The following is a 288,358-nucleotide window of genomic DNA, read 5'->3' as shown; positions in this document are numbered from 1 at the left end:
ATAAGAAACACACCCACAGTCAAGCCAGTTCTTCAAATCATTCTCTTTACTGTGCAGAGTGTACTCTGCTTTTCCAGAACCCCATGGAGTTTCAGGAACATTTGCAATGTTCTCATAACTGTTTGCCAGAAAATTCCCTTCCGAAACCTCCAAAACCTATCAAGTCCAAAAAAACTAGCACCGATTCAAAGAAGGATATCAAACGTCTTCACCTCCAAGGAATATTTAGCAACAATAAAGAGTCCAGTCCGGCACCGATTGAACGGATAATGGAGGACAAGATGACGTGTGACCAGTGTAACGCTACTTTCCATGATGTGAAGAGCTTCCAGGCCCACCTTAAGATCCACCTCGACTCTGTGTTGACGCAGTACATGTGTCCGCAGTGCCAGAAGCAATTCACAACAGAGGACCAGCTGGAGAGTCACCTTTCTCTGCACTACCTCTGCCTCAGCACCGAGTATGGCTGCACCAGCTGTATGAAGACATTCTCCAAGCCTGATGAGCTGCAGAAGCACCTGATGGACATTCACGCCCACCACCTCTACCGCTGTTCACTCTGCAAGGAGATCTTTGATTCCAAAGTCAACATTCAGGTGCATTTTGCAATCAAGCACAGCAATGAATGTAAGATCTACAAGTGCACTAAATGCAACTCTGTCTTCATCTCAGAAGTAGACTGGCAGCTGCACGTGCGTTCTGCTCATCTTCAAATGCCCAAGCCGCACAAATGCCTGTTCTGCAAGGAGGGTTTCAGCACTGAAGTGGAACTTCAGTGCCACTTGACGATGCACGGCAAGCCATTTAAATGTCCAATGTGCAGTGAAGCATTCCATGTAGAATATCTACTTGACAAGCACTTGCAAAATGAACATGATCCCGAAAAGAACTCGCATCACATAGGCAGCACGTCAGCAGAGATTAAGATCGAGAAAGATGTTGGCGGCTCCATCGTATCAACTGCTGTCACGGCGATGGAAGTGTCTAATTCAATCCCCACATCTGGAACAGGAATTTGGAAAAGTACTGACCCCCTGCATACTTGTAACATTTGTGACATGAAATTCAGTAACTTGTCGTCTCTGCAGCTACATAAAAAACAAGATCACCGTGTGTCTGTTGCTATGACCACCAATCACACTCCATCGGTGATCTCTAGTGTGGAAAGCATTGTATCTACTACAAAGCAAGTCACAACCAATAGCAGCGATAAAGTGACGCTGTCGTGCACATACTGCAGTCAGTCATTTAAATCAAGAACAGAGTTAGAACGGCATATGAAGATTCATTTGAATTCCAGCAGCCAAAAGTGCAACATCTGTGACGAAGTCTTTCCATCGCCGAACACATTGGCTGAACACAAGTTGCAGCATTGTAAAATCCCCCAAGGGAACATCTGCGTAGGTTGCAAAGTTCCCCTAAAATCTGAGGATCAATTCTATATCCATTCGCAGGAGCACGGATTCCAAGGAGCCATCATGCAGTGCATCATCTGCCGGCAGACGCTTGCATCGATGATGGAACTCCAAATGCATGGCAAACACCATTTTCAGACAAAGCCCAACTTCTTCACATGTTGCGTGTGTTTACGTGGCTTTGACTCAAAGGAAAACCTCATCTCTAAGTTAAATAGTGCGGGTCGAACATATTTTGTCTGTAAGCCATGTTACCATGGAGAGACCTCCGACTTCCATTGCGGAGAGTGTGGGGCTCGTTTCCCAACAAGTGAACAACTCGAGAGTCACGTTGCAAAGCACAGGCGCACGTATCAGTGCATCAAATGCCAGCAGTCGTTCAGTACAGAATATGAAATTCAGCTTCATGTTGCCACGCACGTTCTGCAGGAGGGTAACCTGCACGAGTGCAAACTTTGTTCGCAAGTGTTTGATTCCCCGGCAAAGCTGCAATGTCACTTAATAGAACACACATACGGCAATTCTGAATACCAGTGCAGCGTCTGCTGCAAAGTGTTCAGCAATGCATCCGAGATTCAGGCTCATGCCTTTGAGCATGGTATCCATGCCCGCAAGTTTGGATGCATCCAGTGCAGCCAACGTTTCTTTTTCAGTTCTGAGCTGGACAATCACATGCTGAGCCACGTGAAACCAGAGTCCGTGTCGGAACTTCAGTGCAAAGATTGTCCGCAGACTTTCTCTAACATTGTAAGCTTCAACGCGCATCGACGTATGCACCAACAGAACGTAGCTAACAATAGTGCCTGTAATAGCACCAACAGCAGTAGCAGCGGCAGCTCTACTCAGCACGTCAAGTGCTCATTTTGTCCTGAAAGCTTCATTGACTCAACTGAGCTACAAAAACATTTCTTAGTTTGTCATTCATCGGAGCACGAAATCGAACCAAATGTTAACAAGCGAAACTTTCGCTGTTCTCACTGCAACAAGGAATATTCGTCATTTGCAAATCTACAGAGCCACATGAAGACTCACAAAACAGGTAAGCATGAAAATACTTCTTTTTTTACATAGGCATCACCACTTATCAAGGTCCAAAGACACTCGAGGATAAGGGTTAAGAGTGTACTGTAGTCAATTGAACAATATAGTAATTGTTAGTAATGGAAACTCGGTAAATTTGTTAACTTAAGTAGAATGGCTCATCAAGAACTTGTTTACGTTGGATTTGAAGACAATCAGATTGTAGTCAGCTGGAAAGCAGGAAAACGGAAGACAGTTCCACAGGCGTGCAGTTCTAAGAAAGAAGCTTTTTTCATGGAATTTTAGGTGTAGGCACAGATAAAGAGTGGGGGGAATTATTGATAGTGTTTTCAGCTAGACGAGTGTGTCCTGTGAAAGTTTGGCAAGGGGGGGACCATAGATTGAAGCTCAGTCGAGCACTTGCTATGAAAATAACGATAAAGCAGAGACAAACTCGCAACATCTCTTCTGTGAGAGAGGTTGCAGAGAAGAGATAAGGACATCTCCTATGAAGCTACAAAGTATTTTGAACTCTATCAAGGCAGGACAAGTCCTTTCTAGCAGCTCCTGCCCAAATGTGGCAACAGTACTCCATCCTTGGGCGTACCTGGTTCTTATATAGATAGAGAATTGTATCAGCAGTGAGATATCTACTGGATCGATAGAAGGATCCCACCATTTTTCCAGTTACCTTGGCAACAGATTTAATGTACATGTTCCATTTCAGATCAGGAGTAAAGGTCAAGCCCAGAAGCTTGTCAAAACATGAGGCCTCCCCAAGACGAGAGCCATTCATTTCAATTGATGCCAAATGGGGATCAGAACATTAGGAATCTTTTTTTTTTTTTTTTAACATTTGCTCACCTTTTGATTCGGGGTCAAATTTATAGGGAACGTCCTTCCTAAGTGGGACGTTGTGCAGCGAGATGTTTGTTCACATTACATTTAAATTTTCCCATGTCTGTGCAATTGTGGAAACAAAGATGAGATTTCTGAGGAAATTAGTTATTAGAGTAGAAAGTTTTTTTTTTTGCATTTAAAAATCTCTATGATCAAGGGGTGGGAGTTTGCTGCTAGTCAATGTGTATAAAGGGGTGGTAGTTTACTACTAATCCATATGTACATGAATTGGTGGTATTTTGCAGGTAGTCCATATATACAAGAGGTGTTCCAAAAGTAATACCTCCTATTTTTTATTCCATCCAAATGGATCAGAGGGAATTGCAAATTGCATTGTTATGATGACTGAACTTATGCATTCATGACCTGAAAGTTTCATCTCTTTATTGCAGAGATTGACCGTGTAAGACTAAAAAAGAAATTCCTGTCATGGACGTACATCAGAAGCAAAGATGCATCATTGAATTCCTCTATGTCAAAAAAATTTTAACAGATCAACATTCACCGGTGCCTGTTGAACGTTTACAAAGCTGATGCAGTTGATGTCAGCACAGTTAGGAGATGGGTTCGTCGATTTCAGAGTTGTGATAGAGATGCGAGTGACAGAGTACGCTTTGGATGTCCATACACAGCCATCACATCCAGTGCTGGCAAAAGTGTACTGAGAGCAGTGGTTACCATGTAGAAAAATAAATTCTGTAGCACAAAAGGTCGCATGTTTTAATGGTGCCACTCCTGTTTTCACAGCTTTTCAATGTTTTACTTTTGGAACGGTCCTTGTATTAGTGTGGTTATCATCACCAGTTTAATAAATAATGACTCTTATAAATGGTACACGAAACCAAGGGAATTGTAACTGCCAAGGTAAATATGTAAGAAAAATCTCATAATCTGGCACCCACCCCAGATGATGAGTCATCATTATTGTGTAACAGAGTGCAGATGCCCATATAGTAGCTGTATGCAAATGGCAGCCGTGTGTGAGGTGACGTCACGACAAGGAAGGAGGAAAAAATTGTAAAAAGAAGAACATATGCACAGACCAAGAAATCACATTAGAGACAAACAGATATAGACGTGTTACACATGTTGGTCCGAAAGTGACAGGAAAAGACTCCTCTTAAACATGGCCAGACAAGGACAAAGTGCCACATGTTCGACATGGCACAGTTTTCTTAAGCATATTGGAGTGTGATAGACTTTTGAAGAAAAAACAGGGCGTTATTCTGGAAAGTACCTGTAAACAAATATTTGTTGTTTAAACTGGAGAAAAAGGGAATCAAGTCTTTCCTAGTCTTTGTTTCTGCATAAAACGTGTGGGTCCCAAGAGTTGACATGTAATGACACCATTAAACAAAAGGTGTACTACATTACAATTGATTTTATTATTATTATTATTATTATTAATAATGTACAGGTTGAGTGTCATCATCCACCGGACCCCCTCCCAGGTAACCGGCTAACCATATGCATGGCATCTTTCATTTCACACCTTTAAAAATCTTTGTCCTCAGGATCAACCTATGTTTTCATACTATACAATCTCTCCACAGCAGTTCTCTGCAAAGCAACTTAAATCAGTCTCCACCCCCATCTACCAGGGTCTTCCAAATCCTGAGCTTTTTTTCATTTAATTTTTTTTATGGAAATCGCTCAAGACAAGGCATAAAGCCACTTGATATAAATAGCTAACAAGAATGAAAGATGATTATTACAAAGAGAGGAGATGTCTATTAATCTTAGGCTGTAGGTAGAAGGAAAACATGTAACGTTGTTCGGGAACCAACACGTTGTAACCTCAGTCACAAAGCAGACAAAGAATAGAAAAGAACTTCAGCTTGCTTTTTTTTGTACAACAACATTTATTTACTCATTCTCTTGTGACGTCCCTCACGTGATCGTCTTCCACGCCTCTGGCCCTGGATATGACCTTAAACTATATCCGATGAGGCCCCAGCTTGCGGGCTCTGGGGAGTGTGGAGCCACCCTTTAATTGCCATTGTTCCCAGGTCCACTCTGACCCGGAGTGGTAGTACCTGTTAGGGTCCCAACTATGGGTTAAATAGAAACTGACTTGCAAACAACAAATATATTCTATTAAAAAAATTTTCTTCAAAATCACTGGATTCAGCATTAAGTAACCTGAAAAGAGTTGATATGCCGTAAAACAAAAACAACCAACCAATCCACGCCTCTAACGTGATCTCAAACTTTATTCCCATCTCTAACATGATCTCCTTTTTAAAGTCTTTATTTTTCACTACTAGTGACATATTTTTGCATGCATTTGCATCCGTGCTATGTTACAAACACTGAGTAGGAAGAGTTCCACAGCCTTGCAATGCTTGGAAATAAGCTACTGGAATAGAAAGCTGTATTACAATAAGGTATTAATACAGCGAATTGCTGGAGACAATTAGACCAATGAATCAAACGAGCTGGAACAAAGCTATCTTAATGGCAATACTTGAGTATTGCAGGTAGCTGGCTAGTCGTACACCTGGCAAATTTCATATTTCATACCCAAGAAACTATTCTGAGGATCAACTCCAACAAGTTTCCATGCTATACTATCTCTCCACAGCAGTTCCATCCAAAACAGCTTAGGTTGGTCTCCTCCATCTGCTGGGGACTTCCAAATTCTGAGCTGTCTTGATGCTATCGCTTGAGTGTTCCATACGTCCATACTAATAAATAATGAGTAAAATGCAAACTGTTTTTCAAATATCTATTTCATAATTTATGAGCAAAAGTGTTATTAAATTATTTGGAGTTTTGATACTGAACATTTTAGCATGTATCAGATTAGTACATGCAAGGAAGGTGGGCTCTCTTTAACATGCTAGAAAATTTTTGGAACTACTGTCAAATGTATGTATGTGTGTGTATATATATATATATATATATATATATATAATGCACATCTACAGGATGACCCCTTAAAGGGGGGGGACATTTTATAATTTTCTGAAAATAAAGATAACTGATTTATTATGTCTAAAACGTCATATCGAAACATAGAATATCTTTAAACTTTATTCTTTGTTCTCTGGCAGTGGTTTCCAACCAGGGAAGAACTCTCCTCTCTGAGGGGAATTTCAGGGTTTCAGGCAGGGAATTGGCACCATAGATTAGCAGACACAAAGTAGAAAAGATAATGAAATACCAAGGTTTTATGTACGTTTCAAGTTTGAATGAATTCATATATATATATATGTCTACAAAGCCACCATTCGCCCATTAATGGAGTATTGTTGCCACATCTGGGCTGGTGCATCTACCACTAGTCCCTTTCTTTTAGACAGGGTATAAAAAAAGAGTCTTCAATCTAATAGGTTTCGCACTATCCACCAAGCCCCGGCTCCTGTCCCATCACTGCAGTGTTGCATCCCTGTGAGTGTTTTACAAGTACTATAATGTAATGTGTTCTGACGAACTCATTACATTCGTGCTTTCTCAATATAAATACTCCCAACTAACCCGACAAACAACAAAATTCCACCTGTTCGGGCCCCTAGATGCCAGAAAACTTGCCACTCTAATAGTTTCTACCCTCGGACTGCTAGATTTTGGAATTCCTTCCCTATACTAACCAGCAGAAGTTTAACGTGAACAGACATCTCACTACTCAATTTTCCAGATAGTCTGCTATAAGACATGATTTTAATTAATAGTGCCTCATGTTGAAGTAGCAATACATCTTGTTTGAGGTGAAAACAAGTAAAAAAAATAAAATAATCATAAAAAAAAAATGGCAGCGTTTTATAAAGAGGACTGTGATTAAAAAGTAAAAATGTGAAAAATTAAAATCTTTTTAAATCTGGATATCTGCAAAATAATTACACTTTGAATTTAAAAAAAAAAAAAAAAAAAAAATTATTTTTACAACCTAGCCACTATTAATATTTCATGCAATTGCTACTGGGAATTTCTGTATCGCAAGTCATTTGATAAATCGCCCAAAGTGACAAAACTTGGTGACAATATTCCTCATGGGAAAAGTTATTTTGGATGGTTTTGTTGTCTCAACTTGTACAAATATTTCTTTTCCCTTCCCAATTGTAATAAGTACAGAACTAAAAGATAAACCAGGTTTTTACCACATGTTTTGTTTAGTACACAATTCCGTTTTCTATTAATGAAAACATTAAATCTGCATCTAAGTATTTTTTTTTAGAGAAGTATATAATATATATTACCATTTACTTTATACATATATATATATATAAATCCCCGAAACAGTGTTTCATGGTAAACAACTGATGATCCCTTGAAACAAACAAAAAAAATTGGTATTATAGTAAATTCGAGAGAGTTGATGCAGTGATTGCAGGTGATTAAATGACTTACTAAGTGTTTTTTTTTTTTAACGAATGATAAAAAGTAATTTTTTGTGTAGTTTCAAGTGTTAAAAAACTTCAAAGACTATATATGTGTGTGTGTGTGTGTGTGTGTGTGTGTGTGTGTGTGTGTGTGTGTGTGTGTGTGTGTGTGTGTATGAGTTATATCATGTGATTGCTCTCCAGACTAGAACTTCACTTCGCACTTTTTTTCTTTGTTCTAGGGTAGTGGTTTCCAACTCGAGGGGAACTCCAGGGTTTCAGGCAGGGAATTGGCACCATAGATTAGCAGACACAAAGTAGAAAAGATAATGAAATACCAACGTTTTATGTACGACACAAACATTCCAAGTTTAAGATTGAAAAACACTATTTACGTTTTGGCTATTATATGTCAGAGGTTCAATGGTTGTTCCATATGAATTCTTACTGACCTATTGTTTTAATTCAGCTTTGTTAAATTGTAGATTTCCTTTTCAGTGTGGCCCCTCGTTGGGAAACCTCCAATTCTTCCACCTTTTATTTGCAAGTTACTACTTATTGAAAGAAAAAGAAACAAAATAACCACAAAATTTAATAATTTCCTTTTCTTCAGAACATTCATATGGGTGGGTAGGTGGACGGGGGCTCTAATCATGTAGTCTATCTGGCCTTGCAAGATATTTGACAATTTATTTCACAGGATTCTTTCAAATTCAAATTATTCTTTTCTGTTGAATTCTAAAATAAAATGGGAGGAGAGGGTGATGCGGAGAGAAGGAGTATCCTGCTGAAATAATAATGTTATTATTTAGAAACCCATTTTTAACATGGGAAGGAGGAGGAGTGTTGTGTAACTATTCTGTACTTTCACCTAACAATTTAATAAACAAAAATGGCATAAAACTTTAATTAAACTTGAAGATACAATAAAAAAAAAATAGCACGGTACCTTTTCTACAGAAAAACCAAAAATAAATTTTCATTCACTATTTTTTTCCATATTTGATCGGATGACAAGTGTTTTCCAATTCTTGCAGAAGAAACAAAAGTTAGTCCAAACCCAAAGGAAGCAAAGATACAAATTTTTTTAGACATTTTAACATTTTGTTTGCTTTTATACAATCTGATTTACAAAGTTTGTTACAGTTTTGAAAAGATGGTCAACAGATTAATTTAACACCATATAGTCACCCACAGACAGACTGTTTCACTATATCACAGCTCTTCAGTGCGATTAAATCAGTAACTGCCTTAATCTGGGATTGAAACTCAATTGCTTAAACAACAGTCAGCGCTTCTAAGCCCTGCATTTGGCTGCTGTTAAATATGTAGGTAAAATCAGTGATAAACATTGCCAAACGCTGTAAACTCCATTTGTTTACACAAAAAGAAAAAAAGTGATAGAAGACTCAACATGGTGTGTTTGTTCCGGCAGCTATCTTGGTTCATATTTTCTTTCCAACATTATGTATTTTTTTTTTCTTTCTAAGCAAAGAATATGTAATTTTTCTGAGAAGTATATGCACAAAAAGAATCGGTATTGACATAATAATAACCAATTGGTTCTGCATAAAAAAAAAACAGATTTGTTAAAAATGTACCAAACTTTTAGCATACTGAAGGAGCTGTTTTGTAGGAAAAATAAATATTTGGATTTTGGAATGTAACTATACTGTTATTATATATATATATATATATATATATATATATATATATGTGTGTGTGTGTGACACAAACAATTTTGGGAAAAAATATTGACCAAAATCATAGCAGACACAGCAAATTCAGTAATGAACTAATCTGAGGTGCAGAACTCCATTGTCTTCTGAGACAAATGGATGCCAACAACATTGTTTTTAGGGTGTTTCCCTGATATCGGTTGCTGTCAGTCCACAACATGTCACCTTATGAAAGGAGGGAGGGAGGTATAATGCCAAAAACCATAGTCAGTAGAGAAAATATCCAATGATTTATTGAGCGAAAATAGAGGTCACTAGTTCCTTTGTGCATTGAAATTGACGTAATAGACCAGACGAGTAAATAAGAGGTTCAGTTCTAAAACTATGAAAAAGTGTCCCTGAAGAAGGTCACCGAATGCAATAGCCGAAGCGTTGTGAATATAAAAACGCATCTAGATGAGAAGAACACAGAAATAATCTAAATAAAAAGATTGAAGGGTTGTTAAATAGTTTCTGAATCTTGACAAATTTCACTCAATTTCAATTGAGAGGATATGTTAATAAATGTCGTTGACTGAAAAACACATTGCTGTCAGCCAGCCATTTCATAAATCTAACTGTCAGCTGCTTTCAAGGTTTAATTCACCATGACGCTTGGTGGTTGGGAAATCTTATATAAACATGTCTGAAAAAACGATTAAACTGAGGAAGTAAAACAAAACACAGAAAGCAGAAGTTTCTCTCAAACATCTGACTTTTTTTACATTCCTATTAAACAATTATAATAAAAAAAATTTCTTTTCTTTTTTTTTTTTTTTTTTTTACAAAAAATCGCTACTTCTTTATAAATGGTGTTCAAATACAAATATACTATCCAGTTTTTATTTAAATTAAAGTCTTTCAAATTTGTATCCAAATAATTAAACTAAGTGTATATATAATCAAATGCATGATCCAAGTTTTTGTTTAAATTAGTGTCATTCAAATTTTCTTCCATATACATAATTCAAGTCTTTGTCTAAATTGGTGTCTTTCAAATGTGCGCTAATATTAGTTGCAACCCAACTATCATTTTGAATGAAACTATGATTGTCCAATCATTTTTAAATATTATTCAAATAATTTATAACATTTCTATTTCAACTATTCTATTTTTTTAGCATAAAACTTATCTTTTAGGTTTGTTTTACAATCCAGATTCGAAAAAGTTGTCAAAACTCAAATATATAAATAATGTTACCAAAGGTGAGATAAGTTCTACCTAACTAGGTGTGTATTTAGCGTTTTTACTTAATGTAAAATGTTTATTTGGCTCAAAAAAAACGAGCGTTTTCAAAAGGTACATGACCACAAGAAAAAAATGGCTATGTAACAAATACATTGCCATTTTTTCTTGTAGTCGCATATCCTTTGAACTAGCTTGTTTTCGAACCGATTAAACATTTTACATTTTAGTAAAAATACTAAAAACCTACACAGTTAGGTAGAAGAGTAACTTATCTTGCCTTTGGTAATATTTATTTATATTTTTTATTTTTTTTTAACTAGTTTTTCGAATCTGTGGATTATAAGACAAACCCTATCTTTTTAGCAGATATATAATGCAGAGTCAATTTACAAATAAAAAAGTCAACCAAATGTAACCCACATGAATCAGTGGACTCATTTCTCTGATGTTATTTTATAAGCATTTATTGAGCAAAATTAGATTTATCCTATAGCATTGGAATATTTGTTTAATAATAATGTCTGTATAACTTTTACATACAATATGTAACTTAATCTATGAGCAATTTCATTAAATTGTTAAAACTGCCGATCAAATTCAACACTTGTGATCTTGTTTTCTGTTTCTGCATAGACATATTTCATTTTTTTTTTCAATTTTTAGTTTAAACAAAAAATACTAGTTAACAGGGATCAATTAGGTTTTAAGGACCCCAGAAAACAATCCAAATAAAAAAGGCGACTTAGGGTCTATACCTGTTGACTTTCGCTGCACGTGACATTCGGAAACAAATAAAAAATAAACTGGAGTTGTTTGGTTTTTCGTCACGAGATCGATTTGTAATATAGAGAAACATTAATATTTTTTTTTTAATGCTACGGGGGGACTTTGAAACCTAATTGATCCATTAACAGTTGATTTTGAATTCTAAATTCAAGCCTTGAAACTGTTTTCAAATTAGCAGTTTTTAAAGGTTTATTACTTTCAACTAATTGTTGTTGTTGGCAACCGTCCATTTTGGGAGACGATGGTGTAACAGTGGAGCTATATAGCCTGAGCAGAGTGATATGGGAGTATAGCTGTTGCTCATGCAGCAGTCCCTACCTCTCCACGAAGCCAGAGAATCCATGAGAAAGACAGAGTCGATATAGCTTGGCTCTAACTATGCCACAGGAGTTGCCAGTGATGACAGTATAAAGTTAGGCCGCCTTAGGAACTCTGTCTCTGGATTTTCTATTGGGGTTTACTCCCTTAGCCTTTCCCCTGATGGGGTAATCTCACAAGGCATCAGATGTTTCGAATCAGAGTTGCCTTCTCATGATGAGCTACCATCCAAAGTTGACAAGCCCCACCTGTCCGAAGTGACTAGTTTTAAGGTGCCAGTGGACTGCCTTTGTCCTTTCTCCCAGTTAGTATAAACAGTTTCAATGGACTTAGTAGCTAAACCACACAAGAAGACTACCAGCTTTAGGAAGAGGGAGCTTATCTCTACTACCACTCCCGGTTGTGATAATCTTTGAAACTAATACAATTCAGGTTAAAGTAGCCATCTTGAATAGTAACATTGCTTATTGTTATTATCGAGTGTATTATTTGAAAGCAAGTCTTATATGGCTCTGTAGTGGAGGAACTCCTTTTAAGTTGAACTGTGCCTACTAAACAATTACTATTTTCGGATCTTGTCCAGAATTCCCCGTATATTAAAAAACAAAAATAAAGAAAAATCCATATGATGTACGTACCCATGACAAAACGAAAATATCATATTCCAAAAAATTATATAAATTGATCAAATAGTTTAATTTTTATAAAAAAAATCGTTTTTAGACGATTAATGGGAAGGATTAAGGGGGGGGGGAGTAGAAAGTAAGTGGATCTTGGGTTTACTTTCGACAGACGTGTAACTCTCGCTTCCCTTATTTTGTCATTTAATCCTCACATTCCAGGAACGATGTTTCTGGCAAAGTGGAAAGAATTGCTATTTTCTGGATAAGAATCTAACACTTATCATTGGCAAGTTTTTTACCTTGAAGTACTTTTTTTTTTAAGCTCCTTACATCAAGTGGCTTTATGCTTTTTCTGGAGCGATTTTCATAAAGTTTGTAGGCATTACAACATTTATCTAACAAGTACAAATTATTGTTGAGTCACCTCCCTTTGTTTCTGTGTATTATTTTAAAAATGCTAGGCAAGACAGTTATTTTTTGGAAACTCATAAAATTTGATTTTCTTATTTAAAAATAAAACTACTTGATCAATTTATGTGATTTTTGGAATATGATACTTTCATTTCATCACGGGTACATAGATTTTTCTTTTTAATATAGTGAGAATTCTGAACAAGAACCCTATCTTCAGCAAGAGTTATGGTCTCTTTAATAATTTATTGTTTTGTTCTAGAGACATTTTTGAGCAGTATGAAAATGAATGGGAGTAAAACCTGGCTAGTGAGAGTTGAGGACGTGTGTTGCATGGAGAGAAATGATATGAGAATGATGTGATGGATGTGTTACGTGAGTCTGAAATACATGTTTGGATCTGATGACCTCAGAAGAAGATTAGTGATAGATGTAAAACATTTGAAATAACAGGGTCAGTTGAAAGGAAAACATGGTAGGCAGTAGTGATGGGATGATTCCAATATTTTCCCCCCCGATTCCGATATAATTATGGATTCCGATTCTTTTTAAATTTCTCATTTGGAGTTGTTGTTTGGGCGGGGGCGGGGGGGGGGGTCGAATTACTGTAAAAAAAAAAAAAAAAAGGCATATATATACATATAATTTCGCACACATAAAAATACGCCTGTAGGAGTGATATATAAAATTTAGTCTTGCTGATAGTTTAAAAATCAATCAATATTTTATCATGATTATGAACCATGGACAATTAGGTTCAAAACAAAAACAAACGAATAAGGACAATTAAAAGAATCGTTTATGGCATCGGAAAATAGGAACAATTTTTTCCAGATTCTGATACTTTTAATAGTTTCAATATTTTTTTTATTCCAATTAATCATTCCCAGTACTAGTAGGCAGTGATAAGGATCGACTTGAGAGAAAGATGGATAAACGAAGACCTAACAGAGATAAGTATATTTGGAAGTTAATTTCTAATAGTTGTTCAATGAATATGCTGATGATGGGTGACTCTTTTGTATCTGCTTGGAAATTGATGTAACAATTTGTGTTGGAATAGTCAATTTTATTTTGTCAAATAAAAACAGTTACAATTCCCATTAAACTTAGGCATAATGCTCTGTTTCGTTTTGGTTGATGAAGGGGCGAGTCGAGTGTCCATTCTTTTTGACCACAAATTTTTTTATTACTTTTAGTTAGATTCTTTCACCAAACTATTGCATTCATTTTATGGATATAAACCGACTTAAAAGATCGACGATTATTTGGATGAAATTTTATTTACAAATGAAAATTTGTACAAAAGTGATGAATGATGAGGAGTGGAAAGATTTACAAAAAAAAAAAATGAAAAATAATTTTTTTTTTTTTTAAATCCTAATGCAACAGGTTAATAAGCTTAGCTAATTGTCAAACTGCCCACTGTTTTCAGAATCAACCAATAACAAGCAGGTCACTCTCTAAATGTGAGTGGGAGCTAAGTGGGAATATGAGAAATAAACAGATCAGGATGGGATGCAGCTATATCAGGTAGATGTTTTTCAGTGTGAAGAGAACAGTCACCTTGTGGATGATATAACCAAAACAGCTGAAAAAAATTCAACAATGGTGATTTTAAAAACACAAAAAATTGATTTGGTTTGTGTATAGATTCAGAAAAATCCATCAAAAGAAATGGTATGGTCCCTCCACCCCCACACCCACCTGTTTCCTTTTTTTTTTTTCTCAAAGAAGAAAACTTATTTGCTCATAATAAATCTACTGACCTCCTTAGTTCAACTGACTGATGACATCAAATAAATCAATTGATTCGTCTTATTGAATGATTTATATGTTGTAGTAACATAAGTCGAAAATTCAAACTATTTCCAAGTAGTACATTAGAGTATTACTTGTAATATATTCAGAGTATGTGTTTCAATTGAATAAATTATATATAATATATATTACGAGCAGTCATTTGATATGCTTCAGAGTTTATTCGATATCTCCAATGATTTTCACTCAATAATTAAAATTCCTCTCACTCGTTTCATTTTACTTCAGTTTAACTTTGCATAAAGCAAGGGACCCCCTTCCTGGGGCTAACACTTGATCTATGCACGAGATACATAGATATTCAAATATTCCATTAAAATGCTCCTTTACATTTCAAACACTGAGTCAGTAAAAAAGTTGAGAACATCATTTTCCTCTCCTTAATTGACCATTTAAAAATCATATATATATATATATATATATATATATATATATATCTTGTGTAGTCCGTTGGTCTTACCAGATTCCAGGACAATAATTTATCTAGTCTTCATGCTGTTACTTGAGGTAACATCACTTGGAGAAGGTGCACAATCCCTCGTAAAAGCCAGTGTAGAAGATCTAATGTGGGTCGTGAATAATATGTGATTTTTAATATTTAGTCAGGGTTTACTTGTAGGGAACATGCCAGGTTGTCCTGACAAACCCCTGTACAGAGAGACCTGAGACACTCGAGGATAGCATCTAGTAGGCATTCAAGTTCTACCATTTGAGAATCTCTGCTTATTGTAATAGTAAATCCGTTTTAGCTGACACAAACAAATACACGAGATTTACTATCATAAATTGGGTTATTAAATGTAAAATTTCGTTATATATTTACCATTGTAAAATAAAAAAATTAAAAAAAGTGGCAGAATGCTCATATAAATATATATATTAGTGCTGGGATGATTAATCGGAATCGGGAATCAGAAAAATCAGAGCTTTTTTGGGTATTGGAATCGGAATAAAAAATTTGAACCTATTTTCCAATGCGAAAACCGATTCCTTGAATTATCTTTTTTATTTGATTTTGGTTTAAGAAACATTTTCCACTGTTTGTAGTAATATTAAAATAATAAATATTTATTGATTTAAGTTTCTAGTAAGACTAAAATCTTTGGATCACCCCCTCACAAGTGTGTTTTTACGTTTGAGAAAATAGATGCACATTTAAAATGTGTTTCTACAGTATTCGAGACAAAATAACACTTTTATAGTAAAATATTTAGAGATTTATAAAGAATCGAAATTGGTAATTGTATCAGAATCGGGAAAAATATTGGAATCATCCTATCACTAATATATATATATCTTTATTCAATTGGCAAAATTTTAAAATAATTGTAAAGAGATGAACCATAGCCGAAATTCAGTCAACTAAAATAAGATGGAAAATGGGGTGAAGAAAAAGAGGAAAAAAAAAATGTTCTAAAAAAATCATTTTTCAGACATATACCCTTGAAAAGTTAGTCTGAACGAAAAGCGTTCGGGTGTATTTTAGTGATCTCGTTTTTAATCGACTTATTTATTTTACTGAATTGTACATTTATTTCATGTAACTTCCCCCATTTTTTTCTTTTTCTCTTTTTCCTCACCCTGTTTTCCATCTTATTTTAGTTGACTGAATTTCCGCTATGGTTCATTTCTTTACATTATATATATATATATATATATATATATATATATATATATATATACACACACACACACACACACACACACATATGTATCCTAATATATGAGATTAAGGCAACTAAGTTGTCCAAAATCCACATAGACGATTTGTTTATAGATGTAATGGTTTTGTATAGGACCATCCACATGTTCTATAACCATTGCTAATCTCAGTCGGTACAAATGCCACAAGACAGAGCAGTCGGTAATCAGGTTTTACATCAGTGTTTTCCTTCCCCTAGATGCCAGTTTTAACAGAGACTGGGGTGTATCTCTTGTACACATCTATGTGAATATTATATACTAGCAGGACTCATTAACCGGCATTGCCCAGTGGAAGCATCCCCCCTCTCGTAGAAAAATTAAAGTATGGTTGTTGTTGTCTAAGCCCCAACCTCCTCATGTTAAGGGCTTTCGGAATGGTCACCTGCAACATCCCCATGTTAAGAACAGTTTTCAGAATAGACACCTCGTTTTGTGCTTGAGGGTGGCTGTCAAAATAATTGTCCCAAATGTAACCTTGATACTTGCTGTCAGGATCCCCACATGCTAAAAAAAGCCTATCCTGCCTTGACAGAGTACAAAATAGACTTTGTGGCTTAGTGGGGGATGCCCTTTTCTCTACCCTGCAACTTCTCTCCCACAGAAGAGACCTTTCGAGCCTATCCTTGTTTTATCGTTATTTCCATGAACTCCAATCTCTGGTCCCCCCTCGCCAATCTTTCACAAAAAACACCCGTCTAGCTGAATCCACTGTGAAAAATTTCCCCCACTCTTTATCTGTGCCTAAATCAAAACGTGGATTCCATGAACAAAGCTTCTTTCTTAGAACTGCACGCCTGTGGAACTCTGTTCCGTCTGCCTGCTTCCCACCTGACTACAACTTGGATGTGTTCAAGTCCAACGTTAACAAATTCCTAATGAACCGCCCTCTTAAGTAAACACTTCATCAAATCTCCACACTAAAGTAATGTACTTGCAATAAGCCTTATCCCTGAGTGGCTTCCGGGCCTTGATAAGTGGTGACCACTGTGTAAAAAAAAAAATGCAAATACTATGAAACAACAAAGAAATTTGGGGGTGTCAATGTCGATCGGATATAATTAGATTTGTCCTTCGCCCATACATATTAATCTGACGGTCAGTGATTTTAAAGTGTATATACAGGGCTTTTATATCATGAAAACTACTTGTATCCACCAAATGTAAATGAGATTTTCTTAATCAGCAATGTAAATGAGATTTTCTTAATCAGCAATGTAAATGAGATTTTCTTAATCACCTTTAAAAGTCGTTATTTTAAAAGAAAGTGTGTAGATGAATATAAGGTAAAAAATTTTTTAAAAATTTAAAAAAAGGTATTTCATAAGAATAACAATTTATATTAGCAAAAAGTTGGTCATGTGCTTAAATATTTTTAATGGAAATCACTTCAGACAAGGCATGAAGCCACTTAATGTAAGGAGCTAAAAAAGGTTTTAAAAAAATCTAACCAACAATAAGTCTTAGATAGAATAGATTCTGATCCAGAAAATGTTTTTCCCCTTTTGTCAGAAAGGGTAGCTCATGGAATGTGAGGACTAAAGGACAAAATAAGGGAAGCGAGAGTTACAAGGCTACCAAAAGTAAACCCAAGGTTTGCTTTCTACTCTCTTGTATTATTATCATTACAAACGTATGGCTTAAGAAAAATCTTGTAAGATTTCCAATGTTTAGAAATGGAAATAATGAAAAGCAATTGAAATAAAATTATCAAAAATGGTGTTCATATGTGAAAAGAAAAAAATGCAATGAATGAATTTAACCTTATATGCTTTCAAAGGAGAAAATATGTATAAACATAAACTCTGTTCTTGCACAGAAAGAAAAGTCTAGATGGCATATATGAGCAGGTGCGCATGTAAGAGAAGAGATTGAATTAATTTTTTGGCATGTATATTAAAAAATATATATATTTATTAGAAATAAAAAAATATAAAAATGTATGACTGCTTTTGAAACCCATTTGGAAAAAAATTATCGGGCCAGACAGATTATGTAATCGATGAAATCGATTGAAATTTTTTTCTTTTGTAAAAATATTGACTAATTAATTCCCTAATTGATTGGCTAGGTAGAATTAAATGTTGATTTGACAGATTTAAAGCTATGTTTTATATTTCAAGAAAATGAAATACAATTTTATGTATAAGGTTTATGAACTCCTTTATATGGAAAAAGAAAGAAAAAAGAAAAGCCTATGTTACTCCCTCTCTCTCGCTAATAATAGAATACCTAGTCCAAATATACGAATATTACTGATTTTTTGTTGATGTTTAATTATGTTGAAATTTGTTAAATACTGATTCAGATTTTTTTTTTCATTTTTCAGAAAAGGAAAATCAGAAGGCTCACCTGAAATCTCATATGGTTGATGTAAAGCCAATTCTTTGCCCTGTGTGTGGGCAGATTTTCTCCAAGAGGAGTCTCATGAAGGAACATATGAGTAATGTCCATGTTTTGCACCAGGTAAAATCCATTTGTTCTTTTTATATTTAATTCTGTTTGGTTAATCTGGAAAATGAAAGAAAAAAATTTCTGCATCAGGATTAGTACTAGTGTTCAGGCTTTTGTTCTTATATATATATATATATATATATTGTATACAGAAAGTTGTTAGATGAGACAAATCAGTGGTACCGTCGGTTTCAAGCCCGATAATAAGGACCATTTAAGGTATCCTTATCAAGTTCTCTTCAGTCAATATTCGTCTATTTTATAACCGGAAGTGTGAAATATATATATACCTCGCGAGTTCACGTTTAAATCTCGTTTTGTTAAATACGCCCCCCCCCGCGTTTATTTATCGGGGGGGGGGGGGTATTTAACAAAACGAGATTTAAACGTGAACTCGCGAGGTATATATATATTTCACACTTCCGGTTATAAAATAGACGAATATTGGCTGAAGAGAGCTTGATAAGGATACCTTAAATAGTCTTTATCATCGGGCTTGAAACCGACGGTACCAATGATTTGTCTCATCTAATAACTTTCTGTACACAAAATATAAATACGTTCTTACATTTCGGATTTTCCTTTTAATTGAGCACTCTACTGGATTTCTTTTTCCAAAAAAACTAATCATATATATATATATATATATATATATATATATATATATATGAAGATGAGGAAGAAAAGTTACATATAAATTTATTTCCTCAAATCAATAAGGATAGAAATAAGAGAGAAAAAGGCCTCTTTAGGCCAGGGCATTTCAAAACTTTATTATATAAAATGGAAGGAAGAAGTTTCCATTTTTTTTTCTAAAGAATATCCTAATGAAAAAGAAAACGAAATTTTAATTAATCTTACTTTTAAAGTTGACTTAACCGCTCAGAACAAAATACTTTGTTATACGTTTTATATTTTTTAATTTATTTTTTGCTCACTTGTGTGCTTATGATTTTCCATCGACTGATTACACACATACATTTTATTTGTTATTTTCTTTTATCTACATTTAATATTCTATGCTAATACCCTCATTGTCAGTGCTGGTTAAGTATTATTAGATTGGCTCGAAATTCAGGAAAGGTATAGTTTATTTGAGTCACCAATAAAATGTTTGCACAATAATTTTTTTATATTATTATTTGTACTCACTAGGAGTTTTCACACAGGTCATCATCTGAGATTACTCACTGATAATTAGAGCTAGGACAACAGCATATTCTTTTCATTGTTTTTACTCTCGAGTATATATACGACAAAGTTAGACACAAATTATCAACTGATAACCACATCACTCTACATAAAAACATAAGATATCAATGGATATATACCTGAGAATCAAAACAAAGAAAAGAACATGCTGCTGTCATAGCCCTACTGATAATAACTGGTGGTGTTCCATGGAATCTGAGCCCCACAAGTCTCGTCAGATTTTTTGTACTCGCCACCTCTTTCAATAACCTTTGCAAATTACTTTGCATTATCATAACAGCCGTTTAACATTGATTTCTTGCTGGTAACAACTATTGGGTTTTACTGGAATTTGGGTGGTAATAAGCCTCCGCAAGGTGCCAGTACTTTTCACACTCATTCAATGGAGGTCTTGCTAGTGCTTTCCCTCCGTAATCTTTTCATCTTCCTTGAAACTTTGTGTGGTTTTAGTCAAGGCTGATAATCCTTTTTTATTGTTATTATTGGATCCTTTTTTATTGTTATTATTGGATCCTTTTTTATTGTTATTATTGAAGTGAACAACCTCGTCCTCCTCTATACTACCATACCCTTCTCTGTGAACGTTGTCCGCGACTCTTCCACGATTGGTATGACTTCAAAAGTCAAATCTTTCATGGACATTGATAAAGAAGGGAACAGAATCTGATACTCAAACACAATTTTTTTTTATGGGAATCGGTCTAGACAAGGCTTGAAGCCACTTGATATAAGAAGTTAAGAAAATACCCAGGCCATCATCTAAGAATTCTCTTTGAAAACAGCCTATGGTGTTCCCTGGAGTTCGAAAGACAACAAGTCTCCCCAAATTTCCAATACTCTCCCCCTTTTTCAATAACTTTTGCAAATTAGATTGCGTTATTGCAACAGCCGTCTACCATTGATTTCTCATTAATAATGTATTCACTGAGATTTGAGTGGCAATAAGCCTCTCCAAGGTCCCAGTTCTCTTTGCACTTATCCAGTGGAGGTTTGGTTAGTGCTTTCTCTTCTCACTCTTTCCATCCTCCTTGACCCTCCTTATTTATTTAGTGTGGCACCAGTTTATGGTGACAAAAAAAAAAAGAGGGCGGTTGGGTAAACTTACAATTTTACAGTTTTCGTTTTCATGATCCCATGTGATATTATTATTATTATTATTATTATTATTATTATTACTCCTATAATATTGTTTTTAATATTTAAAATTTTTTGTTTGTTTAGGAGAACCAGGTGCAGCAGACTGGTGGACTAGAGACTGCAATGTCAGCATCCATATCAGCGGCCAGTGACACTAATGGAGACAGTCTCAGCTGTGCTAGTGACGAAACTAACGATCTGAACAGTATATCCACTCATTGCATATCCACTATTAGTACCATGCCGACGACAAGCAGTGCTGCATCTCCTCTTGTAAATGCCAAGGTGGAGGTTGTGCATCCTGCAGATGTCCAATGTTCAAATGAGGATGGAAAGAAAGAATTCTCCGAAGATAATGACAAAGACACTCGCCTGCAGAATAACTCCAAAATTAGTGAAATAGACAAGTAAATTGATCAAAGAGAAAAAAGAAACTACAAAATATAGAAATAAAATGAAAAAAATTAATAAAACAAAAGATGTCAACACATGTAAATTTAACTGCTGTGACTTATTTTATTTTTGTGTTGACATAATTTACATTGGAAAACAAAAAAAATAAATTACTTAAAAAAAATTAAAAAAACATGCAGAAATTCATTAAAAACAGACGAAAATGATGTATAAAATTGAGATTAAAAGACTACTTTAAAAAAAAAAAACTTGCATAAATTCATTAAAAATAAAATGATGTATAAAATTGAGATTCAAAAAAATACTTTTAAAAAGTTGCATAAATGGTTTAAAAGACAAACAAAAAATGGTGGATAAAACTGAGATTAAAAAATAATATATGTATAAAAGAAAAACTTGATATAAAAAAAATTATCGCTTTATTTTAAAACATGAAAATATAAAATTGGAAAGAAAAACAATCTAAACTAAAATCAAGAAAATAATTTTTTTTTTTTTTTTTTGATTTTAAAAATATCTGACAGGACAGATAATTTGACAGAAATTTGATAATTTCAATTGCCAGTGAAAATAACATTTTATAATATAAAATTCAACAAAAAAAAAGCAGACAAAGCAAGACTGAAACAAAAATTTAAAAAAAAGACTAATGATAAACCCAAACCATCCAATCGGCTCTCCCTACATGTTAAATGCTGCTTTTTACACTTGTTGAAACTTCAACATCTCTGACAAGCATTCATTTATAAAAATCGGACGTTTTACTTCTGAACGGCCATAATAATCATATCTTTTTTCCATCTCTCTAAAACACTAAACCAGTCTAATAATTATAAAAAAAAAAAAAGTAGCAATAACAAGAGTATATAAACATAATTTAGGTATTCTATGTTAATATTTTATACTCGTTTTTGTCTTTATTTCTTTTTCTATTACCGACTTAACACTATTTTTCCTGTGTTTTCTATTAAAAACATCTTTGGATGCCTATCTTAGCATCACATATTCAAATCTATCATTTATATTATACACCTATACACATATTGTCACTGCTAGTTTTAATACAGAGTGACCAAAAAAGCCACCCATGGTACCATTGAGAAAACTCACAATCCTTTCTGTAATCCAACCATATTTGGTGCAAATAAACTTAAATCTATGCTTGACTTGCCCACCAAGTTTCAATCATGAATATCCAACAGCTTTTAAGTTTCTGAATTTTTAAAACGAGAATTGATTATTCCTAATATTTGGATTCTTAAGATTACCGTTCTCGTCTAAAGTATTATTTTCACAACATTTAGGTCAATGTAACCTCTGACCTTCTTCAGGTTATTTTGTCAAACTCAAGAATCTGCATAGAATTTTGAATTTTGAATAAAATTTTGAAATTTATTTGATCCATGGAGGGTAGCATGTTCCTCAGCCATCATTGGATAGAAGTTTGAAGTTTCGCTCACACTGAGGATTGAACCTTGAACCTCTTATCTTTACAACGGAATTTTACCAAGTGCTATATCCACTACGCCATGGATCCTTACAAAATTCCATGCATAGTTTGACAAGATAGCACCTGAAGATGGCCAGAGATTACATCGATGAAAACAATGTGAAAATAGCAATTGGGATGAGAACGGTAATCCGAAGGATCCAAATAATACGAACGGTATTTGTTCAATTGTTGTTCACTGATACGCACATCTGGATACGCCTTGCGAAATTCTCAATAACTTTGTCACACTCCTCTTTTGACACTGCCCTCTTAAGTTCTGGAATTGTCTTGATAGACACCATCTTTTAGATAATGCCACGAACAAAAATCTGGGGCATGGTATATGATTGAAACCCATCTAGGAGCACACCTCTTACTATTGAGACGATTACAAAAGTGTCACTGCATATCATTGAATGGTGATAAAAACAAAGACTGTTGGACATTCATGATTGAAATTTGGTGGTCAAGTCAGGGATATACTGAAGTGTATTTGTACAAAATATGGTTGGCTGTAGAAAATATTTTGAGTTTTATTAACAAGTTTATGGATGACGTCTTCAGGGATTACTGTATTTTTAGACCTCGCTAATGTTCAGGAGAGATGGAGAAAGGATTATGGGTCATTAGGGGCTTCTGTTACTTTAAACGTCTGATTTTCATAAATAAATACTGATTTTAAAGTCTATTCAAAAAACGCTGAACAAAATAGAAAAAAAAATATATAAAAAAAAAATTATTTCCTTTCATTTTCTTTTGTTTACTTAAGATTTTTTCTTTTTGCTTGGTTTTATTTTTTTAACCTCATATGAGATAAGTTTTCATCTGTGATAATGTGGTGCTCTTACATACACCTAACTTTCTCTTCAGTGGTTTTGCTTGCCTCTCGCCACCTCCTCTGTTTCTTTCAACTCTACCCCCCACCTTTCGTCTATAACTTCCTATCTTACTGCACAACGTTATTTCGTCATCATTAACCAACATATGGATCTTCTAACAAACACCGAGACTCTGTAAATCCATCATAAACATACCTTGCTCAAACCGAACAGTAAATATAAATTGGCTTTCTCTGACAAAAGTTGGATTCAATTTTAGAATAGGGGATCATTGAAAAATCTCACCCATTTGACTTGGTTAGAGTATTTGCTAACGAATATAGAAACTGAGATTCAGTTTTGGATTACTCCAAAACATTGTACTTGATGCCTCTTTTCTAAACAATCATGATTATAAAGTGAGGACCAAAGATAAATGGAGTAATTCAGTAAAATAAGTTGTGCTCTCCCCTACATCTTTCTTCAGTAACCAATGAAAAGTGAGCCTTCGAGTCATCGTCGATTATAATCAACCTACTCACTTACTACATATCCATTTCAGTCCTAAAATAGGATCATAATTTACTTTTTAAAGTCATTAATTTTTAACTCAATAAAAGATCCAATCGATGACAGCTAATTGAGGATTATTATCATCAAATTATCGACTGGTTATGTCCAACCTTTTTCTCAAACGTACTTAAATTTTACAAATTAAAAGCAAATGTGAAATGTCTGACTAAAACTTAAAAGCAACAAAATAAATACCCACAAAATTGGTATTTTTGTAATCTATGTTGCCCTGGATGAATAACATCTTAAAAAAATTTTTTTAAGTTATTGCCGCAACTTTTGTCACAGTTATCCAGATTTGTTTATATAAAAATAAAACTATTGGATATTTTTACATGATTTTTGGAATATGATATTTTTATTTTGTCACAGGTATGTACATCATATAGATTTTTCTTTCTTTTTTTTTTTAATATAGGGGGAATTCTGTATAAGCGCCAAAATCGTCAATTTTAATATTAACGAAGGGGAAGTAACTCTGTTTTTATTAAAGAGTTAATTCCCTTATGTAAATTCATTTCTTGAGAAATCTAAAAAAAAAAAAAAAAAAAAAAAAAAATGAATTGTCTATGTATGTATGAATATCCAGCAAGAAGAATGGGCTGGATGGAGTAGAAATCTGAAGAAGGAAAAGGGGAAGAGAGAAGGGTATAAAAGGTTTAATACAAACACATTACACTTTTGTGCTGGGGCAACGCTGTGTAGCCTCACTAGTTCTGAAACAAAATTGAAAAAAAAAAAAAAAAAACTCAACAATTAATATTTTAATGATCTCTATTCTACAATTGAACCAAAGTTTGACGTCATCACAAATACGAACCATTTATCAAGCTTTCATTAGAAATGCAGGTTAATATCATTATCTTTTAACACAATTATTTTCGTTAGTGTATTACTAATGCCAAGAGACTAAAATTTGATTTTAACAGTTAGAAACTGTTTGGTGATTCTTATAAGAGCTAAAAATCCTGATCATCTCCTATGAATCCAAATATTCTAATATTGGCATTAGTTTCCCCTGATATTTTTCTAATCAGAATTCTTTGTAGAAAAACATCAAGTACTTACAAGAGGGACCAACATTCTAAGTGAAAGTGATTTTTGTGGAACGAACTGGATTCGAACTTGGGACACCCAGGTCGTCAGTCGGTTTTATTAATCACTTAGCCATTCACCTCCTATCTAAATAAGTAGGTATTTATTGAGATACTTAGTTTCATGTACATTAATATATCATTCTGTACTTATTTGTACAAACATGAACACAACAATATTACTGTTCTAATGCTTTGTCTTTTCTGTCCTCGATCAATGGAAGAGAGATTCTTCATGACTGAGACAATTTTTATTTTTGTTCCTATCCAGAGTGTCCCTTTTTGGGGAGCTGGATTTTCCTCACATTAAAAACTGACCTTGTGTCTAACTCTGCGCTTGTAGGGGAGGTAAGTAAATAGGAACAATATGGATGATTGATGGATGGATGAGCCTCTTAACACTCCGGAGTCGAAGGGGGTGCTGCATTATTTTATGCAGTCTATGTCATTAGCTACTGGACCACCGCCACCTTGCAGATCTATAAATAAAACAATATTTTGTGCCAGCAGATTTGCAGAGATCCACAGTCATCCAGGCTATAGGTAGAAATTCCCGAAATCCGTATTCAATGACTGACAAAAATAATTAATTTTAGAGTATGAGAGCATTTTTTATGTTAAAATTATCCAAACTCTACTCCCCCCCCCCACACACACACACACAAAAAAAAAGGTTGACAAAAATCCATCTCTAAGATCCATTGCCATCCAAACTTCAGGTAAATTTCAAAGATTCATGTCTAAGATCCTTCTATTCAGGCAGTTTTTTTTCTAAAACCTGTCATAAACAGCCGATTTGTGTATCAAATCCTCTTATCCTATGTATCACTTGCGATTTTCACTCAAAGTTACTAAAATGTCATGTAGTTTTTTATCTTTTAGTATTTTTTTCTTACATTTGTTTTGATTTTTTTTTTTGTTTTTTGTATCTGAGTCTTTAGTTCCTCCATCATCATTCGGCAAACATATACAACATGCCCTCACCTCTTACTGAAATTTTGATTATTGGAAACAGATTACTATATTGATTGAATTCTTGGATTATCAGATAAATGTTGGATTGTGTCCAGAATTCTCCCAGTATTAAAGAAAAAAATAGTCTTATGAAGTACGCGTTCATCACCAAACAACAACACATTCCAAAAATTCATGTAAATTGATTAAGTAGTTTTATTTTTATAAAGAAAATCGTTTTTCAGTGATTAATGGGAATTCGTAAGCATTACAATGAATCTAGTAAATATGAATTATTTTTGATTTATCTCCCTTTGTTTCTAGAATATTTTTTTTAAACTGGCAAGCAGGATAGTCATTCCTCGGATACTCATAAAATTTTATTTTCTTATTTAAAAATAAAATTACTTGATAAATTTACATACTTTTTGGAATATATTTTTGTTTTGTCACGGTTATGTACATCTTACAGATTTTTCTTTGTTTTTGTTTTTTTTTTTAATATAGGGAGAATTCTGGACAAGAATCAAACTGTTCAATCTGTTATGCAAGCTTTACATTAAATGATCGCTCGGCATGAAATTCCAAAAAGGTGTTGTAAACAATATTATTGAAACACAACACTAGTTAAAATATCGAACAGGAGGACGTTTTTTAAATCAAACACCTGTCCTGGCTTGACACGAACCCTAGGTGGATTTAGCTTACTTTCTTTGAAAGCAGAAGTTTCTAAGAAATATTAATTTCACAAGCGGTCCCCAGTCACATGCATATCCCACTCAAGTGGAATAATTTTAATGAAGTTAGTTTTGCAGGGTTTTGGGGGGGTTTTTTTTGCAATGCAAAGGTGTTGTCATCATTAAACTTATATAGAAAACTGAACCCCTTGCTAAAAATTGAACAAATTGGTTTAGGTACTGTTTAGAATTTAGAACTGTAGTGCTGAACTAATATAATTTTTTTTTGATTGAACAACAAGACATATGCCAGAATATTTTTATAAAATATACTGAATCTCTTTAAATTCTTTAGTGATATCTTTCCATCTTGATATGAGAACAATATGCCCTACTGATCCTGACTGGATTAATTGTTTACCTGGAAAAACTTCTCTAACTGGATTTATGCTACCATTTTTTTTTTTTTTTTTTTTTTTTTGCTTCAGACAACTACATTTTTCTATTTAAAAAATTGTTTTACACGCAAGAGAGGTATTGTCCTTATTAAACTTACATAGAAAACTGAACCCCTTGTTAAAAATTGAGCAAATAATTTGTTTTTGTTAATGCTTGATTTAGAACTGTAGTGCTCAATCAATTTTTGAATTAAAAAACAAAATTTTCAAGGTGAGGAAACGTGTTATATACTTTTGCCAAAACTTCTTATGTTCCCTAATTACTTTGTGGACTTGAATTGTATGTATATATGTAAACAAAACCAGAAACTTTGTTTCTGCTGCATTAAATTTGGACAACTGATTCCTCCCAAATCAACTGCGATTGATTTCTGTTGTACAAATCCTAAAGATTTTAATTCTTTCATCAGCCATTTTGTTACAAGCATGTTAAGCTTTGGTCTGAATGCAGGAGCAGGTAACTCTGTCTTGAACAACTATTTCATCACTTAATAAACCTACTTTGGTCAGTCCATTAGTATAAATATTCATGACAGTTAAGATGTATAAATACCTATTATTAAATATGCTTATGTATATGTGTATGTTCTTTTTTTATCAGATAAAAAAATAAACTGTGAAGATTTTATTTTGCCTAATTTCTAGTTTTAGGTGTAAATTTTCAAGTGTCTTTCTGGTTGTAACAATATACAGTTATTAAAAGAAAACAAAAACATTCGGACACTTCTTATATAAGAGACATATTTAAAGAATATAAAAATGTTTCTGCTCAGTTTAGAGCCAACTCCAATTTGTTTTTTGCTTTGATTTTTTTGTTTTTGTTTTGTTTTGTTTTGTTTTTTTCTTATTACTTTTATAAGAATTTTCAACCAGATTTTTTCAAATTACTTTATTTTCAGAGAAGTTCATTAAAAAAAATGGCTGCTTCAAAAACGCCTTATTTTTGTTAAATTATTATTATTACTATAAAAAAATTTTTTTAAAGCCGTGCAAATGCACAGAGCTAGCTAGAGAGGTGAAAAGGATATGGAAGATGAAATAGGTCAAGATATCACCAATAATAATAATAGCATTAGGAACAATTCCGAACAACTTTGAAAACAGATGAGAGAAATTGGAATTAGAAGAATGGCTAAGAAGATACAACAGATAACAATAATGAAAACGGATGAAATATTACAGAGAACCCTTGAATGCGAAGACTAATACACATGAGCCACAGGCGCTGGCTAAATATATAGAAACAGTTACAGAAGTAAAACACAAAGAAATGCTACATAGAATTAAGAAAATTGAAATTGTATAATTCTAAGTTACCCCCTCCTCTCAAAAAAAAAAAAAAAGTAACAGCATCAACTGATACCACACTAAATATTCGAGGAGGGTTGAGAAGGATGGAAAGACTGAGAGAAAGAACTAACCAGACCTCCACTGAATTGGTGTGAAGAGGCTTATTGCCACCCAAATTCCAATGGTCGCTACCAATGAGAAATCAATGGTAAGTATCTATTTGCAAATGTTATGAAAAGAGGTAAAGAGTACTGGAAATCTTGGGAGACTAGTCGCCCAAGCACAGGTTGTTCTCAAAGAGAAATCTTTTATGTTGACCTGTGTGAAAACTAGTGAGCTGTTAATAATAATAGTCTATTTTTATAGTAACTAGCAGAAGCTATGGAAATTTCACAATTGCATCCAGCCTGTTTTAAATGTTGCTGTTGTGCTTAAAAATATTCCCATTCTTTTGATCTCCAGCACAAACATAAATCCTAAAATATCATTGTACCATCTTTGAACAGATACTATACTTTAAAATATTTATTTGCACAAAATATCCAAAATTTACGTTTTAACATTTGAACAAATTAATACAAGGCTATTCAAAAATGTGGGAAAAATCGGTGCCATTGATCATCATTTGTCACCATGACTAGAAAATGTCTGTCTTACCTTTAACTAGAATCATCATTCACCATAATACCACATTTACCTCAGGGGCCATCCTACTTAAAATTTCCCAAATCATTCAAAAGAAATTTTAGTGAAAATAAATAAATAAATCTAGTGTTGAGATGATTAATCGGAATTGCAAATCAGAAAAATCAGGACGTTTTGAGGAATCAGTCTTGGAATCTGGAAAATCTGTGCATATTTTTGTTGCCAAAAACGGCTCCTTTAATTATCTTTTTCATTTAATTTTGTTTAAAACAAAATCTTCCACTTCTTTTAGTAATAAAAGTAAAATAATAAATATTTATTGAGTTTTAAACTTCCAGAAAAGCTAAAATCGATAAATCACCCAACCACACACATTTTTTTTTACGTTTGAGAAAATATCTGCACACTTAAGACGTGTTTTTATGATACTCGGGAGGAAAATAACTTTATGGTTAAATATTTAGAGATTTTTAAAGAATCAGAATCGGGAATTTATTACGGAATCGGTAATTGTATCAGCATCAGAAAATATATTGGTATCGTCCCATCACTAATACAATAATTTCATTGACAAGAATCGTGGAGTTGGGGGCGTGGGGGCGGTAAAAACAAATAATATAAATTTGGTTAGTAAGACTCTCCCAACCTTTTCTGAATAATAGATCGTCCACTGTTTTCCAGTTTGCTTTGAACCAAAAACAAGCTAATCTCTGAGTGAAGGTGAGATCTAAATAGGAAAGAAAAAGATAAAAAGATAAAAAAGGTGGTGTTTGGAGAATAGGCGATGCTTTTGCAAGATGAAGGCAATTTGAGAGATCAGTGATAAAAAATTTTTTTTAAATATGAGAGGGCATCTTGAAGATTTTCTATTGATAGGAGATGGGGGGGGGGCTCATTCATTTGACTAGCTAAGAGACTAGAAACTTCCACAAAAGGCTGGAGTCCAACAGGACCAGGAACTGTGCACAATGCTCAAGAAGGGAAGAGGTACTCATGTTTGACTCCTCTTCATACACGCAAGCTCGCTACTTGAATCCACCTACAGATACTACATTTTGATCCTAACCCAAAAGCCAAGATGGTGTATTTTATTTCAAGTTTCGTGCTATGTTCAACACAACTGTTACATGAAATGAAATTTTAAAAATTACTTTTTCTGCATTGCATCTTTTGTGATCACATCCTTTCAAAATGGGGTGGAGGGTGATAACATGCAAACGAACATGACATCGCCATAACATATATTATACAAGACTTTTTGCCAGTTAAAAACAGATAAAAGTTATTGCCTGTTGATTTAGAATAAGTGCTTTGTCAAATTGATAGCTGAATATAGTTAAATTTGTGCTCATTTCTGCATTAAATACTAATCTTTATTAATCCCTAACTGAACGGATACCATAACACTTAGTTCACTGCACCTTATCATAGCAAATGTCCACACAAAATTTCAACCAGATTCGTCGGGTAGTTTCCAAGAAAACTTCCAGCATAAATGTGGTATTGTGATGACTACTCCGTATTAATCCTAACTGTGCATGGAATGGATACCATAATACTTTGCTGCACCTTATCATAGCAAAAGTTTAGTCAGATCAGCCCAGTAGTTCCCAAGAAAAAATTGGAATAGATTGACAAACAGATAGACTAAGAGAAATAATATAATATAGACTAGCAGGACCCATAGAATGAGAAATGTATCTAACCAACAAATATGTCTTGATACAGCTAATATTTTTCTGGACAGTGCAAAAAAATTAGATTTAGGGACAAAAAAAAATAATAATACACAGCAAATATGAGTTTATTAATATGCCTATGAAAATAGTTGCCATTGCATTTTAAAAATAAAACTGACCCAAAGGAGAAATCAGTAAGTACCAATAAATACTCAAATTAATATTGTGCTACATAGTTCAATACAAATAATAAAATCACATTGTCTGAGATAATCTTTAATTTACTCCTTCAATCCAGCATTTCTTTACAAACAATATTCTCCCCCACCCCGTCTCTTTAGAATGTTCCTTTTTTTATGTAATGTTTTGCTGACTTCTTTCTTTGATGAAGAATTTCGAAATTACTATGAGTTCCTTTCTTACATCCTTACAACAATGATCATGTATCTACGATAGCGTGTGTGTTATTTTCTGTGTCACGCTTACATCCGGGTCGTTTAACTGTTATGTACTTCCATCTCTTATCATAAATAATTTTACCAAGAATTCTTCATAAGTTTTGGTTTCGGTTTCGATTATGGCTGAAGAAACTCCAGTTATATATATATATATAGTACACAACACTTCCACACCACTAGGAAACAAATTATGCAACAAACCCAGGTGCAAAGTGTGCAAACACATTAATACTAGCGACACATTTACACCCCCAGGCACAAACACTCAATTTAAACTCCCTCCGCTCACTTGCGATAGTCCCAATGTAATTTACATAATATATTGCATTAGATGCACAAAAGGTAATTACGTGGGTGAAACAGGCCGAGAGTTCCGCTTACGTTTCAACAACCACAAACAAACAATTAGGGACAAATCCACACAGCACACAATAGCAATGCACTACACCCTTCCAGACTACAGCATAGACAATATGCAATGCGTACTTACAGCCTCCAACTTTCGGACACAGAGACAAAGAAGACAAGATGAAAATAAACTCATTCTGAGACTTAACACCCAGATCTTCGTCTAAATAAAGATTTTGGACCGCTAAATGAGAACTCTTTTCATAAAAAATAGAAACCCACCAAAGACATTTCCCCCACAGGGCACAGGGCAGAGTGAGTATGCACGGTGGAAGAACGGCTTAGCATCCTCCACTAGAAGTTAGTTTTTGTTTACGTAAGGCCTTTTACTCCATTTTATTTTATTTTTTCAGATTCCACATATTTTAATTTCCAACATATATTTAAGTCCATTTTCTAAGCACGCATACATGCGCACACAAATGCACAGGTGTAGACACGGGTGGCCTTCCATCCCCTCCTCACAAACCTATATATTATAGTACCCTTCTATGAAGATATACAGGATTAGGTTTACTATTATTATTATTATTATTATAATTATTGTTATTATCAGCGTTATTATGACTTATTATCACTATTATTATTGTTATTATCACTTATCTATGTGTATATATATATATATATATATATATATATATATATGAACAAATGATTAATAAAATATGTTAAGACATCTTGAAAAAGAGTTAAAAACATATTTAATTTTAAAAAAGGAAGCACAAGATAAGTGGATAGTCCTTAATCCGCAGAGTTTCGAAGAAATACTCTCCTTCTCATCAGAGGGCAGGAATTAGCAAAATGCAGGATCGGATTTTGCATATAAAAGTATTTAATGAAACTACAAGTCAAAGATCTTACTTGGTTAAAAAAAGGGTGAGGTAAGGGGAACAGGAGGCAAAAGAAAAATAATAAAAAGATTTCACATGAATGGATAGTCCGATGAAGGGTTAAAATCCAAAACGGTCGAATTTAAAATTTCAATCCACTGGGTAAATTCCAAATGGTCCAAAATCATCCAAAAGGCAGAGTTCCTTGGAAAAAAGTGCAAATGGAATGAATTCCAAATCATTAAAAGAAAAGTACTAGAGATAATATTTGAAACACGTCTGTCAAGGCTGGATATTATTATTATTACTATTATTATTGTTGTTGTTATTTTTACTATTATTCAACTCCTCGTTTAAGCATTGCAATGCATCTTTCAGTTTCATTTCCAACATTAAACGTTATTAACCTCTGATTTCTCTAACCGGTATATCGAGCTTCCAATTTTTGTGATGGCTTCTAATTTAAAAACAATGCTTTCACCCTATACCTAGCACTTACTGTATGCATGTATGTACGTATGAGTATATATGTGCATATAGGAGTATACATGGGAGTGGGAGAAGAAAGAAATAGAACAATCTGAATACTTTAATAAATTTTAATGTTTCAACAAGAATAGAAAAAAATTAAGTAAACGATGAGCAAAAGAATATTCTCCGTTTATTTAGTTATTTTACTTCATTTTATTTATTTTTTCCAACATTATATGCTTGTGTATATCAATTAACGAAATCTACAGTAGCATTTAAAAAAAATAAACGTGTGTGTGTGTATGTGCGCGTGTGTAAGTGCATTTAGGTGGGTGCGTACGTGCAGACAATCCAGACAACCTAGACCCACAATAAGTCCAAACTCTTGGAAAAGAGATTCTACTTCACACCCACTTAGCTTATCATCTAAATCTGCTCATCAATCTCCAGCTGCATATGTGAACACGTCCATAAAAGTGGGTGCGCATATCCTGTGTATGTATGAGTATGTGAAGAAGCATATGTGGTAGTGTGCGCGTGTATATACATGTATGTTCACATTTACGAGTATGTTCGTGGGATGCGTGGGTGTCCAATTAAATTTTTTATGAAAGACTTAGTTTTGAATAGAGGCCACACAAGCTGCAGACCATTCCAAGTCGAAAATTCTGGAAGGGTCATATTCAAATAGATCTTTACCTTAATGGCTATACCCGTGCCCCTCCTCCCACTGCTTACTCTGCCCGCTCACTTATGTTTTCTATCATTCACAGAGGAAGATCGAAGGATTGGTAAAAAATTATGTGCTTTTGAAGGAAACATTCTTGTTTTTTCAAGTCTTTCTGTATTCCTACACGTCAACACACAGGAAATAAATACAGAAAAGATATAAACAGTTTTATATTTTTCGTATTGATTTTTTATTCATATATATTTAAATATATATTTTCATTAGTTTTTATTTTGGTTTCGATTCAAGCTAATGCACTATCATATGGATTTTTTTTTTTTTTTAATCGCAACTTTATAATACATAAAAATCGATAGAACATTAACTCCAATAATATATACGAAATCTGCAAGAATTAAAATGTATTCAAGCGTACTTTATGACCGGACTTTGCCGGGCGTTCGTGTTAGTTTAGATAAATACTTTTGCAGTTTTAACAAAAAAGCTACAATAATATCAGAGCGTCTCCATTTACACTGAACATCTACAGAATGGCAACAGCAATATATTATATATGAGTTCCCAGTGGAATTTCCACAGGTCCAGCTAGTTATATATCATTATGATATTCGAAAACGAGGGAGATCACTCATATTCTTGTTCAAGATTGCTAGAGTGGTCTTTTTACTGCCAAATTTTGCGAATTTGGATTTTTTTTTTTTTTTTAAGCAGTTTAACCTTCAAAAATGTATTTGGTCTTTTTCAAAGCATAACGTACGTATTAACTAAGGAAGAAACCAGCAAAATATTATATAGATAATAGCAATAAACTCTTTCAGCTCATTTCGATAACAAACAAGCTTCTATTATTTGGAATATTCACGCTACAGTTCTCATCATTCTCCTCACGTCAGTTAAACCCATGTAACTTCAAAGGTAAGAACGGTAATTCGAATAAGCCAACTAATAAAAATTATCGATCCTCCTCTCAAAACCATAACCAACAAGTAGTTTTATGTTATTTTACCATTTATTTCCTACATAAGTGATTCAGGGGAAAAAATACGTATGTTGGACAAATTTTCCAACAATAATTTTCTTTGTATTATTTGGATTATCCTGACTACTGTTCACATCTTGAGTGTTATTTTCCGAACGTTTTGGTTGATATAACCTCCGACCTTCTCCAAATTTATCTTATCGAACTCGAGAATATTTCTGTCAAACTTGGCAATCTGCAAAGAATTCTAACTCTACAAATTGACTTTCCTTTCTTCATTCTGACGTTCTCCAACCCCAATAATTCCCCAACGAAAGTACATTCCTGTGGAAACCATAACCACAATTATTATTTGGACATTAGTTGCTTCATGAAATGCATTTTTTTTTTTTTTCACATTTTCATGGTTTCTTTTAATTTCGGGAATTATTGAAAATTTTGGGAAAATAAAACAAATGATAAAGTTTTAAATAATTTGGTAATTTTTAAAGATCAACACGAGAGCAGAATGCAAAAAAAATCTGTTTAAGCATTGAAAATAGTTTTGTTGTTGTTTTCGTTACTAAATGAAGAATTTTTATTTAAAATTGAAAAAAAGCACGTCAAAGTGTCAATATTATGTGAAAAACTTATATGGAAATCAATATGGCCATTGTTTTTCTCGCCATTTACACTCACCTTCGGCACTCAACACGATCTTTATAGATTAACAATAATTTATTAAATAAGAAATGAAAGAATTTCAAGAATAATTTTTTCTCTTTTGTACCTATGTTTTTTGTTTTGTTGTTTGTTTTTTTGTAGAAGGGATATCTTCCACATGGATTTGATTTTAAAAAAAAATCCAATTCATGGAAACTGATGATATCATAAAATGTGTTAATTAGTTTTATTAAGTTGTAATGCTTCAAGAAGTAACTAGACATGGCAGAGGTCTTAAATACAGGAAGTGAGATTGCTTGAACAATTTTCATTGGCTGATGCTGAGCGTTCATTTTTCTGTCATAACATTTAGTTCATGTTTATGTAATGTATAACACAAAGTTGCATTTCAGGATAAGTTTTTTTTGTTTTTGTTAGGAATTTTTGAGCTGCTGTTTGAGTAGATCTGACGATTTAAAACCTGAAATATGCAGTGAAGCAATTCGTTACTGTTTTTTTTTTGTTTTTTTTTTACATGAGGTGCCACCACTTATCAAGGTCCAGGAACCACTCTAGGATAAAGGTTAAGCATTAGGTAGATGTGAGACAAGATTATTCATAGTGGAACTAAGGTAGGTCTAGATGATCTAAGAAGACGGCTCAATAAGAATTTATTCACTCTGGATTTGAAGACGGTCATGTTGTAGTCAGCTGGGAAGCAGATTCATGGTTTAACGTTCCACAGACGAACAGTTCTAGGAAAGAAACTCTGATCATGGACTTTCGTTGATGACTACAGAAAGCATTTTACAACTGTTCAAATAATAACAATGGTTTTGTGCTTCTATAATTTATGCAGACACATAGACGATTGGAATCAGTAAGATTATTATAAAACAAAACAATAAAAACTACTTGCTTATAGAACTGAACTGAGATTCTAAGTTTGTGACTAGTGAAATACCTGCACCAAAAACTGGACTATTTTTTCGTTTGTTCACTCCAAACAAGGCACATTATTACAGACCTGTAGGTATAGACCGCTTCATACACTCCAAAACAGTTCCAGCAAAAACCTAACAGCCAGCTGTGGTTCTCTCCAGAATGTGCTGCTGCCATTGCGCAGCGATATCACTATTTCTATTGCTTCCAACATAATAGATGTACTGAGACTAAAGCTGCCTTCAGGACTGCCAGCAACTACCGTGAAAGAGTAACAAAGAGCGCGAGAGTTGTATGCTCAGTCTTAAGTCCAAAGTAACTGAGCAGCGGCTTGGTTCCCACCAATTTTGGCTAATAACAAACAGGGTCCTGAATAGAAGTGTGTGCTCTATCCTAACCATCATCAGTGGACCTGAGATAATCTCGTCAGCATTGAACAAAGCCAAATTCTTTGTCAAAAACTTTGCAGCTAATTCTACCCTATGCGATCAGGGCCACAAACCCCCTGTATTTCCTCCTGTGTCTGAAAACATGCTATGCGGCATACAAATATCTGTGTGTGATGTTGCCAAGCTAATCAAAAACCTCAATTCCAATAAAGCAACTGGCCCTGATGGCATTCCAATTATAGTTCTCAAAAAGTTTCAACCAGAACTAGCTCCCATACTTACAAAGCTGTTTACGCATTGTCTTAAGGAGAATTGCTTCCCAACCTAATCAGTATATCCCGTATTCTGTGGAACTCTTGCGTTTTCCCCGCTTTCCAACTGACTAAAATATGGTCGTCTTCAAGTCCAATGTGAACAAATTCTTGATGAGCCATCCCCTTTAGTAATCCAATTTACCCAATTCCCACTAACAATTAATACATTTTCACATTGACTACCGTACAATCATTAACCCTTATCCGTGAGTGGATTCCAGGCCTTGATAAGTGGTGACTTCTTTCTAAAAAGAAAAAAAAAATTATATAATTCACCTGTTATCCTTTTTTTAAAAGATGGAATCGTCCAATCAGCGAAGACATCACAAAGTTTTTAATATATATATATATATATATATATAGTAATGTACTCAATGTGTGAGTAAATGAAGTAGTTATATATATATATATATATATATATATATATATTCATGGGTGTAGGAGATTTATAGATAACCATATATGTATAAACGGTAACGATGAATTAAAAAAAAAAAACATCTAATATATCCAAAGAAGTTAGAATTGAATTGTGAACATAGAGGACAACAGGACAACAGGCTACATTTCTGGATTTAGATATAAAAATTGAGGATGGGATTTTTCTTTATAAAATATTTGATAAAAGAAACTCTTTCCCCTTTCAAATAGTGTGTATGCCACATAAAGATAGTACCTGCCCTGTTTTTATGTTTTATGGAACCATTAGAGTTTTTGAGAATAGCTCGCGTTACTTTAAAATTAATAGATTTTATACCACCAGTTTCTAACTTAGTAATAAGGATGATAAAACAAGGTGGGGATAAAACTAAAATATTTAAACAGTTAAATAAAGCATTTATTTGTTATCCTGATGCTTTTGAATCGTTTAAAATTAACCAGAATAAAGGAAATCCAAAACTTTATTAGTAATGTATAAAATGTATTTATAAAAAAAAAAAATGTATATATTTATAAATATTTTTAGCCTTTACATATTTCATTTTCAATAAATAAGAATGTAAATATACAAAATACTAATCATAGTGGGGGTGATAAGTAGTTAAATGGATTAATCCTAATCTTATAAATACAAGACTAGTAAATTAAAAAATATATCTATTTTAAATTTGGAAACTGATGAATCTCACAGGTAAGAAATTAATTTTTATAACATGAATAGGTTAGATAAAGTAATTAAAAATAGGAAACTAGATCTAATATTTGAAACATTTTTTTTCCTAAGATTAAGGGAAGTGTTGTTTGATCAACACTGCTGGGGAGCCATGATGTAATATACTGTTTTGTTTTTAAATCCCTGAAACAGTGTTTCATGGTAAACAACTGACGATCCCTTAAAAAATAAATTATTACTGGTACTATAGTGAATTCGAGAGAGCAAGTTACTGCAGTGATTGCAGGTGATTGAATGACTTATTGAATAAATAGTTTTCTAACGAATGATAAAAAATAAATTTTTTTTGTATAGTTTTAAAGGTTAAAAACTTCCAAGAATATATATACTAGACTACCCGTGACCCGTTGGGTCAGTATATGTTATAGCTAGGTATGTAATAGTGAGTATATTAATTATGCCAAAAATATGCACGCTTGTGCGTACAACAATGGCCACCACTTTTAACATAAGGAATTACATTGCTTAATATCGAGAAAACTAATTAATTGTGGAAAATTTACATGCGATATTCGTTTTCAACATACCCGAAAACCGAAAAAATCGTAATTTTAAAGGAAAATCGTAAGGTGGAAACCAAGTAGAAATTTATCAAAACTTCTATTTTAATATTTGCTTTTAAAAAAAAAAAAACCTACATCATATACAATGTTGATCATCTGTATCTTAAAATTTGCCTGACGTCACTTTCACCGAATGGTTTTTTAAACAAAGAAGTGAACCACTATTGAATGTACAGCACAATGGTGGTTTAAGAAATTTCGTGGCGGCGACAAGAGTCTTGAAGAGGATGAGTGTAGTGGTCGGCCATCAGATGTTGACATCAATCAATTAAGATCAATTAAGCCAATCCATGTATAACCATTCGAGAATTTGCTTCTGAATTAGTATACAATGATTTCCAACCACTTGATAGAGACTGGAAAGACAAAAAACTTGATAAATGGGTGCCTCACAAATTGAACGATAACCAAAACAAACACCGTTATGAAGTGTCATTTTCCTTTCTTTTACGCAACAAGAACGACCCGTTTCTCAATTTAAATTACAATATTTTTAAAACAATTATGTCTTCTTTTCAGAATATTAAATACTAGATGGAAAAAAAGGAAATTTCCACAATTTTCTTATTTCAATTCAAGCTAGGTCGAAAAGCTGCTCAACAGATTGCGATATCAACGAAGCGTTTGGCCTAGGAACCACTACTGAACACACAGCACAATGGTGGTTTAAGAAATTTTGTGGTGGTAACAAGAGTCTTGAAGATGATGAGCGTAGTGGTCAGCTATTGGATGTTGACAGCAGTCAATTGAAAGCCTTGGTTGAAGCTAATTCATGCACAAATGTTCGAGAACTTGCTTCTGAATTAGACGTAACGTATACAACAATTTCCAACCACTTGAAAGATATTGGAAAGATAAAAATCTTGATAATGTGGTTACCTCATGAATTGAATGACAACAAAAAGAAACACCATTATGAAGTGTCATCTTCCCTTCTTTTATGCAACAAGAACGACCCGTTTCTCAACCAGGTTGTGAAGTGCGATGAAAGTGGGTTCTTTATGACAACCAGTGATGCTCAGCTCGGTGGTTAGATGCCAACGAAACCCGACGACACTTCCCAAAGCCAGAGTTGTACCCAAAGGTCATGCTGACTGTTTGTTGGTCTGTGACCAGTCTCATCCATTAGTCTTTTAAATGCAGGTGAAACCTTTACAACGGTGAAGGACTGTCAACAAATAGATGAAATGCATCAGAAATATCAACAACAACACCTAGCATTAGTCAACAGAAAAGACCCAATTCTCCTCCATAACAGTGCCCGACTGCACGTTGCTAGACCGACCCTGCAGCAGTTGAATGAATCAGGCTACAAAACTGCCTCATCCACCATACTCTCTAGGCCTCTCACCTAGGGACTACCACTTTTTCAAGCATCTGGACAACTTTCTGTGTGAGAAATGCTTCAAAAGCCTAAACAATATCAAAAACCTAAATCGCCACCAGAACATAAAAGTTTTACATTACTGGCATAAATACACTTGTTTTGCGTTGGCAAAAGTGCGTTGATTCTGATGGTGCTTATTTTGGTAAATACAATTTTGTTTGAGCCAAAATATGTTCATCTGAATTTAAAAGTTAAAAACTGCAAGAACTTTCTTGTCAACCTGATATATATCAAGAAAAGAAAAAAGATCTTACATTACCATGGGACTGCTTTCCTGTAGATGACACAGTCGTCTTCAAATCCAATGATAATGAATACTTTTTTTTTTTTTTACTCTTGTTCATCTTAATCCCGGCATATTGCCACTTGGATGTAAGAGACTATTTGGGACGATGCTTACAGGATCACTGAGCATGGCAGCGGTCTCCAAGCTACGACCTGCCAAAGTCTTTAATCCAGCCTGTGGATCTCTTATGGAAAATGTGAAAATATTCATGAAAATTTTTTTAAATGGAAATGTGTGAAAATAGTGTGATAGTTTCTCTTTTTGTTCATAAAATGATTACAAGAATGAAGTTTTGGAAAATCAGTTTCACTAAAAAGTAAAACTAATTAACAAAACAGTATAAAATATGTCCAGGTCATGTTTTGTTTTTTGTTGTTTTTTATTGTTTTTTTGCCCTGCATAGTTCTAAAAGTCAGCAATATCGGCCCCCATTCAAAATTTTGGAGACTCCTGATGCAAGGAGTTGAAAAACGAGATGTCTGCTCCCATTTCATTAAAATTTTTGCATGTTAGTACAACCAGGAAGCAGAAAACAGGGAAGGAATTCCAAAGTCTAGCAGTTCGAGGGAAGAAATTGTTCGAGTAGAAAGCTGTCTGTCATCTAGAAACTTTTACAGTGAAGGGGTGAGATTTTGCAGCTGGCCAGGCTAGTTGGAGGTATTCTGATTGAGTTGCCACAAGTGCTGCGAGTTCGTCGGAGCACATTCCATTAAAAACAACAGTAAAAGTAAATTAAAGTAAAATAGGCACAGGGATGCAACATTGTGACAATGGAACAGGAGTTGGAGCTTGGCTGCCGGCGCAGGACCTATTAGATTAGAGACTCTTTGTTGAACCTTGTCCAAGGAGAGGCATTGCAAGTCTATCTCTCCTTCTATCGTTACTTTTATGGTAGGTGTTTGACTGAGCTCTAATCTATGGTCCCTTCTCATAAAACATTCACAACAAATACTTGCCTAGCTGAAACAACCACCAACAACTTTCCTCACTTCCTATTTGTGCCCAAAACTAAACAGAAATTCCATGAGCAGAGTTTCTTTCTTAAAACTATCCGTTTTTGGAACGCAATATCATTGGTCTACTTTCCGGTTGACTATAACATGGTCGTCTTCAAGTCTGATGTGAGTAAATTCCTGATACATTGTCCATTTAAATCATCTAGCTCTACTCAAGTTCCACCATAACTGATCTTGTCTCACCATCCACCTAACACTCAATTCCTATCCTCGAGTGGCCTCTGGTCCTTGGTAAGTGGTGACCCTCCAAATAAAAAAATAGATATAAAGAAGGAGAACTGTCCTCATATGTAATCAAATTTTGTTCATTACATAATTTTCTTTGTGATTTAAATCTATTTATCTCATTAACTCTTATACTCAAGTAGCTTTGGGCCTTGATAAATGGTGACACCTTAGTAATAAAAATGAAAAGAAATCCTTGTTGCCTACATTGAATTTCTTCACTGGCAGTTGCTTAACTAAGCTTCTATCTATGGTCCCATTTTGCAGCAGACACTTGTCTATCTACTATTGCTAACAATTTCCTTCATTATCTATCTGTGCCTAAAAGTAAATTCCATAAGCAAAAGTTTTTCCTTGAACTACACGTCTGTGGAACACAGTATCGTTGGAATGCTTCCCAGCTGACTATAACATGGCCGTTTTCAAGTCTAACGTGAACAAGTTCCTGTTGAGCCACTCTCTTAAATAAACAAACTGTCACCATTATCGATAATCATGGTGTTGTCTCACTGACCAACTGATATTGATTAACACTTATCCTCAAATGGCATTCGGGCCTTGATAAGCGGTGACCCCCTCCTCTTTCCTAAAAAAAAGTCTCCTTTGATTTAATCTGCCTTATTATCTCTATCTTCATATGAAATGCTATAAAATGAATTCTACTCCAACACAAATCTGTAAATACATCACTTCACCCTTTTTATGACCTTCGTATTATGATTTTTTATGACCTTCGTGAGGCATTGTTTTTCCAGTAGTAAATTATATAAATGATAATTCCTTGTCTCAGAAACAATGTCAAATGTTGTCTCAGAAATTTTGAGATGAGGATTGATAATTCATAATATTTACATTATTCAGACTACTGTTTTCACTTTGGGTGTTATTTTTACAACCTTTCAACCTTCTTGTCAAACTCATAAATTTTTCTGTCAAACTCTGGAATCTTTCCGCCATATATATATATATATATATATATATATATATATATATATATATATATATATATAAGCCTAGGAATAATTTGAAAGTCTTACAAATCGTCATCAACACATGGGAAGAACTTACTCTGCAAAGGCCGAAGTGGCGAAAGCTTGTATATGAAAGTTGTGATGCTCTAGAGAAAAGAAGCAGGCCCATAGCAATCTGAAGCAAGAGCTTCACAAAGGTTTAATTGATGGTTTTAACCATGACACACAGAGTTGGAAATGCAACACTTGTGAACGAGTGCTTTTGTCAAAAGCTGGCTACATCAACCACCTAAAGTCGCACAAAACTCCTGTTCAGGTCAACTTTGCACCTATTAGTCCGAACCAAACGATCTGTTTAACATGCAGCAAAGTTTGCAAGTCTACTGCTGGTTTGAGGAGACATGTAATTGTTCATAGGAATACCCTTCAACCTCCAGAGGAAGTCAACTCGATGGAAATTGCTCAATTTGTATGTCACATCTGCTTCAAGATGTGCAAATCTGCGGCGGGAGTGCAGAGTCATCTGAGATGGTATGGACGACAAGATTGGGAGAACTCAATGTGACGGCGATCATCTGGAAATATAGAGTAGCAGAGAAGTCCAACATTGCCCAACATGGTTGAATGAGGATAAACCAATGTTTCACGCTCACAAATATTATTGTCATTGAAATCAGTGAAATCGACCATTTTTTTTTAATCAAATTGATTGATTTAGTTGGGGACCCACTGCAGTGCGATAGGAAGCTTCACATGCTTCCTCGCAGTGACTTAGAGCATAATACATTGTTGTTTACATTGCACTGTAGAGAACCTACTGTTATAGATTATTTTTATACATAATGGCTTGAATTAATGTTTAAAATGCAAAAATCGAGTTCAGTTGAGCTCTAAACAGAAACATTCATTTTAAACATACCCTTGTCATATCAGAGAACCTACTGTTGATTTTATATTCCAGGTCTTTCTACTTGTGTGGTAATAAAACTTCTCAGATGTATTTGTGATGTTTGAGTGTATAAGGCGTTAACTTTAATCCAAATCGTCTGTTCATTCTTTCATTGAATATTTTTCGATTATCGATACCTATTGAAGACATTCAGATACAAAAGCTAAGAACACTGCGAGGCACATAAAGTACATTTGTGTGAAATTAAAAAAAAAATCTGACCAGCTGTTTAGGAGTCCATGTGGAATGAACTCACACACATGCAGCGTTCCTATTATATAATAGAGATATAGTAATAAGTAGTATGATTGTGTATGTAAAAACAAGAATAGTTTTAAGGTTCCTAAAATTCAGACTAAGAACCCGTGGCATAATGGATAATGTACTTGGTAAATTCATTTGTAAGTGATTCTCTTTTGGAGGTTAACGGTTCGATCCTCAGTGTGGATGATATTAAGAATACAATTGCGAATTATTGAGGACTTTCACTCAGTCATAGCTGACGGAACAAGATTATGCTAGCGTCATGAATTAAATAAAGGTTCCATTCAAAACTTTGCAAATTCACAAAAATACACCTGAAGAAGGTCAAAGGTTACATTGGCCAAAACGTTGTGAAAATAACACTGAAGATAAGAACAGTAATCCGAAGAATTCATATAACACAAATTGTCAAATTCTTTATAAAACGGATAGAATTTAATAAGATATAGTATTATAACAAAGTGCAGACGCACGTATGCAAATGCATGCAAAATGGTGTCATCGGTAGGGAAAAATAAAAACTTTAAAAAGAAGATCACGTTAGAGATGGGAATAACGTTCGAGATCACGTTAGAGACGTGGAGCACAGAATTAAATAACGTCCTAGATCATATGAGTGACGTCATGGCCATAACAACGAGGAAATTAATGTTGTTACAAAAAAAAAAAAATCGAGTTGAAGTTCTTTTCTATTCTTTGTCTTCTTTGCGACTGAGGCTACAACGTGTCGGTTCCAGGACAACTTTACATTATTGCATGAAATCTTTTACTTCTTGTGTACTTAAGTAAACATGTGGAAACATAATTGCCTAAAATTGATAGAGCTAAAAATGCATCAATCAAATTGCGAGTTAATATATGTACAGAAGAAAAAAATAGTTGAAAAAGAATTAGAAAAAAATCATAAAGAGCTCCTCCTCCTCCTCCTCAACAACAACAACAACAACAACAACAACAAAACAGAACAAAAAAGAAAAAAAAAATTGACTTCATACATCAACCAATGATATCTTATTTTGGGATCAGGGAAAGAAAGAAATTCCCCAAAAGGAATTGGATTGTTTTCTTTTCATTCCACTGGGGCAGTGACAGTGATGGATAATCTGTGGTTACAGACATACCGCACTGCTGATACTTGTCCAAAGTGTTGGGCCATATGGTTAATAGAAGGGGAAATTATTGGAGACAAAGATATGTTGATATTGAAAGGAATTATTTTCTCCTACTCCATTTTTTTATTTTTTCAGATCATCATATCATATGAGTCCAAAGATTCTATTGTTGGTATTGGTTTTCCTAATATTTTCTAGTCAGAATTCTTTCTAGAAAGACATTGCATACTTATGGGATGGACCACGTGAATATTGCCAACATCCTAAGTGAAAGCAATTTTTGTGGAATGAACTGGATTCGACCTTTGAACACCTAGGTTATCAATCCATGTTGTTAACCACTTGACCATCGTCAACTAAAGTCATTGAAAAAATTCAGTTAAGGAGGTCTGGCAGAGCTTTTGTAAAATACACATTGATCTTTATTATAGTGAAGGGTGACGAAGATATCAAGCCAAATAATGTAAATACACTTTAAAAACATTTCAAAACGAGATTTTAAAAATAAAAAAAATGTTTCTTTACTTTAATATTTTCTTTTGTGGAAATTGCTTGAGACAAGGTGTGAAGCCACTTGATCTAAGGATCTAACAAGAACGAAAGCTGATTATTGCAAAGACAGGAAATACCTATTGACCTTAATCTTGAAAAGACTAAAGCTGAAGGAAAGCAGTGAGCAGGAAGAGAGTTCCACAACCATGAAGTCCTTGGAAAGAAGCTACTGGAATTGAAAGCTATATTACAATGAGGTATTAAAACAGTGAGTTGATAGAGACCACTAGACCAACGAGTCAAACAAGCTGGAACAAAAGAAGCAAGAAAATAGATCATAGAATTCTGAAGAATACATGTCATAATAGTCTTTATAAAAAAGACTGAGATTAGCAACATCACGTCTGTGAGAGATAAGTTGCAGTGAAGGAAAAAGGGGTGGCAGATACGTTTCTGCAATTTATCAAAAACCTTCAAATGAGACACAGATTCACCAGCCAAAATAGGACAACAATACTCCTTACATGGGCTGACAGTAGATTTGTAGAGATAGGGAATAGCTTCATGTGTGAGAAAGTGTTTAGAACGATATAGAGAACCGATTTATGAGAAGCAGAAAGAGCAACGGATTTAATATATGGAATCGAAGAAAGATTTGATGAGAAAGATCAAGAAGTTTTAAAGTCAATTTCTCATCAAAAGTAGAGCCATCTATAAGAATCTCGGGAAGAAAGGGGACACACCTATGATTGAAAGACAATAGCCGAGTTGACTGGATTAAACAAAGCAAGTGATTTCTTACTCTAATCTATAACTGGATCCAGATCGACTTCTAGATCAACTACATATTTCAACTGATCCGGGGAAGATGGACAAGAAGCAATTCCAGAATAGAAGGTGGTGTCATCAGCATAAATGTTAATTTTCTGAATAATATTCTCTGGAAGGTTATTCATATAGAGAAGAACCAGTGTTGGACCTAGAATAGAGCCCTAAGGAATACCGGCATTGATAAGAAAATAAAATAAAGATACACCACCCAGAGTTACTTGCAAATTTTAATCAGAAAGAAAAGACTTTATATTGCCAAAAACTTTACCACCAATACCATAACCGTGAAGTTTATGTAGAAGACCAACATACCATACTGTCCAGCGCCTTTGAAATGACAAGCACAATGACACTTCTGAATTATGCATAAACTGAAAGATCTATTCGGTTGCAACAATTAATAGATCAGATTTTATAACTTCTGACAAAATGAGCAGTTAGCATAATTTTAAAAGGTTGAGTTTCTTCAAAGCAAACATGGCTGCATTAACCATTAAACCAAAACATCCGCGGAGAGCATCAAAGGAATAGGGGGCGCCACTGAGACTTTATTATCTGATTAACCATGATGCACAAAAAGCTAACTCTACTATGCACACACATATATGTATATATATATATATATTTCTTTTGTATATATATATATTTTTGCGTGTATATATATATATGTGTATATATATATATATGTGTATATATATATGTGTATATATATATATGTGTATATATATATATATGTGTGTATATATATGTGTATATATATATATGTGTATATATATATATGTGTATGTATATATATATATATATGTGTGTGTATATATATATATGTGTATATATATATGTGTATATATATGTGTGTATATATATATATGTGTATATATATATGTGTATATATATGTGTATATATATATGTGTGCATATATATATATATATTTGTGTGTATATATATATATATATATATATATATATATATATATATATATATATTTGTGTATCTATATATATAAAAATGTAAATTTGGTTCGTTCCAAACGAATAAAACCATATTTCTATGTTACCAATTTATTTGAAATTTTCAGACAACCCATCTTTAGAGTCGAGGCATGTTTTTATGTTATTAAAATAAATTTACCTCGCGAATTATTAAAATATTAAATAAAATAAATATATTTTTTAACCGTGGTGCGAATCTGTTCTGTTGATAAAACTGAACTTCCAGTTCGATTCATTTCACAGCCACGAATTGACCAAAGATTTCATTTTCTTTTTAGTAAGTAAAAAAAAAACAAAAAAAAACATAATTCATTTGTTTATCTTCCAAATTTTTTAATTAACACATTTTTTCTTTATTATATGAGGCCAAAAAAAAAGTTTGTCGCTTGCTTTTTGAGTTTTTTTTTGTTTTTCGATATAAGATTGGTTGGAATAAAAAAAAAAACACGATTTAAAAAATAGCGCGGATCACTCTCTGCATTAGCACCGAAAAATGTTACTAAACATTTATAATTAATTTCTCACTTTTACAAACATTTGATTTTAAATTTCTTTTTAAATGACGACTTTTATCGACTTTTTTTTTTTAAATACCCCCCCCCCCAATGCCAATGGTGTTTATTATCCCCCCCCTCCATCCAAAAGTGATGTTTATTCCGGAAGCTGTTCTTAAGATTTGGAGGTTGGGGGGGGGGTGATTCCAAGGTGGACCTAATCTAAAAAAAAAAAGAAAAGTTTTTTATGCGCACATAAGCAACTATTTTTTTAATAACTTTTTTTTTTTACTTTTTTATTTAAAAATTAGTAAATTTCAATGAATGCAATAATAAATCCTTTATCATTAATATGTGTTTTTGGTTTTGTGTTGAATGAAACTTTTTTTTTTTCATTACAACAATAATGAACCAATTTAAATCTTCCGGCATGTGTTTAAGGGTTACAAAATTATCAATAAATCGTTTAGTTACTAAGCCAACGTCAGTAAATAAAAAAATGTTACATGCGCATGCATTAGCCTTGACTAGGGAGGGGGGGCTAAGGGAGCGACCATTAAATAATTATGCTGGTCGCCATGGAACTCAACGCCCAAGGAGTACCTAAAGTGGCACTTATGCACTTATGTTATCATGCTATTTTTGAAAATAGTATTTTCATGTTAAATTCAAATTTTACAATATGTTTTTCATTTATTAATCTGTTAAGTGAAAGTACAGATAACCCGGTCGGTTTCTAATGTGAGGAAAATCTAGCCCCCCCCCCAAAAAAAAAGGGGTACTCTGGATAATAACAAAACATTAAAATTGCCTCAGTCTCGAAAGATTTCTTCTCTACTGAATGAGGAAACAAACGGTGAAGTGTAGTTCACCTTCTGTTTCTCTCCCCCTCTCTCTTCCTCTCTTAATATCTCTCTCTATCCATCTCTCCCTTTCCCTCTCTCAATCTATCTTTTTTAAACCAGGTGATTGCTTCGGTAGTCCACTGTTTAGTTCTAGGTCTTGTTTGATTTGTTTGTTTACTCTAAAGAGTATAGTTTTGCTAATTCTACCTATTTCTGGTTTAGTTGGGTTTATCAGGCAGGTGCTGGGATTATTAGCAATCACCTGGTTTAAAAATATAGAAAACAAAGATAAATGTACGTTTATACAGTTTGACATCATAGACTTTTATCCCTCGATATTCAAAGAACTTTTTAACATTGCCCTAGAATTTGCCGAGGCATACACTGATATATCCTCGGAAGAAATCAACATCATTAAAAAATGTAGAAAATCAGTTCTAATAAATAACAATAACCAATGGATAAAAACTAAAATGAAAAATTCGTTTGATTTGGCGATGGGTGCCAGGGATTCTGCAGAGGCATCAGATCTTGTGGGATTATTCATTCTATATACCCTCACAAGCATATTCGATACTACGGATATCGGCCTATATAGAGATGACGGACTAGCTATAATAAAAAACTCCAACAAAGTCAAGTGAGAAAACTTTAAGAAAATCATACACAAGGAAATGAAAAAATTATGCCTAAAATCAGACGTATCAGCTAACATAAAAATAACAAACTTCCTGGACATCACGTTAAACTTAGATAAAAACACATATGAACCATACTTAAAAGATAACGCTACTTCAATTTATGTAAACCCTAAGTCCAATCACCCACCATCAATTATAAAACACATTCCTAACTCGATCGTAAGTAGACTCAGTAATAACTCAAGCAATGAAAATGCATTTAACAGGTCAACCAATATCTACGAAACAGCCCTAAAAAATAGTGGATACAAAAATATCGATATCAAATATAAGCAACAAAACACCAATAACTATAATAAAATTAAAAATAGAAGAAAAAGAACTATAATCTGGTATACGGCCCCATACAATCAAATGTTAAAAACAAAACTTGGCAAGAAATTTCTAGATCTTATTGAAAAACACTTTCCCGCAACCAACCCCTTACACAAAATCTTCAATAAAAATACCTTAAAGTTATCCTACAGTTGTTGCAAAAATTTAGAGATGATAATTAAAGCACATAATAACAAAATACTAAATAAAAACAATGTAAACAACAACAAAATAAACAATAAAAAAAGTAGACACCATGACAAAAATAAAACTAACACTAGCAGAAATAATAATAATAATAACAAACCAACCTCGGATAAGAACAACCATACCATGAATAAAAATACTAATAACGAACAAAATAAATGCAACTGTAGACACCACACACTTTGCCCAGTTCAAAATAAATGTCTAACAAAAAGCGTAGTTTATCAGGCAACAATATTTGCAAAAGAAAACTCGAAAAACAAGAAATATTACATAGGCATGACTTCCTTAGATTTCAAAACCCGATACTATGACCACAAAAGTACATTCAACAATAAAAAACACCGTATAAAAACAACACTAGCGAATAAATACTGGAAACTCAAAGAAAGCGGACATTCGCCGGTAGTCGAATGGAAAATAATAAGACAAGCTACCACGTGTAGGCATTTAGATGACCCATGTAAATTATGCCTTCATGAAAAATTTGCTATCCTGTACTTTAAAGAACCCCAAAATCTATTAAACTGTAGAAGAGAAATAGCAAATAACTGTGTTCACAAAATAAAATTTACTCTAGGATAGCGATATAAAATAGTTTTAAAACTAACAAAAACAATAGAAAATAAACAAATAAATTAAATAAACATGAATATACATAAACGATCACACATATACGTATGTATATATATATGTATATATATGTGCATATATGTATGTACACATATGTATATTTATATATAAAAAAAAAATGTCTGCCTTAAACCACTAAACTAGCTTTAAAACAAAGATAAGGGTTATTTTAAGTATAGTACGTTAGTGTGGAGATTTAATAAAGTGTCTACTTAAGGGGGCGGTTTATCAGGAATTTGTTTACGTTGGACTTGCAGACATCCAAGTTGTAGTCCGGTGGGAAGCAGGCAGACGGAACAGTTCTAAGAAAGAAGCTTTGTTCATGGAATCTACGTTTTGGTTTTGGCACAGATAAAGAGTGAGGAAAATTTTTGACAGTGGATTCAGCTAGACGGGTGTTTTTCGTGAAAGATTGGCGAGGGGGGACCAGAGATTGGAGTTCAGACGAGCACCTGCCATGGAAATAACGATAAAACAAGGATAGGCTCACAATGTCTCTTCCGTGGGAGAGAGGTTGCAGGGTAGAGAAAAGGGCATCCCCACTAATCCACGAAGTCTATTTTGTACTCTGTCAAGACAGGATAGGCTGTTTTTAGCAGCTCCTGGCCAGATATGGCAGCAGTATTCAATCCTTGGACGTACTTGGCTTTTATATAGATAGTGAGATATCTTCTGGAGCGGTAGAAGGATCCCACCATTTTTCCAGCGACCTTGGCAACAGACTTGATGTACGTGTTCCATTTCAGATCAGGAGTAAAGGTCAAACCCAAAAGCTTATCAAAACATGGAGACTCCCCAAGACAAGAGCCATCCATTTCAATTGATGCCAGATGGGGATCAGAGCGTTGATGATAGGAGCTTGGTTTTAGATGCATTAAAAGTAACCAGTCACCTCTTCCCTCTACTGTACCACACACTCAAGATCAGAGGAGAGAGAATCAGAGAGAACTTTGTCATTTACAGCCTTTGGTGTATGGCCATACATGGTCGTGTTATCAGCATAGATGTCAACGAATGATTTAAGTATGTGTTTTTGGAGATCATTGATGTAGATCAGGGAGAGAGTTGGGCCCAGGATAGACCTTTGCAGGACTCCAGCATTAATACTGCAGGCCTCTGATTTTTGTCCATCAACCACTACTTTTATGAGCCTATCAGAGAGAAATGATTTAATGATAGAAAGAATATTTCCAGTTATATCGTAGCTGGAAATCTTGTGAAGTAGGCCTTTATGTCATACCTTGTCGAAGGCCTTTGATATGTCAAGAGCAATTGCCCTAGAAAGGAAGCCTTTGTCAAGAGATTCACTAATCCTATGAGATATAACCGTTAGCACATCTGCAGTAGATCTTGCAGAACGGAAACCATATTGCATGTCACTAAGAAGGTTATTTCTGCTGAGGTGGTTGACTATTTCTCTATTTAATATGGATTCCAGCAACTTACTCATGACACACAATTATTTCTAAATAATTTTTATCTCTGACTAATAATTATTCCTTTATAATAATTATTTCTTAAATGTAATTTTTCCTAAACAATAATTATTACACAGATAATAATCTCTGATAATTATCTAATTTCAAAATTATAATTATTTCTAAATAATAATTATTTTTAATAAGTACAACTGAATAATGATAGTTTTAAAATAATCAACAACTCTAAATAATAATTATCTCTAAATAATTTTTATCATTAAATAGTCAATCTTTTAACATTTATTATCCTTAAATAACAATTAACTCTAAATAATAAACTCTAAATAATAATTAACTCAATTAAGTAAGAAGTGCAGAAACTCCCTTTTGCACAAGTTTAAATTGTTGTATGAACATTATCTGTTGGGCTTGAGAGAATTATTTCGAGATCTATATGGACATCACGGTATTTTGAAGATGTACACGCATTTGGTCTATTTGTGCCAAAGAGAAGACTGCTGAAAACCATTGAGAAAATATGATTTTAACGTACGTTCTTGGACTTTCCCAGCAATCAGTCAGCTAACTGTAAAGACAATGCTTCGGGGGTCACTTAATATACATGAGAAAAAGTATTAACCAAGGGAGACAACTCTATTTTTTAAAATGTCGGTGAAAGGGAAATAACTCTTGTAAATATTATGAGCAAATGCTTCACGCGCTAGTAAGCATTATAGAAGACATAAGATTATAGAGAGATACTATGAAGACACTTACGCAAATTGTGGAAAAAAAGGAAACGAAGACGAAGAAGACTGACTAAGTAAAAAGCTGAGAAAATCAAAGGACGGGTAAGTACAGAAGCGTGTATGAATAACACAAAAACGAACTGGAAAAACGCATAACCCAGACGACACAAAATGGCGAATTGTTGCAACAACAAACATTGCCAAAAATAAACAATATAGCGAGAAGGAGTAAAAAATGTGAAGAGAAGCAGCTACATGGACGATTTGCAAAACTCATCCAAGAAGAGATGCATCATCAAACCTGAACATGGCTATGAAAAGTACACTTGAATAGCGCAATGAACAAGCTACTGACAGTTGTACAGAACAGTGTGATCAGAACAAACTATATCAAAGCTAAAATAGACAAAACCTTGGTTGGTTGGTTGTTTTACGGCATATCAATCTTTTTCAGGTTATTTAATGGCAAATCTAGTTATTTTGAGGAACGATTTTTTAATGGAGTATATTTGTTTAAGTCGGATTCTATTTAATCCATAGTTGAGACCCTAACAAGTACTACCAGTCCGGGTCAGAGTGGACCTAGGAGCAATGCAATTAAAGGGTGGCTCCACACTCCCCAAGGCCCGCAAGGTGGGGCCTCACCATCGGATATAGTTTTAGGTCATATCCAGGACCGTTGTATAAAGGGTTATTTTTAAAAAAATTTTATAAAGGCCAATTTTTTTAAGATATGAGAGTATGGTGTGGGGATTGTTTTTATCAAATAACTCTTTAATATTGTTTTCTTTGTAGAATCGATTTCTTACTGTTACAAAATCAGTACATTCAATTAATATGTGTTTGATTGTGAGTGGTGTTTGACAAGGTATACAGATGAGTTGGCGTTCTTTTTTTTAGGAGATATGAGTGGGTTAAGTGAGTATGGCCTATTTTTATTCTTGTTAGTTTGACTTCTTTTCTGTTTAATTTCGTATTGTGTTCTTGTTTTTTGGCATGATTTCGTGAAGTTTGTTGTTAGGGTATTCATTCCAGTTTAGTTTCGTATTTTGTTCTTTTCTATTTATTTAAAAAGAAAATACAATTTTCTTATATCTTGGTTGTGGAATTGCATTCACTAGCAAACGATCTACCTAATTTGCATATTCTTTTAAACATTCATTTTAATTAATTCCCTATTAGTTGCTTCGGTTTTTTAATGGGATACTCATCTTTAGTTAACTATGACGTGTAATTATATTCATGCAGATATTCTACATGATTTATACTTGCATAATATTTGCGAAAAAAGTTTATAGTAAACACAAAATTGTTTCCATATATATTTATGTATACATATGTTTTTGTTAAACAAATCTATCTATCTATATATCTATAAAAGTGAACGTGTCTGTGTGTCTGTCTGTGTACATTTCCCTACACAATAACTGACAATTTTTAGTCTACAGACTCGAAATTTGATATACAGGGTACTGAGATTTGCGAATGCGTTGATATGTCTTTTTAGATCTATGTATGGAATTGTAAAATTTGCATCGATTGGGAGATTTAAGGCGTTTTTTGCTGCAGAATCTGTTAATTCATTACCTTTAATACAAGAATGGCTCAGTATCCAGCAGAAAATGATTTCTTTTTTACTGTTTAATTCAGTTAATTTTTGGAGTAATTTTGCGATTAGGGGGTTGTCCTACTTTTTATTTTTAATCGCTTTTAGAGTAGATTGGGAGTCTGAAAGGATTATAAATTTGTTTTTGTTTTTTGTTATGGAGTTTGAGAGCTAGGATTAGAGCATGTATTTCAGCATTGAAGATTGAGGTTTCTTTTGGGAGGTTTGATTGTTTTTTGATTGATTTATTGAGTATTGCTGCACTGACTGTTGCATTATTTTGTTTAGACCCATCTGTATAGATGTGTGTGTGGTCTGGATACTTTTCTTTGATTTTATCAATATCATCATAAGTTATTAGATGAGTATGTTTCTTTTCATATTTATTTAAACTTAGGTCGATGTTAGGGAATACGATTTTCCAGGGAGGGGTTTTGAGTAGGACAGTTTCGTGAATTTTGGTTGCGGGTAGATTTGCTTCTTTGGAAATCGATTTTATTCTAAGTCCAAAGGTTTTGATTGCATTTTCTTTTTGGTCGAAAAGGTGTTTACAGTGTGGATTTAAAGTGCTATTGTGTGCTGGGTTTGTGGGGTCGGCTGTAAGTTTTGTGTAGTATTTTAGACGAAGGTTTTGATTTCTAAGCATTGGAGGAGTTTCATTATCTGTAGTGCACTTCATCTGGTCCTACAGCTGAGTTATGGGATTTTTCTATGGCGGTTTCTAGTTCATTGAGTGAGAAGATTTCATTGTAAGGCTCTTGGTTTTTGGAGTTAAAGTTTATTTTATACTTTTCTTCATGTTTCTTAATTATTTGAAATTATCTATTGTAGTGTTTTGATGGTGAATTTTCGGCAAAAGTTTTAGCTAGTGTGTTAGCAATATCTTTTTTATCAGTTATTTTCTGTATTTGTGAGAAGATGTTTGATTGGATTCGGATTATATTTTCCAGTTATCATTATAATCATTTCTCAGACGGTTTTGGGTTTAGTGGTGATGTTGATTTTGTTGACAAGTTGTTGCCAGCAGGATCTTTTGGATTCTTTAATTGTTTTTAGAGTTTTAGCTCTTTGGTGTTTGTATTCTATTAAGTTGTTGGTTGTGGGTTGTTTTTTAAATTTTCTTAATGCTGCCTTTCTCTGTCTAATGGATTGAACCATGGTTTGTTTATTTTTCCAGGAGGAAAATTTTTGGGTATGCATTTTTTGGCTATTGTTATGAGTACTTCTGTGAATTCTTCTATTGTTTGGATTTGATGTTCTGTTAATTTTAGTGAACAAAGTTCTTTAAATTCGGCTCAGTTGGCTTTGTTTATGTTCCACCTGAGTATGTGGTTTTGGATGGAGTTACTGTAATTGATTATAATAGGGAAGTGATCAGTTCCATGGGGTTCTTCGTAAGTGCTCCATGTGTAATCCAAGAAGCTTGATGGATCACACATGGTAAGGTCAATGGCACTAGTTGATCCGTTTGTTGGATTTAAGTATGTGGGATTTTTTGATTGAGAAGGCATAAGTTATTTTTGTTAATTAATTGTTCAACTTTGTTTCCTTTTGAGTTTGTGACTTCACATCCCCATAATGTACTGTGCCAGTTAAAGTCTCCTAAGAGAATGAATGGTGAAGGTAGTTGTTTTATTAAATTTTCTAGTTCATTTTCATTTATTGGTTCATGAGGAGGGAGGTATATTGAGCAGATTGTGATTGTTTTGTGTAATGTGACTTGAGTTGTAATTGCTTGGACATTTGTTTTGATAGAGAAATCGCTTTGAGGTATGTTATTCCTTACAAGAATTGCGGTGGCTCCATTAGCACGAAGGCCTGTGTTATGGAAATAGTTGTATTGTTCATAGTTTGGTGTTTTGAAATGGTTATTGTTTTGTAGAAAGGTTTCTTGTAAGTAGACAATGGCTGGGTTGAAGAGTGAGATAAGAATTCATTATAGTTAGATCTTATTCCACGACAATTCCATTAGATAATTTGTTGTTTTATTTCTATCCATGAGGTTGTTTAGTTTTCCTCTATTTTATCTCTTTAGAAGTAGAGGGTTTATCTTTTGTCAGAGTTTGTGTCTTTGGTGAAGTATTTTGCTGGGGTTTTTCTTTTTTTTTTTGTTTGGCTCTGGACGTCGATCTGGATCTTGCTTGAGATGTTGTTGTTTTGGCTTCTTGTTCATTTTTTCCCTCTTGATTACTTGTGTTTGGTTTCTTTTTTTTTTTATCTAGGGTGTTTTCGGTTTCCATTTTTTCTAGAATTTGGAATCTATTTTGAGTGTCTTGTTTGGTTTTCTTCTTTTCTGGAACGTTTTTTATTTGCTGTTTTATCATTGCTTATGTTTTTTTTATTAATTTCTGGTGGTTGTTTTGTTGGTTTCTGTGATATTTTTTTTAATGGTTCTGTTGTGGATGGAATATTATTTTCTTTGTTTGGATTTTATTTCCCAGATTAGAGTATTTTCTTTTAGGCTATTTTGAAATTCTGGCCATTCTTTAATGTTTAATGTAATCAGTTTGTTTATCAGTTCCCTATATTGATCGTGTATTTCATTATGTTGGTATGGTTTAGTTGTCTTTTTTGTTGTCTCAGCATATGTGTTGTCTTTCATGTACGCCTCAACTATTTTTCTGGCTTCGGGTAAGGTTGTGTTTTCTTGTACTTTACTTCTATAATTTCTTTCTTTTTTATATGTTTTGCATATTTTAGAGAAGACCGGGCGATTTTCTTTGCAGTTAGTGCATTTCACCTCATTTATGCATTTTTCTTCGGTGTGGTCAGGCTCTTTATTGCCGCATTTTCCACATATTTTTATTCCTTTACAGGCTTCTCTATGATGTCCATATTTTTGGCAATGGAAACATCTTAATGGAGCTGGGATATATTGGTCTACTTTTACATTTAAGTAGCCAATTTTTATTTCCTTAGGTATTGTTGGTTTGTTAAACGTTAGTATGTATGTGTTGGTTGTTATTATTTTATTGTTTCTTTTTATGTTTATGAAGATGTGGTTGATTACTCCTTGTAATTCGGTTTTTATTTCTTCAGTTGCCAGCGATAGTTCATAACTTCGAACTACTCCTTTCGAAGTGTTTAGTGTTTTATGGGGAAAGACTTTGCACTTGTACTCATGGAAGTTCTTCATTTTGAGTAGAGATTGAGCATCTCTAAGATTGGTTATCTCAACTAGTAGATTTCCATCTTTTGTTTTTTTTTTAATCATTTTTGGTTTACTTTTTTGTGGATAATGTCTTTTCTATTCGAAAACGTGATAAATTTCCAATTTTTTTATTTTCGATTAATTCAATAACCAAAAATCGTGGGAAGTTTCCTTCATCTATAATTGGAACGGTTTTTCTAGTTTTGAATTTTTGTTCTTCATCTGAGCTTGAGAGGTCAGAGTCAGAGGAATGGTTTCTTTTAAGGGTTTTGAGGGGGATGCATTTTTTTTTATCAGCCATGGATTTTGGGATTTATTTTTCATCAACCACACTCCTTACCCACCTTGGTGTCCAAAATTGGGGCATAGTAAGGGGGAAACCCATTCACCTTGACCATGTCAGGGCTACGTGGAGGATATACTCTTTTGGTAAGGAGTTCTCAATCACTATATTTTCTGTTCAATATGTCCTCAAAAATACATTTGTTCAGATGGAGTTTGTTCAATTGATTGACCCTTGCCACCGCTTTTTAGCACTTACTTGGTTTGCCTATTTTTTGTAGTGGGGGAAGAAAAAAAAAGATGGGAGTACCTTTAAGTTTCGTTCTTTGTTGTGGTAGTTGGTACTTTGGGTGTAAGTGCTAGGACTTGGCGTGACTGGCCGATTGGTCGGATCGGGCCTCTCCGACCGCCCATCTAGCCGAAGTAAGGGCTGAAGTAATGTGTTGCAGTGCCTAGACTTTTATGCACCCAGATCTAGGTTAGCTCAATCACCAGGATCACATCCTAAGGCATTATGGGTAGCAACCCACAGCTAACTGGTTACTCCATTGAGGGATTTTTACCCTCTGCAGGGGAGCAGTCGGCTTATTCGAAGGGAGGGCCGACAGGGTTGGGAAGTAGGAAAGGAAAAGGAAAGGAGAGGGGAAGGGGGTTGTTGTTTTTGTTTTTGTAGAACATAATTGTTTTACAAAAGAGAATAGTAAACAAAAACAGAAAATCGATGTAGGTGCATTTCATCTCAGGAAGCCAATAGACAGCCTGATCTGGTAGCACCAGACAAAACCTTGGAAAACAGGAAATGTAGGCTCTGTGGACAAAGAGATGAAATAGTAAACCACATAAATGAATGCAACAAACTAATCCCAAATGAAAACTATATGGAAACAACACTGGGGATTTAGTCACTGTCTCCAATTTGAACACAGAGATGAATGATGCAGATATAAACCAAAAACAATATTGAAAAACGAAAAGAACAAAAAAGTTTGGGACACAGATGTACAGATAGTCGGCCCAGCAAGGGTGTAATAACAGTCAAAAGGAAGGAAAAAACTAAGTAAATGTCTGGAATTTACCAGAAAATTTAAAGGAATATGAAACATGAAGAAAATTACTGCAACACTAGTAATTGTAGAAGCACTAGCAACAGTTTTGAAGAATATGGGGAAAAATATGATGTTTTTATTGAGATAGACACTAAGTCATAGGCAATAATTTTAACATATAGTTTTTTTCATAAACTACATTTACCATTGAAATGGATGCTTTGACGATGATACTTACGAATTTTAAAAGGCAAACCATTATAAGATACATCTGCCTTACTTAAAAAAATGCTAGGTTTATTTTTGGTGTCTTTAAAAAAAAACTCACCCAATATTTTTTGCTGATGACTTTGTTTCAAAAAAACTGTGTTACAATTATTGTCCATGACTTAGTGTCTATCTCAATAAAAACATCGTTTCCGAAACGATCATACAATTTATTGATTTTGTTTTGTTTCTCCGATTTTTAATTTTGATTATAAATTATTAATCATCTTACTCAATATTAAAATACCTCTAGGATATCTATGCCTATTGAGCTTATTATATATCTACATTACAATGAGCACTTTTTTTCTGGTATTTTAATTATATTAGTGATTTTACTATTACATTAAAATACACTCTGCTCTTTAGACTGCTGTTCTAATCCCCTTTAAATTTATATTTATATATATATATATATATATATATATATATATATATATTTATTTATATATATATATATATATATATATATATATATATATATATATATATATATATAAGTAGGTTGTAGTTTGCTTGAAGCATTGTTGAAGAAAATTATAAGGTAAAATTAAAAGCCAAGAACAATGCGAGATTTTTTTTTTTTATATAGAGTAAAATTAAATGCAAACAAAAGAAATAAAGAACTTTATTTCTTTTGTTTGCATTTAATTTTACTCTATATAAAAAAAAAAAAAATCTCGCATTGTTCTTGGCTTTTAATTTTACCTTATAATATATATATATATATATATATATATATATATATATATATATTGGGCGATAAGAACACTGTATGCATAGGAAACAATATCAGTTTTCTGTCCACGTCTTTTTTTATTGATAAATTATAAACATGCCTATAAACGTGCCTGAGATTAGTGGGGGTGCTGCTGCTTCAAAAATTTTACGTATTGTTTTAATATCGTGTAAAAGAAATTCGAATATATAAGCAAATATTTAATCAAATAATAAACAAATCAATCAGAAATGGATAATATGAAAAAAATATTTTTTTTAAATTGTGTACACTTTACAGAATAATAAAAATAATATATACATTTATTCCTTTTAAACTTTTCAGATTAAATAAAAGTTTGCGTTCTTTTTTTTTTTTGTAAACAAACAAAAAAACATTTTTAAAAATACATTTTATTTTCAATTTTTTAATAACTTATTTTTTTATATAAAAACAAAAAAGAAAAACTTTGAAATTTACTTGCCTCCCTACGAGGGTTAATTTAGGAGTGTACTATTTAAAAATAGCGTTTTATTTAATAACAGTTTTATTTCCAAAATTTATTTTTAAAAATGTATTTATAACAAAACGTATTTGTAAATAAAATACAAAATAAAAAAGTTTACATTTTTATATAGTGAGCAAACAAACAAAAATATTTAAAAGAAACAAAATTTTATTTACAAATCTTTTAACAACTTGCTTTTTATATAAAAAGAACAAACAAACTTGGCTATTTACTGACCTTCCCATGCCGGTAAAGATCGAAATATAGTGGAGATTTATTATAAGAAAATAGGATGTCATATATAAGCATTATAAAACATCGAATTTAATGTAGCTTTCTCCCCAAAGAAAACAAAAAATTAAAATTGTCTCAGTCCAGAAGGATTTCTAATTACTTTTTTTTTAATGCGTATTATCTGACCCATCTAACAAATTCAATGTAAAGTTTAAAAATGCATAATTATAAAAACTGTTTCTTTACTTACAAATACATTTTAATTTTAAAAAGCCTTGTGCCAAAAAGAAAACAACATTTTTCAAAGTGTAAAATTAACATTGTCCTCGTTGGAGGCAAATAAATGCTAATTTTTTTTATATCTAGAACATACAAGTTAAAAGGATTTCTAACTAAAATGTATTTTCAACATAAAATGTTTCTTCGCTTGTTTGCTTCTAGGAAAAAATGTAAACAGTTTTTTTTTTGTTTTTTTTAAAAGTTTAGTTGTTGCAAAATAAATAGCATTTAAAAGTACTTAAAACAAACAAACAAAAAGGCAGGTAGATGGAAAAGTAATTTTATTTTTATGGTAAGATTTATTTATTGCATATTTGATTTTTACCCTTAGTCACGTGTTAGCTTCACTGCTAAATCCCCGAATACTTTAAAAAACAGGTTCTGCATATTTCCGTCTACTACCGAATTAAATCGCAATGCTAAAAGTGTGCATATTAAAAAAAAAAAAAAGAAAAAAAAAGCACAATATTTTATGTACAAGAACACGTTATATGCACATTTTAATAATAATTTAAAAAAAAATGTAAATAAGCCTCCTTTTTTTTTTCAATAACAAAGTATTATCATATTTATAAGTACAGGCACACACTAAGCAAACACCGAATTTCACGAGCATCTGAGACGCGGAACTGCGAGAAGCGGCAGTTCCCCAATGGCCGTTATCGACTGTCTATAAGCGCGCATGTGCAGAAGAAAATTTCATTAAGAAAGTGTAACTGTGAATTTCACAGCTCCAAGTAAGTTTTATTTTTATTTTTATATGAATTTGGAGATACCGACATTAAACTTAATGATTTTATAATGTACACATAGAAAAAATAAAATGATAATAATAAAACAAACGTATTATTTTTAATTTTATCATTAATATTGTGTAGAAATAATTTGGGGGTGCTCAGTCCCACAGCTCGATGCACGAGCCACCACTGTTGAGATTTCAATATGACAATGTTATATCTCTCTTTCTAGATGGCGGCATACTGAATGTAAGCAATGGACAGTTGCAATCTGGAGGTATCTGGCATCTAACCAGATACTGAACTAATATGTACAAGGCGTGTTTGAATCAATTCCCACTTTATTTATGCCGTTATATTCATTTACGACTGAACGAATTAGTTCAAACAGGTTATAAAGGGTTAATAATGAGTTATTTGGCACAGGCCTCAGTAGGTGTCATAATAATCGATGATATGTCCTTGACAATATATCCAACAAAGTCGGAGTCATTTGAGTAAGTGATGAGCCAACATCTGTCAGACTTAGTTATGGTTTTGTAAGGCTTTCCCTTTTCTCTTTGAGAAGAGGTAATTATATTATCTATCGGTTGAAGCATTCCTACTAAAGAATGCTGACCAGCCTGATCAGACATTTTTGTAGTCCAGATTGCATTTGACTTAGTGGACTGGCTTACCTTGTGTTTAACCACCCAGGGAGGCAAATGTCTACTATTACATAGAGAAACTACTACTACTACTACTACTACTATTTGTAAGCACGCCAAAACCTGTTGCAATTTTACTAAGAAATCCACACTTTTTTTATTTTATTTATTTATTTTTTGCTTTGATAGCTGTGATACTATTAAATCAGACAAGGATTGGTTAAATAGTTTTTATTTCTCCTCCTCTTCCAAATCGTCAGTCTAAAATCCAGACAAATCGTTCTCAAAAAAATTCTGCGGTAAATATCCAGATACGCTACAACAGAACACCGACCATTCTAATTTGTTTTTTATAGATAATTGAGGTCGCTGACAACGAATCTGATAGTCAAATTTGGGGCAAATTTACCGTTTGCATGGTATTAACCCCTGAACCCACGAACTACTTTCCACCATTTTGCAGCTTCCGTTTACGCTACACGCACGCTGTAGCATAAACGACGGCTTGCTTCACCTCGCAAACTGCCTTCTCACATGGCGTACAAATCTTCCATGGAAAATTTGATGAAACAGAAATAAAGCAAGAAAAGAAAAGCACACCAAGTTGGGGGGGGGGGGTAATTTATTTATTTATTTTCCAGAACATAGAATTTTCTAATTTTCAAAAATACATTATAGCACTTTTTGGGTGGAAAATTTAAAATTAGCTGAAAAAGAAATAAAACAAGAAAAGGAAAAGAAAAGGAAAGCACTCCAAGTTGGGGAGAGGGGGGGGGTAATTTAATTGTTTTTTTCCTAGAACATAGAATTTTTAAATTTCGAAAAAAACACCATTTAACATTTTTCGAAGATTTTACTGTTTACATTGCCCATCCCCCCCCCTCCGCTCGCGTCCCTAATGTAAACAATAAAATCTTCGAAAAATGTTAAATGGTGTTCTAATTGGTAAATGTCGGTGCGTTACTTACGGAAAAACGATTAACTAAACTGCAGAAGCACATATTAAGCAACATAAGTTCTATAAAATAAAGAACAAAAAACATAAAAATGTTTGGTGCTTATGTTTTTGTAAACCGCATTAAAAACTACGTGAGACAAAAAAAAAGGGTCCGAATTTGTTGTAGTTTTCTTTAATTGTAAGTCATTAAAAAATGTCAGTCTGTAGTTTTTTGATTGATACGCCATGTGAGAATGTAGTTTGCTAGGTGAAGCATTAAGCAGGCCATCGTTTATGCTGCAGCGCACGCGCATAGTGTAAACGGAAGCTGCAAAATGGTGGAAAGTAGTTCGTGGGTTCAGGGGTTAATACCATGCAAACTATAAATTTGCCCCAAGTTTGACTATCAGATTCGTTGTCAGCGACCTCAATTATCTACAAATAAACAAATTAGAGTGGTCGGTATTCTGTTGTAGCGTATCTGGATATTTACCACAAAACTATTTGAAGACCAAAACAGAGCTAGGTAGGTATAAAATTAAATTTTATTGGCTACAATAATATTTATTTCTTGTATATGTTTTTTCGTATAGTTGGCTTCCTGCTAAATACCGCCGAAAATTAATTAATTTTATGACAGGTTTGAAGATGAAAGAAAATACTTCATATCACTAAAACAAAGTTTTTTTTGTTATTCTTTTTTTTTCTTTTAATCTCTAAACTCATCCGACTATAGTTTTGGTCTTTTGGGCTGGGATCAGAGTAGTATCTCTTCTAATATTACACTGTCCTCAGTCAGTGAAAGAAAGTCCTCCTAAACTCAGTGGCAGTGCCCCTTTTGGGGAGCTAAATTTCCCCAGATTACAAAACCGACCTCGTGTCTAATTACCTTTGTGGGGAGGCAAGTAAATAGAAACTCGTGGCCGCCGTAAAATAAATAGAAGACTTACGATGGTGGTGGTATAATATAAGGCTCACATATATAAATCTTACTCGATAACGTTAGTTTTGCTTCGCTTCTCCCTGGTTAAAGGGAGATCACTCTCGTTTATTTAAACGCCCGTTTTTATTGGTTGCCCATTTGACCAATTAGAATGAACGACGTACAATTTTAAAGTAAGGAAAAGAAAAATGGAGGCAACTTTTTAGGAGCACTAGAGAAAGAATCGTCAATAATTTAAAAACATACTTTGGATAATTTTATTATATAATCAACCTGAATTCAAGTAAGGACTTTTTTAATATTCTATTGTCTTTATCAACAACGAAATAGAAAAAAACTACTCCTATGTTGATCTTTTTACGCCAGAACTGCAATAAACACATGCAAACAAAAATACAAAAAAAGTGAATATTTTGTTGACCAGGAAGTCATTCTTAATAAATAATTATATATATATATATATATATATATATATATAATAAAATATCGCCAAAGAATATATTGTTTTACTGCAACCATTTTTTTTTTTTTACATTTGTATTTTGGGGTTTGTATTACTGTACACATAGATTCGAAAAAGTTGTCAAAAAACAAATATATAACAAATAAATGTTATCAAAGGCAAGATAAGTTACTTTTCTGCCAAACTGGATATATTTTTCGTGTTTTTATTCAATGTAACATGTTTATTCAGTTCGAAAAGCATACAGTGTTTACCGATGTATTGGAAAATTCAAAATGGCGCCCGAGTCTCTCTTTAACACGGTAAGTTCAGGAAAAGATGTTATAAATAATAAACTAGACAAAATACTGTTAGAAATTCGCTCAATATATGTTACCGTGACATAAGTTGACATATATTCGATGTTTTTTAAATAGTATTTTGTCTAGTTTATTATTTATAAGACCTTTCCCCAAACTTACCATGTTAAAGAGAGTGTCGGGCGCCATTTTGAATTTTCCAATACATCGGTAAACACTGCATGTTTTTCGAGCTGAATAAACATGTTACATTGAATAAAAACACAAAAAATGTATCCAGTTTGGTAGAAAAGTAACTTAATCTTGCCTTTGATAATATTTATTTGTTATATATTTGTTTTTTTACAACTTTTTCGAATCTATCTGTACAGTAATACAAACCCTGCGTGCCTCACGCCACTTGTTACTATGTGGGACAAAAAGCTAACAGACCGTACGTACACTTTATACGCTTTCTCTCTCCATGAACTGGATTGACGTTCTCACTCTTTCTCTCTATATATATACAACTTGTCCCTGAGAATATCTTCGCGTAGCTGACTGCTAACATGGCGCGGAGTTTAACTGATGTCAACCCTCTATCCTTTTCTTTGTCTACACGCTGGACTGTCATTCCTATTTTACACTACATCACTCACTTCTCTTCCCATGCACGAACAAATGATAGTGACCCGAACGTGAGATGAACACACATTTCCTTTTTCCTTCTATACTACCAGTCCCGCAACAAACGATGGTTACACCCGCGCAGACATGAACACGTGTTATATCTAAAACATTCATTCTTTCAACCGTAAATAAATGACACGTTTATCTTATCCAGCAATTGAGTTTTTGTTTCCTTCTTTCCATTCGTTTCATTATTTTCTGTTGTAACAGGATTAGGATCTACACATCTCATTTTGTGGGGGAGAGCAATTTCTTCTCCTGACAATATGAGATTATCTGCATCGATGTTTTCATTTCTTTTTCTAACATGTATAGGTTTATTTTCTTGCCTGTCTTTGTTCTGTTTGGCGAGTTTGAAAATATATTTGTCAGCTTTTTTTCTTTTTTTTTTTCTTAGTTTAGTCGCTTTCTTCCAATTCGAATGTCGTCTGCTTCCATTTAGATAGCGCTTTTTCTTTGGCTAATCAAACTCCCAAAAATTCAATTAAAAAAAATAATAAATAAATAATTGAAAATAAAAAGTCACCCCCCCCTTAATATCACCTTAAAAATTACTAAAAACATAACAGAAAAAAAAATTTTTTTAAATAAAATAAAAAGTTGAGTTAGTGTTTCAACATTTGAACAACGCTCGGCCTACACCGATGATTGCCGGGCTCACCCGATCAATGCTTGACGGGAATTCATGAGAATTCGGGCCAAATTATGCAAGAGTACCCCTTTTTTTGAATACTATTATTAACAAAACGATGCTAATGCACTTTCTGATCCGCACTTTTATAAAATCGTATTTCCAAGTTTAATTAAAGTTTTATGATATGTTTTTTATTCAATTGTAAAGTTAAAGTACAGAATAGGTACAAAACACCCTCCCCTCCCCATGTTAAGAATGGCTTTTTAAATAATAACGTTATTATTTCAGCACGGATCACTCTCTGCATGCGTTAGAGTGGTCAGTGTTCTGTTGTAACGTATCTCTATATTTACCTAATTTTTTAATGTTTTTATTTTGTGAAGAAAAGGATTAATGATTGCTCGAGAAGAGAAAGATCGGCGTGCACTTACCTTGAATACTAACCAGGAATTATTGTTATTGTTGTTGTTGTTATTGTTGTTATCCACCCTTTTAAAGTTATTTTTTTTTTTTGGTGCTCCGGATCACGTGATAGTTAATCATCTGATCCTCCCATTATATAAGAGGGGAGATTCCCTTGCCTTTTTTCTTTCTTTCACCACAAGTTGATTCGGTTGCGATTGAACGTAAATCTATTTCACTTTCATATGGCGAGATACTACAAGACGGTTACGTCGCGAAACGGAGCAATTCTTTCACAACCTACAGTAAGTGCACTTGCTCCCTTCTCAATCTGAGCGATCATTGATTCTTTTCTGAAATTTTTTTTCACATATTTGTGAAAGAAACCCATACTAACATGGGTGTTAGTCAACCAGATTTAAGGAAGAGAATTTCTCTTCTTTGGACCAAAATCCAAACGATTCTGGAAATGGCCAATCTGGAGGATGAACTCTCTGTTAAATCATTTGCTGCCCTGCAGAAATCTGTTGAGGAATATTTGACCGAAGTAGACATATGTGTCAGTAAAATCCAACTTCAATTTTCTGAGGAAGAGGATTGGATTCAAATTGAGAAGGAGTCTCTTGCGCACACCCTGAGATTCCAAAGAGAATTAGAGCATCTTGAGTTCAAGCTCCTCCAAGCGGCCGTGGACTCCTTGAATCTTCCTCCATGTTCTCCAGAAGTTGGAAGTCTTGGGTCCTCATTTACTGTAAAACCACCTCAAATTCAGATCACAAGACCCACCTTCGATGGATTGGACATGCAATCTAACCCTATGAGCTTCAAAGATTTCTTATCACGTTTTGAGAAATGTGTAGCTGGCATGGCCAATGATGCCGAAAGGCTGAATTTTTTTAAGTGTTCACTGTCTGGCCAACCCCTGTTGTTGATTAATCATCTTTCTATCAGCAACAGAAATTATAAGGTGGCTTTTTCGATCTTGAAGAGCAAGTACCTCAATGAAGATGAAATCATAGATAACATCTTCCAGGAAATATTGGACTTCTGTAAACAGGATAGATCTTTTACTGCTTTGGCTAACTACATATCTAAAGTAGCTTCCCTTCTGGCTGAGTTGGAGGGCTCCTTCGACTGTTCATTTTCAAATGACCTTTCTTCTGGGGCTCGGCTTATGGCCAAGATTCTCTTTCAAATTCAAATTATTAAGGGAGATAAGATCTGTGGCTCAGCCTGTAACACTATGCAGGGTTTTTTAGGGAATGTACCTTCAGGGCCAAGATCCGGTACCTCACTGAGGGATTCCTCTCTTCAGACCAACTCAGCCTATAGCATTCATGGTGGAAAATTCTCTAGCCTTCCCCTTTTTTTGTGTGTTACCTTTGGTAGGGGTGACAAAAGTGTTTCCGTCAACTGTTTATTAGACACTGGCAATGGGCGGACTTATTTGTCCAGTAAGGTCTTGGACCCCCACAGTTACTTGGAATCCATTGGACATGATTGTGAGATCAGGCTGATTACCATCCTTGGAGATTGTGACAGGCGTTTTAAAGAGGTAGCATAGGAGGCTAGCATTGAATCCTGTTGCCCATTTTCCCTGACAGGGTTGATTATACACTCTCACTTGGGAATGATTGTGTCAGGGAGGATTCGAACTGCAGTCCTGCAATTCTGACCATGTGGAGATTCAAAACAAAATGCAGGAGCATGATTCCCTGAGTGACCATGGCAATAAATGGGAGAAGGTGCTCAGATATAGATACTGTCCTCTCTCAGACATTCTTTATGTAGTTGCTGTTGAGTGCAACCCTAGTGCCTTTACAAAGAGATGGATCCTCAGCGAGACAGCTAAAGTCTATGACCCGTTATCATTGTACCTACCTGTTTCGTTACGGAGCCGTATTCTGTTGAGTGAACTTTGGAAAAAGGGATTTGGATGGGATTGGGATGCAATAGTCCCACCGGAATACTTGTCCTTATGGATGAAGTTTTCCCTTGATCTCTCTTAGCTGGAGACTGTTTCCTTCTCCAGAAGAGCACTCAGCGAGAATGAAGCTAGCAAACTTTTTCTTTTCTGCAATGCATCTCCAGAGGCATATGGCTTCGCAGCATATGTAGTGCAAAATTGCAAAGCTGGTCTGGTTCTCTTGAAAAAGAAAACTCTACCCACCTTAGAACTTATGGTCGTGTTTTTGGCTACTACTTTGTTGAATTTTGGAGAATTCTCTCCTGAGATTCATGTGGCTACAGATTCGCAGGTGGTCCTCACTTGGCTGATTTCTGGAACAATTGTAAGCAGAAACCTCTTTGCCCGGAATAGACTGAAGGATATCCAACAGATGAGTGCTGGGTTGGAAGCCACACTCAGTTTCTCGCCCTAATTTTGGTATGTCCCAACGGCTGAGAATTCTGCCAATTTGATCACTAGGGGGTTAACTTTGAAAAGGTTCAAGGCTTGCCTTCATTTCTGGTGTACTGGTCGGGATTGGTTAAGTAGCGGGATCAATCCATGGGCTGCACAGCAGTTTCCATACCTCAGCCAGTGCAGCCAAGTGGTGGCCCATTCTTCTTGAAATGCTGCCATCCTACAGGGAGAAGAATCATCTACAGTTCTTCCTCTCGAAAGATTTTCTTCCTTCACCAAGCTATTGAGGGTGATTTCCTTGGTTCTCAAGTTCATCCATCGGCTGCGTCAGTTAGAAGTTGACGTGTAAAGGCTTGCAACCATTCTGCTGATGAAAACAATGTAGCGCCAGGCATATGCTGAGGAAGTAGCATTCCTGTTGGATTCCTCAGGTAAGGCAGTTCTGGGTTTGGTGCGTGACCTCAACCTCTTCGTTAATGGTGAGGGTCTTATCAGGTTTGGTGGCAAAATTGCTAAGTCTTTCCACTTCGGCATGGAAGTTAAGCACCCTGTTCTGTCAGCAAAATATCACCCATTAACTTGGTTTATAATAGTGGATGCACATACAAGGTGTCAACACTTGAGGATTGCATCCATTCTGGCAGAGTTAAGAGGGCGTGGTTACTGAGTGCGCAAGGGCAGACAAGCAGTGAAAACAGTCTTGGCTTCATGTGCATTGTACCGTAAGTACAATGCCAGACAGGTATTGTGCCCCCAAGTGGCCAGCTTGCCTGCTTCACGTGTTGAACTGGAGGTTCCCTTCAAACAGACGGGAGTAGATTTCATGTGCCACCTTTGGGTTAAGGAAGGTGCTAAAGTGGTGAAGATGTATCTACTCATCTTCACCTGTCTCGTATCAGGACTGTACATGTTGAGGTGGTACCAGACATGAGCGTGTTGGCCTTTTTGCAGGCTTTTCAACAGAGTTTGGCTCTTGTCTGATTAAATTTTGTCCTATCCCTCTATTTTCGCCTTGGGTAGGAGGTGTCTGGGAGAGAAATATTCAAACAATTAAAAATTGTCTGCATAAGGTGGTTGGTAGAGGTGAGATAGATTATTTCATGTTACTAACCATAGTATCGAATATACAAAGGGCGATTAACGACCGCCCTCTAACTTATCGAGAATCTGCAGAGACTGAACTGGAGGCAGTAATTCCAAACATGTTTCTGAGGCCCAATGAGAATCCCGGATTACTTTTGAGTTTAAATGATGAAGATTTTGCCTCCCACCTCCCTCCAACTCGAGAGAAGCTTCTCAGGACCATGCAGGTACGAAACCAGTGTCTGGAGAAGTTCAGGGCACTATGGTATGATGAATACCTCTTGAGCCTCAGAGAGAAGTCCCTGGGCCGTTCAAGGGTGCCTTTCCAAAACAGACTTAAGGTCGGAGATGTCTTTTAGTTAAGAGTCCTCTTAAACCGAGACCCTTTTGGGTTCTCGGTATTATACTAGAAATGTTTTATGGTGAGGATGGCGTAGTGCGGTCTGCAAAGGTTAGGCAGGAGGGCAATGCAGCACACATTCACTCGTTGAAGAATCTCTTTCCACTTGAGCTCTCGTTAAACAGCGAAAATCAGGTTCAGTCGATGCCTGCATCGGTCGATAGTGCTGTTTCCTTTCAATCAACACCATGAATAATTTTACCGTGTTCGTTCAGGCCAAGATCAAAGTGTAGTATCTGTTCTGATGCTGCACTTCACTTTTTTGTTCTCGTTAGTGGAGGAGTAATCCTTCATGACTGAGACAATTTTAATTTTTGTTCCTATCCAGAGTGCCCCTTTTTGGGGAGCTGGATTTTCCCAACATTAAAAAACCGACTCTGCCCTTGTGGGGAGGCAAGTCAATAGGAACTTTATCTTGTTCGTAAACACCATGATCAAATTCTTTGAGGCTTTCGTATGCAGCCCAGCCATCGGAAATTATTCTGGTGCCCAGGAGTATCCACTTCCTAATTATTAGGAACAACGCTTCCCGATTTCAACAGTTTACCACTGCCAGGTTGCACTGCTTCGACCCATGCTCTACAGCACCAAACCCCCAAACACCATCTCTTATTCAGCGCCATTTTTTTATTAGCACGTGCAAAATGTGGAACAATTTTTCATTTCAGCAATTCCTTTTTCATTGTTTATTTTTTTTTTTTTTGTTTACTCTAATTAACCTTAAACAAGTCATTACTGGCCATTGGGGACTACTATTTAGGAGCAAGTCTAACAGGGGACATTAGGGAGTTGAGCAACAAGATGTCTGTCCATATTACATTTAAACTTTTGCAGGTTAGCATTGTTGGAGATGCAGGAAACAGGGATGGAATTCCAAAGTCTAGTAGTCTGAAAGAAGAAACTATTACAGTTGAAGACTTTCCAGTATCTAGAGACCTCAACAGTGGAAGGGTAGAATTTTTCTGCTCGAGTTTGTCAGAGCTAATTCTGCAAACATACTTGTAAAAGAGACACAGGGATGCAACATTGCAGTGATGGGACAGTGGTTGGGACTTGGTTGATAGTGCAGAATCTATTAGATTGAAGACGTTTTTTTAGACTCTGTCTAAAGAGGACAAACTAGTGACAGATGCACCAGCCCAAATATGGCAGCAATACTTCATGCATGGGCGAATTCTGACTTTGTAAAGATATAGTATAGTCTAGTATGAGTAATTTTCTAGCATGGTAAAGGGAGCCCACCTTCTGTGTAGCAGCCTTGGCAATGTTCTTGTTTTAATTCATGTTACCTGTGAACATTAAGCCGAGAAGTTTGAAAGATGACAATGGGTGCTATGTTCATCCCTCTTAAATATTAAAAGTTTTTTAAACGTTGAAATTTGATGAATCTTATTGTATGTAAATATTTGAAGAATGTCAATATTTTTCTTGACTGTCATCGAATTTTCAAACATTTCATTCTAATTATTTTTTAAAATTTTATTTCAGAAAATGCCCCGAAAGAAATCTTGCATTGCAGAAACTGTATTCACCGAGGTATATCATCTTTCATCTTTTCCATTTCCAAATATTGGAAATATTTCTGTGTCCGAATAAGAAATTGTTTGATTGACTCGTTAGAGTTTTGTACGAGATTTGTTAGGAAACAAAACTCTGTGACTTCCCTCTGTTAATTCCAACCACTTTTGCAAAAGAAACCATTTTCATAAAGTTGATTTATAGAAAACAATACAATGCAGGGATGTAACGGATCGACACAAACTGAAGCAAATTAAGACATAATGTCGGAACATATTATGTAGATTCACCTTTTATTAACACCATATATATGTAGTTTGTATATCCTTTTAACATTGCATTGTGTTATTATGTCAATGTGGTCTGATAGTAGTTCTATATCATATGATATTTCGGGAAATATTGCCATCTTCAAATAGTTCAAATATGCATAAGAGCTGTTGCATGTTTGAACTAAAGTCACACATACTTGAAGAAGGGAATTTTCCCGAAATATCATATATGAAACTCCCATCAGACCACACTGGGAATAGTAAAAACACAATGCGATGTTAAAAGTATATAAAAAAAATGCATTTATATTTTATTGATAAAAGATGAATCTACAGAGCTTGTTCCACCATTTTGTATTAATTTATTTCCGTTTGTGTCTAATCTTTTCACTTCTGCATTGTATTGCCTTCTATAAATTTCCTTTATGTACGCATTAAACAATGCTTCAAGCAAACTACATTAACCTCTTAAACCATTTCCAGAGAGAAAAAAAAAAAAAAATGGACTACTTTCATCAAAGGGACTAAAAAAAAAAAATGGACTACTTCCACTACCAAGAAATGTTTCATTGTATTCTTATATATTTACAAAGCTGTATTCTAGGCAGTTTTCAAATCTTACACAGGATAGGGGTCTAACGAATGTTCTCATGGACGATTGAATGGGTTATGCCTAATATAAATCTTAGAGTGGAGGAAGAAATGTGACATGGACTCCATTGTATAGGGTTAATGCAAAAATACATAGTTTTATTGATGCTTCTACAGTATAAGGAGGTTTCAAACAAATGCATTTCAGGTAAAAACACTATTACATACTTACGTGTCATATCAAAATTAGTATGACTTTATTAAATTATCAAAAATGTTCCAGAAGATATGCTCATAGATCTTTTTTTACAAAAACATCATAGATACTTTACTAGTGGTCCAACATTTTCGATTTATAAATGACAGATTTTCATTAAAAGCAAGGAAAGCAAGTCAAAATGATAGATTGCAGTTACCTCCCCTGGCTTTTAAAAATTCTTCCACATTAACATATGATAAAACTCTGTAATTCAATAAATTTTATTTTTACTTGTAATTATACTCCTACTAAATCAATTTTTTGTATTTTTGGAATTTATACTATAATTTCCGCATGACACATACATACATAAGTGTTTTTATATGAAATTCATTTTGAAATGACATTATAGTGCACAAGCAGTGTTTTTGTATTATTTGGATTCTTCAGATTACTGTTCTCATCTTCAGTGTCATTTTCACAACGTTTCAGTTGATGTAACCTCCAAGCTTCTTCTAGCATATCTTGTTAAACTCTGAAATGTTTCTGTTGAACTCGAGAATTTGGACAGAATTTCGAACAGAACCCTTTATTTAATTAACGGGAGTAGCATGCTCTTATTTCATGAGTCATGACTGGATAGAGGCCCTAAGTAACTTGCAGTTGTAAAGTTTTTGGTCAGCCACACTGAGAATTGAACCTTCAACCTTGAGGAGAATATCACTTTTACATTGATTTTTACAAGTACCCTAACTACTGTGCCACGGATCCTTGAGGACAGTTCTAACACAAATTTTGGGAGCTTCATCCCTATTTTATGTCTAGTTAAAATATCACTATTTATTACTAATTATTATTTATATATTATATATATTACTATATAAATTCCATCCAAATTCCTGAGTTTGACAGGCACATCCCTGAGTTTGCCATCAGCTAAAATCAAAACCAAAACATTTAGCACTCTAGCCGCGTTTCTTACTAGTTGAGCTAGTGACAGATAGATAAAAAGATTTAAAATTTAATCACTTCAAACTATGAATGAATTTGCGCATGCACAAAAGTAATAGAAAGATCTTGGCAAGTCTTCATCCTGAACAAAACTTGCACAAAGTCAAGAAAAACATTTTTTTTAATTTATATAAAAATTAAAATGGTGTAAAAATAGTTTCCTTTTATTATTTTATTGCTTTTTTATTTTTTTTATTTTTTTTTTATCGGAAATTTCTAAGTGCTCAAAATTTCGAGATAGAACTTAAAATGTGGAAATTATTTTAGGAAATAATTATATTATAAAATTTTAATGCTAAGACAATTTGCACGTCAATACAAATCCAACGCGAGTAATTATTGTTTGTTTTTTTATGTATTATTATTACGGGTCATCCAAATCGATTAAATATTTACATACGCACATACATTTACTGTTTTATTTATATATATTTATATTATTTATATCGATAAACAATTAAGTAAGGGAAGATGACCATTTTATGTTAAAGTTAGCTATGAAAAATGAAACCTTTGTTAAAAAAAATTTTTTTTTTTTCAAAAGTTATTTTTGTAATGTGTTAATATTATTCATCAGATTGTTTTTAATTGAATGACGAAAGTTGTTGATAATTGAACATTTATATAATGATATTGATTTTAGTGTTGATCAGACTATTGGTCTCATCTTGAGTGTTAGTTGTGCAATGTTTCAATCAGTGTAGCCTTTGACCTTCATCAGGTATTTTGGAAAAAGGAAGGAGAAAAGTTACTAGCCCCGTAAATGGTCTTGTATTCTTGGAGTTGTTTGAATGCAAAATGGAGAGTCAAACAGCTCAAATAAGCGACACATATGCTAAAAAAGAAAAATTACTACCTTTAATTTTTTTTTTTTTTTTCACAAAAGAGTCACCACTTATGAAGGTTCGGATGCCACTCAAGGATAAGGGATAATGAGTATACAGTAGTCAATGGGAAAATGTCGTAGTAATCATTAGAAGTGGGAATTGGGTAAATTGGATTACTTAAGGGGATGGCTCATCAAGTATTTGTTCACATTGGACTTGAAGGAAACCATATTATAGTCAGTTGGAAAGCAGGAAAATAGAACAGAGTTCCACAGGCGAAAGAAGCTTTGTTCATGGAATCTACGTTTAAGTTTTGGCAGAGATATTGGGGGGGGGGAGTGTATTGATAGTGAAATTATTGATAGTGATAGGAGGAAATTATTGATAGCTAGACAAATATTTTTTGTGAAAGTCAGGTCAAAGGGGAACCATAGATTAGAGCTCAGACGAGCACTTACCATGAAAATAATGATAAAGCAGAGACAAACTCACAACGTCTCTTCTGTGAAGAAAAACGTTACAGAAAAGAGAAAAGAGCATCTGTCACTAGGCTACAAAGTCTATTTTGAACTCTGTCAAAGCAGGATAATCTACTTCTAGTAACTCCTCCCCAGATGTGACAATTTACTCCATCCTTGGATGTACTTGGCTCTTAGAGAATTGCATCAGCAGTGAGATATCTAATGGAGTGATAGAACGATCGCATCATATTCCCAGCATCCCTGGCAACGGATTTGATGTACGTGTTCCAGCTCAGATAAGGAGTAAAGGTCAGACCTAGAAGTTTGTCAAAATATGAAGCATCCCCAAGACGAGAACCATTCATTTTAGTTGATGCCAGACGGAAATCAGGGAATTGATGATAGAAAGCTTGGTTTTAGATGCATTAAAATTAACCAGCCACCTCTTTCCTCATTGTATCATATGATCAAGATCAGAGGAGAGAGAATCAGACAGAACTTTGTCATTTACAGCCTTTGAAGTGTTGCCATAGATGGGAGTGTCGTCAGCATAAATGTTTATGAATGATCTAAGGATGTGATTTGGGAGATCAATTATGTAGATCAGGAAGAGAGTTGGGCCCAGAATGGACCCCTGACGGACTCCTGTATTTATACTGTGAGTTTCTGATTTTTGCCCATCAACCACTACTCTTATGAACCTATCAGAGAGAAATGATTTAATAATTGAAAAAAAATTTCCAGCTATACTGTAGCTGGAGATCTTGTGAAGTAAACCTTTATGCCATACTCTATCAAAGGCCTTTGATATGTCAAGAGCAATTGCCTTAGAAAGGAATCCTCCGTCGAAAGATTCACTAATCCTTTAGGATATAACTGTTAGCACATCTGCTGTAGATCTAACAGAATGGAAACCATATTGTATGTCACTAAGGAGGTTATTTTTGCTGAGGTGGTTGACTACTACTCTATTTAACAGATTTCAGCAACTTCCTCATGATGCACAGGAGACTGATTGGTTTGTATTACGAGGGAGATGACCGATCATCTGAATTTGTAAATCTGAGACATGTTAATGAGGTTTTCCAGGGTGTTGGGAAGCAATTCTCCTTAAGACAGCACTTAAACAGCTTTGTAAGTATGGGAGCTAGTTCTGGTTGAAACTTTTCGAGCACTGCCAGTTGCTAACTGGAATCGAGGTTTTTGATTAGCTTGGCAACATCACGCACAGATATTTATATGTCGCATAGTGTATTTTCAGACACAGGAGGAAATACAGGGGGATTGGCGGCTCTGATCGCATAGGGTAGAATTAGCTACAAAGTTTTTGGCTTTGTCCGATGCTGACAAGATTACCTCAGGTCCATTGATGATTGTTGGGATAGAGCACACACATCTATTCAGGACCCTGTTTGTTATTTGCCAAAATTAGTGGGAACCAAGCTGCTGCTCAGCTACTTTGGACTTAACAGACTGAGCATACAACTCTCTCATGTTCTTTATTACTCTTTCACAGTGGTTGCTGGCAGTCCTGAAGGCGGCTTTAGTCTCAGTACATTTATTACGTTGGAAGCAATGGAAATAGTGATTTCTGTGCGCAATGGCAGCAGCACATTCTGGAGAGATCCGCAGCTGGCTGTTAGGTTTTTGCTGGAAGTTTTTGGAGGGCATGAAATGGTCTATACCTACAATTAACCAGGTGTGATACTATAGCGGACACGTTCATTTTAAACATAGAACGCAAAAGTAGATCTGATATAAACATACGGAAGCTATCCCAGTCAATCATAGAGTATCGATATACTGTATGATAGAGAGGTATGTCTGAGGGCTTATTACATTTGGTTTTTATCTTAACTGAGACAACCAAGTGGTCAGAAGGTCCCAGTCAGGACAGAATGGAAGATAAATATAGCTCAGGGCAAGTTATGAGAAAAAGGCCTTGGAGACTTGCATACTGATCATCAGTGTCTGGCACACAGGTGGGTTCATGAACAATCTGAGTTAGATCATAAGCAATGGAGAAATCATGACAGAACCTCCCCTCATCATCTGTCTTGTTTGAGTGGGTTAACCATTCCATATTGTGAACATTGAAGTCTGCACAGACATGAATGTTAGCCAAATGATGAACAAACAGGATGTGGTCAATTTTCTCAGATATGCTCTTAAAGATAGTAACTCTGTTATTGTGGGCAGATGTTGAATTCAAAATTGGAGAGCTCGTTTATTTTGAGGAAAGAATAGCAAGCGAATTACAAGCTGCAAATTGACAACAATAAATTCCAACAATAAATTTTAACAATAGTATGGGGGTGGGTTGATCAGGGGCAAATGTAGAAAGAAAAACAATTAGGTAAATAAATTAACACATAATTGATTGTAGGAAAAACAAAAATTTGTAGAATCTCTCCATAACATTTCAATGATAAAAGGGAGATAATCCCCTGTCAAACTTTATTAGAGTTGCCTCCTGTTTGTCAACCAAATTTTTTTTCACATATACGAAACCATGGCCAAAAAACCAAATAACAACTCCAAGAATACAAAACCATCTACTATTCTTACCTTGATTGTTATTCTCATAACATTTCAACCAATGTGTTCAAAGGATTGTCAGAGGTTACATCAGCCTAAATGAGAATAATAGACCAAATAATGGGTGAACAGAGAAGAAAAAATGTATAAAGAAAATATGACAAGGCTCTATCTGCATCAGCAAGGATATAGCAATCCCACAGAATGCTGACAAGCCAAAAAAGTCTGGTGGTCTTGTAAGATACTGCTAGGGCGCTCTGGACTAGTGGTACCTATCCTGTACCTGTAGCGGCATTCACCCTGAATAGGTTGAGCAGGCTCCAGTAGTGTTAACTGCATCTCACATCAAAGCAATCCACCCTCATCAGTCGGCAGCAGAGTTGATGGCATGATCCAGCCATTCACAGTTCCAGCGACAGTGGTAATGATGCTGTGGCTCCAAAATCATGCCTGATGAAGGCTTTGTTGGAAGCAATGCAAACAACAGTTATTGTATAAACATATATATAATTGTAGCCATCAACATACAATACTGTTTCGTTGTATCACAACTCATCAGTGCCGCTAGACTAGCACCTCTCCCAAGCCGAGGATTGAACCTAGAACCATCACATTGACAGTCGGCAGTTCTACCCATCGACCCAAAGGAGCGATGTCTGCAAATAACCTCCATAAATGTCTATTTTAAACAAACATTCATTCATCACTTCTGTAGTACTCAAACTTCTTGTTTACAAGCAAACAGCAAGCCTCACATTTTTCAGCCAATTAAATAGTGGGTGAGATTATTTATGACAGTGCTCTACCCAAAGAAGGAGGCTTAAAATATATTTGTAGTCATATAATATTATAATAATAAAGTTTGACATATGTTAAACTTTATTATTAAAGTTTTCTTGTATTTTTCTCTTTAAAAAGCGTATATTATGAAAGGTTGAAATCGTTGCAATTGTTTAAACAGAATCATTAAATGATTGTAAAAAATATTTTTAAAATTTTGAAATAAATCTTAACTGAATGTAGTAAAAATTTTAAAACTTATTTTACCCCAGGGGTTGGCAGTGTTTGTTCCTGACACAAAACAAGTATGGATACCTGGAATCGTCAAGTCTGTGATTGGATCAAATCTACTTGTAAAAACTGCAGTGAAGGTACTTAGAGATATTCATATGATTTTCCTTGTATTTATTAAAAGAAATTCTAATGCTGTTAAATTCTAACTGAAACTGGTACAAACGATTTATTACTCTGAAATCTATAAACAGATAACATTTGTTAGTGCAGTTTAGGGTTTTTTTTTGGGGGGGGGGTTACACTGAGTCAGCACTGATCAAAACTTCCTACCAACATGAATACATTTCAGTTAACCTTGGATGACAACGGCTTCAATACTAGTGGTCTAGGCCTCCTGGAGGATGCTGATGTTGTTACAGCAGTCCCACCAGTCGATATGCAATATATTCCAAAGGCAACATTGACAGAATTTCTCCAGAGCCATTAGGTGGTGACAGTATGTTGTCCAGATCTGTGAGGCATAGAGAAGCAACAGCTTTTTATATCACCATCTTGGTACTTGTCTGAATGTCTTCATCCTTGAAGAATATCAAAGTAGATTTTTTCTGGCCAACTTAGAAAAGGAAACTACAGCCAGGGTGGCCACGAAAAGCACTACAAAAATCTCCTAAAGCCAACTTCAAGAAGTGCAGTGGTGGACCCCAACTTGTGAGAGTCGCATGTCAAAAACAGAGCCATTTGGAGGGACATTGTGGCTGAGTGAGCAAAGATTTTTAAGAGAGCCGCTTGACAGGCAAAAGTATGTCGCTGTGCCAGAACCCAGTAATCATCCGCAACCATAACCACAACTTATCAAGGCTAAAAGCAATTCAAGGACAGATTCATGAAAGAAATAGATTGACAGTAGAATGATGGAGATTTTTTTATGCATTATAAAATTTGAATTAAAAATAATATAGCATCAAAATACATTGTGATGTCATAACAGACTCTCTCTTTCTCACTCTCTCTCTGTATATATCTTCTATATATCTATAAAAACAGAGATGTGTGTGCCACAGAAGATTTCTGATTGGTTAATCCAATAATCACATCTCCTAAAAAACTATGGTTCCTACGCTCTTAAATTTACCATAAAATATTATGCCCTGATTTATTGTCCATCTTGGAAGGGTTTATTTTTTTCCTAACTTGCCATTTACAAATTACAAAATTACGAAACTTACACCAGCCATCACAATCCAACCTCCGACACCACGTCCGCCATTCTGGCGCTAGCAGCACACACGTACACACAACATGAAAACAAACGCTGTCCTCCAAAGGACCGAGTATTAGTACTACTACTCAGCACACGCACACACAAAAATTCAAGATGGCGCCTCACTCCCTCTTTAACACGGTAAGTATGGGAAAAGGTGTTATAAATAAAAAACTAGAAAAAATACTATTAAAAACCCGCCGAATATATGTCAAGCTATGTCACGGTAACATATATTGAGCGAGTTTTTAACAGTATTTTATCCAGTTTTTTATTTATAACACCTTTTCCCAAACTTACCGTGTTAAAGAGGGAGTCAGACGCCATCTTGAATTTTCCAATACATCGGTAAACACTGTATGGTTTTCGAGCTGAATAAACATGTTACATTGAATAAAAATACGAAAAATATATCCAGTTTGGTAGAAAAGTAACTTATCTTGCCTTTGATAACATTTATTTGTTATATATTTGTTTTTTGACAACTTTTTCGAATCTATGTGTACAGTAATACAAACCCATTAAAAAATATTCATTTTGATTAAAAAAATATTCATTTTGATTTTAAAAAAATATTGTTCATTTCGATTAAAAAACATTCATTTTGATTTAAAAAAATAGTTTAATTTTAATATTTGTTTATTGTCTTAACTCATATCAAATGTTTTGCTTGTGTTCTGCTTCAAATATTCATAATCTTACATGCATAATTTTCATTTAATTATATTAAATAAACTTCAAGTTTACTACAAATCAAATCGTGTTCCTTCACTTTTTAAAATGTAATTTATAAGTAATTAAAGAACGCATTCTAATCTTTAAAATCTATAATACAACGAAATATTCAATTGCTTATAATACTTAAACAAACAACTTGTGTTTTTTTTATTATTTTTTTATTATTAATATTAGATGAGTTTCAGTATAAATCATCGTGTTCTTTATTTCAATCCAATTTTGAAGTTTTGTAACGCTGTCTGTAAAAATTACTGTTGATTATTGACAGTCTAAGAGTTCCACATATCTTGCTTGTTGGGACCTCGGCGATGACGTCATTTTTTCAGCTGGCCGGCCATCTTTATAACGAAGGCCACGCCACCATCCCCCCACCAAAAGGGGAAGCTTGGCATTTTCTCACCCGAAAGGGGGGAGCTTGGCAGTTTCTCCCCCCAAAGGAGGGAGCCGGTGTCCCCCCCAAGGGTGGGGGGAGGCGAAGAGGCCAGGAGGAGGTGACTTTTTTTTTTGAGGGGGGGGGGGGAGAAGCCTCCAGGCACCCTCCTCCCTGAAGGTGGGGTTGGGGATTATCTCTCCCTGAAGGGGGGAGGCCGGCACCAAGCATGTAAATCCAGAGGGGTGACTTTTTTTGTTACCCCTCGGAGTGGGAAGGGGGCCGATCCCCCAGGCAACGCCGGGTAACCCCTGCTAGTATATATATATATATATATATATAATTATTATTATTATTATCATCATTATTAATTTTTTTTTACCAAAACTGTTTTACATATTAAAATTGTATAATGTTCATATACCAATAAAATCAAAGTTAATATTGATTGACTCAATTATGCTTCATGATTATCGGTTTTCATAATCGAGCATGCATATAATATTTTTGCAAAACAACAAAATATAAAATACGAACATCATATAGTGCATTTCCTTATGTGTTACAATTGTTTTATAACCATTTGGACAAGTTTAAACATTATATTATTTAAAAATATTCCAAAAATAGCTACTCTTCAGACACCAAAATACATTTATCATATATATATGAATATATTCATGATCCCTATTATATATATATATATATATGTGTGTGGTCTTTCTCTTTGTCTTTCTCCTCTATTATATAGCTTTCTTTGATTTTCTCTTTTTTTAGGATGAACTTGATTAGGCTTAGTTTGGAACAGATGATCTTGAATCATTCATTGCGTTCTGTGCTGACCAGATACTGATAAAAGAATTGAATAAGGAGCAATACTTTTTTTTTTTATCATTTATCAAACGATAACTGATGAGACAGTGTTTTTCTATCTTTTTAATGAATTAGATTATTTTTATTTTAATGTAATCAGTTAATTGTTCAAACATTACTTTCTTTTTTTTATTGCAGGAAGTGACAGTTAATAAAAAGAATGTTTTATTGGGATCAAACGAAAACCAATTAATCTGTGATCACTTGACCAAATTAAATGTTATCAATCCAGCCACAGGTATGTTATTTACTATCAATAGTTTTATTTCTTTATTTTTTTACATTGTAGTACTTTGAATTATCACCACAAATTTATATATATGTTCAGGGATTTCTTTTTCTTTTTACATAGGCATCACCACTTATCAAAGCCAAGAGGCCACTCGAGGATAAGGATTAGTGTACAGTAGAAATTGGACAATATAGTAACCGTTAGTAATGGAGATTCGGTAAATTTGTTAACTTATATGGAACGGCTCATCAAAAACTTGTTTATGTTAGACTTGAAGACAACCATATTGTAGTCAGCTGGAAAGCAGAAAAACGGAAAACAATTCCATAGACGTGCAGTTCTAAGAAAGAAGCTTTGCTCATGGAATCTACGTTTAGGTTTAGGCACAGATGGAGAGTGGGGGAAATTAGTGATAGCGTTTTCTGCTAGACGGGTGTTTCTTGTGAAAGTTTGGCGAGGGGGGGCCATAGATTGGAGCTCAGCCGAGCACTTGCCATGAAAATAACGATAAAGCAAACTCGCAACATCTCTTCTGTGAGAAAGAGGTTGCAGGGAAGAGAAAAGGACATCTCCCACAAGGTTACGAAGTCTATTTTGAACTCTATCAAGGCAGGATAAGTCCTTTCTAGCAGCTCCTGCCCAGATGTGGCAACAGTACTCTATCCTTGGACGTACCTGGCTATTATATAGATAGAGAATTGCATCAGCAGTGAGATATCTACTGGATCGATAGAAGAATCCCACCATTTTTCCAGCAGCCTTGGCAACGGATTTAATGTAGGTGTTCCATTTAAGATCAGGAGTAAAGGTCAAGCCCACAAGCTTGTCAAAACATGAGTCCTCCCTAAGACGAGAGCCATTCATTTCAATTGATGCCAGATGGGGATCAGAGCGTTGATGATGTAAAGATAAAAGCTTGGTTTTAGATGCATTAAAAGTAACCAGCCACTTCTTTCCCCATTGTACCACTTGCTCAAGATCAGAGGAGAGAGAATCAGAGAGAACTTGGTCGTTTACTGTCTTAGATGTGCTACCATAGATAGTAGTGTCATCCGCGTAAATGTCTATGAATGGTGTAAGGATGTGATTTGGAAGATCATTAATATAGATCAGCAAGAGAGTTGGGCCCAGGATGGACCCCTGAGGGACTCCAGCATTAATACTAAGATCTTCTGATTTCTTCCCATCAACCACTACTCTTATGACCCTATCAGAGAGAAATGATTTAATAATTGAGAAGACATTTCCAGCTATACTATAGCTGGAAATCTTGTGAAGTAAACCTTTATACCATACTCTATCAAAGGCCTTTGATATGTCAAGAGCAATTGCCCTAGAAAGCTAGTCTCCATCGAGAGATTCGCTAATCCTATGAGATATAATTGTAAGCACATCTACTGTAGATCTAGCAGAACAGAAACCATATTGTGTGTCACTAAGAAGATTATTTTTGCTGAGATGGTTGATTACTTCTCTATTTAACACAGATTCCAGCAACTTACTCATGACGCACAGGAGACTTATTGGTCTGTACTGTGAGGGAGATGAGCGATCACCTGAATTCTTAAATACGGGGCATACTGATGAGATTTTCCAGGGTGACGGGAAGCAATTCTCCTTAAGACAACGTTTAAACAGTTTTGTAAGGATGGGCGCAAGTTCTGGTTGAAGTTTTTTGAGTAATATAATTGGAATACCGTCAGGGCCGGTTGCTTTACTGGAATCAAGGTTTTTGATTAGCTTGCCAACATCATGTACAGATATTTGTATATCACATAACATGTTTTCTGATACAGGAGGAAATATTGAAGGTTGACAGCCTTGGTTGCAAAGGTTAGAATTAGCTGCAAAATTCTTGGCAAAGAGTTTGGCTTTGTCTGATGCTGACGAGATTACCTCAGGTCCATTTATGAGAGTTGGGATAGAGCACATGCTTCTGTTCAGGATTCTGTTTGCTATTTGCCAAAACTGATGGGAACCAAGCCGCTGCTCAGCTACTTTGGACTTGACGGACTGAGCATACAACTCTCTTGCGTTCTTTATTACTTTTTTAAAGTGGTTGCTGGTAATTCTGAAAGCGGCTTTAGTCTCAGTACATCTATCACATTGGAAGCAATGGATAAAGTGATTTCTTTGCACAATGGCAGCAGCACATTCCGGAGAGAACCACGGCTGGCTGTTAGGTTTTTGCTGGAATATTTTTGAGGGTATGAAACGGTCTATACCTACAATTAACCATTCTGTCAGGTCTGATACTATAGAGGACATATCCTTTTTAAACATGGAACGCAGAGGTAGATCTGATATAAATGTGCGGAAGCTATCCCAGTCAGCCATAGAGTGTCGATATACTGTACGATGGAGAGGTCCATCTTTGGACTTATTATGTTTCATTTTTATCTTAACTGATACAACTGAGTGGTCGGAAGATCCAAGTGGAGGTAAGAACAAGCTTAACTCTCAGTGAGTTAAGCTTGTTCTTACCTGAATATTGTAGTATTTGCAGGTTAAGCAATCACCAGTTAACTAGTAATCTTCAAATTCCTCTGCAAATCTTGCTATTTGTTCGGTAGGAGTTTTAATTACTTTTTTTTTTCGGATCGTGTAAATACATACAGAGAACTAACATGCTTTGTCTACAAGCACAAGATGTTGGTACATGTTTGCATCTGCCTATAAGGCCATTCTTTATTCTACAGACCAAATTTTAGACACTTTTAATGTAACTTTACCTACTAAGTGTTTTACCACATATAATTTATGTGGAAAAAAAAATGAGTAAATTCAAGGCTTGTATCCGAATATTTGTTTCAGCATATTTTCAGTACAACAAAATATATTCCATGATTATTCAGCATAGTTTTTTTTTTTTTTTTTTTTTTTTAAGAATATGCTTTTTATAAAAAAGAATCTTCTGTAACCAAATATATGCTAAGATTATGCTTTTATGAAAGGATATTCTTGTCACAGCCATAATGATGAGACTCCCAATTTCTAAATATGGACTTACTCTAAAGATAACAGTTTAACCCGGAATGATAATATCTGTCAGGACTTTATCTGTGAGTTAAATAGAATTTATCAATTAATGAGTGTTTATTTATAAGATATGTTTACAAAACAAATTAATCTATAAATAATTTATATAGAAAATACAATTTATTAAATATTTGAGGATATTAGGGTCAGAAGCATAAACACTTTTATCAGGATGACTGGATTTGGTATTAAAATTATCCACAAAGGATTGGTATGCTATAAAACAAAACAACCAAATCAAACCAGTTCTATTTTTTTTTTAATTTAACTTCAGTAAGTTTTTTCCTGGAGCTAACACTTGATTCTGTTATGATTTAAATTTATATCCGAGGGCTCTTTTAAGAATAAATGCTGTTCCCTTTATGGCTGCTATTTGTATTTCGTTACAGCTTGGTCTTCCAGGGATTGCTTCTAAGTATTTCTGAAGGTTCTTTTTTATTAAACCAGTTGCTCCTATCACAACCGGTATAATGTTTATTTCTTTCAGAGACCATGTCGTTTTTAGATCATTTTTTAGGTCCTGATATTTTGTTATCTTTTCCCGTTCAGCTCTATTAAGGCCAAACTGTGATCCAGCAAATGAGAAAGCATGAGCATGAGAAAGTAGGCCAGGTTTTCTACAAATCTACTATCGGATCATGTATTGAGTATTGTTGTCATATTTGAGCTGGTTAATATCTGTTCCATTTGAGGGTTCCTGGTAAATTGCAGAAACATATCTCAAATTTGATTGGCTGCTCCCCCCCTCCCATCCTTTCTTCTTCTCTGCAACCTCTCTATCACAGACATGATGTTGCTTGTCTCAGTCTTTTCTATAAATACTATTATGGCCAGTGTTCATCAGAACTGTTTGATCTATTCTCTGCTTCCTTTGTTCCAGCTCGTTTGATTAGTGGTCTCCATCAATTTGCTGTTTCATTATCTCACTAGCAGGCCACCTGGCATTGCCCAGTCATAAAATACACTTAAATATGATATTTTGATTAATGCAGATTTTGTATTATATTATATTATATTGGACCCAATATATAGTAATGATTTAAAAAGTTTAAAAAAAAAAAAAAATAACTCCTGCGCCACCACCGAGAATCGAAACCAAAAAGTTTAGTTTCCGATTTACTTTTTCCTTTGACATTAATGCCTGAGCTATGAAGACATATTAACTGCAAGGCTAAAAATTAGAACATCAACCAATAGCTATTATGTTAGATATGCATAGTCGTAATGCCGTCATTCGACGTTGACCTGAAAAATTCCATTATTTTAATTTTCACACTTTTGCACTGATTTTCCCAAATATAAAGTTTCATACGGATTTGAATACCCTATATATTAAGTTTCATGTTTGTATACCAAAAACTGACAGAGGAGTGTGGACGGTAAAATTTTTTAAACAAATATATATACACATACATAAGTATATATAGAAAGAGGTTTGTGTTTGCTGTAACCTTTTTACGCAAATATTATGCAAGTATAAATCATGTAGAATATCTGCATGAATATAATTACACGTAATAGTTAACTAAAAATGCTCATCTGATAAGAAAACAAAAAAAACTAACAGGAAGTTAATTAAAATGAATGCTTAAAAGAATATGCAAATTAGCTAGATCTTTTGCAGATGGATGCAATTCCACAATCCATATATAAGAAAGTTGTATTTTCTTTGTAAATAAATAGAAAAATGGGTTTTTAATATGAATATCAATACACACAAAAAAAAATTATAGGAGTATAGATTGTAATACAGCTTCCTATCCCAGTAGCTTTTAACCAAAATGTACAAGCTTGTAGAACTTTCTTTCTGCCGACTGTTTTTCTACCTATAGCTTTGGTCTTTTCAAGACTAAGGTCAATAAACATCACTTTGTGAGAATCATTGTTTATTCTTGTTAGTTCTTTGCATCAAGTGGCTTCATGCCTTGTCTGGAACGATTTCCTTAAAAAAGAACTTTTTAAATTTAACTTTTAAATATTTATATTAAAACTTTTGTTTGATTTTATATATCTTTTCTCTTTCAGTTCTAAACTGCCTGGATTCCAGATTCCAACAAAATGTTATCTACACGGTGGGTGGAAATATGTTGGTGGCTGTTAATCCCTTCAAAGAAATGCCGCATATTTATGAAAAAGATGTTTTGTTGTCATATACGACTGAAAAAAGCAATGTGAGTGATTCTTTTTCTTCCATCTTGTTACATTTATATCTATACTAGTGGGGGTATCCGGCATTGCCCAGGTGTTTGGAGGTTGGTGGAGGGGGGGGGGGGATAAATCAAAACAAAATGGAAAAGAAAGAATAAATGAACGTAATAACCCTGTTTAAATATTATAAAACAAAAGCACAAAAAAAAGACAGTGAACATGATGGAAAAAAAAAACAAAAAAAACGAACGTGACGGAAAAAAAAAGAACGTAAAAATGTCATAACCCTGTGTCAATATTAAAACTTGAAAAAAAATAAAAGAAGAATCCTGTTTAAATATTATATATATATATATATATATATATATATATATATATATATATATAAACAATGTTAAAACTTCTTTAAAAAAAATTGTTGCCCGGGTGTTTGAGTGGAGGGGGGGGGGGGCTTTAAAAAAAACAAACAGTTTTCGTAAGTAGTTAGGATCGAACCCGAAGCCTTGAGGCGAAGGCAGAAAAGAAAGTGTGCAAAAAACCTGACACGTTACCCACTTGGTCAACAAAGAGCAACTGAAACACGTTTGAATTTATTTAAGTATTAAAAACAGAATTGACACGTGCCCGCAATAAAAGTCAACTCTGCTACTTCTATTTGACCTCATTAATGAGGTCAAATAGAAGTAGCGGCGTTAACTTTTGCTACAGGCCAGCTTTTGGGTTTGTTTACCCAACTTTGACTGGTTGTTTCCCCAAGATGTTGGGGAGAGGGGAAACCAGCTCCCCATTATCCAGATTGAATAGCAACTGTCTGATATAAGGAGTTTGGCCCCCCATTGATCAAAGCTGATTGTTTCTGGACGTTCCCTGGTGCGATTGCCGGGTTATTTATTTGCTCCCCCACTGAGCAAATTAGGCACAAGGCCGATTTTTAATGTGAGGAGTGAAGGAGAAATGGGGACCAGCTCCCCGGGGAGTAGGGGAGCTGGATAGTGACAATTGGTATGAAGGGTTGCCCCTACATTAACCAAGGTCTTATATGTGAGGTTGCCCCACATATGGTCTTTGCTTGCAGTATCTGCTAGAACAGATACTACACTTTGATCCCGGCCTGAAGGCCAAGAACCGGCACGATTGCCGGGAACACTGCCTTAGGTTTGAATTAGTTTCAGTTTTATACAAAAAAGCTGAACGAACACAAGACGAGTTGAAATAGCAATAATTTTGTAAAAATCGATGTAAATAAATCTAGATGCAACGCACGTTCGCAAATTGTACATATTATGATCTTGGGGCTATATAAACAGTTCTAAACGATAGTAACCCCCTCCCCCCCAGAACCCGCGGCGATAAAGCCTTTTCGAGACATACAAAAAACGCGTGCGCATTTGCCTTTTATATATATAGATTATTATAAAACTTTGTGGACCGTCCATCTATCTTTGCGTACTTGCTTGTCTTCGACGATAAGACAATTCCATTTTTTAAAAAAGGCATATAATGGATGAATTTATATATGTGTGTGGGAGGACGCATGGCTCAGAAGCTAAAGAATGAGGGTTGAGAGTTGTATGCTTTGGTTTCGATTCTAACTGATGGCACCCAAATAACATATTTTTTTAGTTTTGATCTCACTATTATATATTATGTTCAATATAATAAGCAACAGAGAATTGTCTCTATAATAATAAATACATAATCTGCATGAATTAACATATCATATTTAAGTATATCTTACGACTGGGCAACGTCGGATTACCTGTGGTATTGTGGTGACTAATCCTTATTAATCCATCAAAAGGATACCATAATACTTAGTTCGTTGCACCTTATCATAACAAAAGTCCATACAAAATTTCAGACGGTTTGGTCCAGTAGTCTCTGAGAAAAAATAATGTGTACAGACTAAGAATATAATATGGATATATTCCCTTCCTTCATTCTGTGTCATATTATTAATAATACATAATTATTACAATAAGTTATTACGATAGCTACAACTGATGTTACACAAGGTCCTCTCTACCTGTTCCCTGCCTGCCTGCGACAAACATGCCGGTGGACACCTGAAGACATGGGCCACAACAATTAAAGTCGATCTGATGGTACTATTAGGCCCACAAGTAGTTGGTCATCGACGCTGGAATTGTGAATGGTTAGTCATTTCCTGTGACCAGGATCGTCGAAACTGGAATGCGATTGTTAGGGATGTAGTTTGTGCTCAGGAGGAAGCTGGCATCAATCTGATCAGGATGATAGCTGCTACACATACAATCCTTTTAATTATTTCCAGATTAGTTTTACCTTATTGTTGCAGGCTTGTATGCTGGTAATAATCAAGATGAACACACTGATATAGTTCAATAGTAACAAAAAGGTGTACTAACAAATGTTACAGAAGTATATGTCATGATTCTGAGGCCATAATTGCTACAAATCACTGCCCTATAACATATTAAATGTAACTGTATTTATAGTCTCTGGATAAATCTATTATTTCAGTAATAAATATATCAGCTTACACCATAATATTTATAATATTTGAATGTTAAGTGGGTTTTTTTTATTTTTTCCAAAAATTTTCTATTTAATTCACTTTTTGTAATTTTTGTTTTTTTTTAATCTTCCAGGCACTGGAGCCACATATTTATAGCAGTGCAAGAGCTGCTTTTAATGGTATGCTGCGCCATGTCGGTAAGACAAGCCAGATCATTGTGGTCAGCGGTGAAAGTGGAGCTGGAAAGGTAAAATCTACAATTGAAACCATAATCATTGTTTTGTACTGTGAGCAATCATAATAGCTAATAATGGTGTAGTATTGAAGACTATCGAATTAGCTAAACCAAATTCAAATGCAGTTGAATCTGTTGAGTTCATTTATATTGTAATATCATTGGGAAGATATGAGTAAAATAGCAACATATTTGTAATAGATATTTTTTAGATGAATTTTGGAGTTGAATGATAATTTGGATTATTCGAATTACTGTTCTCATCTCCAGTGTTATTTTCACAACGTTTTGGCCAATATAACCTTCGGCCTTCAAGTGTCTTTTGTCAAACTTTGGAATCTTTCTATTTTTCTAATGATATTTGAAAATGAGGCTATGTCAAAGAGAGATCACTCTCATATTTTAGTCCATAATTGCCAGATTGGGTCTTTTTAAGCTAAATTTTGTGAATTTGGCCTTCAAAAATTGAATTTGGTCTTTTTCAAATCATAACATACCGACTAATTAAGGAAGGGCTAAGCAAAGTATTATATAGATTATAACTACACAAAACTATGTTTTATACATACCTGTTAGGTTAAAAAACAACTGTGCACTAAAATTTACAGAAATTCGTCCAGTATTATTATTTTAATAAAATAAAATTTGATCAGTAAACAATTTCTTGCTAATATTATTATGACTTTGTGTTGAATTATGTCCCTTGGCATTGACCTTAATGTCAGCAGAAAATGGCAGACAAGATATTTTGCTGCTGAAATGTGTTTTTTCTTTTAAAAGATACTTGATGAATTTGTGTAATTGTTCCTGTACTGTCTTTTGTTTTTAAACCTAGCACATAAGTAAATTTTTTGTGCCATTTTGTTTATTCTTGTTTTACAAGCAGTTTTTAATATTGGGGTAACACTGCATAAGCACCAAGAAATTTTAACAAATTTAGCATGAAACCTTGAATGTTTATTTTCATTTTCTTTCCTCTTTCAGACAGTCTCAGCCAAACATCTTCTCAAATATTTAACAGTTGTATCCAATCTTCAAACTTCTTTGTAAGTTGAAAATCTTTCAGTATTTTTCTTTTCAATTCTGCAGAAAACTATCATCATCATAATCATTATCATCAGTTTGCAGGCTAGTAAATTGACTTCCAACCTCATCATCATAACATTTCATTCCATCTCGAGAATAATCATTGAGCAGTATCCGAGGCATCCCTCAGGTCTGCATCAGAGCATGCCTCGCTTACGAGGACAGTTTATGAGAATGTGTGCAATAGTCTGCACATCGGCACCACAGGGACACCAAGTGTCCTGTACATAGCCCCACTTGTGTAGGTTAATCCGTGTTTAGGTAAACTTTGCTCGATCCCAGTTGAGTGTTGCTCCTTCTTTCCGAGGGAGCGCAGTCTGCTGGGAGGTCTTCTTTGCTGGAAGGACTTCATTGTTGTTGTCTTTGACTGATTTATTTCACCAAGGACGCTGGTGTGTTCGTCCAAGGCCTGTGATTAGGGGCAAAGCTCTTATAGAATGGTAGTCACTGCAGCATCTCTTGATGTTCAAATAAGGGATGGTGATTGTCGTTGCTCTGCCTCATTATTGCCTCTTGACGGATTTGTGACAAAGTGATTCCGGACATCCTTTGGAGAGATGGCAGGTTGTCCCGCATGCCTTGTCAAGCTCGTCATCGACCTTTGCAGTAGGAACCCATGCCACTGTGCAGTATTCTTGAGTCGAGTAGCACAGCACTAAAATGACAGGCATAGCATCTGTGCTTCAACTCCCCATGAGTTGTCTGTTTCTGGCCAAGTCCATATTTACCCCTCTTTCTTTCAAATCTATCCTTATCATTTCCTCCCGTGTTTTCCTTGGCCTTCTAACTAAACTGTTTTACATCGACCCAGATTCTTTCATGTGACCAAACCAACAAAGTCTCCTGTTTTGCACATATCTCTCTATACTGTCCAGATTTCATCTTCTTCTGTAGTCATCAGATCTAAGTCTGTTTAAGACTCATATTGCACAACCCCCGTATCATTCTCATTATTATTTCTCTCCAAATGACACATATCCTTAATCCTGACTGGCCAGTTTTCACTTCCATAGATCATCACACTGCTTGCACATACCTGATAGATGTTTCTCTTGACCAACAGTGATAACGCTCTGCTGGTTAGTAATAACAGTTCCCTGAACTTACTTCATCCACTCCTAACTCTTGCTATCACACCAGCTCCACCCTGTGTGCCTATGGTATAATTAAGATAACAAAATTTCTGAATAACTTCAATAAAAAATTAATTTTTATTTTTTGCTGAAGAAAATTATTTATGAAGAAAAAAATGAAATGCATTAAAATTATTTCTTTATGTACATTTTATTTTTCCTTTTCTAGGGAGAATTCTTTAACGAGTAACAACATTGAGAAGAAAATATTGAAATCTAATCCAATTTTGGAAGCTTTTGGTAAGTTATTTTGACTACCTGACAGTATCCTGTATCTCTACAAAGCCACCATTTGCCCATGCATGGAGTATTGTTGCCACGTCTCGGCTGGTGCATCTCTTTTGAAGATAGGGTCAAAAAAAATAAGTCTCCAATTTAATAGGTTTCACACTATCAACCAAACTCCAACCCCTGCCCCATCACCACAATGTTGCAACCTGTGCTTATTTTACAAGCACTTTAATGAATTGTACTCTGACAAACCCGTAGCACTTGTTCCCCCCCCCCAGCCAACGTAAATATCCTCTGAATAACCTAACAAGCAGCCAAATCTAACCCCTTCACTGAAGAGGTTCACACATGCCAGAAAGTTTCCTACTTTAATAGTTTTTTTTCTCTCAAATTGCTAAACTGTGTAATTCCCTTCCTTGTTCCTTGCTTCACTGACTGTATAAACACACAGGAATTTAAATGTAATATGAATAGGCATCTCACTGCTCAACTCCCTACATAATGTCCGTGTAGGCATGATTCTAAATAGTAGACCCTTACATTTAAGTGGCACAAAAAAAGACTACTATAAGAAATGTATGGATGACCACTAACTACATTTAGACCCAGAAATGTGAAACTTCACCGCAAGTGATGAAGGGGGAGGGAGGTGGCACCTCCGTATTACATTTACGCATTATTATCTTTTTTTATGAATTGTTTCTTTTGCTTCAGTGGATATCTACGTTTGTCTTGTCGTCTTTCTCTTCTTTGTTTGTCATTGAATCTCCCGTTATTTGTGGACGTTCTTTTTTTTTTTTTTTAATGTATTAATTCAACACCTCGCCATTATTTAAAGCAATTTATTTCATTTGATTTAAAAAGGTTTTAATTTTCTGAAAGATTATTTATAACTTGCATGACTAAATGACGTATATAAATTAATTCCTATAAATTATTTTGAGTTAAAAAGCAAACATACACGCAAGCCAAATTATTTTGTGTTCTTTTTTCCTTACAACAAAGACGTTTACTTTTCACATAAGCAGCAGTCCTTTTCTTTTTTCTATAACCCAACAATAAAATAACACAATAGTGGGATCCTTCTACTGCTCCAGTAGATATTTCACTACTGATGCAATTCTCTACCTGTATAAGAGCCAAGTACATCTGGGCATTCACTTTAGCTCTACCTAAGTTCTGATTTGACTGTCTTACATTAACCTAACAATCAGAAACTTATTTGTACTCGGAAATTTTTTTATTCACTAAAACCTAATAAACTCTCCTGTCCATTGTCTGATGTCACCAAAAAAAAAATCTTAACACAAATTGCATCATCAAAATTCTTAAACCAATTACAATAATTATTTAACAAAATGATTTCGCTTTTTATTTTCGTTAATAGCCAGTGTGAACACTAGCAAAGCATAATTTTTGGGGGTCATTTTGGATGGAGAGTATACACTATCAATGAAACAAACTTGTGGTAATAGATGTTGATTTTCTGGGTGTGTCATCTATCTAACCCTGACCATACTTTTTGTCTACCTTTACGACACATGTTAGTAATTACTTCTATTATTTCATATTGACAGTGCTGTGTCATTTTTTTTTTGTTTTTATTATTTTTAGGAAATGCCACAACAACCAGAAATGAAAACAGTTCCAGATTTGGCAAGTTCATTGAATTGCATTTTTATAGGTAAGTAATTAATAAGTATAGGAGCATGAATTTAGTGTAAGTACTTTTTTTTTTTTTTTTTTTTTTTTTTAGGGACGTCACCACTTATCAAAGCCTGGCAGCCACTCGAGGATAAGGGTTAAATGTTAGGTTGATGTAAGACAGCCAGATATCAGAACTTAGGTAGAGCTAGATTCTCTAAGAAGATGGTTTAATAGGAATTTATTCAAATTAGATTTGAAGACAACCATGTTCTAGTCAGCAGCAGGGAAGCAAACCTGTGGTATTGCATTCCACAGACGGACAGTTCTAAGAAAGTAACTCTTCTCATGGAATTTATGTTTTGTTTTTGGCACAGGTAATGAATGTGGGAAATTGTTGGCAGTAGTTGCAGTTAGACATGTATTTGTTTCAAACGTTTTATGGGGAAGGACCATAGATTGAAGCTCAGTCTAGCACCTACCATAAAAGTTATGATAGCACAGAGACAGACTCGCAAAGTCTCTTCTATGAGAAAGAGGAAGTACAGAGGGGAAAAGAGCATCGCCCACTAGATTTCAAAGACGGTTTTGATTATTCAGACTGCTGTTCTCATTGCGAGTGTTATTCTCACAATATAATTAGCCTCGGACGTTTTTCAGGTGCATCTTGGCTAAAAAATAAACAGTAATAATAACAATAATATGTATTTATTATTGAAGAACAGATAAAAACAGAGGCTGAAGAGAATCCAATATTTTTTTTTACCATAAGCTGGTCACCTTATATCGAATTTGAAACAGATGGTATCAATGTTTTTCTGACTTTGTAAAATTTTAAAATAAATATTATGCTCTTATTTTTTATTTATTTATTTTTTTATTATTGAGAACTTTGCTGGGGTTCTTTCTTACAAACACCACACAATTATGTATGTATATATATATATATATATATATATATATATATATATATATATATATATATATATATATATATATAGTTTCTTTCAATGCATTAATCTGCAAAATTTATTGTATATTTTGCATTGCATTTTTTGAAACTCTGTGGAATAAGGTTTTTCAAGTTTTTTTTATATTCCTTGTCAGATAATGAAAAATTTTGTATACCTTCTTTACAGGTTTATAATGTTTTTTGAAAACTTGAATAAATTTTCAATAATAAGATTTTTCTATTTTATATATATTTATATATATATATGTATATATATATCTATCTACAATTATATGAATGCAACTTTGTGTGTGTGTGAATTCGTTTCTTATAGACTCTGAAACAGTTGAACAGATTTTCTTTAAAATTTACAGAACTTAAGTGTATAAGTCTGGGAGTGATCTTAGTTAAGTTTTGTCTCAGAATACCCCTGATAATTACCGAAAATTGATAATGGAAACCGTTATTTTAATTTATCTATCATCGGTAAAGCTATTTTTTCCATGTCATCGCTTAGCAATAATGATAGAACAACGGGCAGTGAAAATTCTACGGTGTGTAAGTTTTTTTTTGTTTTTTTTTTTGCATGACGTTGTCTGTAGGTTCAAATCCAGCACGTAAATTTCCTAATGTTTTTTTTCGTTAATTGAGAGAATTTATATAAAATAATTTTATAAAAGAAACAGTAGGTTTTCTAGAATGCAATGTAGTATAACATATATTTTAAACTAAGTTACTGCATGGAAGCACGTGAAGCTTCCTCCTGGGCGATTTCATGGATTTTGATGGCAATACAAATATAGAAGTGTGAAATATTCTTTAATCATCATTCAATCCCGGGGGTCATTGGGTCTCCCTGCTAGTATATATATATATATATATATATATATATTGAATATTAGTATGGTTACATCCCAAGATCCAAATATTTATTTTAAATGCAAAACAGCTCTTCCAGCATGTTAAAACTTCAGTACATGATTTGTTTTGTGATGCAGAAACAAACAGTTATTATTATATAAATACCATCTCTTTTCATGCATACACTCTTCAGAAAAATTAGAAATTCTTTGCTTAGATAAAAAAAAAAATGCATGACAATATAATGTTGCAAAAAGAAAAAGGTTCATAGAAGATGGCTGCCAGAACAAATACTTGATGTTGAGTGTTCTATGAATTCTAATTGTTTCCAAGTAAAGCAAACTTGTTAACCATGGAACAGCCATTGTTTTAAGGAGAAATCAATTACAATTCCTGGAAAGGAAAAAAGCACTGCTGGGTTTTTCGATGTTGAATGAAGCATGTATAATGATTGTTTAGAATGCACCAATGGTTACAGTATAAAATATTGAATAGCTTCTGTATCAAACTAGGCTGATCCAAATGTTGGGTGTTTTGTGCAGATTCAAAATATGACAGTTGTAGAATAGAACAGCTAATTACTGACGAGTAATTATCACATGATATGCAAGAAATGCAGAAACCGTGAGAGAGTTTGAGGACAAAAGGAACTGGTGCAGCAGAAGATAGAAAAAAGATACAAGAGATGACTAAAAGATTTTGCCTCATCCTCAGAATTGGGGGAGGGGGGGGGTGAGATACATATTTTTTTGTTGTTAATCTTTGTTTTCCTTTTACATAAAGAAGGCACGAGTATATAAAGTTAAAATAAAAAACAAACGGCAAATGTTTGCATGTCCAGCTAAAGGTCAAAAAGTACAAATACCCACAAAGTTTGTATTTTCTTGATCAGCATTGCTCTCTACTCAATTTACACCATTAACGATTACTACACTACCACTTTACATTCATTAACCCTTATCCTTGAGTGGCCATTGGGCCTTGATAAGTAGTGACAATTTAGTTTTAAAAAAAAAAGGAAAAGGAAAAAAATATTAATTTTTTGGAGGTTGGAAGTCAACTGGACCAGGTTTTATCGGGGGTGGGTGAGGGCGGGTCAACTAATTGCAATGTTATCAATTATACTAGCAGGCCACTTTGCATTGCCCGATCATAAAATATGCTTAAATATGATATTTTAATTTATGCAGATTTCATATTATTATAAAACCAATACTCTATAGATTATTATATTATACATTCTTATACATTTGAATGCAAGTCTGAATTTGGACTTGTGGGCAAATATATATACTAGCATCCCACCTAGCATTGTCTAGTTGTAAAATACACTTAAATACGATATTTTAATATATGCAGATGTTGTATTTATTATAGAGCCAATTCTCTATTGATTATTATATTGTACCCAATATATAGTAGTGATTTCAAAAGTAAAAAAGCATATGACTATGGTGCCATCAGCTAGAATCAAAGCCAAAGCATATAGCTCTGCAGCCTTACCCATTGCCATATGACCTAAATCCAGACATATACAAAAATTGCAAAAAATAACATTGTTTAACCTACAACTGCTGTATATTTGTGCACACGCAGAAGTAACAAGTTTAATCAACTTCTGCCATGGTCAATGTTTTTTTTTTTTTAATTTTGACCTGTTCGTAACTATTTTTACTGACTAGAAACTAAATTGAATTTTTATTATTTATTTGAAGACTGTTATCCTCATCTTCATAGTTGTTGTTTCATGACGTTTCAGCCAACTATTCCTCTGGCCTTTGTCAAGTGGTTAACCGCGATGGAATAGGAATGCTGAATCTCTTAACTGTATCCTCAGTAATTACTGCCTTCCATACCGGCGCAGTGAATAGAGACGTTAAATCTCTACAGTTCCAGGTGGACACTGTCTGAAGATAGCGGTTTCAGTCCTACCCAAAGCCGGCCAGAGGATTAGTTGGCCAAAACCTGGCAAAACGACAACAACTATGGAAGGCAGTAATTACTGAGGATACAGTTAAGAGATTCAGCATTTCTATCCCATTGCGGTTAAGCACCTGACGAAGGCCAGAGGACTTATATTATTATTATTTTCAATAGAGAGGAATGGGCTACACAGAGGTAAAAGACAGGTGGCAGAGACGAATATGAAAAAACAAAGACGGGGGAAAGAGAGATAGAGAGATAAAAAATTTAATATAAATATATTACATATACTTTTTAACATCTTTCATTTTATTTTTTAATGACCCTGGGCAACACCAGGTTGCCCTGCTAGTGACACGTAAATGAACAAAAAGAAATCCAGATAAAAACCAAAGTTCCAGAGATGTATGCAATTTGTAAGTTAGGGAAATAAAATGAACGTCAGTAAATATTTTATGGGTCTTAAGCTCCATAAACTTTTATTATTTTTGTTATGTAGAATTTATTTTCATACAGTTTTTCACCATGACAGGCTGCTTTTATGGTTTTTGACATTTCATCTATTATATTTATTAAAACTAGCGGGACCTAGGAAAATTCCACAGGGGACTCATTCATATGTAATATATTGATGTTGGCATTCTGTAGATGTTCGTGTAAATGGAGATGCTCTGATATTGTAGCTCTTTTGTTAAAACTACAAAAGTATTTATCTAAGCTAGCATGAACGCCTGGCAAAGCCTGGTCGTAAAGTACGCTTAAATATGATATTTTAATTCTTGCAGATTTCGTATATATTATTATTATAGAGTTAATGTTCTATTGATTTTTTATATATTATAAAGTTGCGATTTAAGAAATAAAAAAAATATATATCCATATGACTTGGGTGCATTAGCTTGAATCAAAACCGAAATAAAAACTTATGAAAAAAATATATGTATATATATATATATAACTTGAGTTCCTTCAGCCATAATCAAAACCAAAACTTATGAAGAATTCTTGATAAAATTACTTATAAAAAAAATAGATTACTAGAGTGCCATCAGTTATAATCGAAACTGAAACCAAAACTTATGAAGAATTCTTGGTAAAATTATTTCTGATAAGAAATGGAAGTACATAATAATTAAACGACCTGGATGTAAGCGTGGCACAGAAAATAACACGTATGCTATCGTATTAATAGATAGATGATCAAGATTATTAGAAACATGCCTAGAGATGGGTATTTCAGCTAGTTTGTGTTATTTGTATACTGTTTTCTTTTACTATTGATTTTGTCAACCTTTTCATTCATATGAAAAGAAAAAGGATGAATCATTTTTAAGGACAGAAATCCGTAATCCATTTTACAGGATTCTTTTAATGATTTTTGACATCTCGTTCAGTATATTTATTAAAGCGATCAAGAGTATTAGGAGCCCGCCCAGATATGAGTATTTCAGCTAGTTTGTATTATTTGTATACTTTTCATTTAAAATTTTTTTTGTTTTGTTTTGACTAATATAACCTCAGACCTTCTCCAGTTGTCTTGTTGAACTCTGAAATCTATATACAATTGCAAACTGAACCTCTTTATTTAATCCATAGAAGTAGATTACTCTCATTTTACAGCTATGACCAAGTAGAGAAATCTTAATTATATTCGTAGTATCACCTGTACTGTCGATTGAACTTTCAATCTCCAGAAGACTATCACTTGGAACTAATTGTACTTAGCACTTTATCCGTGGCACCATGGCTTCATGTGAATAATATAGATTATGCATCTCTCTGGAACCTTTTAATTTGATGGGAACGGCTAAGTGGTAAACAACATGGACTGAAAGCCTAGATGCATGTGACTGGGGGTCACTTGTGAATTTAATATTCCCTTGATACAACCTGCCTAGGGTTAATGTCATTAGTATACAAAAACCTGTATGTTCCAAGTTCAAATGCAGTTCATTCCACAAAAACACTTTCATCAAACCAACACTTGATCTTATGTCTAACTTTCTAAAAAGGAAGTAAATATAATAATACAAATTATCAATCTGTTATGCAAAAAAAAAAAAAAATGTTAGAACTCCTTCTCACCAACTCCACAATTTGGATCAACTCTTAACTCAATTCACAACACTAACTCTCAAAGTTTATGCTCTTTCTCAACTATCAAAAACTCAGCTCCCTGTCCTCTCTAATTCGTCTGTCTTATAGACGCTATTCCTCTCATGCAAATTAATGCCATATGTACATAACGAATCCGTCTACAAACTCAAGATTTTCTTTTCTTTTTCCTTCCCTAATCCCGTCATCTGATAGTTGAAACAGACATGCTGCTGCTTGTGTGCATAGTTTCTTCTATTACAGCATTTTATTTTCGTTTATGTTTTAGATCATAGAATGGTCGCCTAAAAAAAAAGTTCAGAAACATAATTCTAACTAATTGTAATCGTTCAAAAATGTACCATTCCTCTTTTTTCCGACGTTAAATTTTATTTAATCAATTCGTTTCACATGTTCATAAATATCCGTTGGTTTTGAACACTAAAAAGTTTTGATTCCAGTTTATTAATAATTTTCATTTTATTTTAACACTTTTCATCTTCCAGATCTGGCAGTATGAAAAGTGCTGCAATAAGCACTTACTTATTGGAGAAAACTCGAGTGACGCATCAAGGTGTCGGAGAATGCAATTTCCATATTTTCTACCAGGTAGGTTTTATCTTTATTTTCTTGTAAACTAGCAGGGAGACCCAACGTTACCCAGGATTGAAAGAAGATCAATGAATGTTCCACACTTCCAATATGTTTGTCATCGAAATCAGTAAAATTGCCCATTCGTCAACCAAATCGATTGATTGCCTGCTCTAGTCGGGAACCCACTGTGGTGCACCAGAAGGAGCTCACATGCCCACCCACCCCCTCGTAGAGAATTAGTCCACAATACATTGTAGTCTACGTTGCACTGTAGAGAACCTAGTGTTGATTTTATAAAAATTATTTTTATACATAACAGCTTGAGTTAAAGTTTAAAAAGCAAAATTCAAGTATCATAGTTCAATTGTGCTCTAACAGAAAGGTGCATTTCATATGTGCCCCCCCCCTCTGTTATATCAAAGAATCTACTGTTGATTTTATATATTGCCCCTTATGCTTGTGTCGTGATAAAACTTCTCAAATGCATTTGTGATGTTAGGCTGTATAAGGATGTTAACTTTGGTCAAAATTGAACTATTCCTTCTTTAATCGGATTCTTTCGATTATCAACTTTTGATAACATGTGTTTTGTAAAGAAAGTTCAATAAATAGTCACCAGGCTTAGAAATGTGGATATCAATGTGATTATAGTGCCTATAAGTAATATACATGTGTTTTGGCAGCATGGCATTTTGTGTGTGTGTGTGTGTGTGTGTGTGTGTGTGTGTGTGTGTGTTTTGGCTTACATTTTTTTTATGTATATACGGGTCACTACTTATCAAGGCCTGGAAGCCACTCGAGGACAAGGGTTATTGAGTGTACAGTAGTGAATGGGATAATTTCATAGTAATCATTAGCTTCTTTCTTAGAACTGCACGCCTGGCGGAATTCTGTTGCATTTTCCTGCTTTCCAGTTGACTACAATATGGTCATCTTCAAGTCCAACGTGAACAAGTTCTTAATGAGTCGTCCCCTTAAGTAATCCAATTTACCAAATTTCCACTACTAACGATTATTCCGACATTTTCCCCATTGACTACTGTACACTCATTAATCCTTATCCTTGAGTGGCTTCCGGCTTGTCCAGAATTCCCCTTATATTCTATTTTAAAATTCGTATGATAGAATATAGGGGAAATTCTGGACAAGAATATATTTTTCATTTAACCTTTTAATTGAATGCATCCTTATTTGTTTTAATGACTTTTTTTCTTTTTTTTATTTTGTTAAAGATGCTGCAAGGTTTAAAAGAAGAAAACAATAACAGTCGTTTTCAGAATTTGTGTATTAATGAAAATTCCAAATTCAGAATTCTTCCAAGCCATTCAGGTATTGAATTCTTTTTCCTTTTACTCATTTTTTTTTTTTTTTTGTTTTATCATAAAAATGTTCTCGCATGTTTAAGAAATGACATTTATGATGAAATTTTCTTTCTGTTTGCTAAAATATTTGAAAATAACTTGTCTGAGTGAATGTTGTCGACTTCTATGATATCAAATGTTATTATGAAAAGATGTACAGAATGTTAGAATGGTATGTGCATGAGTTCGTGAGGCAGTTACAAAGAAAGATATGACGGTGTATGTATTTCCCAGTATTGAGTGGGGCCGGTGGGAGGTGTTTTGTAAAAGAGGGAAAAATACAAACTACTTCCTCTGTAGGTCTTGACGATAGTGGTAATGGCGCTCCTAGGATGAAATGTAGGTTTTTAATATAACAAATAAATATGTATGTAATGGTATTCTACAGTTACGTAAGATGGTGGATAATATCTTAGACATATTAAATTTGTATGTAACATCTGTTATTGCAAACCTATGTTAATGGTGTTCAGAGGGGAATTTCTGCAACCAAAATCTATATATTTATAAAAGTGAAAATCTGTGTGTGTCTGTCTGTGTGTGTACACTTCCCTACCAAATAACTCTGTCAATTTTCAGTCTGCAGACTCGAGATTTGACATAAGAGGGTATTGAGATTTGAGAAAATCTTTTTAATCAGGTTTCAGACAGAAATTTGGCTGTTAAGGGATCAAAGTTCAACGATTTGACTTTTGAGAACTCTACCAAACTCCTCCACCAGTTTTGGGTCTAAACACTTGACATTTTAGATATAGGTTACTGGGACATGGATCTAACTTTATAATTTGATTTGAGCGCAAAACAATAAATGTTAAGGGGTCATAATTTGGATCAAAGTTTTTAAAAAATTGACCTCTGCAGTTAATTGTTGATCTAAACATTTGAAATTTTACATAAAGTGCATTCAGACATAGAGCAAACTTTTTAATCATTTTTTTTGCTGAAAATTTGGCTTCCAAGTGGTCAAAGTTCAAAAGATTTAACCTTTGCGGTCTCTAGCAAACTATTAAGCCATTTTGTGTCTAAACATTTGAAATTTTACATAAAGTGTATTCAGACATGCAGCAAGCTTCTTAATCAGTTTTTAGGCGAAAATTTGGTTGGCAAGAGGTCAAAGTTTACAGAGTTGACCTTTGCAGACTCTACCAAACTCCTCCACGAATTTTGGGTCTAAACACTTGAAATTTTAGATGTAGCTTACTTGGACATGGGTCAAACATTTTAATTTAATTTGAGCCCAAAACAATAAATATTAAGGGGTCAAATTTGGGGTCAAAGTTAACAAAATATTTGACATCTGCGGTCTCTACCAACTTTTCTCAATGGTAGTTAAGGAAGCCTATTATATAAAAAGGCATTACCGTACATATTCACACTTTTTAATATATACATATGCACATAAAGTTATGAACAGTACATAGGGCCCAAGCAAAGCTGGGCGGAACTGCTAAGTATTATATGTAAGATTCATTTAATTACTATATATTTTAACTAACAAGTCTTGATTTATAACTTATAACTATAAGAAAAATATGCAAAAGATAAAGCTAAAACAAAATGTTTTTTAAAAAGAAAAGCATTCATGGAATTTTCACTTGGTTCCCTGGTCTATATAAATTTTGTTATTTTTTTACAGTTTGAAGCTCATTAAAATCAGTGATTAAAAAAAAAAAAAAAAGTATTTCATATTCGTACATGCTTTAGATAACAAAAGAAAGACAAATACTTATGACCAATATTATCAGATCAGAAGCAATGCATACTATCCAAGTTTCAAATTCAATAAAAATTGCTTTAATGATCTGCATGTTTTGTTTTATTATTTTTTTTTTTTATATATATATTTATTTTCTGAGGCAAATAATATTCGTATACACATGCGAAAAAAACATTTTAATTTTCAAGTTTTTAATTTTATGCATTTTTTTAATACTTCCACTTTCAGTCTTTTTCATTCATTCATTTTTTTTTTTTTTTGCAAGAGAGTCTCTACTTATCAAGGCTCAAAGGCCACTTGAGGATAAGTGTTAATTAGTGTCCAGTGGTCATCAAGACAATGGCATAGTAATCGTTAGTGATGGAAATTGATTATAGTTTGATTATTTAAGGAAACAGCTCAACAAAAACTTGTTTACATTGGACTTCAAGATGACCATGTTGTAGCCAGTGGAACAGAGTTCCACGGGCGAGCAGTTCTAGGAAAGAAGCTTTATTCATGGAATCTGCGTTTAGATTTAGGCACAGATGGAGAGTGGAGGAAATTGTTGGTAGCAGTTGTCTAGTCGAGTGTTTTTTTGTGAAAGTTTGGCAAGAGAGAATCATAGGTTAGAGCTCAGATGAGCACTTGCCATGAAACTAATGATAGTACGGAGACAGACTCGCAACACCTCTTCTGTAGAAAAGAGGTTGCAGGGAAGAGAAAAAGACATCACTTATTATTCTACTATTCACTACTATTTTGAATGAAGTAGATGATTCTGTTGTTGGTATTCATTTCTCCAATATCTTTCTAGTTAGAATTCTTTCTAGAAAGATGTCAGATTATTACAGGAGGGATCACGTAAAGGTTGCTAACATCCTAATTGAAAGAGTTTCTGTGGAATTAACTTGATTTGAACCTGGTGTACAACTTGTCAGACCATGTCGTTGACCACCGTTGAAAAACATTGACTATATTTCCATTCTTGGGATGGGGGCCGAATAATTGATTATGGACAATTTTGAATGTTCATATTTGTAGAAACGGCATAGAGTGCTTCTTTGAATCTTCGTTGAAATCTTTTTTTTTTTTTTTGTCATTTCAAAGTTCTTCAGCATCTGCAGGTGGATGGCAAAAAAGGTTAGAAAAAAAAATTGTATAGGTGCAGTGGATTGGACTACAAGATAACATCAGAGAGAAAAATACATAATCAAGAGTCCATCACTGACGATGACATCATACCACCCTACTTTTTCACTGTAGATCTCAGACTGAACACTACATCTAAATTCTGAGGAAAGTAATAAAACCCTGAATCAATTACATAACTGCATAAGGCTGTACATGTGGCATCAAGACTCGGCAGCTTACCATATCATGAAGAAGGCACAGACATCTGCTATTTGACCTTCCAACTTGCCTGATTGCAACCTCATCAAATTCTTATATGAGACGTAGTGGAACAAGATACAACAGATCAAGCTACAACACAAAGGACAAGCTGAAGACTAGGATCACCAGATTCTTTTAGGGTTTAAGTCAGGAAACAGTGATGAAGTCTTTTATGAAAGGGGAGATTATCAAGTGAAATCAACAATAAATTAGTGATGGGAATTGTAGGAATTGTGTTAGGATTATTCAATGAATATTTATTGTTTCTTATGAGGGCTGCTATTTCCGATCTTATATGGTCTAGGTTAGCCTCACTGAAATAATTTTTGCTGTTATACTTTTGGCAGGTTATTTTTGGGGGTGGAACATTTTTCTTGCTTGGACAGAGGTGGAAAAATATTTCCCTCCAGGTCTCTGTCCTCTGTTTTTGTTTGGCTATATACATATGTGTGTCCAGAGATAAATAGAAAAGCAAGATGGAAACGAAATGATCAAAGCAGCTTACAATAATTTATCTTTATTTTTCAAAAGATTTCCACCAAAAAAGACTGAAAAAAATGTTATCTCGCGACCCCTAAAGTTTCGCAACAGTGCAAACATATAACTAATCATGAGCCTTGAAGTTTCGAAACAGACAGTGCCTATGTATGTGACGGAATAAGATTGGTTGGTTGTTTTTGTTTTACGGCATATCAACCCTTTTCAGGTTATTTAATGCCGAATCCAAAGATTTTGAAGAAAAATTTTTAATAGAATATATTTGTTGTTTTCAAATCAGTTTCTATTTAACCCATAGTTGGGACCCTAACAGGTACTACTACTCCGGGTCAGAGTGGACCTGGGAGCAATGGCAATTAAAGGGTGGCTCCACACTCCCCAAAGCCCGCAAGCTGAGGCCTCACCACTGGATATAGTTTAAGGTCATATCCAGGACCGACAGAATAAGAAAACTCATTAAGATAAATAAAGATTACCTTTAAAGTAGTTAATAAAATTCTTATATTAAATGTGTTATGAAAAGTTCTATGACGTTTTTATCATAAATTTTGGACAACATTAATCTCACTTCAAACAAACAGTTCAACTTAAAAATATAAGAGAATCGTAATGAAAGAATCATAAATCTAAGGTATTTTTTTAACGATGCAATTCTGATTCCGATTCCCCCCAAAATACACGATTCTTACGATTAACGATTCTGATTAATCGTCCCACCACTAGTATCTAATAGTAATGATGATATGTTTTAAAAACGTGTTTTTGTTTCTTCAGGGAGAAAAGCTGCATTAGACCACAAGAAATTACAGGACACTTTGCAAGCTTTAGAAGAAGTTGGAGTCAGTGAAAATCAGACGCAAGATATATTCCAAGTAGGTTCATTTTCTTTCAAACATTTCTGTTATTTTTAGATGAGGGGTATTATCATTACCAGCATTTTCAAATATAGACATACACCCTAGTGGTGTGTGTGTGTGTGTGTGTGTGTGTTATGGTCAGAGGATGAATGTGTGGGCTAATTGTAGGAAGTATGAAGTGTATCTTTCTCTGCTCATAAATGGGGAATGGGATTTTTAAATTTTAATTTATTTATACTAATATCATTAGTAGTAGCTGTAGTATTATTAGTATTATGATTCATATTAAAAAAAACAAAAAAAAACAAGATGGCTACATACATATCTGTTCTGTTTATTAATACAAACATGAAGAAGTGTTTCTTTTTAAAATGGGATGAAATAATTTTTCTAAAGGTTTTCGTCCATAGCTGAAATAATTCTCTCTCTCTCTCTCTCTCTCTCTCTCTCTCTCTCTCTCTCAAATATTTATAAATATACAAGATGATATACAACCCACCAACTAATTTCCTCTTCTTGTAGATCCTGCTTGGTATTTTGTATTTATGCAATGTTGAATTTACAAAAGGTTTTGATGAGGAATCTGCAGCCATTAAAAACAGTACAGGTATGAAATTTTCTCTTTCTCAAAATGCAGAGATGTAAATCTTTTTATTTAATCAAAGCTTAAATAATTAAGCTTTGATTAGATTTATGTGCTCAATCTAAATAATTGTTTAGTTTCTGAAAAAAAACATTATGGATAAAAAAAATATGAAATGCAACGTCATATATACAAGGTGTCCACAAAGTCTGGCTACATTATGCAGCCAGACTTTGTGGGTGGGCACGTGTAGATTATGCAGCCAGACTTTGTGGGCACCATGTAGATTATGCAGCCAGACTTTGTGGGCACTGTGTAGATTATGCAGCCAGACTTTGTGGGTGGGCACCGTGTAGATTATGCAGCCAGACTTTGTGGGTGGGCACCGTGTAGATTATGCAGCCAGACTTTGTGGGCACTGTGTAGATTATGCAGCCAGACTTTGTGGGCACCGTGTAGATTATGTAGCCAGACTTTGGGCACCATGAAGATTATGCAGCCAGACTTTGTGGACACCCTGTATATACTGTTAATTCGTTAGATTTTCTTGTCAATCAATAACAAATATGAGAGATCAATTAAGTCATTTTTGATGATCTGTAGAAACTATAGTAAAATATTAAATCTAAGTATAGTTTATCATCATTTATTATCTAAATGAATAAATACAAAAGTTGGGCTCATTTCTCAAACTAAATCAAACAGTTAATTCAAGTTTACACAATAGAAGCTCTGTATTTGATATGTATACGTTAACTCGCTAGTAAAGTTAACTAATTTGAATATTGGTGTGTAAAAGGATAGTCCATTAATTAACTATTAGTGTTGGAAAAATTAATCAGGATCAGAAAAATCAGAATTTGGGTGGGGGGGGGGTATCAGAATCGGAAAAATTTGTGCCTATTTTCCAATGCCAAAAACAATTCCTTTAATTATCTTTTTCCATTTGATTTTGTTTAAAACAAAATCTTCCACTTCTTTTTGATAATACAAAAATAAATATTTATTTTAAACTACCAGTAAAACTAAAATCTATACATCATCACCCACAAATGTATTTTTACGTTTGAGAAAATATCTGCGCATATGTACATATGTTTTTATCGGTAACCAGGAAAAAAAATAACAACTCTACAGTTAAATATTTAGATAGTTATAAAGAATCAGAATCAGTAATTTAGTACGGAATCGGTAAAAATATTGGAATCGTCTCATCACTATTAACTATTCTTCTTTTTTTTTTTTTTTTTTTTTTTTTTTTTAATTAAAAAAATTGCTTGGATTTTAACGTAACAAATAGTTTTGTTTAGGAATAAAGTCAATATTGTCTAGCAATGCCGATAATGAGCAGTCTGCCTTTTTTAGTTATGATAGCAGGACACTTGTTTATGCACCATTATTGTATTGCGAAACATGAATCCTTACAGCAAAATTAGAGAAGAGGATTCTGGGCTCAGAAATGAGATGCTTCAGAAGACTGCTTGGCATCTCTTACAAAGACCACATAACCAACGAGGAAGTCAAAAACAGAATAAGGCAAACCATTGGTCCTTATGAAGATCTTCTCACCACAATCAGGAGGCACAAACTAAAATTGTTCGGCCATGTAACAAGAGGAGAGAGGCTTACCAAGACAGTGCTCCAGGGAACAGTCAGAGGAGGAAAAAAAAAGGAAAGTAGAAGAGATGGGATGGCAACATAACAGAATGGACAGGATTGGAACTGAGCAAGGCTGTCAAATGTACAAAGGATAGGGAAGGATAGAGAGGACTGATTGATAGGTCATCTGTAACGCCCAACGCTATGGTGAAGGTGAAGGATTGTATTGCCTTCGGCTTATTTTTTGGGGGAGGAACTAATATGATTTTCAAAAAACTGATATGATTTTCAAAACGTTGCGATCCATTTCTACGCTTGTCGTTGGGCAGGCAAATTGATTTTTTTCTTTTTTTTATGGTCATGTTTAAAAGATAAATTTTTAGCAAAGTTACTAACGATATTAATGTTTATCTGTATGACTAAATGTGAAAGTGTTTGTTTCATGCTTACAACAATGAAATGCTTATTATTTAAAGCTTTGTTTCAAGTGATTTAAGAAAAAAACTTTGTAAAATGATAATGAGCAGACAAAGTATCTAATATGTGTATATATACACATACTATTATGTGTGTGTGTGTGTATATATATATATATATATATATATATATATATATATATATATATATACACATACACACACACACATTTTTAGTTCAACAAGGCATATTGCCACTTGGGCATAAAAGGCTACTATTTGGACCATGTTTAGTGTTTAGGGGAGATGAGCAAGATGCTGGTTTACATTACATCTAACCTTTGGCATATTAGTACATTCAGGGAAGCAGGTAACATGGAGGGAATTCCAAAGACTAGCAGTCTGAGGGAATAAGCTATTAAGAGTAGAAGGCTTTCTGGCATCTACGGACAATAACAGTAAAGGAGTGGGATTTTGTTGCTATACAGGTTTGTACTTCGAGGAGGTACAAGTGCAATGACTTTATCAGAGCACATTCCATTCAAATACTTGTAAAACAGGCACATGGATGCATAAACAAAATTACCATTTGTCACTACAATAAATTTACTGTTTTAATCTAAAAAGATTTCATCAGGTGACAGACCTTTCTTCTTACTCAAGGCCAGTCTTTTAATTAATTCCTGGGCAACGTCATGTCTTCCTGCTAGTATGAAAATAATAATCGATTTGTTGCCTCAGTCAAAAATAATACGGGTCACAAATCACTGGATATTTTCTCTCCTTTCTTCAACTCATTAAATCAGCAATTTCGAACATTAAATATTCTTACTTATTTTATTTTTATGGAAACCACCTCAGAAAAGATGTGAAACCACTTGATGTAAGAAACTAAAAAAAAATGCTACTTCAAGATCAAAAACTTGTCAATGATAAGTGTTAGATGAAATAGATTCTGATCCAGAAAATAGCAATTCTTCCCGCTTTGTCAGAAACATCGCTCATGGAATGTGAGGACTAAAGGACAAAATAAGGGAAGCGAGAGTTACACGGCTGCCGAAAATAGACCCAAGACCCACTTTCTATTCTTCTTAAATTATAACATGGGGTCAAGTTAGTAAGAAGCCGTTAAGACTCAAACCAGAAATAAATGTCCGATCATATTTTCTCCATTCTTCCATCTTTGTAATTTCCATTTTTTTCCGCTGAAAGAGCCAGTGCGTTCTTCTAATCAATCCGTTTTAAAATATATATTGATGTTATTGCTGTGCAATAATCAGTTGTTCTGTTTCTCATAGGTTGTGAGTTTGATCCTCATTAGTAACCTGTGATTTTAAGATTTCTTTAATTTTCAAACTACACGACAGGGGAGATGAATCCTTTTTATGATGGGGATGAGGTATGTTGGAGTCATTTCCATTGGTCAATCCAAGTTCAAGATCATCACATCTGCTATAGTAGTTAAGCAAGATTCAATAATTAACAATAGTTATAAAATGTTTAGTTAATAGTATCACTAGATAAATACAAGAAAACTAATAAGTTCTTATCCAGAATTCCCTCTATATTAAAAAAAACAAAAATAAAGAAAAATCTGTATGATGTACGCACCTGATAAAATGAAAATATCATATTCCAAAAATCATGCAAATTGATGAATTAGTTTTAAATAAGAAAATAAAATTTTATAAGTAACAGAATAGCAGCTGCCTTGTCTGGCATTTTGAAAACAATTTAAATAAAAACAAAGAGTGATAAGTAAATAACTCAAATTTGTGAGTTTTATGTTGTAATACTTACGAATTCCCATTAATCACTTAAAAATGATTTTCTTTTTAAAAATAAAACTATTTGATCAATTCATATGATTTTTGAAATGTGATATTTCCGTTTCATCACAGGTACAAAAATCATAGATTTTTCTTTATTTTTGTTTTTTAATATAGGGAGAATTCTGGACAAGAACTAATATATTATGAAATACAAACATTCACATGTATACTACTAAATAAGAGGAGTTGAACATTTCTACATCCTAAATGTTAAAAAGAATTATCCATTTGCTTAACTGTCGCAAATGTTTCTTGATGACCGTTAAAAAAGGTGAACAAATAAAACGACTAATTGTTGTTCCCGTTTTTTTTTTTTCAGAAAGTATAACTGGTATGAATATGGCGTCCAAACAATTTGGTATTGACAGTAAAAGGCTCCAACAAGTTCTTTTGCATCGTTGCATCCATTCAGGACGTAAAACCCATCGGAGTATCTTTGAAAAACCTGTCCGTATGGAAGAAGCTAACAGTCGACGGGATTGTTTAGCCATGATGCTTTATTCAAAGTAAGTAGAAAATCCCCAAAATATCCACCTTAAAATCATATACTGCTCTTAATAGTATAATATATGATATATGGTATAATATATAAACTATCTTTACTCTAAATCTGTTAAGTTATGGAGGGAGGGAAGGAGGGAGGGAGGGGTAAAAGATTCAAAGCTGTGATTGGCCAAACATGGCCATGCGTTAAGTTAGGAAATGGAGATTTTGAAATAGTTAATGTTATCTATGACACCTGGGCACCTGATCTTGCCTGGTCATAAAATACACTTAATATGATATTTTAATTTTTCCAGATTTTGAATTTATTATTATAGAGACAATTCTCTGATTATTATATATTATCTTGTATGCAATATATTGTAGTGATTTCAAAAGTAAAAATATGACTTGGGTTCCATCAGTTAGAATCAAAACCAAAGCATATAACACTCTAACTTTAGTCATTATGTTTGAACTATCATCAGATAGATAAAAAAAAGAAATAATAATTCAAAATGAACCAATATATAAATGCATATGTATACAAGAGCACTTTAAGTCAACTTACAATTTTGACCTCTTAGGATCCATCTTTAACCGACATAAAAACCTAGAAAAAAACAATCTACAGAAAGTACAATCATTTGACCTGCCTCACCCTGCTCCGCAGCTTTGCATCTCAGAGAAGATACACTTTGAAAAAATGAAGAGACACACATACAGACATAGTGAGTTTTAAAAATTAGATTGCAATAGTTCAAATCTGATGGATATGCCTGGTTTTGCCAACACTTTTATGGCATATTAGCATTTTTACTGATCTTTATGATACTTGGTAAAAGAATCAAAGATAGATATATCACTTTCTCAGTTTGTCATAGTTTAATTTCTTTTTTTTTTTTTTTTCAATTTACTTTTTCTTCAATTTTTTCTTTTTACTTTTTCTTCAATTTTTTTCAATTTAAAAAAAAAATTAATTTCTTTTTTTTTTTTTTTTTTTCAATTTTTTTTTAAATTTACTTTTTCAATTTAAAGTTTTTTTTTTCAATTTCTTTTTTTTTTTCTATTTTTTTCTTTTTACTTTTTCTTCAATTTGTTTCAATTTTTAAAAAAAATTTAATTTCTTTGTTTTCCAATTTCTTTTTTTTTTATTTAATTTACTTTTTCTTCAATTTTGTTTCAATTTTTTTTTTTTTCAATTTCTTTTTTTTTTTTTTTACAATTTTCTTTTCAATGTCTTTCTTTTTTCAATTTTTGTCGATTTTTTTTTTTTGCTTAATTTAGGTTATCATAAATAAAATGTCTGGGTTATTTTTTGTTTAACATTTACATGTTTTTGAAAAGCAAAGAAAATTCACTTAAATTGTTTTTGTTTGTTTAACTTTATTTTCAGATTATTTGATTGGCTGGTAAAATTCATCAATAGTCAATTCAAAACAGAATCTTGCCAAGAAATGATTGGTATGTTACATTTTATTAATAAAAATATCTATTAATTTTCTTAAAATAATAAGGTTTGCTAGTAGTGAGACAGTTTTAACAATAACTTTACAAATTAAAACTCATTGCATTTTGTTTTCTAACTTCGATCCTTTTCTATGGCTAAACCTGTGAAACCTGGCTGATGCAAACTATTGATCTCAAAATGCTAAAAATGTTCAATTTATACTGCCTTTGCAAAATTCTGTGAGTCTGTTGACCACATTTTATCTCCAATACCCAAATTGGTACATGATGCCAGATCATCCCTCTTGACTAATCTCTTTTAAAGAAGTGACTTAACTGGTTCAGCCATGCAGTACAGGAGAGTTCATCCACCAAGCAATAGCTCCAAAGCCGACGGAGATGCCCGGGAGGCCAGCTAAAGATGTTACACACTATCAAACCTGACGTTAAACCTACATCCAGCCACAGCTTGATAGTGGTCGCTGCTGGTCCTGGAACTGGCTGCCCATCACTATTTTGGCTACTGAGAACCATTGTGTATAGTCAGCATTCATCTAGGATGCTGTGTATTCTACGAGAGGAGCTGGTTCTACCTTAACTTTTCTAATGCTCGATTAAGCCAAATGTTAATTTTTCTTTTTTTTATATGGAAAATAAATGTACATTTCTCAAAATGAAAATGAATCCACTTAATCTTTGAGTGTAAACTCACCACTTTACTCTAATAATAAAAGAGAAAGATTTAAAGAAAAGTCATTCATCGCTACTCCCTTGGTAAGGTATCCATCCATTGGTGGGAGTCACTTGAGCATGCATATTTCCTGGTACATAATTTTTACATTTCGCGATGGAGTTAGGACTGGTTTCTCACTAAAGCTGATTTGATTTTTCCTGCGTGCTGTAGTTATAATCAAAATTACAATGCTCCAGCCTGTTTACTGTACCCATGCGTGAAAAGAAAAAAAAATAGTTCCCATAGAATTTGCATAACTTTTGGGACGAAGCACACAATGAACACTCCACCATCTGTTTGCGTGAATGAACCAGCGCTCTTTTGATCTAGTGTCTATTTTAAAACTTAAAATAATTTCAATTGAGTTATTTCCCTTTGAACATATACAGCGAATCTGTGAAATAATTCATTTCACCTGTCTATAGATGACTCTTCAGGATTATCATGAGAATGAAAAAGTTATGGTTCAAAACTTTAACTATAAAAATACTTGCTGATGTTAGAAGTGATGTAATGATTTAAATTTGTACTACTCGACATGGTTCAACTTTCTAAACAGATCAATTCTGTTAAAATTGGTTTCCCTTATTTTTTTTTTTTAATCAACTACTTACAGGATAAACCATGAGAAGGTTGTCAACATTCATGATGAAAGTGGTGCTATGGAATTAATTGGATTCAAACTCAGCACACACAGGTTGTCAATTCACATCGGTACACAATTTACCATGGTCAAACATTCAAAACCTATATAATCAGCCTAACTTCCTATGATGCAAGATAAAAAACGTTTTGTGTTATAATTTCACGTATTCTGTCAAATCATATTGTCTCCGTAAATGATCGAATCCAATTATTTGGTGGCCCTGGATATGACCTTAAACTATATCCGAAGCCCCAGTTTGTGGGCTTTGGGGAGTGTGGAGCCACCCTTTAATTGCCATTGCTCCCAGGTACACTTTGACCTGGAGTGGTAGTACCTGTTAGGGTCCCAACTATGGATTAATTAGAAAATTTTTTCTTCAAAATCATTGGATTCGGCATTAAATAACCTGAAAAGGGTTGATATGCTGTAAAGCAAAAACAACCAACCAATTATTTGGATTTATTTCTTAAATTGAAATTTTGATTTGATTTTCACTTTAATTTAAATTCTTTATTTGTTGTTTTTCTCTTTTCTCTTCTTTTTAGGTCTCTTGGATATTTATGGATTTGAATGCTTCCAGCAAAACAGTTTGGAACAGTTGTGCATTAATTATGCAAATGAACGATTACAGCAACATTTTGTTAAACAATTCCTACAAAATTTGCAGGTGAGTTAACTTCATAGTTTTATTTAATTGATATCACTTGATCTGCTGGATAGATTACTTTGTCCAAGAATTGATTTAAAAAATTACAGATCAGGTGATTTTATCACTTTGCCTTCCAACTAGAATCAACACTTTTTTGCAGTTTTATTTGTGTGTGTGTTTTTATTACCATTTTATCTGCTTAGTTACACATGTTTCGGTTACCGAATCATATCAACGATCCAGTAACTTCATCAGACTTTAACGATTTTTTGTTAAAGTCTGATGAAGTTACTTTGTTATTGATACGATTCGGTAACCGAAACATGTGTAACTAAGCAGATAAAATGGTAATAAGATAAAAATATATATATTTGCTTTGCACTTCCTTCAGGTTTTTACTAATTACCCTTTTGTTTTTGTTTTTGCAATACGTGTTTGAATGAATTCAATTATTTATACGAAAGTGCATTTTTACCTAAATGCAAGTTGGGAATAATTTTTCCTTTTACCAATTTGGTACCCCTAAATGGGGAGCGGCATATATATTGTTTTAAAATTATATTTTAAAAACAATATATATATATATATATATATATATATATATATATATATAAAATTTTCTCTCTCCTCTTTTTCTTCCTTGATCTTTCTTATTTATTTTTATGTCTCGGAAGTAGAGTGAAAAGCATATCTTATTTTTCTTTTATTAATATTATTGGAATCTTTTCTTTTTTCCTTGTACACATTTTTGTGAATTATTCCTTGGATTTCTGCCTTTGGATTATTATGGACCATCTTCTTCCAATTACGGGATTTCCTTGGATTTTACTTGTACAAATGGAAATTCTTTTAACTTTCTTGAAGTTTTACATTTGGATTTTACCATCACTGGATTTTTTATCTTCCACCAGACTATCCATTCATGTGTAATCACCTTTTTCTTCACCATATTCCCTCTGCTTCACTTTTTTTGTTTTCAAGTAAGATCTTTGACTTACTTGTTGTTTCATCAAATACTTCTGCATGCAAAATTCGATCCCGTATTTTGCTAATTCCTACCCTCTGATGAGAAGGAAAGTATTTCTTCGAAACTCCGCGGATTAAGGACTATCCATTTATCTAGTGTTTCCTTTTCAGATTAAATATGTTTTTAACTCATTTCAAAGTGTTTTTAACATATTTTATTAACTGTTTGCTCATATATTTTTAACATATTTTATTAACTGTTTGCTCATATAAGGCAACCATTCGCCCATGTATGGAGTACTGTTGTCACATCTGGGCTGGTGCATCTGCTTCTTGTCTCTCGCTCCTGGACAGGGTTCAAAGGAGAGTCGCCAACCTGATAGGTCCTGAACTGTCATCTAGGCTTCAGCCTCTGTCCCATCGACGAGATGTTGCATCCCTCTGCCTGTTCTACAAATACTTCAATGGTGAATGCTCTGACGAACTGCAAACACTTGTACCTCCCCGACGTAACTACCCCCGACAAACCCGACAAGCTACTAAGTCTCATCCCTTTACAGTAGAGATCCCTAGATGCAAGAAAGCCTTTTACTCCAATAGTTTCTTCCCCAGAACTGCGGGTCTTTGGAACTCCCTTCCGGGATTCTGCTTTCCCAACTGCAACGATATGCAGAAGTTCAAGTGTAATGTCAACAAACATCTTTCTACTCATCTCCCTTCATAATGACCCCGCTAATTAAGTCCCTGATAGTAGCCCCCTGCTTCAAAGTGGCACTGTGCCTTGTTTGGGGTGAAAATTGAATTAAAAAAAAAATATATATATATATATATATATTTTATTACTGTTTTATCTGCTTAGTTACACGTTTTGATTACCGAATTGTATCAACAATCCGCTAATTTCATCAGAAAGGATATTTTCTGTGAGATTGCCCCTATAGTAAATGTGGTATTGTGGTGATTGCAATGATTGTAGCTAATAGTAGGACAGACAAATAGAATAGACAAAGGATAACCAATGACCCTCATTGGTACTCATACTTTTGATGGCTTTTTTCCTAATTTGTTAAAAATTTTGAACTGTAATTTTTATATTTTTTGCAAATAAATGACTCAAAGTGTATTATCTGCTCTGTACTAGATCAATGAAGGAGACAGACTTCTAAACTAAGGAAATTTTAATTTTTGTCACAATCATAAATGCCCTTTTTTGAGGGAGCTAGATTTTCCTCACATTAAAAACCGATATTATGTCTAATTTTGCCGTTGTGAGGAAGCAAGTAAATTGGGATTTTATCATTTAGAAAGAGCTGGGAAAGATAGATTTTGAAATGGATATTGGATAACCCAAAACAGATTCAATTTAATCCCTTAATAACTGGCAGGTATTACCATTAAGGTCAATGTGAACCTGGGAGTAATGGTAACTATGGTATGTCTCCTTTCACTCAGAACTCCCAAATTGGGGTCTCAGCACCCAATGGGCTTTTTCATAGCAAGGATAATATTTTTCAAATTCACTTAATTTGATTCATCATTGTTATTACTCCCATAATATTTTTCATCCTTCAACTGACAATCATCTCATTAACTCTTTTAGCCACTGAACCAGACAAAACCCTACTCTTTTTTTTTTTTTTTTTTTTTTGCTTTTCCATAAACAATCGTAATCGGAAGATGACAAAGCACTAATCCAATTAGGGGAGACAGGTTGAATTGTAAATTGACTAAGTTGCAAATTCACAATTGTTAAAGATTTTCAAACAGAGGTGAAAAAAATAGTCAACAAAAAAGTAGGTTGGATAAAAAAAAATATAGTTTGGTTTTTGACTGGTTCAAAAGTTGAATCAATACTGAAAACAACAATTTTTTTTTTTTACTTTCCCTTGTAAAAGAATTATAAAAATTGTTTTATTAATTATTTGATGAAAATAAACATGCAGTCAGTGTTTTTCTTGCTTTAAATGTCGTTTTATTAATTTTTTTTCTGGTGGAACGCCGGTTTGCTTTAATTTTGAGGCCAATTTGTTGTCATTTTTTTTTTCTCTTTTTCTTTTCTTTTTTTCTTTTCTTTTTTTCTCTTTTTTCTTTTCTTTTTCTTTTTCTCTTTCTTTCTTATTCCATTGTTTATGTAATTCTGTATTAGCAAGAGGCATTTTTGTCTGGTTCAAAAGCTGTACCAGTACCAGCTTGTTAATAAAAGCTGTGATAGCATTTTATCTCTTTTTATTTGCTTACTTGCAAAGATACCCACGCATCACACGGGACTTTTCTGCACACTTAGGTACGCGATTTATGGGCACCTTTCCAGTAAGTGGATGTTGTAAGAGGGAAGTAAATTTCAACTCGATGATTAAATCTTATCTAACACATTGTTTTTCTGAACTTCCTGTCCTGATGGAGACATAGAACATACCGTGACTGAAGCAGTCTGATGTCAGGTCTACGCCAATAGTTTTAAACGTCTGACCTTAACTTTTATTTATGCTCATTGCAAAACACACCTTCACAGGAAACATTTCTAAATAGTACAATTACAACAACGCCCCAACATCCTCCCCAGCATATTGTTTTACTGTGTACGTTTTCTGCATCGCAATTGTTTATTTTCTTTTGCATTTAAATTAAAAGATATATCAAAATTTGAATTTAACTTTAAGTATTATGCTATCTGTTCAGTGCTCATTTACCTATAAGTATGGCAAACAAACCACTTATAGTTCAATGGCTGTAATTTTTTTTTTATCAAAAATAAACAATTATAAACAGAACGATGAATTATATCGGCATAAAACTACTAAATACAGTGAAAAAAAACCCAGATAACTCAATAATAACAAATAAAAAAGTGATCCAGATGTAACTCAGTGTCGCTGAGAAAATTAAGGCGTCTGACAAAACATAAAGCTGAACAATATAGCGCGATGGTTTTTAACGCGACGCGCGTTCACGCGAGTCGAAAATTCAACGCAGCAGACGACAATTTGGAAGAGGAAGAAAAGAAAAATTAGTAAAAAAAAAAACAAAACACACCATTTCGTACTTTAACGTCAGAAAAAAAAACAAAAAAAAATATGAATTTTACAGCCTTAAGTGAGCAGCTGGAAACACCAACTGGAGTCCTCGACTTTTGTCAAGAAAAAAATTTGCTGGCACGGACAAAAACTTGTGCATCATGTGGACAAAGAAAGGTAAGCGATGGCTATGCCTGGAGGTGTCAGGCTTCCACATGCCGAACCTTTACACCATCCGGACTGGTACCTTTTTTTTTTTTTTTTTTGCCAAGTCTAGGCCTACAATTGCCATTGTGGGCATTTGAGTGAGCAACACAGAAAGACCTCCAGCGCGAATGCGGAATACGATTTATGCACACACACCATTAATAAAACAATGGTCTGAGGAAACAACAACAATATCTGTTTAATATGGGAAAAAAAAAGAAAAAAAAAATCTATTCTACCTAGTTTTGTTTCAATTTTTCTAGTTTTCAGGTTTTTCCTTGAGAAAAAAGAAAAGAAAGAAAAAAAAACAAATAAAAATAACACCCCAAAAAATAAAGATAATTTTGTTTTCATTTTTTCTTGAAAAAAAAAAAACATTACAAAAAAGTGTTTATTTGACTTACCTTTGAACCTTTTGTCAGAACAAAAAAATCGGTCAATGTCAAGTTTCTTTCCAACTCCTCAAAAAACATTTTTATAGATTTTTGGTGGTGCTGAAAACGAATATCACATTTAAATTTTTGGACAGATAAGTAGTTTTCATGATATGAAGAAATTTTTTTCAATGTCAATTTAGCGTAAAATGAGCACCCACTTCACCTAGTAATTTCTTCATATCAAAACAAATTTAACTGATATTCGTTTTCAGCATCTCCGAAAACCGGCGCTGTTTTTTTTTGTTTTTTTTTTTTTTGTTTTTTTTTTACAAAGATTCGTTCATTTTTTTTCATCTCATAATTTAGGACCCTAATTATGCTGTAAGTTTACAAAAACATACTTTTTTTTTTTTTCATTATAATTACTATTACTATACAACTTGTATAGTTGTTAACAGGTGCTTCAGCAGTTAAATATTTCACAAAAATTCTGTTTACGTTAGGAGGCTGTGAAGCCACCTAATGTAAACAATTTTTGTGAAATATTAAACGATTCTGCTTTAATGGTTAATGTCGCCACGTTACTTACGGAAAAATGGTTAATTAAACTACAGTTCTATACAAGTTCTATAGTAATTTCTTCATATCATGCCCCAAATTTAAATGTGATATTCGTTTTCAGCACCACCGAAAACCTAAAAGTCGTGATTTTAAAGTTTTTTGAGGAGTTGAAAAGAAACTTGACATTAACCAAAAAAATCTTTAACATTATTTATTTAAAATATATATATATATATATATATATATATATATATATATAGCAAAAACAAAACAAAACAAAAAAAATATTATAAAATTTTTCTTTACAGTTAATAAAATTTAAGGTAGGTTTTCTTTTCTTGTTATACTTTCATCAGCGACGCTCGACTTAATTTCCTCAGCGAAGCTCAATTTACTCCGGCTGTTGGCGTCATGTTGCGGAGAAAGTCGGGTGGACTCTGAGTTATGTCTGGATCACTCTCTGCATGAGTACGAAAAGGTTACTTAAAAATTAAGAATAAGCGAAAAAAAAAATTACCTCCGAATTAAAAATAAAAATAATAATTCAGCTTAGAAGAATATTTCGAAATGAAAACAAATCTATTAAAGAAAATATTTAATATCGTACTCAAAGAATTAAACTATCACAGTTATTCCCCTTGGTTTCCTGGTTTGAAAATTAAAAGGTTTCAGATTTACGATAATAATAAGTAAATTTAAGTTAAATAAAATATAAATTGAAATGAAAATGAACTAAATAATTACATTTTAAATCATATTTTTAAATAGTACTGTATTTACGAGGCTATTATGTCGAATAAGTAATATAATCGAGCTAATTATTTAAAATGATTTAATTTAATGTGATAACTTGGTCAATGTATATGTGATGTGAAGAATGCTATATGTAGAAGTTATGCAAAAAAATAAATGTCTCCTTTGACAGAAATATCCTACAATGGGCATTAATATTTCTGGACCAAGAGAGATGTACATATTTCTTTGATCATAAGGAGTTGTACACACACACGAACGCTATTACTTTATATATATATATAGAAGGTTGATTTTATTTGCCTTCTTTTATTGGTTCATTGAACTTTTCTCTGTTTTGCATTCATGTATTTCTTCAGGAAGAATACCTTAAGGAGAATATTGGATGGACATATACTGATTATTCCGATAACCAATCCTGCATTGATATATTAGATGGGATCCCTGGAATATTCAGCCTATTGAATGAGGTGAGTCAAACTAGTTAAGTAGTATTTTTTAATTTTTATTTTACAATAACTTTTTTTTTAATTTTTATTTTACAATAATTTTTTTTTTTTAATTTTTATTTTATAATAATCTTTTTTTTTAATTTTTATTTTACAATAATTTTTTTTTTTTAATTTTTATTTTATAATAATCTTTTTTTTTTAATTTTTATTTTACAATAATTTTTTTTTTTAATTTTTATTTTACAATAATTTTTTTTTTTAATTTTTATTTTACAATAACTTTTTTTTAATTTTTATTTTACAATAATCTTTTTTAAATTTTTATTTTACAATAATTTTTTTTTGATTTTTATTTTACAATAATTTTTTTTAAATTTTTATTTTACAATAACTTTTTTTTTAATTTTTATTTTACAATAACTTTTTTTTTAATTTTTATTTTACAATAACTTTTTTTTAATTTTTATTTTACAATAACTTTTTTTTTAATTTTTATTTTACAATAACTTTTTTTTTAATTTTTATTTTACAATAATCTTTTTTAAATTTTTATTTTACAATAATTTTTTTAAAATTTTTATTTTACAATAACTTTTTTTTTAATTTTTATTTTACAATAACTTTTTTTTTAATTTTTATTTTACAATAACTTTTTTTTTAATTTTTATTTTACAATAATTTTTTTTTTTAAATTTTTATTTTATAATAATCTTTTTTTTTAATTTTTATTTTACAATAATTTTTTTTTTTAATTTTTATTTTACAATAATTTTTTTTTTTAATTTTTATTTTACAATAACTTTTTTTTTAATTTTTATTTTACAATAATCTTTTTTAAATTTTTATTTTACAATAATTTTTTTTTAATTTTTATTTTACAATAATTTTTTTTTAATTTTTATTTTACAATAACTTTTTTTTTAATTTTTATTTTACAATAACTTTTTTTTTAATTTTTATTTTACAATAACTTTTTTTTTAATTTTTATTTTACAATAATCTTTTTTAAATTTTTATTTTACAATAACTTTTTTTTAATTTTTATTTTACAATAACTTTTTTTTAATTTTTATTTTACAATAACTTTTTTTTTAAATTTTTATTTTACAATAACTTTTTTTTTTAATTTTTATTTTACAATAACTTTTTTTTAATTTTTATTTTACAATAACTTTTTTTTAAATTTTTATTTTACAATAACTTTTTTTTAATTTTTATTTTACAATAACTTTTTTTTTAATTTTTATTTTATAATAATTTTTTTTTTAATTTTTATTTTATAATAATTTTTTTTTTAATTTTTATTTTATAATAATTTTTTTTTTAATTTTTATTTTATAATAATTTTTTTTTTAATTTTTATTTTATAATAATTTTTTTTTTAATTTTTATTTTATAATAATTTTTTTTTTAAATTATGTTTTATAGACTATTGTATCGAAAATCATAACAATGTATTTGTTAAAATAAATAAAATTTATTGTAATTTGAATTTTCGAAATTTAAAATTTTCTTTTACAAGATAAGATGTTTTGTCTTTTTCTTTTTCATTGTCCAATGTTTAAGTGGACTTCCTTGTGTAAAAAAAAATCCAGTTTTACCTTGTGGCATGGATATTTCGAGTTAAGTCAATAATAATAGTGTAGACATTTCTTAGGACATTGTTTTGTATGTTCTTTTTATGTTAAAATAAACTATTTTCTTTTTTATTATTCCTTAATTATTTTGACCTGACAATTTTTCAAAGAACTGATATGGTTTAAGAGGTTGATGTAGTTTGCTTCAAGCATTGCTGAGTGTGTATATAAAAGAAATTTAAGTATATAAATGCAATACAATGCAAAAATGATAGACACAAACTGAAGCAAATTAAGATATAATGGTGGAATAAACGATGCAGATTCAACCTTTATTGATTATTTAACAATGCCAACTCAAGACAAGCATGGTCAGAGATTATGCAACCGTTGCCACAAAAATTTCACGTACAGGCACCCTTATACTGGGCATCCATAGTCTGTCAAGGAAGCTACCATATACGAGGTGAAATGATAAAATTGTTGCCATAGAAAAGACGACTAAATTCCATTTGTTTGATGAAAACTGGTTTCCTTTTTTTGTTGCAGCCCGTTGTGTACAAATCCCAAGAGCGATAGGAGCCTTCTATCATGTCTGAAAGTGACGCAATGTTTAATGAGCAAGATTGGAGATGCACTGCTGTATAACTCGGTCTACACTTGGGGCACAGCTCAATGAAGTTTCCATCCACAGTTATGATCTTTGGTGTGGTTTCAAGTGAGAGCCACATCATGCCACCTCACATCTTTGAAGTTGGCTTGAAAGTCAACACCAAAGTGTATCTGGATGTGCTGAAGAGTGTGGTGATGCCCTAGTGCAATCAGGAGGCCGCTGGCAGATACTGGGTGTGGCAGCAGGACTCGGCACAGACCCACAAGTCCAAAGAGACCCAGGCTTGGCTTCAGAAGGAGTGGTACGATTTTGTACTCTTCTCTCACTGGACCCCCTCATATCCAGACTTGAACCCACTGGACTACTTCGTTTGGTCATAAATCGAGAACATCACCAACATGTCCTCCCACAACACCAAAGCCAGCCTGATTGCCGCCATCTACCTAGTATTCGCCAAGCTCCTGTCAGCGCTTGTGGAAAAGACATGCTCCCACTTCTGGACTTGTATTGAGGTGGTGATTGAGGCTGAAGATGGCTACATTGAATAGATGTCAGCTCTACTACATAATCAAGTTACCTGAATTGATTTTTTCGAAAGTTTTAAAATCAATCTGTAATGTTGTTTTCTTGTTTCTATGGATTTTTAAGACAACTTGCCCAGCTAGTGCGAAAACCTCTTGTTATAGATAGCACCAACCAGTAACAGAACATTCTAGCACCTTCTCCATATTTCTCGAAAGTTTTAGAAAGTGTTAGAATGTTCTATTACTGGTTGGTGCTATCTATAACAAGAGTTTTCACACTAGCTAGGCACTTGCCTTGCAGATGAGTTTAATGATAACGCAGGCATAATTTGCCGATTATAAATAACCCAGTCAAAAAAGGTGTATTAACCAAACAAAAATCTATAAAAATCTAAACAAGATCATACAAAAGAACCTCTTGATACCAAAGTGTTGGTACTTTGTGAAGTTTTCTCTGACCAAAGTTACCATATTTAATATTTGAGGTTTCCTTTGAAAACTAAAAACTTAGTCAGTTCTCACAAGCAAACTCTTTCTCTTTCTCAACTCTTCTCTGTTTCAGGGATACTTAATTAGCAGTCAGACTAAGTAAAAAAAAAAAAAAAAAGAAAAAAAAATTTTTTTTAAGCGTTGAACAATACAAAGTACAATTTTGGGTAATTATTTTTACATTGGGGAGGGGAGGGTCTTTTGTAAATATTCTTCCACTTTACGATTGAATAAAAAAAAATAGCGTGAAAGTTGAATTTAACCTGAAAACACTAATTACAAATAGCGCGGTACTAAAAATGCATAAGCACCAAATTTTAAGGTGAGCACGATACCATATGCGACCATAATTTGGTGCTTATGAATTTTTTGGTACCGCGCAATTTTTAAATAGTTTTTTCAGGTTAAATTCATGTTTTACGATATTTTTTTTCTTATATTGTAAGGCTGAAGCAAAGATTACTTACTATAAGAGAGTAATTTTGTTTTTTAACGTCATGTAGCCGTTAATATATTTAAAAAGATCTGATGTAATTTATATTCCTTTTGAAATAAATATGTTCATTATAATTCAAATATGAATGTGTAACTAAAATTAAATGAGAGTATTTTTGTCATGTAATTTATTGACTGATTATATGTATTAATTATTATAGGTGGTGTTTTCTATGGTGGGGAGTTAACGTGTGTCTAAAATTAAATTATGTTCTTTTAATAGGAGTTAATTTATTAATGAAAATAAATTATAGAAACCTCCACTTTGTTTAATTGTGCTTGAATTTGCGATAAGCACTGATTCAAGAAGTTTCCATCGCGGTTTATTTTAAATAAATTTAACTATTTTTGTTTGTTTGAAGTGAAAAGTATGATTATGCTGTGCAATGAATGAGAGAATAATTCAGAAAATTGCTATTTCTTATATCTGTTTTATGTTCATTGAGCCTTTTCTCTAATCTGCGTTGGTGAAACCAACGTATATATGATGGCAATTTTGGCAAGGAACAGTGTATATGCCTGCATTGGAAATTGGTTTGTTTTGGAGATGTTTTGTTGTTTTTATATTTTGTGATGTGGTTTGTATGATTGGAATTCCTAGTTTGTTTAGTGTGTTACAAATTATTGTATTATTAGTGTGTGTAGGTAAAAGATGTGAATTATCGTATTATTGTAGTGTAGGTAAAAGATGTGAATTATTGTAAAAGATGTGAATTATTGTATTATTAGTGTGTGTAGGTAAAAGATGTCTGTTTATGAAAGAAGAGTCTGATGCATATGATTTTTGCTGATTTATCCTGGAAAATATTTGTGTGGCCTTTTTCTTTGCATTTAATATAAAATATGTAGGATATTGAAAAGTTTTCAAAGTATTTGTGAGGTATTTGAATTCTTCGTCCAGATATTCTGGACTGCAAATTCTGAATGCATGTAGGAAGAAACCAATTATCATCATACCTGTTTTTATTTTGTTTTTATGGTGTGAGTAGAAATGTATGTAATCATTTTTGTGTGTAGTTTTGCGGTGAACTTTGAAGGATAACCTTATTATTAGATTTTATCATAAGTATGTTTAGAAAAGGTAATGATATTGTTTTCTGTTTCATAGGTGCACTTTATGGCGTGTTTGACTGTGTCTAAATTTTTTTTTTTTAATATTATCTATGTGCGTGTTTTCAGGAATAAAAATTAAAATGTCATCAATGTATCTAAAATATTCTGTGTTTGGAGGAAATCTAAATTTGAAAGGACCAGATTCTAGGAATTCTAAGAAAAGGCAGGCTAATAATCCACTAAGAGGATTACCCATAGGAAAACCGAATTTTTGCTTGTAGAAATTATTAAATTGAAAATAATTCATGTCAGTTATGAGTTTAATAATTTTTATAAATGTGTTGGGAGGAAATAGAAAGTTAATGTTTGATTTTTTTAAGTATTGTATGGAGTAAATTTAAACATTTTTTAATGAAGACATTTTTTAATGAAGACATTTTTTCATTCTGAAATAGAACAAAGCCATATATTTCATTACAATAAAAATATATTTTCAAATATTTTACTGGTATTTTATTTTCTTAATTTCATTTATCCAGAAGAAGTCTTACAATAAAGACAAAACGTTGATGAACACATAACTTGGTTTGTTCCTTTTTTTTTTTTTTTTTTATCTCTGTCTTGTCGGATTTTCATTATTCTCATCATATATATCTTATATATAAAAGTCTATATGTCTGTCTGTTTGCCTCCATATTTTCAAACTCTATCTCTTCCAGAAGTAAAAGTCACAGAGGGGCATGAGGGACCTCAAATGATTGGATTTTTATGGACCATTCTTTTATAGTTTTTAAGGGGTCAGAAAAGTATCAAAATTGAAAAAACCATTAAACATTTTGTACATTCATCTTAATTTATTTTTTAATCAGTTCATATGCGTGTCACATTGCTACAGTTTTGAATGCTACAGTTTTGCTTTTGGTTTCAATTCGAGCTGATGGCACCCAAATACTTTTTTTTACTATTGACTCTATAATAATATATACAAAATCTGGACAAATTAAAATATCATATTTAAGCATATTTTACGATCGGGCTAAGCCCCCCCCCCCCGGCCCGCTAGTGTATATATATATAATATATATATATATATATGTATTTACATAGACTCAAGTATATATATATATGTCATCATTATTAAAAACAGATATATCTAAAACATATAACTTTCATGGATGTAGGAGATTTATAGATGACCTTATATGTATAAACGATAATGATGAATTCGAAAAAAATAGACATCTTATATATCCAAACGAATTAAAATTGAATTGTGAACATAGAGGACAACAGGCTACATTTCTGGATTTAGATATAAAAATTGAGGATGGGATTTTTCTTTATAAAATATTTGATAAAAGAAACGCTTTCCCCTTTAAAATAGTACGTATGCCCCATAAAGATAGCACCTGCCCTGTTTTTATGTTTTATGGAACCATTATGTCAGAGTTTTTGAGAATAGCTCGCGTGACTTTAAAACTAACAGACTTTATACCACCAGTTTCTAGTTTAGTAATAAGGATGATAAAACAAGGTGGGGATAAAAATAAAATATTAAAACAGTTAAATAAAGCATTTGTTCGTTATCCTGATGCTTTTGAATCGTTTAAGATAAACCAGACTATATTAATAAAGGAAATCCAAAACTATATTAGCAATGTATAAAATGTATTTATAATTACATATAATAAATTTATTAAAAAAAAAAAAAAAAAAAATGTATATATGTAAAAATATTTTTAACCTTTATATATCTAATTTTAAATAAGAATGTAAATATACTAAATACTAATCATAGTGGGGGTGATAAGTAGTTAAATGGATTCATCCTAATCTTATAAATACAAGACTGATAAATTAAAAAATTTAAAAATGTATCCATTTTAAATGTGGAAATTGATGAATCGCACAGGTAAGAAATTCATTTTTATAGTATGAAAAGGTTAGTAGTTGCAATTAAGAATAGAAAACTGGATCAAATGTTTAAAACATGTCTTCTTCCTAAGATTAAGGGTGGTGGTGTTTGATCAACACTGCTGGGGAGCCATGATGTAATATACTGTTTTGTTTGTAAATCCCCGAAACAGTGTTTCATGGTAAACAACTGATGATTCCTTGAAAAATAAATTATTGGTATTATAGTAAATTCGAGAGCGAGTTGATGCAGTGATTGCAGGTGATTAAATGACTTACTGACTAGATGGTTTTCTAACGAATGATAAAAAATATATATTTTTTTGTATAGTTTTAAAGGTTAAAAACTTCCAAGATTATATATATATAAAGTGACCTTGTCTGTTTCTCTGTATGAGGAACAGTCTACTAAACTCCTCTCTCAATTTTTAGTCTACAAACTTGAAACTTAAACCTGTGGGATAAATTCAATTTGGTCTTTAGACTGTAGAAATTGCTGCTAAGGAGTCAAAATTGAAAAGAAATTGGAACTTGACACGCATAAGTTGACTTAATGTAGTCTTGTACGCATGTACAAATATACGTTTATATGTTAAAATCGGTTCATTTTTAACTTTTTCTTATCCGTCTAATGTTAACTCAAATGGTAATGACTAAGGTTGGAGTGCCAAATGTTTTAGTTTCGATTCTAGCTGATGGCATCGAAGTCATGTTTTTTATTTTTAAAATCACTACTGTATATTGGGTACAACATAATAATCAATGGCATATTGACTGTATGATAATAAATATAAAATCTACATAACTTAGAATATCATACTTAAGCATATGTTACAACTGGGCAACCTGTTAGTATATTATAATACAGTAAAATATAAAATGGTGCTTCTACATTATTGGGGCAAGATTTTGTAGTCAATAATTTTTTTTCAGATAAAAAACAATAGTTTCAACGGATTTTTTTGTCAATGCCAATAAGTTACAATGGTAGCTTCCAAATTATGCAGTCGAAATTACTTGAATATTACTGAATCATTAAAAAAACAAATTTAATCATGTTAGCAGGTGAAAAATTGCCGCCATCTTTGTTTAATTCGAATGGAAAATTACTTTCCTGTTGAACTCTCTAGTGTTATACGATCGTTTTCATCAAATTCTATTTTTTATTTTTTTTAACAAAAAATTTTCTACCTTATCAATTTTCGTAATTTTTGGATATAATCATCTTAAAAATATGAAAAATATGTAGATTCCATTGTTTTCATGTGAAATTCAGTTTTACGATTTCAGAAAATCTTGTCTCAATTCTGTAAAAGCACCTACAAAATTTATAACATAATTAATATTTTGCATTAATCATACTCTGAAAAATTGAACACCACCAATATTTGTAATTATAATTATTAGGCAATTCAACTAATATTGCCTTTTTCAAATTGATAAAAAAAAATAAATGCTGGCGACAAGATTCTTATAATTGTAAATTTTCTACACACAGACAACTGCCCTTTATATAATTGATTGTATTTTTTTCTTTTTTGTTTTCATTGATAGCCATTTGTGCAGCAATCATTTTCATGATTTTCAACAGCCATTTTATTCTTGTTTTCATTTTGTAGGAAGTTTACTTAAACCGGTGTGTAGACATTAAGGGACTTGGTGAACGTCTTTCCAAATTGACTCCTGGAATGAGCCAAGGTGATGCTCCAAAGGGAATCCTTGCATTTCATACCAAGAATGTTTCAACACCAGTCCTTTCTCCAAAACCTAGCAACAATAAAGGCTTTCAGTCAAAGCGGTTATTTCCATCACTTAAGATGAAACGTGACAGCAGACAAAAATCTGGACCGGAATTTATAGTGAACCATTATGCTGGTGACGTTACATATCAAGTATCAGCCTTGGTTGATAAAAACAAGGTTAGTTTGTTTTATTTATTGAGGTTTCCGTTTTCATTGATATCATATTCCAAAAATCATTTAAATTGATCAAACAGTTTTATTTTTAAATAAAAAAAATAAAATTTTATGAGTAACAAAATAGTGGTTGTCGTGTCTGCTATTTTGAATACAATTTAAAAAAACAAAAAACAAAGGGAGATAACTCAATAGTTCAAAACTTGCGAGATTTATGTTGTAATGAATATGAATTTTCTGTTAATTGCTTAAAAATGATTTTCTTTATAAAAATAAAACTACAGGGTGGGACAATAAAATTTTCATCCGTGTAAAGATGACATGATTCCATTTTCATTTGATGAAAACAGGTTTTCTTTTTTTTTTTTTATTGCGGACCATTTACTAGTTTTCTAGTTGTGTACAAATATCAAGAGCGATAGGAACCTTCTATCATGTTTGAAAGTGACACAATGTTCAATGAACAAGATTGGAGATGCGCCACAGAACAACTCTCTACTGATCCAAGTTATGACCACAGGATCATTGCCAGCACTTTCATAATGCAAATCCGGATGGTTCAACGCTTGTGGGCACAGCTCAACAAAGTTCCCAGCCACGGTTATGGTCTTTGGTGTTGTTTCAAGTGAGGGCCACATCATGCCACCTCACATTTTCGAAGTTGGCTTGAAAGTCAACACTAAAGTGTATCTGGATTTTCTGAAGAGTGTGGTGATACCCTTTTAAACCCAATCTATGTTAAATGTCCGCGTGATTCTTAACAAAACTCAATCATTTAAAATGGCTCAACCAAGGCCAAGGACCATGGCACAAGCTAAGCATTTAATCATTTTTATTCTTATAAACTAGAGTTCTCCAGAAATTTTTTTTTTTTATTATTTTATTTTTTATTTTTTTTGTGCAACTTGTTGGCTCTCTTTTTCTGTCTCGGTCTCTCTTATATAGAAACATCGGTAATTCTTCTATTGTATGGGCAGTTGAAGTGAGAAGCAGGCAGATGAATATGCCAGAATGGAAATCTTACATTGTAGACACACCTTTACTCCCGATCTGAAATGGAACATGTATATCAAATCCATTGCCAAGGTCACTGGGAAAATTGTGGGATCCTTCTATCACTCCAGTAGATATCTCACTCCTGATGCAATTCTCTACCTGTATAAAAGCCAGGTATGGCCAACGATGGAGTACTGTTGCCACATCTGGGCAGGAGCTGTTAGAAGCAGCTTATTCTGTCTTGACAGAGTTCAAAATAGACTTCATGGCTTAGTTAGGGGATGCCCTTTTCTCTTCCCTGCAATCTCTTTCCCACAGAAGAGACGTTGCAAGCCGGTCTCTGCTTTATCGTTATTTTCATGGCAGGTGCTCATCTGAACTTCAATCTATGGTCCCCACTCGCCAGACTTTCACGAAAAACACTTGTCTAGCCAAAACCACTATCAATAATTTCCCACACTCTTTATCTGTGCCAAAACCTAAACGTAGATTCCATTAATAAAGCTTCTTTCTTAGAACTGCACACCTGTGGAATTCTTTCCGTTTGCCTGCTTTCCAGCTGACTACAATCTGATTGTCTTCAAGTCCAACATAAACAAGTTCTTGATGAACCGTCCCCCTAAGTAATCCAATGTACAAAATTCCCACTACTTATGTTTACTACACTATAATCGCAATGACTAATGTATACCCATTAACCCTTATCCTTGAGTGGCCTCCGGGCTTTGATAAGTGGTGACTCCTATGTAAAAAAAAAAAAAAGCATATGACAAGCATGTATTTACAAAAGATTATCCAAATGGAGCAATCGAATTGTCAACGAAGAAATCAGAGACTGTATTAACCTACAGATAGTATCACCAATAATCTGCAAAGAATATTTAGGGTGGCTCAGCATACTCTAAGATTGACCCCAGAGAGAATTGCCAACCACTCTCTAATGGGGCACCTGATTGAAAAATAAAAGGAGGAAAACCAAAAATAAACTGGAAGAAGACAATCGAGATTTGATAGATTCTGTTCAGCTTCAGATTGAAAATGTCGGTATACTTTGACTACCTCGTGTCTTGCAAGACATGGGTGTTCCTAAATCTAATTCAACCTGTGATTCTGCTATTCAACTATGCTTTCTATACTCTATATATCGAGCTTTTAACAGCGGATTTTTAACTTTGAGAAAGACAACTTTTTGTTTTGGGGACTTTTCTCACAACTTATAAAGAAATCATATCTTTTACTAATTGTATATACCTGGCGTTACTCAATATTGTATTTACTTGCAATTATTTTTGCTTTTCTTTTTAAAACTCGGCTGGAATTTAATTCCCCTTTTTTTTTTTTTTCTTTTTTTTTTTTTTTCAAAAATATTTTTGTTCTAATTAAAGAGAAGTAAATCTGTATAGACAAATACGGAGTTAAGCCCCCTTTTTATTAAGGTGATAGCTATTTGAAAATAATTTTAATCCCAACAAAGTAGGAAGACAGTTCATAATGATAAAAAGACTGATTTTATTTTAGGTATGAGATAAAACTATGTGAAGATGTTTTTACTTGTCGACAACTTGACTATATAATATATTAATTATCCACTAGCGCCACCTGTGGAAATTCTATAGCAGACTCTTTCACATGTAATATATTGATGTTGACATTCTGTGGTTATTCAGCATAAATGGAGATGCCCTGATATTATTGTAGCTCTTTTGTTAAAACTGCAAATCTATATATCAAAGCTAGCAGGGACGCCCGGCATAGCCCGGTCGTAAAATATGCTTAAATATATTTTAATTTATGCAGATTTCATATATATTATTATTGAGTCAATTTTCTATCGATTCTTATATATTATAAAGTTGTAATCCATATAACTTGGGTGCATTAGCTTGAATCGAAATCGAAACCAAAACTTATAGAAAAAAAAATATATATCTATATAACTTGAGTTCCTTCAGCCATAATCGAAACCAAAACTTATGAAGAATTCTTGATAAAATTATTTATAAAAAAGTAGATGACATGAGTGCCATCAGCTATAATTGGCAATACACATGAAAAAATTGAAATAGCTTAAAATATTTCAATATTGGTATACATAGAAAGAGCTTGATGAGCTAAGAAAGAATCTTTTTAAATTTTTAAAATCGGATTAAAAATTAAGGAAGTTATGACTATTTTTTTTGCCTCACACGTTTGGATATTTTTCCCTCTTTAAGTCACATTTTTTACACTACTTTTTCAGTAAAGATGTCATATCTTTGTTAAAACACAAGATTAAGCAATGAAATTTGCCATATAGATGTATTTTTGTGCTAGGAATCAGAATATGCAACTGAAAATATCCAAAAGTTCATGGTTTCCAAATAATCTGCAGTAAATGTGCATAAATATGCTGCAATTCCTTAAAAATGCCATGTATCCATAAACAGAAAAGAAGTTGGAGAACTCAAAGTTGAATTGTAATGTGCTTTATGTACAAAAAACTTAAATCTAAACACAAGACCATTTAAAAATGAATATATTGCAATATTTCTTTGGTATTATTGTAGATTAACACCTTCTGTTTAACTCCACCCAACCCCTTCTGACCACCCCCCTCCAAAATGGGATTCTACCTTTTAGGCAATTATGTATGAAATGCCATGAAAAACTTTAATGAAAGATAAACAAATCATTTTAGAATTTAATGTAAAATAATTCCCCATTACAGGTCATTCTAGCGTTTTAGGGTAGTTAACCATTTTTTTTTTTTCTATGGGAGATAAATCCTGTATGCTTTTTGTTGTTGTTTTTTTTTTTAAAGACGATTATGTGTGGTTTTAAGTGGGTTTCTATGCAATGAGAATATGGGGAGGGTTGCCATTCGGACTTTGAATTAATTTTAGGACTAAGGAAAATTATGTGTGACCATACTGAAGACTTGACAGAAACAAAAACAACAGAAGCGATATTAGAGGGGGGGGGGTCACAAAAATTTAATGTAAAATAATTCACCATTTCCAGGCTATTCTAGCATTTTAGGACAGTTAACCAATTTATTTTTTATGGGAGATAAATCATGTGCATTTTTCTTTAAGGAAGGATCTATTTTTTGTTTGTTTGTTTGTTTTAGACGCTTGTGTGTGGCTTACAGAGGTATTTTGTTGGGGAGGGGGGGGCTTGCCACTCGAATTAAACAAAATACTGTTAGAAATTCGATCAATATATGTTACCATGACATAGGCTGACATATATTCGGTGAGTTTTTAACAGTATTTTGTATAGTTTTTTATTTTTAACTCCTTTTCTCAAACTTACCATGTCAAAGAGAGAGTCGGGTGCTATTTTTAATTTTCCAATACATCAGTAAACAATGTTTTTTGAGCTGAATAAACATGTTACATTAAATAAAAACACTAAAAAAATATCCAGTTAGGTAGAAAAGTAACTTATCTGGCAGTCTTGCAGTTAAGTCCCGACAAAGTTCGACAACTCTAGAAGGGTCACATCAGTATTTTACATCGTCAAATCACAAATATTACAAATTATTAGTTTTAAAATAAAAATAAAAATTATGAAAGTTTTAAAATGAAAGAAAAAATGTAATTAATATTAAAAAATAATTTAATATTGGAGGTAAGCACTTGATTAAATAAAGTAAATGAACAAAATATACATTTTTATATATTTATAACTATTTATTTAACAGAAAAATGAAACAATTTTTAGAAAGTGTATTATTGTCTTAACAGAAAAACAAACAAAATAAAATTTGAAGTAATAAACCACGTAACAAAATATAAATTTATATATCTTCTTCTCTATATAAATAAAATGAACTCATTTTTCCCCCCTGAGTTTGACCTTGATAGGATTAAAAACCAAGACATTTCATGCAAATGTAATATGCACAAACTCCAGCAGATTATCTGAGGTGTGCTATAGGCCTATTACCTCTACACTTGCTCGATAAGCGTACATTCCTATATTTTTTCTGGTGAAAGTTCACTGCAAAAATCGGTTAGAATCAATGGAAGTTGTCAAATATTTTCTCTCTATTCAATTCCTCCTTTCCCCGCTCTCCATTTACACCGCTGCTTCATCATTCATGAGGAACTACTACGAACACACACCGATTTCAGCTTTAGTAGTTCTTACAAAACCTGAAATGCTTCCTATCGGGGGAAACACACCATGCTTACTTTTACGTTGTTAAATTATTTTCACACTACAAAAAATACATAAAACCGGATTCTTTCCATTTTTTTTTTTCTTTCTTCCTATAAATATACAATACATCATTTCCGGTTTATTTCGTTTCGTTTTATTCCCCGTTTGTTTTTTATGTTTACATTTTTCCAATTTTTTGAGTCATTCGCCTCCAATCGTGATTATCGCATTGCGAAATGTAAAATATCTAATTTACACGTAATTCGATTACAACCAATTCATTTCATGAGTGATTAAAAACTCTTTACCGTCGAGGACCAAAATTACTTGATTACAAAATGTAAACAATGCATTTCTACATGATACTCTAAATGTACGGAGGACAAGGGGGATGCATCATATTACTTATTCAATGTCTGTTCCTCTTTACAGTAAAAATAACAAACAAACACTTCCTACCATTTTCTCTTTTTTTTATACATAAAGATAGAATATATCATTTGCATTCTATTCCGTTTTGTTTCGTTCCATTCGATATTCTTTTTCCTTATTTCCATTTTACAGATTTCTTTTACAAATTTAACATCGTTACGTTGCTAATTAGAAAGACATTCTTAATATTGGGAGGGGATCTTCTTTAAACCTTCTGTACTTACAACTAACAATTTAATAATTCTTATTATAAGGCAATTTAAGAATTCTTAATATGACGAGGGTAGTATTATACTATTATGGATTAGAAAAAATCCTTCACGACTGAGACAATTTTTACTTTTGGATCCTTTTCTCCACATTAAAAAAATGACCCTGTGTATAACTCTGTTCCGTGGGGAGGCATGGTAAATACGTATAATAATATTAATAATAATAATAATACTTGAAAACAAGAATCGCACACATTATAAATTCCTCTCTCCTAACAATAACGAATATATTCAAAATCAAATGAAATTTCCTCAGTGTTTATACGATCCCGAGCAATGCCAGGTTGCCCTGCTAGTACAAAATAAAACAACTTCGAAAATTAAACATTTCTTAAAAAGTGTATTGTTGTCTTATGCTTTTAATAATTTGTGGAAATGCATGTCCTATCTCACGCCGCCTCCACAACTCTTCCATTAGATGGGAATGGAACAAATTTTCATTAGTCGCTACCATCCTCATCTTCCTTTTCACATGTGACCGGAATCCTTTCACAGTTTATTAAATATTAATTACATATTTTTAATTTTAAAACTTTAATAATTTTTATTTTAAAACTAATAATTCGTAATATTCGTGATTTGACAGTGTAAAATACTGATGTGACTCTTCAGGAGTTTTCGAACTTTGCTAGGACTTAACTGCAAGATTGCCGTAGTACAAACGAGATTTTGATACTTATTTTGATTTTGAAAAAAACATTTTGGGCTGTTCGCAGTAAAATATTGTTTAATTTGCTGTTCAAAACTAATGCATGCAAGCTATATATCTACAAAAGTTTATTTTGTTTTTTTAACCATGTTTTTAAATTTGACCAGAAATGTGAAAAATTGCAATGGATTCATAATGTCAAATTGGTTGGGATTGTTGTTATTATATATTCTGAAAACTGAATAGTTCTAAACTAATGTTATTCTGAAAACAAAATAGCTCTAATTAAACATGTAAAAATATTTCTATTCATATTTTCATGTTTTTTTTTAATTCGCTTTTGAATAAATATTAAATAACGCATGTTGTTTACACTGTACTATTGCTAATACTACAGCTGCTGCTGCTACTAACTTCATTTGTCCAAACTCGAGAAATAGAAACGTTTTTTTTCTTGTTTTTTTTGTTTTTTTTTCGGGTAGGTCCTTTTAAATTATTATTAGAAAACCTTGCCGAAAACGCCATTTTATAACGTTCACATTTTTATCACTTTATTTGCTTAAAACTCTTAAAATATATAATGTACATTCATATTTATTAATTCATTTGAAAGTATGTTCATTTCCAAACAAAACAGTAGTATTTTGAAGACTTGAAGTGCTTTGGTTTAAAAAATATGGTTATTTTAGTAGAACTACCTTGAAATCTATGATTATCCAAAGCGTTTTATTGCCCGTGTGTATTACTATTATAATTGATACCAAAACCAAAATTTATGAAGAATTCTTGGTAAAATTATTTAAGGCAAAAAATGGAAAGTCATAACAATTAAACGACACTTACTCGGAAGAAAAAAGACGTAAGCGTGACACAGAATAACGCACATGTTATTGTATTAATATATAGATTAATATTGGTGTTTGTTGTGATTTCATTTTATTTTTTTATTTCTTTTTCATACAATGTTGTTGTCTTCTGAATCATAAGGACAATATACCTGTTGAGCTTGAAAGCCTTATGTTGTCAAGTCACTTTGACTTTGTCAAACACATCATGGACATCTCCATCGATGATTTCGAGAAAGCTTTGGAGGAACCACCAGGAAAAAAGAAAAAAACTGTCTTGACTAAATTCAAGGTAATACTGCATGATTTTCATTTTTTAAGAAATTTTTAAGAAATATTTGAGTATTCAAAATCTATTTTTATCAGTAATAATGCTTCTGTCTCAAAAACTCTACGCCACTCAAATTTTTTCATAAAATTCATTTAAACTAATATATGTGCTTTCTGGGTTCAAATAATTATTAGTTCCTACATAAATAAGACATATTTGTTTTCTTTTATTTTTCAAATACTTAAAGCTCTTTTTAAGTATTTTGTGTGTGTGTGTGTGTGTGTGTGTGTGCATGTGTACTGCACAGGCTGTGATTGTGCATTCCTTGTTTTCATTTGAATTCAGTACCAGATTTCAGTAGTTAATCACGTCATCTCAGTCACTGCTCTAATAAAAAGATTTTCCTTCCAAACAAATAAAGTACTACTAAATCAGGCTGTCTGAAGATACTAGCTTCCTCACTTCAAATGCGCGAAACATCGATGCTATTGCTTATTTCCTTTCTCTTTCATGTTCTGTAAAGTCAAAAACAAAAAACAACAGTCTTCCAATACAAAGCAACCAAACCAAGCACACTGAATAAATATTTGAAGATATAATGAACTTAAAGCATAAGTAACCTAAAAAGGATTGATGTGTCATAAAACAAAACAACCAAACCGAATGCCATAAATAAATATTTGAAGATATAAAGAATTTGAAGCATAAAAACTCGTACCAAAATGACCAAATTTCAGCATTAAATAACCCGAAAAGGGTTGATATGCTGTAAAACAAACCAACTAAATCGACCCAAACAAGCAACATTGTTTTATATTTAGATTGCAATAACATCCAGTTTCTTCACAGAACAACTGAGTTGCAAATCAGCAAAAGTTTATCTTCCAACCATACACATCAGCTTAAGGCCCATTTGTCTTCGAGATTTACAGAAACCCAATTGATCCCCTCTGCTTGAGCTGTTGGAATATACATATAGATATTGGTTGAAACACACTGCAAAACCACTCAAGATTTATAAGTTGTTAATCTATGGACATAAGAACTTACCAACCAGGAGGTCTTGTATCCAGAATATACATTCATTTTTCTAGAATTCAAAGTGATTTAATTTCTCAGTATGAACCCCCATATAAAAAGGCAATAACTTTTCTAAGTAGTGAAATGAAATTTTGAGTGGTCAAATTCTGAATCAGACATTTTTCTCTTTACTGGCTTGGCATCTGCATACAATACAACTATGCACCTGATTAAACCTGCAGCATTGTGCAAGTTTACATTATGATAGAAAGATTTAAAAGTTGGAAATTGTTATTATTATGACAGTATTTGATGGGTTCTAAAATGTCTTCAACCACAGTCATAACAATTATCTGATGTCACCTGTAGATACTTTTTATATTTATAATATGGTATGAGTTGGAAAAGAAATTATAGATGCAATATCATACATTCATGGCTGGTGTACTGGAAATGATGCTTGGCAGAAATATAACCTACTTGATAGAAACGCAAAACTTAGTTGATTGACGTGGAAACAACTTTTTGGGAAATAAAATATCTGCAGATTTGATGCAATAAAGCGTTTTCAAAAGTTTTCTGCAGGTGTGAATACACTTGTTGCTAAATGGTTACATTGACATCAAAGGCTAAATTACAGAATAGGCATTAACTGGTGGATGTGACCCCCAGAAAAACGCTATATAAACTAGCCCAAATTATGTTTCTGAATTTTTTAGATGAAGAATGATTATTCGTATTTGGATTCTTCAGACTATTATTCTCATCTTGCGTGTTTTTTTTGTTTTTCACAACGTTTCGGTTGATGTAACTGACTTTAATCAAGTGCGTCTTGCCAAACTCATGAATTCACAAGGACCCGTGGTGTAATGGATAAAGTATTTGATAAAATTCAGTTGTAAGTTACACTATTCTGGAGGTTGAATGTTCAATATTTCTTGCAGGCAACACTCAAATTACAATTGCCAATTACTTTGAACTTCCTTTCCAGTTATGACTGAGAGAATGAAAGCATGCTACACCTGTGGATCAAATAAAGAGTTTCATTCAAAATTCTGTGTAGATTCCAGAGTTTGACAAGATACACCTGATGAAGATCAGAAGTTACACAGACTGAAATGTGAAAATACCGCTCAAAATGAGAACAGTCATCTGAAGAGTACAAATAGCACAAATTAAGATCAACAGGTGACAGGGACTCATTGCTTTCTACACCTCTGTTACTCACCCAACAATAAAATTATGTCATTATATGTCAGTTTTTTGTATTTTTTTTTAAGCGCAGGAGAAATACATTAATAGTTTACTTTTCTTTAATTGAAAGACATAAAAGATGCTTCTTTACAATATCTACCATAAAAAAAAAATCTTTGTTTATTTTTTTTTTTTTTTTGTCAATTGTTCAGTTTTTAAGGTTGGTAACATTATTATGGACTTGTTGATCTTGAGTGCATTTCAACAAGAAGTTTTATTTTAAAATTTGACTTAATATAAAATAACATTCTGGTTTTTGGGCCATGTTTATTGCTATACGCTTTCTGAAACTTTTTTTTTTGCTGCTTGGATAAGATAATTTTTGGAGCATCTAATTTTAAAATTACATTTTGAAAAAATAATCATAAAAACTTTGTTTTAATTTACTTAAAAAATAAATGAGAAATACGGTCATTAAAACCAATGAGAAAAGTTAACATTTCTTCATGGCTGTGTAATTGCAGACAAATGCCCCAAATTTTATTAAATTCAATTATTTTTGTTTAGTGTAAGTAAAATATTTTTTTAATGAATTGATAAAATTATTATTTTTAAAATGTTAAACTTCAATGAAAAAGTTTTCAAATCATGTTTTAAATTATAATTGAAAATTATGTCTCAACATTATTTTTAATTCTCTGACAAAAAATACATTAGTCCATGAATAAATTAAAAAAATAATAAAGCAAAATCATTTCCCTCAGTAAAATAAACTTTGTGTCAGATTTTATACTTTTTAAATAAACAAAATGGCTTTCTATTTAACAAAATGTTTCTTTTAAATGTTCTTGAATTTCAGAAGCACCTAACTTTCATTTTCATATGATGAAGTTATCTTTGTTTAAGGTGTCTTTTCAATGTGTGAGTTGCACGTTGGTCACGGCGATACAAAGTGACTTTCTCCATTCTGCTGATTTCAGCATGCTATTACTTGCGATTGTCTGTGACTGAGTTATTCCAAGTGATACTTGACATGCTTTTTCCTCACCTAGCTCCAATTAGGATGTGCATACATCTGTTTATTGGACCTAGTAATTCACTCTTGTCTGTTCATTTGTTCACACTTTTCTCAATAACCACGCCTTGGATTCTTTGGAAATTTTGCACAAACATTAGTCATGGTTTAAGTAAATTTTTGGCAGAACAGATTTTCTAGGATTACACTGGTTGCCCTCCCCCCAGGGGCCATAATAGGGTAAAATTGCTCCCAAAATCATTCCCTCATGAAGGGGGACCTCATATGCGCGGCTTGTTCAACCAGAGCTTCATTCAACATGTCCATACAACCATATTTGGTTGCAAAGTAAACTGATTCTAGTCTAGTCACTTTTTAGCCTCAATAACAGGGAATTGGAACTCTGTCATCAAGACACACTCCACAAATCCATCAAACCATATCCATGTCTGATGCTCCAGAAAGAAGTATTTAGTCTAATTTGAAAACAAAAGTCAAACAGATTCTGTTCGTTTTTGGTAAACATATTTGTATAAAAAGAATACCTTTTGTTTTTAAATCTGAGAAAACTTATGAAAATGGCTGGTTTTTGTAAAGAATAACTCAAATGTCATTGGGTTGTTCACAAAGTCGATTCATTCATTTAAAAAAAAACGTTACAAAGGAAGAATATTCAGTATTCGTTATGTAAAAAATTTACTTTTTGATACTATTTTACTTTACGAAGGTCTTTCCAAAATTAAAGCCTCACATTTTTTTTTTTTTTTTAACTCACTAAGTTGAAAAGCTACGAAGATGCCCCCTTATATTTTCTATTGCCATAATAAAAAAAAAAAAAAACACTTTTTTTTACCGAAACAATATATTGAATATTAAAATGAGTGATCTTTTATGCTCCAGAATTTATTTTTCTACATAGTCACCATCATTCTCAATGCACTTTTGCCAGCGATGAACGATGGCTGTGCGTAGGCATCCGGAGCATAATTTGTCATATGAGAGTTGTTCCAAAAATAAAACCTGTTTTTTTTTGTTTTTTTTTTAACTCAAAAAGTTGAAGAACTATGAAGATGGGAGTGGTACCATTAAAACGAGCAACATTTTGTGCTCTAGAATTTATTTTCTACATAGTCGCTACCATTCTGATTGCACTTTTACCAGGTAATCAGTGACTCATTTCTGCTTCTGGTATACTTCTTTAGTAGAGGTTGCTTTATTAGCATCTCACAGCATCACTATCTGCAACAGAGATGAAACTTTCAAGTCATGAATGCATAAGGTCAGTCATTATAACAGTGCAATTTACAACCTCCTCCGATTCATCTAGACAAATAAAAATAGGAGGCATTACTTTAGAAATGCCCTTCGTACTTTACCAAAACAATATATTGAATTTTTTTTTTCTTTTTTGCTTGTTTAAATAACTTTTTTTTTATATGATTTTGTAAGGTAAATGGATAAAACTAAGATAAAAGAGAAATTTCTTTTCCAGAGTTCCCTTGACCATCTGATGTCTTCCTTAAATGCATCTGATGTCCACTATGTTCGCTGCCTAAAGCCAAACAGTGAAAACACCCCAAATAAATTTGATCGGCCATATATGATGACTCAACTTGAAGCCAATGGAATCATAGAAACTGTCAAAATAAGCCAACAGGGATACCCAGCAAGGTTGCTTTCATTTCTTTATCAACTAATATTGTGTTTCATTATTATTTTTTAACTGGGAAAAAATTTAATCAAAATGAGCCAATTGAGATTATAGAAAATAACAGCGGTAAACGATGTCAACAGTTATATTTTTCTTTTAATAACTACGATATATCTACTACTAGCAGGGTGCTCTGCCATTGCCTTGTTGTAAAATATGCTGAAATATGATATATTAATTTATGCAGATTTCGTAGTTATGATTATAGAGAAAATTTTCTATCAATTATTATATTGTACCCAATATAAAATAATGATTTCAAAAGTAAAAAAAATATGACTTGGGTGCCATCAGGTAGAATCAAAACCAAAACACTAGTGCTCCAGCCTTAGTTGTTACCATTTAAGTTATCGTCAGACAGATGAGAAATAGTTCAAAATAAATTTTGTTATGTTTTTAATTATTTTTTTCTAAGTTATTACTACGACTATAACTTAATTTAATAGTGTTTTTATTAAAATTTTTATGAAGGATATTATTAGGGAAGTATAGCGTAATAAGATTTAGAAATTTTTTCCCAAGATTGGGTTCTACTATTAAGTTAAAAGGGGGTGTAGATCAGATAATCTTTCTTTTTGGGGGGACATATTACTATATGAAATAGATTCAGTATAGTTTAGTTGGGTATTTTTTTAATCACTATCTATTAGAGCTTTATTGTAAAAGGTTTTATGGGTATTGAATATCTCTTTGAGGAGTTATTGCTGATTCTTTTACTAATATATTTAGGCATATGTTGGATTATACATTTTACGTGAATATAAATAGAATTTGTATTTTCCTTTTTATAGGGTTTGTATTTTACTATGGTTAAAAGTTATATCAAGGAAGTTTACTATTTTCACATTTGCAGTTATATCCACTTTAACATTAATTCTTTTGATTTCTTTTAAAATTACTTTATATTTTTTTAGCATTTCGGATCATCTACTTTTTTTACAATTAGAAGACTGTCGTTCCTATAAAGACCTATTGTCTCAACTTCTATATCTCTAGTAAGGTTATATAATATGTAAAAACCTACCTAGGGTTAGTGCCGCTTTGATTTAGTTCATGACTTTCCCATAGATGAACTAAAACCACTTGATATACAATACAACCTGTTCCCCTTCCAGGTTCAGGGACAGAGGCAAGAAACATTGACGCATTAGAAATGAAGATATCAACAACAGAAAATTCATGGAGGATTTTAGAAGAATTCTAAGAACTAAGCTTTTTCAATTTTATTTTAAACACTTTGCCAGATTATGCATACATTACAGTTCAGTAATTATATAGTTTATTTGAAATGCACAATCATTCATGATTCAAATTTTATTATAGACTCTTGATTGAATGCACATCTTCATCCAGAACTCATTGTTTCACTAATTATATACTCTTCTTTCTTTTAAAAAAACTTTTATTCACTCCCAAACAAGGCATATTGCTTTTTAGATGTAAGGAGTTATTATTTGAGACCATATCTACAGGGACACTATGTACGAAGTTGAGCAGCAAGATCTCTAATCACATTACATTCAAATTTCTGCATGTCAGAACAGTCCGGGAAGCAGGCCATAAGAAAATCCGAAGAAAGAAACTAAGGCTTTCCAGCATCTAGGGACCTCTACAGTGAAGAGTGGGATTTCTCCCTCAACCCAGGACTGTACCCTAATAAACTATGATTCTGACAGCGTAGATGCGGCACTTTCTTTAGATACTAGTGCCCAAGTATATGTATTTTGTGATTTTTTTTTTTTATATCGTTACCTTGTTTTTAAACTTGTTTTTCGTTTTTTATTTATGTATTTTGTCTGTATTCTCCTGTCTTGTCTGTATTCTCCTGTATTATCCGTCCCCCTCCTCATGCTACAAAGTTAAACAATAAAAACAAAAAATGCCGGCAACTAACGATAACAGAAAAAATGCCGCAAATTATTCTCTAATAGAGTAGATAAAGTTAGGACTTTATTTAAGTAGTATACTTAATATATACTATTACTGCAAGCTTGCCTGTATTGAAAATGCTTGCTTCTTGCTGGCAAATCAAACCATCTAATATAGTTAGCCTTATGTTCAAGTACATTCGAAATATAATACAGTGCAAAGAAACAGTTACTCATGAAAACGAACCTCCTAAAGTAAAACCTTGAATAATTATCTAAACTCGAATGTAAGTTAATATTAAGCCGACTTTACAAATTGATAATAGTTAATTATTGGATTTTAATTAATTATAAGATGAAACTCTAATGATTTAAACTCGATAGATAACGACAAACTTCCACCCATTAATATAGGAGGGGAGATTATCATCAAAAGTGTCCTGAATTGTTAACTTAGCACCGGACTTAATACTTAGATATAAATAAGTCACTTGTCTCCGTTCCCCTCCTCCTCCTCCTCCTCCTCCTCCTCCTCCCCCCATTTTTTTTTTTTTTTTTTTTTTTTTTTAATGGAGAGTAGATAATACAGTGGATGTGTTATCGGCAGCTCCAGTAACTCTCACTTCTCCTATTTTGTCATTCAGTCCTCATTCAGTGAGTGATTTTTCTGACAAAGGGTAAAGAAAAAGCTGCTTAAAAGTCGGTAGTATTTGGTGACCAGTAGTCTGAGATGTCGGAAATTTTTCTGTCTCTGTCTGTCCTTGTGGCTATGTCACTAGTAAGGGTGCTGGAGGTAAATGTTTTGTCTGGGCTGACGTTATCCGCCTGATAGTCAGGGACCCGAACCTTGGATTAACCATTAAGGAGGCTGTCCTATCAGCAGGCGCCAAGTACTGGGACTGCTGTATTGCCATTTGGTGAGTGGATCTGGACCATGCAGTAGTCTCTGGTGGGGCCTCTCGATGCCATACTAGTGGGTAATTTTTACGGCTTTACCTTTTCGTGTGCTACAAAAAAAATTTTCCTGTCTTTTTCTCTCTTACTTTCCCTCTCTGTACTGCTCTAACCAAGTATGCCAACCTATTCCACAAATCCCAAAATCTCAACATGAAATATCTCCAGAATAAAAACTCGATTAAACCTAGAACCCCATTTTCCAACGTAGACCCCTACTACCAGGTCTCCTTCTCCAACATCAGGGTCTACGTTCCAACCTTCCAGGAGACGAAACCGGACATATTATTTCTAAGTGAAACTGGAATAGGGCCGACCACTTCCCTAGATGAGTTCATAATTAACGGATACTCTAATTTAACAGCTAAATCTGACTCCCAAGATCGCCATGGGCATGGAATATGTGCCTACATTAAGGATGACTTCCCGTGTGGCAGGGATATCTCTAGAGAAGATCCTAATTTACCCTATATGTGCTTCAGGGTTGCACTTGCTAACACCACGGCATTTATATTTGCCCTCTTTTGGCCCCACAACAGCGGAGTTACTATCTTTAAGAGCATATCTGAGAAAATAGACCACATACTGTCTTCACATCCCTCGGCTAACATCCACATCTGTGGTGACTTCAACGTGCATAACGTGGCTGACTGGGATAGCTTCCGTACATTCATATCTGATTTACCTCTGCACTCCATGTTTAAAAAGGATGTGTCCTCTATAGTATCAGATCTGACCGAATGGTTAATTGTAGGCATAGACCAATTCATACCATCTAAAAAATTCCAACAAAAACCTAACAGCCAGCCATGGTTCTCCCCAGAATGTGCTGCTGCTATCGCGCACAGAAATCACTTTTTCCATAGCTACCAACGTAATAGATGCACTGAGACTAAAGCTGCTTTCAGGTCTGCCAGCAACCACTGTAAAAGAGTAATAAAAAATGCAAGAGAGCTATATGCCCAGTCTGTTTAATCCAAGGTAGCTGATCAGCGGCTTGGATCCCACCAGTTTTGGCAAATAACAAATAGAAGTGAACAGAAGTGTGCGTTCTATCCCAACCATTATCAATGGACCAGAGGTCATCTCGTCAGCGTCAGACAAGGCCAAACTATTTGCCAAGAACTTTGCAGCTAATTCTACCCTATGCGACGAAGGCCATCAACTCCCCATATTTCCTCCTATAACACAGAACAAGCTAGGTAACATACAAATATCCGTGCATGAGGTCGCCAAGCTAATCAAGAACCTACTTTCCAGTAAAGCAACTGCCCCTGATGGCATCCCAATTATAGTGTTAAAAAAGCTTCAACCAGAACTTGCTTCCATACTTACGAAACTATTTAAGCGCTGCCTTAAGGAGAAGTGCTTTCCAACTCCCTCTGGAAGACCTCATCAGTTTGCCCTGTATTTAAGAATTCAGGTGATAAGTCATCTCCCTCTCAGTACAGACCTATGAGTCTCCTGTGTGTTATGAGTAAATTGCTGGAATCCATATTAAATAGAGAAATAGTCAACCACCTCAGCAGGAATAACCTTCTTAGTGACACACAATATGGTTTCCGCTCTGCAAGATCTACCGCAGATATGCTGACGGTTATATCCCACAGGATTAGTGAATCTCTTGAAAAAGGCTTCCTTTCTAGGGCAATTGCTCTTGACATATCAAAGGCCTTCGACAAGGTATGGCATAAGGGTCTACTTCACAAGATTTCCAGCTACGGTATAACTGGAAATGTTTTCTCAATCATTAAATCATTTCTCTCCGATAGGCTCATAAGAGTAGTGGTAGATGGACAAAAATCGGAGGCCTGCAATATAAATGCTGGAGTCCCTCAGGGGTCAATCCTGGGCCCAACTCTCTTCCTGATCTACATCCATGACCTCCCTAAACACATACTTAAATCATTCGTTGACATCTATGCTGATGACACGACCATCTACGGCAACACATCAAAGGCTGTAAATGACAAAGTTCTCTCTGATTCTCTCTCCTCTGATCTCGAGCGCGTGGTTCAGTGGGGGAAGATGTAGCTGGTTACCTTAAATGCATCCAAAACCAAACTCCTATCCTTACATCATCAACGCTCTGATCCCCATCTGGAATCAATTGGGATGGATGGCTCTCGTCTGGGTGAGGCCCCGTGTTTTGACAAGCTTCTGGGTTTGACCTTTACTCCTGATCTTAAATGGAACACGTACATCAAGTCTGTTGCCAAGGTCGTTGGAAAGATGGTGGGATCCTTCTACCGCTCCAGAAGATATCTCACTACTGATGCAATTCTCTATCTGTATAAAAGCCAAGTACGTCCAAGGATGGAATACTGTTGCCATATCTCGGCAGGAGCTGCTAAAAACAGCCTATCCTGCCTTGACAGAGTACAAAATAGACTTTGTGGCTTAGTGGGGGATGTCCTTTTCTCTACCCTGCAACCTCTCTCCCACAGAGACGTTGCGAGCCTATCCTTGTTTTATCGTTATTTCCATGGCAGTTTCTCGTCTGAACTCCAATCTCTGGTCCCCCCTCGCCAATCTTTCACGAAAAACACCCGTCTAGCTGAATCCACTGTGAAAAATTTCCCCCACTCTATATCTGTGCCTAAATCAAAACGCGGATTCCATGAACAAAGCTTCTTTCTTAGAACTGAACGCCTATGGAACTCTGTTCCGTCTGCCTGCTTCCCTCCGGACTACAACTTGGATGTCTTCAAGTCCAATGTTAACAAATTCCTAATGAACCGCCTCTTAATTAAACACTTCATCCAATCTCCACACTAACGTAATGTACTTGCAATAACTCTTATCCCTGAGTGGCTTCCGGGCCTTGATAAGTGGTGATCACTATGTAAAAAAAAAAAAAAAAAAAAAAACTTCAGTGATTGGCTTCATTTCTCAAGCCATACAGATACAGCTGCATATATATATATATATATATATATATATAATTTCCTTATACAGACTGTTATATTCTTGACTCTTTCATGTTGAATATGGATTACTCATCAGTAATTGCTTAAAATAATCTTTTGTTTTTATGTATGCCATTTTATTTGCCTATAAGTTTGCCATTGCATTTTCACATTCAAATATTATTTTCTCTTTTTCATTTAGATTCACGTATCGGGATTTTCTTCAACGGTATTATACAATTCTGTCACAAACGAAATTTTCATCAAAAATGGCATCCAATAACAGTCATTTATATGACACGGACTTTACATTGGATGATACCATTGAAAATTTGTCTTATGAACGACTCAATATTTCTAATCGATCAAGAATGTCTTCCACACCAAGGAAAGTGTTGCAGCGACGGACAGGTGAGTATTTATTAATTACAAACTCTTCTGTCTGATTATTGTTGAGTGGAGAGTCATTTTTGTAATAGAAAAATTATTCAAAAAGGAATGGCAAAAGAAATAACTCTATTATAGAGATTAGAAAATTATCAAATTGTGAATATTGAATGTAGTTGTCCCAAGCAAAAATTAGCAGTATCAATCCAGTCAGAGCAGCTTTGAATTGTAAAGAATTCTAGGATTAATCCAGTCAGGGTCATCAGAGATCCCCTTCTCCTGTCAAGATGAAAAGCTATGACTGAAAAATTCAAAGAGATTCAGTATATTTTATACAGCAATTTGGGTATCTAATTAATTTGTTCTTATCATTCCTGGTTATAAATATAAATATCCAAATCTTTGTGATCATATCTATACCAATTATGCCAAAAATATTGCAACATAAATTTCCCTCTTCTTGAGTTTGCACACAAAAAAATTAAATATCTGATTAAATGAGAATTGAATTTGATACTTATGAAGAACTAGCAGTTCAGTCCGGCTTCGCTCGGGCCCTATGTACTGTTCATAACTTGCCCTACATGTGAATACACTTTATGTAAGATTTAAAATGTTTAGACCAAGATCTATCTAAGTAATTTTGTAGAGACCACAGAGGTTAATTTTTTTTTTAACTTTGACCCCATAACATTTATTATTTTGGTCTCAAATAAAAATACAAAGTTTTACCCATGTCCAAATAACCTACATTTAAAATTTCAAGTCTTTAGACCCAACATTGGCGGAGGAATTTGGTAGAATCTGCAAAGATCAACTTTTTCAACTTTGACCTTTTGGCAGCCAAATTTTTGCCCCAAAACTGATTAAAATGCTTGCCACATATCTAAATACCCGTTATGTATAAATTTCAAATGTTTAGACCCAAAATTAGCTGAGTAGTTTGCTAGACACCACAATCTTTTGAACCCCTTGACAGCTCAAATTTTCGACCCAAACCAATTAAAAAGCTTGCTCTATCTTTAAATACCTTTTATGTAAAATTTCAAATGTTTAGACCAGAAATTAGCTGAGTAATTTGGTAGAGACCACAGAGGTCAAATTTCTTTAACTTTGACCCCAATTTTGATCAATGTTCAAGTAACCTACATTTAAAATTTCAAGTCTTTTGTCCCCAAATTGGCAGAAGAGTTTGGTAGAGTTTTCAAAGGTCAAATTGTTGAACTTTGACCCCTTGACAGCCAAATTTCTGTCCGAAAACCGATTAAAAAGATTTTTTACCAAATCTTAATACTCCTTATGTCAAATCTCGAGTTTCTAGACTGAAAATTGACAGTTATTTTGCAGGGAAATGTACACAGACACACACACAGTCCTTTTATAGATATATAGATTAATTTGATATATACAAATAATGAAATTTAATTATAAAAATGAAGTGTTAATGTAAATATAAAAAAAAATGCTTTGAATAATTACCCAGCAATTTCAGAAGCCATTTGCATTATTTTGTAACATATGCTGTGAGTTTATTGAATAATCATCTCTGTTGATTATCAAATAAAAATAAATGGTGAATATCAAGAAAGGTCTTTTATAGAAAGAAATACATGTCTGGGATATTGTAGGTAATTGATGAAATTGATTGGAATTTCAAATTTGGTTTTTGAAAGTAGAAAATTTCTGTAATTGACTGGCTGTTCTGAATGAAATAGAGATTTTGTTGAACTATCTAATATTTGTCAATGATAAACCTTGAAAAAAAGACAGGCTTCACTTTGTATTATTTGGATTGTTCAAACTACGGTTCTCAAGTATTATTTTCACAATGTTCTAACCCTGGTGCTACCAGATCAGGTTGTCTGAAGATATTGGCTTCTTGAGACGAAATGCGCCTAACATTGAAGCTTTTTGTTTTTCTACTTACTTTTGCAAAACTTAATTATGTTCTGCAAAACCAAAAACAAAAACAACAACCCACCTTTTCCCTCTTTTCCTTCTTCCCATTTCCCCTTTCTCTTTCTATCTCCCCCACTTTCTGACTGGTTTCCTAACTTAAAATGTACCAAACATTAATACTGTAACCCTTTTCCCTCTCCCATGGCAAAACTCATTCATGTTCTGCAGGGAAGGGAAAAAAAACAATAAAATCCACTATAAAACAACCAAACCAAACAGAAGAGTGTCACTAGCAATTGAATTTTACCTAGTACTTTATTGATTGCAAACAATCCTAGTACGAATTTTAAATCAATTCTTGTTTTTAGATGTACAATCTTACGAGAGCTCACTACTTATTATCACAGATTACTCTGTGTGTGTGTGTGTATATATATATATATATATATATAGAGTTATAAAAGAATATTTTCTTTATAAAGCAAACCTATCAAGAGAGTAGAAGCTCTACCTAGCTAAGAGGAGCAATTCATAAATTAAAAAGGTGAGGAATAAAAGTTACATAGAATTTTATTAAATTATCAAATCAGTAAAGACAAAAATGTGAGAAAAAATGGAAAAGAACCTCTTTAGACCATGGCATCTCAAACTAGATGCTTCTCATCAGAAGAAGAAAAAAACTTATGATAATACTGTATGGGTATATAAGAATGAAAACCAAACTTGAGATTATTTAGATTAGAAATGAAAAAAATTTTTAAAAAATAGGAGGGGGGTAATGGGGACCATTAAAAGAAATGGGAATGAAAAACAAAGGGTGTTGGTAGGGAAAAGTGTGTTTACTCCCTCCCCTACCAACAATTTATATTTTTTTTTTTAAGATGAGAACAGTAGTCCGAACAATCTGAATGATATAAATTATCCATCCTCATCTCAAAAATTCAGAAACATGGCTTTACTGTATTATATAGATTAATTTTTCTTTTTTTTTTGTTGGGTCATCAGATGAGTTATAACTAACCAGTGTCTTGTATACATTTCCTTACTCTTCAAGGTCTTACTGTTTCTTTTCCATGTTGATCTCAGTGTTTTTATATTTAACTAGCGGAACCTGTGGAAATTCCACAGGGGATTCATTCATATGTAATATATTGATGTTGACATTTTGTAGATGTTTAGTGTAAATGGAGATGCTCTGATATTGTTGCTCTTTTGTTAAAACTGCAAAAGTATTTATCTAAGCTAGCAGGGATGCCTGGTATAGCCCGGTCGTAAAGTATGCTTAAATATGATATTTTAATTCTTGCAGGTTTCATATATATTATAGAGTTAATGTTCTATAAATTTTTATGTATTATAAAATTGCGATTTCAAAAATAAAAAATATATTCATATGACTTGGGTGCATCAGCTTGAATCGAAACTGAAACCAAAACTTATGAAAAAAATATAACTTAATGTTCTTTAAGCAATAACCGAAACCAAAACTTAGGAAGAATTCTTGATAAAATTATTTATAAGAAAGTAAATGACTTGAGTGCCATCAGCTATAATCGAAACCAAAACTTATGAAGAATTCTTGGTAAAATTATTTATTACAAGAAATTGAAAACAAACAATATGGATTCAGGCAAGCCCGTTCAACAGCAGATATATTAACTGTAGTCTCTGAACATATATACCGTTCACTGGACAAAACAAGGGAGGGTAGAGCGGTAGCCCTTGATATATCCAAGGCTTTTGACAGGGTATGGCACGATGGTCTTCTAAGGAAAATTAGATCATATGATATCACTAGAAGAATACATAATGTAATTAAATTCTTCTTAAGTAAGAGAAAAATCCAAATTGTCCTCGACGGTTGTACATCTAAACAATATGACATAAATGCGGGAGTACCTCAGGGGTCTATCCTTGGACCTTTATTATTCCTGATATTCATAAATGACCTCACTGATAAAATTGTTTTGGAGATGGGTATATTTGCTGATGACACCACTCTCTATAACAGATATGAGGAGAAAACAAATGAACACATAGCTAAGGAAATGGCAGAAACACTAGATGATGACCTCCAATCTGTAGTGGAATGGGAACAAAAATGGATGGTCACATTCAGTGCTGTCAAGACTAAGCTTGTTTCCTTCAATAACTACAAGAAACCTTCTCTACCACCAATAGCAATGGCCAAGAACACATTCCCTGAAAGTACTTCCTTTAAACTGCTCGGCCTAACGTTTACAAGGAATATGAGCTGGAATAGATACATTGAGAGCATTGCCAAGGCTGCTGCAAAGAAGATGGGCTCTCTCTACCGTGCTAGAAAATTACTTATGCCTGAAAGTATCCTGTACCTCTATAAGGGCACTATTTGCCCATGTATGGAGTACTGTTGTCACATTTGGGCTGGTGCATCTGCTGCTTGTCTCTCACTCCTGGACAGGGTTCAAAAAAGAGTCTCTCACTCCTGGACAGGGTTCAAAAGAGAGTCGCCAACCTGATAGGTCCTGAATTGTCATCTAAGCTTCAGCCTCTGTCTCATCAATGAGATGTCGCATCCCTCTGCCTGTTCTACAAATACTTTAATGGTGAATGCTCTGACAAACTGCAAACATTTGTACCTCCTCGACATAACTACCCCCGACAAACCCGACAAGCAATTAAGTCCCACCCCTTTACAGTAGAGATCCCTAGGTGCAAGAAAGCCTTTTACTCCAATAGTTTCTTCCCCAGAACTGCAAGTCTTTGGAACTCCTTTCTGGGATTTTGCTTTCCCAACTGCACTGATATGCAAAAGTTCAAGTATAATGTGAACAAGCATCTTTCTACTCATCTCCCTTCATAATGCCCCCGCAAATTATGTCCCTGATAGTAGCCCCCTGCTTCAAAGTTCATAACAATCAAGTGTAACATAGAAAATAAATAAATAACACATGCTATCCTATTAATATATAGATCCTCCTATCTTAATAAAGGTCTTACCAGTTATTTCTTTCACTTGTATCAGTATTGCTCAATAACTGCACAGATTTACTGATCATGAATGAACCCTGCAACAAGATCAGCCGGTGTAACTTAGAGAAAATAAGGTATATCCAGGCGGATTCTTTACATACAAAAACGTTTCTATTTTTATAAATATAATAGACGAGTAATTTGGGGGGGGGGATATTTTGAGACATAAATTTGTTTGTTTTTTTTAAACAATGAGGAATATGTTTGTTTATAAGTTTAGCTTTCAGTTGCTGCAGAAAATTTAATGAAGAAACATGGAAGGTCTTGTTAGATAGGCACACTTAAACTTACATTTTTTTTTTCAGCATAATAAACAAGAAAGAGAGGAATGAGTAAGACAAAAAATAAAGAGAGTGTTATGGTAAAAAGAGAGGAGGGAAAGAGAGAAAGATACAAAGACAGCTAGAGAGAGAGAGAGAGTGGGGATAGAAATTTCTATTTAATTTCATATGACCCCCAAGCAATACCGGGTAGCCTTGCTAGTTTTTTATAAACGATTTGGAAGAAACCCTCAAGGCAAACTTATCGATGAACACTCCTTCAAAATCTAAATATTGAATAGATGCTTTTTCTGCCAGTGATGAGGAATGTCCAGATAAGATAATTGTCAAAGAATACATCACAGCTTTCTGCCATTGACGAAAACTTACAGATATGATTAATTGCAAAAAAAAAAATAATAACTTTCATGGCTGCATAACTACCATGGCCATAATTTTGTTTGTCGATTCCTGTTTTCGGCAAACACACGTGAATGCAACTTGAGATCCACTTTTGGAATTTTATACTAATAAGCTTTAACTAAAAGTATATATCAGTAAACTAGTTATTGTGACCCTGTTCCCTCTGGAGTATATGATCTGCTTGGATTAGATCTGTTGTCTTCTTGCCAGGATGCAACGGTTGCTTTTGTTGTCTACAGATTATTTCATGATATTTGTCAAACCGCAATGCTTAAATACTGCCTTGTGCTGCAGCTCAACAGACCAAACCTGCAAGGATATGCATTCACATTAAACCCTCTGCATGGTCACACTGATGTTTGCTCAAAGATGTACCAGCAATCTCCTTTCACATCGTGTTCTGCAGTCCTGAACGTGCTGCCTCAGAATTGAGTAAATGAACTTGTATCACTGTCACATTTTTCGAGTTCTGTATTGGTTAACTATCGTGATATTCCTAAGTTTTATGCATTTTCTAATTAGCTTTGTAGCCTCTGTCTGTTGCTAATGGTTTTATGACCATAGCTAAATAAAACAAAAAAAAAGGGTGGGTAAAAATCAATTCAGGTTTATCATCTGACTTCCGACCTACCCATGCCTCCCTTGTAAAATGAATTATTGCCTTGTATTTTAGATTTGCCATATTATATACCTCATAACATATTTCGGTTCTGGTCCAGAATTCACCTTTTATATTAAAAGACAAAAATAAAGAAAAATCTGTATGATGTACATATCTGTGACTAAATGAAAACATCATATTCCAAAAATCGCGTAGCTTAATTAAGTCATTTTATCATTAAATAAGAAAATTATATTTTATAAGTAATGAAAGAGCAACCATTTTGTCCACCATTTTGAAAACAAGCTAAATCAAAACAAAGGGAGATAACTCAACAATAATTTAAACTTACAAGATTTATATTGTAATGCCTATGAATTCCCATTAATTGCTTAAAAGTGTATTGAATAACAGGGACATGCCTAAGGTGATGAAAACAAAGTTTCCGGTCATGGTTATGGTCTTTGGTATGGTTTCAAGTAAAGGCCACATAATACCACCTCACATCTTCGAAGTTGGCTTGAAAGTCAACACCAAAGTGCACCTAGATGTGCTGAAGAGTGTGGTGATCCCCTGGTGCAATCAAGTGGCTGTTGGCAGACCCTGGGTGTGGCAGCAAGACTTAGCACCAGCCCACAAGTCTAAAGAGACCCAAGCGTGGCTTCAAAAGGAGTGCTATGATTTTGTACCCTTCTCTTACTACCCCCCCCCTCCTTCTCTTCCGACCTGAACCCGTTGAACTACTTCGTTTGATCATACGTCAAGAACCTCTAACAATACCAAAGTCAGCATGGTCGCCGTCATCTGCCTAGCTCCCGCCAGCGCTTGTGGAAAAGGCATGCTTTTACTTCTGGATACGTATCGAGGCGGTGATTGAGACTGAAGGCAGCTACATTGAATAGATGTCAGCTACATTGAATAGATGTCAGTTCTACTACACAATCAAGTTACCTGGCTTGATTTTTGCAATAAAAGTTTTAAAATAAAGCTGTAGTGTTGTTTTCTTTAGGGGGACAAATTTATTGTTCAACCCTGTAGAGAATAGAAAGTGGATCTTGGGTTTACTTTTGGCAGTCTTGTAACTCTTATTTCCCTTATTTTGTCCTTTAGTCCTCGCATTCCATGAGCGATATTTCTGACAAAGTGGGAAGAATTGCTGTTTTCTGGGTTGGAATTTATCCATCTAATACTTATTGTTGGCTAATTTTTTACCGTGAAGTGGTATTTTTTTTAGCTCCTTACATCAAGTAGCTTTATGCCTTGTCTGGAGTGATTTCCATTGGAAAAGACCCCCCAAAAAGTTCTTCCTTTTTAATTTTGTTTTCTTATTTACAGTAAGTTAAAATAACAAACAAACAAACAAAAAGATACAAAATGCAGTTGTTAATACAATCGTCGTTTCACTGTGGACAAACAATGTTATTTTTTTTCTTATTAGTTCAAAAAGAACCTTAATACTTGACTTTAACAGGAAGTACTTTTCTAGCTGGCCATATAAAAGCATCAAAATAACGTTCATAAAGCAAATACCATTTCCGGCCACTTGTACTTCCAATAGTAATGAGGTTGCGGGTGATAATTTCAGTGGATGTGTGAATAATGAAAGTCATCATTAAATCTTTAAACTGTCAATGCATGATACAACTTGTTAAAATTTAGTGTTTTTAATGTTATGGGTTTTTTGTTGTTTCTTTTTCACTGAAACATGATTTAATTAAAAAAAAAAAAAAAAAAAATTTTTTTAATTCTCTTTTATTTCATTTTTATTTTTTGGAGTCCTATCAAACACATTTTACTGTTAATAATTTACGTGACTAAAATAGGGTCCATTCTTAAGGATCAACATTGTCTATAAACTTAAAATACTGCTGCCATAAGAAAAGATGCCGTGTTGGGGTTTTTTTTTTAGGGGGGGGGGTAGCAAAGTCTGAAAATTTTAAGAATCTCAATGTATTTCAGTAACCAACAAGTAACATTTAAAATAGTTTGCTAGATGAAATGCTATTTAGGTCTAAAGTCGAGAATCCTACTTCACAAGAAGGAAAGATAAGATAAAAAAGAAAAACATTCAAGATCAAAAATCCTTTCTGAACTTCAAAAACTGACAGCTGCAATTAGATATGAAAAAATAAAATAAAATCAATCATAGTTATTCATATTTAGAGTCTTGCTTATTAATCAAATTGTCCGCTTGCATCATGGCGAGTTTCTGCTACTGTTCGGGTAGTAATTTTTTATCCTGTTTATTTTTAAAAACTTTGTCGAAAATTTAACAAAATTTTTAAAACTAATTTTCTCTTTTTTTTTTATCTTCTAAAATAACTATGTAATTGAATTTAATAGAATTGTTTAGAAATAATTGACATAAAAAATAAATGAGATATTTAATAGTACTATTATTTTATTAAATTCAATTATTTGTCTTCTATATCAACACTTATTAATAAAAAAAAGAGTTCAAAACATGTAAGAAACATAAACTTGCACAAATAATCAACCTTATTTGTATTTAAATACAAGATATAAATTATCAAATTGTCATGTTTTATTAAACAGTTTGTAAAAGAAAATGGAATATTTGTAAATTGCTGACAAGTTTTTATTAATTTACAATGAAGATATGGTTTAAATGAATTCAAATAACTGGCCTTGTGATGAAAATAGTCTTTTTTTTTTAAAGATTTTTTGACAAATCGATAAAGATAAGTGGGAGTAGTTTGTGGAAATGACAAATTATGGGAAGAAGAGAGAATATAAAACCCAAAGAAGTGTCAAGTGAGGATAATGTTTTTATTTTTTGTTTGTTTTTTTTATATTTAGTGATGGTGAAGAAGAAAAGGGTTGTTAATATAATTAAGAGGAAAAATTGCGAATGAGAGAGAGAAAGAGGAAATATTTGGCTTATTCCAGATGAAAGATTCTAGAAAGTTCCACTTGACTGAATTCTCATTCTTTTTTTGGTACTTATACAGTTTAATCAAGAAATTAAAAATGAAAAAATTGAAAAAATGTTATAACATACAGGTTATGGAATGAAGTTTTCTGAAAAAAAAATTCACTTAATTTGATCAAGTAGGTTTTTTTTTTTTTTTACAGCAAAAAACAATTTTTTATGACATTGAGCTGAAGGTAGCCATGTTTGAATACAGAAGGAAGGGAAGTTATTATTTAACATGGGGAGGGGTGTGTTGGCGCTTTAAACTAAATTATCTCCTCATGGTGTTCCCCTCCTCTTTTCCTCGTGGTCAAAAAAATTCAAAGATAGCTACCTTCGGCTCGCTGCCATAAAAAATTGTTTGTTTGTTTTTTTTTGCTGTAAAAAAAAAAAAAGAAGCTACTTGATCAAATTAAGTGAATTTTTTTCTTTCTTTTTTTTTTTTTTATAGAAATTCATTCCATAATGGGTATATATAATATAACTTTTTTGAATATTTTAATTTTTTTTATGTCTTGATTAAACTGTATAAGTACCCTTCTTTTTTTTTTAAACTGTCTTCAGCGCAAAGCCAACAAATTTTATCTTAATTTTTAACTTGTAGAACTACCTAGCATTAACAGTTCCTAAATCACAGTGTGAGTTTATTGGAAAAAAAATAAAAATTGTTTTTTTTTTAATATTATTATATGAGGAATCTTTTCGAGATAAAATCTATTAAGAAAATACACATTTTCAAAATGTAAAAATCAAATAAAGTTATCCAATATTGTCCAAATGAGACGGCCATTTTGGATAACTTGTTATTCTTTACCTAATGTTTACATATTTAAATATATTTGTATTTCTCAATACAAAATGTGTATTTCTCAATAGATTTTATCTTGAAAAGATTCCTCATATAATAATACGTAACAAAAAAAAAAATTTATTGCCTACACAGAATTTTTTCCCTTGCAATAAACTCACACCATGATTTAGTGACTTTGCCCTGGCAATATCAGGTTGGAGAAGAATATCTTTAAATAATAAAAAAAAAGTACAAAACAAAAAATAAGAAATATTTGTGTACATTGTGTTGTTTTTCAATAAAAACTGCGATAAAAGAAATATATTATTTGCAAAACAGAGGGTAGGTAACTATGTAAGAATAAATACATGAGTTAATTCCCTTGCTTATCTTTATTGTTGTAAAGTTATAAAATAAATACCTTCAAGTTCACAATAAAACCTGCATACAGCAGGGCGACAACAAAGCGCAAGAGAAGGCTAGATACGTCAAAGCTCAGAAATAAAAGATGCCAAGATAGATTACAACTTGCAATCAACTTAGCATTGGAAGAAATCATTGATGATTCAGACTCACTGGAACAAACGTGGGACTTGCTAAGCAGGCCTGTATTCTCCGCTGCGGCAGAGGTACTTGGCTACACAAAAAAGTGAAATGCAGACTGGTTCAACGAGAATGACCAAGAAATTAGAGATACAATAGATGAAAGAAACCGAGCGTTAAAATCAAAACTAAGTAACTTGACTAGAGCAAACCAGAAGCTAAAAAAGTGATGGCAGAAGTCCAGAAAAAGGTAAGAGAAATGGAAAACATTTGGTGGCTGAAAAAGGCTGAAGATATGCAGAAGCAGAGGAAAACAATTCTTCAGGTTTCTTCAGATTACTGAAGGAAGTATATGGCCCCAAAGCCCAGATGACTAAAACCCTCTTATCAGAAGATGGAAACGTTACTCTGACCCAATCAAAACAGTTCATTCAAAGATGGCAAGAATACTTCAGCACCCTATTGAATGTAGAATACAATATGGATGAGGAGATCTTAAGCCACATAACAGTCCCCCCCCCCCCCCGCAGGTAGACCTGAGTGACTGACACACCAACTCTTGGGGAAGTAGAGGAAGCAATTAACAAAACTAAAATGAACAGATCTCCAGGAATTGACTGTATACCAGCTGAAGTATACAAGTTCGGCGGAGAACAACTCTTAAGAAAGCTTCACCAACTAACAGCAAAATGTTGGCAACAAGGAATGCTACCACAAGAATTCAAAGATGCTATGATCATCCCAATCTATAAAAACAAAGGTGACCACAAAGACTGCAGCAACTATCAAGGTATATCCTTGCTGACCATTGCCTAGAAAATAATGATGCAAGCTTGGCTAGCAAGACTGGCGGAAAAGGTCCTAACCAAATCACAGTGCGAGTTAAGGCTTGAAAGATCTACAATAGATATGATCTTCAGTCTACAGCAAATCCAAGAAAAAGCTATTGAATAGTACCGGGAGCTCTACATAATCTATGTAGACTTCTGCAAAGTGGCAACGTGACTTGTTTGAGGTGAAAATGTAATAAAATAAAATAAAAATAAATTTAAAAAAATGGGGTAAAAAGCTTGGTCCGGAAAATAAATTTTGATCGGATATAGTATGGAATCAGTAGGAATTAAATATATTAATTTTGGAGAACAGCTGGAAAATTTATGTAAGTAATTGCCTAGTAAGATTCAAATATCGCGCTATCAGATACAGTGCTATGTAGGTTGAACTTTTCTTAATTTATTACATTATAAGTTTAAACTTATAAAAAGTTATCAGATGAAGCTCTTAAAAAATAGAGTGGAAACCATAAGAAAAATGTTTTTAGAAAATGAAGCAAAACTCTTTTCTTTATACAACCAGTTTATTTTTGTGATAAAGAAAAACTAGAATTTAAATCCAGAAGTTTCATAATTATTTTTGCTTGTTTGTATTTCGTCAAAACATGAAAATTTTTCATAACTATTTAAAAAAGCAATGTCGGCTTCAAATGCAAAACAAAACATTTCAATTCATTTATTCAACAGCTGTTATTTTATTTTTTGGTTTAAAAAAAAAATAATTGATTTTGGCACGTGAAATCCAATATATTTTTTTTTGCATAACAAAGGGAAAAATTGAATATTTTAGATACTAATCTTTATTTTAATTTGAAATTGTCATTCTAGAACATTTCATCTGATTGAATTTTTAAGTTGTCTTTTTGATCGTTAGTTAATCCACCAAAATCTAACAACTTTTATTTCATGATTTTAATTAGAATTTGAGATTTGTTCTCCAATTAAAATCTCAAGGGAGTGACTGCAAAGATGGAGAAAAATCTAAGACACATGATTAGCTGATTACATGAAAAGAATTGTTTTTACAAAGCAATTCTTTTTTTTTTTTTTTTTTTTTTTTTAATTTCTTTTACAAAGATGAATTCTCTCATCAGTTTCAGCATATGAGGTTTCACACAACAATTAAGTTGTTCAAAATCCACATAGGTGAATTATTTATAGTGGTGAAAGCTTGTGTAGAACTATCCACGCTTTTTGGAAGAATGTCTAATCTCAGTCAGTGCATGAGAATGTGACTCTCTCCAGATTTCCCTGTCCCCCATCAGCTGCCTCGGATCTTCAGAATCACAGTTAGCATCATGTGCTATTTGCTGGATGTACGTGGATCTAGGTCATCCTATGCCCGTGTGCCTGTGCTAACACTAACTCTGAACATATTATCCATTTCTGCAATATGCTACGCTAAGAGAACATATCAAAAAGTTCTACATCCCCAAAATATAACAAACCATGGTTCAATAAAGAATGCAAAAAAGCCATAAGAATAAGATGTGCTAACTTAAAAAAATTAAGATAAGCCAACAAAAAAAAAAAATTGGACATATACAAAAACAGCAGAGCAAAAGGACGTAAAACTATCAAAGAACTAAAACGAAACACATGGAAAAACTATGTATCAAAAAAAACTGCAAGCAGGCTATAGTGATCCCAATACCCAAACCAAAAAAAGATCAAGCAGATCCAATAAACTACCGACATATTGCTTTCACTAACTGTCTATGCAAAACATTTGAAAGAATGGTTAATGAAAGATTGGCTTGGTTCTTAGAAAACAAAAACCTAATTACAGAACATCAGTCGAGTTTCAGGAAAAGAAGCTCCATCGACCACTTAATAAGACTTGAAACAAGTATAAGGGAAGCATTTGCTAAGAAGGAACACCTAATAGCAATGTTTTTTTTATTTTTTTTACCTCGAAAAAGCATATAACACTACTTGCAAGTATGGCATCAAAAGAGACCTCCACGAACTAGGGCTTAAAAGTAGAATGTCATAATTTATCAGCATCTTTTTAAATGATAGACTCTTTCAAGTATGGATGGAAAACATACTTTCAGTCCAAAAAGAACAAGAAATGGGTGTCCCCCAAGGAAGCATCCTATTCGTCACCCTTTTCAATATAAAAATAAATAATATAAAAAAACATAGACCCAGGAATCAAATACGCTGTACACGTAAACGACCTACTCCTATACAATCGATCAAAATATATACCGACAGCCAAATGCAAACTCGAACTCTGCCTAAATAAGATAAATAAATGGTCCATAGAAAATGGATTCAAATTTTCAGGAGAGATAACAAAATGCATACATTTCTGTAAACTACGAAAGTTCCATCATGATCGATCTTGAAATTGGACAATAATAATATCCTAGTTGTTGACCAACACAAATACTTGCGCATCATATATGATAGGAAAATGGTGTTCATACCACACATAAAATACTTAAAAACAAAATGCCACAAGATCATGCAATTAATCAAAGTGTTAGCACACACCGACTGGGGTGCCAATAAAACCACATTATTAAAACTGTACCGATCTTTCATTAGATCCAAACTTGACTACAGATGTTACATATATGGAGCAGCCAGAAAATCATGTGAAGGAACTGGATACAATACACCACTAAAGATTGAGATTGGCCTTGGGAGCCTTCAGAACATCTCCAGTGGAGAGCTTGTATGTGAAGGCTAAGAAACCACCACTGACCTTTATAAAAACAAAAACTAGTTCTACAATATTACTTAAAGCTGGTATCATGTCCATCAAACCCTGCATATCAATGTGTTTACCATCCACAATATATACAGCTCTTCAACAAAAAAGAAAATATGATCAAACTCTACAGCCTCTATAAAGAACCTCCTCACAGAAACCCAAACAGACACAATAAAAATACATTAATCTATCAACTCGGAAACGACTTTTAATGGTTGAACAACCATCCATAATATTAAAATTGAATAAATATTCTAAAACAAAAATCCATCCCTCAACCTTCCATGAAGAACTGCTTAACATCCAAAATAAATATAAAGAATACTCACAAATCTACACAGATGGATCAAAGGATGAACCCAGGATAGGATGCGCAGTCATCCATAAAAATGAAAAATTAAAGAAAAGACTCTCGGATGAGGTTTCTATGTTTAGTGCAGAGGTTTCTGCCATTGACTTATCACTAGATATAATAACAACTGATAACCATAAAAACTATCTCATCTTTACAGATTCTCTATTGGTAATCATATCACTGAAAGAAAAAAAAAAATGACAAATCTCCTTATTAAAAATCTCCTAAATAAAATAAACACCATAACAATGAATAAATACATAACCTTCTGCTGGATTTCAAGCCACATTGGCATCTACTTGAACGAAAAAGTGAATAAAGTAACACAAGAGTCACTTCAGCAAAACCATACAACAGAACAAATCCCTAATACAGACCTAAAACACAAAATCATTTATATATATATATATATATAAGTAGATTGTAGTTTGCTTGAAGCATTGTTGAAGAAAATTATAAGGTAAAATTAAAAGCCAAGAACAATGCGAGATTTTTATTTTTTTATAGAGTAAAATTAAATTAAAACAAAAGAAATAAATTTCTTTTTTTTTGTTGTTTGTTTTTCTTTTTCACATTAAAATTTGTGTGAAAAAAACAAACAACAAAAAAAAGAAATTTATTTCTTTTGTTTTCATTTAATTTTACTCTATAAAAAAAAAAAAAAAATCTCGCATTGTTCTTGGCTTTTAATTTTATCTTATATATATATATATATATATATATATATATATATATATATATAAAGAAAATGGTAACAACATTGGAACTCATACACAAAGAATAAACTATTCAAAGTAACACCAAACATCAGAATAAGAGATACAAAAAAAATATCAAGAAAAGAAGAGGTAGTAACAACTAGAATACGAATAGTTCACATTCATGTCACTCACTCACATCTACTAAAAGGAGAAGAGGTGCCTATTTGCATTACGTGTCAGGAGCCCTACACAGTACATCATATGCTGATGCGCTGTGTGGACTTTAAACATGCCCGAATAAAGCATTTTAAATGAATAAATAGTCTAACGGAGATATTTAACAAAATCGACCCAGAAAAAATTATTGACTTCCTGAAAGAGATTAAAATATACAATAAAATATAATAAAAGATTTCACAAAAAAACAAAAAACGACTAACATCTAACACATTACAATTAATGTTTCAGTATTAAATAACCCAAAAGTGATTGATATGCCATAAAACAAAACAATCTCATGCAGAAAGTTGTCGAGATGCTTGAAAAAGTGGTAGTCAATAGATAAGAGGTCTGGAGAGTATGGCGAATGAGGCAGTTTCATAGCCCAATTTGTTCAACTTCTGCAGGGTCGGTTTAGTAACGTGCAGTCAGGCATTGTCGTGGAGGAGAATTAGGCCTTTTCTGTTGACTAATACTGGGTGTTGTTGTCAAAGTTTCTGATGCATTTCATCCATTTGTTGAGAGTACTTCACTGCCATAATGGTTTCACCTGCATTCAAAAAACTGTAGTAGATGAGACAAGTCACAGACCACCAAACGGTCGGCATGACCTTCTTTTGGTACTACTCTGGCTTCTGAAAGTGTTGTGGAGCGTTGTCATCGTCTAACCACTGAGCTGAGCATTGCCAGTTGTAAAGAACTCACTTTTCATCGCAAGTCATAACCGGTCGAGAAACGGTTCATTCTTGTTGCGTAAAAGAAGGGAAGATGAGACTTCATTTCTTTTGGTTGTCATTCAATTCGTGAGGCACCCATTTATCAATTTTTTTTTTGTCTTTCCAATCTCTCTCAAAGTGGTTGCAAATCATTGTATATGTTGCATCTAATTCAGAAGCAAGTTCTCGAACAGTTGTGTGTAGATTGGTTTTGACTAAGGCTTTTAATTGATTGCTGTCAACATCTGATGGCCAACAACTATGCTCATCAACTTCAAGAGTCTTGTCGCCACCACAAAATTTCTTAAACCACCATTGTGCTGTATGTTCGGTAGTGGTTCCTGAGCTAAATACTTTGTTGATATTGTAAGCTGTTTCAGCAACTTTTTGGCCTAGCTTTAATTGAAATAAGAAAATTGTGCGAATTTGCCTTTTTTCCATTTTGTATTCAACATTCTGAAAAGAAGACATAATTGTTTTAAAATGATTGTACATCATTTCATACCAAAATTAAAAATTCTGCAAGAACTTTAGTCTCAACCTAATATTATGACGGATAAATATTTGAAACAATACTTATCATGGGTTTGTTTACATGGTATTCAGGTTAGATTAAATAATTTTTTGATAATCTTTCATTTCAGAACCATTTAAAGTATTTTAGTAAAAGTGCTAAATTTATTCCAAACCTGCTGTAAATTGATTCTGTTTGTGTCCAAACCATTAAGAACACATAAATAAATATAAAAAGCAAATTTATATCAGTAGATAATAAATCATGTGTCAGTTACATAAATAACAATATGAATTGGAGTAAAAAAAAAAAAAAAAAAAAAAATTTTTTTAAATTTCAATAAAAACCATACTTAAAATGGTTTTGTCATCAGTTGTAGAAATAACAAAAACAACCATTTTAGATCATAAATACATCAGTACTGAAATTAAAAAAATAAAACCAAAGAGTCATGTTTATTTTTAAATAAACATGATGTCATTTTAATTTGCAACAACTGAGGTAAATAAAAACAAATTGTATAATAAAAAAAAAACATGACTGTGAAAATACATAAAACAGAAAAAATTAATTTTGACTTTAGAATGAGGGGGATAAAGTTTGCATATAAATTTCATGTAAAATGATCACCCACTTCTGAGTGAGATAGAATTTTAAGGGCATGCAAACATTTTTTTTCTAATGTAGCATTCTTCTACTTTCTCAAAATAAATTAGCGGTGGGGGTAGTAAGAGGGTTTTTCTTTTTTGTCTGCTAAAAATATAACTCACTGACGGGACGCCCGGCCATGCCCAATCGTAAGCATGCTTAAATAAATTTTTAATTTATGCAGATTTCGTATTTATTATTATAGAGCAAATTCTCTATTATACCCAATACATAATAGCAGTGACCGTCCGGTGTGGCCTGGTCATAAAATATGCTTAAATATACTTTAATTAGTGCAGATTTCAGATTTATTATTATAGTGCCAATACTCTATTGATTATTATATTGTACCCAATATATAGTAGTGATTTCAAAAGTAAAAAATATAAATTGGGTGCCATCAGCTCGAATCTAAACCTAAATATCTAACGCTAATACCTTATTCGTTACCATCTGAGCCACCACCAGATGGATATTAAAACTTTCAAACTTAACTAATATTAGCATGTAAATGTATATTTGCACATCTGTAGAGAAGCACTTCAAGTCAACTTACGCCTAACAAGTTCCAATTTTATCAATTTTGACTCTTTAACAGCTATTTTTGCCAGCTAAAAATTAAACTGAATTTGTTCCACAGGTCTGAATTCCCTATATATCAAGTTTCAAATCTGTAGACTGAAAATTAACAGAATATTTTGGTTTTGGTAGATGCCATTCCCTGCAGACACAGGCAAAGTCACTTATATATATTTTATTTTCAGTAAGTTTAGATGAGATAAGTCATCAGTACCACTTGTTTCAACCCTGATAATGAGATGAATATCGACTGAAGAGAGCTTGATATGGGTATCTAAAACAGGCCCCTATTATCAAGTTTGAAACCGACAGTACCAATGACTTGTCTAAACTTTCTGTAAGTAAAAATATAAATAAATAATACGCTCTTATTTTCAGAATTTTTCCTTATAATAGAGCACTCTGCTGGAATCCTTTCCAAAACGATATAACTAAGTATGTGTGTGTGTGTGTGTATATATATATATATATATATATATATATATATATATATATATATATCTTCTCTATATAAATAAAATGAACTCATTTTTCCCCTCTGAATTTGACCTTAATAGGATTAAAAATCAAGACATTTCATGCGAATGTAATATGCACTGACTGCAGCAAAATATCTCTGGTGTGTTATAGCCCTATTACCTATCCACTTCCTCGATAATCTTAGATCCCTATATTTTTTCTGCTGAGACTTCACGGCCAAAATCTGTTACAATCAATGGAAGTGGTAAAATCTTTTCTCTCTATTACATTCATACTCCCACTGTGACCACTTAACACCGTTGTGGATACGTCGACACACCGGTTTGAGTTCTTACTTGCTTAAAAAAAATGGATTGGCATTTTACCATCGGGTGACACGCAATTTTAGATTTGTGCTATTCTATGGATTACTTATGCCATTTTTTATATTTCTTCTCTTTTTTTCCCCCTTTTCTTTTTCTCCTTTTTATTTTTTATCTTTTTTTGTTGGGGGGGGGCTGTGATTCGAGGGGTTACTTAAATGAAATGAACTAACCTTTGATTCCAGGTTTTAACAGTCATCCGCCAGCGTTCTTCAAATCTTGCAACGATTACTCGATTGAATATTTTATTTACTATATTTTTCCTTCTATTATGTGTACAGTGATTTTATACGTGAGGAGAGCTGACTTCTTATTTTCGGATTAGTTACTCATTCATTATTTATTTCTATACATTGCATTTCTGGCAGTTTCATTAGCACAATTACTACTATTCTATCGATGCGGAATCAGAGGACATTCCAATTGGTAAACAGCGACAATAAAGAAAATAATACAAAAAACAAAACAAAACACATAACAAACCGTTGTACTTACACCTAGCAATTATACGGTTAAAAAATACTTTTTTTTGTAGAAAACAAACCAACAATAACAAGAAACAATAACTAAAATCTAATAAACATATTTTCATTATACACGGTCAGTTTTCTGGTTTTATTTTTTCTTTTTCTATTTAAAAAAAAAATTAAAATAAACATATTTGCATTTTATACGGTAAATTTTTTTGAGTTTTTTTTTCTTATCTTCCATTTGTATTCTTTCCAGTTCGTTTTATTTGTTTCGGTTTTTTCCGGTAGTCTGCGGCTGACACCGATGATTGCCGGTCTCACCCAATCAACGATTGACGGGAATTCACGACAATTCGGGTCAAATTATGCAGGACTACCTTCATCTATAAATATAAAAGCGAAAATGTGTGTGTGTGTGTATGTGTGTTCACTTCTTGTGTATGTCTACGAATGATTTGGTTTGCAGCGCAAAAATAGGTCAGACTTCCTTGCACCTGTTTATTTTGCTTCATAAACCTTCATATAAACCCCTGATCGGTTCCTCTCCCTCGTGCGCAGATGGTTAGGCCATTGGCTTTTTTCACTTTCGTTTCCACCTTCGCGTTAAGGCTTCAGGGTTCAATCCGACCTTCCGACCAAAACTTTTTTTTCTTTTACACCTATTTTCAACATTCACACCTACAAACACCCGGGCAACGCTGGGTATCCCCCCCCCCCGCTAATATATATACATATATATTCATTAAATAATTACTCACATTTGGGGGACTCAATTGAATTTGGACAATTTTTTTAAATAAAATTTTATTTCATGTTATTGCATTTTTTATTTCAGTAAATATTTGGTTAATAGTAAATAAAAATAACCATTTATCAATGCTAAAGACAACTCAAGGATAAGGTTTAATGAGATGGATAGATTATCAGTTGAATGATGAATATTATGTATGGATTGAAACTGATGAATAGAATTAGCAAAGTTTAATTACTTATAAGGATAGCTTATTACAAGTATTTTTTGACATTGGATTTGAACATGATCATGTTATAGCTCACAGGGAAGAAATCCCACGCTAATGTGCTTCACAAATGGGAATTTTCTTTTGGAAGAAACACTGTTCATGGAAATTGCGTTTGCTATTAGGCACACAGAGAAAGAGAGGAAAGTTTTTTTGTAACTGTGGAAGCAAGATAAGTTCTTGCTGTGAATGTCTAAAAACGAGGAACCAGCGATTGATGCTCTATCGAGTCAGTGTGTAACTATCAAGGATAACTTGATGTGAGGAATATATTGGAAGTGCTCAATTAATAAAGAGGTTTGATTTTTTTTCTTTTTTTAATCTTTTATTTCTTTTTTTAGAAGATCAATTTTGTAGAAAAATATATATGGACAAAATGTTGAGAAAAAATTAACGGAAAGTTGGATAACAGCTAAATACTACAGATCAAACCAAAAACATTGATATTTTGTTCTTTATATTCAAAGAACTTTTTCATAGTGACTTCCGCTTTTCCATTTATTTTTTTATCAACAAAATTCCATTCGCGTTTTATATTTTTGTCATCAATTATTTATAATCACAAGTCTCTCACTTCCAGATAATTTGTGTCCGCCAAATGGTAAGTCATTTTTATTGCTGGTTCCAAGACATTCACACTTTTAATACTGCGACTCAATTACAAGCTTCAACTGACTCGAGCGTTTTTTCCCTTTCTTCTAATAACACATTTACTGCCTCAATCTCACTGCAATTTAAAAGAAAAACACCATTTTATTTTTTTTTCAGTAGTTCAATTTGGGGAAAACAGGGAGTGGGGGTTATTAATGTTATTCAATACATGATAATGTTCCAGGTGTCAGCCATTTTGTTTGTCTCTGTTTTAGACTCGAGCAGCATGAAAATGTTTATTTTTATATTTGGATGCTCTGTGAACCTAATTTTCACAGCTTCTCAAAGCATTCCTAATTTAAGGGTTTGTATCATTTTTGAAATGAAAAAATGATTCTTAAAAATGTGATTTTAATTTTTCTCATTTGTTTCTAAATAAAATATTTAAAGAAAATTACTTTTTAGCAATCTCATTTTTCTCATTTTCAAAATGAAAGAAACTGGCAACTGATACTCACTAATCGACAAAAAATAGATTCACAAATTATCAAAACCTGAAAATAGTTTGAGCTTTTTTTTTTTTGTCTAAAACAGGGCAAACAACATGGCTAAGACCCATATTCTCGTATATAAATTCAAATAAAAATAAATACTTATTTCTTACAAAAATCCATTAAGATTCGAAGAGTTTATTTTTATCCAAATACACCCCATGATGCACAAAAGAAATTTAAAAAAAATAAGATGGCTTTTTTTTTCCAATGCAGTTTGCTTGTAAAGAATCATCCACTTTAATTTGGCTCCATTTTTCCCTGATTAATACATGTTTTTAACTTTAACAATAAAGCCTCAAATTAAATTAAGATGTCAATTTTTCATATTTATTCACATGTAAAGTTAACCTCAACTAGATTGACCCTTAATTTTTGTAGATAAATATTTTGAGAAAATTTTAGTAAAATTTAAAAAGTATTTGGTTGCCATCAGCTTGAATCGAAACCGAAAACAAAACTGTAGCATTCAAAGCTTGTGACATTACCACTGTACCAATGTGACTCGCATATGAACTGATAAAAAATAAACTAAGATGAATGTACAATTTTGACTCCTTAAAAAATATTTTAATCTGCTAAAAATCCATAAAAGAACAATCCATAAAAAATCCAATCATTTGAGGTCTCTAGCACCACTCTGCGACTTTTAATTTCGGAAGAGAAAGAGTTTGGAAATATGGAAACAGACAGACAGACATTGTGCCTTTTATATATTAGATTTTTAAGAGCCCTTTTTTCATTGATATTTATCCAGTCATTAATATGTTAAATTTCAATCCAATATATAGTTTAATTTTTTAATGAAATGTTTAAAGAAGTAATGGCCACTATTTTCTTTTCAAAACAGAAAAATTTTTTCTTTCATTTCTAGTAAGTGTCAAATTTATTTTGAATACACTCCATGATTCAAGCAGTTTTTACTTTATGAATAATGTATGAAAAGAATTGGTTCGTTGTATTCTTAAAGTGAAGTTCGTCAATATGTTAATTTCTAAAACCATGAAGTTTATCAATATGTAAATTTCTGAAACCATGAAGTTTATCAATATGTAAATTTCTGAAACCATGAAGTTATTCTGTGTCTTTCAAATGGTTGGGTTTCGATTAGAACTGTTGTAAATAAGTTGATTTTTCTCTCCACATACATCTCTCATTCTTTTAACATGAAAAATTGACCTTCAAAGGTTGATCCTTGTATAAGTAGATATAAAGTATATTGAACTTTAAAAATACAAATTTAGACATTCGTTACTGTTTCTTAGATCTTTTTCACTGAAATACCAAACGTTACCATCATGAAATTTAAAAAAAAAAAAAAAAAAAAAAAAAAAAAAGCACAAATGTTAATTTTGTTGTATTTTTATTATTTGGATTATCCAAACTATTACTATTACCTTGGATGTTACTTTTACAATGTTTCGGTCGTTGTAACTTCCGGTGTAACTAACAGGCGTGTCTTGTCAAACTCGGGAATATCTATTGCCTAACTTTGAAATCTATACAGAATTTCGAACTGAATCCTTTATTTAATACACTGAGGTAGATTTTTCTTGTTCTGTCAGTAGAATGCAAACAATCTACTCCCACCCCTTAAGTAAAATGTTTAGTTTGAAATTCTGTATTGATTCAAAAATTTGAACGAGGTCAGGAAGGGGGGTACATCATCCGAAACATTGTGGGAATAATTCCCAAGATGGGAATAGTAATCTGAATAATACAAAATATTTGTCCACATTTCAACAAATTCTGAAACATTTTTTTCTTTCTAGAAAATTCGGTGCTTATTTAGAATTACACTTATTTAAAAAAAAAAATATATATATATATATATATATATATATATATATATATATATACAGACAAATCTTTACTATATACATACTCGTCATAGAACAAAGATACCATATTCCAAAAATCACAAATTGATCAAGTAGTTTGTTTTTTTTGTTGTTGTTTTTTTTTTTTTGTTTTGTTTTTTGTTTTGTTTTTTTAAATAAAAAAAAATCAAATTTTATGGGGAAGCAAGGAGAAGGTCGGGAGCAGCTATATTGTTTTAGAATGTGTTAAAATTCAAAGGCCAACAACTCCATTTGACTACCGAGATTTATGACTCGTGCTATTTTATTATCATTTTATTATCAATCACTAAAAATTGTAAAATTGAATTTTCTTAATTTAAAAAAAAAATTGCTTAGTCAATGTATAGTAGCATCCAAAAGTAAAGGAACAGTCGATCATTTTTATTGAGTGGCTTCTAACTTTATCTATGAAAAGGCAAAAAAATTTTTTGGTGAATTTTCCAATATTTAATAATGGTAGTTGAATAAAAAAAAAAAATGTTTATTTTTGATTTTGAATATATATTAGTTTTTTATATATGAATAATTTTAATTAAATTACAGGCGTCCAAAACTTAAGGAACGGGGAAAAATTAATACAAACTTTAGCAATTTTAATAACAACTTAACAAAATGTCGACTCCAAATATTTGAAAAAATCTATCTATACAAGAAAAACAGCTTATTTGTGACCATTATGATGAAAAAAAGGCCATAGGGGAGATTGCTAAAATATTGAACAGCTCTAAAAGCGTTGTTTTTCAGGTTATTGAAAATAGGAAAAAAAAAAAGGTTTACCATTGACTGAAAACGAAAAAATCAGGCCGACCCTGAATAACAACTAAGAGGGAGGATAGAAAAATCACTCAATCATCTCGTTCTGATCACTTTAAAACTGCGGCTTTGATATACCGGGATTTTACATCCAAAACTGGACAAAATATTTCCAGACAAATGATCTCACAAAGATTAAACAAAGTTTGATTATTTTCAAGAAGTCCATGCTCAAAGCCTTTAATTTCTATTAAAAATAAAAAGACCAGATTGTTATTCACTGAAAAATTGGAAAACATTAATTTTAGTGATGAATCTAAAGTCACTCTTTCTGGATCAGACCACATGTCAGAAGAAAAGATGGAGAAAGACTGTCCCCTAAGTGCGTTAAAAGTACCATAAAATTTAAAGGGGGGATAGTATAATGGTATGGGGCATGATATCTTCAAAAGGTACTGGCCCCTTTGTGAGGATTCATGGAAAAGTAAATCCCCGAATGTACAGAGAATTGATTAGAGAACATGTGGTTCCTAATCTTTCTGGTTCTGATATCTTTATGCAAAACAGCGCACCGTGCCAAAAAGCAAAAATAGTTTTAGAAGAGCAAAATAGATTCAATATTTGCGTTATGGATTGGCCAGCTCAGAGACCCGACCATAAAAATGTTTGGAAAATTATTGGTGATAAGATCACAGAAAAAAAAAAAATCTTGATGATTTATGGGAATGTATAAGAAAATCCTGGAATAACATCTCCCCTATAACATGTAAACGATTAGTTCTGTCTTGCAGCAAAAGATGCCATAGTGTGATTGAAAACAAGGGCCTTTCCACTAAATACTGAAAGGATTCTTTGTTTTTTCATTAATAATTTCCTCCGTTCTATAACTTTTGGACACCAGTAATTTAATTAAATTTATTTATATGTAAAAAACTAATATGTATTCAAAATAAAAAAAATATTTATATTTTTATTATTTAACTACCATTATTAAACATTAGAAAATTCACCAAAAATTTTTCTCCCTTTTTCATAGATAAAGTTAGAAGCCATTTAAAAAAAAATGATCAACCATTCCTTAACTTTTGGACGCTACTGTATATGATTTTTTGGAATATGATCTCTTCATTCTGTGACAAGTACGTACATAAAGATTTTTCTGTGTTTGTTTTGCTTTTTTTTTTTTTAAATAAGTGTAATTTTAAATATGCATGTAAAATTTACATTTTAACTTATTAACGCTCTTAGATAGGGATTGGTGATGGACATTGAGCATTAGAAAGAGGTTTTTGGGCGGTGAGAAAAAAGAGACCATAGGAGGACAGTCAAGCAAAATCATCATTTGTACTTTTTAAACTTTTTAAAAATTTATTTATTTTTATTTTTTTTTTCTAAAACATGTGGACTCTATAAAAATTTATTTTATTTATTTATGTTTTTTTTTTTGTTTTTTTTACTAAAAACGTGTGTACTCTATAAAAGAACAAGTGAGAATTGTGCACAGATTTTACTTAGGAAAATTGAAGAACCCAAGAAACTCCTGTTCTTACCTCTGAACCTCATAAGTATATATATATATATATATATATATATATATATATATATATATATATATATATATATTTACTTGATTTAATAATTATCTATAAATATTAATTTGGGTGTTTTGTAAGCGTGAATAAATAATAATACATATTTAAACATTCATATTATTTCATAATTACAAAGGAGCATCCTCACAGCAACGTACATAGAGCATATGCGTTCTTTTTTTCTTTTTCTTTTTTTTTGAATCAGGAAAAATCAGAATTGCACTTAAATCCATAAATGTGAGTTCTCTGCTTTTTGTCTTTAATAAGAAAAGGCTGATTTCTATCAAATCGCTAAAGTCTTAAGTTCTTATTTCCTTTTCCACCATTTGATTGGATTTTATTTCTCTTCTTACATTATCTTTTTTCCTGTTTTTCTTCTCTTCCTCTTCTGGTCTAATTTTGCTTTGCCTCACCTCCCTTTGCTCTCTTATAAATGTTCTCGCTGAAATGTTAATTTTACCATACTTCAAACAATTTACGAAGCTGGTAGTAGAGGTAGAAGATCTTTCTTCATCAAAGAATGACTTCCTGTCTCCTTCCTGCTACTGCACACCTGCAGTCTTTTTCTTAATTTTAACTTTGGTATTATTGTAAATTAACATCTTCAGCTTAATCATCCATACACCCTCCTCATTTATCTCTGCTCCGAAAGAAATTTAGATTCTACATTTTTTTAGGCAATTGCATATGAACACCCTGAAAAATTGTTGGAAGGAAAAAACAATTTTATAAACACAATTATTTTTAAATTTAGAGTAGGGGATCAGTTTTACATATAAATTTGACATAAACTGATCCCCCTCTTCATTACTGGACCATTTTAAATCAGTTAAACATTTTTTTTTCTATGGAAAATAAGTTTTGTGCTTTATTTGGGGGATTCTATTTTTTAGGTGATTACAACATGGTCCAATCAGACTTAAGATTAGTGGTAAAAAAATTTAGTTAACTGTCTTAAAAAGTTAGAATAATCTGAAAATGGAGGTTAATCATGCATTAAATTCATATACAAAACTGATCCCCATTCTAAATTCTAAAATAATCTTTTTTCTTTTTGTTTTTCTTTCCAGCATGTGTTTTCTTTTTGTGAGCAGGTCCACACGTAATCACCTAAAAATGTAAAATCTCGTTTTTTTTTGGGGGGGGGGGATTTAGCTGGGAGTGTTAATCTACAGATTTACTTAAACTTTCTTAGTTGAAACTGATTACAGTTGTTAAGATAAAAAGCTGAAAATAATTGATTTGATAATAAATAAAGTTAAATCGAAATAGTTGTTAATAAATTAGATGGCATTGTTTAAAACAGACAGTTTTTATTTCTAATGGTAATGATGACTCAACACCTGGTGGGATGTTTGGACCCCCCCCCCCCCCAGCCAAACTTCCAGGTTGGGAAATTCATCTTAATCCCAGCTTTTTTTCCCCCGTTAGTTACTAGTAATTTCGAGGGGGGATGATAAAATAATAATCTCTGTACACAAACATTGGAAGGATGGTACTATTTTGTTTTTATTTTATTTTGTTTACTTTAAAAAAATTATTTTTATTATCATGACTAAAGGGCCACTCAGAAAATAAGGTTTACTGAGTGTCCAGTAGACAATGAGATAACACTGCGATGATCGATAATGGTGAAACTGGAGAAGGGTTTGATTATTTAAGAGGACGGCTCAACAAGAACTTATTTATATTAGACTTTAAAACAGCCATGTTATAATCAGCTGAAAAGCAATTCTGTGATACTGTGTTCGACAGATGGCGAATTCTAGAAAAGAAACTTTACTCATAGAATTTTCATTTAGTTTTAGGCACTAGTAGAGAGTAAGGAAAATTATTGACAGTTATTGTATCTAGATAAGTATTTGTTGGGAATGTTTTTCAGGGGGTGTGACCATAGATAGAAAGAAGCTCAGTCAAGCATCTGCAATGAAAATAACAATAGAGCAGAGGCAAACTCACAACGTCTCTTCTGTGAAAAAGAGGAAGTAGGGAAACAAAAAGGTTCTCACCCACTAGATTTCAAAGATGTTTTTTTACCCTGTTTGATAGTAATGAAAGTATTTTTACATGAAGTAAAAATTTTCTAATTATTATTTTTAAGAAGATCACTGTTGAAAGTAAAAGAGAAAGCAAATAGTTTGGGTGATAAACGGCTCTTGATTTGAATAAATTGATATCGAAATTATGTTTCACCACCAACGCTCATATTCTCACTTGGCTGCAGCTGAAATGAAGAGCTTTTGTCTTGAGGAAGCACCTTGCTTTGACAAACTGACCTTCACTCTGGACCTGAAACGGAAGACCTACATCAGATCCATTGTCAAAATCACTAGAAAAATAGTGGGGTCATTCTACTGCTCCAGAAAGTATCTCACTCGCAATGCAATCTTCTATCTGTACAAATACATCCTAAGATAGAGTACTGTCATCACGTCCGAGGTGGAGCTCCTAAGAGTAACCCTTTCCTGCCTTGACAGGGTACAAAACTGTCTTCAAAATTTAGTAGGCAAGGACCTTTTTGCCTTCCTACTTCCTCTTTCCCATAGAAGAGTTGTTGTGAGTCTGTCTCTGCTCTATCGTTACTTTTATAGTAGGTGCTCGACTGAGCTTCAATCTATCTCCCTGTAAAACCTCAGCAATAAATATTTGTATAGTTACAACAACTGCTAAAAATCTCACTCACTTTTGATCTGTGCCTAAAACTAAACAAAAATTCCATGCAAAGTTTCTTTCCTAGAAATGTTCACATGTGGAATACAATACCATAGACTACTTCTCATTTGACTATAACATGGTCATTTTTAAATCTAATGTAAATAAGTTTCTGTTGAGCCATCCTCTTAAATAAGAAAACCATACCTAAGTTTCATTATGACTGCTACCTAACACGGCCTGAGAATTGTAACTTACAACTGAATTTTATCAAATACTTTATCCGCTAAACCACTGGTTCTTGTAGACAGCTCTAGTATGCGCCTTAAACTTATTTTTGTTTTTGATGTTCACTGTCTTACTAGTTTGAGCATGCTACCCCCATGGATTACATGAATGGTTCCATTTGAAATTCCATGTATATTCCCAAGTTCGACAAGATATACCTGAAGAAGGTCGGAGGTTACATCGGTCGAAACGGTGTGAAAAATGACACTCAGGATCAGTAATCCAAATAATCCAAACTATTGTCTTAAAAATTCAGAAACATGATAGCCTTACTACTACTACGTTTACATAGCAAATAGATAGTATTACTACTATTAATACCACCCGGAAACATTTAAAAAGGGAGCAATTATTTTTATTACACATGCAAAGACACTTAATGATTTGAGTAAGTTTTTCTTTGATTTCCCACATAAGGAGGAAGGGTGGGGCGGGGGACATAATCATCAGTCAAAGTTGTTGTCTGTAAGCTCAAGCGATCTTTTAATCCCGGCAGTGAACACTGGCTATCAGCCAGTTTCGCGCAGTACTTGTCATCAATCGATTTTCTATTCAATGTGAGCTTATGATTTTTTTTTTTCCTTCTCATCAGTGTACCATTAGTGTGATTGCAAGTTAGCAATCGATTGAATAAGCTCAGGGAACTTTTGCCATAACTAACCAGCAGAGCATTACCAATGTCGGCCAAGCAAAGATTCATGTGTGTGCAAATGAAACGCGGCCAGTGAGAGCTAAGGACATGTGTTGCATGACGAGAAATGATGTGCGAGTGTTAAACACAGGTTTAGATTTGATGACCTCAGAGTAAGATTAAATTTGAACAATATAGGAAGATGTGTGCAGAACAGGAGACTTTGTTAGTATGGTCACATTGAAAGAATGAATATAAGTTTTTGGATGAGTAGATGTAGAGCAATTTAGGGTCAGTTTGCAGGAGAAGGTCAAGGGAAACATTGGGAGATCATAAGGATAGATTTTAAAGAAAGAGGGAAGAATAAAGACCTGACCAGAGATAGGTTAGTTTAGAAGTCATTTTCTAAAAGCCGGCCAACTCATGACATCATGTAAAAAGATGTTAAACTGAATGTGGCAGCACGTAAGTTTGAAATAGCATTTTATTTACAAAATTTCTCAAGTTTAATTGGACATATTTTGATAATATCCGTTTGTGTTAATTTGTATCTATACTTTTTCTTCGCCACCTTATTAGTTCAACATTCATCCATTTTTTAAGCATTTTTATTTCCATTTTGTTGCAAAACGGTCACTTATTATCACTTATTTTGTTAAAAGATTCAATGTTTATTACTTTTAGAACTTGTCAACATTTTGTCTGACATTTCAGAAAATGTCATTTCAATTAACTTGATCTATAAAATGTAAATATGATTGCGGGTGGGATCCACCTTGTTTAGTTAAGGAACCAGTCCACAACAGATAAAATGTAACAATATCACAATCAAACTTTTATTGCTATGAATGACCCAAATCTATATAAATAAAAACAGTAGATGTATGTGTGCAAATATTTAACCGATAAACTATTAAACTACTGATTACATAACACTGAAATTAACAAGAAATAGTAATCATACACTAAGGATGATTTATAATGTGTCCAGAAATATGACAAGAAGTTGAAGAAATGTAAAATGTTCATTTCAGCTTCAGTATTTCTATTAGTTTTACGCACATGCAAATTCAATCATAGCTAGAAGTGGTTTAATTTTAAATCTTATCTAACTGTCGGGCTAGCTGAAATGGTAGGGAATGCGGTTGGAGTGCTAAATGTTTTGGTTTCGATTCTAGCTGTTGACACCCAAATCATTTTTTTTTTTTCTAACTTTTGAAACCAGTACTAGATATACATATATAATATTCAACTAAGAATTGGATCTGCATGAATTAAAATATATTTAAGTGTAAGCCGGCTAGTAATCTGGAATTTTTCTCCATCTCTCCTAAGCACTAGCCCAGTCTTTTTTTGCATTTTCACCCCAAACAAGGCACAGTGCCACTTTGATGTAGGGGCTACTAACTAGAACATAATTGCAGGGATACTATTTAGAGAGTTTAGCAGTAAAATGACTCTTTACATTACATTTGAACTTCTGCATGTCAGTACAGTTAGGAAATAGGAACCCAGCAATGAATTCCAAAGTCTAGCAATTCTGGGAAAGAAACTATTAGTGTAGAAGGCTTTCCAGTATCTGGGGATCTCTACTGTGTAAGGGTGGGACTTTGCTGTTTGTCGGGGGTATTTATGTTGAGAGGGTACAAGGGGCTTGTAGTTCATCGGAGCATATACCATTAAAATACTTGCAAAACAGGTAGAAGGATGCAATATTTTGTGATGGGACAGAGGCTGAAGCCTAGCTGACAGTTTAGGATCAATTAGGTTGGCGACTCTCCTTTGAACCCTGTCCAGGAGTGAGAGCCTAGTAGCAGATGCATCAGCCCAAATGTGACAACAATACTCCATAATACTAAATCAGCAATGCCATTAGAAGTATAGACATGGTGTACATGTGTGTTTCTCATATTAACATTACGTAACTTTGATAATTACACATTAAATTAATATTTTTTATTTTTTGCAGTTATTTATTGAAATCAAATATACAATAGCATAAAGTATCAAATTAAAAAAAAAACTAATGCTAAAATAAAATTCACCATAATGCATTTCTGTAAAAAAAAAAAAAGTCAACCATTTTAATCTGTTTTTCATAATAGGCTAGTTTGCTTGAAGCATTATTTAATGTGTATATAAGAAATTTAAGTTATATAGAAGACAGAACAATGCAAAGGTGTTACGGATAGACTTAAACTAACATAACAATAAATTATGCATCTGAAACAAATAAATTAATCTCCAATTTCTGTGAACCTACAATAAAACCTGCCATGCACGTTTAAAAGTTGAACACACGCCTGATGAAGGGAAGAAATCTCGAAATATAGCATCACAGAAACACCATCTGACTGTCTGATGCAAGTAAGAACTACATGTAAAATATAGTATAAAAGAAAAAAAAACATGTAAGTATATATATATATATATATATATATATATATATATATATATATATATATAATAACAATATTACCAAACTTGATCATTGTGGATTGAGATTAATGGTAATTCCGAATATATATATATTATAGTATATTGGTAGTATTATTTAAACAAAACCAAAATGTGTCAACCAAAGAGTGCTCAATGTTAAGACAGAGCAATATAAATATGTTGGGTGTGATAACTAATGGCTACACGTATGCAAACATGTTTCAGTGACCACCCTGCCACGAGAGTATCTCGTGAATATTTTTGGCCTGATGAGGTGATTTTCACTGAAACATGTTTGCATATGTGTAGCCATTAGTTATCACATCCAACATATATATATATATATATATATATATATATATATTACTAAGTAACAAATAGAAAAAAAAAAAAGGGAGAATAAAAATATTTTAAAATAAAAATATGATGAAAACCTTTAAAAAAAACCCACAATTGTTGATGGCTACACTAAAAAGAACTTTCTTCGTTTCTTGATCTCACCAAAAGGCTTCATTATACTCTGGAATTACCTATTTTGGTTTGTTTTTCATTTTTATAAACAGTCTGCAAATATTTTTTTGCATTTTATAACCACACTCATATAGTGTCGTTTCATACAATGCTAAAACCATCAAATTTTTAGCTTTGCTATGTGTATAAATTTGCTAACATATTTCTTTCCTCTGAAATGAAGAATTTTTCATTCTTTGAAACTCCGCGGAATAAGGATTTATTAATCATCTTTGTTTGAGGTATTCTGTCGGAAAATAAATTTTACATGTAAATTGTGATTTAGGGTTTGCATTTATGCTTTTTGTGTCAAGCTCTACTTCCTATTGTCATCGTATTGAGTTTTTTATTTGGTTGGGATGAATATATAAATATTAATATTTTTATTAGATTGAAGTTCACACTTGCTTTTGTCGAGTAAACTTTCCTTACCAACTGCATGATTGGTATATACAAGGTGTCCAAAAAGTCGCTGAACTTGACCCTGATTTTGGTAAAACGATTTCACAACTTGCATTCGGTATTCAGTGCTATACTTATCTATAATTAATTTCCAAAGTATTATCTGTAAAATATCTGAAATAGAGAAATAAAGAAAAAAATAATCATTTATGGTAAAATGACAAAGATTTTCAACCCTTCAGTGACTTTATATATATATATATATATATATATATATATATATATATAGCCTTGGAAGTTTTAACCTTTAAAACTATACAAAAAAAAAAATATTTTTCATCAATCATTAGAAAACTATTTAGTCAATAAGTCATTCAATCATCTGCAATCACTGCATCAACTTGCTCTCTTGAATTCACTATAGCACCAGTAATAATTTATTTTTTAAGGGATCATCAATTGTTTACCATGAAACACTGTTCCGGGGATTTAATACATATATATATATATATATATATATATATATATATATATATATATATATATATATATATATAAATTAAGATATAATGGTGGAGCCAGCTATACAGTTTCGCTTATTGATCTAAATTGCGTTAGTTTGAGTCTTTCTGTCACACCTTTGCATTGTTCTGCTTTGTATAAACTTAAATTTCTTCTTATATACTTTTTCATAGTTTAAAATAAAAATGAATTCTTTTGTGACCCTTTGAAATTTTCAAGCATTTAAAGTTTGTAAAAATTATTTAAGCTAGCTTCAAAGTTCTTAGCAAATTTTCATGTATTAAAAGATTGAAAACTTGAAAATTTATTTAAATCTTATCATTTTATAAACCGAGATTAAAACAGCATCACCATAATAAATACAAGTTAGTTTCATAATAATTTGTTCATTATTACGACATTGTTTGCCAATCAAATGCTTGACAAACAATGCCGTAATAATTAAATTTGATTGACAAATAATGTCGTAATAATTAAATTTGATTGACAAATAATGTCGTAATAATTAAATTTGATTGACAAATAATGTCGTAATAATTAAATTTGATTGGCAAACAATGCCGTAATAATTAAATTTAACTTGGAAAATAATTTTTTTAAAACAATCGTTTGGTTAAAAATCAAATAAACACCATAGTTTTAAAAAAAAATCAAGAATCTAAAATGTACATTTAAATAATTAACACGAAGAAAGACATTTGTAAAGATAGAAAACCAAAGAAAGAATGAAGTCAGCAGAAAAGGGAAAAAAGAGAAAAACAATGTAAAAAGGAAATGAGAGTAAAACACTGATATAGACGTTGTGCACATGTACAGTGTTTAGGATTTGATACTTTTTGTGGAAAAGAAAGAAGAAAGCCGATCATATCTTGATCAATAATAATGTATCCTCAAAATAGAAAGAGCATCCTTTAGAGCAAGGGTTGGTAACATACAACCTGTGGGCCATATCCAGCCCACGAAGGTCCTTGAGCCTGATCATCAATGACTTTATTTTTAAAATGAGATATGAAGCTTTCAAATCTAACAAAAGGTCTGCTGTTATCTTCCCTTGATCCACCCTGCAGAATTTGAATACTATGACTGTAAAAATACAATCAAAATTAATCACCTCCATTTCTATGTAACAAAAAAAAAAAAAAGATAAACATAAAATTAAAACTGAGAGCTGATTTGATTGACTGACCGGCGATAGACATTAAGTGGAGACAGCTTCAAAATGTTGGCTCAGTTGGCTTTCTACTTCATTCCTTCAACAGCAACTTTCCCTCCCTCGCTTATCCTTGCCACCCATCCAATGTAAGTTGCTGGAATCTTTCAATGGGCCATGTTTTTATCTTTTCAATAATTGTTTCAATCATACTCGGCATAATTCCACCAAATTTTGCTTCGAGTAATTTTTTTTTTTTCACTTTGAAGAATTTTGACATTTCCTAAGGAGAACTAATTTTTGTTAGGTGTTTTTATTTTTAGATTTTCTTTTTTTGTGTGTGTGTTATGGTTTTAAGGATTTAGATTGATAATAGTCTGCGTAAGTAATTTCCCTTAATGTTTCATTAATGGCCTTTGCCTGGCTCATGGCCCATTATTATAACACGATTTGGCCGCAGGGGTGAATGAGTAGCGGCCCTTCTTATAGGGTCTTTTGCTAAACATAGCTCAATTGAAGAAGCCATTCTGAGCCTCCGACATGGCCTGAATCTGAAGCCTATGCCCTTTAGTGTCCTAAGAGAGATGTCAGAACACCAGTTTGATCTTGGCAATCAGCTTGCATTTCTCAATTTCGCATAACACATAATAGTCGATGAGGTTGCAATTATACTAGTTGTAAGACTCAGAAGTTGGAAGACTTGGTGAAATCGTGGAAGTTCTGAGACAGCCATTGTATGACTGATTAATAAACTAACTTCCTGACCTTCAAGCTGGGGTCAAAGAGTGAAAATTTCCAACAAATTTGGAGTTATCTAAGGTTGGACAATTCTAATGTAAATGTGGTATTCTGGTGACTGAGATGATTCTAGTTAAGAGTACCAATAGACATTCTTATCACGTTAGACTAAGGGTGATTGTTAACATCCTTTCTCCTTACACTTTTGTATCTAATTTGTTTTAAATATAATTTTTTTTTATATCTTTCTGCAAATAAATAATGCAAGGTGTAGTATCTGTTCTGTTGGAAGAAAAGAGGTTCTTCTTGACTGGAGCAATTTTTATTTTTGTTTCATCCAAAGTGCTCCTTTTTGAGAATTAAGGAGAATAAAAAGTGAATCTTAGGTTTATTTCCGGCTGCCTCGTAACTCTCACTTCTCTTATTTTGTTCTTTACTTCTCAGGTTCCATGAGTGATGTTTCTGACAAAGAGGGAAGAATTGCTGTTTTCTGCATCAGAATCTAACCATCTAACATTTGTTTGTTTGCTATACATACAGATATTGAAACAGACTCAATTATAAGAGAAATGAGAAATAAAATGATTTTTTTTTCTACACGTAGTTATATAATATTAAAGCTCTGATAACCTTGCTTCATTGTTTGTACATGAAATGTAATAAATAGAAGAGGAAATGAAATGAGAAGTGGTGGGAAAAGGGGATGGGAAAATCCTAACTTGGTGAGTTCAATCACCGTACCAGCAATACTTTTTCATTTTATCTTCAACTGTACTAAAAATAAATCTTTGCATTATATAGTTTGAGTTAAGTCAGAATACAGTAAAATGATAATTTTTTTATTTATAATTGCAAACATGTACAAAAATATTGCAGCAATAACAACAAATGGTCGATTTAACTAGTGGCGTTACTACTGCTACTTCAGGCCTGAATTAAAACACTGATTTCTCATTCGCTAAAATTAAACCAAGTAATAAATTAACAAATAAACAATAAAAAAGGAAAAAAATAAGAGTGAAAATGATGATGATGATGATGATGATGATGATGACAATAGTGATGATAATGGATAATGGATAAGGTAACACGACTAAAATACTGAACTAATTTAAAAACAAAAAAGTCCTATTTCTGCTTAACAGTGCAACTAATCCCACTTCCGGTTAGTTTTTTATGATATTTACTCTTTTTTTAACAGCATTCTTTGTTTTTTTTTCTTTTTGAAAAAAGATATTTTCAAGATATTAAAGATTTCCACCATCCCGATTATCCCAAACAGTATGTCCGTGTTTACTGATTTTTATCTTGTGATTGTTTTATAAATAAATCGACATCTGGAGATAAAAGAAAAATAAAATAAAAACTCTACAAGATCTCCTTTCATTTGTCCATTTTTGTTCATACATTTCAATACCCGGTTCCCTGCATTGCTATAGCCTTCTTATACTCCTCCATATTTATTTACCAGCAATGTTTCAAGCAAACTACCTTTCCCTTTTTATTAAATAAATGTAGTTTTAAAATCTTTATTGACATTCACAATCAAATTAGGTCGCTAAGTGTATTCACTAATGTATAATGTACCAACATGCGGCATAATCATATTGACGCACTGGTTCTCGTTAGATCACTGAACTTAAGCAATGTTGAGCCTGGTGAATACCATATGGATAACCATTTGGGAATACCAGGCCTTGTATGTAAGAGAACATTGACACTTCCAGCAGCTCATACATCCGACGTGGCTTCTATCTCAACCCTGTCCCGCTGCTGGATCAGGCTAGTTGAACAAGAGAGTGAGACTGTTTCTGCGGCAAACCAGCTTCACTTTAAACAAACTCCCAGTACAAGTCATCAATCATCCCTAAGATGATCAGATGGTCTTTCTTGTTCCAACAGACGAACCACAGTGTATCAACATTTACCAGCAGATTGTGGGTCATCTAATAATTGTTTAAAACCTGGCTTGGAAATCTAGTATTAAGTTGTCTATAAATATAAAAGCGAAAATGTATGTATGTGTGTTTGCTTTTTCTGTGTGTCTACAAAAAGCTTCTTTCAGAGAAGCGGTCGGTCGGTTCACAACTTTTTAAAACTTTTTATATCACATAGAAATCATAATATCTCACAGTTAACAACGAAGCTCACCTGTCTATTTAATTTGCTCGATTTCGGGAAGATAAATATTCAATATTTGTCGCTCGCCGCATGTGGGTTAGTCTTTTTCCTATAACATCTTGGGGGTGGGAAAAAAAGCGTTCAGCAGTAAATGAATACTATTCTGCAGTCAAACTTGACCTCATTAGCTCATTAAAACGGGCACCTACCAACTAATTAAATAAATTCAAACGTGTTTCCGTTAGCATCTCGTGGTGGGGCAATGGTTAACATCGCACGTTTTTTTTTTTTCACACTTTAATTTACAACTTTGCCTCAACGGTTCGGGTTCGATCCTCATACTTACTTTTTTTTTAAACCCCCCCCCCAAACACCCGGGCAACGCCGGGTACCCCTCGCTAGTTACTAATAAAATAAACGAATTACTAAACTTTGTACTAATCGATTCTTTAATGTTAGGCTCTATTAATTTATAAAGGCCTATTCATTTTTGGCGATTTTGGTTTCAGTTGATAATCAACTGTTCTTTATCATTAACCATTAATTCTTACCATAACATCTTTTTTTACCTATCAATATGAAAACGCATGTAACTAATATTATACATATATGAAATAATGTCATTTTCATCTTGATTTGTTTTTTGTTTTTGATCCATACTTAGAGTTGCTGATGATCCTAACATTTAATGTTTCATTCATATTTGCTTTTATTTTTAACTAGTTTTCCGGAAAGTAAAAAGTGGACCTTGGGTTTACTTTCAGCAGATTTTGCTTCCATTATTTTGTCCTTTAGTTCTTATATTCCATGAGTGATCTTTCTTACAAGGGGAAGGGAAGAATTACTGTTTGTTGGGCTGAAATCTATATATCAAACACATATTGTTGACTAGTTGTAATTTTTGTTGTTTTTGTTTTTAGCTCCTTGGATCAGGTGGCCTTCTCTGGAGCGATTTCCATTAAAAAAAATTACAACTAGAAAAGGTCGATTTTGAGACATGACTGAAATATAACAAAGAAAATAAAATGAATTTTGATTTTCAGAAATTCTTTCAGAGCTCAAAAAGAATTATTAGAATAAGGAAATCAGTCTTGAATTTTGATTCAAAGAAAAGGTTTTTATAATTAAGGTTTAGAATAATAAAAAAAAATAGATGAACAATTAAAACTACAAAATATAATAATAATCTATAATATAAAGCTGAACGTCTGTGCGTTTGTCTGGTCACGAATAGGCTCCTATATGATTGACTATTATAGAAAACTGATCACATATAATGATAGAAGATGTATCGAGACACAGGAATGGGTATGTTTGATCTGGCATAATGATGATTCATTAAATTGTGGGGTCTGCGTACGTGCCTGGTCCACAAAGTATGGAAATAAAAAATTTAAAAATTAAAAGAAAACGTTTACAAGTGTTTTTGATATAGATGTACATAATAATACTTTGATAAGTATGTTTTAACTTAAATAGGGATGGTATAATAAAATTGTGGGGTCTGCGTTCACGCCTGGCCTCCATAGAATGGAAATAGGCACAAACTTTAATAAAGACTTTTCATATCTATCTGCGTAAGTATACTTTAATAATTATGTTTCAGTTTGAAGAAATATGGTATAATAAAATTATGGGGTGTTCGTTCGCGCCTGACCTCCATAGAATGGAAATATGACACAAAGTTTAACAAGGTTTTTTAATATAGATCTACAGAATATTGTGATAAGTGTTTCAGTGTGAACAGGTATGGTATAATAAATTATGGGGTTTATCTATTTTATTTTTACTTTCATCATATTTTGCTTTGGTTTTGATACCCCCAAATTCGAAGCTATCTCTTTACAACCCTTCCTTTTCATAACCTATCATACTTTAATAAATCAGAGTCCATTTTCTGTAGGATGTTTTTGAACCTAGTAAACGATGGGTACTTTTGCTAGTAATATATATATATATATATATATATTTGTAGAAATATATTATATACCAATCCTTATTTAAGAAGCTCAATGTAATTATAGAGCAATATAGTGAATAAATGACAATTCATGATTATTCCTTTAATTCAGTTGACATTTATAATTCTTGACAGTATCTGTTTTTTAGCGTAAAATCAATCACTTAATTATTATATTAATCAGTGAATCTATAATGCCCATAACTCATCAGAAGAAATAGCAACAATCAATCCGTCAAAAGGAAATAAAGTGTGATTTGACATGATTAAAATCCGAAAATTGGAAGAGAAGCTGCAAATACCTTTAATATGTTTCCATTTCGCCATTTTGAATTTTAAAAATAAAGTCATTAAACCCAACTATTCATACTAACATTCTTTATTAATTTATATATAATATTCATATATATATATATTCGTGTGTGTGAGAGAGTTAATTCTGTCTCAATGTATTATTTACTGTGTATGTAGTATACAGCAAATTGAAGAAAGAAAAAATAATTATATTATTACTTGGATATATTACTCAAGCTACTTGATATGAAAAGCATGGAAGTATTTTTTTAATTGGAATATTTTGGTCAACTGCTGACCAGAAAATAAAATGAAAGGAAAAAATATGGAAGCAACAGTAGAAAATATTGTTTTGTCTCTTGGTAAGACAAAAGCTGAAAATCAGCCATTTTTTTTTTTTTTAACCAATCACAAGTTCAAAAATATTTACCTAATTATGCATGTAATATAAAAACTCACACTTAAAGCTTTATTCTTCTCTTTTCTGGTTCTTCTCTCAGATCTAACTCACATGAAAACATATTTAAAAAAAAAAAAAAAAAGCTTCAGATGTTGTGGGCAGGTGACATACACAACAAAAAACATTCACAAACTATTGTATGCACAGCAACAGCATATACACAAAGCTCCCTGAACTCATGCACACACTTTCTTTCTAATCAAACAGGCAAGCTAATATACACAATCATCCACAATGTCTACTTATTTTACACACACTGTTACATGCAAAATCACACGACAAATGAAACAAATGTGTTTACTCAACTTCTTGTAGATGAAACTTCTTCACTTCTAGCGTTTCTGAGCACTCTGAAATCTCATCTACAACTAATTCTTCACTTTTTCGTTGTTAATGAAATAAACTTGGCCTTATCTTCCACAAAAGCTTTGATTTTTTTTTTTTTAACAATTGTTTTCCTGCTTTTTTTTTGGTTTTGAAGTAATTATCTTAAGGTGAAGATAGTTGATGCTTGGTTTTGAAGTAATTATCTTAAGGTGAAGATAGTCGATGCTTGGTTTTGAAGTAATTATCTTAAGGTGAAGATAGTCAATGCTTGGTTTTGAAGTAATTATCTTAAGGTGAAGATAGTCGATGCTTGGTTTTGAAGTAATTATCTTAAGGTGAAGATAGTCGATGCTTGGTTTTGAAGTAATTATCTTAAGGTGAAGATAGTTGATGCTTGGTTTTGAAGTAATTATCTTAAGGTGAAGATAGTCGATGCTTGAGTGTCCAGTGGACAGGGACAGGAGAGAAAGAAGGGATGTCTTTTCTTGTTGCTTTCAGGATTCTCTTTGCTGACTGACCATGATTCACAAAAGGGCTGTTGGGATGATTAATCGGGAATCAGAAAATTTGTGCCTATTTTTCGATGTCAAAAATGATTCCTTTAATTATCTTTTTTATTTTATTTTGTTTAAAACAAAATCCTACACTGCAATATTTATTGATTTTATTATTACCAGTAAAGCTAAAATCAATAGATCACCTCCTCTACAAGTGTGTTTTTACGTTTGAGAAAATATCTGCACATTTAATGTGTTTTTAGGGTAATCGGGACAAAATAACAACTTTATACTTAAATGTTTAGAGATTTGTAAAGAATTGGGAATTTATTTCGGAATTAGTAATTGTATCAGAATCTGGGAAAAATGTTGGAATCGTCCCATCACTAATAGATATGAGATGTACGTCAGGGTCACTATTCAAAGAAATGCGATGCACATATATTAATTCTGTGTAATGCAAACCGTCACATGCAAGAAAGAACAAAACCTCTTTTCTAACAACAAAGAAATGGTTTATTCAAGTGTATGAAAGTTGGAGAGTGTCAGAGTGAGGAAAATGAAAAATTGAAAGTTCTTTGAACCGCTGAAGTAATTATCTTAAGATGAAGATAGTCGATGCTTGAGTGTCCAGTGGACAGAGACAGGAGAGAAAGAACGGATGTCTTTTCTTGTTGCTTTCAGGATTCTCTTTGCTGACTGACCATGATTCAGAAAAGGGCTGAAAAAGTTCTTCAAGGACAGATGAAATTAATATGCCCTGCAAGCTGATTGGTCAGTATGTAGCCAAATCACCTAGCATGTACATTTCTCCACAAGAGAAAAAAAGGCCTTTATCCTTGACTGCTATATCAATATGCCAATAATATTTTTCCTTTTGCACTGATGCATATTATTTTATATTTAAAATGTTTTTTGTTTTTTTTTTAGGTCTTTCCAACTTGGAACATTTGATGAAATGTTGTGCTGCCGTTCTTCAAGAAATCAGTGAATCTCCAAATGAAGTCGATGGCGTCTCATTTAGCAGACATTTTGGAAAGAACAAGATATTTTTATCACAACTTCAGGTGAACATGCTTTTTTTTTTATTTCCAATATTTGTTTATTTAGCAAGAATATTACTCGAGCTATTATTGAGGATTACTATGTTATCCTCGAGTGATCGCTGGGCCTTGATAAGTGGTTATGCCTATGTAAAAAAATATATATATACTTCCTTTTGCTGCATTATATGATTTACAGGTTTTGATCATATCTTCATTTGTACCCAGGTAATAAGTGAAATGTCTTATGAATTTAGTCATGTGATTTGATTAACCTTAACATTAAATTGATTTGAAGTAACATAAACAATCGTAGCTAAATGTTAGTGGAAGAAACATTAAGATCTGAAGAAGAGAAGAGGACTATTAGTACATGTCAGTGAGAGAGTGAAAACAACTTTTTCTTTAGAAAAAAAAAAGTAATTGAAATATCGATCCTAACTAAATAATTAAATTGATTAATGTGAGAGAAATTTGTTTTGTCTATTAAAGAGTCACTACTTATGAAGGCCCAAAGGCCACTCGAGGATAAAGATAAATGAATTTGTCAGGTGTACAGTGAGATAACACTGTGATCATTGGTAACAATGGTTGAAATCGGGCAGAATTTGATTATTTAAGAGAACTACTCAACAAGAATTTGTTTACATTGGACTTGAAAATGACCATGCTGGTAAAAGTTGCCCCTGGTATTGCGTTCCAAAGACAGATAGTTTTAGAAATAAAACTTTGCTCATGGAAGCTCCATTTAGATTTAGGTACACAGAAGGATAAATGGAAATTGTTGAGTGGTTGTAGATAGATGAGTTTTTGTCATAAATGTTTTATAGGGGGGTACCATAGATTGAAATTCAGTCGAGCACCTACCAAGAAAATAACGACAGATCAGAGAGACTAGCAATATCTCTTCTGTGAGAAAGTGGCTGTAGGGAAGAGAAGAGGACATTCCCCTCTCCCCCTAGATTTTTAAGTCGGTTTTGTACTCTATCAAGGTACAAAAAGGTGCTCTGAAATGTACTCCTCCCAAATGTGGTTAGAGTACTTCATCCAGATGTATTTTATGTAGGTAGAGGATTGTGTTAAGTGCGAGATACATTCTGGAGTGGTAGAATGATCCAACCATTTTTCTTGCGACCTTGATAATGGATTGCAAAAATGTATTACAAAGCTTTTTTTTTTTTGTAGCAGTAGTAGTTGCTTATTAAGCTATGCTTGTCAAATAAATAAGGGAAAATCTTTCTTTATTTTATATAAGATAAATGAGCAAACAAGACTATTGTTACATAATTTCACATTTACATTATACAGTTATTGAATTATTTTTTTTTTTCTCTAGTTCGACAGGCTCGAGTCTGCCCGCTCAGTCGTGATCGTAGAAAAAGTCGCTACTATTCAGCAAGCCTGGCGTCGATATAAACAACGAAGACATCTTCAGCAAAAGAAAGATGCTGCATTGTGTATTGAGAAGGGTGAGTACATACAATAAAACCTTCTGCCCCCCCCCCAGCTTTTTCTTTCTTGTATAAAACTGGTGAATATAAGGTTAATCGTGTCTCTATAAATCGTTGGCTCGTGAAAGGAAATCAATGAAATCATATTGAACAAGAAAACCAAAAGAAATAGATCAAGTTTTTTTAAGAAGACCAAAAAGAAAGACGTTTTTGTTAAACAATGATAAGAATAAAGATATGCCTGAAGGCATTTGTTTATAAAAACTAGACATAATTATCGAGGGCTTTCATATTCAATGTATTCAGTTTAATGTTCATTTTACATATTGATTTTTAAACTAATCTATCTCTGGCCAGGTTTTTATTTAACTTCATCTTAGCACGTCCTATGTTTTCTTTGGCTTCTCATTGCCAACTGATCCTGCTTCTTTAACTGTTCTACATCTACTAACCCAAAAACTCTTGTTCTGCACATATCTTCTTTTTTTTTTCTTTATATTACATGGTAGTCACCACTTATCAAGGCCTGGAAGCCACTTGGGGATAAGAGTTATTGCGTGTACAGTAATCAATGGGATAATATTGTAGTAATCATTAGTAATGGAATTTGATAAAGTGTCTTACTAAAGGGGGCGGTTTATCAGGAATTTGTTTACGTTGGACTTGAAGACATCCAAGTTGTAGTCAGGTGGTAAATAGGCAAACGAAAGAGCGTTCCACACGCGTGCACTTCTAAGAAAGAAGCTTTGTTTATGGAATTTACATTTTGATTTAGGCACAGATAAAGAGTGGGAAAAATTGTTGACAGTGGTTTCAGCTAGACGGGTGTTTTTTGTGAAAGATTGGTGAGGGGGCGACCAAAGATTGGAGCTCAGACGAGCACTTGCCATGGAAAACACAGACAGGTTTGCAATGTCCCTTCTGTAGGAGAGAGGTTGCAGGGAAGAGAAAAGGGCATCCCCCACTAAGCTACGAAGTCTATTTTGTACGCACTTCAAGATTGCATTTTTGAAATTCACCAACTGTGACAATCAGGCTTTAGCAGGGTGTATTCCAATTCCTGCTGTAGCTGTTCATTTGAACTTGAAATCATAAAAATTGGTCAATCATCTCATAAGATGTATAGCAATAACATACTGAATTTTCAAGAGTCTACAACAATTTTAAATGCCTGTACAAAAACAATCTGGAAATTTATTGAAAGCACTTAATACAAATCATGTAGGATAAATCATCTGCAGGATTGACAGTTTTGAGGTCAAAGTTTAAACATTTTTGTTTCATGAGGAAATCCATGATTCATCAAAATCCATTGATTTTATTCATTTAAAATTACAAAAAATAGGTTAAGCAATCGTTAGTTAAAATACCAAATGTTTTTATGCTTGGATTGACTTTGTTTAGTGGTTAAATACATACACATGGGAGACCCAAGCCAAGGACAGGCAAATATTAAGCCAAACCATCACAGAAGACACAGCCATCTTCAAGGCCAGCCAATATGCAGACCTCGAGGAGAAGAGGGAGAAAGAGATGAATGCCCTCGAGCCAACCTTCCAAATGAAAATGGAACTACCTGCCCCCACATTGTGAAAGGCAGTTCAAGGCCAGTCTTGGCCTTGTCAGTAACCTCCGCACACACTAAAACCCAGAACATGATTACCATCCTCACTGCTGAGGGGTCGCCAAGATGGAGAGAGAGAGTGAGTTAAAATATCAAATTTTTTTTTTTTTTGGCTTGGTATTGTTTAATGGTTGGAGACAGTTGGAAGGAGCTGCACACCCTTGCTGTAAGAATGAAAGAATCTATTTGAGGATGTAAAAGGGTGAAACCTTTTTGAAAAGTCTCAGATAACAATTTTAAATAGAAGAATAAAAATTATAAAAATATCATCTCTGCTTTGTTTTCTGGTTTCCACCCTGTAAAACACTGACCCAGATTTTGAATCCAATGACAAAAAGGTCTGGCTGTACAGCATCTGTTTCACATCTAAACATGTTGAAACTGAATTCTTAACAAACATTCTAAACATGTTTCTCATAAGCAGATTTTGTTACTTTGGGTTTGTTTTGGTGTTACAAATTGGATTTGGACAGTTTGAAAGTAGACCCATGTCGCCCACATACACAATTGAAGAGATTCTTGAGAGAAGAGACAAGGGCATAATTGAGAAAAAGAGAATGAAGGACTTACACTGTCTACAACTTGATTTTGTTTTTTATACAGAGGATGTTTGAGACAATTTTATTTTTTTTTATATATATTCCTTCAGAACCATTTGAAAAATATTTAATAGCAGCAACTACATTGAAACTGTTACTTTATCCATCTCTGAGCGATCTTCTTTGTTTATTACTCGGCTCTGTACATATTTCTGAGCTGTACTTTATTTCTGTTTCTCTACTTCTTTTTCTTTTTATTCACTCACAACAAACAAGTCAGCTGTGGTAGGAGACAGTCTTATAGAGGGGGTAACATGGGTAGGGAGTTTGACAGTAAAATGTTTGTTCACATTACATTTAAATTTTTGCACGTTGATATAAGGGGCAGGAAAGGAATTCTAAAAGCAAGAAAATAAATTTTCTGATCAGAAAATTTTCCATGATCTAGAGACCTCTACAGTGAGGAGATGGCATTTAGCAGCTAGTCGAGTAGGTCGAGAGTATTTTTTATCAAATGTATCCTGCGGAAATCCTTATAAAACAAGCACAGGGACACAACTCGGCTGTGATGCAACAGAGGCTGGAACTTGGCAGACAATACAGGACCTATTAGATTAGAAATTCTTTTCTCATCTTAGATCGTTGTTCATAGTTTCATGTTGCTTCAGTTATTATCTCAAACGTTTTTTTTTTTTTTAATTCTATTTTTTTGTTATTTTTATTTTCTTTTATCTCTATCTCTACTATTATATGAAAGGAACTTTGTGTGAATTCGTTCCCTGTGGACTCCTAAATGACTGGGCCGATTTTTATGAAATTTCACACAAATGTACTTTATGTGCCTGGCAGTGTTCTTAGATAGTTTTTTTTTTTTATCAGAATGTCTTTGATAAGTATCAATAATCAAAAAAATCCAACAAAACAAGAAACAGGCGATTTTAGCAAAAGTTAGCGCCTTATACAGCATAACATCAAAAGTGCATTTGAGAAGTTTTATTACCACACAAACAGAAAGGCTCAGCATATAAAATCAACAGTAGGTTTTTTGATATGACATGGGCGCATTCAAAATGAATGTTTCTGTTTAGAGAACAACTGAACCATGATACTTGACTTTCGCATTTTAAACTTTAATTCAAGCCATTATCACCACGCAAGTAGAAAGGCCCAGCATATAAAATACACAGTAGATTCTTTGATAAGATGGGGGCGCATTCGAAATAAATGTTTCTGTGTAGAGCACAATTGAACCATGATACTTGACTTTTGCATTTAAATAAATTATGTAAATTTTCTACAGTACAATGTAAACTACAATGTATTGTAGACTGTTACTGCAAGGAGGCATGCGAAGCATCTTCCTGGTGCATCGCGATGGGTCTCCAATCAAAGAAGGCAATCAATCGATTTGATTGAAAAATGTGTGATTTCACTGATTTTGATGACAATAAAATATGAGAATGTGAAACATTTGTTAATCATTATTCAATCCCGGGCAACGTCGGGACTCCCTGCTAGTATAAAAATAAGAATCTCTTGAGTTGACCTAAATGCTATTAAAACAATGATTTTAAATTATTTTTTTAGCAGAGATTTTTAAAATGTTTTTTATTTTTTTTTTTTAACCTTGATGAACAATGAATATAATGTTTCTGAATTTCTGAGATGAGGATTGATAATTTGTGTTATTAGGACTATTGTTCTCATCTGGAGTGTTTTTCTCACAACGTTTCGGCCAATGTAACCTCCGACCTTCTTCATGTGTATCTTGTTGAACTCGGGGAATCTTTCTGTGAAAATCTGTACAGAATTTCAAACAGAAAACAGAACCCTTTAATTTAATCAATGAGGGTATCATGCTCTAATTTTGGCAACCATAACCAAGTAGAAGTCTTAAGTAATTCGTAATTTTATGCTTAGTATTGCACACAATTTCACACAAATTCCTGAATTTTTGTAGGAATTTTTGACACCCCTAAAACGAAACTGCGAATAAAATATAAAAATCTCGTAATTTCTCTGTTAAAAGTGGGTTTATTTTCTTTATGGATTATACTTCCAAAATAAACTATTAAAGTTGTTTTAAAAGTAATAGAAATTTTTTTTTTTTTTTAAACAGTAATGAATTTTCCGAACTCAATATTTTTAAATTTTTAAACTTTAAAAACCTATCAAAATTTTTCTATCGATTCTATTTTTACGATATTTTCAGGGTCAATGTGAAATTTTATGTTCTTTCCAATAAACCGAATATAATATTTTAGACAAACGTTTTTTTTTAATTCACGCCCTTCCCCCCCATTTTCAAGTTTCTATTAAAAAGTAAATAATTAATTTACTCACAAAATTGAAGAGAAAAGGTCAATAAATAATATATTCAAATTTAAAACAAAAAAAAACGTAGTGTTTTTTAGAATTTTACCTGTAAAGTTTGAAGTTTAAAACCTTTTTTTTTTAACCACGTTATTTGTTTTTTGTTTTTTTGTTTTTTAATGGAACCTTGGTCCTTGTTCCTTTAATTGAAAAAAAAACAATTAGGGCTTGAATTACATTTTTCGAGGAGTTATAAGTTTGGAAAGACAGGGGGTCGAATAATTCACGCCTCCTATTTTGAAATGTCTATTAAAAAGTAAATAATTAATTTATGTTCCAAAGTCTTATATATCACAAATTGAAGAGAAAAGGTCAATAAATAATATATTCAAATTTAAAACAAAAAAGTACTGTTTTTTAGAAATTTACCTGTAAAGTCCGAAGTTTAAAACCTTTTTTTTTTTTTTTTAAACACGTTTTTTGTTGTTTTGTTTTTTTAATTTTTTTTTTAATGAAACCTTGGTCCTTGCTCCTTTAATTGAAAAAAAATTAGGGCTTGAATTACATTTTTCGAGGAGTTATATAAGCTTGGAAAGATGGGGTGGAATTATTCACTATTTTCACGAAATTTCTGACACACCTAATGCATCTGAAGAAGGTCGGAGGTTACATCGATCGAAACGGTGTGCGAATAAATAACACTCAAGATGAGAACAAATTACTTGATGAGTTGATTATTCGTTAGTTTTCGGTGACTTTTCCTGCGGTTTAGAGAGTGAAACTGAGTTTCACTGAAACTCTCTTGTTATTATCTGTAACAGGTGGTCTTGAAGTTTATGAATGAGTAATTCGTTACGCAAAACCATGTGGAAAATGTGCGTTCCAGTTGCGTGCGTGCGTGCGTGTGTGTGGCACTATTAAACTAAAACAAAATTACAAAAATAAATAAAAACAAATTATAATTGTCCTGTAGGGCGGGGGCATTAGAACTGATTTCATTTGAAGAAAAGAACAAAAATGTAGGTCACTCTTATTGTTTTTAATTTAGTCTTTATTTTATTTTATTTTGTTAGATTCCCGATTTTATTCCCTTGGTTTTGTTATAGTGTTGCCCCTCCCTCCCTCTTTCTTTTTCTAACTCCCTGTCTCCATTATTTCTTTCTTTCTCCCTCTCATTTCTTTCTTTTCCTTTCTTCCTCTTCCCGTTCTGCTGCTGCCGTGCCTATTGTTTTACACCATTTCTGCTGACCAAACCCTTTTCCCAAGAAAGACTTTTTCAACTTTTCACTTTAATCAGTTACGTTTAGTGAGCTTATTTGCTGTTAGCAATAGTTCTGTATTGCATTAAGATACTGTTTGGTCGTAATCCCCCCCCCCGTCTCTCTCTCTCTCTCTCTCTCTCTCACACACACACACACACTTACTCTCCCTTTCTCTTTCTCCCCCTCTGTCTCTGTCTGCCTGTCTCTCTCCCCTCTCTTTCTCTCTCCCTCCCTCCCAACATTCAGTTCCACAAATTTAACGGATTAACTAAAGTTGTTGAAAAGATGATAAAGAAAAGAAAAACATGCCATTAAAAGAATTGCTGACGCAGTAGTAGTAGTAGTAGTAGTAGTAGTAGTAGTAGTAGTAGTAGCCCTTAAAACATTATTTATTTATTTTTCTAGTTTCGGTTTTAGATTTCTTTTAGAGAATTAAACGAAAGGAAATTTTGTTTTCAAAATGATTTGAAAATTTGAGAAATCAATTTCAGGATTTTTAGTAAGTGCAGAATTTTTTTTTTATATTCGACAACGAAATGTGCGCATCCGCATCAAAGGCGCATCGCATCATGTTCATCGGTGTTTTCTTCTTTTTTTTTTTCTTTCCTCACAAACGAGTCGGATTATAACCCTTTAATTTGTTAAAAAGAATTGTTTGTAAACAATTCTATTTTCAAGTCAAGTTTTTAATATTTAGGCATTTTTCTTTCTTCCCCCCCCCCCTTTTTTTTTAAACTCCACGGAATTTACACGTACACAAAGCCAGGTGGGTCCAAAACATTTCATTGTTTCTTTGTTTTCAACTAATTCTCTTTTTTTTTTTCTTCTTTTTTCATCACACACACACACACACACAGAGTCACACACACAGTCATCACACACACACACACACACACACACACACACACACAGTCATCATACACACACACACACACACACACATGATTTTTCTTCATCTTTCTGTCTCATCCTTGCTATATCCTCCTCTCCCTCCCTCTCTCTCTCTCCGGTGACGAATTTACTGTTTATTTTTTAAAACACTTTTTTTTTTCGTTATTGTTTACGAATTTAAAAACTGTCACAGGTAATTATTTACTTACACGTTTGTTTGTTTATTTTGAATCTTAATTTCAAATTTGTTCTTTAATTTTTTTTTTTTTTCTCCCGTCAATATTATTTTCGTTTTCTTTGTTAAACATTCTTGGTTCATTTCAGTCATTCAAATTATTTCAAATATTTTATTGCGACATTGTTCTGAAATAATTTTTTTTTTTTTTAAGCATAAAATCAAAACCTGCTTCCATCGAACACGTGAAACAATGAAACATCGAAATGAAAACTAGGTCTGAAAAATATAGTTGCCATTTTTTTAAAAAGAGCCGCAAAAGAGGCTAGCTAAGGAAGAATGATAACTCAAGTGTATAACCACCACTTTTAACTAGAAAATTAGAAAATATTATTTTAGGTAATACAGAAGAATAGTTGACTCAAAGTTCGCAGCAAACAGTGTCAGATAAAAAAAATTGCATTATACTTTTCTTTTTTTTTGCACTTAAATTTAATTTTCTTTTTTTTTTAGTATTATAACAAAATACTACTTTATGAAATTTTTAATGATTTCTTTTTTATATAATTTTTTATCTGTCACTGCTGTGGACTTCGGGGCCTATTCTGCATCACCTTATTTTATTTACTTATTTATTTATTGGTGCTGACGCAATTTACAGACCGTGGTATTTTTAAATAGGATTTTCAAGTTAAAATTAATTTTTTACGGTATCTTTTGTTTATTAAAATATACAGAATAGTTAACAAAGCTTCTCCCCCTCCCTATGTTAAGAATGGCTTTCTAGATAATAACGTTATAATTTCAGAATGGTCCGTAAAGTGCACAAGTACCCTTTTTTACGAGCTGTTTTGTTTGCTATGTAAATGGCTTGTAAAATGCAACCCTATTATGGAAGCAGTGCTGGAGTAAATTTTTGAAAAATAACTATATTTCAGACAATCCCATATATATATATATATATATATATATATATATATATATATATATATATATATTAACCAAGTAAGATCTGTGACTTACTTGTAGTTTCATTAAATACTTTTATATGCAAAATCCGATCCTGCATTTTGCTAATTCCTGCCCTCTGATGAGAAGGAGAGTATTTCTTCGAAACTCCGCGGATTAAGGACTATCCACTTATCTTGTGCTTCCTTTTTTAAAATTGAATATGTTTTTAACTCTTTTTCAAGATGTCTTTTAACATGTTTTATTAATTATTTGTTCAAATTATAAGCTCTATTTCCTTTTCGGTTTTATTGAGCTTTTACATCTGGTTGAGATTACTTTACTTTTAAATATTAACTCTTTAATATTTATAATATATTTTAAGTTTACCATTTTGATTACCTTGGTAAACTTATTGTAATTTTTATTTTTATATATATATATATATATATATATATATATATATATATATGTATATGCAGCTAATTCTACCCTATGCGATCAGGGCCACCAACCTTCCGTATTTCCTCCTGTGTCTGAATACACGCTATGCAACATACAAATATCTGTGCGTGATGTTGCAAAGTTAGTAAAAAAAAACCTCGATTCCAGTAAAGCAACTGGCCTTGACGGCATTCCTATTATAGTGCTGAAAAAGCTTCAACCAAAACTAACTCCCATGCTTAAAAAGCTGTTTAAGCATTGTCTGCCCAACACCCTGGAAAACCTCATCAGTATGTCCTGTATTTAAAAATTCAGGTGATCAATCATCTCTCTCTCAATACAGACCAATCAGTCGCCTGTGCGTCATAAGTTGTTAGAATCTGTGTTAAATAGAGAAGTAGTCAACCACCTCAGCAAAAATAACCTCCTGAGTTACATGCAATATGGTTTCTATTCTGCTAGATCTACAGCAGATGTGCTTACAGTTATATCTTATAGGATTAGCTAATCACTTGACAGAGGCTCCCTTTCTAGGGCAATTGCTCTTGACATATCAAAGATCTTTGATAGGGTATGGCATAAAAATATACTCCACAAAATCTCCAGCTATGGTACAGCTGGAAATATATTTTCAATTATTAAATTATTTCTCTCTGATAGGTTCATAAGAATTCTTTCGTTGATGGGCAGAAACCAGAAACTTGCAGTATTAATGCTGGAGTCCCACAGGAGTCCATCTTGCACCCAGCTCTCTTCCTGATCTACATCAATGATCTCCCAAAACACATCCTAAGATCATCTGTAGACATTTATACTGATGACACTACCATCTTTGGCAACACTTCAAATGTCATAAATGACCATGCTCTCTCCGATTCACTCTCCTCTGATCTTGAGCATGTGGTGCAATGGAGAAAAGGGTGGCTGGTTAATTTTAATGCATCTAAAATCAAGCTTCTATCTTTACATCATCAACGCTCTGATCTCCATCTGACATCAATTGAAATGAATGGCTTTCATCTTGAGGAGGTGCCATGTTTTTACAAGCTTCTGTGTCTGACCTTTACTCCTGATCTGAGATGGAACACGTACATAAAATCCGTTGCTAAGGCTGCTGGAAAAATGGTGGAATCGTTCTACCACTCCAATAGATATTTCACTGCTGATGCAATTCTCTTCCTGTATAAGAGCCAAATACATCCAAGGATGGAGTGCTGTTGCCACATCTGGGCAGGAGCTGCTAGAAGCAGCTTATCCTGCCTTGACAGAGTTCAAAATAGATTTCGTAGCCTAGTGGGGGATGCTCTTTTTTCTTTCCTGCAGAAAGATGGATAATTTTTAAAGTAGCATCTATCTCTGCTTTATCATTATTTTCATGGCAAATGTTCGTCTGAGCTCCAATCTATGGTCCTCCCTTGTCCTAATGAAAAACCCTTGTCTAGCTAAAACTACTATCAATAATTTCCCCCACTCTTTATCTGTGCCTAAAGCTAAACATAGATTTCATGAACGAAGCTTTGTTCTTAGAACTGCACGCTTGTGGAGCTCTGCTCCATTTTCCTGCTTTCCAACTGACTACAATATGGTCATCTTTAATTCCAACATGAGTAAGTTCTTGATGCGCCGTCCCCTTAAGTAATCCAATTTATCAAATTTCCACTACTAACGATTACTACGATATTTCCTCATTGATTACCGTACACTCATTAACCCTATCTTCGAGTGGCCTCCGGAGCTTGGTGACTCCTTTGTGTGTGTGTGTGTGTATATATATATATATATATATATATATATATATATATAGTCATCCGCATACAGTACTGTTTTACTGCTCATCAGTGTGACTAGACAGGCAACTACCTCAAGCCAGGATTGAAACCCGACCGTTTGTACGACAGTCAAGGCACCTAACCTCTACGCTATTGGCGGCTGCTACGGGAGTAATGAGTTTAACGATGTTTTGACATCGTCCGAACTACCTCTACTCGATTTGTTTACACAAAGAGCATTACTTTATACACTAATGGTAATTCGTGTATCACTTCTCAATATGCACAACTCAAGATAAGGAGCATTATAGTCCTCCACATACAGTACTTTCGCTGTTTCACAGCTCATCAGTGCGGCTAGACAGACAATTACCTCAAGCCAGGATTGAAACCCGACCGTTTGTACGACAGTCAAGGCTCCTAACCCCTACGCTATTGGCAGCTGCTCCATGAGTCATGAGTTTAACAATGTTTTGACATCGTCTGAACTACCTCTGCTTGATTTGTTTACACAAAGAGCATCGCTTATACGCTAATGGTAATTTGTGTGTCACTTCTCAGTATGCTCAACTCAAGATAAGGTGCATTATATATATATATATATATATATATATATATATATATATATATAACCATGCATATTAACTTATTCAAGCATGGCCAACATAAATAGAAGGCCCTTCCATTAAAGGCACATAACTTACTGATGGTGCTGAATAAAGTATAATGGTCATGGTTAGATGATCAAACCTAAAGTTTTTCTCATTTTATTTTTACTTACTTTGAGACTTTAGTTGTTTTTACTTTGTAAAAATACATAGTCACATACAAACTCCTGAGAAACATAATGAAGGACATATTAAAATATTGCCTGGGAAAGTATATTACCTCCATTCCCGACATCATGATAGAACTATTGCATTAATTGCTACTTGTGGTTTCTGGTGTGAAGACATCTCTCGCATAATTAATATAAAAGATTGGGAGTGAAAAGAGCTTACTCACAGGACATATGGGGTAAGTTTAATTGGCAACATTTTTCTTTTTTATGTAAAAAAAAAAAAAAAAGTGGCTGTTAGAAAGCAGTGTCATCAAAAGTAAAAGTACAAAAAAAAAAACATTTTATTAAAAGCCTCAAGAATGCAAGCATGAAAAAGAAATGTGTAAAATGTCTGTTGTAGAAACGAGTCATTCAATAAAAAGATTTTTATTTTCTTCTTCTATTATATACTAGCAGAGGTGTCCAGCATTGCCCGAGTCTGTGTGTGTGTGTGTAGGAAAAAAGTGTTAGTAGGCAAGTAGGCTTGAACCCAAATCCTTGAGGCAAAGGCGGAAAAGAAAGTGAAAGAAACCGTGATATCTTACCGCGACGCTAAGGAAGTGAGAATGGTTGAAATTAAATGATTAAAAAGTTTAATGAATGAGTTGACAGGTGCATAAACATCACGCACTTAACTTTGGCTGCAAGCCAGTTAAGCTTGAAGCTTTCTGCGTAGCTTCTCATCAAAAGAGGAGTGTCCAAATGAATAACAATTGTCTGATATGACGGGTTTTCCCCACATTGATCAAAGCTCATTGCTATCTGGACGTCCCTGGCGGGAAAGCCAAGGAACTGACTTTGTTTCAATTAGTTTCACTTTAATTATACTAAAAAGCCGAACAAACACGCGAGAAGACAAAATAGTGTGAATTTTATAAAATAAGTCACTCAAATAAAAGATAGACACAATGTCTGTTCACATACCGTAGATATTATAATCTAGGAAGTATATAAAAAGTTCTAAGAAATGGTAAACCCCCGAGCGCCCCCCCCTCCCAAAAAAGTCTTTGCTGGACATACAAAAAAAAGTGCACACACAAACACATTTTCGCTTTTATATTATAGAAGTCTCAATTGTCTGTGTGTTTATGTGTTTATATGTCCACTAAAACCTTTTTGTCATTCACATCGAACCAATATGAATCTGGCACTGTTAGAAAGAGCAATCTCTCGGACACATGATATCAAAAATTAGAAAAATTCAATTCATGTAGAAATGTTTCGTTTGAAAGTTGGATCGGGTAAAAATCTTGGTTTCGATGTTGTTCGTTAATCTTGCATGCACAAACGATTGTCATTTTTAAAATTTTAAAAAGCTAAATTTGCAACATGATAACATCAGTGTCGTCTTGAGCAAGTTCGCATCCACTATGTGGCATTTTTTTTCCTTTTAATGTTTTCTCTCTCCTATCTTTTAAAATTCTCAACTTTCTTACACATGCCGATCACGCAGCATTTTTTTTTCTTTTAATAACACGATAAGATGGCACCCAAGTCCCGTTTTATTTATTTATTTTTTGTTGTTTGGTATACCAGTCAATGAAACATATGTAAGATGTAGAGCGGTAGCCCTAGATATATCTAAGGCCTTTTACAGGGTTTGACACAATGGTCTTCTCAAGAAAATCAGATCTTACAGTTACTGTCACTGGACAAGTACTTAACATAATTAGATCTTAAATAAGAGAAGAATCCAGGTTGTCCTCGATAGTCGTACATCTAAACAATGTGATATAAAAGCTGGTGTACCTCAGGAGTCTATCCTTGGACCTTTATTATTCCTGATATTCATATATGACCTCCTTCATAAAATTGTTTCTGAGATAGGTACATTTGCTGATGACACCACTCTCTATAACAGGCATGAGGGGAAAACAAATGAACACATATCTAAGGAAATGGCAAAAACACTAGAGGAAGACCTCCAATCTGTGGTTTAATGCTGCTAAGACTAAGCTTGTTTCCTTTAATAATTACAAGAAACCTTCCCAACCATCAATAGTTATGACGAAAGACACATTACCTGAAAGTACTTCTTTCAAACTCCTTGGCCTAACGTTCACAGGGAACATGAGCTGGAACAGTTACATTGAGAGCATTGCCAAGGCTGCTGCAAAAAAGGTGGGCTCTTTCTACCGTGCTAGAAAGCTACTTAGCCTGAAAGTATCCTATATCTTTACAAGACCACCATTCGCCCATAAATAGAGTACTGTTGTCACATTTGGGCTGGTGCATCTGCTACTAGTCTCTCGCTCCTGGACAGGGTTCAGAAAATAGTTGCCAACCTGATAAGTCCTGAACTGTCATCTAAGCTTCAACCTCTGTCCCATCGATGTAATGTTGCATCCCTCTGCCTGTTCTACAAGTATTTTAATGGTGAATGCTCTAACTAGCTACAAGCCCTTGTACCCACCCAACAAACCCGATAAGCAGCAAAATCCCACCCCTACAGAGTGGAGATCCCTAGATGGAAGAAAGCCTTCTACTCTAATATTTTTTCCCTCAGAACTGCTAGACTTTGGAACTCCCTTCCGAGTTCCTGCTTTCCCAACTGTACTAATATTCAAAAGTTCAAGTGTAATGTGAACAGATATCTCGCTGCTCAACTCCCTACATAGTATCCTTTTGTTTGGGATAAAAATGGAATTTTAAAAAATATGCCATATATCATATAAAATATGGATGTGATTTAAATATATCTGTAGTATTTGAATTGTTTACAAATTATATATGTAAAAACTTATATCAGAGAGATTCTAACCTTTCCTGCCCCTCTCTATCTTATATCCACGTTTCTCCCTACCTCCCTTTTAAAACTTTAACTTCACCAGATACGGTCAAGTTGGATCATGGCCGAGATATTGTTTAGAGAAAATTAGTTCTCATTTATCATAACACATCGATGAGAGCATTTGAAAATCTCTAACACTCTTAGTTTATCCAACATAATTCACCTTTAAAAACTTCAATATAGAAAAAAATATATATCTTAACTTAATATAAATTAACCATATAAGAAACTTATCAACTACAAGTACATAAAATAGTGCTTTTCAGTTAATTAATGCTAGCATTTTGCTTGCATTAATATCAAGTGATTTAAAGGACTTTTGAAAGGATTCTACCACATTGGAAATGATGTATTACCAAATATACATGACTTAGATTTTACCTTCTAGCCTGGAATATACACACAGAAACACGTTGGCCGCAGAGAAGTACATTGGTTTATCGCACCCGCGTCTTTATATGTAGGAAATTACTTGTTTCTGCAAAATCAAATCGAGATTTTTGTAATCAACATATTCAGAAACCTGTAAAATCAGTCAATTGAAAGAAAATTGAGGAGGTGGACCTAATGTAAAGAAAATACCTTAAAGTATTTAAAAAAACAGTAGGGAAAAAAAGTAAATAATCAAAAATAGTAAAAGTTATGAATTTATTAGTGTAGGTAGTGTTTTTGGTCGTTTTTGTAATGAGGTCTGTCGCTCGGTATAGGCCAATGGTTTTCATCGAAATAAAAAATATTAAATGTTATGAATTGATTAGGGTATGTTGTTTTCATGGGCATTTTGGTTATTGACTTCAATACTCTAGGTATAATCCAATGGCTTTCGTTGTTTGCCAGCTGTCGCCAAGTGATACTTAAGGAGAAATGGGATGTAAACAGTGTTTACAGAATATATATATATAGAGAGAGAGTTGGGAAGAATATATATATATATATATATATATATATATATATATATATATATATCCCTCTCTCTTTCTCTAAGGATATTTTTTATAATAAAAAAAAAACAGTTTGCCACGCTAATTCCTTCTTATAAAAAACTTGTTTATTTTTGGTGTGGGGGGGGGGGGGTCCATTTAAACAAACTGAGCCACAGCAACGTGTGGCCGGCCGGGTACAGCTAGTATATATATATATATATATATATATATATATATATATATATATATATATATATATGATGAAACAAATTAAAAAGGTATTTCTACTAATGAGTCATCATTTCTAAAAGCCAAAAACCAAATGTATAGATTGCAAGTTGAATGGTGATGAGTATCATGAAAGGAATGAATAGAATTTGATGACTTGTAAATGTCATTTATGTCAGGTGTTTATTGACATTAAATCTGAAGAGGACTATGTTATAGTTTTCAGCGAAGCAATCTTGTGGGAATGTGTTCCACAAATGGGAAGGTTTTGGAATGTTAGAGACAAATATTAATTTCAACTAAGATTTTTGAAAAAAAAAAAAAAAATAGACAAATCATAGTGGTTGCATTTTTTTTTTTTTTTCAGTTTTTGAGATAAAGACTAAATATTTTGTGAATGCCTTTATGATTACTTGGACATAAAGTCAATCAGAATAAAATTTCAGAAATCGTAAAACTGAATTTCACATGAAAATAATGGTATTTACGTATTCCTCATATTTTTAATATGATTACATTCAAAAATTACGAAAATTCATAAGGTAGAAAATTATTTATTAAAGAAAGTAGAATTTGAAGAAAAACATCATATTTGCTTGTGTAAGACACAGGAGAGTTCAAAATGAAGATAATTTCCTCCCAATAATTCTTGAAAAACTAATGCAAAAATCTTGTATATATGTTATTTAATTTTTAGGCAAACAGTTTTTTTTATACTAAACAAATATGAAAAAATCTTAAATGACAAACAGACTCTGAAACACTGTATATATGTTATGTTTATTTTATTTGTTTTGCATTAGTCACATTAAACGTTTAGAGTTATTTCCCTTGTTTATGTTTGCATTTCGATTTCTTTTATAAAAACAAAATGGCTGCAGTTTTTCACCTAAAACGATTAAAGTTGTTTTTTAATAATTCAGTAATATTCAGGTAATTTCGACTGCATAATTTGGAAGCTAACATTGTAACTTATTAGAATCGACAAAAAAATCAGTAGAAACACCAACAGTTCTCAATAGCTGTAGGATTCTTGCTTATATTGGTGATCTTTTAAACCAACACATTTCAGGTGAAAACATTATTACATACTTATGTGTTATAGCAAAATTAGTATAACTTCTAAAAATTATGAAAAATGATCCAGTACTAGAGGTATTTGAAATAAAAAACCAATCACAATTAGGTTTCCAAATAGCGTGTTTAAAGATGGCAGATGCTTGATTTAAGTCAAGGGTTATCTCCCTTGTTTGTCACATGGCAACGATTCATCCCAACTTGAATACGAGTCTCTAGTGTTCTGCAGAGTTGGCAGTGTGTTTTCTGATTCTCTTGAGCATCTACAGCATCATGCCATCAGGTATATACTATATATTCCCTGCTGCAACCATGTTCTCTCTGGTTGTATACAATCTGCTTGAATTAGATGTCTTGTCTACTTGGTGGAATGTGAGAGTTGTATTTGTTGCCTACAGATTATTTCATAGTTCTTGCCCCACTGCAATGCTTAAATATCATCCTGTGCTGCGGATGAACAGACCAAACATGTGACGATATACATTCACATTAGACTCTCTGCATAATCACGCTGGTGCTTGCTTAGAGATATACTGGCGATCTTATTTGAATTATGTTCTGTAGTCCTGAACGTGCTACCTCACTGTATCATGTACCACTGAACATGTATCACTGTCACATTTTCAGAGTTCTATATTGGGTAACTATTGTGATTTTCCTAAGTTTTATGCATTCCCTAATTAATTAGTTAGCCTCTTTCTATTAACAGCTTTTTATGACCATGACTTAATATTTGTAAAAAAAAAAAAAAAAAATGGTTTGATTGCACAACTTTTCCACATTAAAACATACAATAAAATTCAATAAATTCTATTTTTACATAATTATTTTTCTATTGGATCATTTTTCATGCCTTTTGGATTTTTTTTTTTTTTTTTTTTTGACATGGCACGTAAATATGTAATAATGTTTTCACCTGAAATGCGTTAGTTTAAAAGAGCATCAATGTGAACAGGTACCATGTATATATATATATATATATATATATATAGTCTTGGAAGGTTTTTTTTTTTTCACCTTTAAAACTATTAAAAAAAAACTTATTTAATTTTTATATTTTTTTATCATTCCTTGGAAAACTATTTAGTCAGTAAGTCATTTAATCACCTGCAATCACTGCAATGAACTTGCTCTCTCTCGAATTCACAATAGTCCTAATGTTAATTTAAGGATCATTAGTTGTTTACCATGAAACACTGTTTTGGGGATTTAAAAACAAAACAATATATTAAATCATGGCTCTCCAGCAATGTTGATCAAACACCACCTCCCTTAATTACAAGACCAAAAAATGTTCCAGATATTGGATCTAGTTACCTGCTCATGATTAATTTGACTAACCTATTCATGTTATAAAAAATGTCTTCCTTACCTGTGAGATTCGTCGCTGTCTCCAAATTCAAAATGGATATATTTTTTTAATTTATCAATGCTGTATTTATAAGATTAGGATTAATTCATTATACTATTTACCACCCCCTACTATTAGTAGTACTTTATATATTTACATTCTTATTTATTTATTAAAAATATATAAAAGTCAAATATATATATATATATATATATATATATATAATACATTTTATACATTACTAATATAGTTTTGGATTTCCTTTATTAATATACTCTGGTTAATTTTATAGGATTTAAAATCATCAGGATAACAAGCAAATGTTTTATTTAACTGTTTAAATATTTTGGTTTTACACCACCTTGTTTATCATTCTTATTACTTAGCTAGAAACTGGGGGTATAAAATCTATTAATTTTTAAGGTAACGCAAGGTATTCTCAGAAACTCTGACATAATGGTTCCATAAAACATAAATATAGGGAGGTTCTATCTTTGTGCAGAGGACACACAAGGGGGATATGGCTCCTCAGGTTGGGTATATATAATATATATGCATATATATATATATTTTTTTTAATTATTGATAGTGGTTTCAACTAGACGAGTGTTTTTCGTGAAAGTTTTGTGAGGGGAGGATCATAGATTGGAGCTCAGATGAGCACTTGCCATGAAAATAACAATGAAGCAGAGACAGGCTCACAATGTCTCTTCTGTGGGAAAGAGGATGCAGAGAAGAGAAATGGGCATCCCACACTAGGTTACAAAGTCTATTTCGAACTCTGTCAAGGCAGGATAAGCTGCTTCTAGCAGCTTCTGCCCAGATGTGGCAACAGTACTCCATCCTTGGACGTACCTGGCTCTTATATAGGTAGAGAATTGCATTAGCAGTGAGATATCTACTGGAGCGATAGAAGGATCCCACTATTTTTCTAGCGAATATATATATATATTTTTTATTTATTTATTACTAGCGGGGGTACCCAGCATTGCCCGGGTGTTTGGAGGTGTGTGTTGGTGGGGTAGATTAAAACAGCCCTGTTAAAAAAAAAAAGTTAACCGGTTGTTTGGAGGTGTAAAAGAAAAAGGTAGGCTTGAACCCCGAACGTTTGATGCAGAGGTGGAAAGGAAATGAAAAAAAAAAAATCCCTGCGACCTAACCATCTCGACCACGGGAACAGATGAATTGATAAGTGTGTTGAGTTGACGTTTATAAACCGAAATTAGCAAGTGCGACAACGTCAAGTTGCGGAAGCCAGTTTCTGTTTTCCCCGCTATGCGGCGATCAAACAATAAAAAAAAAATGAAAACAAAAACGAACATGTGAAAAATGGCTTAAATAAGCTTGTTTCGATATTAAAATTAAAAAAATCGGTGGGTACCCGGGTGTTTTTGCGTGTCGCTAAGAATAAGCGAAGTATATAAAAAAAAAGCAGAAAAACGAATGTTACGTGAAAAATGGCTTAAATAACACTGGTTCAATATTTAAATTTAAAAAATTTAAAAAAAAAAAAACCATCTCACACCACGATTCGAACCCAAAACGTTTAGATAATGAACCAAGGCCTTAACCAACTGAGCTAACACGACGTACATGAAATTTGTTTGGTTTTTCGACTATTTAAAGTAAATCAGGTCACGACATCATCTGACGCATGTGTAGAATCGGTCATTGTCACGAGAGGACCGTTTTTGTTTATCTCCCCCCCCCTGTCGATTTTGGGGTGAAAAGTTAATGTTTTTGGCCAATTTTTCGATATTTTTCGAGCAAAGTATGGAGCTTCGATGTGATACCGAGTTTATGAATTTTCGTCGCGTCTGTCGAAAGTTTTTAGCAGATATCCAAACATACACACACATACATACATACATACATACATTTTCGCTTTTATATATATAGATTTTATTTTTTTTGGATCACCTTGAAGAATTTGGATATTTGAACTCTTGCCCTTATTTAAGGGTGTCCAAGTATTATGAACTCTTCCTGGGATGCATATTCCAGGATATTTTATATAACTAATTATATTTTGTATAATAAGTTACTCAAAGGGATGACAGTGGCTAAGTAGTTAATGATATGAACTGGAAACCTGGATGGACAAGTTCAAATCCAGCTCGTTCCACGTAAACACTTTCACCAAACTCACACTTGACCTTGTATCTAACCTTCTGAAAAAGAGGTAAATCAAAATAAATTTTATTTTAATTCATGGGGTAGATTGTTCTTGTTGCATCAGTTTTGACCAGATAGAAGTCATAAGCAATTTTTAAAATTTTATTCTTAGTACTGCCTTCAGTGAAGATTGAACCTTCAATCTCCAGAAGACTGTCACTTAGAAGTGATTATTACTTAACATTTTATCGATTGTATCACATAAACTGTTAATTTTGTCATGAAAGCTAAAACTTTAAATGATTCATGATGGGGCTAGAGGAGTTAGATTACTTTTGTTTCATCAAAGAATGACTTCCTGTCTCCTTCCCCCCTCATGTGTGCAGTTGGTGTGTAACAGAGTATGGCAGCTGTATTCCAATGCCGAGCCATGTGTGAAATGACATCACGGTAGGAAAAAGAAAAAGATTATAAGAAAGAATGTATGCATAGGCAGAAGATCACATTAGAGATGTGGAGGACGTTTGAGATGACAGAGGTCAGAAAGAAGGAGCACAATTATGTTTTATTCAGAAAAGTACCCGGAAATAAATGTTGTTGCTACAAAAACAGGAGTCAAGTTATTGTCCTATGTTCCTTGTGACATACTCTGCTATAACGTGTTGGACCATGGGTGTCTACATGTCAACGTGTGTGTAATGTTACAGGTGTCTTTTTCTTAATTTGAACTTCCTTGTTTACAAGAATGATATTTCATTAAATATTTTTTTCAGATTATATAAAATGGGTTTTTACTACATATCGCTAGCACATTGTACAAGTTGTTTTTAGTGCTGGTCTCTTCCCTCACCACACACACACATAGACATATACACTTTGGTCAACGTAAAGAGAACTTGAATGCCTACTAGACACTATTCTCCAGTGTCTAAGGTCTCTTTGTACAGGGGCTTGACAGGACAACCTGACATAACAGTACTTCTTCCTACAAGTAAACCCTGACTAAATATTCAAAATAACATAGTATTCGCAGCCCAAATAAAAACCCCTCGGTATTGGCTGCCCTACACTAGTTTATACAAGGATTGGTGCTTCCTCTAAGTGATGTTGTCTCAAGTAACATTATAAAGCTTGATACTCCACCAGACTCAATGAATCCGGTAAGACCAACCACACAAAAGATATATTATTAAACAGTTACCTGGTCAATTGAGGAGAGGAAAATTATTATTCTTATCTGCTTTACTAACTCAACATTTGAGACGTAAAGGAGAGTTCAACTGAACATTCGAATATCTATGTATCTCATATAGAGATCGAGAGGGCCCTCTTTATTTTTGAGAATTTCGATTGAAGTAAAATGAAACACTGAAAAACACACATACATACAGCAGGGGTCAGTTTTAGTTTTTTTTTTTTTTGTTTTGTTTTTTATTTATTTATTTATTTATTTATTTTACTGCTGGTCTCTTCAGAAACATACACAAGGGGGCCACAGCTTCTCAGGTTGGGAAATTAATCTCGATTTCAGTATTTTTTGCCGTTGGCTACGTACACGAACTAAAAGCTTAAATGTGCTAGGTTCGAATCCAGTTCCTTCCACAGAAACGCTTTCATCCAGCCCACACCTGATCTTGTGTCTAACCTCTCGGTGGAGTGGGGGGGGGGGTAAATCACATCCCTAACATATCAAATTATAAAAACGATCATATTGTTTCGATGCCAATAATTTTGATCATTGTTGAATTATTGACCCCACCCCCATCTCACTTTTGAACCTTTGGGTCAACTTCCAAAAACTTAATTGTTTTTTTTTTGTTGTTGTTTTTTGTTTTTTGTTTTTTTTTTGTTCGTTTGTTTGTTTTTTTTTTCTCGCCTTCCATCAGCTTGATTATTAATGTTAAATAGGCATTACTATCAGTTCTCAGATTCTCATTACTGCTGCACACTACACATGTCCGCTTACATCATCGCAGGGCAGGGGCACACTTGGACATTTCACGATCAATAAACCGTCCTAATATACATCGTGCTATTTAGATGTGGACAATACTAGAAACTTCCAACAAAGAAACTACGCAGAACTCTTCTCTCCGCCGGTTGTAATCATGCTTGGTTCGTTCTCTTTTTTTTTCTTCTTTTTTTCTTTTTTATTTTATTGTTACTTTGATTTCAACATCAAAACCATTAGTCATATTTGTAGAACTGAACAAATTCCCTAGAATGTCTCGGTTACCATTTTTTTTCTCTCTCTCTCTCTCTCTCTCTCTCTCTCTCTCTCTCTCTCTCTCTCTCTCGTCAATGTTTCTGTTTATAGTGAAGTGATTATATATATATATATATATATATATATATATATATATATATACACAGTGATGATCATATTTATTGGCACGGTAAAATAAAAGTTAAATTTTGTCTAATAAATTCTAAAAAAGGGATTAAATTAAAGAAAATAACAAAGTATATTATGTATTTTTAACTGGCCTTTCCGATGCAGCAATCGGATTTTAGAAAAAATAAATAACAAAGGAACAACAAACATAATTGCAAAAAACCCTTGTTCAAAATTATTGGCACGGCTTTGTTTTTCTTTTAGTATCAGTATAATATCAATCAATTTCCGGTTTACGTGCTTTCTGAACTTTTTTATAGCCATATTATGCTTGTTTAACGCTAATTCAGTGAATAATTTTTTTCAGATAATTTTTAGATAGCAAATTATTTAAACTATTATAAGTGACTAAATTATAATTTTCAATCGCCATGGTTAAAACTAAGGAACACAGCGAAGACGTCAGGAAGCTTGTTGTAGCATGCCATACCAATGGGGAGGGCTATGATAAGATTTCAAAGAAGCTAAACCTTCCCAAATCCACTGTTAGAGCCATAATAAACAAGTTCAAATCGCAAGGCCACGTTATGAGTTTAGAGGGTAGAGGGAGAAAAAGGATTCTTTCCCCAAGAGATGAACGGAAAATTGTTCGACAAGTAAAACAAAACCCAAGGATCTCTGTTGGGGAGATTGTTGATGAACAGAGCACCTCTGGAGTGAATGTATCTCGACATACAGTTGGTAGAGTTTTGAAGAGAGCTGGTTTAAAAGCATGTCGTCCGAGAAAGACTCCCTTATTGAAGCCTATGCACCTGAAAGCAAGGCTAGCCTTTGCAAAACGTCATATTGATAAAGATGTTGCATTCTGGAAACGTGTTCTATGGACTGACGAAACGAAAATAGAGTTATTTGGCCATAATAAAGTGTCTTATATTTACAGAAAATCTGGCGACGCTTTCCTGCCTAAGAACACCATACCCACAGTGAAGCACGGTGGAGGCAGTTTGATGTTTTGGGGATCCTTTGCTGCCTCTGGACCAGGGCGACTTGTTAAGGTCACAGGTAGCATAAAAAAGGAAGATTATGTTAAAATATTGGATGAAAACCTGAAAGACTCTGCTAAAGAGCTCTCACTTGGTCGTCATTGGTGGTTCATGCAAGATAATGACCCAAAACATTCGGCTAAACTGACTAAGAAATGGCTTGAGGACAATCATATTAATGTTTTGGAGTGGCCATCACAAAGCCCAGACCTTAATCCAATTGAAAATTTATGGAGAACATTAAAATTGAGGGTAATGCAAAGGAAGCCTAAGAATCTTATTCAATTGGAGGATTATTGTCAGGAAGAGTGGGCTAAAATTACTACTGAAGAGTGCAACAACTTGGTTGTAAACTATGAAAAGCGACTGAGGAAGGTAATCAAGGCCAAAGTCTGGCATTTATTTTAATCTACTAAATTATACAGTCCTTTTCTTTCTTTTTTTTTACTATGGAAATTGATTGCTTTATTAAATAAATATCATTTATTAATTAATTTTTTTATTATTATTAAGTCTGAATACCCGGCGTCATTTACTTGTTTTGTTACATTTTTTTTTTTTTTAGCTATGCTTATTTTTTTTTATTTTATTTATTTTTGTATGTGTTTTATTTTTTTTTTGTTTTTTTTTTTGTAAATTTTATCTTTTTTAAAAAATTTTTTTTCTTAAATACGATTGTGCAAGTCATTATGGTGATGTGTTTGGCGCTTATGTATCTACGTTACAGTGATATTTATGTTTAATAGTATTTACAAGTTAAATTCCATTTTTACGGTATTCTTCTTTATTAAATTGTTAGATGAAAGTACAGAATAGTTACAAAACACCTTCCCCATGTTAAGAATAGTTTTCTAAATAATAACGTTATTATTTCAGTATTATAACATAGATGCACAAGCACAAGTACCACTTTTTTTCAATAAATTCTTAATCGAATCAAATTATTATAAAAGCTATTACTAATTGTTAAACATTTATTGTTTTTCTAAACTTTCAGTCTATTAATTATACATGAGCTTTTGCTATGAATTTTAACGCCATAACTTTCTAGCCAGCAGTTTAAATGCTTCCAAATTCCTTTCAAATTTCGAAAGGTTTGAAATAATTCATTTTTTTTTTTTTTCAAATATTGAAAAGGGTAGCTTGTTTACGAATAAGCCGAAATGCATTTTGATGGATTTAATTTTATAATAGGACTTTTAGACTTTGATACTTGACTATATTGTATTTATTTTAATAAATAATCAATAAAAAAAAAAATTAAAAAAATAGAGACGAAAACACAAGATTCTCACCCGAAATGGTAGCACAATTTTATTAATACGGAGATTAAATAAGTTTTTTTTTTTTTATTAATTGACCATATTGTGTCAGCCAAAGGTTAGTTTCACTATTATTTTATTTCGTTTGTTTGTCTGAGGAGGAGGGGGTTCTTTCTTTCCTCTAAAATAAAAAACTGAGGTTGCTATGAAATATAATACATTAACAATGTTCTCGACATTTCAAAACTTATATTGCATAATTTCTTTAAATCTTATATATATATAACATCTTCGATCATTTTTGAGGAAATCTTTTGATAATAAAGATGAATTATTAAAAATCTCACCGTATTAGTTAATTTAGTTGTATTGTTTGGTCTATCCAGATTTCCATTAATCTCTACATTTAATTAGTTTCATCATTAAGCATGAAGAAATTCTTAGATATCTATATAATAAAGTAAAGTCGATCCCTTGCATTTAGACATAACTATATAATAAATAAAACCTTCATATGCTAATCTGTTTTGCCATTCAATTAGGCATGTTTCTAAGTCTGTCATCTTTTCCAGGTCATCACAAAATTATTTCCTAAATAAACTTTCAAAAGAGACGATGGCATCCATTTTTACTTGCTATTTATCTACTCTAACCACCACCAGTGACACTGAGTACTTTAGTAATAGAGGGGAATTTGTTTAAATCACCTAAATTATTTCATTTTGTCCTTAATATTGTCAAGATGATACAATAAATTTATAATCTAAATAGCGATCACTCAGTTTTATGAATTAAGAGAATATCATTCGACCATTCTGAACGTCTTTTGCTTATATTTTCTATAAAAATTCTTGGTTATGCTTTATAAATTCACACATGCAGAAAGATACACAAAGATAAGTTTTTATGGGTTCTTCTTCATTGTAATAGCGAAATCCGACAGTCGAGACATTGAATTTTCATTAACAACCAATGGTGTTTACTTACTTTTTATGTCGATTTCAAATAAAAGCAATGTTATCTGCTTAATTGTCATGTCACAATCAGTTAAATATTACTGCATTATTAAATAAAACATGTACTTTGGCAAATAAATTATTGCATGACATCCGTTATTAATTGTAATATGATGGACTTTACTTCTCTTAATTTGATGCTATTTAATATATATATATATATATATATAGGGCAAAATATGTGTGTGTGTTTGTACGTCTTGCAAAAACTTTCAACATACGCAACGGATCCTCACGAGATCAGTATTGTTTTCAAGCTCCATCTTTCAGATGACAAATATGGCCAAAAGCATTCATTCCTTCACCCTCAACTGGGCAGTTTTGTACAAGGAAAGGTCGGTTTTTTCACCAACGTTTTGAATTGACTACACTTAATTTCAATGCTCTCGATTTCCGGTTGCACGATGCAGAGTTTTAAATTGCTAAGATGTTATGTTTTTTTTTTCTCCTTCGCATTACAGGTTCAAGCCTGCCTGCCTACTACCATTTTTTTTTTAACACCTCTCCACCCAAACTGCCTACTATTGTTTTGATCCCCTCCACCTACTACCACTTTTTTATTCCCCCCCCCCATTTTGGGGTCCTTACTCCACACATCCAGGCAACGCCAGGAAACCTCGCTAGTCTATAATATAAAAGCGAAAATGTGCGTTTTTTTGTGTATGTCCGGCAAAAGCATTTTTTGGAGGGAGGGGGTTACTGATTCTTTTTATATACTCCCTAGATTAACATATCTCCAATTTACAAAACGAGGCCACATCTATCTTTTATTTGAGCGACTTTTACACGCTATTTTTGCGCTATTTCTTCCTCTCCACATGTTTCTTTGGCTTTTTCATATAAAAGTGAAACTGATTTGAAAAAAAAAATTGAGTCGCTAGCCTTCGTGACCAGCAGGTGTTGAAGCCAATCAGCTTTGATCACTGTGGGGAATACCCTTCATATCAGACAATTGCTATTCATTAAAACACTGCCAGAGCTCCCCCTCTTGGGAACAGATTTGCCCCACCACGGTGGAAAGAACTGGCTTCCAGCCAAACTTAAGTGCATGATTTCATTTCTCCTGCATGAACTCATTCACTTTCACTTTCTGCATGTCAACTTTTTAATCATTAAATTAGAACGGTTTTCATCTCCTGTCCCGTAATGACCGAGCGGTAAGATGTTAGGATTTTTTCCACCTTCGCGTCAAGGCTTCAGGTTCGAGCCTAGCTGCCTGCTACAACTTTTTTTTTTCAACACACACCAACAAACACCCAGGCAATGCCGGGCACCCTCGCTAGTCATATATATATATATATATATATATATATATATATAAAAGGCAAAATGTGCATTAGTGTGTGTGTGTGCATTTTTTTGTGTATGTCTGGCAAAGGATTTTTTGTGGGAGCGCTCGGGTTGGTCACCGTTTCTTAGAACTTTTTATATGCTCCCTAGATTATAATATGTCCAATTTACGAAAGGATGTCATGTGTATCTTCTATTTGGGTGACTTTTACACATTACTTTTGCAGTATTTCTTAGTCTCTGCATGTTTTTGTTTTTTTTTTTACTTTACCGTATAAAAAAGCAAAACTGTGAAAGCGAAGTCGTGTTCTCGTCCTTCCATGCCGAGACGTCCAGAAAGCAATCAGCTTTGATCAATGCGGGGGAAAAAGACTGTCATATCAGACAATTGCTGTTCATTTGGACACTCCCCTTTTTTATGGGGAGCTGGTTTTCTCCAACATCTTGGGGAAACAAAATTAAGTTTCCCCTATCGTGTGATGTTTGACCTCATTAAATTCATGCACTTGTCACTTAACTTTTTAATCGTTAAATTAAATCACTTTTCAGTTCCTCTCCCATTGGGGCCGAGCAGTAAGATGGTAGGGTTTTTTCCCCTTTCTTTTCCTCAAGGCTTCAGGTTCAAGACTACCTCCCTACCAAAACTTTCTTTTTCTTTTATACCTTCAAACACACAGGCAACGCTGGGCACCCACGCTAGTCTATATATATAAAAGCAAAGATGTATGTATGTTTGTGTGTATGTTTGGATTTCTGCTAAAAACTTTTGACAGATGCGACGAAAATTCACAAACTCGGTATCACATCGAACCTCCATCCTTTGCTCGAAAAATATCGAAAAATTGGCCAAAAACGCTAACTTTTTCACCCGACAATTTTCGACGGAAGGGGGGGGGTCAACAAAAACGGTCCTCTCGTGACAATGACCGATTCTACGCATGCGTCAGATGACGTTGTGACCTGATTTACTTTAAATAGTTGAAAACCGAACAAATTTTGTGAACGTCGCCTTAGCTCAGTTGGTTAAGGCGTTGGTTCATTATCTAAACCTTTTGGGTTCGAATCGTGGTGTGAGATATTTTTTTTTTTTTTTTTTTTTTTTTTTAAATTTTAATATCGAAACAGGCTTATTTAAGCCATTTTTCACGTGTTCGTTTTTCTGTTTTCATCATTTGTTTGCCTTACGTTAGTTTTTTTTTGTGTTTTTTTTTCCCGCTTAGTGTTAACGTTTTCTTTTTTTACTTCACTTATAACAAACAAACCTACATCGTCGTCCTAACGCTCGACGACTTCCGGGCGCGCACCTGTCAATTTGGTTCTTAAATAAATTCAAACATCTTTCACTAACTCATTCTGGCTGGCCGATTTTATTTTCAAACTTCGCCTCAGGGCTTCGGGTTCGACCCCCCCCCCCGGTTCTTTTTTATTTAACACCACACACACCTCCAAACACCCAGGCATCGCCAGGTACCCCCCCCCAGTCTATTATATAAAAGGCAAAATGTGTCTGTATGTTTGTATGTCTCCCAAAAACCTTTCTTAGCAGCATCGAATCAGGTCGAAACCAGTACCATCTGAAAGAGTGATATCTCGATAGAAAAAATAGTGAAAATTAGATAAACAGTCAATTATTTTCTATAGATATGATCATTTAAAAGAAGTGAGGGTCACAAAAAATTTAACCGACTTCGGCAACCATGCCTGCACGTCTAGCGTTCTTTCTTGAATTGGTTTAAATAGAAAAAAAAAAAACAATGTTATTTCGATTATGTCGTCGTGGAGCAGTGAATATCAGGGATGCGCCGTAAGCTCCGGGTTTCACGTTCGCGCCCACATAACAGATTGTTTTTGTTTTTTGTTTTTGTTGTTGTTGAAAGTTTTAACATATAAACAGGGTTATTTGTGATTTTTTTTTTCTTTGCTTCTTTATTTCCCTGTTTTTATCTTTTTTTTTCTTTTCCCATTATCTTTTTTTTTTTTTTTTACCTCGCCCTTACTCAATATTTTTACTACACCACCTCCACACCTGGGCAACGCCGCACACTTTTGCTAGTTATGTATAAACTTGAAAGGTATTTTGAAAACTATTTTCATTAATAATTAATTTTCTACCTTATCATTTTTTGTAATTTTTGGATATGTTAGCAGTTCGATTTTTTAATTTTGCTATTATAATGAAGATGTACTGTTTTTCTTTATTTGAATATACATTTATATTAACCATGTAAAAGACACCTAACCAAAACAGAAATGGTTATCAAGACAAATGTGTGCTTTCACATCTGAGTACATTTTAGATGTTCACAAAATGGCACTTTTTTTTTTTTTTTTTTTTTTTTTTTTGGTCAATGGTGAAACTAAAATAAACATTGATTCTTACTGCACTGTTTCGTTCCTTTAATTTAATTTCGGTTCTCCTGTAGCAGATGTTTCCCTAATTCTACTTTCGCTTTTTCTCATTCAATTGCCTCTATTTTAAATTTATAGCAGCGGACCAACATTAGTGAACTTTTTTTTTTCTACCAAACCGTCATAAAACAAAAATCATTTTTCTTATTTCGAATTATTTAATCAAGTAAAAATTCCATTTTTTACTTGATTACTAAATTTAAAAAGTTATTCTAGCAAATAACCTAACAATTTAATAAACAAAAATATTGTAAAAATTAGATTTAACTTGAAAATATAAAAAAAAAATACTTTTTAAATTTTGTAATCAACTGATAAATTAATTATTGCACAGTAAAAATAATTCAATTTTAAAAAAATCATTTTTCTTATTTCAAATTATTTAACCAAGTAAAACTTCCATTTTTTTACTTGATTACTAAGTTTAAAAAGTTTTTTTTTTCATCTTATTTTCAAGTTAAATTCTGTTTTTATGATATTTTTGTTTATTAAATTGTTAGGTAATTTGCTAGAATAACTTTTTAAATTCAGTAATCAAATAAAAAATGGCATTTTTACATGATTAAATAATTCAAAATAAGACAAGTAATTTTTTTTTAATTTTTTTTTATTGTGCAATAATTTATATCAGTTTGTAATATGTTAAACACTTAACACTAAAGAAAACAAAAAAAAAATTGTTAATAACCGTTTTGATAGAAAACAAGGCCGATAGCCATTAGTCGCGTGCTCTCGTGTAATGAATGAATGCGTGAATGTAGAATTGACATGAAATTCTTAAAGATAAACTAAAATGACCAAAAAATGGGCTGAAATGACTTAAATAAATAAAAACTACATGACTTATAATGACTTTAATGAACTTAAGGATGAATTGAATGACCTTAAGAATTACTTGAATGTTTAAAAAATAACTGGAATCCTTCAAAAACAACTTGAATGATCTGGAGAATGACTTGAATGGCTTTGAGACTGACTGGTTGTAAAGTGGGTGATCATTTTATATTAAATTAAATACAGAAAAGTGATCCCCCACTTTATATCACAAAGTTACAAACATAAGTACAGCATGTAGTAAGAACAGATACTACACTTTGAGATATTAAATCCTTTATTCATGTTAAAAATACAGTAAAAATCAACAATGAACAAAAAACTTAGCCACATAGCCACCTCAAAATGGGGGATTGTGGGGGTCGTTGGTCATCCTTGTCACTCCAGAACTAAACAAAATCAAAAGTTTCTCCCAGCTAGTATCTTCCTTCACCATAATACCGCATTCACCCTTTCATACTGGGGGACGTTCTACTTAACTCCCAATTTTTAAAACATTTTTTATTGATGTGCAAAAACAAAAAAGATAACAATAAAATGGTACAATAATTCATTTGTGTCGAGGGCGGGGGAAGAAAAAACAAAAAGTGATTAGTAGGACCCTCCCAACCCCGTCTAGTTAATAGACTGCCGTTCCACTAGGTTTGTAAAAGGAACCTCGCTTCTGCGGGTCAGTCTCTAAGTGGGGATGCCCTCTAGAATGGAGAAAAGAAAATTTTGTGGGTATGGATGGGTGTTAGTTTGTATTTTTTCTCTCCAAGGTGGGTGAAATTTAGAGAAAGGGGTGAAAACAAAAATTGCAAGTAGGAGAGAGTGAGGATCTTGGAGGCTTCCTAATTGGGGAAGGATGGAACACACACTCAGCTAGCTGAGAGGCTACTTGTTTAATTTTACTTTACGGAACTACACATTCCACACCTAGGCGGGGAACACGTATTCAAATTTGGCTCCTCTTCGTACACACAGACTTGCTACATTTATCCATCTTCTGTCAAATGCCGCGCGATGCAGCCTTCTTCTATCACATCTGATCTTCACCCATAGTTGATGTTTAAAGAAAGCGATCAGATCCTGATCAGAAAAAGACCCCCCCCCCCCCCCGCAACCTTGCAGATGCGACATCCAAATCACTATTCTCGCCACAGCCATAGACCATTTGTCTTTCCCGGTCCCACGGCGGTCTCACGTTGTCCACGACATTGGATACGGTAATTGGGAGAGGATGCTCAGGATCGATGCGAGCCGTCACTTCGCTGACATACGACCAGTACCGGCGGAGTTCACGGCAATCGAAGAAAGCGTGATCAGATGTTTCTACAGCCGTTGTCCCACAACGGAGACAATCAGGCGACTCCAAAAACCCGGAACTGCATTGTATGTTGTTGAGTGGAAGTGCATTTCGGGCCAATCGCGAGGTCAGAGAGAACTCCGAATTGTTCAGATGACTCGAACCTGGCACCCAGCTCCACACGGAGCGGATCTCACTCTGCTACCAACCCAAACACGCACATAGCGGGTCAGCGGCGGCCCCTTTCACTAGATCCCTGATTAGTCACAAGGTCGCTGGACCTTGGTAGTCGTTTTAGCGCGGCTCGGCACTCTTTCATGTAGGCATATTCTCCCCACGGCCTGCAACGGCTCTCGATAGAAGGGTCGAGAATGAGGTCAGGGAAGGCGGCAGTAACCACGGGGTGCCACGGTTAGTCATCTTGCATATAGTGGATCAGGAAGGCCAGCCTCTCAGCGTCTCGATGACACTTCAAGTCCAACATTCCCAAGCCTCCCTCACACGGACGTTGAATACAGATCTGTCTGCTCACCCAGTGTCTTCCTCTGTCCCAAAGAAGCGAGGACAAGAGTCCGACAAGAGCTGTTAGGTGTTGTGCAGGCAGGGAAGTACGACCAGTCGGTAAAGGATGAGAGGAAAGACGTAAGTGGCGCACGCCTCAGCTCTACCCTTTAAGGAAAGTTTCCTAGGAAGCCACGAATTGACTGCAGCCTCCACCTTTGACCGTACCTCCAACCAATTTTTGCCAAGCTGGAGACCCGGTCTGAACCACACGCCAAGGATCCAAACCGGGCCATCCGTCCAGCTGAAGGGCGCCGAGAGGTTGGTGTTGCCACTCCAGGCGCCCAACCGCAGTCCTACCGACTTGCTGCGGTTTATCTTGGTCCCAGTCATTCTTTCGTACCGAGCAAGCGCCTCCGACATGTTCTCGATGTCTCTGAAGCTCGACACAAAGACCATGACATCATTGGCGAACGCGGATACCTTGGCGGCTGAGCCACCGGGTATTGCAATTCCGCGCAGGGCCGAATTTGCCTCCCCACGTCTCAGCTTGCGGAGCAGGGGCTCCAAAGCCAGGACATAGAGCAGGGGCGACAGCAGACAACCCTGACGAACCGACCAAGAGATAACAAAGGTTTCGAGCGCTTTCCTAAGACAGATGCCAAGAAACGATGGTCGGCCCTATCAAAAGCTTTGGACTGATCTAAGTTCATCAGCACAGCTTCCGTGTCGTCATCTATCCTTCCCTCTAGGATCATGCATATTAGGTGCAAGTTGTTCTGAATCGATCTCCCCTTCACAGCGTAGTTCTGTTCCGGTTCAACCAGCTCGCCGATAACAACCTGCAGCCGATTCGACAGGACCTTGGCCAAAATCTTCAACTCTGTGTTAGCAGAGTTATGGGCCTGTAATCGTCTAACTGTTTCCCACCATGCCCGTCACCTTTGCTTAGCAATGTAATCACTCCCTTGCTAACTTGCCCCGGGATGGATCCCTGAGCAAACCAATGGTTGAACACATCTGTCAGAAGAGGCAGAAACATGAGCGACAGCCTCAAATACAGTTATTGAAAATAGAGTTTAAATACTTTATTTTGGAAAATAGTCTAATCTTTTTTGTAAAAAGAAATTAAGATTCTCCTGTAGCAGATGAATTCGTAGCAGCAGGCCGATATCAGTGGACATTTTTAGTTGCGTGCAAGTGACTCTATAAGTCGGTCGGTCTGTCCGTAACACTTTTGTGCTTGGCCTTTACAACAGACCTTTGATCTTAACCAAAAAGGCCAAGCACAAAAGTGTTATGGACAGACTGATCAACCGACTAACAGACTGACTTATAGAGTCACTTGCATGCGACTAAAAATGTCCACTGATATTGGCCTGCTGCTACGAATTCAGAATAGAGGCATAAAAGCAAAAGTAGGATCAGGAAGACATCTGCTACAGGAGAATCTTAATTTCTTTTTACAAAAAAGATTAGACTATTTTCCTAAATAAAGTATTTAAACTCTATTTTCAATATTATTTGTGAAAGATCCCACTCTCCAAATAGAATAAAACTTGCCTCTGTCTATAAAGATTGCTATTAAGGGAATCAAAAATCATTTTTATGTGTGAATATTCTGTATTAGATACGTTACTAGAACAAGTATATTCAATAAAAAAAATATGTAACATGTATTTTCAGGCAGACAAGCAAACATTGCTTTTTTTTTATTATTTCATTTCTATTCATGAAAAGAAAAACAAAACTATTAGACCATTTACAAAATACAATATTTAAAACCTATTTTTATTATTATTTATGGAAAACCTTGTTCTTCAAACAAAATAAAATTTATCTCGGTCTTGAATGATTTCTTAAGCAGAATAAAAACAATTTCTTTGGGAATGTTCTGTATCAGCTATGTTATCAAAGCAATATTTTCATTATTAATTATTTAACAAGTATTTACAAACGAACAAAAATTCAATTATTGTAAAACACACCAAGGCAAAAAATACACACTGATTACAATTTTACACAATAGAACATGTTTATGAAATATTGTGTACAGCACAATCACGTTGACACACCAGTTTTAACCAGATCATCAAAGTTAAGCAACATTGAATCTGGCCAGTACCAGATGGATGACCATTTGGGAAGGCCAGGCGCTGTATGTACCTACTGGGAAGATTGGGCATAAGGCCAGCACGCACACCCCGAAAAAAGAACTCACTACAAAAGCATCTACAAAGTTGTGGATGGCCTCTTCAGAAGTTCAAGGCTATGGATGAAATATTGTATGGTTACCTAATTTGCATATTACTTTAAAAAGGACGTATCAGTAATTATTAATTGCTATTTTCAATTTTATTACATGTTTTCATTTTCATATAAAAATAATAAAAATTAATAGAAATCCACTTTCTGGAAGCACGGAGAAAATAAAATCCAAAACATGGCAGTTAAAAGATTAGGCATGTGCAATATTTATATTGTTTTAAATAAACATTCATTTATTTAAAGGTTCTAATTTTCAGCTTTTATTATAAACCAAAAATTAGAAATGTTAAATAAATGAATGTTTATTTTTAAAATAAAAATACTGCACGTATCTGATCTTCTAAGAGTCATGTTTTGAATAAAAAATAATTTTTTTTTAAGAATATTTTTTTATATTGTGAATAAAGGTTCATTAATTTTGGTAAAAACTTTACATATAATTTTCTTGGAGGTAGATTTAGTTGATTTTCAACAAGTTGTGGTTCAGTTATAAATTCAAACAAAGCTTCCACCCTCCCCAAACAACACAGACTGATTATCTTTCCCTCTAATGAATAAATTGGAGCAGGAGTTTTTCCACAAGTAGTAGTAGTATGACGTTTTTGTGAAAAACTACACATAAATTTTCATGTCTCACCCATTAAGCATCCATCAGGCTTAATTTGCCATGAACATTTTTTGATTATATTTAGTGCATCAGAGTATGTTGAAAAGAAATCAATAAAATGTTCGATTGCCAGAATGTTAGAGATAAAATACAAATTATTTAAAAACTATACTTTTTTGTCATTGAGGATTTGATGGGCTATAATAGCCTTTTCTAAACAGTAAAACGTCAATCCATGTTGATGAAACTATGGTAAGCCTCTAAAATATGTCAAGTATAGTATGTGTGTGTGTACACACACATACACATCTATTATATAAAAGACAAAATGGCCGCGAGCATTTGTGTCTGTTCAAGAAAGGATTTTTTTTCGCCGGGCTTCTCGTGTCTATTACGTTTATGAGGAACTTGCCTTATATTCCCTAGACTGTAATATCTCAGATTCGAAACGAATCATAATTTATTGTACATAGATAATAATTCTGATCATCCACCTTTTTAAAAATTATAGTTTCGTCTATCTCTAAAAGAATTAATAAAGTATTTAAGAATGAACAGCTGTTTAACAAAAACAAATCATAATGAGGTTCTAATTAGATCAGTTTATTGAGATTAGTTTCAATAAATTTAATAATGAACAGAATTATTTTTAATCGATATGGCTACATATCATAACAGGGCTATGAGGAAAAACACCTAGAAATAATAGTAGTAGTAGCAATATAATTGAAAATGAATGATCAAAACCAATCTGAGGGCTCTAGGCCATCTAATACAAATAATAGAAAAAGAAAAATAGAAGACAATTTCCATATAGTAAGCACATTCTCTTGAATATTTCAAAAAAATTTTCTAGTATCATTAGCAGAAACTTTCCTAGAGATTGGGAAAATTCTTTAATGAAAATATGATTGGACTATCTTTCTCTACTTCCAAAAATCTAGTTGAATCAATAATAGAATATAATAACACTAAAATAAAGCATGCATGTCGTACAAATGATGACCATGGACCTATTAATACCAATAATGTAACTGAAAATAACTAATTATAGAAATAAGAATAATTGCACATTAAGTGGAAACTGTTTAACTACAAATGTTGTATAATTACTGGAAATAATACTGAGATTTATGTTGGCTCTACTAGTATTACATTTAAGGAGAGATACAGAAATGACTTGTGCCCTTTCAAAATTGAGCCAAATTCTGAATCTGATGAGTCTATTTCTTTAGCTAAATATATTAGGGAGTTAGTTAAAAATATTTCTTTTGAATTAAAATGGTCAATATTAGGCAAATCTAATATATACCTAACAAGAGAAAAAATGTAATTTATGCACTTTACTCGTAAAATCCTTCCATATAGTAACATCTAATGAGAAATTTGCTTAATAAAATGCAAGAAATCATGCAAAATTGTCTCCATAGAATGAGATATATATATATGGCAGCCTATTTCAAACCCATATAAATAGTAGTGTGATAATTTAAGCTAAAATTCTTATATACATTGTGAGCTGTAGAATGGGAAATATCTTATTTTTGATTTAGTATTTTAAGAAAAGTTTCACTAAAATTAATCTAATTTGGGATCAATTATGATGTTATTCTAACTTTAAACTGAAATTAACAATAATGTGAAGCATGCTCAGAATTGATACATTATCAATCATAATAAAATTAACTATATTATTCTCTTGAGTTAATTAAATAATTATAAAGAAATTTCTGGATCTGTACAATTTTGAGTATATTATTCCCCTTGACACTCAATATAAATATATTGTAAGCACATATGATACAAATAGTGAAAAACGCATATAAACATAAGAATTTTTGTGTCATGATGCACACAAAAAATCTATAAACAAAATGTTTGTCAACTAACAAACATAAAGTATCATTTTTTTAATTTTTTTTTATTATTTATAAAACATAAGTTTTTAATTATGGAAAGGAAAAGAATATTTTTTAAAAAAATAAAGTTTTTGATAAAGAATAACCGACAATGGGCGTTGCTTTTTTGTTGTTCTTGGTTTTCGAGTCGCAATAGAACATCTCAAAGTTGACACTTTATAATACAAAGATAAGTAAAAATAGAAACTGTGTTCATACACTATTTAATGCTGAATATATTAATTCCTTTTGTCCTAAAATTTGAAAAGAATTGTATAAAAACTTTTTATGCAGGCATCAATAGAAATAGTGAAAAACACATATAAACATGATAATTTTTGTGTCGCACAAAAAATCTGTAAACAAAATGTTTGTCAACTAACTTACGAACATAAAGTATTCATTTTTTTTTTATTTGTGTTATTATTTAGAAAACATAAGTTTTTAATTATGGAAAGGAAAAGAATATTTTTTAAAAATAAATTTTTTGAAAAATAATGACTGACAATGACCACTTTTTTTCCTTAGGTAAAAATGCTTTTAAATGAGTTAAAATACACAAACCACTTATCCAGTTAAGTAAAAGAATAACTTACCTCGCTTATGATAACATTTATTGGGTTTGTTTTACAATCCACAGAGGTATGAAAAAGTGGTCAAAAAACAAATTTATAACAAATGTTACCAAATAAATGTTACCTCAATAAATTTTTGGTGTTGTAAATGTTTATTCTGTTAAAAAAAAAAAAACAAGTAGTGTCGAGCATTACATGAGAACAAGAAAAAATGGCCAGAATGTTGCTTGAAGTCTCGACAATGACTTAAAAAGAAAAAATTGTACAAAATACTGGTAGAAACTCACCCGATAATTATCACATTAACTTGAAGGCATTAAAATGAAATTTAATTATACTAATTAGTTTAATGAACCTGAAAACAATTGTAATCTGTACAAAATTTCCTTTCATTTGATAAGCTACAAGCCATATTTTGTTCATGGTGGCCATCTTGGATTTCCCAGTTGCCATCTTGAATTTTTCACAGTGTAATGATGATAAATGATAATATCCATCAGAATAATATTTCACATGATAAAACCTTATTTTCCATTTTTTAAATTGTTTTTTTATGATAAAGCCGTTTAAATGAAACTTAATTATGCTAATTAGTCTGCTAATAAGTTTAATGTACTTGAAAACATAATTCTGGTCTGTACAAAATTTCTTTTAATTTAATATGCTACAAGCCATATTTTGTTAATAATTTCTTTGAATCATGTTGTGGTGGCCATCTTGGATTTCCCGGTCGCCATCTTGGATTTTTCATGATGTGATAATGACAAATGATAATGTCCATCAGAATAATACTTTCTGTGATGATAGATGATAATATCCATTTTTACTTACCATTTTTCTTAACTGTTTTTATGAAGTTTCTAATTAAAGCTATTAAAATGAAACTGAAATATGCTAATTAATCCGTAAGTTACCAAGTGAGATGTTTGTAAATAAAGCCAACTGAACCTTCATGGAATCATGATATGTTTAAAATTTCATCATAACGCCTTAAAAGATCTGAAGATACAGCCTTTTAAAGATGGGTTAGCCTGTAAATTGGGCAAATTTCCTACCATTTTTAATCACAAGCCTGTATGAATTTGAATAGGACTGACTTAAAGCAAAATGTCCAGTGAACCACACATTTTTTAATACTTAGAATGGTCATAACTTTAGTTCTAATGGACCAATTTTAAAAAACTAAAGATATTTCTTTGTTTTTTATGCTCTTCCCAATAATGCGTGATTTGAGTTTATTCGATCTAAAGAAAATATGGTGTGGTATTGCTAATTAAAAATAAACTTAGATATTCAGAGTAAATAAACATGTTTAACATAGCGATTGTATTAGTAAAAATATACAATGTTTTTTTGTATTAAGAGGCAATTAATGTTATGAATTTGTAGGCATTAATAATTATCCTTTTTTCGATTTCTTTTAGTGATGTAGATTTACATTTAATGGGAGAGTTTGGGTAAAAATAATTCAAATTTTGGAATCGATTATTTGTATATCTTATATAATTGTTATGCACACACACACACACACACACACACACAGTGTCGATTCCTGTGCTAGTAATGAAACCTGATATCAATAAAAACCCATATCGTCTCAGAAATGATTGCACACAAAATTGTTGCATTTATGTTGAATTCTTGGAGCATACATACATGATTATTTCATAAAGTTATTTACCCCGTATCTATAATATATATATATATATATATATATATATATATATATATATATATATATAATTTGTCTGAACATTTTATGAATCCTTTAGAGTATTGGTTAAGACTATAAACTTTGTTTTCCATTTGCTTTGCAAAACATTGAAATAATCAAATAAACGAAATGTTGGAATTTGGTTATTTATCTTTTCCCCATTCGTAAATTTGATATGGCAATTCTGCCTTTTTCTATCCTCCAGGTCCAAGTCGAGTTCTTTACTGGTGATATTCGATTTCAACTTTTTCTGCTTTTAGTTTCATGGGAATTGGAACAAGATATGAGAAGTAGAAGGCATACTAAGAAAAATGGATAAACTGATAAATAGAAAAAAAATCTCAATTATGAAAAAAAGGCTGAGAATGCTTCAGATTAGTTACTTTACTTGCAATAAAAATGAGTGAATAAAGTAATTAACAACTAATAGTGTATATATATATATATATATATATATATATATATATATATATATATATATATATATATATATATATAGTCTAAAGAAACTTTGAATAAAAAAAAAAGAAAATTCAAAAATAAAAATAAATAATGAAGTTTAGATTCCCCGGAAGAAAAAAAAAATATTGATTTTAACCTATCGCAGACTAAGCACCTACGTAATCCGATTTCTAAAAAGTTTATAATGACCAAAGAGAATTCATTTATATATGGATGGGAAAAAAAAAGCCTTAACTAAAATTGTTAAATAGAAATATACTTAGCATTTGCATAAGCCGATTTCGCAAAAGTCTTCAATTTTAAAACAGAATTTAACTACATGAGGATGAAAAGAGAAAACCTTAACTAAAATTTTCTAAATAGAAAACGGGGATCATCAGCTGTTTACCATGTAGCTGTTTCGGAGATTTAAAAACAGGATAGCTGTTAAATACATTGCTCTCCAGTGGATAATCCCACTTCCCCAATAAAAAAAAATGTAAAATAATACAGTTACTATTTTTACTAATATATGAAAAACATATAGATAAATAAAATATAAAAATATAAAATATTAATAGGTAAGTTTCAGATTACAAGATCCATTCTGCAACATGTTAACTAGCATATAAATGCTACGAGAATAAAAATGCATAAAAGCTTAAGTACCTTAGGTACCAGATATATATATATATATATATATATATATATATATATATATATATATATATATATATATATAAACCGTGTGAAATGTACGATCATCTGAGTAGGTACTACCCTTTCTTCTGGTTTTGTTTTCATAAATCTTTTTATGCATCTCCATTATCAAATAAGTTTAGATTAGAAGTCAAGATCACTTCTGAATTTGTTAGATAATCTGTTTTTTTATTACTTCATTGTTATTCTAGACTTTGTTGTTTTCTGTGTAAAAACTATATAAAAAGTACTGTTATGTGTTTATTCTTGCTAACATTATTACACGTTCTTTGAGAAGAATAAATCTTTCTGAGCTTATTAAAAACGCAAAATGACTAGTGAATTAGTTTTCTCTTAAAGAAACCGAAATCTTACTTTGTTACTTAAAAATTTAGTGAGTAAAAACGCAATATTTTTTCAACTCACCCTATCTTCCTCTCCAAGTTGTAAGAATCCAGAAATTGAATAGAAAGTCAGACAATCCTCTACTCTATAAGATGTCAACGGTAGGTATTTTCTTTTCTTTAGGTCATCAGAAATGATAATTTATATATGAAAAATTAAATTACTGACGTGATTCTGTTATTTATATACAAATATTTTAGTAATATATTTCCATAAATAGTTATCAATTTTGATGTTCTTGCCTCATCCCCTTCTGTGATTAGATGGTCTTAAAATTCTGAAAATTGTTAAAAGTTTGAAATTAATGTTTATTGAAATCTTATTAAAATCAAAAGTAAAAAAGGACTTTCATGGGGGGGGGGGGGTTCAACACCCTTTTCCATAAAGGGCCCTTTAAGAACTTCCAGTAGGAAATTTCAACACCCTTTAAGAACTTTCATTGGGGATTTCAACACCCTTCCCCTAGAGAGCCCTTTAAAAACTTTCCTTGGAAAATGACTTTCAGTCTATAGTGCAAAGGGATCATAAATAGATGGTTGCATTTAATAGTACTCTTGCATAATTTAACTCAGATTCTCATGAATTTCCGTCAAGTACGGATCGGGCGAGACCGGCAATCATCGGTTTCAGCCAAGCGTTGTTCAAATGTTGAAACGTTAAATCGACTTTTTATTTTTAATTTACATCACCGACAAGGAGTTTTTTTGGGGGGTTTTTTGTGGTGACCATACCAAATTGAAACGCCGAAACCCTCCTTCCAATAATAAACAAATATATTCTGACAGTGAATCATAAGTATGCATTTTGTAGACCCCCCACGACAAAGGCGACAATGAACCACATCAAGAGGATGTGGGAAGGAAGCAAAACATGCAAGAATGCAGGAGTACCAACCAGGAGCTTCTGGGTACATATTTGCTTGAATTTATGTGGAGACAAAAATTCAGAAATGATCCTTTTGTCTCCATCATAAATCACATTTCCGGTTCTCAGGGAGCTTCCTTCCATTTCCTTTTACCCCCATCTCCCTCCCTTTTTGCCGTTGATGGTCGTTCAACAGTCAACCGAAGTAAAAGATTCTTAAGGAAATATTCTCATCTCGAGAAAGTTCTTCCACCGGCAATGAACTGCCGTAAGAGTAAAAAATAAAATAAAAATATTCAGTGTTCTTGAAAAAAATAAATAAATAAATAAAATAAAATAAAAATATTCAGTGTTCTTGAAAAAAAAAAATTTTTTAAATAAAATAAAAATATTAAGTGTTCTTGAAAAAAAAAACTAAAAAGAAATAAAATAAAAATATTAAGAGTTCTTGAAAAAAAAAAACTAAAAAAGAAATAAAATAAAAATATTAAGTGTTCTTGAAAAAAAAAACTGAAAAAAGTAAAATAAAAATATTAAGTGTTCTTGAAAAAAAAGAAAAAAAAATTTTCCCTGTACTTTTACCCCCATCTCCCTCCCTTTTTGCCGTTGATGGTCGTTCAACAGTCAACTGAAGTAAAAGATTCCTAAGGAAATATTCTCATCTCAAGAAAGTTCTTCCACCGGCAATGAACTGCCGTAAAAGTAAAAAATAAAATAAAAATATTAAGTGTTCTTGAAAAAAAACTAAAAAAACTAAAATAAAAATATTAAGTGTTCTTGAAAAAAAAAAAAAAAGATTTTTCCTGTACTTTTATCTAATAATTTACGCTTTTCGTAAACATATTTTTACGTGTTTTCTTTAAAAAGAAATATATATAAAACTTTTGTGTGTGTCCCCCTCCCCCAAAAAACTTGACTGAACAAAAAGTCTTGAAAGAAAACTTGTACTTACACCTAACAATTTATGGTAAAAAAAAAATGTAAAACTTAAAAAACTTTGTTGATAAATATTTTACAAAAAAAATTAAAATATTTTCAATCCTTTAAAGGTAGGTTTTTGTTATGTTTGATTATTTGTTTTTTTTTTGTTTTTTTTTTGGTTTGTTTTTAAATTAGTCTGTGTCTGTTACAACACTCGGCTTAAACCAATGGTTGCCGGTCTCACCCAATCCATGCTTGACGGGAATTCCCGAGAATCTTTGTCAAATTATGCAAGAGTACCTATTTAATACTACTAAAACAAAACTTCTTTCATTTAACAACAAGAAACGTTTCTGAACAGTGACTGCCATGGTCAATGGCACCATATCTGAGAGTCCAATTCCAAAATTCAAACTCCTCTGTGTAACATGAATTAGAACAAATACATAAAAGATTCTGCAAAATATGCTGGATTTCCTCTAACAGGCTAGAAAACTTCTTACACTTACCAGTATCCTATATCTCTACAAAACCATTACTCACCCATCCATGTAGTATTGTTGCCACATCTGTGCTGGTGTATCAACCACTGACCCCCACTTCTTAGACAGGGTCCAAAAAAAGAGCTTCTAATCTAAGCCCCACATTGTCTATCAAGCTCCAACTCCTGTTCCATCGTTGTAATTTTGCATCTCAGTGCTTATCTTACAATTACTTCAATGGAATGTGCTTCAAACTTACTGCATTTGTGCCCCCTTAACATAAGTACTCTCAATTAACCTGACAATTTAGCAAAATCACACCTCTTCACTGTTCAGATACCCAATAACCATAAAGATTTTTACTCTAATAGCATTTTTCCTCAAACTCATTGCCTTTGGAATTCCCTCCCTATTCTATGACAGTACTAATATGCAAAAATTTAAATGTAATGTAAACAAACATATTGCTGCTCAACTCTCTCTAATTAGAATGCCTCCTTAAATCTGGTCCCTAATTCACAGCAGCCCTTAGTGACAATGTGCTTTGTTGTAGGGAGAATCTTTACTTATATATAAAAGATACACTGTCTCCGTGGGTGAGTTCGTTCCCTATGTACTCCAAAACGGCAGAGCTGAGCTTTTTAAAATTTTACACAAATGTACTTTATGTGTCTGGCGGTGTTCTTAGACAGATTTTGCATCATAGTACCTCTGATAAGCATAGAAAATCAATAATTGAAAAAATCTGATTAAAGAAGGAACAATTCGATTTTGATTAAAGTTAACACTCTGATACAGCCTAACACCGCAAGTGCATTTTAGAAGTTTTGTCACCACACAAGCAGAAGGGCCTGGTGTATAAAATCAACTGTAGTTTTTTTGATATGACATGGATGCATTCAAAATGAATGCTTCTGTTTGGAGCACAATTGAACAATGATACTTAACTTTTGTATTTTAAACTTTAATTCAAGTCATTATATAAAAATAATTTTATAAAATCAACAGTTAGTTGTCTACAGAGCAGTATAGATTACAATGTATTGTGGACTATGTCACTGCAGGGAGGCATGTGCAGCTTCCTTCTAGTTCACTGCAGGGGGTCTCCGACTAAAGCAGGCAGCCGATCGATTTGATTAAAAAATGGGCAATGTCATTGATTTCAATGACAATAAAAGTATTGAAAGTGTGCAACATTCATTGATCTTAATTCAATCCCGGGCAACATCAGGTTTCTCTGCTAGTATAGGTTAAAAGAAAAACTTCAAACATTAAGAAAATTGTGCACATGGGAATGAAAAAAACTTATTAATAGTCAAATCATATATAGGTTTTGTTCAACTATATGAACAATAAAGATGATCTAATATTGAGGTCAACATGCTTTCACATAGTCATAAATATAGATTACGTGTTCACATACAAAAACTTTATTGTTCATTATTCTATAAACACATAAAAACGTTCTCACTTGGCAAAAGCACTTTTCCTGTGTTGTGTTATTCCGAGAATACGTTTAACTTTTAATTAATAAGCTGAAGATTTGCCAAAATGAATTAAAGAAACTTGAAACCTTTTTTTTTTTGTGCTTTCTACTTAACATAATACCCAAACGAAGGATTGCAATGGTTTTAAAGATGATATTTCGAATGAAGACGTTTAAGAACGAAAATTTGTATTTATAAGACAAAAAAATCTATTCATTCTTTTTACAGACTGTTATCCTCATCTTCATAGTTTTTGTTTCACTATATTTCGGCCAACTCATCCTCTGGCCTTCTTCAGATGATTAACCATAACGAGATAGGAATGCTGATTCATGTATCCCCAGTAATTACTGCCTTCGGGGACCCGTGGCACAGTGGATAGAGACGTTGAGTCTCTACGGTTCCAGGTGAGCATTGTCTGAAAATAGCGGTTTCAATCTTACTCAAGCAAGCCAGAGGATTAATTAGTTGGCAAAATCGTGGTGAGACAACAGCAACAACAACTACGAAAGGCAGTAATTATTGGGGATCAGCTACAAGATTCAGCATTCCTATCCGTCATGGTTAACCACCTGAAGAAGGCCAGCGGATGAGTTGGCCAAAACGTGGTGAACCAACGACTATTAAGATTAGGAAAACAGTTTGCAAAAAGAATGAGTACACAAATGGGAACCAAGTATTGATTTTGTAAGAACCAATGACAGCAGTTGAGAAATAGATTGACTTTACTTTATATATTAGACTAGTATGGATACTCGGCGTTGCCCTGGTGGACAGGACACAGCTGCTATACTAAGGATATTGAGCAATCCCCAAAAACTAGAAGTAGGTGACAACTTCCCCACCAAATATTTCGGCATCCCTAAAAAAAAAAAAATAATTCAATCAAAACAACTTTTTTTTCAATCAAGCAACAAGTGCCTGTGTGACTACAAAAAAAAAAAAAAAAAAAAAATAGCTGCAGTAGGCAGACTCAAACCTGAAATGGAAAAGAAGGGAAAAACGTTACTGGCAAACGTTTTTGCATAGCGGACCATGATGACTTATGACGTCATGACTCTTGAAAATAACCTTTTTAAACATACTTTCAGTTTGATACACATCCGTGACTTGCAAAAATGGCTATACGAAAAGTGACTCTCCCTGCAAGAAATATTCCAGTTGACCACCACCGAATTAATCTTTTTTTCTAATTTTCACATATTATGTGTCCACGACATCGCTCTTTCAGATAGCACCAATTTCAACCCAGTCCGTTAAGTGTGCATCTCAACATTGTAATTTTGAATATGATACTCATTTTTCTTTATATATTTAATATTTTCCACTTTTCTTTTTTTTTTTTTTTTTTTTTTTTTTCAGCTGTTTTACGGTGGTTGGGCCGACGAAGGGATCAACTTCAGCAGCAGCAATTGCTAACAATGGCCAACAACCTGGAACTAACTGATAATGGTGATGCCACCAATGGTGGTGGTGGTGGTGCATCCCCATTATCAAATGTTGAGATGAAATCAACAAACCACCAAACGGATTTAAATGCAGACCAAAACGACAATGTACAAAATCTTATCCGATTGAACCCAACAGTGAGTTCAGTTTTAAGAAACAACAACGAATGTTCTCAGTCAGAAATGGACAATGATAAATGTGCTCAACGCCGAACTTGTTTGTTGTCTGGGTTTGGTCCCGATCCGGGTGAACCGCCACAGAAACGTTTGAAAATTTCCTGCCAACAGTACGCATCCCTCAAACATGTCAGCATTGGAGATGGAGTAATTACACGACGGAGACTTCCACGGGTAAGTCAAATCAAATCAAGTTTAAGGGGAGATGTGTTTTGTTCATCAGATTAAAATAAGTTTGAAATAAGAGGATTTGAATAAATCTTAAATTGCCATGAAATATAATTGGTGCTTATGCAGAGAAGTTACAGTGCTATCTTTTTAATAGTATTTTCAAGTTAAATTCAAGTTTTACAATATCTTTTTTTTTTTTTAATTGTTAGGTGAAAGTACAGAATAGTTACAAAACACCCTACTCCTCCTCCCAATGTTAAGAATGGTTTTCTAGTGTTATTTCAGCACGGTACCTTCTCTGCATAAGTACCATATTTTGTTTGTTAAATTGTTAGGTAGAAATACAGAATAGTTACAAAACACCCTCCCTATGTTAAAAATGGTTTTCTCAATAGTGTTATTTCAGCATGGTACCTTCTCTGCATAAGTACCATCTTTTGTTTAAGTTAGGTGAAAGTACAGAATAGTTACAAAACGCCCGTCGTCTCCAATGTTAAGAATGACTTTCTAAATAATGACATTATTATTTCAGCATGGTGACTTCCCTGCATAAGCATCATGTAAAGCTGTTTTAATCATGGTAATTGAAATTTCAATTAGCTCATTTAGTGTAAGTGTTTACCAATAAGCTGGGAGAGTGGGGTTCAATTCTTGATCGAATCATACCAAAGACTTAAAAAATAGTACTTGATACCCCATGAACACTCAGCATTATAAGGGGGAGGATCAAGGACAAGTGGAGTAATCCTAGGAATTGAATGGTGTCTTCCCCTACACCTCGATGTAACAGTTAATAAAAAAGGAGCCTTTGGGTCACTCTCAACTATAATTGACCACTTAGCTTTAGCTGGACAATTGGGCACAATAGTAAGAGTGTTGGCTAATGGGTTCGGAGACCAGGGTTCAATCCTTGGTCCAGTTACTTAAATATAATTTGTACAAAAAAAAATGCATAAGGTAAGAAAGTATATAGCATAAGGTTTTATTTAGAAATAAAAATAGTCAAATGGTTCTATGTATGTTAAAACAATGAATTGTGTATTTCTAGAATTATGTATTTCTAGAAATATAAAAAATGTGGAACTAAATGATTGGAATTAAGATTTTTTGTTTTTGAATTTTTGAGATGAGGATTGATAATTCGTATTTGGATTATTTGGACTACTGTTCTCAGGAAGATACACTTGAAGAAGGTCGAAGATTACATTTGCTGAAACGTTATGAAAATAACGCATAAGATTAGAACACTAGTCCAAATAATACAAATTTTTTTGTGCTTATTTAGAATTACACTTATTTAAAAAAATACAAAAAAAATCTCATCATGGAATGAAGATGTCATATTCGAAAAATCATGTGAATTGATCAAGTAGATTTTTTTTAACTAAGAAAATAAAAATTTGATTTTTAGCAATTATAATACTAAATGTAATCATTATAAGGCTGAATTTGATCTTGATACATCGAATTGAGTTGTCTCCCCCTTATTTATATTGGATCAAAAACATGACCAACCAAAAATTATTGTCTCGCTTAATAAAATTTGATTTTCTAAGTTAAAAAATATATTTGATCAATTTATGTGATTTTTGGAATATGTTATCTTCTGGAGTTTTCCCGGAAAATCCGTTCTGTTACTTTTTTACTCATATCATGTTTAATGTTTATGCAAAAAAATGTTTAAATTCCAAGGCATAGTTATCGAAAAAGTGCAGACAGATGAACAGACGAACGGACATGGGTAAATTTACAGGTCCACTCTCCTTTTGTTGAGGGATCAAAAAATGTTGATAAAAAGAAATGGAGATATTTAAAGTATGTAAAAACACAGAAAATTATTTTCTTATGATTCTTAGCAATCTCCATAGTTCAAATTGAGCTGTCTCCCCGTTATTTAGTCATAAAATTTGATTTTCTTTAAAAAAAAAAAATTATTTGATCAATTTACGTGATTTTTGGAATATCACATTTTCATTTAGTGACAGCTATGTAGATCATAAAGATTTATCTGTATTTTTGTCTTTTTAAATGTAATCCATATATATAAAAGACAAAACGACCGCACGCGTTTTTGTATATTCTGCAAAAGCCTTTTTTCACCGGAGTTCTCGGGGGGATTACTATGTTTTAGAAAATTTTATTAAATATATATTTATATAATATATATAAAATATAAATTTTATAGAAAATTATTTCCCGAGATCATAAAATCTACAATTTGCGAACGCATGTTGTATCTAGATTTATTTTGATCGACTTTTATAAAATTCACGCTATTCCATTCTCTTGCGTGTTTGTTCGGCTTTTTCGTATAAAAGCGAAACTAAAGCGAAGGTATCTTCCCGGCCTTTCGTGCTGGGATGTCCAGACAGCAATTAGCTTTGATCAATGCGGGGGGAAACCCCTCATATCAGACAATTACTATTCATTTAGACATTCGTTTTTATGTGGGGAGCTGGTTTTCCCCAACATCGTGGGGAAACAAATAAATGAAACACCAGAAAGCTTAACTGGCCTCCAGCCTACGTTCGTTTCTGCAAGTCAACTTTTTGCTTGACATTGTTAAATTTCAACGCTTTTCACTTCCTCGTAGCGTAGCGGTAAGATCTAACATCTTCTTTCCCTTTCTTTTCCGCCTTTGGGTTCATCATAGGTTCGAAATACTTTTCTTTTTCTTTTACATCTACAAATACCCAGGCAACGCCGGGTACCCTCGCTAGTTGTAAATAAGCACCCAACTTTGCAGGTGTTTGTTTTGTAGTTTTTACACTTTAGCTAGACCTACACACATACAACTGGTGTTTATATGATAGAAGATATATAAATGTTAATCAAATTTTTAAATTGTTAAACCAATTAAAATTAAAATAAGTTATACAACATAAATTTTTAATGAAATATTGTTTCAATTTCAGATTTCCATGCGGTTCCATACAAAACCAAGTATATTGAAGAATGCACACATTACCAATTTCAAAGAGAGACAATGCAGCTTGAATGATATTCTGCCAGATATTTCCTGAGTTTGGTAAATTGCTGCAAACACACACACAAAATGGCGCCATTGAAACTAATGAACTCCTTGATTGCACCTCAACTCTTATTGAATCGTGCCTTCACTATTTAAACAATTCTCTTTCTCGTGTTTGTTCTTGGCTTTTTTAATTTCTCTGGAAAAACTTTCTTCTCATTTTGTTTTTTGTTTTTTTACATTTTCAACTGACAACAATGTATCAATTTTTAACCATGACAGTTTAGAAATGTCCAAATTATCGGTGACCAGAAGTTTGGCGGCTTTCACTTTCACCTCTCTTTCCCTCCATTTTTTTCTGATACATACAGGGTGGAACGATAAAATTATCACCCTAGAAAAAAACGACATTCCATTTTTGTTTGATGAAAACCCACTTTCTCTTTTGATTGCAGACCATCTACTCGTTGGCCAGTTGTGTACAAATCCCAAGAGCGATAGGAGCCTTCTATCATGCCTGAAAGTGACACAATGTTCAATGAGCGAGATCGGAGATGCGCTGCTGTACAACTCATGCTCTCTATTTATCCAAGTTATGATATAGGACCATTGCCAGCACCCTCAAAATGAAAATCCGGATGGTTCAATGCTTGAGGGCACAGTTCAACGCATTGGACAACCGCCAAGAAGTTCATTAAAAAGGTCCAGGCAATCGTTGATGAAACTCCCCAGTAGCCTATTCGATTGCCAGAGATTTAGGCATCTCACAATTGTGAACGCAATAAAAGAAAACCGGTTTTTATCGAACGGAAATGGAATCATAGTCTTTTCTAAGGCGACAATTTTATTATTACACCATGTATATATAAAATGGAATTTAGTTTTGCAAAAAAAAAAGGAAACCGGGGCGTTCTGATTGTAAGAAAAGGGAGATAAATATTTTCTGAAAAACTGTGGCCAATTTAGCAAAACTTAATTTTCACTAATTGTCTTCGAAAACTGTTTTCATTAATAATTAATTTTTTTACCTTATCGTTTTTCATAATTTTTGGATATTTTCATTACTGTGACATGACAATTCAATAGATATCATTAGTTTCACTTGAAATTCACTATTTCGATTTTCGAATTCCGTAACAATAATGGAGAAGAAGCAAAAACTATTAAGAACTTTGTGTAATTACTGTCAACAGTCAATTGAGCGTGGCATATTTTATGAAGAGTTTGCGACTCATCACTTGTGATGATGATTATGATGATGAAATAATTATTCAGGTTTTTTCTGTTTCTTTTTTGTCTGTCCAATTTGACTTCTAATTCTTTGAACTTCAATTATTTTTACTCTTTTTGTTTGGATCAACGCAAATGCTCTATTTCTAATCCAAGTAAATGATTAGAGCCACATGTTATTCACAGGTGATCCGAGTCCCAAGCACACTGAGAATTACTCAGAAATGGTCAATACAAATTTTAGTGCTTCTTCATTACAAAAATCGAAATATTGAATCTCAAGTAAAATCAATTGTATCTGCTGAATTGTCATGTCAAAGTAATGAACATATCCAAAAATTACGAAAAACAATTAAGTAGAAAATTAATTATTAATGAAAATAGTTTTTGGAGATAATTAGCGAAAATTAAGTTTTACTTGAAAGTCAATATTTGAATGTTTGAATTTCACTCTTATAACAAAGAAGCACCGCAAATTTTTAAACAACTGATAAAAATCAATTCATTTTAGTGAACTGTCTCCATAGATCTTATTAATCTCCATCGGAGGAGTAATATTAACATTAATTGATTTTATATTAAACTAGAAAAAAAAAATGATCTGTTGGGTCACCCATTGAGCTTGGGCTAGATTGTTTGAATCAGGAAAAAAATGAGTTTGCGAAGCTAGTTAAATATAAAACAATAAAAAGACAAGAGCAAAAGTAGTCTCTTTCTGCTCACTATATTTCCTTCCTTCTCTCTCTTTCTCCAGCTATGAGTTAAAAAATATTACTCTTTTTGGTGATAGTAAATTATAAACTAAAGTGAATATTGCAATATTTTTTATTGTTTCCCTTCTTCATTACATTCTACTGTTGATAAAGTGAAAGAGAGAGTGACTGAAGCAAGAGTGATAGAAACTGTATAAAATAACTGAGGGGGTCAAACAACATACAGTGAGAGAGGGTGAAAATAAAAAAAACAGTAAGAAATTGGTCATTTGGTTAGTTAATTACAAATTACAGCTAATTAAACCAATTTAAATGAAAGGCATTGTTTTTCGGATTTTTTTTAGCAATAACTGCATCCTTGATCAGAGGAATATTTTAGTACATATATTTATCTACTAGGCATAAGGGGTATAAATGTAGGCTATATTTAGTGTAATTTAGTTTCATGCCAAGGGGGTAAGAAAGGTGTGGAGGCCATTTGTGAAAATTTAGATGCTTTCGATTTTCAAATTTTAAGAATAGGAATTAATTTTAATTCAATTTTACCATCATAATTAATAAATATTCCACAAATTTCCGTTTCTTTGGAATATTCTAAATGGTTTAAGGGGGCATAATATGAATAAACCCTTCCTTTTGAAAATTGAAAAATATCAGATCTGCATTGAATTTGATTCATAGTCATTAAAGCAAGACTCCCTAAATGTTAATTTCTTTTTAAGACCCCTTAAGCTTAACCATAAATTTTTTACATTTTTTTTTAGGGATTTTGATAAAAATTAGAATAAGAATTATAAACATAAGATTTAGTATTATTATATCTTGATTTTAATCTTCATAAGGTGACACTCGCCTAGCTGAAACCACTATCAATAATTTCCCCCACTCTTTATCTGTGCCTAAACCTAAACGTAGATTCCTTGAATAAAACTTCTTTCTTAGAATTGCATGCCTGTGAAACTCTGTTCCTGCTTTCCAGCTGATTACAATATGGTCGTCTTCAAGTCCAATGTAAACAAGTTCTTGATGAGTCGTCCCCTTAAGTAATCCAATTGACCAAATTTCCACTACTAACGATTACTACAATATTGTCCCATTGACTACTGTGCACTCATTAACCCTTATTCTTCAATGGCCTCCGGGCTTTGATAAGTGATAACTCCTTTGTAAAAAAAAAAAAGCAAAAAAAAGTGATGTAAAAAAAAAATTTGGAGATTTAATTTTATCTATACTGAGATGGGTATTCTTCTAGTTAGAACATATAAGAGAAAAAAGCTTTAGCGAAACAAACGTTGATTAAGTCAGTTTTAGTACAATAATAGATTCCACTTAAATTCTAACATTACTTTTCCCCCTCATAGATGTTAGTCAACAGAATATCCTATCTTTAAATAAATTAGTCACTTACAAGGATCCTTAAATTTATCATTATTGAAGGTAGGAAACTTGTGTTGAATACATGGATCTACAACTACCTTCTGAGAATAAACATTATTAACAAGAATTCTTACTATGTTCTGGTGCTACCAAATCATACTGGCTTCCTGACCTAAAATGCACCAAACATTGATGTTATTTTGTCCTTTGCCTTTGCAAAACTCAATCATGTTCTGCAAAGTCAAAAACAAAACCAACAATGTTCCTCTACAAAATAGCCAACCCAAGCACCATTAATTTGAAGAATTAAAGAAATTGAAACGTAAAAATCCTTTTTTTTTCCAAAATTATTGGATTCATCATTAAACAACCTGAAAAGGGTTGATATGCCATAAAACAAAATAACTTACTATGTTGCAAAGCTCCTCATTTAAGTTACACTTTGAACAGATTAACAAAGGCAAGATGTACTAAGGGTTTGATATGATTGGTTTTTCTTATCCATGGAGATGAATCTCAGCTAATATATAGATCAGAAAAGTCATCTTTCTGAATATACTTATGTATGTAATACTTTTATGAATTAGCCAAGAGAGTGGAGTTCAATTCTCGGTCATACCAAAGACTTAAAAAATATATAGATAAAATGTACGGCACAATCACGTTGACACACCGGTTCTCATCAGATCACCGAAGTTAAACAACGTTGAGCCTGTATGACGTGATCGTCTTGAGGAGCAATACTGCTTCCCATTGGGAAGGTTAAAATCCCCTAAAACCCTGAGTAAGACCAGGTAAATATGTTGAGATGGTCCGTTAAACGTTAATTGAATCCCAGACAGCGGCAGGTGACCTATAAAAAGGGATGAGCTTATTGTGGTTGATAAAAAAACAGACAGATATATTATTGTCTTAAACAATAAAAAAAAATATCTGTTTCTGTCATTGTTCCAAGCAATAACATATTTGTCTGTTTTTTATCAACCACAATAAACTCCAGGATTCAATTAACATTTAACAGACAATCTCAGCATATTTACCCGGTCTTACTCAGAGTTTTAGGGGATTTTAACCTCGCCAATGGGGCGCAGTATCGCTCCTCAAGACGATCACGTCATACTGGCCAGTACCAGATGGATGACCATATGGGAAGGCTAGGCATTGTGTGTGCTTTCTGCTTATCTCAGCATTGTGTCCAGTCGTCCTGAACCTCCACTTACCACTGGTATTCAACAATGTCAACTCAGGAGAGGTGGTTGGAGATTGCGCAACTCTTGCCACAAAAATATAAGGCGCAGGCACCCTTACAGTGGGTATCCATAGTCTGTCAAGACTGAAGAAAACTCTTTTTATGTATGTATGTATGTATGTATAGAAAGTATCAACCTCTGGATTAGAATATCTAGAACCGATAAGAAACTTTTGTGGACCCCCCCCCCCTCCATAGTTGTTTCAATATTGGATGAAGAAAAATATAACTTTTTCAAGAAACAGATTCATCTTTTTTTCTTTTCTTTTCAAATGACAAACTGTCAGAAGATTACTAATAAAGAATTATTGAAACAACAGTTGAAATTTGAATGCATTCGTATTTTGTTAAATTTAATCATTTATAAATTTTGTGTTTAGGCAAGGTAAATAACATTATAAAGTTTAGAAAGTTCATTACAAATATTAAACAGAAAGTGTTCAGTCAGTGCATCATGCTTGTTACAGCATGAGGCGTTTTCTGTACTGTACAGAGTATGATCTAAACAAGAATGGGATAATTTATTAAAATTAATTCATTGTTCGTTTATATTTGTGAATCATTTATTTAAATACAAATACGACAATATCTCATTACTGAAAACTTTACACATACATAAATACAATCTACTTATAAAATTTGTGAAATCTTTTTTAATAATACTAATTTTCTCTTTAATCAAAGCTATTACCAACTTTCTTTTTTTATCCTACTTTAAAAAAAATGTGCCAATTCTTCTCTACAAAGAAAGATAAAATACATGGCATGTTCTTTGCTTAGTAATATAACAAAAAGGAAGATTTTTTTTAACATTTAAAAAAAAAAAAATTTTTGTCCATCTTTAAAACCTCCAAAATTATGTGCTGAAATATAAATGCTTTGCTATATAAACGAAAAGAAAAAAGATGGCATGATATCTGTGATTTTTATTGGCTATCAAAAAAAAAATTGGTTTGTAAAAGAGAACCAAATTTTATTCAACAAAATTTTTACTTGTAATTTATTTTTCTTCTCGTTCGTCTTTTTTTTCAAATGACAAACTGACAGAAGACTTTTAATAAAATTATTAAAACAACAGTTGAAATTTGAATGCTTTTTTTATTTGATTAATTTTAATCATTTATAAATTTTGTGTTTAGGCAAAATAGACAACATCATGAAGAGTGGAAAGTTCACTACAAATATTAAACAGAAAGTGTCCAATCAATACATCATGCTTATTACATGTTATCGCAAAGAAAAGCATGGTACTTATTGTTGTAGAGAAAGAAAAGATAAAAGTGATGCACTGCAAAATGGAATGCATTATGCTTGGCATTACCTAAAAAGAAAAAGAAACACCTGGATCAGACAGCAAATTAGACTAAATGACATGATCACCACCATACGAACGACAAAACATAAATGGGAAGGTCATCTTCTGAAATATACAGAAAACGGTTGGACATATAGAACAACAGAATGGTGAAGAAGAAGAGTTAGAAAATGTAAAAAAAAAAATTGAGGAAAGACCTTGACATTCAAATGGATCTTACATGGCCACACCTAATTAGAAACAAAAAGTGGCAGGAAATCAGGGAAAAGTTCCGCTTTTGAGTTAGCAGAAGCAGCAGAAAGGGTCAAGTAACACTGAGCTGACTACACAGCAGGCACAACCTGCAACAAAATCAACAGAGCACCCGACCCACCTGCAGGAAGTGTGGCCCTGGTGAAGAGAGTGCAGAGCATGTCATCTACAATTACCCACACATTCCCCCACCTCAGCTAACACCCTCCCTCTGATACTCTTGCCTCCATCTCCAACCTCACCCTATCCATCTGGGAGAAATCGAAAGTGATGCCAGATTTTCCGGACATTTCCTTCACATCACGGCTATAACTCATTCTCAATCTCCTTTTCTGTCTCATTGCTCAACAAGCAACAGTATACATGAAAATTTAAAGGAATATCTGATAAAATGTGATCGTATGAGGTAATAAGCAATGAACAAATTAAATAGAACCGCAAAACGCCAATCCTTCACAAAAAACACCCGTCTAGCTGAATCCACTGTGAAAAATTTCCCCCACTCTTTATCTGTGCCTAAATCAAAACGTAGATTCCATGAACAAAGTTTCTTTCTTAGAACTGTACACCTGTGGAATTCTGTTCTGTATGCCTGCTTCCCACCTGACTACAACTTGGATGTGTTCAAGTTCAACATTAACAAATTCCTAATGAACCGCCCTCTTAAGTAAACACTTCATTAAATCTCCACACTAACATACTGTACTTGCAATAACCCTTATCCCTGAGTAGCTTCCGGGCCTTGATAAGTGGTGACCACCATGTAAAAAAAAAAAAAAAAAAATCGTGCTCATTTTAATTCAATAGTTCATCTCAGTTATGAAACTTTATCATAAATTGACGACTGAAACAAAACATCAAATAAAAAAAAAACTGTTCAGCAAGAGAAGTTCCTTGGTAAAAATTTTTTTTTTAATTTTTAAAAACTACATTTTTGTTTTTGTGGATTTGGAGAAGGCTTTTGACAAAGTGCCAAGGAATGTTTAATATATCACATTTGTTATGCCATATGGTAGCAAAACATGGCTTCTTAATGATACAAATAGAATCAAATGAGTGGTCAGTAAAGGCTGTTCAAGCAATGTAATTCTCAAAGTTATATTAGAATAACACATTTAGTGGCAGCTTTGTTGATAAAGTGGGATTACATCAAGAATTTGTAGTGAATGTGTTGCTTCCCCCCCCCTAAAATACAAGTAAAAAGCAACACATTAACTACAAATACGGAAGTAATTAAGTTAATAAAATTTCTTGTCCATCTTTAAAACCTCCAAAATTATGTGCTGAAATATAAATGCTTTGCTATAAACGAAAAGAAAAAAAGATGGCATGATATGTGATTTTTATTGGCTGTCAAAAAAAAAAAAAATGTTTTGTAAAAGAGAACTGAATTTTATTCAGTAAAATTTTTACTTGTAATTTATTTTTCTTCTCGTTCGTTTTCTTTTCTTTTTTTTTTTTTTTTTTTTTTCAAATCAAAAAAATATATTTACAGAGTTTTATGCGTTTCATCCAGAAAAGATCTTATATACTGATGATTTAATACCTGCCTGTAAAACAATGGAAGGTTACTTATCAAGTTCAAAACTGAATGCTATAGAAATTAAAAATCTGAGAATGAATGTCATCAAGGCAAAAGTTTTAATTGCTGGTTGTAGTATCTGAAATCCTACAGAGAGAGGAAAGGTGCTTCTATATTAGTAGGACCCCGGGATATGGCATTAAAAATTAGTAACAAAATACAGTACAGTATGTAATATACATGTAAAAAATAACAAATAATACTGTAAAGTGGGACAAAAACATCATATTCCACATCATAACCTAAAAAAAAATGTATCCTAGGGCCACCATATCCCAGGGTTCTACTGTAACAAAAACAAATTAACTTTCAACTAAAACAAATGGTACCTACGTAATTGTCATAAATAGTAACATATCCAAAATTACAGAAAACGATAGGTAGAAAATTAATTAATATTGAAAAAAGACATTTGTAAAATCTAGCAATTTGATTTCAAAATCTTTCTATTCAAATTGGAAAGTTAACAGGGGAGATAATTAAGTTTTCAATTTCTCGGAAATCTAATGCCAAAATTCAATCAGTTATTTTTTATAAAAATTTTTTTTTTTAATTCAAACAGTTTTAAAAAAGTTATTTTTTAAAAAATTCACAAATTATGTACATGTTGTTTATTTTTGTTTTCTGAATGAGTTCTGTCTGTTATAAATGGTGTTTCTTCCCCTTTGCTTATATCATGTCCGCCTCATATCAAAGTATTTTTACCCTTACTAGAACTGTTTTTCACAAATAATTAATTTTCCACCTTATCGATTTCATAATTTTTGTATATGTTACTATTTGAGACATGACAATTACGTAGGTACCATTTGTTTTACTTGAAATTCAATATTTTTGCGTTATTTAAAAATAGAATCACCAGAGGAAATATTCCATGCTCGATTTGTGGTAAAGGGTTTTGGTTCAACTCAATTTTTCAGTCGTACATGCAGACATTGGGTATACAAGAAGTGCAGTGGAATTGGTTTGTTGAAAGAGGACCATCAGTTTGTGTACAAGAAATGCAAGGCAACAGAGAAGAATGCAAACAGATATGGAGAAAATATGTGGATGGTGAAGTTATTGAATTCAGAAATTTTGTTACCTTAGTGATGCCATTGGATCCAGGATGAAGCAAGTGCTAATGTGATAGTTAGAATTACAACTGGATGAAGTAAGTTCAAAGAACTTTTGTCATTACTAACCAGCAGAGTGTTACCATTTATTATTGACATGGTTATATCTTATTATATAATATTTATTATTACTTGGTTATATAACGGACTGATTTATCTCCCCTTGCTTTACATGTATTTCTGCTTTTATCAATAACAGATCGGCAAAATATGAAAACTGATTTTTATTTTTAATTAAAATTGTAATAATTTTTTTCCTAATTTTTTGTAAGGATACTTATTTTTGCCTAATAACTAAGTATATTGAAGAATTTTTACTTAGAATGTGATTTTCATCTGTGCCCACTGTCTAAACACCAAAGTTTCTTCATTTTTTTTTTAATGATTTTTATCTTTTTTCAGATTACATTTTTCTCAGCATTCATCAAATATTGTTGTATTCTATCAACTTCTGATGATGCTAGTTATTTTTTGAGCATCAGTGTTTTTGCAGTTTTGATGAAATCCTGTTGAACATGTTTTTTTATGTTAAACAATGAACATATTGTATTCAATTTGCTTTATAAAAAAAATAACTTTTATAACAAAAAAAAACATTAATTACAGTTCTGAATTTTTGAAACGAGGACTGTCAACCAATTTTTTCACATATACGAAACCACAACCATAAAACAGACTCAAAGAATACAAAATAGCTAGTAATGCTTCCCTTTCTTTTCCAAGATGATGACCAGCATGCCTGACGAAGGTCGGAGGCTATCCCGACCGAAATGTTGCATAAATAGCACTCAAGATGAGAACAATAGTCCCGATTAAAACAAGTATATAAAAAAATCAATTTATTTTAAATCTTTGTATTGGCGTTGTCTGATACGACAGTCTCTATTATGATTTAAAAAATGGATTATTTTTAATTACATTTAATAAAATATTTTAGGTTCAACTGATTTTCCTAACAATGGTTGATTTATCAAATTCTTTTGAATGTCGTTTTTTTATTCTTTAATCTCTTTATCTTTATAAAATAATTTTCGGCACTTTTACACTATTGTTATTTGTTTTACTTCTCAAAGGTTTCAACTGATTTTTTTTGTCAATTCTAATAAGTTACAGTGGTAGCTTCCAAATTATGCATTTGGAATTACCTGAATATAACTGAATTATAAAAAAAAAAAACTTTAATCGTGTTATCAGGTGAAAAATTGCTGCCATCTTGTTTAAATTGAAACAGAAAATTACCTCCCTTTTCAACTCTTGTGTGTTTTACAATCATTTTCTTCAAATTCTATTTTTCATTTTCTTTAAAAATAATTTTCTACCTTATCGATTTTCGTAATTTTTGGATATAATTATCTTAAAAATACGAGGAATACATAGATAACATTATTTTCATGTGAAATTCAGTATTATGATTTCCGAAATTTCGTCCCAATAGTGTAGAAGTGCCTAATTTGCAATTTAATGGATAAAAATAATCATCACAGCTTTACTACATTGGGTGAGTACGGAAGTTGTTTACTGTTGTATTCTTTGGGGTTGACAAACCTCACCTGCTATTTAAGTAATGAGACTGATTTTATGAAACACTAAACAAAACTTGAAATAATACGAGGGGCGTGCAATAAGTAATGCCCCTGACCCACTTCCAGTTGTCTGATCTAGCTGAAATTTTGCATGTGCAATGATTTATATTTCTATGGGTTATGTGGCAAATTACAGCTCTGAACTAATTGTGGTTTCTGTTTTACACGTGTTTGAACTGAGTCAGGTGTGAAATGGAGCCTGTTGAATGTCGAGCAGTGATCCGGTTTTTGTATTTGAAAGGACGCACACCACAGGAGACTTTTGATGAAATGAAAGAAACTTATGATGATAATGCCCCATCATATGACCTTGTAAAATGCTGGCATCGTGAATTCAAACATGGCCGGAAGTCTGTGGAAACAGCTCCTAGACCTGGTCGCCCCCCCCCTCCTCTTCTGCCATTGATGAGGCATCTGTCCATCAAGTTGATGCTGCCATTTTGGAAGATCGGTGCATTACTATTCGCCAAATAGCACAAGATGTCAAGATTAGTACAGGGTCTGTGGAAACTATCATTCATGACCATTTGCATATGCATAAGGTGTCTGCCAGATGGATTCCCAGGTTGCTCACACCATTCAGGAAGCGAGAATGCGTCGAGTGCTTGAGGATGAATTTGGAGATATGCCAAGAAAATAAGTCAAAGTTTTTCAAAAGACTGATCACACAGGATGAAACCTGGGTCCATCACTATGATCTAGAGACCAAAGCCCAGTCAATGCAGTGGAAGCACTTGGACTCACCACCTCCAAAGAAGGCAAGGGTGCAGCCCTCCTTTGGCAAGATCATGCTCACAGTCTTCTGGGACCAGGACAGAGTAGTGATGACAGATTTCCTGGCAAAGGATACCACAATTACAGGAGCCTATTATGCTTCACTTTTGAGGAAATTAAGGGAAGCTATCAAAATCAAGAGGCGGGGCAAGATCAGCAAAGGTACCCTCCTCCTGCAGGACAACGCTCTGGTCCACAACTCGCGTGTCACCAGATCAGAAGCATGGGCGTGTGGTTATGAAATCCTTCCCCATCCTCCCTACTCTCCTGACCTTGCACCCTCTGACTTTCACCTCTTCCCAGCCATGAAGTTGTTTTTGAAAGTGTTTCCCAGATGATGCAGCCTTGATTTCTGAAGTCACGTCGTGGTTGGAGGACCAATCTGGGGTTCTACAGAAACGGTCTCCAGAGCTGCATCAAACGATGGGAGAAATGCTTAACTCTGGGTGGTTCCTATGTAGAGAAAGACTAATAACTGTGCCAAGTTTTGTTGCTCTGCTGCTATGGGAAGTGGGTCATTACTTATTGCATGCCCCTTGTATATTACTTGGTTGAACATGAATTCATGAATTTAATTATATTTATACCTGCGTATTGTTGATGTTGATCAATTAATTTTTTATAAGAGTTGCTGATTTCAAAAGTAAAAAAAGAAAATCGATGTTTGATTACTCCAAACTTGTTTCATCATCAAAAAAAAAAAAAAAGAAGTCTTTTGAATGCTGAAGTTTTTAAAACTGAAAGCCTTTAACAGTTTGCATTTGAAGATGGGAACTTTTTCAAGATAAGTTGTTGCGATATTAATTTTATTTTCATCTTTTTATTACATTCAAATGTTAATAACTACATTTTATTTCAGTATTTAATTTATATTTTTATTTTTTTATTGTTTTATTTAATAATAGATTTTCTCGTCCATAAATGTTCTTATTATATCTACCAAGTTGATTTTAAAGATAGCATAAATAGATTAGGCAATTCTACTTATTTTCAGTTAGTGAGAGGGGAATCTATCACCATACATTCCATTAAACGTGTCGATTGGATTAAGTACAATACTTAATAAAATCATTTTCTTTTTAATGGAGAATAGACAATGCATTGTGGATGCCTTATCGGCAGCTCCCGTTACTCTCACTTCTCTTTATTAGTCCCTCAGTCCTCATTTTTTAATGAGTGATTTTTCTGACAAAGGGATAAGGAAAAGCTGTATCCTACATTGGCAGTATTTTGCATGAACAGTCACCAGAGATGTCGGACATTTTCTGCTTCTATGTCTATCCTTGTGGCCATGTCACTAATAAGGGTGTTGGAGGTAAATGTTTTCTCTGGGTTGACGTTATCCGCCTGATAGGTAGGGACCCGAACCTTGGATTAACCACTAAGGAGGCTGTCCTAACAGCAGCTGCAAAGTACTGGGGCTGCTGTATTGCCATTTGGTGAATGGATTCTGGATCATGCAGTAGCTTCTGGTGGGGCTTCTCGATGCCATATTAGTGGGTAATTGTTACGGCTTTACCTTATCATGTATTACAAAAATAAAAAGTTTCTTCATTTCTTTTTCTCTTTTACTTTCTCTCTCTACCCTGCTCTAAGCAAGTCTGTCAACCTATTCTACAAATCCCAAAACTCAATCATGAAAAGTTTCCATAAAAAATACACGATTAAACTCAGATCTCCAACTTCCAACATAGACCTCCACTACCATATCTTCTTCTACAACATCAGGGGTCTACATTCTAACCTTCCAGAGGTTAAAACCCAATTACAGGAGACTAAATCAGATCTATTCCTAAGTGAAACTGGCATTGGACAGACTATTTCCCTAGATGAGTTCCTAATTAAAGGATACTCTAACTTAACTTCCAAATCTAACCCCCAAGATCACCATGGGCATGGAATTAAAGATGGCTTTCCATGTGGTAGGGACATCTCCAGAGAAGGTCCTAACTTACCCTATATGTGTTTCCGGGTTGCACTTGCTCACACTATTGCATTTATATTTACTTTCTATCGCCCCCACAACAGTGGAGCTACTATCTTTAACAGCATATCTGAGAAAATTGACTACATTCTGTCTGTTTATCCTTCAGCTAACATTCACATATGTGGAGACTTCAATGTTCACAATGTGGAATGGTTAACCCACCGTATATGATATATATGTATATATATCTTGCTCAGGGAGACTAGCCGCCCTCCTCACCAAACAAGTCTGGTGGGGGAACCAGTTTAGTCGCCGGTGACCCGACCATGAGGCAGGTAGTACTGGGTTATATGGTACCAGTAGCACATGACATGACCTGACAAAGGGCGAATGAACTCTTTTTCTGGGTCAACGGCCAACTAGCACCGTGTATATTTGTGTGTGTGTATATGTGTATTGGGGTGGAGAGGGCTCCCGTAAGCCGTGGTGAAGGCGACCTTTCTAGGAGAAGCAAATCTCTGATTTAAAAAACCATAAAGCGGAAGACCATTACTCGCATTAAGCTGGTCTGCAGTTTAATTTTTTGCTGGCTATCTTGCTCTTGCTTGTTGCTGGATCTCAACATTTTGAACCGAGAGTGAAACTTAGCTGTCGTACAAAGCTAAGACTCTGTAACATCATATTTGTATAGATACTCCCTCAGGCATTTGGGCTCATGGATTTTAAATGTCTGAGGGAGTGGCACTCGTCTGACAAGACGTTGCAATCATCATCATCATCATATCTTGCTCATAAATACATCTTTCTCTTCTTTTATTGTGCAGTCTTAATAACCTCCTTGAATTCATAAGTTATCTCTCACCTATATGAATTGGACTTTTGAGCTTGCGTTACATTATTAATATTGAATATATATATATATATATATATATATATATATATATATATATATATATATATATATATATATAGTATAAATTGTTATTTATACAAACATTTCTGGCTATATATGTGCATATATGTTTCAACTAGAACTTGATAGCAAGCTAAACTTTGTCAGTCCATAATCTTAGAATGAAACTACAAATGAATATTTATATTAAATAAATATATCATTTTCCATACTATTCAATACTCACAGGATTGTTTATCCAATTCTAATGAACAAAACATCACCTGGAATACTACTTTTTTTTTTTTTTTTACTTTTCTTCCTTTGAAGATTGTAATGCTGGGTATGGGGCAGCTAAACCAGCTGCTAACATTGCCTTGCTTTTTATTGAAACCAACCGAGAGCTCTTTTTAGTATCCTTGCTGTTCCCTTAAGTGCAATTGTCTGGATCTCTTTTGCACTTGGTTCGCCAGGAATATTAGGTAGGACTTCAGGTTCTTTTTCATAAGCTTTGTGGCACCTATAATAACTGGTATAATTCCAGTTTCTTTTCATATCATACATGAGACCTTGGTATTTGGTCTGGTTCTCTCTTTCAGCTCTGTTCAGACCGCCATCATTAGAGAGACTCACTTCAACCAAGGTTGCCACTCTTCCTGACATTCCATATAACTATGTCAGGTTTCACAGCAGCATTTTCAAGGTAGGTGGCTGTAAGGATTACATGGTTGTAATGTATGGTATATAAGTCATTTCCAACTGTTCTTTCAGTTTGATGTTCCCAGGATTTTCTGCTACATTGGATGTTTAATTTTGTAATGTGTATGTATGTTCGTGTGTGTTTATATTTATATATTTGTACATACATGATTCACTCCTAAACTGATTAACTAACTTATCATGATGCACTTTTTTTAATACAACTGCTAGGTGTAAGGGGTTCAAATGTGGTCTGTATTTAGTTCAATTTTGTTTTATGCAAAACGGGTAAAATGGAGGGTGGAAGCCCTTTGTAATAACTCAGATACCTCAGATTTTCGTAAAATGTTGACCATAGGTATTAGAATATGAATTAATAAATATTCCCCAAATTTCAGTTTCTTTGTAGTATATATCAAAGGTTTTTTAGGGGGTATAATATGGACATAAGTTCCCTTTAACAATTTAAATATTTCAGATTTGAATTGAATTTGATCCATAATAGTCATTAGACATCAATCAGACAAAAGTCCCTGAATTTCAATTTCTTCTTAAGACCCATTAAGCTTAAGCTTTAAATTTTAGATATTTTCTATGATCAAAATTATGTATTGGATCTCAATAAAAATTGGAATAATAATTCTAGACATAAGGTTTGGTATCATTATATGTTGATTTTAATCTACATAAGGGGACATAAATGTTTTTTTTGTTGTTTTTTGTTTTTTTTTTTGCATATGAATACAAAGGTTGACATTGGTTTCTCCAATAATTTTCTAGTCAGAATTTTTTCTAGAAAAACATCAGGTAGTTATGAGAGGGATCATGTGAAGGTTGCCAACATCCTAAGTGAAAATGATTTTTGTGGAACAAACTGTATTCGAACTTGGAACATCCAGGTCGTCAGTCAGTGTCATTAACCAGTAGACCACCGTCACGATTCTTTATAAATCTGTAAATATTTAACTATAAAGTTGCTTCTATTTTTTTTTTTTTTTTAATTGCATTCCCCCCCCCCCAAACAAGGCACAGTGTTACTTTGATGCAGGGGGCTACTATCAGGGACATAAGTTGCAGGGATACTATGTAGGGAGTTGAGCAGCAAGATGTCTGTTCACATTACACTTGAATTTCTGTATGTCAGTACAGTTGGGGAGGCAGTACAGCCTGGGTTTCTTTGGACCTGTGGGTTAGCACTGAGTCCTGCTACCACACCCAGGGTCTGCCAGCGGCCACCTGATTACACCAGGGGATCACCACATTCTTCAGCACATCCAGGTACAATTTTTCGTGTTGACTTTCAAGCCAACTTCAAAGATGTGAAGTGTGTTACCCTTACTTGGAACCACATCAAAGACCATGTGGCCAGAAACTTTGTTGAGCTCAAGCGTTGAACCATCCGGATTTGCATTTTGATGGTGCTGGCAATGGTCCTGTTGTGATAACTTGGATCAGTAGAGAGCATGAGTTGTACAGCGGTGCATTTCCGATCTCGCTCGTTGAATATTGTGTCACTTTCAGACATGATAGATATCTCTATTGTGATTTGTACACAATTGGCCAACTAGTAGATGGTCTGCAACAAAAAAAAAAAGAAAAAAAAAAAAGCCGATTTTCATCAAACAGAAATGGAATCATGTTATTTCTGGTGCGAGAATTTTATCATTCCATCCATATATATATATATACTAGTATGGGTGCCCGGCGTTGCCCTGGTGGTAGTAGGAAGACAGGCTTGAACTCGTACCGGGAAGGAGGAAAAGAACGGGAAAAAAACGTGACGTCTTTGCTGTTACGATCACCGCCAAACCGGAAGTGACGTAGGTTTAAATTAAGGCTAGACAATCGAAAAGAGGGGATGACTTTCGAAAATATCAGTGAAAAAAGCAACCCTTCCCTGTAGAAAAGTGTCCAGTTGAGGGTGAAGAAATTAATGTTTTTAGCCAATTTTTCGGTATTTGTCGTCTGAAAGGTCGAGCTTCAAAATGATACTGATCTTGTGAAAATCCGTCACCTCTGTCGAAAGTTTTAGGCAGACATGTAAACATATATACATAGATTTATATATTTGTAGCTCAAATATTCGACCCAAACCGATTAAAAAGCTTGCCCTTTCTCTGAATACTCTTTATGTCAAATTTCAAATGTTTAGACCAGAAATTGTTGGAGTAATTTGGTAGAGACTGAAGAGGTCAAATTTTTTTTTTAATTTGTCCAAGGGAGCTACTTCTAAAATTTCAAGTGTTTAGGCCCAAAATTGGCTCAAGAGTTTGGTAGAGTTCTCAAAGGTCAAATCATTGAACTTTGACCCCTTAACAGCTAAATTTCTGGCCGAAAATAGATTACAAAGATTTTCCCAAATCTCACTACTCTGTATATCAAATTTCGAGTCTGTAGACTGAAAATTGACAGAGTTATTGTGTATGGAAATCTATACAGACAGACACTTTCACTTTTATAGATATACTAGCATTTCTGCCCGGCATTGCCCGGGTGTTTTGAGGTGTATGTTGAGCAAAAAAAAAAGAAGTGGTCATTTTTTTTTTAACTTTGACCCCTATTATGACCCCTTAACATTTATTGCTTGGGGCTCAAATCAAGTTATTAAGTTAGATCCATGTCAAGGAACCTATATCTAAAATTACAAGTGTTTAGACCCAAAATTGGCACAGGAGTTTGGTCAAAGGTCAAATCGTTGAATTTTAACCCCTTAACAGCCAAATTTCTGGCCGAAAATGGATTACAAAGATTTTCCCAAATCTCAGTACCCTGTATATCAAATTTCAATCTGTAGACTTAAAATTGACAGTTATTTTGCATAAGGAAATGTACACACAGACAGATACGTTCACTTTTTTATATATACATATATATAAAAATGGTGGACGGATGTTTGTTTAAATAGACATTTGCCGAGATTGTTTATGGGCGCCGCTTCCGTGGATCGATTGGTAGAACTGCTGACTGTCAATGCGATGATTCTAGGTTCCATCCTCGGCTTGGGAGAAGTATTAGTCTAGTGGCATTGATGAGTTGTGATACAATGAAACAGGACTGTATGTTGATGACTACAAATATATATATATATATATATATATATATATATGAGCAAACAGTTAATGAAATATGTTAAAAAACACTTTGAAATGAGTTAAAAACGTATTTAATCTGAAAAGGAAACACTAGATAAATGGATAGTCCTTAATCCGCGGAGTTTCGAAGAAATACTCTCCTTCTCATCAGAGGGTAGGAATTAGCAAAATGCGGGATCGGATATTACATGCAGAAGTATTTGATGAAACAACAAATAAGTCAAAGATCTTACTTGAAAACAAAATAAGTTAAGCAGAGGGAATATGGTGAAGAAAAAGGTGATTACACATTAATGGATAGTCTGGTGGAAGATAAAAAATCCAGTGACGATGAAATCCAAATGTAAAACTTCAAGAAAGTTAAAAGAATTTCCATTTGTACAAGTAAAATATGAAAAGATAGGGAGATAATAATTAACGATGCATTAGAAATTTATTACATTATGTCAATAAGGATGAGGGTGTTTACAATAAGTGAAAGGGAAATGAGGGGGAACCCTCTTTAGGCCATAGCATTTCAACGCTTAACGGTTCTCATCGAAGAAAGAAACTTTGCCGATGGAAGTTTTGATTAGTCGTGTGTACACAGAAGGAGAAAGAGAAATTATTGGCAATGGTTGTAGGTAGACGAGCTTTTGTTATGAATGTTTTTCGAGGAGGGGTATAAACTGGAGCCTTGTCGAGCATCTGCCATGTTGTGTTATTGATTTACATAACAGTTTTAATGGTATTATAGGAGGGATGAATTTTAAAAAAATTTTGCACTTATTTAGGTGCGATATGCATATCAATACATCTATGTACTCATAAAGTTAAGTATTTTTCTATTCTGACAGCGATATTAAAAGCTACTTTTTCTATTTAAAAATTCTGGTGCTACCAGATCAGGCTGTCTGAAAATATTGGCTTCCTGAGACGAAATGCACCTAACGTTGATGCTTTTTGTTTTTCTACTTCCTTTTGCAAAACTTTGTTCCGCAAAACCAAAGACAAAAACAATAACCCTAACACTTTTTCCTTTTTTTCCTTCTTCCCATTTCCCCTTTCCCTTTCTATCTCCCCAACTTCCTGACTGGTTTCCTAGCTTAAAATGTGCAAGACATTAATACTGTAACCCTTTTCCCTCTCCCATTGTAAAACTCATTCATGTTCTGCAGAGCAGGGAACAAAAACGATAAAATCCACTATAAAACAGTTAAACCAAACACTACAAACTAGTGATTAAAGATACAAAGAGTTTGAAGAATAAAAACCTTCTACAAAATAACTGGATGCAAGATGAATATTATTTCTAAAATAACTGGATTTGGCATTAAATAACCCAAAAAGGGTCGATATGCTGTAAAACAAAACAAAACCAAAACAAATATCTATTTAAAAATTATTAAAACGAACTTAATATATTCAATCATGGATATGCATACAACTACATGAAGGTTAACTAATTTACATATTCCTTTAAAAAACAAGTGTTAATTAATTATTCATTTTTTTATGGTTTCCTTTTAGATGATTGGTTTCATTTCACTATTACACTGAATTCTATTTATGCAAAGTTTCTACATTCTGCATAATTGTGTAGAATTTAAGATGAAAATGTTCTAGCACATGGAAATACATAAAAGTGACCTTGTCAATGTGTGTGCAAAAAGTCTCTACCAAATTCCTCTCTGAATATTTATTCTACAGTTGAAATTTGATATACAGGGTATTTGGACCTATAGCACACTTTTAATTTGGGTTTTAGCTGGCAAAAATCGCTGCTAAGGGGTCAAAATTGACAATTAAACACTTGAACTTGGTAGGGTAAGTCGAACAAAACATTACCCTTGCTATTATTTTTGCATATTCGTAGCTCAAAATCGCCTACTTTTTAACCTTTTGTATCAATCTGTCAGCAACTCAGATGGTAACAACGCTGAAGAGATAAATAACATCTAAGGCTGGAGCACTAAACGTTCTGGTTTCAATTCTAGCGGATGGTAACTACTCATAAGCCATTTTTTTTTATAACTTTTGGAATCATTACTATATATAGGATAATAATCAATAGAGAACTGTGTAAAGCCAGTTCTCTACTAAATATGAAATTACCATGAATTAAAATATAATATTTATACATATTTTACAACTGGACAACGCCGGGCAGCTTGCTAGTAAATACATAAAAATAGAAAACAATAATAGGATAAAAAAAAAAGTTGAGATGTTGTAGAACACAGACAGAGCAAACCAAAAGCTTATGTTAATTTGTTTTCCAATACAAAGCATCTTCTGTTTCTTGAGCAACAGACACCTGCCGTCTCTCTCTCTCTCTCTCTCTCTCTCTCTCTCTCTCTCTCTCTCTCTCTCTCAACGAGTTTCGTATATGTCTTTACCCTCACTCAATTTTGAAGTGTTCCTTCTATTTATAAGTTAAAATATTGATTTTCAAAAGAGGAAGTAAGTCACTCATAAATGGAAAGTAAATAAATAGTTTTGTTTTTTGTTTTTTTGTTTTTTTAAACTAATCACAGTGGACTAGAGTTGTTTTAGTTTGATGTTAGGGTTTGGTACTTGGGTACATTTCATAATGACGGCAGAAAAAGACTTTTTTTTTAAAATGGTATTTTATATCAAAACTTAAAGGAAAACACCTTGTTTAGCATATAATATAAAGGAAAACCCTTTCAAGTTGTATTGAGTTTTTAATGTATTCTTATAATTGTGAGCTTTAAGTACAATTGTATTGAGTGTGTATATATACAAAGGACGTTCCAAAAGTAATGGCTCTTCTTTTTTATTGGTCCCCGCCGATTTCAAAGAGGGACCTATGTTTTCAGTGGCGTCCGTGCTTGCGTGCGTCCGTTAGTCCGGACTAGTGCCAGATAACCGTCCATTAGTTTTTCCTGAAATTTTGCCACAAATTGTATTTCATTAAATAGATGTGCACAGTAAAAAAAATTTTTTTACAAAAATTTCCGTTGGCTCCCAGGGGCTCAAAAGAGGTCAAAAATGCCCTAAAATAATCAAAAATTATACATTTTGGCCCATAACTTTTGATCCATCGATTAGATTTTTTTGAAACTTGGCCAAAATGTGGAGCCCATTGTTCTTAATATAAATCTAGTATAGGTGACCCTGGCAAAATTCTGGTTCGCGACCCCAGGGACTTTTAGTGCTAAAAATGCTTCTTTTTGTGGCTCTTTTTTTCATATTTCTCAACAAAAACTTGATATGACTGACTATATAGTAGTTTTTCACGGTCTTCAACTCAAATATACATGTGTTAAGGCCTGAAACTACACCGTTATCCATTTACACTGGGATTCGGTGTCCTCAGGGGCTTAAAAGAGGTTAAAAATGTCCCAAAATGGCCAAAAATGACACTTTTTGCTCCATAGCATTTGATCCATCCATTAGATTTTCCTGAAACTTGGCCAAAATGTGGAGTCCATTGTTCTTTATATAAATCCAGTATGGGTGATCCTGGCAAAATTCTGGTTCGCATCCTTCTGGGAACTTTAGGGCTAAAAAAAACGTCTTTTTGGAGCTCTTTTTTCATATTACTCAAAAACTTGATATGTATGTCTATATAGTGGCTTTCCATGGTGCTGAATTTAAATATACATGCCTTAAGGCGTGAAACTGCATCGTTTGTCCATTTTAACTGGGATTCGATGCTACCAGGAGCTCAAAAGGGGTCACAAATACCCCAAAATTGCAAAAAATGACACTTTTTACCCCATGACTTTTGGCCCATCCATTAGACTTTTTTTGAAACGTTGACGAAAATGTTAAGATATTGTTGGCACTTTACACTTTGAATATTTATCATTTCTTCACTATTTTTTGTGGCGTCATCTCTTATTCAGCACAAGAGGGGGGACCATGCACGTGCGGCTTGTTCTGCCTGAATGAATTGGAGGGGATTACAAATTGCATTGTTATGATGACTGAATTTATGCATTCATGACCTGAAATTTTCATCTCTATGTTGCAGATATTGATGGTGTGAGTCTCTAAGAAAGCAAACATTTATAAAACCTTTAACATTACAAGAAACTTTCTCAACTACTGATTGCTGTGAATAATGGTACGCTACCTGAAAGCTCTCATTCAAACTCTTTGGCCTAACATTCGCAGGAAACATGAATTGGAACAAATATATTGAAGACATTGACAAGGTTGTTGCAAAGAAGGTTGACTCTCTCTCTCTACGTGCTAGAAAACTACAGAAACCTGAAAGTATCCTATATTTCTACAAAGTAACCATTCGGCCATACATGAAGTATTGTTGCCATATCTGGGCTTTTGCATCTACTTATATCTACATAGCTACTTGCATCTACATATTCTTTCACTCTTCGATAGGGTCCAGAAAAGAGTCTCTAATGTAATAGGCCCTGCACTGTCAACTAAACTCCAACCCCTGTCCCATCACCACAGTGTTGCACCCCTGTGTTTATTTTACAAGTATTTTAATGAGATATGCCCTGAGAAACTCGTAGTACTTGTGCCTCCTTGTTATAAATACCCCTGACTAATCCAACAAACAGCAAAATCTCACCTCTTCACTGTAGAGATCCCTAGATGCAGGAAGGCCTTTTACTCTAATAATTTCTTCTCTTGAACTGCTAGATTTTGGAATTTCCTCCCTGTCTCCTGCTCTCCTGACTCTACTGACATGCAGAAGTCTAAATGTAATGTAAACAGACATCTTTCTGCTCCACTCCCTACACAATGTCCCCGTAAATATGGTCTCAAATAGTTGTTCCTTACGTCCAAGTTTCACTCTGCCTTGCTTGGGGTGAATAAAAGTAAAAAAAAAAAAAAGAATTTTTTTTTTTTTTTTTTTTTTTAAATTTTGGTTTTGTAAACAACGGATTTCATGCCACACCTTCCTCCCAAGAGCAGTTTTCTGCATGGATATATTGGTGTGGTTTGAGGTTTCAATTTGCCAATGAGGAGTGTGCAGTCACACACACACACACACACGCACACTCGCGTGCAAATAAACAAACTTTATTCATTTCAATTCCCCCCCCCCGCACATTTTACACAAAAATAAGTTCTTCTAGCAACGGCATAATTTCAAATACACCCACACACTTTTTCTCACAAGAACGAAAGTAAAATTTACCTATTTCTGGCGGACATAGTTGATGACAGTATCACGTGACACAAGCGACCAATGAGAAAATTTAGAAGATTGTCTTTTTAACGCTTTTCCAAAAACCAAAATATCAGCAGTAGCAATCTTGTTTTGGAGCCGATCCAAAATGTATAAAAACGCATCAAATATTCTTTCTTCCCTTTTTTTTCCCTTCTTCTTGCTTCAACGTCACATGAGAACATGCCTCTCATTTTTATAACATCGTCGCTGTCAAAGCCGTCAAAACCATAATTACACACGCCATGCGAGCACTCAAAAATCACACTTATGCACCCATTCCACACATTTTCTAATTAATAAATACCCGATTTTTTTAGGAGATATTAACCTAAATAACCAATTAATATTAACTACCCATGCAGGGTCGCAGAAATACCTGGATTAGGACCCAGGCGCGGGGTGAACCCCCTTGGAGCTGATGGACCCGTAGATCTTCCCAGGTCATCCGTCTAGGAGAAGGAAAACTCTGAAGTTAAACCTAGGGGAGGGAGGCCTCTTCAGTCCTGGATGACAACCTTCCTAGAGCTGGTGACTCAAACAAATCACTGGTTGGCAAACCTAAACTGCTTAAGGAGGAGATAGGCTCTGTCTATCGCCCGGCTTTCATACTCCTTCTTTGCCTATTGGCCAGGCGTAGAGGTACTATCACAGGGACTCGTCTGAATCACCCAGTGGTTGACCTTGTTTCCTGACTAGGGCAATGAACGCCGCTTTTCCCCGCTCCCGCCACATCCCATCCCCCTAAACTGGACACAGTGGGGTGCTTCAGTGCCATATATGTCGGTGCAATTGGACTGGGCTGGCTTTGCCTAATGGATTGAGGGTACCGGATTGATAGTTCCTGGCTGCTGTTTCCGACTGATAGTACAGGCGCCCTAACTCTTTGGTAGATCGGAATGTTTGTAGTGCCATGTCACGCATGGAAAGGGACCCTGCACTCATCCCCGGTGGGCTTTCCTGAGGCCACAATCCTGTGGGTGAGGACAGCTGATGGTCTACTTGTATTGCATGTCTGGTATTCTGCACAACTACTTGTCCAGCACCCCCTCACTCACTCACCCATACTGACTTAAATAAAATGAAATGACAGCTCAAGTAAAAGTTACGTTTAAACCAGGACCAAACTCAAAGAAAACCAACCTGCCTCATCCCTTGAGGCTTGCATTTACGAATATCCGCGGGCTTAGAACTAACTTAGATGATGTTGAGTCATTTCTCCTTGTAAACACCCCGGATATCTTAGCATTAAGTGAAACTAACCTTCACTCTTTCATTCCCTCTAACCACTTTAACATGCCTGGTTATCTCCCACTCTACCGTAAGGACTCAGACAGACATATGCATGGGCTTGGAGTCTATATTCGTAACACCCTCCCCCTGACTAGAGAAAAAAAACTAGAATCAGACGACCAGACCTTTATGTGCTTCAGACTAAATATGCAACACAATATTAGCTACTTGTATTTTCTCTACCGCTCTCCCTCAAACCAAGACTGTACCCTAATAAACAAAGTCTCAGCCAGCATAGATATAGCACTCTCCCTCGATACAAGCGCACAAGTACATGTATTTGGTGACTTCAATGTCCACCACAGTAACTGGCTAGGATTCTCTAATCACACAGACGTAGCTGGTAGCACAACACATAGCTTCTTTATATCCCATTCCCTATCTCAGTTGGTTACATTTCCGACACGTTTCCCAGACCAGCAAGATCAACATGCCTCACTTCTAGATCTCTTTCTGACAACGGTTCCCGATGACTGTACAACAAATGCCCACAGCCCACTCGGCAATGCTGATCACGCTGTGATAATGGTAGAAATCAGCCTAAATTCTCGCCCTAAAACTGAAGACCCACTACTCAAAACAACGAGGCATTACAAAAAGGCTGATTGGGAAGCCACCAGGGAACTCATCAGAGATGCCCCATGGCAAAATATCTTTACTCTTCCAGCGGAACAGTGTGCAAATGAGACCACTGAATGGTTCAAAACTGCAATTGAAGCACATGTTCCCACACGGAAATTCTATAGCAAGCCCCACTCTCCCCAATGGTTTACTTCTGCTTGTGTAGCTGCCATTTGTCAAAGGCAGCATGCGTTCCGCAGATTCAACCGACATAAGTCCAGCTCAAATAAACAGAAGTATATAGAAGCTAGAAATAATTGTAAGAGAGTGATAGAGACAGCTAAGACAGATTACTCTGAAACCACCAGAAAACGCATCGAAGCACAGAAATTAGGAACCCGGGATTTTTGGAAAATCTACAACAGCGTAGTAAATAATGGACAGTCAACTATTCCCCCACTATCAAACAATTATGAGGTTGCTTGCACGGCAACTGACAAGGCTAATCTGCTTGCCAGTCGGTTTGCCTCAAACTCCACACTGAACCAGGTACACCACTCCCTCTCTAATTTTCCTCTGCGAACAGACGCCACACTAGACGATTTGAAAATCACCCCTTCTCAGGTACATGCTATTATAAAAAACCTAGACACCTCAAAAGCATGTGGACCAGATCTCATCCCGACTGTGCTATTAAAAACAATGCTCTGCCGAGGTGGCTCCAATTCTCTCCAAACTTTACAATAAATGCCTTAATGAATCTTGCTTTCCCGACTGCTGGAAAACCACTTCTGTGGTACCAGGCTTCAAGAATTCTGGTGAAAGAACTGACCCACTAAATTATCGCCCCATTAGCCTCCTCCCGCTTTTCGCCAAAATATTTGAGTCCTTAGTTAATCAAGCCCTAGTCCAGCACCTAACAGCTGCTAAACTCCTGACTGACAAACAATATGGATTCAGGCAAGCCCGTTCAACAGCAGATATCTTAACTGTAGTTTCTGAACGTATATACCGTTCATTGGACAAAACAGGGGAGGGTAGAGCGGTAGCCCTTGATATATCTAAGGCGTTTGACAGGGTATGGCACGATGGTCTTCTAAGGAAAATTAGATCATATGGAATCACTGGAAGAATTCATAATGTAATTAAACCCTTCTTAAGTAAGAGAAAAATCAAAGTTGTCCTCGACAATGACATAAATGCGGGAGTACCTCAGGGGTCTATCCTTGGACCTCTATTATTCCTGATATTCATAAATGACCTCCCTGATAAAATTGTTTCGGAGATGGGTATATTTGCCGATGACACCACTCTCTATAACAGATATGAGGGGAAAACAAATGAACACATATCCAAGGAAATGGCAGAAACACTAGATGATGATCTCCAATCTGTAGTGGAATGGGGACAAAAATGGATGGTTGGTCACATTCAATACTGCTAAGACTAAGCTTGTTTCCTTCAATAACTACAAGAAACCTTCTCTACCACCAATAGCAATGACCATGAACACATTGCCTGAAAGTACTTCTTTTAAACTCCTCGGCCTAACGTTTACAGGGAATATGAACTGGAATAGATACATTGAGAGCATTGCCAAGGCTGCTGCAAGGAAGGTTGGCTCCCTCTACCGTGCTAGAAAACTACTTATGCCTGACAGTATCCTGTACCTCTATAAGGCCACCATTCACCCATGTATGGAGTACTGTTGTCACATCTGGGCTGGTGCATCTGCTGCTTGTCTCTCGCTCCTGGACAGGGTTCAAAAGAGAGTCGCCAACCTGATAGGTCCTGAACTGTCATCTAGGCTTCAGCCTCTGTCCCATCGACGAGATGTTGCATCCCTCTGCCTGTTCTAGAAATACTTTAATGGTGAATGCTCTGACGAACTGCAAGCACTTGTACTTCCCCGACGTAACTACTCCCGACAAACCCGACAAGCTAGTAAGTCTCATCCCTTTACAGTAGAGATCCCTAGGTGCAAGAAAGCCTTTTACTCCAATAGTTTCTTCCCCAGAACAGCAGGTCTTTGGAACTCCCTTCCGGGATTCTGCTTTCCCAACTGTACTGATATGCAGAAGTTCAAGTGTAATGTGAACAAACATCTTTCTACTCATCTCCCTTCATAATGGCCCTGCTAATTAAGTCCCTGATAGTAGCCCCCTGCTTCAAAGTGGCACTGTGCCTTGTTTGGGGTGAAAATTGAATTAAAAAATAAATAAATAAAAAAATAACAACGAATTACTTTCCTCACAAATTACTTTCCTCGTGGGATTTTTAAATAAGGCGAACTTCACCAGTTAAAACACTAACCTTAAATTAAGGACATTATTTTCACACAAGACTTTTACCTTCTAATCTCATTAATTCCACGAAGGACTTTCATCTAATATTCTAGTCATAATGACTTCGCAAGAACTTTCACCAATTGGACCTTTGTTTATTCATCTTGTTGTTTTTGTTAAAAAATAAATGTGGTGCATTTTAAACGAGAAGGAGGTGTCATTTTGTTTTATTCCTTTTTTTTTAATTATTTTGTTTGGGGCAGAGAGATTTAATTTCACTTAAACTTCTTTTTCCCTACAGGAGTAACTAATTTTGAGGGGGTTTCTAATGAATGGTTTATGTAGATTATTTTGCAAAGGGTAGTGCTTACGGCACTTATATATGGCACAATCACATTGACACACCAGTTTCCAGCAGATCACTGAATGAGCTTGGCCAATACCAGATGGGTGACCTTTTGGGAAGGCTAGGTGCTGTATATGCCGTGCTAAATCATAAGAAATTTCCAGGTTGATATCTGAAGACGCATTAATTCACTGGGAGAGGTATGCACCCCTAGTCTTAGTTAAGATATGCATCTAGGAAAAGATAACTCTGATGACGTCAGCAGCAGAACATGGGATGGCCATGGAAGAGGATGAATCTCTAGCAAATCAACGGTTCTATGGTATTAAGAGTTACGTTATTCGACTGCAGCTATGCGGATGATCTAAGGACAACGGATAAGTGCAAACAAGTGAGTCAGATGCCACTGCGCTGGGGAAGGTAATGGCAATTTACCCCATGCATTCTGCAAAGTTTTAAATTATGTGATGTCTTCAGAGAAATCGAGCCAACAATGGACCGAAGCCTATAGAGAAACACTAACATGATTTTGTCTATGGCGTGGACATGCCACGATACAAGAAGAAATGCTTACCTCAGAACTTTAGGAATAAATTGCCTGCATTTGTTCTAATGTTCTCATAAAAGTTATCTATAATATAAATCTCTCTCTGTTTAAATGTATGTATGTATGTATGTATGTATGTATGTCTGCCTAAAACTTTCGACAGAGGCAACAGATTTTCAGGGGGCGCTTTTTTGCCAATATTTTCGAAAGTCGCTGAGAAAATGGTGGGATCCTTCTACCGCTCCAGAAGATATTTCACTACTGATGCAATTCTCTATCTGTATGAAAGTCAAGAACGTCCAAGGATGGAGTACTGCTGCTACATCTGGGCTGGAGCTGCTAAAAACAGCCTATCCTCCCTTGACAGGGTACAAAATAGACTTCGTGGCTTAGTGGGGGATGCCCTTTTCTCTTCCCTGCAACTTCTCTCCCACAGAAGAGACGTTGCGAGCCTGTTTTTGTTTTATCGTTATTTCCATGGCTTGTGCTCATTCGAGCTCCAATCCCTGGTCCCCCCTCGCCAATCTTTCACGAAAAACACCTGTCTAGCTGAAACCACTGTCAGTAATTTTCCCAACTCTTTATCTGTGCCAAAATCAAAACGTAGATTCCATGAACAAAGCTTCTTTCTTAGAAGTGTACAACTGTGGAACTCTGTTCCGTCTGCCTGCTTCCCACCTGACTACAACTTGGATGTCTTCAAGTCCAACATAAACAAATTCCTGATGAATCGCCCCCTCCCTTAAGTAAGACACTTTATCAAATCTCCAATACTAACAATTACTACGGTACTATCCCATTGATTTCTGTACATGCAATAACCCTTATCCCCGAGTGGCTTCCAGGCTTTGATAAGTGGTGACCTCCATGTAAAAAAAAAAAAAAAAAGTCATCCTCTCTTTTCGATTGACTAGCCTTTATTTAAACCTTCGCCACTTCCAGTTTGGTGATGGACGCAATGGCAAAGGCGTAAAAAAATTTTTTTTTCACATTCTTTTCCTCCTTCGCGGTATGGGCTCGAGCCTGCCTACCTACTACTCCCTTTATTCATTTATTTATTTTTTTTGCTTAACACACACTTCAAAACATCCGGGCATCCAGGCTAGTACTGAAGGCACACAAGACTTAGATAAATGATAATGTATTGAAAATTTCTTTGTAATTTTAAGTGGATTTGCAATTCAAAGTGTATTTGTAGATGACGCCATGCTTTATGATAGACATGAGAGGAAAACGGAAGTACATAAATCCAAGGCAGTGGCAGAAACCTTAAAGAATGACCTCCAGTCTGTAATGTGTCAATGGATGGTAATCTCTAATGCTGCTAAGACTAATCTTTAACAATTATAAGAAACCTTCTCAACCTCTGATTGCCATGACTAATTATATGCTAAAAAAAAAAGGAGGAAAAGCTTTTCTTTTTCCTTTTCTTATTCCTTTTCTTTTTCTCTTTTTTTCTTCCTTTTTTTCACATCTTCCTTATTTTCTTTTTCTCCTTTCCTTTTTATCAGTTTATCTTTTCCTTCCATTTCTTTTCTTTTTCTTTCTAGCCCTTTTATTTTCTTCTTCAGCTAAAATCATTTCTCATTTAGAATAATAAAATATATATAGAATAATAATACTCTACCGGAGAGCTCTTTGTTCAAACTCTTTGGCTTAACATTCACAGGAAACATGAATTGGAATAAATATAATGAGGGCATTGCCAAGGTTGCTGCAAAGAAGGTGGGCTCCTTCTACCATGCTAGAAAACTACTCACATCTGACAGTATTCTATATTTCTACAAAGCCACCATTTGCCCATGCATGGATCTCAAGATGGAACGAAATGTGATTACCGAGCAATATGGATTTTGTCTTACAAGATCGACTGCTGGCTAATATATCGCAAGCAGATCAGTAAATCTAGTAATCTGAGTTTTGTTTCTGGGGCAATAGCTGTTGACACTTATCAAAGACCTTTGAGAGGGTTTGGCACAAAGGGTTGCTTCACAAACTTGCTATGGCATATCTAGCAAAATTTTCTCAACAATCAAGCTCTTCTTTTTTCAATAAGTTTATAAAAGTAATTGTTAATCGCTGAAAGTCCAAAGTACATTATCATCAATGCTGCCATGCCTCAAAAATCTATTATGAGCCCTGAACTTGTGCGTAGAAAATATCTTTGGATAGCTAAGCTATTGAGGTTGTTTAGAAGTTTTGTTACCTTAATAACATTTGAACACAAGGTGAAGCAGGTGCTAGTGTGATTGTAAGAGGAATGGATGGAGTAAGTTCAGGGAACTTATGCCATCACTAAGCAGCAGAGCACTGTCACTCTTGATGAAGCAAAGAGTCTATTAAATATGTTTGATGCATGGAAGTGAAACCTGGCCAGTGAAGGTTGAAGTCATGTGTTGCATGGAGAGAAATGATGGATATGTAATGTCTGTCTTATAAACAGCTCAGATGAACTTGGAGAAAGATTAAATCTGAGCAGTATGGAGAAATGTGTGCAAAACAGGAGACTTTGTTAGTATGGCCACATTGAAGGAATGGATGAGAGTTCTTGGATTAGTAGGTGTAGAACAATTAAAGTAGCAAAGAGTTGCTGTTGTCAACTAAGGGACGAGTCTATCAAATATGTGTATGCAGTGTGATGATGCATGGAAGTGAAACTTCACTAGTGACGGACATGTTGTATGAAGAGAAATGATATAAGAATGATACAATAGATTTGTAATGTGATTCTTAAAGACAGCATCAGATCTGATGTTCTTGCAGGAAGATTAAATCTAAGTATGTAACAGAGTGCATATGAGCGTGGATGAAAATATCAGCTGCAGCCAAGGAATGGATGGCAAGCGATTGTATTAGCACGTATGTAAATTAGAAAGTGTGCGTGCGCTGTCACAAAAAGAAAAAGAAAAAAGGACACCATGTGGTCAGAAAAAAAAATTTGATGCTGAAGGAGACAGAAATTAGGAAGTGAAGGTGAGAATGAGCTGGCTGTGACCAGCGTGTGGTCAGATGAAAGAGAAACGCGTGTCAGATGAAAATGGATGTGTGGCAGTGAGAGACATTTTAAGTTGTGTCAAGATGGGAGAGTAACGGTAAGAAATGCTTTTCTTAAAAAAAAAAAATGCCGACCCAGATTTATTTATTTATTTAATTAATTCCAGTTTTATTTTATGAATTACTAAAGTAAAGTGTAACGCCATGTAACATTAGATATTTTTCTGGCATTTTCATCTGCATTCATATGCACTCTTTTACAAATATAGGGAAATGTGTGCAGAACAGAAGATTTCAATATGGGCACATTGAAAGAATTGACGAGAGTTGTTATATATAGAATGGTTGAGGTAGTTGATAAGAATAGACTTGAGAAAAAGAGGGATAAATGAGGACCTGGCAAAAGATAGGTTAGTTTGTAAATCAATTTTTTTTTTTTTTTTTTTTTTTTTTTTTTTACAAAGGTGTCACCACCTATCAAGACCTGGAGGCCACTCGAGGATCAGAGTTAATGAGTGTACAGTAGTCAATGGGACAATATTGTAGTAATCGTTAGTAGTGGAAATTTGGTAAATTGGATTACTTAAGTGGAACGGCTCATCAAGAATTTGTTTACATTGGACTTAAAGACAACCATATTGTAGTCAGCTGGAAAGCAGAGAAACAGAAGAGAGTTCCACAGATGTGCAGTTTTAAGGAAAGGTTTGTTCATGGAATCTATGTTTAGGTTTAGGCACAGATAAAGAGTGGAGAAATTATTGATAGTGGTTTCTACAAGGCGTCCAACACATGCCAGCATGTAAAGCAGATTTTAAACCGAATATTATGAGGATTATGAGCGGATTTTTAAAAATTAGAATAAAATTTATCGATTTTGTTTAATGAAACTAAAATAACAAAATGACAAAATAAATAACAAAATAAATAAAATGTATTTTTTAAAAATGTTATGGTATTTATGTATGTTTCACGTCTAATGTAATCTTCTATCAAGAATAAATTTAAAACATTTTATCAACTGCGCTTGTGATATTATTATTATTATTATTATTATTATTATTTTGTGGTTGCTGTTCTGATTTATTTAATGACCATGTATGGAATCTTTCTTTGATAAACGATTGAAAATATGTTAATGTATAAATGTTTTTGTGCTGATATTTTCACGAGTTTATCACTCTTATTCAATAGTTTTCCCCATTTCTTTTTAATTATTATAAAAATTTTCGTTGAAAACTTTTTTTTTTTTTTTTGCATAGAATCGATATTTTCAATTTGCCTTTTTATAATATTATTGCTTTTTCTTTTATTTTAAAATTTTTTTCTTCGAACAATAGGTGTGCATGTGACAGGAGACAATTAAAACAGAAAACCATAAGAACAATGGTAACTTTTATTTCTTTTCTTTTTCTTTTTTATTTTTTATTTTTTCCTTTCTTTTTTCCTTTTTCATTTTCTTTCTTTTCTTTTTTCATTTTCTTTCTTTTCCTTTTTACCTTTTCTTTCTTTTCCTTTTCTTTTTCTTTTTTCCCTTTTTATCATTTTCTTTTTTCTTCTCTTTTCTCCTTTCCTTTCCTTTTTTCCTTTTCTTTTTCTTTTTTCTCCTTTTCTTTTTCGGTTTTTCTTTTTTTTTTACTCTTTCCCGTTCTCTTTTTGTTCTTTTAGTTTTCCATCTTCTTTTTCCTTTTCTTTTTTCTTCATTTTTTTCTCCTTTCCATTATCTTTTATCCCTTTTCTCTCTTCTTCTTATTTTCCCGTCTTTTTTCTTTCTTTTCCTTTCTATTTCCTGTTTTCCTTTATACCTTTTTGTTTTTCTTTTCTTTTTTCCTTTTGTTTCATTTTCTTTTTCATTTTCTTATTCGAGTTTTTTCTTTTCATTTTTTTTTCTCCTTTTTCTTTTTCCTTTTCTTTTTCCTTTTCTTTTTCTCTTTTCCACCCCTTTTTTCACATTTTCCTTATTTTCCTTTTCTCCTTTCCTTTTTATCAATTTATCTTTTCCTTCCATTTTCTCCCTCTCTTTCTAACACTTTTATTTTCTTCTTCAGCTAAAATCATTTCTCATTTAAAAAGCAAATTAAAAAACAATCCCTGCTATAAAAAGCGAATCATAGCCTGACCACAAAGATATTCATTTCCTTAAATGCATTCAAAACGAAAAGAAACCTCAATTTTATTATATATATATATATATATATATATATATATATATATATATATTAACCATAATTACTTTCTCTCTCCAAGCAATTGATGATAAACACAGCCACAAACGATATTTACTCAAAGACGGAGGGAGAGGGGCAAATTTTTACTCCTCCTCCTCTCTATCTTCTATTTTAGAGCTTGCCTCATCAATGGCTGCCATGTCTGTCCTTAAGCATCTTTTCTGGTGGCTACAAACATTTGTTGATATGTTGCCATGGCAATTAAAAGCTATTGATTCAAAAATGAACTTCCTTAGGAGAGATGCATTTTCACTTAACTCTTTCTTTCTCCTTCATTTTACTACGGAGAAGATTGCAACTGGGAAAAAATTGAAACAACCAAACTTTTAAATCATTTGAAGAATTATATCCATATATATATAAAAAAAATAATAATTCTGGTAAGATAAATAACTTTCCTTTTTTACAAGAACAAAGTTAAGAAATATGTCTTATTTTATTTTTATTTTTATTTATTCATTTTTTTTTTTTTTTGTAAAAGATTCATCGAAATTTCTAATCTGATTCATCATATCTATATTTTCATACATTCTTTTCAAAAGAAAATGTCCAGATTATTTATTTGTGAATTACATGTGTCAGTTCTTGTTTATTTACTCAAAGTTGTAGTGTTTATTTCTTTTTCCGTCTTCCTTGGTGAATTGTAAATAATGTTTAATAGAATGATGTCGTCCTGTTGATTGCTGTGATTTGGGAAATAATATTTGTTTTTGGTTTTTTTTTTTTTGTTGTTTTTCTATTATAGTTTTTGTATTTGATTATCCCTCTCTCTCTCTCTCTCTCTCTCTATATATATATATATATATATATATACATATATATAATTATAAATAATCATTTTTTTTATACCTATAGACACTAGTATTTCATGCTTTCGCAATCATCAGTACAGGAAGTTACGATTGTCACTGGTTGAAGGATTTGAACCCCACCACGAAGCCATGCCTGACTCCATTTGCAAGAAAAGTTACCCCTAGGCCACTGCCAACCGCTCTAAAGATAGTTGAAATATACAGTGCCGGCAAAAAGAAAGTCCGCACTTGAAATTGTTTTCAAAAACAGCAAATTTAAACTAAATTTGATGTAACTGTTTAAACAACCTATACCTCATTTGATTCGCCTTTTTTATTCCTCTATAATTTTACCTGTTCATATTTGACTTTTAATTGAAATATTCTAGTGTTTACGTCAATTTAAAAAAATAACTTCAAATTGAGGAGGCAAAAAGAATGTCTGCAGCAACAATTTAGCTTAAACCAGCTTAAATATCGCCCCTAAATCAGTTTAAAATATCCACCAACAGGCAACAAAACATCTCTAATCGTAATTGTTGTTGTTCCAGATTATACAACGTAACATTTAGTCCACATGCCACGACTTTCTCTTAGTGATCGTCAGGAGCTCATTAATCTCCATCTTTCTGGTTTATCCAATCGAGAAATCGGCCGCAGATTGAAATGTGATGAGAAAACGGTACAAAATGAATAGTCTATGAAGAATACAGAACAGAGCTAGGACTATCTTTCTTTCTACTATAGAAGACAGAAGAACTTTATTTAAGTAGTATACTTAATATCTACAATCACCGTACGCTTGCTTGTATTAAAGTGTCCTCCATGATACCCATACCAAACCACTGTACGTGGCTCATAATTTAACTGTCACTATATTTGTAACTGCAATATACATAATCTTAGCTGTGATACTAGGGATAATTTTCTGAGTAGATGCAACACTGTGTTGACCTTAATGACTACAATTCCGAATCCCAACGAACTAGCTGTTCCTATAACTGGGAGGGAAAAACCTAATAGCTAGCTACGAAATCTTATACATTTTACCTCCAAGACGATTGCGTTTGTCTTACCTGCATGCAAAAAAAATTGTCCCCCCCCCTTTCTTCAAACTAAACCTTACCTGTAACTCAAAAATCCTAATGGAAATCTATCTGTAAATAAATAACCCCTTTTCTCTTGAACGCTAACAATCTACTCCTTCCAACCTATCCGCCACTAAACTCCCATATTGCCCCGCATCTGTAGTGGAATCGCTAACTTCCAGCCCTTAATCCCTCACATGCAAACTGTTTTAATAGCCATCACTAAACATCTATACATTTCTACCTCTAAGGCATGCATTACAGCTCATTTCTATTCAGTAAGGGATTTAACAGCCTAAGCACACAGAGGCAGGTACTTAACAGCCAAAGTACTCAGAAACAAAGCGATCTGCACTACATAAGTGTCTCCTCGAGAGTTTTGCAACGATAAATACGTTATTGAAATGACACTCCTTGTTATGCAAAATGTCCCATGACTCTTACTTGAAAATACCTACAACTTCAACTCTATTCGCACCTACTGAAAACCTGCCCATATATGTATTCACCTAATTTACGCATGACTCAAAACCTGCCCATATATCTATTCACCTAATTACGCATGACTCAAAACTTGCTGTCTTATCCATACCATATTGCACTTACATCTTAACCCTCCTATCATCTAAAATAGCTCGGGCACAACTCGTAGCTCAATTCTTAATACCTACTCATACTGTAACATTATCCTAGACCTAAGCTAACATAAATAAAATAAATAAAATAAATAAAAACGGTAAGACTAAAACCACATTATCTCCTCCCTAACAAGCCCTCTTACAATCATAGACGCTTACACTGCATGAACTTCACTCACCCCCTTTATCCATTAACAATTAAATAGCATGTCCCTAAATCACTTTGAGGAGTGTAACTAATCTGCAGAGATATAACCCCCACAAACTAACCCAGTAACACTAACCACGCAGGGTCGCAGAAATACCTGGATTAGAACCTAGGCACGGAGAAAACCCTCTCAGTGCTGACGGACCCAGTAGGTCTTCCCAGATCATCCGTCTAGGAGAAGGAAAACTCTGAAACTAAACCAAAGGGGAGAGAGGCCTCTTCAGTCTTGGATGACAACCTTCCTAGAGCTGGTGACTCAAATTCACCGGTTTGCAAACCTAAATTGCTTAAGGAGTAGATAGGCTCTGTCTATCACCCGGCTTCCATACTCCTTCTTTGCCTAGCACAGAGACACTATCTCAGTGATTCGACAGAAACACCCAGCGGTAGATCTTGTTTCCTGGCTAGGGCAACGAACACCGTTTTTCCCCATTCCCAGCACGCCCCACCCCTAAAACTGAACATTTGGGAGTGCTTGAGTATGAGATATGCCTGAGCAATTAGATTGGGTTGACCTTCTTCTAATGGGTTGAGGGTACCGGATTGACAGTTCCTGGCTGCTGTTCCCGACTGGTAGTACAGGAGCCCTAACTCTTTGGTAGCGCTTAGAGCGGCTGCTCCATCAACAGTTGAATAATATTGGGTTGTTTGTAGTGCCATGACGTGCATGGAAAGGGACCCTGCACTCATCCCCGGTGGGCTTTCCTGAGGCCACAATCCTAATTGGAGAAAGGTCAGCTGATGGTCTACTTGTGATGCATGTCTGAAGCTCTGCATAACCTCTTGTTTAGCTCCCCCTTACCTAAACCGAAACTCTTAAAAAAAAAAAATATGACGACAGTACAATCTAAAAATAAGCTTAAACCAGGTTTAGGGACAAACAAATTCAACTTGCCTCCTCTCTTGAGGCTCTCATTCACAAATATCCGTGGGCTTAGAACTAATTTAGCTGATGTTGAAGCATTTCTCTTAACAAATACCCCGGATATCTTAGCACTAAGTGAGACTAACCTACACTCCTCCATTCCCTCTAACCACTTTAACATGCCTGGATATCTCTCAATCTGCCGTAAGGACTCTGACAGACATATGCACGGATTTGGAGTTTACATTTGTAATACCCTTCCCTTGACTAGAGAAACAAACCTAGAAACAGATGATCAAGCCTTTATGTGCTTTAGACTAAACATGCAACACAATATTAGCTACTATTATGTTCTCTACCGCTCTCCCTCGACTCAAGACTGCACCATAATAAACAAAGTATCTGACAGCATAGACACGGCACTGTCCCTCGACACTAGCGCACAAATACATGTATTTGGTGACTTTAATATCCACCACAAAAACTGGCTTGGATTCTCTACTTACACAGATGCAGCGGGCAGCACAACTCATAGCTTCACTATATCTCACTCCCTATCACAAATTGTTACGTTTCCAACCCGTTTCCCTGACCAGGAAGAACAACACACATCACTTCTAGATCTGTTTTTGACCACAGTTCCCGATGACTGCATAACGAAGGCCTACAGCCCACTCGGGAACGCTGATCATGCAGTGATAATGGTTGAAATCGCCCTAAACTCTAGACCCAAAACTGAAGAGTCAGTGCTCAAAACAATGAGATATTCTCTTCTCTTCTCTCTCTTCAGTAGTCCGTCGCTGACGACGATGACGTTGCACCATGCCTAACAGTCCCAGATAGATTATGCCTGATGGACTCGCTGGTGACTGTGGAGTCCAATTCGTGAATTGCATACACGGCCGCAGGCAGCACAAGGGAAGATGCCGTCTGCCCGCTGCGCCGCGTGCCTTTGGTGTCTTCTTCGCTCTGCTCGGTCGTTATAGGTGGAGGTGAAAGTTTCCAAGCCCTCTTGGCAGATGTTTCGCCATTTTCTCCGATCAGCAGCAGCATGTTCGATGGCGTTGGATTCTATGCCACACTTTTTCAATGATGTTTTTAGTTGGTCCTTGAAACGTTTACGTGGACCCCCAGGGTTGCGTCTGCCCTCTGCAAGTTCCCCGTAGAGGACCTTGCGTGGGAGCCTTTCTGCTGGCATCCGGATGGTGTGACCAAGCCACCTAAGTTGTCTATTAGTTAGAATTATTTCAAGTGGGTCCATTTGAGTGCGCCTGCGTATCTCATTGTGTGGCACCCTGTGCCACCATTTTAAACCTAGCATACGCTGTAAGCAGTTGGTATGAAATGCTTCTATGTGTGAGTGTATGTATATACACAGGGTGTTATGAAGCGTCTAGTGTGGTTATTGGGCAATAGGTCGCATGCTCTGCATGCTCCTTAGTATAAGTTGCATGCTTTGCTTGTGCTTTCTCGCTTTCAGTGCTACCGCTGGCTAGCCCCATGCGAATAGGGAAGCCGAGTGCGTAAGTCTTCCCCTGCCAGTACACAGCCTCTCTAACACCAAGACCTCTGCTGTGCCTCCTCGTGGCCACACACGGTAACTGGTTGCCTCGCGGCTCCAGGCTGAACAGCAAGGGACCTCGGAGCAGCAGGGGGCCCCAGAGATGTGAGTCCATGGCCCACCGACGTGTGGACAATGAGATATTATAAAAAGGCTGACTGGGAAGCCATCAGGGAACTAATTAGAGATGCCCCATGGAGAAATATTTTCTCTCTCCCTGCTGAACAATGTGCAAACGAGACCATTGACTGGTTCAAAACTGCAATCGAAGCGCATGTTCCCATGTGGAAATTTTATAGTAAGCCCCACTCTCCCCAATCGCTTACGTCGACTTGTGCAACTGCCATTGCTTAAAAGCAGCATGCATACCGTAGGTTTAACCGACATAAGTCCAGTTCAAACAGACTGAAGTATATAGAAGCTAGAAATAACGTTAAGAAAGAAATAGCGACAGCTAAGAGAGAATTTACGGAAACCACTAAAAAGCGCATCGAAGCACAAAAACTAGGAACTCGAGACTTCTGGAAAATCTACAACAGTGTAGTAAATAATGGGAAATCAATAATTCCCCCACTAACCAACAATTACGAGGTTGTCTCCTCAGCAACCGACAAGGCTAACATGCTTGCCAGTCGGTTTGCCTCAAACTCCACACTGGACCCTTCCAACCACCCCCTACCTGACTTTCCTATGCGGACAGACGCCACGCTAGACGATCTGAAAACCACCCCTGCTCAGGTGCATGCTATCATAAGAAACCTTGACACTTCAAAAGCATGTGGACCCGATCTTATCCCAGCTGTGCTATTAAAAAAGTGCTCAGCCGAAGTAGCTCCAGTTCTCTCCAAACTCTACAACAAATGCCTTAATGAAGCTTGCTTTCCAGGCTGTTGGAAAACTGCTTCTGTTGTACCAGTATTCAAGAATTCTGGCGAAAGGACAGACCCCTCAAATTATCACCCCATTAGCCTCCTCCCACTTTTTGCCAAAATATTTGAGACCATAATTAACCATGCTCTAGTCCATCATCTTACAGATGCTAAACTACTGACTGACAAACAATATGGATTTAGATAAGCCCGTTCCACAGCAGACATCCTAACTGTGATCTCTGAACGTATATACCATTCACTGGAGAAAGCGGGGGAGGGCAGAGCGGTAGCTCTAGATATATTTAAGGCTTTTGACAGGGTATGGCATGAGGGTCTCCTCAGGAAAATCAGATCATAGGGTATCACTGGTAGAATACTTAACATAATTAAATCCTTCTTAGATAACAGAAAAATCCAGGTTGTCCTCGACGGTCGTACATCTAAACAATATGATATAAATGCGGGGGTGCCCCAGGGTTCTATCCTTTGACCTCTATTGTTCCTGATATTCATAAATGACCTCCCCGACAAAATTGCCTCTGAGATGGGTATATATGCTGATGACACTACACTCTATGGCAGGCATGACAGGAAAACGAATGAACACATTTCTAAAGAAATGGCAGAAACACTAGAGGAAGACTTCCAATCTGTGGTGGAATGGGGACAAAAGTGGTTGGTCGCGTTCAATGCTGCCAATACTAAACTAGTTTCATTCAATAATTACAAGAAACCCTCTCTACCACCTATAGCAATGGCCAACGACTCTTTATCTGAGAGTACATCTTTCAAACTCCTTGGCCTAACGTTCACAGGAAACATGAGTTGGAACAATTACATTGAAGGCATTGCCAGGGCCGCTGCAAGAAAGGTGGGCTCTCTCTACCGTGCTAGAAAACTACTAACACCTGAAAGTATCCTGTACCTCTATAAGGCCACCATTCGCCCATGTATGGAGTATTGCTGCCACATCTGGGTTGGTGCATCTGCTACTAGTCTCTCGCTCCTTGACAGTGTTCAAAAGAGAGTCGCAAACCTGATAGGCCCTGAACTGGCATCTAAGCTTCAGCCTCTGTCCCATCGACGAAATGTTGCATCCCTCTGCCTTTTCTACAAGTATTTTAATGGTTAATGCTCTGTCGAACTGCAATCACTTGTGCCCCCACGATGTGAGCATCCTCGACAAACCCGACAGGCTGCTAAATCCCACCCCCACACTGTAGAGATCCCTAGATGTAAAAGATCTTTTTACTCCAATAGTTTCTTCCCCAGAACCGCTAGACTCTGGAATTCCATTCCAGGTCCCTGCTTCCCCAACAGTACTGACGTGCAGAAGTTCAAGTGTAACGTGAACCGACATCTTGCTGCCCAAATCCCTACATAGTACCCCAGTAGTTGTTGCCCCTGATAGTAGCCCCCTACACCAAAGTGGCAATGTGCCTTGTTTGGGGTGAAAATGTAATAAAAAAAAAAAAATAAATAAAATAAAAAAAAAAGACTGTGCAAAAGCACCAAAACACCGGCAGTGTTCGTAATGCTCCTAAATCTAGTCATACTAGACTTACTTTTAACAGGGAAGACAATGCTATCAAGATCCGCAGCCTAAGAAAAGATTTGAAACAGCTCCCCAAATCCAACAACAGTGCAATCTTGTTAAAAAGTGCTCTCTTTCTACTGTCAAGAACAAATTAAAGGAATTTAATTTGCGAGGATATGTTACAAGACGCAAGCCAATGATTTCTGTAAAGAACAGAAAGTGCTGTCTGGACTTCATCAGATGCAATGAAGATCATGACTCTTCATATTGTTCAAAAGTGCTTTTTAGTGATGAAAGCAAGTTCAATAGGCTAGGCAGTGATGATAGGTAGTACGTCCATCAGAGGAAAGACGAAGAATTTAATCCTAGGTGCTCAGTTTCAATGCTGCAAGGTGGTCGAGGTTCAGTTTTGGTGTGGGGCATTATTAGTACCAGTCGTCCAGGGCCTATAGTTCGTTTGCAGGGTCGGATTAATTCAAATAAGTACATTAATATGTTAACTGAGCATTTTCTACCCTACTTTGGTCGGAATTCGGATGATAATCCCATCTTCATGTGGGATAATGCTCCCATTCACACAGATGGCAATGTCAAGAGGTTCCTTAAAGAGCATGATATTCCGTGTTTGGATTGGCCTGCACAATCTCCAGACCTCAATCATATCGAAAACGTATGGCATTACATCATGCAACAGCTACGCAATGATAAAATTTCAAATTTGGAAGAACTTTGGACAAAAATTTAAGAAAAGTGGAATGCCCTTTCCCCAGAGTATCGCTGCAGTCTAATTCAAGGAATTCCAAAAAGATTACAGGCTATCAAATTGCAGAAGGGCTATGCTACTAAATTTTGATTAGTTCATTGTGTTTCTGTTGTATTTGTGTTGCATTTAAAGTGACATTTAAATAACAATTTTCCATTGTGCGGACTTTCTTTTTGTCTCCTCAAATTGAAATTATAGTTTTAAATTGACGTGAACACTAGAATATTTCAATTAAAAGTCAAATATGAACAGGTAAAATTATAGAAGAATAAAAGGCCAATCAAATGAGGTATAGTTTGTTTAAATAGTTACATTAAAATTAGCTTAAATTTGCAGGGTTTTTTTTAAATTACAAGTGCGGACTTTCTTTTTGCCGCCTATATATATATATAATGTCATCCACAGACAGACTGTTTTGCTGTATCACAGCTCTTCACTGCAGCTAAACAAGCACCCATCCCAAGGCAGGGTTTGAACCTACAACCATCTAGATGTTAGTCTGCAGGTTAGAACCTACAGTTCATGAGACCAGCATTCGCAAACGATATCTTTAAAATGTCTATTTATCTAAACATTGGACAGCTACTTTTACAGTTCTCGATTTGCTTGTTTATGAAGAGATACTCATAACACTAAGTAAGCAGCACGTAAGATCATTTACGACAGTGCTCTACCCAAGAAGGCGGGGTGCTTATATATATATATATATATATATATATATATATATATATATATATATATATATATATGGGAAGAGAAATAGACTGAAAAGAACACACACACACACACACACATATATATATTAATACTTAATAGTATAAGTGCAATCATTTTTCGAAAGACCTATAATCAAAACGATTACATTTATATATTTGAGAAGAGTAGAAAATGAACCTTTGGTTTACGTTCGGCAGCCTCGTAACTCTAGCTTCCTTTATTTTAACCTTTAGTCCTCACATTCCATAAGTAATGTTTCTGACAAAGGAGGAAGAATTGCAGTTTTCTGGGTTGTATCTAACACTTATTGTTGACTAGTTTTTGTCATTGAAGAAGTATTTTTTAGCCTTTTACAGTAAGTGGCTTCATGCATTGTCTGGAGCGATTTCCAATAATATATATATATATATATATATATATATATATATGTGTGTGTGTATAGTCTTGGAAGTTTTTAACCTGTAAAACTATACAAAAAAGAAATTATCATCTGTTAGAAAACCATTTAGTCTGTAAGTCATTTAATCACCTGCAATCACTGCATAAACTTGCTTTCTCAAATTCACTATAGTACCAGTATTAATTTATTTTTAAGGGATCATCAGTTGTTTACCATTAAACACTGTTTTGGGGATTTAAAAACAAAACAGTATATTACATCATGGCTCCCCAGCAGTGTTGATCAAACACCACCTCCCTTAATCTTAGGAAAAAAAAAACATATTACAAATATTAGATCTAGTTTCCTATTCTTAATTACTTTATCTAACCTATTCATGTTATAAAAATGAATTTATTACCTGTGAGATTCATCTGTTTCCAAATTCAAAATGGATATATTTTTTAATTTACCTTGTATTTTTAAGAGTAGGATTAATCCATTTGACTACTTATCACCCTCCACTATGATTAGTATTTTGTATATTAACATTCTTATTTATTGAAAATATATATATAAAGGTTAAAAATATTTATACATATATACATTTTTTTTTAATAAATACATTTTTTACATTACTGATAAAGTTTTGGGTTTCCTTTACTAATATATTCTGGTTAGTTTTAAACGATTCAAAAGCATCAGGATTTACTTCAGTTGATGTTTTCAGAAATTAAGGGCACCCTTCTAGAACTTTAAACATAACAGTCAAGCTACGCTGAAGAGGAGTAGGGCTTCGAAACACGCGTGTCCGTAGATTACTGTTTTTAAAAATAATAAATATATATATATATATATATATGTATGTATAACGACCATTAATAATGTCTTCTAATATTATGAGCATTATTGAAATAAATACTGGAAATTTCTTCTTCCAAATATATTAAATGTATTATTTGGGATTTGTGGGCATGTTTATAGTGCATTCATTCATTCCTCCTATAACTGTAATTATAATCAATAATACGGCACAATGCTATAAAGTATGGTATATATAGTCCATATGAAAGACTAATAAATATTCATATATCTCTCCAATTTGCATAACTACTTTTTAAACAGTATTTAATAGATTAATGTTTGATATTATTCATTTGTAATTATATTTCCTTTTTTTCTATATATCTGCAATAGTTTTGTTGATATTAGAGTACTTTATTAAGTTTATTAAGTTAGTTTACTAAATAAAGGATAAATTATTAAACTGTTCTTAAAGTATTTGCTGAATTATTTTCAGGGGAGGTAATTTCAATTTAACTAGAAAAAGATATACAAGGTATAAACAAGAGTTCAGAAAGGGGAGAGGCTGACTGATTTTTTTCTCCCTCTCTCCTGTTAACTATGCCACAGAAAAAAGGGTAACCGACTGCTCCCTTCCATTCTCAGCCGACATTACATGCTTTTATTATTTTTAAATTCACTAAATCCCACCCCCACCCCACACAGTAGAGATCTCTAGATGTAAAAGATCTTTCTACTCCAGTAGTTTCTTCCCCAGAACTGCTAGACTTTGGAATTCCATTCCAGGTTCCTGCTTCCCCAACTGTACTGACATGCAGAAGTTCAAGTGTAATGTGAACCGACATCTTGCTGCCCAACTCCCTACATAGTACCCCAGTAGCTGTTGCCCCTGATAGTAGCCCCCTACATCAAAGTGGTAATGTGCCTTGTTTGGGGTGAAAATGTAATTTGATAAAAAAAAAATTAACAAAAAAATTAAGTGTCTATAAATGCTAATTCAGCAGACATATATAGTAAACATTCAGAGAGTATTAAACGACCAGAAGTCGGAATATTTCATTGTTCTATGTAGCTGTAAGTAATGATTATCTTTTATCTGTTTCAGCGTCCTTTTCTTAATCATGTCTAAGTGTTTTGATTCTCTTGTTATTTTTATAAATTGTTTATGTAGCTGTTTCTTTCCCAAATTTTTGTTTCTCATTATTTGTTACTTGTTTCATAAACAGCATTCTTTATTAAAAAGAAAACAAATGTCTTATGATGGAATGGAAATTTTGATTACTCTTCTCCACCCCACCCTATCCTGATTTGCGTCCCCCAATTTCAACTTATTTTTAGTCTTCTAAGGTTTTTTTTTTCTGATTCGTCGAAGTGATGCAAGAAAGCTTGAACTATTGATATATCTATTTTTCTATGTTACTTTCTAAAGATTTAACTTTTTGTTTCATTTTACTTCAGTTGATGTTTACAGAAATGAAGGGCCCCCTTTCTTAAACTTTATACATAACATACATAGATACTTAATTATTCTATTAAAGTTATTCTTTACATCTCAAAACACTGAGTTAGTAAAGAAGATGAGAACATAATCTTCCTCTCCCTCAATTGACCATTTAAATGTGTTATAGTATGTCTTTCCTATGATCTCTTGATCTTACTGGATCCCAAGACAAGAATTCATCTAGTCTGGTGGAGTATCCAGCTTTGTGCTGTTACTTGAGGTAACATCACTTAAAGAAAGTGCACCATTCCTTGTAAAAGGCCAGTGTGCGTGAGCTATACTAAGGAGATCCTATCTGGGTTGCAAATGCTATGTGATTTCGAATATTTAGTTAGAGTTTACTTGAAGAGGGAAGTACACTTGTGCCAGATTGACCTGACAAACTCCTGTACAAAGAAAACTTAAACATTCGAGGATAGTTTCTAGTAGGCATTCAAGTTTTCATTTACGAAGAAAAATGTCTTATGATTAATCTTTCATTGGAAATTTTAATTTATTTCACTCTATGCTGATTTACAGCCTCCATATCAACCCATGATACGGTGCAAAAAATTTCAGTTTAAAAAAGGTACATACTACATAAGACTTTTCTTTGGATTGGGCATTCTTTTCATGCACTATTGATCATATTTTATTATTATTGGTTATGAATGAAAAACACAGAATTCTCAGTTTAAACAACATTTGTCCTCTTGTGTTGAGTGTCATTTGTCCTCTTGTGTTGAGTGTCATCCTCCCTTTTTTATATTTCAGAAGTCGTCTGCTAATATGCGAGGGTTATATTTTACTTTAAAACGTTTCTCCATCACTTAAATATTCTGATGGAATCTCTCACCATGTTCATCATTCACATCACTAAGATTCTCTACAAAATTCTTGAAAATTACAATTTTGCAAAAGACTGTACCTAATTTGACAAATACAAGCCAGAAATAGATTTCCTATCGTGCATATTAAAATGGCCACAAATGTTCTGTACTTTTATTTTATTGTTGCACAGGGTTATTACTCCTCAGAGAATTATTCATTTACACTGAATATTGTTCTGTTAGACCCCATTAGTGTTGTTTAGCTAGATTCTCTATTTCAGAATTGTCTAGTTAGATCCCATCAGAAGACTATCTGTTTGACCTTATTAGAAGGTTTAGTTAGAACCCGCTATTTCAGAATTGTTTCGTTACACTCTATCAGAGCATTTTGTTCTTAGACCCATTAAAGTGTGGTTCAATTAGACCCCTCCATTTGAGAATTGTTAAGTTAGACTCCACTAGAAGTTTGTTTTGTTAGACCTCCATGAGTCAGTTGTCCTGCTAGACTCTGATAAAGTTTTTTTTATCAATTAGACCCCCTCTCCATTTTACACTCCAACAAAGGACTGTTTTGTTAGATCCCATCAGTGGATTGTTTTGTAAGACATCATTAAAAGATTGTTCAGTTAAACCCCTTTTCATATTCCACCTCATCAGATAATTGAGGGTCGTTCAGTTAGACCTACTCCCCATTTGAAGATTTTTCAGTTAGACCAACTCCCCATTTGAGGGTTGTTCAATTAGATCTGCTCCCAATTTGAAACATGTTGTTAGACTCATTCCTCATTTGAAGATTTGTTCAATTATACCTGCTCCCCATTTGTTCAATTATAGCCACTCTCCATTTGAAGGTTGTTCAGTTAGACCCATTCCCCTTTTTAAAGGTTGTTCAATTAGACCCGCCCCACCCCCCATTTGAGGGTTGTTCAGTTAGACCCACTCCTCCATTTGAGGGTTGTTCAGTTAGACCCACTCCTCCATTTGAGGGTTATTCAGTTAGATCCACTACTCATTTGAGGGTGGTTCAGTTAGCCCTACTCCCCATTTCAATTAGACCCATTTATCTTTGGTTGAAATCTTATTAAAATCAGTTTTTAAAATTCATAGGTGTGTGTGTCTGTTTGTGTGTGTGTGAGAGAGAGAGAAGAGGCAGTATTTCATGCTTCCACAAAACGCATACGGAAACCTTCTCAACCACTGATAGCCATGACTAATAACATCCTACTTGAGAGCTCATCATTAAAACTCCCAGGCTTAACATTCACAGGCAACATGAATTGAAACAAATACACTGAGGACATTGTCACGACTGCTGCAAAGAAGGTGTGCTCCCTCTTCTGTGCTAGAAAATTACTCCCACCTGAGAGTATCCTGTATCTCTACAAAGCCACCATTTATCCATGTATAGAATATTGTTGTTACATATGGGCCAATGTATTAACCACTAATCTCTCCCTACTAAACAAAACCCCAAAAAGTCTCCAATCTAATAGGTCCCACACTATCAACCAAGCTTCAACCCCTGTCCCATCATCAAAAATGTTGCATCCCTGTGTCTGTTTTACAAGTACTTTAATGGAATCTGCTCTGATGAACTCGTTGCACTTGTACCCCCTTGACATGCACGCACCAGACAAACCTGTCTAGCAGCAACATCCCACCCCTTCACTGTAGAGGTCCCCTAGATGCTGGAAACCCTTCTACTTTAATAGTTTCTTCCCTCGTACTGCTAGACTTTGGAATTTTATCCCTGTTTCTTGCTACTCTGATGTGTGCAGAAGTTTAAATGTAATGTAAACAAACATCTCGCTGCTCGACTCTCCACAGTCCCCTGTTAGACACGATCCCAAATAGTAGTTCATTACGTTCCAAGTTGCAATAATCCTTGTTTGGGAGTGAAAAAGTGAAAAAAATCCACGTTTCAAATTTTATCAAAATTAGTTTTTTAAAATTTAAAGGTGTGGGAAGGGGAAGACAGTATTTCATGCTCCTGCAAAACGCATTAGGAAACAATAAATATAAAATTTCATGTTCTTAGGTTTTGAAAGTAGTTATCAGACAGACAGACAGACGTCTCTCGTATTTGTATAGTTGTTGATGCCTGTTAGAGACACGATACTTCAATGCATTTTGTTAAAATGCTGAGTAAGAATTTTAATATTATATCATATTGCCGTCTTCCAACTATGTCAAGGTTAGTGATACCCCCCCTTAACTCCAACCTTATCTCCGGTAAACGGAATCAAGTTTCAGTGTCATCGTATCTGCATTTCAGTATTTCATTATAAGCGACCAATCAAAGACACGTTATGTTATAGATTTTTTTTTTTTTTTTTTTTTTTTGCAGTGAATGAATAAGGAACATGTCTGGTGAACAAACGTTAGACGCTCATAACTTGATACGGACTCACGCTGATACTTTTTCCCTGCCCGGTTACACCGATGAACCTTTGTTAACCAGCGAGGATCAAGAGAAAGAAACAAAAACGCAACAGTGTACCAAAGGGTTCGATAATCCTGTGTTTGTCATTGAAGAAACTCCAGTTAATTGCAGGAGAGATAGCAAAATATTGTCGGAGGAGAATGTCACTAAACAAATGCCTGATTCTTTCGCGGAGGAATATCAAGATCAAGATCTGCAGAAAATACATCAACGACTAAGTAGG

General features: G+C 33.6%; 3 protein-coding genes across 4 annotated transcripts in view; all 3 read left to right on the top strand.

Annotated features, from left to right (window-relative positions):
• The window catches only part of LOC145277787 (uncharacterized), a 330,110-nt gene extending 308,582 nt beyond the window's left edge, over window positions 1–21,528 (top strand). The window contains exons 6-8 of the mRNA XM_080129567.1: window positions 1–2,454; window positions 18,554–18,690; window positions 21,112–21,528. The exon at window positions 1–2,454 is cut by the window's left edge and continues 782 nt beyond it. Coding sequence (XP_079985693.1) covers window positions 1–2,454; window positions 18,554–18,690; window positions 21,112–21,438 — 2,918 coding nt within the window. The 3' untranslated portion in view covers window positions 21,439–21,528. The remainder of the gene's footprint in view (window positions 2,455–18,553; window positions 18,691–21,111) is intronic.
• A 42,846-nt stretch (window positions 21,529–64,374) lies between these two features.
• Window positions 64,375–241,199, top strand: LOC145277788 (unconventional myosin-XIX-like). 2 transcript variants are annotated; one of them, XM_080129583.1, is made up of 26 exons: window positions 64,375–64,508; window positions 72,029–72,076; window positions 79,010–79,108; window positions 82,352–82,451; window positions 87,510–87,655; window positions 90,263–90,376; window positions 91,349–91,410; window positions 92,753–92,823; window positions 94,429–94,498; window positions 100,795–100,897; window positions 102,115–102,211; window positions 106,607–106,704; window positions 107,212–107,296; window positions 111,439–111,625; window positions 112,999–113,066; window positions 114,976–115,097; window positions 121,317–121,427; window positions 129,694–129,993; window positions 137,473–137,622; window positions 142,323–142,501; window positions 148,475–148,683; window positions 169,327–169,347; window positions 190,017–190,153; window positions 191,466–191,598; window positions 236,552–236,988; window positions 239,901–241,199. In XM_080129583.1, the coding sequence occupies exons 2-26, from the start codon at window positions 72,032–72,034 to the stop codon at window positions 240,006–240,008; spliced, it is 3,252 nt and encodes a 1,083-aa protein (XP_079985709.1). In that variant the 5' UTR covers window positions 64,375–64,508; window positions 72,029–72,031; the 3' UTR covers window positions 240,009–241,199. The 2 variants fall into 2 exon arrangements, with proteins under 2 accessions (XP_079985709.1, XP_079985720.1); XM_080129594.1 differs by lacking the exon at window positions 169,327–169,347.
• Window positions 241,200–288,044: 46,845 nt separating this feature from the next.
• LOC145277781 (cyclic nucleotide-gated channel beta-1-like) overlaps window positions 288,045–288,358 on the top strand; it is a 138,602-nt gene continuing 138,288 nt past the window's right edge. Inside the window, exon 1 of the mRNA XM_080129541.1 lies at window positions 288,045–288,353. Coding sequence (XP_079985667.1) covers window positions 288,056–288,353 — 298 coding nt within the window. The 5' untranslated portion in view covers window positions 288,045–288,055. The remainder of the gene's footprint in view (window positions 288,354–288,358) is intronic.

Source organism: Euprymna scolopes, chromosome 1 (genome assembly GCF_053919585.1).
Source record: "Euprymna scolopes isolate OS-2025 chromosome 1, ASM5391958v1, whole genome shotgun sequence".
Lineage (NCBI taxonomy): Eukaryota > Metazoa > Mollusca > Cephalopoda > Sepiida > Sepiolidae > Euprymna > Euprymna scolopes.
Note: the sequence above shows the minus strand (reverse complement) of the source record. Positions and strands in the feature narration are given on the sequence as shown.

Excerpts from the sequence above, each read along its gene's own strand:
- LOC145277788 (XM_080129583.1), top strand. The coding sequence starts at position 72,032 with ATGCCCCGAAAGAAATCTTGCATTGCAGAAACTGTATTCACCGAG. Across the intron at positions 79,109-82,351 it reads TTGTAAAAACTGCAGTGAAG|GAAGTGACAGTTAATAAAAA; the intron begins GTACTTAGAGAT and ends TTTTTATTGCAG. Across the intron at positions 94,499-100,794 it reads ATTGAATTGCATTTTTATAG|ATCTGGCAGTATGAAAAGTG; the intron begins GTAAGTAATTAA and ends TTCATCTTCCAG.